Raw genomic sequence first — 288,358 nt, 5'->3', positions numbered from 1 at the left:
CTGGAACTGTGAAGTGCCTCTCATCGGTGCCAGGCCTGGTCTTGGGTGGTACGGCTGGAGAGCTGATCGGGAGTGCTGCTGAAAGGCTGCAGGGACCCGCTGTGGGTAGTAGTGCTGAGCAGTTGGATCCAGTTGGCATGGTGTATAAGGTGTGAAGCTCTGCGCTGGGTAGTGGTCCTCAGGTCCTTCACTGGTCGGTTGTGCTGGAGCTGTAGACTTTTGCATGGTCTCTCTGATTTGGGACACCTCAGCTCGCAGGTCCTCTAACAGCACCATCCCTGACCGCATCTCTTTAATTTCTGACAGCAGATCGGATGTCGGGATGGCTGGGCTTTGTTTTTGGACAGTCTTTTTCTCAACAGGTGCTGGGGTGTCACTGGGCTGAACAGCATGCACAGTGGTCGCTCGCTGGGGGACAACATGTTTCTTCTTGTCTTGTCGTTCTTTTTCATTTGCACAGGCGACACTTACTTTCTCCAGCAAAACTTCATCTGATGTGGTGGGCTGTAGAAGGTAGGGCTGCATGTCACTCTTTACATTGTCACTCTGCAATCCTGTTAGGATGGTGTGCATGAATAAACTTTGAACGAGGGCAGGGTCATATTTTAGACCTGACTCAGCCTCCTGGGACGCAAAGAGAATCTTCTGGCGAAGGTCCATGGTTCTCAGGAGGAAGTTTTGTGGCGTCTCCTTACTACTCTGTACCTCAGATGAAAGCTGTTTATACAGTTCAGTGGCCCCTCTCTCCTGATAGTGAGACCTTAGGATCCTCCGTAGGGCGGGAAGAGTCAGATCACTTCTACCTTCCAGGTAACTTCTAAGCTGCAGACCTGGCGTGATGGCACGAATTACTGCATCAATTATTTCATCCTCTTGGTAGCCTTTACTGTGCCCACTTTCAATTTGCCTGGCCAAACTTGAAAATGTGAGCTTGTCTTTTTGTCCTGGCTCACCTATTTGGCCTGAAATCTTAAAGTCTTTGCGCCACATGTAGTTATCTTGGGACACTGGCACTCTTCTCTTTATTGGTGAATTCTGCAGGCTCATTTTCTTACCCATTAGCTGACTCATGGCTTCCTCTTTAGCTTGAAGTGTCGTCCGTAGGGCGTTTACCTCTTTCTGCAGGTCTTCTCTCTCTTTATCCTCATCTACTAGCTCCAACTCAGGCATTTTTATACTTTCAATCAAGTCTTTGATACTGAGCAAATGAGACATTCTCTCGTCCTCAAGCTCAGCTCTCTCAACATAGCTTGTGATAATTGTTATTAGCTGGCCTCGAGTTTTGTCTGCAATCCTCTCTTTTTCCAGTCCAGGAATTTCTAGCTCATTACATATTTTTAGCAGTTGTTCAATATTTAGTCCATATAAAGCACCTGTGACTTCTAGCTGCACTTTTTCCAGCTCCGACTCCATTTTCATCTGAGATTCGGGCATAAAGCAGTTCAACTGGGCTTCTGTTAGCTTTGTGATACAATAGTGTCCTCTAGTGGTGGCTGTGCGCACCAGATACAACCTGCTGCACTCGCTGACAGAGCTGCGGTGAATGCCTTCGGTGCCTCGCGTCTCCGATGCTAGCTTAGCAAGCTAGGGTTCGATGAGGGATATTTAGCTTGAGCTCCCACTTACTTCTGGCGGATTTTTCTCTCACTAAACATCCCAGCGGTGCCTCCAAATGTTGTGCCCTCTGCTCCACGAGTCTGGGAGAGGTTTATGGAACTTTTATGATAAAAACCCGGAGAGAGACGAGACACACGTCTTTCCTCCATTTGGCTTTATTCAAAAGAACACGGAGCTCGACAGTGCAAGCGGGAACACAGTGCCAGACAAAAGCAATCGATCATGCATCATCAAACTCGCAATAATCTGTAAATATTGTAAGCTTTGTAAACTCTTAATGTTTTTAATGTAACAATCCTGTCCACAAGTTAATTATGAATTACAAATCCCTTTTAACTCGTTTTTAAACTACTCATGAATTCTTCTATCAGCTTTTAAACCTTTGTATAGTTCTGCTTTTTAACCTGTGTGTAATACACTTTTGATTATTTATTTATTTTAAATCGATTTTTTTAACCTGTCACACATGCGTGGGTTTTCTCCAGGTACTCCGGCTTCCTCCCACAGTCCAAAAATATGCTGAGGTTAATTGATCATTCTAAATTGCCCGTAGGTGTGAATGTGAGAGTGACTGTTTGTCTCTGTATGTAGCCCTGTGACAGACTGGCGACCTGTCTAGGGTGTCCCCTGCCTTCGCCCGAGTCAGCTGGGATAGGCTCCAGCCCCCCGCCCCCCCGCGACCCTAATGAGGATTAAGCGGTGTATAGATAATGGATGGATATATATATATATATACATATATATATATATATATATATATATATATATATATATATATATATATATATATATATATATATATATCAGTTACAAAAGTCGACTCAGGCAAAGTGTCCCCCATATTTATCTATTTATTCATTATTTGTTTATTTGTTTTTTATTAACCCTGTCATTCTGGCAGAGATCTCCCACACACAGTCACTGCAGCATACGCACAAACAGAGACAGACACAGACAGAGCAGGGTGGAGGGGCTGGGACAGCCAGACCCAGACCCAGACTCACAAGCGCAGTCAACATTCATACATATCCTAAAGCATGCTTAAGCCGCTCCAGTAATTCCTTTTCCATATCACCTAATGTTGTGTTTCTGAGGGTGTACAGTGTGTACATAAACGAGGGAGGCAGGTATCACGTTTAGCAGGAGAGAAAAGGCGCTTTTCTGAGCAGAGCTTGTAAGAAGTACAGCAAAACAGGTAGGTGGAGTTAATACATCACAATACAGTGCTTCCTTAACCATGTGACACCATTATCCAATTAGGTGGCTACATTTATAATTAAATGATGCATAAGGCAAAATAATACATATTCTTGTCAGAATATTACACCTAATTTTGTGCTACCTTGAGAATGTAGAGATTCAATGATAGTTGCTTCAGACACTGGACGTCTCAGTGGGAACTCGAGTGGGAACATTTACATTTTATCATCTACATCTCCAGTTCTATGAACTGACTTGGTACATGTAGGCTATTCATATAACAGGGTTTGCAGCCAGTACTCTACACTGCCTCCCAGAGGGCTTTGTCCAAATCTGCAGCTTCCCTTGTTATCTTCATTCCTCTTTTTCTCAAACTCTATTTTCCTTTAGGCCTCTTTTTCTCTTTTTCACTTATTCTCTCTTTATTTCATCTCTTCTTCTCTATATTTTCTCTTGCCAATTGACCTTTGGGCCCAAAGGTAAAATCTACTCTGTCCTCTTTTGTTTCTAAAGACCAATTCGACTACTCAAAAGCCAACTTTCACTTAAAGTGTCTGATTTACACATCTTACCGTTAAGAAGATGTGGGCCCTTTCTTCATTAATCTTTAACAATTTAACAAAATTAACAATGGGAGGTGAACATCTTCCACTGGAACTCCATTCTGCTCGGCACTCTAAAAGATCAATTAAGCAACTGACTTTAAGTATTAGCAGATATTTTCTCTCCTATAAGTCTAAGGCTACATTCACATGGGAAGCTAAAGTGGTCAAATCAGATTATTTTGCTGGCATCAGATCAGATTTTTTTTCTTGATTGTGTGAAGAGCACAAATCATTTCTATTTGACCCCTACTGTGACAACTGTGTGACTAGCCAGATAAGAATTACTATGTTTTTAACCAACTGAGAATACTCACAGTTACAGCATCATTTTCGTCATTGTCAGTAGTATGCACAAATTTGAATATGAAATTTGAACAGATAACACTTCTTAGGGCTCCTGCGGAGGGCAGGGCACCCCGTCCATGTGCGTCGAGCCGACCAGATGAACCAGTTTCTTCCACTGCTGGCGGTCTTGTGCCAGCAGCTCTGCATCCTCCACAGCAACTCCATGTTGTTTGAGGACGCCCGCAACAACGTCGAGCCATCGGGTGCGGGGCTTGCCTCGTGGTCGTGTCCAACCTGCGGCCTTCGGGTCGAACTGGAGAATGGCTCTCGTCGGATGGTCAGGAGGGAGGCGGAGGACATGGCCGAACCAGCGGGTGCGGCGTTGCACAGCCAAGCAAGATGCTCTAGGCTGGCAGGTGCGGGCTCTAAGCACAGTGTTGGAAACCCGCTGGGGCCACCTGATGTTTTCGATGGTTCTGAGAGCCCTGCTATCAAAGCCATCTATTCTTTTAGCCAGAATTTCATTTAAGGGCCATGTTTCCGAGCCATGAAGCAGGATGGAGAGTACTGCTAAGTTGTAAATACGGAGCTTCGTTTTGCGTGAGATAGTCTGGTGGTGATAGTCAAAGTGGTTTCCAGAGAGACTGCAGAGCTGATGATGCCAGGGCTCTTCTGCGAGTGATCTCTGGTTGTAGGTCCCCGTTGTTTGTCACTGTGGACCCCAGATACACAAAGTTCTTGACAGGCTCTACGATGTCATTACCAAGCTGCAGGGGAGGTGGATCCGGTCCAGCACCGACATGCATGAACTTCGTTTTTGTCCAACTCACTTGGAGGCCAAGCCTCTTTGCCTCTTCACTCTATATGCCCAGAGCATCTCTCAGCTGGCTGTAGGATGTACTGAGCAGGATGGTGTCGTCGGCATACTCCAAGTCAGTCAGGTGGTAGCTTCCGAGGGACACTCCGGGGACCTGCTCACAAACCCTGGACATCAGATGGTCAATGATGCAGTTGAAAAGGTCAGGAGCAGCAACGCAGCCCTGGCGAACGCCGCTGGAGATGGGAAACCAGTCGGAGTCTCTGCCGTTAACACGGACACAGCTCTGTGCGTTGCTGTAAAGCAGCTTAAACAGGGCAACGATCTTAGGTGGTGCTCCGAGGGCCTGTAGGATGCTCCACAGTGAGGTATGGCAGACGGTGTCAAAGGCAGCCTTCAGATCAATGAATCCGATGTACAGGTGGCGATCTGTACGGAATTCATAGCTCTTCTCTATCAGCAAGCGAACAGCAGAGATGTGGTCTGTTGTGGAGCGGTTGGGCATGAAGCCAGCCTGCTGGGGACGGCGGCTGCCTCTGATGGCTGGGAGAGCACGAGTGAGCAAGATCCGGGTGAAGAGCTTGCCGGGGATGGAGAGAAGGGTGATGCTTCTGTGGTTACTGCAAACAAGCCTGTCTCCCTTACGTTTCCAGAAGGGCAGGATGACTCCTCTGGTCCAGTCGCTGGGAAGCCTCTCTGTCTCCCACACCTGATTGAAAATGTGGGTGAGCCACTCGATGATGCTATCGCCGCCTGATTTCAGCATCTCAGCAGTGATGGCACAGATGCCGGGGGCTTTCCTGTTGTTCAGTTTTTTCAGAGCGGCTCGGACTTCCTCAGTTGTGACAGGGTCTGTGCGGCAGGTGTCACTGGGGACCACGGCATTTGCGGCTGCTACGATGTTGGGATCAGCCGGGATGGTGTTGTGCTGAAGAAGGAGGCTGAAGTGCTCTTTCCAGCGTTCGAGGCAGTCTGCTTCCGTTGTGACGAGGTTGCCATCCGAGTCTTTTACCAGGGCTGTCTTGATGCGTGCGCCATTGCGGGCTTGGCGCAGCAGACTGAAGACGTGGCTCAAGTTGTTGCAATTGGCCGCAGACTGTAGGTGTTTGGCTTCTGCTTGCCAGAACTTCTCCCTGTCCTCAGCTATAGCCACATTGCGCTGGCGGTTCAGTTGCCGGTACTCCGTCAGGTCGCCCCGGAGCCGGGCCTCATGCCGCCGCTCGATGATGTCAAGAGTTCTCTCCGATATCCAGGGCTTTTTCGGGGAAGATCGAGAGCGTCCAAGGACATTGTGGGCTGACTGGATAACACTTTCCTTGAAAGTCTGCCAGTCGGTCACTTTGTCGGTAGCCAGGGCATCGAAGGTGCGGCGGATGGAGTGACTGAAACCTGTGGCGATGTTTGGGTCACTGAATAAGGAGGATTCCAGGCGAGGCTGAGTTTTGCTGTGCTGGTTAGCTCGCAGCTTTAGCTTAAGCTGGGCCACCAGCAGACGATGGTCGGTGTTAACAAGCTCTGCTCCTCTGTACACATGGCAGTTGGTGACAGACGACTTCCAGTGTCGAGAGATGAGGATGTGGTCCAATGCTTTCCTGGTTCTGCCATCTGGGCTGTACCATGTCCAGTGATGGATACGTTTCCGAGGAAACCAGGTATCAGCGACACAGAGGTTGTTGTGGTGGCAGAGAAGGAGAAGGCGGTTACTGTTGTCGTTCGTCGTTCTGTCGGCAAAGGTTGTGCCGACGGGTGAGCCGGTGGACCGATCACTGCTGGACAGAGTGGCATTGGCATCAGTGAGGATGATGGTGATGTCATGTGGTGGGGCTTGGCCAACAGCCTGATGTAACTGGTCCCAGAAGGCGTCCTTCACATCCTCATCAGCGACATCGGTGGGGGCATAGGCAACGATTACTGTCAGCTTGCCGTGCTGGTGAAGAAAGCGGGCAGACAGCAATCTGTCTCTCATGGGTGTCCAGCTGATGAGGGACTTGCGGAGGGCCATTGGGATGGCAAGTGCCACGCCGTATAGGCCTGTCCGTCTCTCGGGGCCACTCCAGATGTAGCAATGGTCGCCTACTGTTATTTCACCATTGCCTTGCCATCGGACTTCACAGAGCCCTGTCAGAGTGATGTTGTAGCGGCGGAGCTGTCGGGACAGCAGGGTGGCATATCCGGGGCGATGGAGTGTCTGGACGTTCCAAGTGGCAACACGGGTCCTGTGACGAAGGTTAATCCGTACTCGTTGGTCGGGGGCAGGCTGGGGTCCGTTACCGTGTTGGGCAGTCCGGCTTCTCTTTCTGATCAGTTTCATAACAACTGGGTGGGTTGTTAGCCCTCCGCAGGATAGTCGGTTGGTGGGGCTGCCACCTAGCCGCGTACCAACACGCTGGGGTCTTTGTTTGTCTGGAACCTACCCTAGAGACCGGCCCGCCAAGGGTGGCCCTACCAGGAGCGAGCTCCAGACGGTATCGCTCTCCAGGGTCACTGGAACGCACAAGCCCCCTTGCCACGTCAAGGCCAGACCCAGTTGAGGGGGAGATAACACTGTAAATAATTAAATGTATGGATGAGAAGATGGTCAGTGGCTTGCAGTGCAGCATTCTTGTTGTCAATGAGGGGTCATAGTATACATCTGTCCTCACTGACACACTCACATACAGGCCAGAAACAAAAACGCAATCAAGACAAAACTTTAAAAAGTTTATTTCAGTCCTCTTCAATAAAAAGTTCCTGATTTTGTCACATTACCTGAGGAACATCCCCATCGTCGATGTTGTTCAGTGTTATCACAACGATTTCATCACCGGCTGCTGTGCTGAGGTCATCTTCTTGATCCCACACAACCGTATCTGCCTCAGCTGCCTCTGGAAGATCTTCAGAGTTTTTATGATAGACGTTCTTTTGATCAGTTTTAAAGATCAATTACTTCTAAATAGAAGTCACTTAAGTCATTAGAGAGCTGAAGATGAGGCACAACTTCATCCTCCTGATCATCTGAGTTGAGACCCTGCCTGTGACAAACATGTGCCTTTTCTTCTGTTGAGGTGGAATGTAGGTGATGCGACATCCCTGGAATTTCATCTGCCAAAGTATCGGATGATGCTCTATGTGTTCTGGATCTTGATTCCATCTGGATATTCTGCAACACATTAACAAAACAAAACAAACAAGTCTTCAGCCGTAGTTTCTTCAAAATACACCTGGCCCAAAGATGTGGTCATAAAGCCTGCCATAGATTTGCATTTACCTAATTAAAGAGTCTCGATAATACATTTGCAGTAAACATACACACACACACACACACACACACACACACACACACACACACACACACATATATATACACACACATATGGCCCTTGCATCGTATTTTATTGTTACAGCTGATAACATTTTTCAAACTACCACAAACATGTTCACTGATGTCAGCATCAAATGAATGTCCATGCTCCATGAGGTCAGTGTGTGGATCATCTGTGTGAGATCCGGTTAACAGAGAATCAAGTCCCTCATTGGTGATGACAGATGTAGTATCAGAAAAGGAATCTTCTAAATATTCATCCACTTCAGACAAGGACTGATCAGGAGAAGGTGATTTTTCTTTTGTGCAAATATAAAATCTGAACAGCTTCAGTTTGGATTGGTCATACAGTGTGCCAACAGTGTCATGTAGCGGAATTTAATTTCTTTTGAAGTCACAGACATCAAAAGTAAAATCGTCAACTCACCCTTTTGAGGACAGGCCATCTGGGACAAAAACGTTCCTTTCCTATTTCCAAAATCTGCGAGACAGTTGTTGTTTTTTCCACCGTTACATGTCTTGTTCCTCTGCCATTTCTGGTCCGCACTTGATGGTATTCATCACAGATGAAATTAAGCCATCCAATGTCTATCTTCCTGGAAGTTTTCTCTCTAGCATTATTCTGCTGTCTTGCCATTCCTTCACCTTGTTTTTGGAACACTCCTGTAGTCTTTGATTTCATTTTCTGTAATCCAATTTTATCTCTCAATCTCTGCAAAAGAGTCTCTTTATTTGCGCAGCCCAGGTTACAGAAGGAGAGAACAGCGACTCGGTCTCCATAAGAGGTGATGTATCTTGACATTTGGTCGTCAGCCATGACAGAGAACACTGCCTTGTCAACCTGTAAACATAACAAATTTGATGTTGAATATAAATGATGAATGCACACATATTATCTAATTTTGAAAACACATATTATGAGATGTTTCTTGTATTTCAGTTGTAACCTTCATACTTTCAGCCAACCATGGTTCACTTAAGCCAAAGACAGTGCACTTTCAGTAATCTAATAACAGCTAACAGCTTGCACATGACTCCAAACTACTAAATTCAAAGCACAATTCAATTTAATTAAATATAATTCCATTGTAATGAACTGTTTTCAGTTTTTGTTTTACACTTTTGATGAATTAACAGTGACTTTAATGTACTTTTGACTGGGCCTTGCCAATGTTAAATGTCAAATCATAAATAACATCATCACTCCATTGCATAATCCATGATTTTACAGCTCATGCTTAAAGCACACTGTCCGGGGTTCCGTCGCCAATTCTATGCTGTTATTGATGATGATATTTTGCCATTTGTACTTATCATAGCAAATCTTTCTGCAAGTTATTTGGTAATCATTGTAATGCATGAATAATTACATCACAGCATTGTATGAATTTATGTACTGATGCCACAGCATGGAAGCTATGAGCGCTCACCTGAGCTAAAGTTAGCATAATATTAATGTCATGTCCATACTGCATCAATTCAATTATCACCTCAGGCGCTCAAGTCATATTAATTCAATGCTTGAATTTTCCCCTACCTCGTCCCGTTTCATGTTGAGTATATCCTCTTGAGGGACGTCTCTTGACTGCAGGAAATGTTCCAAATCCTCCTCCATAGATAAGGAGGGCTCCGTACATAGCGGCTCCTCCGTGGTGGGTTGTGAATTGTGATTCTCTGCGAGATCTTGCAAAAGCTATTGCAAGATCCCGAGAAAGTTTCTCGGGATCCTGAGAAAGTTTCGCGAGATCCCGAGAAAGTTTCTCGGGATTCTTCCTGTTTTTTTTTTTTCTCCATGTCCCTTCCAGGGCTCCGTAAGTGTCAAACTAAAGGCCAGAATTAAAAAATTATATGAAAGAAATCTATTAATTACTAAAGGCTTTAACAGTTTCTAATTTCACCACCCAGCCATAGCAGAGCTTCAACGAGGTCAACACCACATAGTGTTTTTTTTTTTATATTTTTTTTAAATTTTTACAAAGAATGATGGGAAACTACTAGGGATATTCTCACCTTAAATGTTAACCTAATAATAATTATTCTATTCATTTATGTCAGTATTTACCTGCTCTACGTTATGTTATGTAAATCCTAGTAAGAGAAGACATGACTGTCAGGCCTGCGGTTGCCAGGCCTAGATAGTGCTCTCTCCCTTTTCCTCCATCCCTCTCTCCCTCTTTAGGTGTGTGGATGGATGCTGCAGCGACAGGTGTCTTCTATCTGCGTTCATCATCAGCTGGTGCAGGAGCGGGGGAATGCAGCCAATCGGACTCCACCTGCTTTACAATATAACCTGATGCCACTCACCTCTCAGTGCCGGATCGTGATACAAGCCGTATACAGCTCGTGCATTCTCTCTCCAGCCTTTGTTTCCAGTTTCTCGTACCTTCGTTAATCCTGGCTGTTTCTCTTTTGTTCCAGCACCTGGTCCTCCCGTTCCTGCTTTGCTCCTCCTGGTTTTCCTCGGTGGTAGGCTACAGTCCTTGGCAGAGACGTTCCACCAGTTGTTTCGTTCACCACCCTGGACCTACGCACCTGAGCCGTTCTCCACCTTTGGCGTACCTCCATTACCGTCCTGTCGTTGCAGCCTCCCCGTCCTACACTGTGGGTCTTCCGAGCCTCTCACCCCATTCTCCAATCGAAGTTCTCTGCCAGCTTCCCCACTTGAGAACCTGCCCTCTCACAGCCACAGCTAAGACCCCAGTCCGAGGATCTTAGTTAAAGCAGGTTAGCACTTCCATGCAGTCCGTACTCGTGGTACTTAATGTTTCCTGCCTTAGTATAATTGTTTCAAGCTTCAGAGTAGTCTTAAATCAGAGCTGTTTATAGGTGCAAATATAACTCCTAGTCCCGTATTTACGTTTATCTTCGTTCTTGCATTAGTTGAAGTCATTCTCGTCTAGGCGTTACCTTTTGCAAATTAGAATTATTTATATGGTTCTCCTCCACGCCAATAGGAGTCTCCTTGAGTTTTATTAGCCCTTAGTTCCAGCTGTAGTCTTCCGATCAAAGTTGTTGTTCTGTTTTTCTGAGTATTTGTAAAATAAACCTCTCGTGAAGCATCCAAACAGTCGGTCATCTCATTTCCTGCACTTGAGCCTCTGGAATTCATAACAATGACCTGGAATCAGATTAACAGGAGCACATCTTTGGATGGAATAAAACATTTAAAAATAACATTTTCTAAACTTGTCTGAGATTTTAAGCTTCCTAGCTACTGTAGAATTAATGTCCAAATCAAATTAATTCATAAAAGCACTATTCCCATTATAGGATGAGCAACAAGACGTAGTAAAAGCATTTGCTTTAAGTCTGATGGTACTGACTGAATGACGGTAAAGAGGACTGAACAGCATCTCGTGTACTGAGAGGCTACACAAGAGGTATAGCCTCTCAGTACACGAAAGGTCTTGTGTAATTTAAAGATGTGTAATATCTCTCATTGGCCAGAACCACATAAAACAAATAGAACTTAATTTCTGTCCATTGCACACAAGACATTTTCAAGAGCTTTGAAAATAAAAATTAAGCTATTTAAAAGTTGATGGGCAAATGATATAAAACCTTTTTAGTTAAATCCCTTCAAACCAAATGCATCACATATTATGCAACTGATTTTTAATGACTAATATCTAAAAATGAGTTTATGTGTTTTTGAAAAAACAAATCTTTCATAACATGTTCTAATCCAATGCTAGTATTATAGCTACATGTGAAAAGCAGGTCAAACACTGTAAGGGCTTCTTGTGATGTGGACATGGCTTGCTGTGCTCTATGGAAAGAGCCTGGAGGATTATATCAAACCAGATTATATCTTGAAAAATCTTTACCATTGGTCAAAATAAGTTGTGGACACTGTCTTGGTGACAAAATTTGTCACTGGGAATTGAGTCCTGCATTACTACATCTTTACAAGGAACTGGAAGAGGGCCTCATAGAAAGTGGTTTACTGTGATTGTGTTGCAGGAGCCAAGATAATTGTTTTTCTATTATTAACTTCTGTTTTTCTTGAGTTAACCCCATCTAATGGCTGAAGGATGGGGATAAAAGTGAGGGAGACTGCCAGGAAGTTGTGGCCTACCTGAAAGAGACAGTCATTTGACTGCAACTCACATCCAAGGCCCGTGGCCCTGTTCATCCTGAGCTTGTCTTTAACATCCTAAGCCTTTTTCTTTTTGAGTTTTGAGGAAAATGAAATTACAATAAATATCACCTTATTTTTAAAACTTTTTTTCTGTGGACATTGTTTTCTTTTTTTTAGATGTGTCGAGTCAGATGCTCCTCCACAGCCACCACAGTGTCTGTATAGGCTCAGGAATAGATGTGTTGTATAACTTCTTAAAATTATAATCACTGAACCTAAGGCTTAGTGTAAAGATTTGAGCACCAAGTTTTAAATTCAATATTTTTAAGTGTATACTGTGAAATGATGACTCTACGAATACATTTTTTGTGGTTTAGCAAGTTTTGTTCAGTCCCAAACCAACTCTGTTTCTACTTCGACAATGCTGGAAAAAGGGAACTGAAGGGTGGAGGCAAAGGATGAATGGAGGCATCTTTAGAGATGGAAAAAAGAAAGGTGGTCACTGAAGAGAAGACATAGGGGAGCGATCAATGGAGGTTGAGCAGAAATAGACTGTAGATATTTTGCGGCATCAAAGAATATTGTTCCAGGTAACACAAAGATCCATCAGACCAGTGGGACAAAGGCAGAGACTGAGAAAAAAATCCAAATTCTCAACACTGGGGAGACAAGTTCCAATGATTTATTCAGTAGAACATCTATTTAAACCACAGCAGACCTAGGGCATTGTAAAAATACATTTTATTGCTAATAGTTAAAGTGTGTGTGTACTTTGGCAGGGGAACAGGTGGGACGTAACTACAGAGTCTTGAATACAGATGCTGCTGTGCAGAGACCGAAGCCCTCATCCAAAGAAACGTCTGGAGAGAGAAGCAGCTTTAACGGATGCGTAGTAAAATGCGTAGTAAAAATAGTAGTGGCACTGAAACAGAGACCCAACTATGCTGCCAATATTAACTTGTAGTTCCGTGGAAGGAGTACGAAATCCAAAGTGGCATAACATCCCACACTGCTATACCCGCCCGTTGGAGCCTGCAGCACCTTCACTCAACAATCAGCATCAAGAGGTTTGTCACTTTGTTTAGTCAGTCCTTTTTATTTAGTCTATTTCCCCCCCAGGAACGTACTACAGTGCTAATTGTCTGTCTCTCTACTTCTATGTATTCATCTGAAACCTCTTTACTGAAATTGTAGAGGTAGTGGCACTGATGTGTTGGTAATTCCACCTTTTGGTCCGACAGTAACTATTTGATGACTAACCATGAAAGTTGGTATAGACATCGCAGACCTCAGAGGATGAAACGCAGTGGCTGTAAGGATGAGTGATACAAGTCTGGCACTGAAATTCACACTCCCCAGAGCATAAATCATCAAAAGATCAAAAAGTAATTAACTAACTCTACTACTAACTGAAACCACCTGTACATCACCTTAATATGCTCAGTAGCGCCTTCTGGTGACAGCTTATTATAACTACAAAACACAGCATTTTCCCCTTTCCTTGAAGGCATCACACCTTACACAGATCAGTAAAATGAAGCATTTTGTTTGAAACAGGATCCTGCAACAGTAACACGTGTAAAATAACTGTTTCATTATTGAATAACATCATGTAGCAAAAAGGTGTATGGAATAACTATTACAACTTAACTGAATCTTATATCAGGTAGTAACTATTTGAAACCTAAGTCTGAATACTGTTTGGCATTAATCCTGTAATATGATGTAAACATTGCACTATGTATTGAAACATGAAGTCACATTGTCTCATTCAGCAAGCACATTGAATGAGTTTTTTTTCTCTTTGTGTAAAGTAACTGTATAAACATTTTCAACATACAGTATCAGAACATTCTCATTTAAATCAATATTCCAGTCCATACTCCCTGTATCTTTTGTTTTATCTCACAAAACCTGTCAACCACTGAGGTGGGTTTCTCACTCTCAGGGTCCTTCTTGGGCCTGGGTTAGGCACATTAAGTTGCACAATTTCAGGTACTGTTAGTTCATCAAATACATTCTCATCATCCTTAACAATGGAAGCTTGAGCCTCTTTTGGGAAGTGTGCAAGCTTGGATGCATTCCATTTTCGACCATCACTGAGCAGGTAAGTGCTCGTTCCTAACTTCTCAACAACAGTCTGAGGTTCTGTAAATCTGGATGATTCCTTAGGAACATGTTCAGGTCTCCGGACCCGTACAGTGTCATTTACTTTGAACGTAGGAACTTTTGCCCTAGTCTTTCTGTCTGTATACTCCTTGCTCTTCTGTTGTTTTTGTCTCGCAGTTTCTTTCACTTGTTTGTGTGTTTTGGTTTTGTGTGAGACAGGAAGGATATTTAGTTTTGTGCGCATCTTCCTGTTTCTCAGTAACTCAAATGGAGTAGCTCCTGTTGTAGCATGGGGTGTGGCACGATAGTTCAGCAAGACCTCTGTAACTGCTTGTTTCCATGGTCTGTGCATTCTTTCAGCAGTCTGTATACACTCTTTAAGTACTCTATTGAATCTTTACTGGCTCCGTTGGCTCTTGGATAGTAGACACTGGAGAAAGCTAGCAAATGCAGTGGAGGTGAACTGACATCTGTTGTCAGAAACCAGGAACGAAGGGTTTCCCTCCCGACTGAACACAGAAGTTAAAAACTGAATAATGACCTCTGTTGTTGTAGTTGAGACAAATGCCTCTTCTGGCCACTTACTGTAATAGTCAGTGAGAGTAATGGCATAACGACAGTCCCATGTGGCATGCTCAAAAGGACTGTAATGTCAATGGCCACCTTTTCCCGTGGACTATCTGGGAGTTCCACTGATGTAAGTGGAGCAGGTGCAGTTTTTGCTGTTTTGTCATTGTACTGACATGACACACAGGAAGCTATCAAAGTCTGTACACAGTTGTCCATCTTTGGCTACCAGTATAGCTCACGTAGTCTCTGCTTAGTTTGTACTATTCCCTGGTGCCCTTCATGTGCTAAATCTACCACTCTGGACTGGAGTGAAGAGGGAACAAGCACACGATCAGAGCCCCTCATAATAAGTGTGTCATCTACAGCCATTTCATCTCCCACATTAAAGTAAGGAGCAAGTTCAGGCGGCACGTTCTTTTTGAATTTTGGCCAACCTGTCTGTATCTGATGTCTCAGCTGTGTCAGTTCAGGACATGTCTCACAGGCAGCGGTGAACTCTGATATAGACATTGCATGGGAAGACTCCATGAAGACAGCAGCCACCATGTCTGGTCTCTCAGCAGTGTCTCCTGTAGTGGAAGTGGAAGTCTGGATAGACAGTCAGCAGTGACATTTTGTTTCCCTGGACGGTAAGTAACATCATATGTAAGACAAAGCAGTCGAGCAGACCATCGGGCAACTCTCAGTCCAGCACAACTAGTACCTTTTGACGTAAGGAGAGTTGTGAGTGCTTGGTGATCTGTACGCAGTACAAAGTGACATCCCCACAGATAGGTTCTCCACCTTTCTACTGCCCAAACACAGGCAAGTGCTTCACGTTCAACAGTAGAGTACTTTCTTTCAACAAGGGAAAGTGTCCTGGAAGCAAAAGCTACTATCCTCTCTGTATTGTCTGGGTGAAGTTGAGTAAGCACAGCCCTGAGTCCATAGTCAGAAGCATCAGTAGTCACTTGTGTAGGCAAAGCAGGGTCATAGAGTGCTAAAGCTGGACTGTTTAGAATCATCCATCCATTATCTATACACCGCTTATTCCTCACTAGGGTCGCGGGGGGGGCTGGAGCCTATCCCAGCTGACTCGGGCGAAGGCAGGGGACACCCTAGACAGGTCGCCAGTCTGTCGCAGGGCCACATACAAAGACAAACAAGCACTCACACATTCACACCTACGGGCAATTTAGAATAATCAATTAACCTCAGCATATTTTTGGACTGTGGGAGGAAGCCGGAGTACCCGGAGAGAACCCACGCATGCACAGGGAGAACATGCAAACTCCATGCAGAAAGATCCCGGGAAAGCCGGGACGCGAACCAGGGACCTTCTTGCTGCAAGGCGAAAGTGCTAACCACTACGCCACTGTGCAGCCCTGTTTAGAATCAATCTCTTAATTTCTGCAAAACTAGAGTCAGCCTCAGCAGTCCATTTGAACTGTACATCTGTAGAATCACGTAGTGTCACTTGTAGTGGTTCAACAACAGTAGCAAAGTTGGGAATTAATTTGCTGTACCACGATGCAAGACCAAGAAATGAGTGCAAAGAGGGCATGTCATGTGGGGCAGGTGCATCAGCCACTGCTCTGATCCTGTCTTGGTCAGGATGAAGACCATCTTTTGATATGGTGTGGCCTAGGAAACACAAAGATGTCTGGTTAAACTTACACTTATGCATGTTCAGTTTGAGTCCTGCCTCATTCAAAGGATGTAACACCCTCTGTAGGTTAGCATCGTGTTCCTGTCGGGTAGCACCATAACATATGACATCATCATGGTAGGCTTGTACCTGTGCCTGTCTCACAGTAAATAAAAGCCTCCTCAGCTTCTGCTGTACTGACACTGCATTTGGTTTCAGTTTTATTTTGTGTATGAATCCTTTGGCACATCCAACTTCCTGTACTTCTATCTCTGGTGCAGTCAGAGGTGTTGCATTTGGCACCGTAGGTGCGTTCTGTGGAGCAGGGGAGTCCTTGGGGCTTGTAGCAGGAAGGGTTTTGTTCCCCTCAATGCACATACAGACCTGATCAAAATCTTAAGACCAGTTGAAAAATAGCTAGAATTTACCTTTTGCACATTTGGATCTTAATGAGGTTTTAATTAGAGCTACAATATGCAAAAGCAAGAAGGGGGAGTGAGATAAAAAGCACTTTGAAAAAGTAATTTATTGAAAACAAGTAAACTGAAATAGGCTGTTTATCAGCTGATCAAAAGTTTAAGACCACAGGCTATAAAAGCCCAAATCTGCTCAAAATTATCATTTTCTGTCAGGCATTCACACGGTCATGCCCTCCTGATGGCTAAAGCTAAGAAGCTTTCTCTTCTTGAACGTGGTCGGATCATCGAGCTGCATAAGCAAGGCCTCTCGCAGCGTGCCATTGCTGCTGAGGTTGGACGCAGTAAGACAGTCATTCTAAATTTTTTGAAAGATCCTGAGCATTATGGAACAAAAAAGTCAAGTGGTAGACTCCAAAAAATTACACCTGCACTGAGCCGGAGGATCCGATTGGCTGTCCGTCAAGACACAGGGCGGTCCTCGACCCAAATTAAGGCCCTTACTGGTGCCGACTGCAGCGCAATAACCATCAGACGGCATGTGCGGGAAAAGGGTTTCAAAAACAAAAAACGAATTCAGAGACCTCGTCTCCTACAACGCCACAAAACTGCCCATTTAGACTTTGCCAGGGAGCATCAAACATGGGACATTGAAAGGTGGAAAAAAATTTTATTCTCTGATGAGGGGGGTCCATCATGATCTGGGGTGCTTTTTCATTCAGTGGAACACTGGAGCTTCAGGTGGTGCAGGGTCGTCAAACGGCGGCTGGTTACGTGCAGATGTTGCAGAGGGCATCCGTCATGACTGAGGGCCCTCGTCTGTGTGGTAACAGCTGGGTTTTTCAATAGGACAACGCTGCAGTTCACAATGCTCGCTTGATGAAGGACTTCTTCAGGGAGAATAACATCACTCTTTTGGACCATCCCGCATGTTCCCCTGATTTAAATCCCATAGAGAACATTTGGGGATGGATGGCAAGGGAAGATCATAAAAATGGCCATCAGTTCCAGACAGTTGATGTCCTTCGTGAAGCCATCTTCACCACTTGGAGCAATGTTCCCACCAGCCTCCTGAAAACACTCGCATCAAGCATCCATCCATCCATTATCTATACACCGCTTAATCCTCACTAGGGTCGCGGGGGGGGGCTGGAGCCTATCCCAGCTGACTCGGGCGAAGGCAGGGGACACCCTGGACAGATCGCCAGTCTGTCGCAGGGCCACATACAAAGACAAACAAGCACTCTCACATTCACACCTACGGGCAATTTAGAATGATCAATTAACCTCAGCATATTTTTGGACTGTGGGAGGAAGCCGGAGTACCCGGAGAGAACCCACGCATGCACAGGGAGAACATGCAAACTCCATGCAGAAAGATCCCGGGAAAGCCGGGACGCGAACCAGGGACCTTCTCGCTGCAAGGCAAAAGTGCTAACCACTACGCCACTGTGCAGCCCTCGCATCAAGCATGCCCAAACGAATTTTTGAAGTAATTAACAAGAACAGTGTAGCTACTCATTACCGAGTCCTATTGAGAAAAATTTTTGTTCTGGTTTGGAGAGTTTTTTGTAATTTTTTGAGCGATGGTCTTAAACTTTTGATCAGCTGATAAACAGCCTATTTCACTTTACTTGTTTTCAATAAATTACTTTTTCAAAGTGCTTTTTGTCTCACTCCCCCTTCTTGCTTTTGCATATTGTAGCTTTACTTAAAACCTCATTAAGATCCAAATGTGCAAAAGGTAAATTCTAGCTATTTTTCAACTGGTCTTAAGATTTTGATCAGGTCTGTATTTAGAGCAACAAATAAGTCTAGCCCTAGCAAAGCAGCACCTGGCTCAACCATCATAAATGAGCCTGTAGTTGAATGTCTAGCATGAGTCACTGTGGCATGCAAAGATCCCATAACTGGTATTAACTGTTTTGAATACGTGAGCAGAGTCACTGTAGGCTTAGCAAGTTCACATGTAGGAAAGAGATTCTTGCACATGCTCACTGGAATAATGGAAACAGATGAACCTGTATCTACTATCAGCTTAATGTCATGAAAATGTCCGCTTGCATTCACATGCACATTGCAGAGGATTTTATCCTGCACAGCATCATTCATGTAAAGCACAGTCAGTTCATTTATCCGTACCTCTTGTACCTCCGTTTGGCTGAATCGACAAACTTTAGAAAAATGTCCAACTTTTAGAACACGAATTGCACGTAGCTTTAGCTGCAGGGCATGAAGGCTTATTGGCCAGATGGCTGGTGGAACCGCATCGGTAGGAGGAGCACCATTTAGCGGCAGTGTGAGCCGTAGCAGGAGCGGTCTTTGAAGCTGGCTTGCTTTTTTACCGCCAGCGGTTGCCCTGTGGCTAGGTGTGTATGGCTCTTACCAGTGCAGCTGCAGTAGTGTCAGAAAGGACATCAGTGTTTCGTAGTCTGGTTTCAATCTGTAAAGCCAGTGTAGTAGCCATAGCTAAAGTCAAATCCAGCAACAATCTGTATGTATTAGCAACACATTCTATCAGTTGATCACGAAGCATTTGGTCCTCCATATCTCCAAATTCACATGCTGCTGCCAGCTCACGTAGTGAAGCCAGGAACTGGTTAATAGTCTCGTCGTGCCTCTGTGCTCTTTTACGAAAATTGTGGCGTTCTACAACTACATTCACTTTGGGAACAAAGTGCTGTTTCAGTCCGTCCACAGCAGAAGTGTAGGTAGTACCTGTATCATGTAAAGAGTAAAACAGTCTCTGTCCCTCTGTGCCCAGAGCATGGAGAAGAACGGCGCGTTTTCTTTCATCAGGCCAGCTATCCCCCGCAGCATCAATAACTAGCATGTAGCTCTCAAACATTTTCAGCCAAGTAGGAAAAGCAATAGCTGGTTTGCCTGGGCAGGGCAAGAACGGTGCAGGTAAAGGTACAGAAACTGCCATCCTCGTTGCCAAAAATGTGGTATTTCCAGTTTAAGAAAATAACATAACCAGCCGAAGAAACGTCATCTGTGTTTCACTTCATAACTTTATTTCTTCTTCTTCCTCACTTACTGAAACCACCTGTACATCACCTTAATGTGCTCAGTAGCGCCTTCTGGTGACAGCTTATTATAACTACAGAACACAACAGAAGATGCGAGTTTTTTTTTTTAGAGCTGGAAGCAATTTCAAAACATTTTCATTTTTCTATGAATTTATAGAGTGATATAATGCTAAAAGTAGAAAGAGATTAAAATGCTAAAACCTCCTACTTGCTGACCTTCTAAGATTTGCAATATAAAATCTAAATAAGCCAACCTATTGATTTGAAGTGTGTCTTTATATTTGTTTTTTTTTTTTTACTTTTTACTCCCATTCACCACCATTGATCAGCTGAAAGAATTAGGCTAAAAGTGTCTTATATGCCATAAGAAGGAGACAGAATGTGCCGTTAATGAATTCATCCTCTACATTATAGAATTCACAAGATACAGATACATCAAATATGCTTTGAAAAAGAAAATATCATAATTCACATGTAGTGTAACATTTTACCAACAAAAACATGCCTTTCACATGTACAGTTTAAATAAGGAATATATTACTGTAATATACATTTGCCTGAAACAGTTAATGATGTAATGGAAATTACAATTGATAAGCAATTGAACTGGAAATTCTGAAATTCTGGAAACACTGGAACCTCATTGTCAGTATTGTTAAGCAATAAAGTGCTTTTTTTTCTCCTTTTTGTGGACAACCAGTCAAGATGTCAAAGCTATACCTGCTGGAGCAGCCAGCAATGATGCAAGATCTTATACCAACATAGGTCTGAGGTCATGGTCATCTTGTCATTGCAGTGACTTTTTAGTTTGATGACCATCACACTGACAAACTGGAGAGTGTATTGAGACTGTAAACGAGCTAGCTGAGATATTTATGGCTACTACTCACTAATGTATTACTGATGCTGTGGGGAAGGCCAGATGGAGATTGTTAAATGAATTGTCTAGATTTAAAGTGAATGTATTTCTGTGAGATTAAAGATGTCATGTTGATTTATGGGAAGTTATAACTGGCAATATTTTCTGTCATTCTATGATCACAGTTAAATAATACATCCATTAATTGAAAAAACAACACACACACAACTGATAGCAGCCCTACACTGAGATTTTTGGACATACATAAGGCATTTACCATTTATTTGAACATATACACTACTATTCAAAAGTTTGGGGTCACTTAGAAATGTCCTTATTTTTGAAATAAAAGCAGGTTTTTTTCACTGAAGATACTCCTGTGTTCTAATGCTGCATTATGTTAGCTAATCATGTTGAAAGGCTAACTGATGATTAGAAAACCCGTGTGCAATTATGTTAGCACATGAATAAAAGTGTGAGTTTTCATGGAAAACATGAAATTGCCTGGGAGATCCCAAGCATTTTTTATGGTCGTGTATTAGTGAAAGTGTCAAACAGTATTTGAAAAATAGCCCGATGGTGTCAGCTTAGTGTGTCCCATACACTGAAGTAGTTGTGGCGGCCACTATAATATCAGGATTGACTGCCACATATTGATTTTTCTATTGTTTTCATATTCAAAATTGGGAATATGTTATTTCATTGTAGAGTTTGCTTTGAGTCCGTCACTGTCTCACAAACACACTGAACGCTCCCTGCACTCCATGCACTCTGATTCAAAACATTTGCAGATGGAACGCTTTTCTCTGCTGAAGAGTCCAACCAGACTTCACAAATGGTTAGTATCATCATCCCCTCTGCACAATTTGTCCGAAATGTCCGTTCTTAACACAACGCTGTCCATCTGAGAGACCAAACTCTTCAATTAAGGTGCTTTGTTACCATTCCAGATCCACTGCTCCAAACCATGGCACTGATATATTCATCCATTTGCCCGATTCTCATTCTAGAATTATTCTCAATTAACTTACTTGGCCATTGCTGAGGTGCTCATTTATCAGGTGAATAAAACAAATCGTGTGTTTGTTTAGTAGTAATTAACTTTAGATGGAAAGCATGAAATTTCCTGGGTGAGCCAAACTTTTGAACGGTAGTTCAAAAGTTTGGCTCATGTTGGTCATGCACTATGCCATGCTGGGGAACTAGTGTGAACAAACATAACACAATCTGAGCCTACAAACCTTTACCTCTGATGAACATAAATACACAAAGAAAAATGTCACAAAACTACACTTACATAATAACGTTGGACGAGACTGGGAAGGTGCCCTATTCCTTAATGCAGGGGCATTGTGTCAGCAGAACAAATCACCTCATTAAAGGTTTGTAAATGCATTAACTACAAACGTGTTCAAACTACAGTATGTGTATGTTCATTTTTATACATGTTATGTACATATTTATAAAGCAACACAAGAGTGTACAAGTAGTGGAGTGGTAGAGGGGATACAACATTTGTCCTGGTATAACTTTCTTGTGCAAATATGTGTGTGTCTGTGTTGGACTGACATGTATAAATTGGATAATATGTACGTGTGCCTGAACAAGACCCCAGTTTGTGCTACACTCCCACTTACCAGCTGCTGCCATTCATAACTCATTGTCATGTAGCATTGTGTTGAAAATAGCTTTAAAAAACAAAGGAGGGAAACACACAGCCCTGTTATTTTGTCAGAGTCAGTTGTTCAGTGCAGTGACAGGGATAGGTTGGGTGGGTTGTTGAGGAGCGGGTGGGTGGTTGGACCTTGAATTCAAGCAAGCAAGAGACCGGACCAAGCAGAGCAATGGGCTGGCAAGGCAGGCGAAAATAAACAGCCGGTCTGAAGAATCAATTCAGCATGCCTATCAGAGGACTGTCAAACTCCCCTCCATGATGGACAGTCTGGATGTTCACAGTCTATTTGCTGCCAGGCTGTGGAGCAATGACTAAGTGAACCATGCCGCACCGAGCACAGACAATATGAAGAGGGAGTGCAGAGCAATATCTGCTGTTGCCATGCTACATCAGCATAAATGTCAAGGCCACTGTGGAGGGGCCTGAGGGTTCTTCTGTGAGAGAGCTATGTCTTTCAGTGGGTATTTGTGTGTGAGGGTGTGTTAGTACATGTTTGCCAAATGTTGCGTGTGCTTGAAAGTATAAAATACTAACATAGATTGACATTCTAATAAACTCGATTCACCTTCATGAGCAACAAAGATGAATTCACAGAAAATCCAAGAAAGTGACAATGCAGTAAGTAAGTAACAGCTGTGTATTTTTCACTCAAAATTATGCAGACAGACCCATAAACAAACAGTATCCTTCGTAATTATTCATAATTATCACCCATGTGGTAACCATGCTGAGCCAACCACAATGATAACACTTTTTTCTTTTTAAACATTGTCTGCAAATTCAGAATGGAATTCATCCAAGACCTGGTGCCAGACACATATCATTGATCAAGTTTTGTATTCCAGTGTCATCACTGCTCAGTGGTGAGTAAATTCTAATTTAAAATAAACTGCCTGTAAGCCAGCAGCCTCTTCCTGATGGTTTCTGAGAAATATTCCTTTATTTTTACTTATAAAAATGTAATTCGATATAATTGACAATTTGCTCCACCAATCTGACATCTAGAACTATTATCAATACTTTTCCAATATTTGCAAAATTCTATTTCTTGTTTGTAGCCTGTATTGTTAAAGACTGCGTAATCATAAAAATATTTTTTTTTTCTGTCAAAATCTGCATGCACTGGTTTAAGCCAGAGAAACTCTTTGCACACGTATTACATGAGGCAGGTGCTTAGGAGAGGGATGAGCATGTCCAAAACTGTGGGAGACTGTTTGAATCATTTGAACATCTGCATTTCTCTCGCTACCTTAATCTTAAACCTAATTAACAGCAGACTTTTTTAATGCGCGCACACACACACACACACACACACACACACACACACACACACACACACACACACACACACACACAAAATAAAGACAAAAAAACTCCACAATGTCTGTTTTCTCTTAAATAATTTAATTTTTTTTCCACATACACTACCATTCAAAAATTTGGAGTCACCCAGACAATTTCATGATTTCCATGAAAACTCACACTTTTTTTCATGTGCTAACATAATTGCACAAGGGTTTTATAATCATCAATTAGCCTTTTAACACCATTAGCTAACACAATGTACCATTAGAACACAGGAGTGATGGTTGCTGGAAATGGGCCGCTGAACCCCTATGTAGATATTCCATTAAAATCAGCCATTTACAGCTAGAATAGTAATTTACTACAAGAACAATGTCTAGACTGTATTTCTGATTAATTTAATGTTATCTTCATTGAAAGAATGGCTTTTCTTTCAAAAATAAGAACATTTCTAAGTGATCCCAAACTTTTGAGTGGTAGTGTACAACTGCCCAGTCACTGAGGATTTTTTGCTTGGTGTGAATGTGCATTGTATCCATGGCCCTGGCGATTTCATTGTTTTAGTCTGATTGAAGCTCTGATCAGGCCTGAGTTTGTGTAATCGAATATAGGATAGAATATGGTATAGGAACTTACCCATCACTTGATTATGAACACTGCAATCCACTGCAATCCAGGTCTGCTCAATATTTTTTACTGAGGTCAGCCCGGTCCCCTACATCACCTACTAAAGTGCTTGGTGAGTGTAAAACGGATGGTAGAGATGGGGAAATTTCCTTGTTTACAGTTTTTGTCAGTCACTTTGGTACATTTCTCAGATCAGAATTGAAATTCTCAAAACTACTTGTTCAATCTTCACATCATTGTGTCACTTGTGCACGTTAAAAAAGCAGTTTCTTATTTCTTTAAACAAGTTGCAAATGCTTTGGTTCATCCATGCAAATGATTTTGTACAATTCTCTGCTGTTTCCTACATTATCAGCTGCTTATGTCATGTTGATCAAAATGTATTGTAATGGGTCTCTGTTGAATAGTCTCACCCCCCACAACATTTAGGCATTAGTTAATTGCTTAAGTCTTTACATGCAAAATGGTTGAACAAGTTGTCATAATATGTCAAGGATGTTTCTATACATTTCCATGAGACTATTTTTTCTAAATCTATTCTTAATTTCAAAGTTGTTCCCAAGTGAATCTTGACTTTCTCTAATGAAAGGAAATGTGTGAAGCGAAGATATTCGTGATGTGGATGAGAATTTGTGGCCAGGAACGTCAGGAGGTGTAGGAAGACTGCATTGTAATTCTTACAGCACTGCATGTACAGTTTTCCCTAAGGAGATTGTCTTGTGTTCACAATTCTATTTTTGTTTTTTTCTTTGTGCTATATGTGCTGTTTTCATTTCTGTATCACAATGACATGGTCTGTCAACAAATTACAATACAAACAGTAAAAGAGTAAATGTGAATCTTGTCCAGTCTCTTGCAATCAATGTCCCACATACACTAAGGTGTAACTTACAACTTACAAAAATTGTCATCAAAACTTTAGCCATAGTTGACATCAGAACATCCCTCCAGAGTACACTGTTATAATGACAACATGACTAAGCAATCTGACTGTCATATCTATACACAATGACACAAGGACTAGTCATTCTGATGGCACTGACATGTTCATTGACATAGATAGTTACTTTTGAGAGGTGAAGTAAGGATTTTGAGCAAGAGACTGGCTTTTGCAGGTAATCCATGATGTTTTGCTATTTGTACAAATTGTTTTGAGAAATGCACTTCCTGTTTTGCAAATGTCGAGGATGATTTGAGAAATGTACCAAAGTGACTGAGAAAAACTGTAATTCACTTGTTTGATCTGAGACAAGGCGTAGTGGTTAGCACTTTCGCCTTGCAGCGAGAAGATCCCTGGTTCGCGTCCCGGCTTTTCCGGGATCTTTCTGCATGGAGTTTGCATGTTCTCCCTGTGCATGCATGGGTTTTTTCCGGGTACTCCGGCTTCCTCCCACAGTACAAAAATATGCTGAGGTTAATTGATCATTCTAAATTGCCCGTAGGTGTGAATGTGAGAGTGATTGTTTGTCTCTGTATGTGGCCCTGCGACAGACTGGCGACCTGTCTAGGGTGTCCCCTGCCTTCGCCCGAGTCGGCTGGGATAGGCTCCAGCCCCCCCACAACCCTAATGAGGATTAAGCGGTGTATAGATAATGGATAGATGGATGGATGGATGGATGGATGGATGATCTGAGACATGAAAACATTTAAGGGTGAAAACCCCTGCAGTCACATATATCTTCATATACCGTGCATTACATTTCACCTTACCCCCCCAAAAAACAATGAATGTTAAAGGTACAATTTTAGAAATATTGTTATTATATTATTAGGTACAAAGTCAGATTTATTACGACGCACTGTAATTTTAACTTGGATGTTGAAATGAACATTATTTCTAAGTTGGAAACCAGACATTGCAATAACAGTAGTATGACAATAATGTATAATGACTTGAAGTCTAATAGGTAAAGGCTACACTCTGATCCATAAAAAAAAATGTTGCTGTCATATTTTGTTGTACCACCTTTAGTTTTGAGTATGGCACTTATTCACTGTGGCATCATTTCAATAAGCTTCTGCAATGTCACAGCATTTATTTCTATCCAGAGTTGCATACATTTTCTACCAAGATCTTACATTGATGATGGGAGAGCCGGACCACTGCGCAAAGTCTTCTCCAGCACATCCCAAAGATTCTCAATGGGGCTGAGGTCTGAACTCTGTGGAAGCCAATCCATGTGTGCAAATGATGTTTCATGCTCTCTGATCCACTCATTCACAATGTGAGCCCCGTGAATTCTGGCATCGTCATCTCGGAATATGCCCATGCCATCAGGGAAGAAAAACTCCATTGATGGAAAGACCTGGTCATTCAGTATATTCAGGTAGTCAGCTGATCTCATTCTTTGGGAACATACCTGGACCAACCCCAGATCATAACCTTGACCCCCACAGCCATGATGAGTGCATCACTTCATCTGCCTCTCTCCTTACCCTGATGCTCCCATTACTTTGGAACAGGGTAAATCTGGACTCCTCAGACCACATGACCGACCACATTTGTTCCTTGAAGATGATGGTTCGCCACTATCCTTCCAGGTTTTAATAATGTGTTGGACGGTTCTTGACCTGATTTTAGTAGTTTCAGCAATTTCCTTAGTTGTTTTCATTCTTTGATGCAGGTCAAAAATTTGACCCTTCTGAGACAGATTAACTCTGTATACCACCACAATGGATTTTACATGAAACAATCAAGATGTTACAGTGCGCGGGGGAGTGTGAACCCAAAGTGAGAGCAGCACAAAGCGGACGGCTGGCAGGAGTGATTATACAGGGCTTTATTCACAAAACAGACAAAAATGCCACTCAGGCCAAAGAAACTCACTATGCCCTTTCTTCACTAGGGCAGCAGGGGTCCATGTCCTTCAGGACGGCAGGGAAAAACGGCAGGCTGCACCAGCAGTTCCAGACTGGGTCACGCACTGCTGTCTGTGACTCCTAGTAGAATCCCAAGACCAATTGTGTCTGGAGACAGTCTTTATACAGAAGTTGATGAGGATGAGCTGCAGCTGCAGCCTACCAGCAGCTGCTTGCCATCAGCGCTGATCACCTCCAGCGACTGTGACACAAGATGTGTTTTAAGGAGGGCTGGGACTTTAACGCATTAATTATGATTAATTAATTACAGCGAAAACAACGCGTTAAAAACGATAGCGCAATTTATTGCACCCTCCTCAGTTCTCTCATTTCTGGCACACTGGTAACGCTGATGAACACTCCAGCCCAGTGGGTGGCGGTAATGAACCTAAAGTCTATTGTAGCCATGAAGAAGAAGCACAGGAAGTACTGAGTGAAGTCAGGCACTGGTGAACAGTGAAGGAAGACGAGATTGAGCTTGTTGGGCAGAAGGTTTTCTTTTAAAAATCTTCCCGATGGCAGCTTGGATAAAAACCTGGTTGTGTGCAAATTGTACCACAAAGAGTTTTCTGATCACTGCGTCACTTCAAGCCAACGGTATCACCTCAATGTAAAACATGTTGCTGTTAGCACCAGAGCTAACATTAGCTACGAGTCATGCTAACGGCTAACGGTGTAGCCATCCCATAATAGACCACTTTTCTAGACAGTGCTTGAGTTTACAGAAAGTCTTAAAATGTTATATAAAATCGCTATAATTGCACTTAGATTTGCAGTAATCTGTGAATGTAGGAGACAGATGAAAAATGCAGATAAACAGAAATGAAACATTTTTGTGGTTTAAGTTTTTACTCCGTCGAGGCTCTGCCTCCTTGGAGGAGGAATAACCTAAACAACAAAAATATCTCTTTTAATAACTTAATTATAAACTTTTTGTTTATAAAAAAATTACGTAAATAAAAATTGATATTCCTATAAAAAGAATCATCAAAATTTCACAATTTATCAGACCCAGAAAAGATGAAAACAGAATGAATCTCTGGATTTTCAAATTTCTGAAGCTCCTTGAACTACTTATGCTGATTTTATGTGCCATACAGTGGAAAAATCAACTAAATTCAGGCTTTGTCATCAAAATCACTTTTTTCTATATGTCTCATTTTCCTTTTTTAAAATAAATTTTAAATTATAAACACATATGTCTATTCATTGATTCAACTGTCAACCACAATTTTATTTGAATTGAAAAACTTCACTTATTGTGTCAAATATTGCTATTTGACAAAACTGCAAATTGCGATTAATTAATTACAAAGCCTGTAATTAATTAGATTACATTTTTTAATCGCATCCCACCACTAGTTTTAAGTGCTGACTTTCAGCTTTAATTTGATGATATTTACATCCAGATCAGCTGGAGGAATTACAACACATTTTATATATGTCCTCCTGTCACAGCTGTCTTAAATATTTGTATTTGCAAGTGAAACTCGCCAGTACAGGTCCACCCCAGAAGACCTTAAGCTCTACACAGATATTGCTCCTTTCATCAGATTTTGGGGGTTTCTTCATCAGAAGATAGTTTCATGCTGAACGGCTTACTGGTTTTTCACAGTTGGCCCAAACTCTTCCGACCATTGCCAGCCGTTTATGAAATTCACTCACTGATAGTCAGTCTGATGTCAGTGATGGAATCAGTATCTCAATAATCTGGTTCTTCTTCTCCCTTCAGCGCAGCGACCAACGTAGGAGGGTACTTCAAAAGTTCTGTGTCTCATCATGAGACCAGGCTTAAAACCTTCCTTTTTGACAAAGCTTATAGTTAGGGCTGACTGGGGGACCCTGAGGGGGTCAGCTGGAGTCTTCCTCTTGGACGTCCCTTAGTTCTGCCCCTAGTTCTGCTGCTATAGGCCTAGGCTGCTGGGGCACCTCTCTTGATGCACTGAGCCCTTCTCTAACTACCTATGTAGATTAAAGATTAAAGAGACTTTATTGTCATTCTTCAGAAATACAGCGAAGTTTGTCTGAAGAACACGACAATTAGCAGCAGTGCAAATAATAAAAATAGATTAAAAAAATACTCTTAAAAGTAAAAAGAAGAATCAAAGTACTATAGACAAACAAAGTAAAGCGGTCAGTGCTGATAAAGTGGTCCACTGTTGAAGTAGACTTCTTATTGCCCAGATGAGCCGGGAGGGGGGAATGACTGGGTGATGGGGCAATGGATGCGGGGTGTGATGGGAGCAACAGCTCTGGGGAAGAAGCTGTTCCGCAGTCTGCTGGTTTTTGTTTTTAATGACCAGAATCTTTTCCCTGATGGAAGGGGGACTAACAGTTTGTGTCCAGGATGGGTGGGATCTCTGGCGATGCTGCTGGCCTTTTTCCTCAGCCGTCTAGCATAGACAGAGTCCAGGCTGGGAAGCTGTGCACCCACAATCCACTGTGCAGTTTTTACAACACGGGCCAAGTCCCTTCTGTTTTTCCAGCAGTGTAGCTGGAAACCCAGACTGTGCTGCAGTAGCACAGAATGCTCTCAATCATACTCCTGTAGAAGTTAATGAGAAGCTGTGAGGGGAGCTTGGCCTTTCTCAGCCTCCGCAGAAAGAAAAGTCTCTGCTGAGCCTTCTTCACCAAGTGGGAGGTGTTGGAAGTCCATGTGAGATCACTGGTGATGTGGAGACCCAGGAACTTGATGTTGCTGACCCTCTCCACCTCCTCTCCATTTATGCAGAGAGGTCGGGGGGTCGTTTTCCTGGCTCTCCTTAAGTCTACACTGATCTCTTTTGTTTTGGTGGTATTCATCACCAGGTCACTGTCAGAGCACCAGCTGACCAGGTGCTCGACCTCCTCCCTGTAGTGGGTCTCGTTGTTGTCAGATATTAATCCCACTATGGTGGTGTGATCAGCGAACTTTACTATCGTGTTGGAGGGGTGGATGGGGGTACAGTCATGTGTGAAAAGGGTGACCAGGGCTGGGCTGAGGACGCAGCCCTGAGGTGCACCTGTACTCAATGTGAGTGTGGATGATGTCACCTCTCCTACCCTGACACTCTGTGGTCTGCTGGTGAGAAAGCTGTGGATTGAGGAGCAGAGTGTGGTGTCTCGTCCCAGATGGCCAAGCTTGGTTATCAGTTTATGGGGGGAGATGGTGTTGAATGCCGATGTAAAATCAACAAATAGCATTCTAACGTAGGTGTTGGGGCCCTCCAGGTGGGTCAGGGCCATGTGCAGTGGAGTTGAGATGGCATCTTCCGTTGATCTGTTTGCCCTATAAGCAAACTGGTGGCTGTCCAGATCAGCAGGAATGATGTCCTTGATGTAATGCAGGACCAGCCTCTCAAAGCACTTCATTATTATTGGTGTCAAGGTAACTGGGCGGTAGTCATTCAGGCATTTCACTGCCTGTTTCTTGGGCACGGGCACTATGGTGGTGGATTTAAGGCATGTGGGGACTACAGCCTGCTGTAAGGAGCGGTTCAAAATGTCCGTAAACACGCCTGCTAGCTGGTCTGCACATGCCTTCAGGCCAGGGATGTTGGTATAAACCTGATCAAGAATGTTGTCCTCTCTGGTTGGAAAAAGCACAATAGCATGTAATTTAGGCAGCACAATCTTCAATTCAACCTGATGAAAGTCTCCTACTACGATTACAGCTCCCTCTGGATGTGCATTCAACTGGCTACTGATGGCATAATGTAGCTGCTCCAGTGCTAGCCTAGCATTATCCCGCGGCGGGATGTAAACAGCCATGATTAAAATGGCAGTAAGCTCTCTCGGGAGATAAAAAGGTCTACATTTCAAAGCCAGATACTCAATATCAGGACAGCAGTGCATCTTAATAATGTCTGTGGATGTGCACAAGGCGTTATTAATATAGATACACACTCCCCCACCTCTGAGTTTGCCGGAGTCAGCGGTCCTGTCGGCTCGATAAACGGAGTGGCCTGCTAGCTCAATGGCTGTGTCGGGAACAGTGTTGTCCAGCCAGGTCTCTGTAATTACCATCACACAGCTTTCCATGCCACGGGAGGTTATCCTCAGTCGTATCTCGTCCAGTTTGTTGACAAGAGACCAGACGTTGGAAAGGAAGAGGCTCGGTAAGGCTGGTCTGTCGGGGTTAGCATGTAGCCTAGCTTGTACGCCGTCTCTTTTGCCCCGCTTTTGTTTTCTTTCCCTGTGCCGTCTCCGCCGTCTCAGGTGAGGAAAGATGGCTATTCCGCTGGGTCCGGGACGCTGTAGCTCTGGTGGAATGGAGTTGAGGTCCTCTGGAGTAAAGCTCAGGCATATGTTTCTAATTTCGAGCAACTCGACCCGTCCATAATATGAACACACGCTGTGGGCTTGCACAAATAATTTAAAAACATACAAAAAAACAAAAAAGCTGCTAAGTAGTCGGGAGTTCCGAGCTGCTGCATCTGTGCGCCCCGCCATCTTGAAGACCATTTACTATATATACCATTATTGCATTACACTCACTCTGTTTCTCCCTGTGTCCTTTCTCCGAGTGTCCCTGGTACCAGAGCTGGATGCTTCAGATCTGTGGTTGTTCTCCCACCAACTGGCCTAGTTTCCATCTATGGGATGCTGCTGCTGACCTTCCTCCAACCCACTGCTTCCAGCTGCCCATTTCCACCAATCTACTCTGCATTGCCCTTACTATACTTGATTTGCTCATCTACATATTTTTGAATTTAACACCAGCTATATATGTAGTATATTTAATGTCAGAGCCTTACACCATAGCAGTAAACTATAATCAATTTCCATGTTAGTTGTACTTTGCATGTATCATCTGTCTTATCATGCATGTATCAAATTGTGTGTTTTATGGTCTTTGTCCCCCACCCCCCCACCCCTCTCCATCTAACCCTCTACCTGTAACCCTCTACCGCTAACCCTCTACCTCTACCTCTCTACCTCTTCTGTCCCTCTCAACCCGCCCAGCCAGCAGCAGATGGGTCCCCCCACATAAAGAGCCGGGTTCTGCTCGAGGTTTTTTCCCTGTTAAAAGAGTGTTTTCCTTGCCACTGTTGCCTTTTGGCTTGCTCTGGGGGTCAGGCATATGGGTTCTGCAAAGCGTCTTGAGACAATTTGACTGTAATTGGCGCTATATAAATAAAATTGAATTGAATTGAAATGTCACAGGAGAAATATTGTGCTTGCGTTATTTTTTTTAAAAACACTGTCTCCTTTAACTTCAATGCACTGAGTCCACCAATGTCCAACTTAGCTATCCCTTCGCGGTAGAGGATCCTCATCACCACCCTATTTTCTGACCATTCTGTCAGCATTGAAGCAGCTTCAACAGCCAAAGTGGTCAAGACCAAGATTAAAACAATGAGTCATTGGTCTTTGCAAGTTAACTAACTTTAACTAACTGAAAGTTAATGATTCAGTTGGACTTTTTGAATTAAAATGCTTTTAAATACTGATTTTATCACGTCAAAGCAATTTTGAATGGGAAATGCTGAGAGTAATGGTATTCCTTATTCTGATTCTGGTTCTCATAAATCAGTTTCAGATGACCTGCAACCAGAAGGCTCCACACCAGAGAGTGAGTAGGAGCATGCTGAGCATCAAGAGAGACATTTGACAGGTACATACAGTGCTGTGAAAAAGTGTTCTTGTGGAATGCAGTCTTAGATTTACACCGGATGTAACGAACCCATGTCTTCCAAAAAGTTCCACCTCTGACTCATCAGTCAACAGGATGTTATCCCAAAAATCTTGGGGCTCAACCAGAATTTTTTTTTGCAGTTTTTTTCCTGGGCAAACCTTTATGTTCTCTTTGGTCAAGTGTGGTTTGTGCCTTGTAACTCTCCCATGATGCCATTTTTCTCCAGTGCCTTCTTTATTGTGGAATCATGTAAATGGACCTTAACTGAGGACAGTGTGGCCTGCAGATCTTTTGATGTTCATCTGGGTTCCTGGATAAGATGTTGACGTGCTCTTGAAGAAACTTTGGTAGGCCAGCCACTCCTGGGAAGGTTTACCACTGTTTCATGTTTCTCCATTTGTGGATAATGTCTCTCAATGTGGTTCTGTGGAGTCCTTGAGTCTTGGCAATGTAACCCTTGTAACCCTTTCCAGACGGATAAACGTCAATGACTTTGTTTCTCATCTGTCTCTTTTGAATGTGGCATCATGTGTTGCTTTTTGAGACTCTTTAGCTACTTCACAATGCCAGACAGGTTCTATTTAGTGATGTTTAGATTCAACAAACTTAGCAGTAATCATATGTGGGTGTGCTTGGAGAAACTGAACTCAGCTGTCAAATGAATTTGGTCATTTGGTAGATTAGTAGCCAAGGGGGAAATTACTTTTTCACATATGGCAGGATGGACTGGACCACATTTGACCTTCAAAAAATAAAATAATCATTTAAAACTGCATTTTGTGTTTTCTTCAGTTATCTTAGTCCTATATTAAAATTAATTTCATGATCTGAAACATTTCAGTGTGACAAATCTGCAAAAATTGAAGAAATGTGTAGGGTGGCCAATACTTTTTTTTACAGCACTGTATGAGGAAGGTCATAGCTCAGTGTATGAAATTAGAAAGAGCCATGACAGTAACAGCGGGTCAAAGAGAAAGATAGCTAACATGGAAGTGAAGCCTATTAACTTTTCTTTTTTTCTTTTTTGCAGGTTACAGCAAAAACCCTTCAAAATGTTTCTGCATTTCATTGGTGAATCATACCTACAAGTTTTCCTTCCAAAATGATTGTTTTATGTTCATCTGAACCATTTTTATGGTTAGATGTAAGGCTGAGGTTCTTGATGATTGCTTTTTTCAACAGATTTATATTCCAAAAATGTACAGTTCTGTGTAGCGTGACACAATGTGGTGTTTGGATTGCATAAATGGGGTCGTTGTTCTCTGTGGACCCTCCTCCTTCTTTGTATTATATTGGTTTGCGGTGCTGGAGCGTTCATGCTCCATTGCTCTGGTCTGAACACTCAGCTTGCCTTGGTGTCTAGGTCCTGCAGCAGAAGACAGTAAATCCTCCCATGTCTGATGGCTATTGATTAGGTATTCACATCCTGCCTCCTGCCCAGGAGTAAATAGCTCTGGCCTCCACTCCCTGTCACACATCATTCCATTTTCTCTATTCACAGTTGCTCTTCTACCAGCAGGGCCTCTCACAGAAATGACAGCATACAGTATAATATGCAGAACAGAGGCCCAGTTTTTAACTTTTTTCCCAGCATCTCTTCAGCTCAATAAACATTTCGCCTCCGCCTTTGTTTATCTGGCAGTATGACTCTTCCCCCTTCTCCCTCATTCCCTCTCTGACACCGTGTCTCTTTCATTTCCTCTCATCTTTTCATTTTCTCTTTGTCAGTGCCTCATTTTATCTCTCTCTCCTGCTCTAACCTGTCACTCCCATCTTTTCTGTCTGGGACACAACAAGCACTGTGGATGCAATTACGACCCGCTGAGGGAGTGTGAAAGCATGCTCTGGTTGTGTGTCATTGCTGATCATGTTAATGTATGCAGATGGAACTGCGCATATGAATTAAGTGTTTTCCCTTGGTGGAAGGTCTAAACTTAGCTGACCAGGCATTCACCTTAACCACCTCGCATTACAGGTTGCAAAATGCTGAGTGAGCAGCGCCAGTGATCCCAATAGTGTAAACAAACAGGCAAGGAATCTGAGAGTATCTGTAGCAGCACATACAAACACATGAAAAAGAGGAAACTTCAAACACACAACAAAGGGAACAGGGTTGGCATGACTAATATATTTCTCTCTAATGGAAAAAAAAAAGATTGACTTTCTGCTCCACCTGCCCAGAAAACTCTAAAGCAGCACTGAAGTACCACAGTAAAGGGAATTTAGGAGACAAAAATTGCAGCTAAACTATTTATAGCTGAGATGTGAGTAAACAGTACACAAGTGTAAGTTACAATCAAATCTCAAATACATCATTTTTATTTGCTCAGTATATTTCCATGTAGCAGTTTACTGTGTGAATTTACGACTCCTCTCTCATGTTATATTTCAAAGCAGCTTTTGCCTAAAAATATGATTTAATGTAATTTGAAGGTGAAACCGGATTTCTTTTTTTTACAGCACTGACTAAATCTCAGTTGGGTTTGTGTTTTTAGGTGAGTTAGAGGGCTCTATGTGTGTGTCTGTGAGTATGCAACAGACGGAAAGACAGAGGGAGAGAGAGTTGTTTATCATTTTCTGTGTGAAGGCAGAGTGTGTGTGGGTGAGTGTGCCACTGTGTATGCTTTTGCATGTGTTCGCCAGATAGAAAAGCATGCTTTCAGGATTTTGTTTAGGGATTGTCACTGTGGAATGTCAGAGTGTATGTGCATGTGTGACAGAAAGCAGGATTACTGTACATGTGTTTGGATGTAGGTTGTGCGTGCGTGCGTGCGTGCGTGCGTGCGTGCGTGTGTGTGTGTGTGAGACTGTGAGAGAGACAAAGGTTTGCATTCTTGTTTTTCATGTGGGCGTGTCTAAAGAAATACATGAAGATATGTGTATTTTCAGGATTTGAAGGTTGAACGTGTGTGTGTGTGTGTGTGTGTGTGTGTGTGTGTGTGTGTGTGTGTGTGTGTGTGTGTGTGTGTGTGTGTGTGTGTGTGTGTCCTCGCCTCATGCATAAACTGTGTGGGTGAATGTGCCGGACGATCCATAAACTGCCATCCCCTGAGCTGGAGGGCTGCCCAGGAGCCTCTGCTAACCTTCTCTCAGGTGATTTAGGAAGCTATTGATTTCATAGTCCTACTTTGTTTTTCCGCTTTATCATAAATAGCAGATCAAACTCACTATTGGCCAGTTTGTTTTGTTCTCTTTCTCCTGCAGGCTATTTACTCCACCACTATCCTTGTTACATGGTGGTGGAAAATCATTTCCATTGTTCCTGCACCTCTGCAGAATATCATAGGCAATGACCAAGATGATGATGACGTCGGTGAAATACCATGGATGAAAAGCCTTTGCCAATGTTGTTATGACAATTATGGTGAAGTTAATGGAAATAGTAAAAACCAGTCTGACACTGTTGATGTTGGGTAGTTTAATGCCTTTGAAATGTTAAAGGGCTAGTTTGCTCAAATTACAAAAATGATTGTCATGGTTACTTCTAATGGTGGTTATATTTAGATGCCTTTAAATTAAGGCCCATTCCCACTGCACTCGTCCACATTAAAGACAAGAAAAGGACTCAGAGAGCGCAGTACTCCACCAAGGCTGCTCAGTCGTGCTCCAAGCCTGTTTTTGAGTAATGTTATGAACAGACAGACAAACTGTCATGGCCCCCTCCCTGGTCCCTGCATCAGCCCCCACATCTCACCTCCTCCCTCCTTTTCTTCACTCATCCTCCTCTCCACTCCTTTCAGTTCTTCCTCTCTCTCAGGCTCCTCTGCTCTTGCTCTTTCTCCACTGTGCTGCTCTCTGCAGCAGCTGTCCTCAATACTAATCAGTCATCAGCAGAACTCCGGGCGGCTGCGGCTCAGCACACCTGTTCCCCATCCTCTGCAATAAAAGCCGGTTCCACACTCCACACCCTGCCAGGTAGTTGCTTCAACTTCAGCCTTTTCCGCTGGCCGTGCTGCCTGGTCATTCCTGCCTGCCTCTGCCCTGCCCTCGCTGCCCTGCTCTCGCTGCCCTGCCCTCACTGCCCTGCCTCTCACTCCCTGGAGGATCGGTTCCCACCTGGACTCTCGTGGACCACCACAGCCTCTCTCGGTGCGTGCCTCTGGACCGCTGGTCTCCAGGAGCCTGCCTGCCCCCTGCCCAGCCCTTTAGTGAGTTTAGTTAGCTTCTTTTCCTATCCCTGCTTAGTTCATCTGCTGGCTTTAGTTACTTGGTTATTTAGCCCTTAGTTAGTTATTCCTTCCCTGCTCAGATTCCCCGTTATTTAATACAATTTGTGTTAATAAAATCTTGTTTAACCTGATCCAGCCGTGTCTGTGTGTTCTCTACATGGGTTCGCCTCAGCCCGTGACACAAACAGACAAACCAACACGGATCGTCATTGATCTGATCATTATTGCAGCCAGTGGGACTGTTCCCATTAGAAATAATTACCAAAATTTCAGCCCTTTATGACGATAAAATTATCAACTTGTGTCACATCTGGCACGATGCTGCAACTGCATTTAATCTAAACACACAATACTGGACCAGCCACTGGATTCTGTTCCACATACTCTGGTATCCACCTAAAAGTTGGTCACTGCTGGAGGTAGTGTTGGCTTGTACTTGCACCTAAATATAAAATCATGAAACTAAAACTATCTGGATGGCTAGTGTGACAATATGTTTGTTGTGTGTGTTTGTATCAAAGTGAATTAACCCTGCTGGACATGCGTCTTTAAAGATAAATCTGTTATTTAAGGTTTTTTTGGAACACAATAAAAGAATCAGACACAATAATCCTGAATATTACTTGATTTTGAATGAATCAATAAAAATATGTTTTTTTTCTATGAACACTATACCCAAAGGTGCTACACCCACATACTGACACAAGATAGATGTAACAATAACAAGTAAATCCATTGTAATGTATACATATAAGCCAAACCCAACATCTCAGATAGAACTGTAGCAAACTCAACTTACCCCATCCCTCTAATATTGCAACGTTAAGCACCTCACAAAAACGTACTGCACTGCAAAAAGTGTGATCAGGATTATTTAATATTTACTAAAGAAATAAGAGTAAACTATGCATAATAAAAAAGACTGTGCAGTTTGGAATCACATTGGGTTGAATTCACAATATTTGAACAATTTAGTAACTGCATTTAAATTAGTTTTTTAAATAATAAAATCAGCTGAGAACCGCTGAGTAGAATTGAATTATGTTTATCAGAAAAGTCAAAAGTGCAGAAAATTGATGAATGTTACTCATTGGGAGGTCGTGACTTTAACCATCTACATTCCCGCCCACCACATTTTTCACCACACGGACATGCAGTCTGCCACACACTTCACGGACTACCGTTTGCTTAAAGGTAAGACCTGTTTAATTGTTCTTAGTTAACAAACAATTCAAGTGTCTGTACCAAATTAATATTGTTTTGCGTTACAGCAAATTACCAAACATGCCAATTTTACTGCACTACAAGTCAAAATTAAGGTATTGTGTCAGTGATTCAAAGCCAGTTTGCGTAGTCTTTGATTCGACTAAAAGCAATGATTGAAAAAGTAGCCTCAATGTCACAATTTAATGCGGCTTTCCTAAGTATAACGTAATACCGTTATATATTGGCCTTAAAATGCGAGTTCATATTTTATTTAACTTAGTTTTCTGTCCTCAGCCCAAGCCCCCCTCCCCCACCATAACAAGCTAGCTAGCTAGCAAACCCGTGAAGCGCAAATGGAGGCGCAAACGTTGCTCTCAAAGGTGAATAATCAACTCACGAGTTTTATTTCAAGTTAATGCATTTAGTTTTCACAATTAAATTTTGCTCGAGTAATATTTTTACTTAAGTAACCTGATTAAAGCAGAATGCTTATCAGCTTTCGTAACGTTATACATTTCGGAACAAAAATACATCGGTTTGGTGTCCTTACGTTTTGAAATAATGTGCGCTGTTTCCTCTGTCTTATTTTAATTTGCCGTTATTTCCGTTAACGTCTGTTAATGTGTTTTGAGCACACTGGCTGGTGGTTTGCTAATCCCAATTTCACCGGCTCTGACCGAGGCTCTCCTTTGACGTTACGTTAGTTGCATTCAGATGAACGGCCTTCCTCAGTTTTCTTGGAGTAACGTTACGCTTTCAGACTGTGGTTCCAGCGCACACTGACAGATAAGCAGTTACACCGAGCTGCGTTTGTGAATGCTGGGTTGACATCAGTACATTAGAGCTCTATGCGGACTCTGAGCTGCCAGAGAAAGGCTTCGTTAGTCCGCCTGTTTGCGACTACACATTTAACTTTGTACATATTATCTTTACATGTCACGCTCAATATATCCAAATGCTACGCGATGTCTCCTTTTCCCCCACTAACGTTTTAGAAGTCATACTGCCAACAGTGTGTATCCATAGAGTAAATCACTCAGTTAGGCACTGGACATTCTTATAGAATGATGAGACCAAAATAAATACCAGCAAAAGAGACCATATTCACACGGAGAAAGGACCAGAATATATTTCCTTTTAAAAATAATTTGCCCTATAATGTTTCATTCACTGATAGTCTTCCTATGAAAGTGAAGAAGGGAACACACTTGTAGGTTAAAAGACAACTTATGATGAAATGCCACATCTTTGGATTTTATATATTTTCCCTGTCAGGGTTATTCTTAGCCTCATTCTTATTTGCATGACATGTTTCAGTGTTCCTGCTATTAGCACCCTCTTAATGTAAAGATTCTACAAAGTTTATTAAGCTTCTACATTTTTTTCATGCCACTGTTTTTATGATTTGCTATGTCTTTTGTTTTTCATGCAAGTAAATCTATTGTAAGTGTGTCTAACTAGTCTTTCAGAGGCTGCTGGGTTATTTAAATGCAGTTCTTCACTTAAGTAAGATCATAGACTTCTTCGTTGTACCCCTAAACAAATGTTCTCTTATTATCCTCATGTTATTAGAGACCTGAATGTAGTGGATCTGATACATGAATAGTTATCCAAAGAAAGGTTCAGTCAAGGCATGTGGACTTGTTTTTAGATACTGAAGATGTTTCTTTTAGAATAAAAAGCTGTTTGGATGAGAAGTGAAATGTCGTCAAGATCTAAAAACGAATCCAGTTACCTTGATTCAACCCTCTTTGGATGATACAGTCATATTTGCAGGTACATGAGTGACAATTTTCGTCATGCAGTATGTGGACAAGCAATTGTAAATTTCATGGTTTAAGTTACTACTAATATCTTCCCTGTTTTGTACACACGTTATTTAAATCCTGATATGAATTTATTTCCAGATGCATTAAGAATCTGTGACTGAACGTTCTTAACAGGTATGTGTCACACTTGCATTATTCATAATACACTATATCCTGTGATACCATATTTCACATACAGTACATGTTGTGTAAAGGGTTGTACATCATTGGTATTGCAGTAGAAATTGATAACTATTTTTGTATCAATTTTTGCTGCATAAAAAGCAGATTAACTACTGTTTAAATTGTTGGTGATGTTCAAAATTCATTGTTCGAACTTGTATTTGAAATTAAAGCAGCAGAACATATAGAAATACTAATCACAGATTTCTCATAGACATACAGTTAAGTTAAGTTAATGGTTTGTACATACTTTTCCCACACCTGTAACACTAATTAATCATGTCTTCTTCATGTAATAATGTAACAGCAAAAAAGTTTACTGCAGACTTTCTTAAAGGGATAGTTCAGGATTTTTGAACTATACATTGGTCAGCATCTGTGCCAGTATAATTGTCTGTTTCTCCCTAGAGGGGACATGTAGATTGCAATCTACTGCAGGTAAGACACTATGAATAAATACCTTATATAATCCCACTTCAAAAGTGAACTATTCCTTTAAGATGTCAGACAAAAACTTTATTAAACCGATTCTAAGGTAATATGCACATCAACAAATGCCAGTGCTGAAGGATTTTGAAAAAAGTATCTAATTGTGATTATGTTTTCAGTGATATTGCAGTTGCAATATGATTTGCAATATCAGAGGGAATTACATTTTTTTTAATCATTGTTCTCATTTTCATTGAAAAACATTAAAATGATTATGGTGTGATTTTTTGCAGGGATCTGTAACAGATGTGTTTTTGAAGTCTGTAGAATATGATGTGTAGGCCACGACATCTGTGCAGCATAGCATTCCATTTAAAATGATTTTTGACACACGTTTTTTACTTTTAAGAAATATTATGTGTTCTGTGATTTGAAAATTGTAGTAGGCTGGATTGCGAGTTTGACAAAATTTTGATTAATTGTTCAGCCCGAGTACATTATTTAATTACTAGATAAACTAGTGATGTAGGCTACTAGTTATACACTAAGTAAAAAATACCTTTTTTTCTTATTACTTTAGGTTCTGGCCTATGGCATGGCAGTGTAAGATCTGCAAGTCTTTGTCTGCTACAAAGGGGAATCTACTAAAACATTACAGACTACAACACGCAACATTTGGTCGTGGGCAAACCCATGGAACAAGGTACACTGTTGGGATGATCTTGTCTTATGGCTCTACTGGGGGACTTCCAGACTTTGCTGAAATTATTCAGATAGCCATTTTGAACAACTCTGCACATTTTATTGTAAAGTTACTTGATGCCTGGTATGAAGAGCATCTAAGATCTTTTCAACTAGAGAACACTGGTAAAATCGCTCTTGTTGAGTAGCAGAAACTTGGTGATGTGTACCCCTTGGCTGCATACAATGTGGGAGGAAAACGCTTGGTCACACTCAAACGTCACATCTGTTGTTCATTTTAGGTAATTTTGATAAATTGTGTTAACTTTTACATCTCATATCTGTATTTTAACCCATTGTACTTGAAATATAACAATACAGTGTCTTTTATTTGTTGACATTTTAACAACTTCATAATAATTATAATTATGGCATACACATTTAATGTTATGATTATAAACCATTGTAGTGTTCCACTTGAATAAATAGAGATTTTTCTTATTTTTATTCTTTTTTTTTCATGTACTGTATAAGCTTCTGCTTGTGATGCCATTGAACTTTTGTCTGTTCCTCTCAGGATGGCAGAGATGGAGGCAAAGCTGAGAGTGATAATTCATGATCGAATTGAGAAGTTGGTCCTTCCATCAGGAATCCCGCCCACTGTGGAGGAGCTGCAAACTATTGTGAAGGAGACTTTTGGAATTTCTGCTGAGTTCAGTCTTCAGTATTTGGACTTGGAATTTGAAGATTACTTTACTCTTCACAGCAGTGATCTTATCAAACACAAAGACACCATAAAGGTTGTTCACACTGCTCCGATTCTTCTGAACTTCCATCAGTTTGATGAAAGTTTGGATAGATCCTTTGTTCAACAGTCAACTGACTGTGACTCTGCATCATTTGCAGAGTCAGCTACATCAAATGCAGAGTCAACTGCATCAAATGCAGAGTCATCTGCTGGAACATCTTCTTCACAGGACACCATTATCCTGTCTAGGCGAAGTACCACAGAATGTTGTCAACCATGGCCAAAGCAGTTCCCCATTCCACAGTTTGCATATGAAACTGAGATGTACCTTGAAAGAGCCACTGAGGACTACAAGAAGAATGGAACACTTTTGACTACTTCTAAGATCAAGTCAGACATTCTTGAGAGGCTGGCTGAAACTGTTTATACATATACAGCCTATCCGTCAGGTTCACAGATAAGTGATGTTGCTGAGGCACTGGTCAATAAATATCCTTGTCTCAAGGAACCTGGCTCCTTTGCAGGCTACTATGGCTGGCAGCAAAGCCTCAAATACAAGATGTCAAATTATCGCACCAAACTCCGAGGCTACGGTGTTCCTGAGGTGTTATGCAATGCACTGAAACGCAAGACCCCTGCAGACCAGAAGTCTGCAAAGAATGTAAAAAAGCCTCGAAAGGCAGAGGTAAGCTTCCTTCCTCCTTACCCGGCTGGAGAGGATGAAGAAAGTCAAGAACAAGAGAGGATTCAGTTGCTTACTGAAGTAAAGAAAAAGGACAACAACGCATTAATAAAAGAAAAAATGGCAAAAACATTTGCACACAGAAGAAACGAAATCATCAACCAATCACCCAGCATAGAGGACATCAAAGCCAGATGGCCCGCTCTATTTTAGACATCTAACGTGAGTTACAAGTGCATGCTAATTAGAAATATCCCCAGTCCATTGTGAAGGATTGCACTGGTGATTCTGCATTTAGATCTTAGATACAAAATGTGTTGCGTTACTCTCATCTATTTTCTAGATCAAGTTTTAGAATTATATAGTTTTTGTTGCATTACTTGGTTATACAGTTTCTAATGGGAATCATTTTAAATAACAGAGGAAGTACCAACATTGAACATTGTAGTGTTCCTACCAAAATATTTGATTAAAAGGTTCATATTTTGCCCCTTTCACAGTTTGATATTGTGATATATGTGGTGTATATACAAACAGCATGTTTTTATGATCAAAAAGCTTCTAGTTACAGCTGAACAAGCCAAGGATACAGGTCTTCTGTCTCACTAAGCCTACTAATGCTGTGATTGGCCAGCGTCTTTGACCATGTCGAAAGTGTCACACCTCTGAGTACAGAGCAAGCAGCCCACATTAAACTGACTGAGTTGTCATTTCAGTTTCTGTGTTAGTAAGCATACCAGAGTCCAAAATTTTTTTAAAAAGTGTTTTTTTTTTCTTAATATGACCAATTTAACATGCTGTAGAGTCTAACCCAGAAGGTAAACAATCGACAAACATGGAGGTTGTAAAATGATGTAAAAATAGTGATCTGAAGTAGGTTGCTTCTTGCTTTTGAAAAATGTCGTAAGAGAAGTATGCATGTTTGTAATATTTGAGGCTTTAAAGCTGGATTCATGATTTATCTTTCAGATCCAGGATGAGTTTCACAGAATCACAATGGTGCATCTTGAATCGAAGTTCATGTCCAAGCTGGATGAATATACTCCTCATCTTCTGAAACTCTTCCACTCCAAGGGCGGAAGCATGGGGTTGAGGTTGCAGGCTATCCTACTCAAGGTATCCTTCACTTGAGTATTATGTTTGCTAATATTTTATTCTTGGAATTTTGTGATCAAACTGCTGAAATATCACGAATTACATTTACAGGAGGTAATGTTAGCCTGTGATTCTCTTTATAAATGGATTATGAAATAATTGTATCAGAATTTGTTTGATTAATGTTTCATTATACAGGTCCCTGAGACAGCACAGTAAGGATCCTTGATAGTGGCTTATTGATAGTAATATAAACCACCTGGTGTTTATTTTTTTCATTTCAGACTCCAAGCAATCCTAACATCAGCATGACCAGAGATGTTGTCATTCGATGTTTGATGATGTACCTTGGGGAATCTACAGATCAACTCTTCGGGAGGCGGACACCCTCTCTATTTTTAAGACCAGGCTTAAAACCTTCCTTTTCGACAAAGCTTATAGTTAGGGCTGACTGGGGGACCCTGACGGGGTGAGCTGGTGTTTTCATTTGCACAACTGACTTCCCCTCTTGACGTCCCTTTAGTTTGCCCCTAGTTATGCTGCTATAGGCCTATAGGCTGCTGGGGGACCTCTCTTGATGCACTGAGCCCTTCTCTAACTACCTATGTATTTACTATATATAACATTATTGCATTACATTCACTCTGTTTCTTTCTGTGTCCTTTCTCCGAGTGTCCCTGGTCCCAGAGCTGGATGCTGGATGCTTCAGATGTGTGGCTGTGTTTTATGGTCCTTGTGTCCCACCCCCCACCTCTCTATCTCTACCCCTCTATCTGTATCCCTCTATCTCTACCTCTCTACCTCTACCCCTCTACTTCTATCCCTCTATCTCTACCTTTCTACCTCTTCTGTCCCTCTCAACCCGCCCGGCCAGCAGGCAGATGGGTCCCCCCACATTAGAGCCGGGTTCTGCTCGAGGTTTTTTTCCCTGTTAAAAGGGTGTTTTCCTTGCCACTGTCGCCTTTTGGCTTGCTCTGGGGGTCAGGCATATGGGTTCTGTAAAGCGTCTCGAGACAATTTGACTGTAATTGGCGCTATATAAATAAAATTGAATTGAATTGAATTAAAAGAGTACGATGTAAGTTGAAGTACATGTTAAAATATAAAGAAGGTGATCTCTCTCATCTCTTCTACTTGGTATGCCTTGGGAAAGTCAAATCACAAAATTGTCATAACTATATTTCTCCCAGTAGTTCGTGGTAGGCTACATCATTGTCCTCTGTTAAGTGTGTTTATGAGTTTTTATTTTTCATTAGGGAATTTTTAAGTACTAATGCAGAATTAGGAGATGTTATTAAATCTCAATTTGATTTCACCACCTGGCAGAATTTATAACTTGTCAGTAGTTTATGTATTTTTTTTCCTAGGAATGCTTTACCTAAAAACTGTAATTTTATCAGTCTTATTTTTTTTGTTTTTGTAATTTGTCCCTAAAAGCTAGCTAAGAAATGCTGGACAAAGACCTGTTTTGTGAATACAAAGACATTTTTACAGAGAGATTGAAGCAATGTCTTAAATAAGCAAATGAGAGCAGAGTTGAACTAGTTGCTGTGGAAGACTTCAAGCTTCAGGAATGAACTTAGAGTGCCACATAAGTCTTGTTTCCACTACAGTTTGGATTGGTATGGTAGTGGTTCTAATCGGTAACAGATGGCTTTGCAGGTCCACTGTATAGGGGACCCTCACAGTAGTAGGCAGAGTGTTGACTACTGAAGAAGTACCTGCCTGTACCTCTTCAGTAGTCAACACTCCGTTGTTAGCAGGTTCTGACATTTTCCTCTTGAGAATATACAATCAGAAGGTACAAATGGCAGGTACCATGACCAAAAGAGTTACAAAAATGGTAACAAGTTACCCTGAAATGGTAGCAGTTCCATGGCAATGAAAACATTAAAATAAGTATGGTTATAGAGATTAGTGGACTGGTGACCAGCCTGTGTTAGCAAATGTAGAATAAGATATTCATTAATACAGTGCCAGCAAGAAATTATGTAGTAATGGATTGATTTCATTTCAGAAGTTTCATTTACAGATTTTTTACAACTGTAACTCTGTTCAGCCCATCATTGTATGATTGAATTGTTTTGAGTTATTGGTGAACTGATTGGATCATTTTCAATTTACCTGGTGTGAAAATATGCTTTATGTACATTTTTTAATTGTTATCTCAGATTTTTCTAAAATACTGACATAAATAGAATGCATTACAAGCAACAGCTATGACAAACGCCAGATTTTCTTGTCCAAACAGTTGGAAGCAATTTGGGAAATAGGACCTTCTCCTTTGGCTGTACTGTCTGATGTACACAATGTTCTTGCTATTACAGGATGCTGATGAAGACAGTGTGTCACAGGACCTTACTGTTCAAAGTCTGAAGATCTACAACATCAAAGCTAAATCGTTGGAGGATCCAGACGACATCGGCATCGTGGTGGAGGGTGTGAAAGTTCTGACTGCTCTGGGTAACTTTTCAAGGGCTTGCTCTCTGCTCATTGGGTTGGCATATGCACTGAATCTTGCCTATCCAAAGGAGCTCAGGTACACGTTTGAAGTGTTTCAGAAACTTCTCCTCGAGCTGGATAGTTCAAAGCTCTCCCCAAAAGTGAACAGCCTCAGGAATAAGCTACTGGCTTAAGAAAAGGGACCGTTGCTAATCAAAATAGAATTGACAAGTCACTGTCAAAACTGACACATTGTGACTTTGTGAAATGCCTGAGTTTTAGTGAAATTATTGCAGTACATTACAAGTTTTAATTTGTTGAATTTTTTTCTTTTATTACACTACATTGCTGTTAAATGCTTCCATATCATTGAATGACACCATCCATTCCGAAACCACCCTTTCTAAGGACAGACCAATTGTTGTCATATGTGGTAATGTGGCCTGTTGCATGGCTTTGCATCTGTTCAGGTTGAAGTTTGTATATGTGTTCTGTCTTTCAGCTGATTGTTAGAATACGAAAATAAGTGTCATGGAGTCAAGGGCCCCAATACATTGACATGATGTAGCATAGAAATACAACAAAAGAAAATGGAAGTGCCACATGGGTCTAGCCCAGCTCTCACATTTTGTCATGCAGATTGGCTGAGGTGTTCTCCCCAGTTAACCTGCACATGCATACCTGTCCTGTGCACTACATGCCCCTTAAACAGGAAATACATGTTGTACTTTTATGTGATTGATAATGATGAAAATGTTGAAGCAGGCTTAATTGAGTCCCAGTTAATTGTTGTTCATGTGATGGTTCTAAAATATCATATTAACCATACTTTGAGCAGATTGGCATCATGTTTTTAACTTGATACTGATATATATTGCCCCTTCTCTGTTTTATTATTGTATTTTGGCATTTTGCAGTTGTTGAGTGCTGGATTAACATGTTTTAAAAAGTTGCAGAAATAAATGTTTATCTGCTGCTGTTTTATGCATTGTAATCTGTTTATGTTTCTTGATGCCACAGTTTACTTAAGTTTGGTCAGAACATTGGGTAAATTCGACAAAAATTATGGCAACAAAGTGACATTCAATATTATTGAATAGATTTAAAGTCCCATGACACTAATTACAATAAAAATTGTAATTATTATTCTGTCTGTGTGTATGGTCTGACTTCTGTCTGCTTTATTTCAGTTTATTAACCCTCTACCTTTTTAAGTAGGATGGCACCATGGACTTCAAGGCTGTGTGCATGCACTGGTGGTGTCCCTTCCCTATTGCTCTTGGGGTCGCTCTCTGGCTCTGCGGGGCCTGCGTGGCTCGGACCCCTCTGCCTGGGGGTGGGTGTCCCCGGTGTCTCTCCCTTTGAGCCCTGGGTCTGCTGGGTCTGTGCGCTCTCCCGGGGCCTTGGGGGTGGCGGCGGCTGGTCTCTTCTGGGGCGCCCTGGCTGGCCCTGGGGTTTGGGGTGGGTCGGCCCTCCGGTCGCTCCCCTGTCCTTTCCTGCTCTGCTTCCCTCCTCCTCCCTCCTCTCCTGCCTGGCCGCTCGTCCTCGTCCCTCTCCCTCCCCTGGGGGGGCTGGGGGCCCTCCGCTGCCTGGGGGTCTGGCATGGGGGCCGGGTGGTCTCTCTGGGGGGGTGGCTCTGGCTCATCCGGGCACAGGCCTTGGTACTTGCCTGTGTGCCGCCACTGGAGATAAGTTTCTGCTGGCTGGGGGCTTCTGTCCGGGCCCGGTGCTGTCCTTGGGTGTGGTGGGGTGGGTGGGGTCTCGGTGGTGCTGCGGGGTGGGCGCCCTGCATCCTGGACGTGCCGGCTCCGGGGTGGGCGTGGGGGCTCATGGCCCTTGCTTCCTAGTGGTGCGGCCTGGTCCTCCCTCCGGGGCAGGGTGCTGCATGCGGCTGGCCCGTGGTGGGGCTACGGCGTCTGCCGGGGCGCTGCTCCAGCGCTGCGACTTCTGGGGGTTTCAGTGCTGGCCGGGCCAGTCGGGTTCGTGTGGGCCCACCTCGGCCTCTTGTCTCCGGGCTCCGGGTGGTGGGGTGGGGGGTTCGGTGGGGACTGGGGTGGGCGGGGTTGGGGTTTGGGTGGCGGGTGGGTCCTCGTGCCCCGGGCCGCCTGGGTCGGTCTGGGCGCGCAGGGGGTGTCGGTAGCTGCTCCCTCTTGTTCTCCGTGTTCGCGTCGTTCACGGTGGCCCCGGTGGCTCTCTGGGGGTGCCGCCCTGTGGCTCCTACGGCCCAGGGGGAGGGGTGCCCTGTTGGCTTGGCCCTGCCTTGCTGTGATTGCTGTTCTGGGCTTCGGGGTTCTTCACACTTGCATGTTTGATCAGGTCTCGCCAGCTACTGCCGAGTCCCATTTCAGCGAATGATGGGTCCCGCCAGAATGTGCTGAGAATCTCTCCAGTCTCTACCCTAAACTCATTCTCTCTCGCACTAGCATCCTCTTCTGGCCTATTCTATTCTATTCTATACTATCAAGACACCCACAATTATGGTGCTCAGTACCGTTTGTTCATTTATTATTGAATCTGTTTTTCTTTTGTGTTGGTTTGGTTTTCTTTTCTTTTTTCAAATTTTTCTTTTTTTTTTAATTGATGGACAGTTAGTAGTTGGGCGTAACACACCACCTTACAATCTTTAATTGTAATAGCAACGCCTGTTATTTTCTATCCCTGTTCATCCTGTTCGTCCTGTTCGTCCTGTCCAGTCTTTGTTTCCCCCACACATCACTGAGGTGTAGCACTGCCCTCCCTGGCTCATAATAGGGAATTCTAATAAAGAATATCTGCTTAGCTTTCAGGGAGGGCCGGTGATGGTCACACACACGCACTAAATATTAAAATATTTGGTTGCAAGACTAAAATATGCATCAATCTCATATAATGTTGACTCCCCTTTTGTGGAGTTAAACAATGAGAACAAATGCAGACAAAAAAAAAAAAAAAAAGTCCCATGACACAAATTATAACTTAAAATTAAACAATTGTTTTAGGTACAGATAAATGAGATAAATGTGCTGAATTAAGCAACAATGTGCTAGAATATGAGTTGATGTAATTTATTTTATTTACTTAATCCAAATCATTTTTATGCAAATATTTAGCAAATGTAAATCAATTTCACCCATATAATTAATAAATGTAAGTCAATTTCACCGAGATTATCAGTAAATATTAATCAGTTTCCCCCAGATATTTAGTAAAACTAAATTATTTTCTTTCAGATACTTAGTAGATATAAATCAGCTTCCCTTGTGAAATTGATTAGGATTTACTAAATATTTTTTTGCTATTACTAAATCCAACACATTTCAACTGTTGCTTTTATAAAGATGTACTTAATTTTTTTGCTTAAGTTTAGATAATGTATTCAATACTTTTTAATCAAAATTATAGAACTTAAAATCTATTCAATTATATTGTGTGTCACTTTGTTGCCACAATTTTTTAAAGTAACCATTGGTCAAATTTTTCTGAGTGTGTGTCAGTTGGTAAATATGTACTGAAATCTACTTTCATTTGTCATGACATTTTCAGGAAAAGATCACAATAAAATAACTATCATCTGACCTCATTTAAATCACACAGGTGACGTTTTTTCGTCTGTCTATACTACATTCACAGATTACTGCAAACTCAAAGTGCAATTATAGCAATGATATTCAACATTTTAAGATTTTTTGTAAACTCAAGCACCTACAGTGTCTTGAAAAGTGATCTGTTATGGGAGAACTTTTAATATAGTAAACTGTTTTAATTTTACACAAGAGCAAATACTTATTGTTCAACTTAGAACTAATGCAGCTATTGAGAGATGATACAATTATAAATAATTAAACAATAAGAGATATCTCTGTTTGATGCTGCAAGAATGGATTTTCTCTCGAGTAAAAAGTTTTTACCGGAGCCCTTCCTATCTAACTGTATCTGAATGAGCTGGCATTTGCTAAAAATGGTGTGCCACTCCTCAGTCATTTCCTTGAATGAACGGTGGTGGTGATGAAGTCACTAATAATATTAATGACAAACAGTTTAATGATGATGAGCAGGAATGTAATGACAACAGAAAAATATTGATGATGATGGTAATGATGATGATGGTAATTATCATTATGAGGCTGATGAAGATGATAATGTGCTTTCTGTAATAATGATGACAAATGAGCTCTAGATGAAGATTTTAAAAAATAACACTTTCAAGAGTAAGAGTTATCTTGAGGAGTCAAATATTTGTCTGGCTCATACAGCTCTAATTCTCAACTTGATATTCTGGGCATTTGGTTGGAGCATGAATGCAGTGAGTTGAGAAGAAGCAGTGTGGTTTCTTCTGTGCTATTGTAAGGCTCTCAGTCCAAGCAGTAGTATCAGCTTTCCATATGACACTTAGTAACATCTGGGACTGTGTCAGACATATACTACCGCTCAAAAGTTTGGGGTCACTTGTTTTTGAAAGAAAAGCAGTTTTTTCAAGATAAAATTAAATTAATCAGAAATACAGTCTAGATATTGTTAATGTGGTAAATGACTACTCCAGCTGGGAATGGCTGATTTTTAATGGAATATCTACATAGGGGTACTGAGGCCCATTTCCACAAACCATCCCTCCTGTGTGGCTGTGTTTTATGATCCTTGTGTCCCACCCCCCACCTCTCTATCTCTACCTCTACACCTCTACCTCTTCCCCTCTACCTCTATCCCTCTATCTGTATCCCTCTATCTCTACCTCTACCCCTCCATCTCTATCCCTCTACCTCTTCCCCTCTACCTCCATCCCTCTATCTCTACCTCTCTACCTCTTCTGTCCCTCTCAACCCGCCCGGCCAGCAGGCAGATGGGTCCCCCTACATTAGAGCCGGGTTCTGTTCGAGGTTTTTTTTCCCTGTTAAAAGGGTGTTTTCCGGGCGCCCGTATAGCTCAACGCGTTGAGCGGGCGACCCATGTACAGGGGCTGGTCCCCGACGCAGCTGGCCCAGGTTCGATTCCCGCTCGCGGCCCTTTGCTGCATGTCTTCCCCGACTCTTCTCCCCTGTTTCCTGTCTCTCTCTCACTGTGCCTATCCAATAAAGCCGACAAAAAGGCCAAAAAAAATAACTTAAAAAAAATATATATTTTAAAAAAAAAAAAAAAAAAAAAAAAAGGGTGTTTTCCTTGCCACTGTCGCCTCTTGGCTTGCTCTGGGGGTCAGGCATATGGGTTCTGTAAAGCGTCTCGAGTCAATTTGACTGTAATTGGCGCTATATAAATAAAATTGAATTGAATTGAATTGTTGTAATGCTACATTGTGTTAGCTAATGGTGTTGAAAGGCTAACTGATGATTAGAAAACCCTTGTGCAATTATGTTAGCACATGAAAAAAAGTGTGAGTTTTCATGGAAAACAAGAAAATGTTTGGGTGACCCCAAACTTTTGAACAGTAGTGTAGCCTAAATGTCTGAGTTTTCTGTCAACATGACACATAACACAGTATGATACTGTGATTTGTTGTTGTTTTGTTTTTTGTTTTTTTTTTTCAAAAAAAAAAACCCCATCATTAGACTGTTCTACCAGTATGAAAGAAACTAAATATCTTTGTTTGACTATAAACTAATCTCATGGCTGACTTGTGACACAGAAATTATAATAATGACAAAGCTAAAGTGAGTTTGCAAACATTTTTTCACACCCTCCACCTCTGGTGCCAGGTTAGCAGCAGGTTTTTCTCTCTCTCTCTTTCCAGGTGAGCATGAGCGTGCTGGGTGGTCTGCAGACAAGTGCTACCAATCTGTGATCACCTGAGGAGAAGTACATGAAGGTGGGAGTGATCAGCTGCAGCTACTCTCCTCCTCCATAAAAGCCAGACAAAGATCACTACTTGATTCTCAGGTGGTGATCTGGGAGGGTTCAGACTAGCGGAGAAGGACAGAACAATGGAACATCCTCAGTCAGCTTACTGATTCATGCTTGTCTAGCTCCTTTCTGTGTACCTTCTGCACTTGTTCTCTACTGTCAGTCTGGACCTTACCATGCAGCTTGCCTACATGTTAGGGCAAGAGCACGAAAAGACTGTTCCCCCATCACGAAACAAACAATTTGGCAAGCTCAAAAGCAACCATAGCAATCATTTATCTCAGTGTAATATCACTGGTAGATATGCATACAAATTAGTTGCGAAGCTTCAATTTATTCTTGCATTTAACTAATTTCCTACTGAATTATCATCCCAATTTATCTTACAGATGACATCCCAATTTGTCTCTCTACTTAGATGATTCATCAGGATTTTAAGGGACTCCTTATTCTTTATACATATGCACATCTAAAAAAAACAGATGCTGTGTTGTCTGCCTTGCTGAGAGCCTCAAACCCTCCACAGATGCACTCCTTTTCCTAGGCAAGGGGAAATGACACGCTTTTGTGCAGAACTTGGACGTATACCCCACTAATGATACAGAAATATGTGGTCAAGTGACTCTGCTGAGGACAGATCCTGTTTCATTTGGCAAAAAAATTTTTTTTATATATATATATATATATATATATATATATATATATATATATATATATATATATATATATATATATATATATATATATATATATTATGTACCAATGGTAATTAGGTTGCAATCAGAGGAAAATACCCCTGTTGTGTGATCTATAGAATAGAGTCTCAAGGGTGTTAATAAATGTGAACACACATGTTTATAAGTACACAGAAACTATTTCAGATTGAAAAAATAGCTGTAATTAATGAACCTCATTTGCCATTGATTGCAGTTTCTTTAATTGTCCATTGTAATTATTTTGTTAAAATGCTGCAGAGAGCTGCTGACCACATGCAACCTTACCGTGGGATATACTGCCAGCAGAATAATAATAAAGCCCAGGAAGAAAAATGAGGCCACTCTCTCCAGTATCAGGTCTTCGACATGAGTCAGACAACAGAATGTGTTTGTATCATTTTGTGAAACGTAAATTCAATCTAAGTAGATGAGAGCAGGGCACTCCTACTCCAAGGACTGTGTTTCTAAGTGAAAAAAGGATGGAGGAGAATTTAATATATCTGAAACTAGTATTTGTGTTGGTGTTGTTGATTGTCTGTATGAAAAGGGTTTAAAAGAAGATAGGCCAAACCGAACCACTGGAATGAGCTCTGGGGATAAGTTGAAGGATTAAGGGAAAAAGGAAGAAAGGGGGAAACGGAATGAAAGTTTCAAAGAAGAGAGGAGGGCTGAACAGCACACTGAAAGGGAGAAGACTGAGAAATTAAGATGAAGTGAGGCAGAGAGAAACTGTCTTGAATATGTTGAGACAGAGGATGAATGTCTGAGGCTATAGCTTTTTAAAACACCAATAAAGCCAGCTGGCTGTGGGCCACATCGGAAAAAGGAAAAGGAGGCTTTGAGTGGCGAGTCCAGAGGCCAGTGGAGCAAGGTGGGGCCTGATGAGGCTGAGCAGTGGGGCAACCTTCCTTTGTGAATGAGAACTCATTTACAATGACTAAGGCATGGTGAGCTGCACCAAAAAAGAACTGCAGCTTTCATCTGCAGTCTTCAACGGGACTCCAATCCATCATGTGTTTGCAGTGAAACACTAGGTATTACCAGCATTTCATACATATTCGTATCACAATAATGTAGGCACATTTTGTGCAGTGCCTTTTCTTGCCTTGGCGTGACTTATATATAGCACAAAGTATTTCCTTAAAACAGCATGGGGTGATATTGTAGACAGAATGAGCCTGCTGGGCAATGATATGACTAAGAAGATGCTCTGTGCACTGTAAACACCAGTCCTGTTGGCTGGGCTGCAGTAATGACTGAGGAATCCTCCTGTGCCAGCTTGCCTGCTTGTCTTCACCTTCAATATTAACATCTTTTCTCAACTTCAGCCAAACAGAGAAAATAGCTGTGTTTTTTGTTGTTGTTGTTGTTCGATACATCAGAAGAAGATCTAAGATCTAAGCTAGTGATTCCTAATACACTGCCCGTCCCAAAAAAAGTCCCACACTCTAATATTTCGGTGAACCGCCTTTAGCATTGAGTATGGCACACATTTACTGTGGCATCATTTCGATAAGCTTCTGCAATGTCACAGCATTTATGTCTGTCCAGAGTTTCTGCCATGGTCTTGTATTGATGATGGGAGAGTCAGACTGCTATGGAAAGTCTTCTCCAGCACATCCCAAAGATTCTCAATGGGGCTGAGGTCTGGACTCTGTGGAGGCCAGTCCACGTGTAAAAATTATCTAATGCTCCCTGAACCACTCATTCTCAATGTGAGCCCCATGAATCCTGGCATTGTCATCTTGGAACATGCCCATGCCATCAGGGAAGAAAAACTCCATTGATGGAAAGACCTTGTCATTCAGTATATTCAAGTAGTCAGCTGACCTCATTCTTTGGGCACATAAAGTTGCTAAACCTGGACCTGACCAACTGCAGCAATCCCAGATCATAACCCTGACCCCCCACAGGTTTGTGGGTACTAGGCATGATGAGTGCGTCACTTCATTCACCTCTCTTCTTACTGTGATGCGTCTATCACTTTGGAACAGGAAAAATCTGGACTCACCAGATCACATGACCTTTATACTGGTTCCACTTTCTAGAAAGCAGACATCCCAAGGCATTTCTCTTCAGCTTATGGCATACTGCATTTTTTGGACATTTATGGTGTGCTTAACTGATTTCATGAATATGCTGAGCTAAATTTTGCCTAAGTTGCCCTTGGCAATGGATATCAAAACATGGCAGATGGATCAAATGCAACTTTAGCACCCAACGGTATTTTTTGAATTTTTTTTATTTTAGTATCCCTTATTAATCCCACAAGGAGAAATTCTGATTTTCGCATATCTCCCCAACTGGGGGAGTCAGAGCGCAGGGTCAGCCGAGGTACAGCGCCCCTGGAGCAGGAAGGGTTAAGGGCCTTGCTCAAGGGCCCAACAGTGGCCGCATCAGGGTTTGAACCTCTGACCTTCTGATCAATAATCCAGAGACTTAACTGTTGCGCCACCACTGCCCACCACCACTTACGGCATTTTTTTCTGTGTAGTAGTCTAAAATTGTAAAATTATCATTAAAAAAAAAAAAAGTATCCATGCAACAGCAGTAATAGAAAAGGATCTGATTAACCCTCTGAGACCCATGGTTGCAAAATTGCAACATTTATTTAAAGATGTTTAGTGATAGACAACTCAAATTTTTTTAAAAAAATATAATACATGTGATTTTGAGGGATTTCTTTCAATATTGTAAAACTGCAACACTGGGCTTTACTGGGTGCTACTTATTTACACAGAAGGGCTCATCACTAAGTCAAGAGTAAATTCATCAACTGCGCCATCTATTGGCAATATACAGTGTCTATACTGTATATATATATGTGTGTGTGTGTGTGTGTGTGTGTGTGTGTGTGTGTGTGTGTGTGTGTGTTATGGGGTTAAGGTTAAAGCTTAACTCTATTAAGTTTGTATAGGATTAACAGTATATTAACAGGTACACTACCAGTCAGAAGTTTGGACATACCTTCAATGCTTATGAGTCAATCCAACTTGACCTTATCCAAGAAGGAGTGGCTCACTATTACATTCCAGCAGCGATCTGAGACATGATCACCAGCTATCTTGCTGGATTCAAACTCAGATTTACATCAGCCCTTTTCACCACCAGTTGGCTGGACCTCCAAAAGGGGATTCCAACAAGGTGTACCCTCTCCCCCATCTTCTTCATTATGTGAATGAACCTACTGATATGCACAGCAGAGTGCAAACCCAGGGTCCTAAATTGGAGTTGGGGGTTGTCCAGCCAGTGTTGTGAGCGTTCTTAAATGATATCACAACGACAACAGTGACTAAAGTCCAAGCAAAATGGGTATTGGAAACTTTGGGCAGCATTGCTTCGTGGGCAGGGATGCTGTTCAAAGCCAGGAAGTCCAGGCGCTTGATTATTCAGAAGGGCAGAGTTACCAGCAAGTTCAGTCTCCAAGTTCAGGGCGAGGTCATTCCATCCATCGAATACAATTCAATAAAATGCCTGGAGAAGTAGTTCAACATGTTGCTGAGAGATGACACCAATGTTGCTCAGGCAGTGAAGCAGACTGAGGAGTGACTGAAGAGGATCAATAAATCTTTACTTTCAGGCAAGTTTAAGACATGGCTGTACCAACATGGCCTCTTGCCCAGGCTCCTTCGACTCTTCACTGTCTATGAGTTCCCCATGACGGTCGTAGAGGTCATTGAGAGGAAGACCAACAAGCATCTACGAAGATGATTGGGCATTAACCCAAGTTTCTCCTCAGTGGGCCTTTACATCTGGTCTGGGCAGCTGCAACTTCCCCTGTCATTGGTTGTGTAGGAGTACAAGGTGGCAAAGTGCAGAGTCGTGTTAAGCCTGAGAGATTCCAGTGACAACCTGGTAAAACAAACAGCTGTGGAGCAGGCAGTGAGCTCTCTCATACTGCAAGACAACGTTGGCCACCAGTGCGTCCATCGGCAAGGCCTCAGCTCCAGTTATTTCCAATTTTGGGGAGACACAAATGCAAGGTCCAGACAAAACATGGTGCAGGTCACGTGGCCAGAGCTGTGGCGACTGGAGCCTTACCATATCTCCTTCCTCTTGAGGTCTTTATATGACACCCTTCCTTCGCCATCACATCTGCACACATGGGGGGCTGAGAGAGGATCCACTCTGCAAACTCTGCAGCCAGAAGGGGACTCTGACACACATACTGTCTGGGTGCAAAACAGCTTTAACCCAAGGGCGATATAGATGGCGCCATGAGAAAGTTTTTATCTCATTCCCTGATACTATACAGCGGGTGAGACGCAAGAAGAGGTCAGCTGGCACAGTCACAAGGAGAGTGATCTCTTTCCTTAAGGAGGGAGCTAGGCCTGTTAAGACCACAAGAACAAAGCCAAACATCCTTCAGACTGCAAGCTCTTAGGAGATGAGTGTTAATGTAGGAAGGAGGTTGCAGTTCACGGAGGTGGTTAAAACAACCCTCCGGCCAGACATTGTGCTGTGGTCAACCAAAGACGAGATGATAATTGTGGTCAAACTGACGGTGCCATGGGAGAAAGGCTGCAAAGAGGCCCATGAGACGAAGGCCTCAAAGTACCAGCCTCTTATCCAAGAGTACAGAGACAAGGGCTGGCAGGCGTGGTTGTTCACAGTAGAGATTGGGTGCCGGGGCTTCCCAGCCAAGTCGGCATGGTGTTTGCAAGAAGCAAGCTGCTTGTAGGATGGGGGTGGAGACAGAACGCACCTCGTGTTGGATTTGGAGTAAAGCTCGTTTTATGCTTGCTGCATCCATGAGGTCTGTGCGGCTCCGTGTTGACAAATTATGTCATTTTAGCAGCTACGCCCCCTCACACGGCCCTTCTCAAGCAGAAAATTTCCATGTCGTGCACCTCCGAATTTCTCTAACTACGCAGATGGAGACATGTGGAAAACTGGTGGAAGAACAGGAGCTCCCAGGAAGCTCAGAAATACAGGCATTTATACAATTCATCACACAGAGATCACCGTGATAACTGGGTTATGAACAATTCATGGTGTGAAGTTAAAACTAACTGCTGAAATGCTACTTTTTGGTAAAATACCATGTTGTATGTGGTGTAAACAATGGCAAACTTCTTCTACTCTAGTTTAGCACTGGAGTAGACTAGGTAGACGTGTGTTTGCGATACACTGCCCCCTTGCAGTTTGGGAGTAGATGCCGCATGGAGTATAAAGTCACACATGTTCTCTTGAGCAGATTTCCAAGCATCTCATTTCCGCACGGCTCATTTGTGCGGAAAGCATAACCCAGCCTTAAGCAAGAAGAGGAAGGCTGAAGGCCAGGAACAGGTGGGCAGTGAGCTGGCCACTCATTCCTGGCTCACCAACTGGAGAGTGTTGGGTTGAGGGTCGAAACACTAAGTGAAGGTTGTGCACCACCTGACGACATCTGCTTCTGGCCAAAGGCTACAGCTACCTGCTTAAAGTAGCAGAGGATGGCAACCACAAGTGTATGCAACATGTCATTTAATGTTTTTCCTTTATTTTCATGACTATTTACATTGTAGATTCTCACAGAAGGCATCAAAACTATGAATGAACACATATGGACTACCTCATGAAGCTCATCCAGAGAATGCCAAGAGTATGCAAAGCAGTAATCAAAGCAAATAATCTAAAATATAAACTATATTTTGACTTATTTCACACTTTTCTGTTTATAATTCCATATGTGTTCATTCATAGTTTTGATGCCTTCAGTGAGATTTCTACAATGTAAATAGTCATGAAAATAAAGAAAAACTACCAAATGAGAAGGTGTGTCCAAACATTTGACTGGTACTGCACATAAACTGCATGCAACAAGTGTGATGGTCGTTTGTGCCTCACAGACAAAAAAAACCCCTGCTTCCTTCAGTTTCACATATGAGACACAAAGGAGAATGCCATCCACCAATTAAGAGTCCTCAGACACCAGAAATCATTATGATGTTCAAGCAAAGTCCAAAATGTAAATATGAACAAGTTGTAGAGGACTGATGTAATAAAATTCCACTTGTGCAAGTTTTAAAAAAAAAATAGTTGTAATAACATCATTTTCTTACAGTTTTTTATTGTGTGGAAGTGCATTCTAGCATGGATTGCAATTACAGTTTTGACTTGTTAAATTAATTTGCATTTCACTGTGCCATATTCAAAAATTTCATGTCAATAAAATTATTTTAAGACAAGATAATATTTTAATAATATTGAATCATCAATGCCTAGTCATCTGTGGACTTTGTTAAAAATAAAGTGGTAATATTTGTTTACACCAAGACCCGCTATTGCAATTTTTCACAAAATCCTGTAAAATCCAGAAAATGTCTAATTAAAAAAGTCTAAAAGTCTAATTATTTTCTTGAAATAGGTGTATTTTTGTTTGGATGTGAATAATTTTACTCAAAATTATTGAATTATTGGGTGGTTCTTGGATCATTATCGTTGTAATAAAGAATTATTGTTCGCACAGCCGCCATTTTGAATATTTAATTATAACTCAAAAACAACATAAAAATTCATCCGGCATATTCCAAAAATGGATTCTGCATACCCAAATCCTTCAGGAACAGTCACTGGAACAATGCTGAATAGAAATGCCTGACACTTTTAAAGTAAGCCCTTTTCTGGGAAATGGAACCAGTCCACTTCTTTTATTGCTCCAGAGACCAATCTTTATACTACCTAGCAAATTGAAGCCTTTTTTTCTGATTAGCCTCAGTGGTCAGTGGTTTTCTTAGAGCTACACAGTTGTTTAGTCCCAGTCCCTTGAGTTCCCTTTGCATTGTGTGTGCACATGCTCTTACTTTCACTACTAAACATAGTTGTGAGTTCTACTGTTGATTTCCTACGATCATCTAAGAGTTTGTTTTGACCGCATTTGTTCTTCGAAAATGATGGTTCACCACTATCCTTCAGGTTTTAATAATGCGTTGGATGGTTCTTAACCTGAATTTAGTATTTTCAGACATCTCCTTAGTTGTTTTCTTTGCTTGAAGAAGGCCAACAATTAGACCCTTCGGAAACAGATTGAATCCTTTCCATGAGCACAGGATATGTCTTCTGACACGGGTGTTTAAGAAATGAGAAGCTACTCACTGTATCAGCTAGAGTTAAATAAGTTTTACAGCTGAAACATATTCATCACTGCAGTAATTATCCAATGAAAGGCTCTCACCTATTGGTTTAGTTAAATCCAAGTGGCGACTGTTTTTTTTTTTCTTTTTTTTGGACAGGCAGTGTATTTTTGACATGTTAACTTATCTATAGGAGAATGCTTATTTGTTTCTGTTCTGAAGGTGAATTTAACACTTAGATGAGCATGAAGGATTTATGTAGTGACCACCTTCTTTGAATGTGTACCTACTAAGTCCTACAGCTTAAAAATGAAATTGCTCCATCTCATCTACATCTTGTTTCTACACAAACAAAAAATGTATAAGAAATGCTGGAAAACACTTGAGGCAACCAACAATTTTGTGGAGTGATTGTAAACAGCTTCTTTGCCAGGTTTGGTACCACTATGCCTGTGAAGGACAAAAATCAAAACCTGTTCTCACCTTCAATATGACAATATAGCCAGAGATGCAGCACAAAAAAATGTGCTGACTGATAAATAGTTATTAATCAAGAAATAGCTGGATATTTAGCCAATAGAAAAGCACCTACAACAAAGGCTTTGATTTATAGTGCAGGCACAGAGTTCACCCTTCAATTCCACCACTGTATCACTGAACAGACAGATGTATCAGCCATAACATACTTTCATTAAAGCTTTCAGATGATGTTTTTTGTTTGGTGGTACAATGCACTTATAGAGCTGGAGTTTACTTCTGTTTTGCTATGTCTTATCACTGTTTAAGAGTCTACAGTCATGCAATTGCTGTATTTATATTCCTTTATTGATTGTGAAACTGAGTGGTGGATGCAGCCGGCAGAAGCTTTACACTGGAAATGACCTTGCTGTGTGTGTGTGCTCCTGGACTCACATTTATTAGAAAATCAAACCCCTGACAGTCCACAGGTGAGACCAGGAAGCAGAGCTGCAGTCTTACATGCTTCTGTCACCGTCCCAATATCCTATAGAGACTGTGTCTGCCCACAACTACTCAGATTGTATACGTCTAAAATTACCAATAGAAGGGCTGTTCATAACAACCTTATCCAAATGAATACGATTTCATCAGTACCAACCCCCCCCCCCCGTCATTTTTAAATAACATTTCAATTTACAATAATGAACAACTTCCAAAATGTGCCACTACAAGCATATATTTATCTGATATTGCAATAACTAAATTTAAGGAAATGATTCCATTATTATTTACTTCAGTGCCATGTGGCAACACAAATCCTCTAATGTTAGTCGCACACAGATGGATAATCTCCTTAATAGGACTTCAGCTCTACTGTGTACAGCATTTGAGACTGTTGCTCCTTTGAAAAAAAAGCAATAAATGATCATAAAATAGCTCCATGGTACAATGAACAACTACGCATGTTAAAGAAGAATTCAGAACTCTGACTGCAGCATCAGTGTAGGCGGGTCTGTGTACAGTGTCTGTCTGTTTTTAGTGGTTTTTAAAGTCCTTTTCTATTGGATTTTAGTAAATGTTTTTAAACCCTCTCACCTAAGGCCTTTGGGATTAATTTGTGGCAGTGGAATGGCAACATGAATGGTGATACTTGGTGGATTTGAATTAGGCCTGTCTAGCAGCCAAGCCGACAGTCTTGCTGTACAAGCCTTGGGCTCCCTGCTGCAGCCCATCCATCAGGCCAGGCCCAGGTCCTGCTGCAGCTCATTCATCCATCCATCTACCACCAGCTACCACCACACTCAGGCTTCAGCTGTAGCCATCCACCACCAGGTCAGCTACCACCAGCTACCACCAGCTACCACCAGACCCAGGCTCCAGCTGTGGACATCTACCACCAGGCCAGCTACCACTAGTGATGGTGAAGCTTCATGAAGCAATGAACCACTTTGACACAACTGCTTCAAGAATGACTCACTGCTTCGAAGCATTTGACACAACCAGAAGAGTGACATCTGCTGGCTCTGTGTCAGAACTGCATCTAAGCGGAAAAAACTGAAAAAGCCTCAGGACTGCTGGTCTCACACTGCTTTGTACTTGCAATAAATGTTTTAAAACGTTATATATGTTTTTTTGCATGCATGTATATGTGTTTTTGTATATATATATATATATATATATATATATATATATATATATATATATATATATATATATATATATATATATATATATTTAAATGTGTGTGTGTGTGTGTGTGTGTGTGTGTGTGTATAGATCGATCATGGAATTGATTAACTGGTCTCTCAATGCAATTGACAAGATTGTCGCCACAAAGAGCACAGGCCTAGGGGAGCCTACCTGCCCGGATGGGAGTTTCGCCTCTGGTTACGTGATCGACGCCTGGGGGAAGTGGAAGGGGATCATGTGCCTGGCACTCCTATCCGTGGAGGATGTGGAAGATGTTTATATATTCAGATTTATGATGACAGGCCTGCTGATAATTGGCTTGTTCACTGGCCTGAGCTTCTGGAAAATCAGGAAGACCGCAGACAGAAACGACGTCCAAACTCTGCTGGTCTATGCAAACGAACGGATCACGGCTGCCGATTCTCGGTATGACGAACTCAATCGTAAGATGAACAATTTGCTTGGTGTGACTGTTGATTTGAGTCACAGATTGGAAGCCATCAGGGTGAGAATCGCTACAGCTGGGGTCTAAATTACTAAATTACTTCTCTCCCGCCCAAACATGAGAATAACTGATTACATTCTGGCGCCCCTGGAACAATAACAAACTCCTCTGGAAGTTTCATGGCCAAGAGATAGCTCTCCTAAACCCCCCCCCCCCCACTTTCCCAAGGACACCAACAACAACAGTGACTCAAGTCCAAGCAAAATGGGTATTGGAAACTTTGGGCAGCATTGCTTCGTGGGCAGGGATACTGTTCAAAGCCAGGAAGTCCAGGCGCTTGATTATTCAGAAGGGCAGAGTTACCAGCAAGTTCAGTCTCCAAGTTCAGGGCGAGGTCATTCCATCCATCGAATACAATTCAATAAAATGCCTGGAGAAGTGGTTCAACATGTTGCTGAGAGATGACACCAATGTTGCTCAGGCAGTGAAGCAGACTGAGGAGTGACTGAAGAGGATCAATAAATCTTTACTTTCAGGCAAGTTTAAGACATGGCTGTACCAACATGGCCTCTTGCCCAGGCTCCTTTGACTCTTCACTGTCTATGAGTTCCCCATGACGGTCGTAGAGGTCATTGAGAGGAAGACCAACAAGCATCTACAAAGATGATTGGGCATTGGGCAAACCTAAACATTCGCACACACATTCCCATATCCCCCCTCCCCCCCGCCTCCACAAGCTTTCCTCACCATACACAGGAGCCAGGAATCCGTGCGCAGAAATTTTTGCTGCACAGGAACCGGCTAACTGTGCGGTGCTCCCCCCTCCACCACCCCACTTCCTTATCCCTACTATCCTTGTCTGAAGTCATGCTTTGCCTGTTTTGCGGGTTTGTTTTTTTTGGTTTCCTTCTCAAATCGAATTTCCCAATAATTGGAGGTTTCATTTAATACAACGAGCCTTTTTTTTTCTTTTACCCTCTGCTATCCCTACCTAGATCCCTACATGTCGTTTTTTTATTTTTTTTTTCTGAAGAAAGGCACCGCGCAGCACTACGCAGCAGCTGGAGCTGTCATTGGCAGGGCAGCTCAATGTCATTTCATTGTATATGAAAGTGTGCAATGACAAATAAAGCTATCTATCTATCTATCTATGGTGTATATAGAGGTACTGGGGGACAGGAAAGTGCTTGTGCTACTTTGTGTGGGACACTAGTATTATGTGATGTGGAAGTGAATGGTAGTGCTTCTACAACTTTGCCATTGTGGCAGTATAAATGAAGTGTAAACCAGGGAGTGCATGGTTTCCATCTGTTTCTTTTGTGGCTGACTACCTCTCCAGCTTTGGAGAAGACCCCCTCACATGGCACAGATGTTGCTGGCATGTGGAGATATTTTCTGGCCATCCTGAAGAGGTTTGGATACAGTTTGACGTGATGCCCAGTAAGTGAGCGGGTCTTCTCCTCTGGAGAGGTAGGGCTCAGATAGACACCTTGCACTCTCACAACTCAAACACACTCTTTCAACCACTCAAACTACTCTCTCTATGTACCTATCTATAACCTATTCTACTATATGTGTAGTGTGTTTCTGTGAATCAATGAATGTGTGTTGTGTATGTGTGAATCTATGTGTATGTATCTATGAGTGTTATTGAGTGTATGAAATGTAACTAAATGTATCTAAACTTAATTCTACCTAAATGTGTTCTCTCTCTGGCTTCTTTCCAAATGGCAAATGTACTAGCTTAATCTCCTCTCAAAAACCCCCAGTTTGATGAGTGAATCAGACCCCTTTTAAGACATGGACAGATTGAAATGTCCAACCCCTTCTTAATTCCTGCAAAGCACCACCATATACAGTCTATGAGCACCGCAACACAAGTTGTGACGTAACAGGGCCTCGCTCTCGGTAGTCACGTGATTGTTGGGCATGCAGAAGCAGGGATCAAAACACTGTCTTCGAACACTTCCGCTTCAAAAGCTCGGCAATGTGTTGAGCAAACTGGCTCGAGCGTAATATCACTAGCTACCACCAACTACCACCAGCTACCACCACACCCAGACTTCAGCTGTGGCCATCCACCACCAGGCCAGCTACCACCAACTACCACCAGACCCAGGCTTCAGCTGTGGACATCTACCACCAGGTCAGCTACCTACTGAGCCTCTACTGCCACTATCACTGCTGCCGCTGCTGCCACTGCTGCCACTGCTGTGGCTGTCCTGTTGCTCTCCCCTGCCTGCCTGCCTGCCTGCCTGCTATCATTTCAAGTAAACTACAGCCTAAACCTCTTCATAATTCATGTCAGGATGCAAATCAACATTCCTGCAGTCCACAACAGGTAATAGCCATGAGAGGTTATTTTCTCCTGCTGCTGTCATGATTTTCCCTTCAATTTCTGCCTTGTCATGGCATTGTATCTCAGTGGCTATGCTACTGGCAATCCAGATGTCCTACATCCATGGTTGATAACTACAAGTTGTGTAACATCCTCACTAAGAAGTGGGCATAATGGATGGTCCCTGCATGCAAGTATTGCTCAAACTGACTCTCATTGCCATCTATACTGCCTGTGGGTTATGCAATACTGCTGTTCTCATGGTGTTGCTTCTTCTCAGTTGATCTACAACAAGGCCCTTTGCCTTAAGACTAACTCTTGTAGTAATTTGTCTGTCATAAAAATCACTCGGAAATGTTTGGTAGTTATGCTTCTACTGTTGTCTGGTATCCAGCCTAATCCTGGTCCTTTGACTACATGTAGTACACCAGCTGATTTTAAGAATCTGTCTGGGTTACATATCTTGCATATCAATGCCCACAGCATGCTTCCTAAAATGGACATGTTGCGTATCTGGGCTTGTTCAACTGGGGTTGATGTTATTGTCATTTCTGAGACCTGGCTCTCCAAATCTATATTAGATAGAGATGTAGCAATTGATGGGTTTAATATTTATCGCTCAGACCGTCCAAGAAAGGTGGTGGTGTAGCAATTTGTGTTAAATCTGGTCTTCCTGCACAAGTTTTGCTCTCCACATCTGCTCCTAAGCAGTTTGAATTTTTAGCCCTATGGCTTGATTTATCTGGTGGTCAGTTGTTAACTGTTGTTGGCTGCTATAGGCCTCCATCTGCTACTGCCGACACTTTATCCTCCTTATTACAACACTTATCTCAATTAGACTTTAAGAAAATCATCCTGGCAGGTGATTTCATTTGAGACTGACTTTCACACATATCTGTTGATTTCAAAGCACATTGTATGTCTTTGAATTTCACACAGATAATTGAAAGTCCCACTCGTCTTAACCCCAAATATCCAGACAAATCGTCTCTTATTGATCTTTTAATAACTAATATGCCACATAAATATTCAGAAATAGGGGTTTTTGCTAATGATCTCAGTGATCATTGTGTGGTCAGGGCAGTCAGGGACACCAAAATCTCCCGTTCTAAGCCTCGTATCGTTAATAAGAGAAATCTTAAGCACTTTAGTGAACAAGCCTTTCTTCACGATTTATTTCATTTTAACTGGGGTCGTATTTTATTGATTGATGACACTCATCTTGCTTGGAAATATTTTTATGATAATTTTAGTTATTTTATAGACAAACATGCTCCTTTTCACCGGTTTAGGGTGAAAGGACGAGAAGCCCCTGGTTCACTTCTGAGCTAGCAAGCCTCTTACACAAGAGGAATCAGATCTGGGCAGCTGTGAGAAAGTCTGATTCTGAAGCTGACTGGTTACACATCTGACAATTGCATAATCGTACTGCTTTCATTAAAAAAGCAAAACTTGATTATTATCTATCTCAGACCACAAATGGTCTACATGATCCTAGGACATTCTGGCAAACTATAAAGTTTCTCTCTGCCAACTCTTGCTCATCAGAGCTACCTCCTCAATTAATTGTTGACTCTGCCTCTGTGTCAAATAAAACTGAGATACTTCATTGTTTTAATAAACACTTTGTTGCGTCCAGCTCCTTGTTTGACACAGTATCTGATGGTAAATCAGACAAATTTCCCCGTACGAGTCATGCCTCAGGCAGAAAGACTTTTACCTTCACACCTTTCTCTGTCACAGAAGTTTGGAAGGTTTTAAAGGACCTAGACACTAAAAAATCTGCAGGTCCTGACAACCTCCCACCTTACTTTTTGTGCCTGGCAGCAAATATCATAGCTGAACCAGTATCACATATTTTCAATCTTTCTGTCCAAAACAATGTCATTCCTGCTTTTGTACTTTCTCTACTGAAAGGCGGTAATCCTACGCAGTTGAACAACTGCAGACCCATTTCCAAACTCTGTATCTTAGCTAAGGTTCTTGAAAGGCTGGTGAATGATCAGATCAAGGAGCTCTTGACTTTAAACAGTATCTTATCTCCTCATCAGTCTGGTGTTAGGAAGCAGCACAGTACAGTAACTGCATCAATGAAAGTTTTAAATGATGTTGTGGAAGCCTTGGATGCCAAGAACTATTGTGCGGCACACTTCATTGATTTGTCCAAGGGTTTTGATACCGTTGACCATGATATTTTATCTCGGAGGCTGTCAGATACAGGCCTATCAGATCAAGCTGTTGGGTGGTTCTCGAATTATCTCACCAATCATAAGCAATGTGTGCAGTTCTGTGGTCTCTCCTCCAGCTTTCTTGGTGTTACAAAAGGTGTGCCACAAGGTTCTGCCTTAGGACCCACTCTCTTTACTATTTATGTTAACAATGTGGATCAAAACATAAAAGTTCATCTTTGCAATCATTTACTGTTGTGCGATCACTGTTGCCCTTGTGTTTGAATATCTTCAGTCAGCATTTGGCATCATTCAGTCACATCTGTTAAACCTTAGACTAGTGTTAAATGCTGACAAAACAAAAGTTATGCTGTTTTCCGGTAAAAAAAGAAGGTGCCAGAAGTTCTCCGTGGTATTACAACTGCACAAGGTACTGTTATTGAGTTTGTGGCCTCCTCAAATACTTCGGCATCATAACTGATGATAGCCTCTGTTTTAAAACCCACATCGAAAAACTTTTAAAGAAACTGAAATTAAAGTTTGGTTTCTTTATCAGGAACAAATCCTGTTTTTCTTTTAATGCCAGGAAATGGCTTGTTGCTGCCACCTTCTTGCCTGTTGTTGATTGTGGAGATATTGTTTACATGAATGCCCCAACCCACTCTCTCAAACTGTTGGATGCTGTTTATCATGGAGCACTTAGATTTATAACGGACTGTAAACCTCTCACACACCACTGCACTTTGTACTCCCTGGTCATCACTGTCCACGCGCAGACTTCTCCACTGGCATCATTTCATTTATAAATCCATCCTTGGTCTGCTGCTCACATGTTTATCCTCTTTCATGTCACGTAAACAATTCAGTCATAGTCTTCGTTCCCAGGACTTCATTACTTTCACCGTCCCCTCAGTCCGCACAGAGCTCGGCAAGACAGCTTTTTTCTGACTCTGCTCTCTCAACCTGGAACTCACTACAGCAGAGTCTGAAGCTGTCCCACTTGGTTCCCCTGGAGGACTTCAAACGTCTCTTAAACACTATGGAAATATCATCTTTTAGGACTTGTTCTTGTTCTTAGGGTTTTTACATTTTGACTTCATTGCTTGGCACTTTGCACATTCATGTTATTGTCTGTGTTGTGTTTTGTCATGACCCTGTTTGTCTAGAACTCAGTCTTATTAGGGTCCGAGCACCAAAGGTGCGAAGACCCTATTGAAATGCGTGGGTTTCTTATTATTATTTTTCACTCTTTTTCGGTCTTTTGAAACTCAAATTTGGCGGCCTAAACATACCCCAAAACACGTGAAACTTTGCACACACATCAGAACTGGTGAAAAATTTGATGTTTTATGGCACTTGTGCCATAAACATGTGTGTAAACATGTGTGTCTCAAAATGGCTCCATAGCGCCCCCTACGCTGTTTAAAAAAGTTGTTACTTACCCAACTCACAAGATGTTTGAGCTACAGCTACAAAATTTTGTATGCATATGCAGAACATCAGGACACACGAAAAAGTCAACGATAACCACGCCCTAAACCCAACAGGAAGTCGGCCATCTTGAATTAGCTGTAAATATTTTAAGATTAATAACTCATCGGGGATAAGTCCGAGAGACCTTAAATTTGTTCAGCATATGCAACACTTGTTCCTGATGAAAACTTATCAAAATGCTCCACATAAGTCAAAGTGCGTGGCCATGGCGACCCCCAGAAATATTGATCCTTCGCCATGACACAGGAAGTGGTGTCTAACTCTGCTGAACATGCTCCAATCTGCCTGAAAATTTACATGTATGATCAGAGTGCGGCCCTGACAACATCAATGTGGTTATATACATTCACAGTTATAGCGCCACCTGGTGGTATCATGAAATAGAATTTTTTCATAATTTTGATGTATTTTTCATAGCAGGTTTATCATATTCACCTCAAATATGGTGACATAAGCCTGAACATGTTGATGATGATGCACAGTGAAAATGGTGTCTCATCACAAAAGGGCGTGTCTGTGGCGACGTGGCGAATTTCGATTTCTCGCCATGAAAATTGAGTTATTTATATCTCAGCAAGAAATGGTCCAATCTGGACCAAACCTCATATGATGAACACCAGTCAGGGTCTGAACACATCCACACTCATAAATTTAGAAATACTCATAGCGTTGTATTGGCAATACAAAGTTTTTGTCATTACATTTGCACATACCATTGCCTGATACTTTATCATATCTTTCTAGAAATTGGACAGCTCAGTGTTCACGTCTGGACGATGCCACAGTGTGAAGATTTTGACGATTCATAAAACACTGTTGCCGTGGCAACACATCGTTGCCAAAACAAACAAAGTACTTTTTGACAGGTTAAAAATGCTCAAATGGTCGCCAAAATTAAATTAGGAAGCCAACAGAACCACGTCATCTGAAAAACTGCCTCTTATTCATCTTTAATCGAGGAAAACAAGAACAACCCCAAGTTTCTTTTCAGTACTGTAGCCACCGCTCTGTACAGCCTTCTGTTCCTTTAGCCCTCAGTAGTGAAAATTTCATGACTTTCTTCACAAATAAAGTTTTGAATATTAGACAAAAAATCCTGAACATGTGTTTAGGTGCAGTGGCTCTGGAAGCCTCCATAAAACCAGATTTACACTTGGACTGCTTCCTTGCAGAACTCACGTTGGTTGTAAATTCGTCTAAACCAGAAACATGTTTGTTAGATTCCCATCCCAGACTGTTCAAGGAAATCTTTCTTTTAATCAGCACCACAGTATTAGACATCATCAACTTCTCTTTATTAACAGGCTTCGTACTGCAGACTTTTAAGGTTGCTATAATAAAGCCACTTCTCAAAAAGCCTACTCTAAATCCAAGTGTTTTAGCCAACTATAGACCCATATCCAACCTCCCTTTTATTTCTAAAATTCTTATAAAAGCTGTTACAAACCAATTTTGTGATTATTTGCATAGAAATGGGGAGTTTCAGACAGGATTTAGAATTCATCATAGTACAGAGACAGCAATTGTGAAAGTCACCAATGATCTTCTAATAGCTTCAGACATATTCCAGTTTGTTCCTGTTAATGATTATTCTTCCGCTCACACTAGAGTTATTATGGAGTTCCACAGAGTTCTGTGTTAGGACCAATATTATTTACTTTGATGATTTTCCACAGGTTTTCAATTGGATTTAGATCTGGTGATTCAGCAGGCCAAAGCATGGTTTTAATGTTCTAGTTCTCCATCCAGGCTTTAACTAAGCTTGCCATGTGGCAAGGGACATTGTCTTGTTGTAAAATCCAGTAATTGGAGGCAGGGAAGAGTTTTCCAGCTGATGGAAGAAGACTGTTTTCAAGAGTAGCCCTCTACATGACCTGCTTCGGTCGCCCTTCACACAATTGCATTTGCCTTGTTCCACCCATACTGAAACAACCCCTGTCACTGATCCACCCGGATGTTTTACTGTAGGGGCAAGAAAGACTGCTTTGTAGGCTTCTTCAGGCTTCCTCCTAACCAGTAATTTGACTGGAGTGGGCATCAACTGAAAGTTGGATTCATGAGTGAAGAGAACCTTAGCCCAATCATCAACACTCCAATCCTTGTGATCCCAAGCACAGAGTAACGGGGCTTTCCTCTGCCTTTCGTTGATGAAAGGCTTCTTCCATGCCTTGTGTGACTTTAGACCAGCTTCAAGAAGTCAGTTTTGAACTGTCCTTGCCGAACAAGTCACATTACTCGACAATGCACAATAATTTTTAAGGCACCGACACAGGAATGGATGAGTGCACGGTCATCTCGTGGGGTAGAAAGACATGCCGTGACCAGCTAGGAATTTAGTGGTACCATGTTCGGCTTGTTTTTTTCTTGGTGTTATGAGCTCAGAGATCTTCAGTTTTTTCACTACCTGTCTCTCACTCATGCCAATTTCCAGCAGTGCCAAGATGGCTGCCTTTGTGGCTTCACATAATTCTTTTGTGTTGCATTATGTGAGAGCTGACAATTTCTGAGTTGTGGTACTGCTTGAATGTAAGTAGGAAATCACTCTAGGCCTTTTCATGTGCTCCTTATGATATGATATGGCCTCTTATATACCCTGGGAATACAATTAAGCTTAAGTATGTCAAATAGGACATACAGTATTATGTAATCAGCTGCATTTTTTGTCGTGTTCATTGTATTCTTCAGGTAATCAGAGGTGGGCAGAGTATCCAAAAATTGTACTCAAGTAAAAGTAACGTTACTTCAAAATAATATCACTCAAGTAGAAGTAAAAAGTAGTCATCCAAAAAATTACTCAAGTAACAGTAAAAAAGTATTTGGCGAAAAGACTACTCAAGTACTGAGTTACTGTTTGATTGTAATGTCCGATTTACTTTTTGAAATGATGTGATCAGACAGACAAAAATGTAAAATAATGTGCAAATTCTGGTATTTCCAAATAATAAAATTTTAAAAATAGCAAAAATAAATAACATCTTTACAAAATGACAAATTAAGGCACAAGAAACACAAATTTCCAAATCTCTTTTTAACAACATAAAGCTTTTGAAAGAAATACCTGTAGTAAGGTAACATTTTTATGTTTGAACAGTGCAAACTACTTCCAGTGACAGATGCTGCCACAACTTTTTTCAAGATTTCAGCCATCGGAAATGACGCGACTGAGCAGCCTTGGTGGAGCACTGTGCTCTCTGAGTGCTTTTCTTGTTGTGTTTGTGATAAATAAAGGTCTTGAATCTTAAATCTTGAAAACCAAAATTATTAACCCACTGAGGCTGGGAAGTCACATTCACTTACGCTTCCTAACTGGACAGATAATTATTCCAGAAGCTGAACTGAATCGGTGTTATACTGTGATGATTAAGTGTTCCCTTAATTTTTTGTGTGTATTTAGTAAACAAGTAAATGTGTATTCTCCCTATTCCACTATTCTGATACCTGGGACATGTGGAAAGATTAAATGAGCGAAAAAGAAGAGAGTTTTTTTTCTCTGCCACAGATATCTAATTTTTTTTTACACTGCAATCTGCAAATACACAGCAGAACAGGCTGCAGCAGACAAACTACCATCACTGGCAGGGCAATATGGACAAGTGTGAAAAGGTGCTATATCCATAGAGAGGGTGTGAGCCAGTGGATTTCGGCCAAAATTAAGAGCTCCTTCTCCTTGAGAGATTGGGCTTACCTCAGTGTTACCAATAAATCCCAACTGCTCTCATTATTAGGTGAATTCATCTTGTCAGAGGCTGGGGCATGGCTCAATTTAGGCTCCACATTGCCATTCAGCTTTATTAAGTGGATTCTTTTCTCAGTCAGAGGGAGGAGACACCCTTGGCAAACAATACTGGTCTTTTACAACTTCTTCCTCCACTGATTTTGCATATGCTTATACCACATCCTCTCATATTGTACGATGTCACAGTGATTTGGTACCAAAGATTTGTTTCATCAAGTTGGAAGGATGTGAGTGTGTGTGCATGTGTTTGTATGTTCAATACATCTATTATGTTATGAGGTTATGAGAGGTTGCACTTAGTTCCTTTGTTTTTTGGTACTGACCTCACATGACCACACAATGGAATTACATGAATGTTGGGCAGCTTTCTTTGATAATTTTAATATTACTGTGTTGCTAACATTCCCTTAATACATAAGATAAGATAAGATAAACTTTATTGATCCCACAGTGGGGAAAGTTCACCGTCATGAAGTCTGAGTCAGGCATGCACCTGACTCTTTGTGTTTACGCATTTCTATTGGTGGTTTGTCATTAATCTGCTTTTCATTCTCTCTAAAATAGCTATCTCTGGGAGGTGAGTCCTGTCTCCACTCCTGCTGGTTAACAGACCAAAGCCAGCGTGTCCACTGTTACATCTATGCTTGTCATTCTGGGTGTGCAAACTGTTTATAGGGGATGTGACGTAATCATGGGAAAAACAGACTGGGCAGACTACTTCGAGGCAGACAACTAATGGATGGAGGATATATTACACTAAGCAGCCAAGCACAAAAGCAGTTTCAAGAATCAACAAGAAGAAGAAGAAAAAGAAACCCATGGGTTTCAATGGGGTCTTCGCACCATTCAGTGCTTGGACTCTAACTAGAAAAGCACTCAGAGAGCGCAGTACTCCGCCAAAGCTGTTCATTCCCCCATATGGCATTGTCAGAAATGCAGCATTGTTTTTTTTTTTTAGAAATTCAGCATTTGTTTATTAGTTATTGATGATCAGAAATCACGGCAGCATAGAATGTGGCCATTTAATATAGATGTACGAACAAACAAAATGACCTTGCCCTGAGCACAGGCGTGTCCTATGCATGTGTACATTATCTACAGATACTGAATCACGTTACCTAAATATGTAGCGGGCAGGGGGAATCGATGGGCCTTGGAAACACCCCCACAATTTAAACAATTGTTCCTTGTATCATTTCCGACAGATAAGTCCCAGTAAGTCAGCAGCAGTCAATATGTAGTAGGATCACAATTATGTGATCATCAGCAAGAAGTGGACGTAGTGTTCACTTGTCATAGTGATGCCGTGCTGATATCTCGCAGTGATACAGAAATCTTTAACAAATCCATGGATCCAGACGATAATCCGCATCACTGCCAAAATCTAATTGACTGGTTCTTGTGTCATTTCTGACCTTCTCTGAAAATTTGATCCAAATCTGTTAGTCCGTTTTTGAGTAATGTTGGGAACAGACAGACAGACAAACAGATGGACAAACCAACACCGATCATCACATAACTGTGCCGCATTCCTTGGCGGAATAATAACCTACACAATAGAATCAGACAGACATACAGAGAGATAGATGGATGTCTTGCTTAGGTTGGATCAAGTCTATCTTGCCCAAGGGCAGTTCAACATGCAGAGGAGCCAGGGATTGAACCACCAACCTTGTAATCAGTGGAGAACCCATTCTACCACCCGAGTCACAGCCACCCCAGGTGGAAATGCCACAAGCTGATCCGATGGCCAGGGTGTAGCGGAGAGGTACACATCAATATCCAGGCCGAAGGTCCAACAGAGTAGATGAGCAGAACAGGCAGGGGTGGTCAAAAACTGAACACAGGAGAGACACAGGTTAGAAGCAAGTACTGATAACAAAATGCACTCAGTGTTGGCTGGGTTTGACTAACTGAGGTTAATCAATGGTTCAGTGTTGTGCAGTGGCCTGAGCCAGGCTTTTATGATGCAGGAGTGAATCATTGCAGGTAGACCACTCCCCACGACAGGTAATTAACCAATGACCTGCACCTGCACGTCCACTTACGCCCACCTGAGGGAAAAGGAAAGGGGGGAGGGCATTTTCGCACTTTCCTGGGATCTTTCTGCATGGGTTTACATGTTGTCGCTGAGCATGCGTGGGACTTTCTCCAGGTACTCCAGCTTCCTCCCACAGTCTAAAAACATGCTGAGGTTAATTGGTGATTCTAAATTGTCCATAGGTGTGAATGCGAGTGTGATTGTTTGTCTCTATATTTAGCCCTGTGACAGACTGGTGACCTGTCCAGGGTGTCCCCGACCTTTACCCTCAAGGCTGGGTTATGCTTTCCACACGAACAAGCCACGCAGAAATGAGACGCTTGGAAATCTGCTCGAGAGAAAGTGTGTGACTTTATACTCCTTGCAGTGTCTTTTCCCAAACTGCAGGGGCAGCGTATCACAAACACACGTCTACCTACTCTACTCTCATACTAAAGTAGAGTAGAAGAAGTTTGCCATTGTTTACACCACTTACAACATGGCATTTTACCTAGTAGTTGCATTTCAGCAGTTAGTTTTAATTTCACGCCATGAATAGTTCATAACCTGTTATGACAGTGATCTCTGTGTAATGAATTGTGTAAATGCATGTATTTCTGAACTTCTGCTGCTAGGCAAAACTGGCAGAAGAACAGGAGCTCTGTTCTTCTGCCAGCTTTTGGTGTGTCTCCGTCCACGTAGTTAGAAAAATTTGGAGGTGCACAACACGGAAATTTTCTGCTTGAGAAGGGCCATGTGGTGGTGGGGGGTGGGGATGGGTGGCTGCTAAAATGACATAATTCATCTGCACAGAGCCATGTGGACCTTGTGGATGTGGCAAGCATAAAACAATCTAAAGTCACATGGGATAGACTCCAGCACCCCGTGACCCTAATGAGGATTAAGTGGTGGATGGATGGATGGATGGATGGATGGATGGATGGATGGATGGATGGATGGATGGATGGAGAAGGAAAGACTGCCACTACGCAGAGCTGGATGCTGAGGGGAGGGTGGAAATATTTTTTTCATTTGGATGTTTCTATCCTACAAAATTGTTAGCTACTATAAAAAAGTTTTAAAGTCTCTGTCATTGTTCATAATTCTTCCACCCCTTCTTTACAAAATACAGATCATTTAGAATCACATTAAAATAAAAAGATATTCATGACTCTGTCTGTGCTTGGGAAATTGTTCATACAGTCTGCACAGGAATATAGTAGTTGTTGTTACTAGCCACACACACAGTATAAACAACATCTCTCCCACCACTCACTGCTGCTACATCTCCCATTTGCAGCGAGAGATCTCCCAGATAACCCACTATCTCACAAATTAGAATAGTCACTCAGCCAGCTCCTCTTCCACACATTTCTTAACGGCAGCAGATCTGTGACAGTCTCAACCACCAGGATTCAATTTCAATCTCCACTTGACATGCTGAGTATGAAATGGCGCTGTAGAACAATAATTCTTATGAAGGTGACAAGGATTCTCCACCAAGGCAAGTCTCGCTGCTGAGTACAGGATGCGATTTGGAAATGCCCTTATGTAAAGATCTTGACCTTGCATGCTTGTTTTATAGTGCAGTCAAATGGATGGCATTTTCAGACTGAATGTAACTACTGATGAGTTTCATAGTTCCACAGCTTTACCCCCTCATTAAGTCTAAATGTCAGGCAGTGCCACAGATGGAAGAGCTGCAAACAATTAACCTAGCTTGTGACAGCAAACACAGGTACTGCTATCAACCATGACGAGGTACAGGTACAACAATTTGGGGATCAGATGCCAGCTGTTCTGCCAATACACAGTCTTTAAAATCACATATATAACTTGAAATCTCTCAACATAGACGAGAATACAGCTTTTTTTACCTCAAGGTTTTGTGGAGCAGTCATACACTGTGCAGTGCAAAATTTGATGTGATTCATCAGCTTTTATGTGGAAAAAAAGGTATGAATCATACAGCACAGATGAATTTGAAAATGCTGGGAAGGGTGCATTGAAAATAAAATTTAAAAATGCTGGGAACTCGGCACAAGTCAGCAGAAATAATAAACCCTCATGGTAGGTAAAATAGAGGTAGATTTTTCCTATGAAGGTCTCAGCTAAGTCCATCCATCCATCCATCCATCATCTATACGCCGCTTAATCCTCATTCTTAGGGAATTCTACGATGTCGAGAGATAAACGAGGAGGCAAATTCAGAGACACTCTGAAGACTCAGATGGCTTAGGTTGAGAATAAGGTTTACTGATATCAGGAGAAGTGATACAATGAGCAACACAGTGATGTGAGCACCAGCAGCATCAATTCTGAGGATTCTCTTCAACTTTGGATATATATTGAGTTGGGAGGAATGCCATATTTAGATTACAGCCCAATATGGAGACAACTTGTCTACTACATAATGTCAGACTAAACAGTATCAAATCTTAACCAAGTCATGTTTTTGTTACAGCATTTGCCTCCATCTCATGTATCTTCTTTTGCAGCATCTGCCTTTCTCAGGGTCATATTAGGGACAGAGAGGGCCTGAGTGTGCGCCTAGCCTCAGTTTGGGAGAAGCAAATAGGAACAGGGATCCAAGGTGATAACCTGTAGGATGACTTGAGGTGATCTATAGGTTGTACAACTTGATTTAAGGTGACTGCAGTTGATAGGTGCAACCTGCATAGTATTCTGGGATGTCTTCATTTAACAGCTGCGAGGAAATACCTCAATGAAGGCATGGGACACCCTGGACAGGTCACCAGTCTATCACAGAGCTACATATAGAGACAAACAGTTACACTCACATTCACACCTACAGACAATTTAGAGTTACCAATTAACTTGAGCATGTTTTTGGACTGTGGGACGAAGCCGGAGTACCCGGAGAAAACCCACGCATGCACAGGGAGAACATGCAAAGTCCATGCAGAAAGATCCCAGGAAGGCTGGGACATGAACCGTGAATCTTCTAGCTTCAAGGCGAAAGTGATAACCACCAAGCCACTGTGCAGGTAAAGCCCTATTTGCACGGGATTAGTATTACCTGGGGACCTCTGGTGATTTGTAATAATTGCCGAGGAAGTTGGTGATCTTAATCCAGTGCGAGTGCCTAAACGTTGTTACAACATAGGCTTTTAATGTTTTTAATGTTTATTCACATGACCGGTGTCTGTATTTCTTTTTTTTCCGAGTAGCAACCTAGCGACCGACCACTTTGTACATGGACGTGACAACAGTGGATGTTGCAACCTGCACAGGTTTGACATCATATCCGGGCTGTAATGTCAGTAAATTCGAGTAAAATACAGACTTCGCTTATCCCGTGTGAATGTGCTTAATGAAACACAGACGTCCTGGGGTAATTCACAAATTACCAGAGATCCCCAGGTAACACTAATCCCGTGCGAATAGTACATAAGTCTTGTTTTTTTTTTTTTTTTTAAATTAAACATCATAGTCTGTCTATGCCGAAGCTGTGCTGTCTAATATTTTTTTTCCTTCAACCAGCAGTCCAAGCGCCAAAAATACAGTGATATAAAAAAGAGAAAAGCAGAAAATCTTCACTTTTGACATGCTAAAACCAGCTTGTCAATTGCCAAAATAATTTGCACACTGTAAAAAAAATTCCGTCGTTTTTACGAAAAAACTTTGGCAGCTGTGGTTGCCAGAAAATTTCCGTAAAAAATACAGTAAAAATGTAAACAAGATTACAAGAACGACCTGTATATTTTACAAAATAAAACTGTTGACTGCTTGTTATTTTTACTTTTTTAAACTGTTAATTTAACTGCTATTTTCTGTGGAATAATACCACGCCGTTATTTAACAATTTTTTTCAGTACACTTTACATGTTCTCTATGCTTTTTTACGTAAAATATTACTACATTACACTTTTTCAAAATGTTAATTTAACTGATATTTTCTGTGTATTTACTAAAACCACCCCATTATTTAACAAGTATTTTCAGTACAGTTTACATGTTCTCTATGCCTTTTATGCGTAAAATGTGACTACATTTTACTGATAAATTTTGTACTCACAACATTGTTTAACCGTAAAAAATACATTAAATGACAGTCATTTCACAAAAGTTTTCTGCAAATTTAACTTTACTGTATTTTCAGTATTAACAGTACAACAGTACAATGTCAAAAGTCAATGCTTTTACTGTATTTAACATTATTTAACAAAGGTCACCAAAATACTTAACTCCTAAATACAGTAATGTCAAATAAAACACTTTCTCATGACAGCCATCTCAAAGATGCTTAATCTCCACCAAAACTAATAATAATTATAATAATAATAAAAATAACTGTATTTGGAAGATATAAGATCCAACTGATCCAACCAAGAGCTATTAGTTCTCAACGAGCACATTTGTAATATACATTACTCGTTTGAATAAAACATTAGTGGCTCTCCACTGGCTCATCTATTGGTACTGACAATGTAACAAAATGGTAAATTAAACATCTCACTCTGTTCAACACAACTAAGTGCTACTGTCAATGCAAAAAAAAAAAAAAAAAAACAGTTTCCATTTCCACTTACACTTAACTGATAAAGCAGTGCACAAACATTGAACTTTCCATACAAGGTACTGTAAAATGGGGAACAGGAGTATTAAAACTCAATTGCAAACAGTGTAATCTGAAATTGACTTCAATTTACAGTATGTCGAAGTGCATTTAAGATGAAATATTACATGTTCTGCATTATGTTCAGATGTGTAACTTTTGTCAAATGCTATGTTTCAGCTAAACTTAAAACTAGTAAAGTGAAAATTTATTTGGTGCATGTCCATTATGACAGATCCCATACATTAGTGTTTTGTCAGTAAAATGAAATGACAATGTGAAAGTCACCACATGCAATCTCAATAAGTTAAACACTAAATATGTAAGTTACCTCTTACTGAAGTCTTCCAAATTTGCATGAGCTGAGGTATTTCTTAGTAAATGAAGCAATGTGCAACAATCATCTATTTAAGATTCGTATACAGCTATTAGCAGAAAATGCATAATGTGGGTTTAAGTTTAATTTTTGCAGAGCTGAGGGACAAATTTGAAACAGAACGTCACGACGACGAAGTATGTCATCGCATGCCACCAACCTTACTGATTTCAGTCCATATTCAGACATCATACCACTCGTGATCTGAAAGTTCTTGAATCAAGGTAAGGACTCTGGGGTTCACATGAGGACGCCTGGTTGTGCCTTTGTTCTCCACTTTGGTTCCCTTCTCTGGGTTTATGGAGAAAAAACACCTGAAATATATATAAAAAGTAACTTGTATTAGCCAATGATTAATTAAATGGGCATCACAGTGGTGTAAAGCTTAGCACGGTCACGCACATTGAGAAGGTCATCAATTAAATCCTAGCTGCTTGTTTACATGTTCTCCCCGTGTCTGAGTGTGTTTATTCTCACATCCAAAAATGTGCACATAAAGGACAATTGACTGATGAATGCTTGTTGGTGTTTGAAGAGATTAACGAGAAATTATTGAATAATGGATCCAACTGAAGTGCAAGGTGTGTCCTGATATATCTCAAGCCTTGTTCCCACCAAACAGCAAACGACTCAGGCGAGTAAACCAGGAACCACATGTACTGCTTATGACAATCAACGCACATCTGGTGACTTGACTGGTGCGGCGCGACCAATTTTTTCTGTTTGTGAGCGTATCACTCGAGCCCTGCAGGTCCAGCGAATCAGACAGCTAGTTCAACATCAAAATGTGCCGCCCACCACAATCAAAAACAGTTTGCACGTGCGCGATTATCAGTGTCAACCAATCATGGATCTACAGTGAGGCTAAAGTGCACTTTACATGCCCCATTAATGACGTAAAGCGTTTCCAACAACACGCAGGAACACTGCGCGATACAAGCCACACTCGGCTGACATTTTCATTTACAAACCAGGACGCGACAAGAACGAGTTGCAGTAACCGGTGGGCACGCGCCGTAAAGCCCTACATAAATCCGATCCATTGTGATTATCATTGGTTGTCTTCTTAAAATTGAACTAAAACCATTAACATTGCAGCAAAAACTATTTTACTTGTTTCCTTCACAAGATTTTTCAGTGAACCTGATGAAGCAAAGTGACATACCTCTGCAAAAACTCCAGAGTTGAAGCCAGTTGTAATGGATAATGGATGTTGAAGACATAATAGCTCCCAAACATCATGGAAATAGCCGAGATAAAGGAGGTAATGTTGTCCTGAACAATCACACGATCCACACTCAGCATAAACCGGTTGGCAGAATAGCAGGATTGTCCTTAAAGAAAAACACAAAACAAGTTAAATACAAGCAAAATGACATTTCACAGAGCAGAGTCATTTTAGTTACTTTTACTGCTGAGCATCAATGCAGAAATAAGTGTGGACAAAAGAAAGCAAAAGAATTACAGTATTTTCTGGACTATAAGCCGCACCCACTGATTTCTTACAATTTCTTAAATTTGTACACATATAGGCCGCACTGGACTGTAAGCTGCAGGTGACCACTTTGTAAACATTACTTAAAAGTAACCTGCTTTGAGAGGCCCAGTTAGATCCACAAACACTGAGTATTGCCTAATCATTAAGTTAACATGTAGGAAATGTAAAAAAGCTCCTCCATTTTAAGATTAACTAAGAAAAATAGCTGGTTGTGTGTGTGACTGAAAGCCTGTTACCCCCCAAAAAAACACAAATAAGCCGCATCACCCCAGGTCTCAAATCCTGGGAAAAAAGTTGCAGCTTACAGTCCGGAAAATACGGTAAATGAAGACTACAAAATCTTTTCTCACCACACACAATAATGGTAGGAGTCAGGGGAACTTGATCCATTTGCACTTCTCCACCCAGGCATGTGTGGTCTACATAGCTGAACATGGCATCTTCTCTCTCCTCAAAGTAGGATAGCAGAAGCAGCAGCATGTCTTTTGTGTCCTCAGAGCATCCACTCAGCTGTCCTCTCAAGACTTTGTACTTTGTCAGATCCTCAAGGAACCTTTTACATTTGTATTTGCACACGGTGTTCATGTAGTGCAGGAGCCTTTTCCCTTTCAGATCAATGTTGCGCACAAAACTCTCTTTCAGTCCATTTCCAGTTAGTTCTTTGAAATGAACATTCATGCCAACTTCATCAAACAAAAATGGCCACTCTCTATGGAGACATTTTACATCTTTCCCTTGGTTGACGTCTTTACGCTGGCTGTAAAAGGTTATCTTCATTAGACTTTTGACCATGTCTGGATCTGCCCCAGTTCCCTCAGCCATCTTCTTCATTTTTTCGTTTTTCTCATGCTGGCTTTCTGGGCTCTCGCCAAGTGGGAGAAGTTTTACATCCCACTTAACACAGCCGTATGTGTCTTGGATTGCTGCTCTCTCTTCTGGGGGAATTATATCTGTGTCATCAGTATCAGTGTGATGTTTTCTTTTTCTTATTTTGGGGGTGGCAGAGCGTTTCAGATTTTCTATCCTACACTGCAACTGCTTTACAAGAGAGTGGTACCCAGTTCCAATCACATCTCCCTCAATTACATCCTTAAGGGATTGGGGATATTTTGCTACCATCTTCTTAGCGACTTCGGTACTGTGCCTTCTACTTAAGCAAGTGCTTTTGCGCCTCATTTCACCAACCACAATCCTGATCATCTCCCTTCGCATTCGTGGACTTGGCCTTCTCTCCCTCTCCAGTGAGTCCATCAGTTCCTGTGGAAATTTATCCCATGGGATGTCAAAACTGTTGACCCAGTCTACATCTGGACTATGGCCGCTGTTTGAAGAGGTTGAACTTGTGGTGGGTGAAGAAGAGGGCAGGTGTTCAAAAGGTCTTGGTGTTACATCTGCAGATGAGCTACTGGTTTCAGGACTCTGGACTACAAAAAAACAGAAATACACAAACAGTTAACAGAAACATAGCGAACAGTTTGCATTAAGCATGAGTATCTGTGTCATTTCATCCATTCAAACTGTATCTACTGTGGGTTGGGTTCTATTGTTTTTGGTCACACTAGTAAATTAACTATATACAGAACATTTTTTTTCATTAAGTCAGAACATGAATGACACTATGAACTAAGTATGCAAAAGTTCTCAGTCAACTTTTTTTTTAATGGGTGGGGTTAAATTGGTACATTTTTTAAAGTCTTAAATCAATATTAATTGAGCTGAAGTTGCAATATTTATTGTTTCACATTAGTAAAGGAACTATTTACAGAACAACTTTTAATGAGGTCCGAACATAAATATTTCTGATGTTTTTAGTCACATTAGTAAAGAAAACATTTACAAAACAAGTTTTTCATTAAGTTCTCATACTCTACCTTTTTTTGTTCATTTTTTTGTTAAGTCAGAGCAGGAATATTTCTGCTGTTTTTAGTCACATTAGTAAAGGAACTATTTACAAAACAAGTTTTTCATTAAGTTCTCATACGCAACCTTTTTTAGTGGTTAAATTGTTTTTTGGTTGTTTTTTTTTAATATACTACAAAACATGTTCACCAAGTATTATACAAACCAGTAGAAGAAAACCAAGTACAAATAATTAGAGCAACAGGAGCAAAGGTTAAGCCAAGCAAGTGACTGTGTGAAAGAGAGGAGCACAGGCAGCTCCTATGGCTGCAGCCAGTATGTGTCCTCGTTGAAATGAGTATCTGACTCAGCCCTGGTTTTTATGTTTTTCCAGGATGACTATGTAAAGAAATACTGTAATAAAACGCTTACATCTCAGCTTCCAAGCAGCAAGGAGTTTCCGGGCCTGAATTGGCTTCAATGAAGACAACAAATCAGCTTCTTCAATAAACTGAAAGTCCTCTGATGTCTCCACTCCAAGAGATTGTAAACTTTCTTCTAAAATGTTTTTGTTGATCTGTGGAAGGTCAGGCAACACCTCACTGATGGCAGTACGCAGAAATGTTTCCTCTGAATCAGCCATTTCTGCAAAGAAATGAGAAATTTCACACAATAAGAAAGAAATACAAAAATACCACTCCATAGATTATATTTTACACCATTTCTACATAGGTTACGTTTACACTGAACTCTCTAATGTCAGTTATATTTTACATTTCTTCAAACTAGAGAAAATATTTTAGAAGTGGTTTCTTCATCATCAATGTATGCTTATTTTGACAACACTCCGTGTTTCAGTGGAATGACTTTGTGCCCATTAATGACATATGATGGTAATGGATAATAATCTACTAAGTCTTTAACGTTAATGCACTGTAACACGGTACTTTTCGTTACTGAATACAGATGATATTCAGAAAAATAATCTGTCTTGTAGATCTCAATAACAAAATAAATAGCATCATTCTGAATTAAAATCATGAGAAGCTCTCCAAACTCCATAGACTCATCATTTTTAGAGACAAGGAAATGCCCCTTCTTGTATGATGTACCTTTGTACTCTATGTTTGTTGATACACTTGTGTTGCTTTCTGAGAAGCCAAACTCTCTCACTGCATTTTTGACTGCATCACTGTAAAGGCTTGGATAAAAAACACAACTGTCTTTGACTTGAAGACATTGACCATATCCTGATCCTGCTGACAAATATGCCTGATAAAGCTGATGTCGTTCTGACAAAGTTAGGCAGATGTTTTTAAAGTTTTTCAAATGCCTTGCACACCTCTTGAAATAGCCATGCTTACTTTCAAAGCGCATTGTCCACAGTCTGATCAAAGGCCCAAATTTCAAAATTAGTGAAGGATAATGTCTTAAGAAATGGTGTTTTGGTTTCAATGGGCTGTCTGGAAATAAAAGCTTTCTTGACTCCAAATATTCTTGGATCAGAACATCAAGATAAGCTACCTGTGGAACAGAAATATTTTGTGCACAAATCAGGTCAACAATGTCTTTCAGCTGCAGAGTCAACTGCCAGACATCATCTTCTGCATTTTGAATTTTGTCACCTATCAGTACAGGCAGCAGCCTTAAGAAATTCCAGTTTTGAACGGCTTGACCAGTCAGCTTGGATGCATCAGCATTTACAGTACTTGGCTTTGTGGCAGCATCAGAACCTCTGTATCTAAATTGCTTAATGCGCCGGTTCAAAAGTGAATATGTTAGCCATTTCTTATTTTTGACGAAATACTTCAGGAACAGTGCAACATCATAGGATAAGACACCCTCGAATATATCATGTCCCAAGCAAGGTGGAAGGCCAGGCTGGCAAACATGAAAAGCTTTCAGTGTGTTGAAAATAGAGTTGGCTTTTATGCCTCTGATGCCTTGATTGGCTTCTGCCTGTAAACCATTAATCGCAGTATCATAATTTTCAGGGGTACGCTGTGGGCCGCAAAAATTTGGATCACTCATGAACTCATCCCTTGTAATCTCACAGTACCTGCAAAAGTAAGGAGCACGACTGAAGTTTTCAGTGAAGCCACCGATGTTGTGCGAACCCAAACTGACAATTTCAAACGCATCCTGGTATAGAATCAGTTTCAAACATCCTGGATTGTCATTGAAGAACTGGTTAGACTTAAAGTTTTGTCCATCATTTATGTCCCACAGCTCTGACTTAGTTTCACACCACTGTTGAGCGACTGAATTTTTCCATAATTCAGACTCTAACAAACCTTTCAATGTTTTCATCACAGGTATGTAATAAGCAAACTTTTCTATCATGTTTTCATCATTTCCTAATGGTACTTTCATAGGCTCTACATATTTGAACATATTTTTGAAAACCTGACCTCTGGAATATGCTGTTCTTAGCGGTCCCTTGTGACATGCAGAGAACAGATCTGAGTTCTTAATACAATCACAGATTTTAGTAATAACATCATCTGTAAGAGTCAAGTCATTTTTCAAAAGTGCTCTGAGTTTACCTACAGCGTAATCCTGTCCCAACTCATGGACATTTTGCATTTCTTCTACAATTGTCTGGATTGTGGAGGCTGGAAGAAGCAGCTGTCCTTGTAGTTTTAGGTAGAATAAACACGCATTCTTTAGAACGGTCTCACTGAAATTATCTGGCAACTCCATGGTTTCATTTGCTGTGTCATCATTTGAGTTCAGGAGAACATCCTCACATGGTAACTGAGGAATTGTTTCCTTGTACACCTCACTTATGTCATCTACTGAACATGCTCTGTGTTTTCTGGACATATGAGCAGTGAATGATGATTTGACGGTAAATGTGTTGTTACAGGCAGCAACTGGACATGCCACGGCTCTTCCCTCCACGATATGTTCCTTTAAGTGGGATATGAGTTCTCTCACAGTTTGAAATTGACATGTACACAGAGAAACTGCACATTTGAAGTCTGACACAGCTGCCGTTGCAGCAAGTGAAGGTATGGCATTACTATGAGTCCGATAGAAATGAGCTTTATAAGCTGCATAGTTACAAAATGTCCGTTTACACTCTGTGCCGACGCATGAGAAAATACAGCGTGGTTCATTCCTATGAACTTTACAGTGCAGGACATAAGCCCTCAAACTTTCTACAGTTTTATTACAGAATCTACAAGTAATCATTTCAGCAAACAAACCCCGTAAGACAAAGCCTCTTTAGTGCATGTCTTTAGTTTGGATAAAAAGAATATCTTACCTGTATTACAGTTCGTGTCCGCGAAAACACCTCATCCACACCACACGGCCACAAAGCCACGGTCTCACTGGGCTCAGGGCTGGACTGCGAGCTGCTGGCTAGCACTTTTAGCTAACCACGAGGAGCCAGTATGGTTCTGAAAACAACCACAATTCAGCTTAGTTGGTTTTCTGAGGAGTCGATCTTCTGTTAGAAGAAAATAAATTATCTTACGTCTTACGGTGAATGCTCGGCTTCCAAAGCCAAATCCCCCGGTCACATTGAGCCGCCCGCAGTTGCCCACTGAATGAATGAACTGCGCGATGCTAACTAGCTTTTTTAGCTAACCACGGGTAGCCAGCACGATTTTGAAAATAACCAGAGATCTTTTCAAATACTTCGAAACTTTTGTAAAATGTCCGTGAAGAAAAATGACTATCTTGCATGTGTTATCGGCTGCTAAATGCCCCTCTTCCACACCCCACCATCAAACCTCCCCAGTCAGCGCGCGCTCTCACAACTTTTTTTTCTCAGTTTGAAAGATGCACAGTACACAGAAATGCTGTCCTGCTCACCATCAATCAGTCCGCGAGGCTGAAAACTCTCACGATAAGTGATTCTCTGAAAAAAGACGAAAATCTAATTCCCCTGGCCCACTTTACAAATCAAGGCTTCCAAGTTTAAAAACAAACAAACAAAAAAAACCTAAACAGGCCTTTATTTTTGCACGGACTCTGACTGCATTGAAAAGGATTGTTGTTGCACGCACGAATACACTATTTAAATAATTTTCAAATTCAAACATTTATTTTCCCCCGTTCCCACTGTCTCAGCAGAACTATGCAACTTTTTTAACCTCAATCCTTTTCTAAGTTTCTGTGTTGATAGTACAGCTGTATGTGGGATGACTGGATGCCCTGATGTATCTCATTCGTGCCTCCGTTTGTTTATGCAGTTATGCAGTTTTTCTGTGTTGAAACAACAAAGAAATTTGGTTGTTTTAACATCAAGTGTCTGTAAAAATAACAGTATTGTATGGTAAAACATTTAACTAAAAAATGCTGTTAATTGAACAGTGTTTTATTGTTTTTCAGTTTACAGTTTTTTCCAGTCACTATTTTACAGTAATTTTCAGTAAATTTCACTGACATTTCTTACAGTGCAGGTAATTTTTGGCTCATAATCTAATCAGAAAATAGTTTCAACATTGTTTTAGTGCAGCCTTTTTTAAACTTGTAATATGTGGTATTATGGTGGCCTTTTACAACAAAGCTGAGTGTGAAAATTAATTTTGTAGGCACACAAGAAATGTGGACAAGAATGACAATGAAAACACATTATAATTACATTTAAATCAGAATAAGTAGTATATTTTTTTTAAACAACAAATGAATCAGCTAAAACAAGAGGTGAAATAATATGATTTTTTTTTCCTGTAAAAGAAAAGTTTTGTTTTGTTTTATTTTAGTCACTAGTTTGGACCTGTGATATTTAAGTGTCAGCTTCTCAAAGATCCAAATTCCAAGATATTTGTCCTCTGTAACTCTTAAAATATTGATCCCCCATGGTGGAGATGGCAAGATTGTCATAATAATGTTTTGACTCAAGTGAAAATCATTAATTTAGTTTTATCTGCATTAAGAACTCATTTACACAAGTGATTCTTGTAACTCAATCAATCAGTGCTGAAGGGATTTAGCAGCAGAATTTACATTATACACACGAGAGTAAAAATTGTATCATCATCATAAAGACGTATAGTACACCCAGATGCAGAAGAAAGATTACCATATATATATATAAGGGGTGAACAGCACAGGCACCTGGATTAAGCCTTGTGGGACACCTTTTGCAATTTTCACAAATTCTGATTCAACATTTCCAACACCGACACACTGCTGTCTTTACTTGAAGTACCTCTGAATCTATGTATTTCCATTTTCTCCAAGATTGTGGAGCCTTCTAAAATACAAGGTGTGGTCAATGGTATTGAATGCCTAATTTACTTCCCTACCTTTTTACATAAACACCAGGGTTTCCTCTACATTCATTCGTTCAACAAATCAACAACAAAAATGTCAATACACTTTAAATCTCTGCAATATTAACACTAAAGGGATTATATTAATAATGGTTTAGGTATGTTAGTCATTTTTTAAGCAGAAGATGCGACACATACCGTAGACTGTATATAAAGATGGATATAGCAAATGATGATATCACTCACTGATTTGGAGCTGAATTGAAGAGTAGAGAATGGTTTGGTGGCGAGCAGCATTTTTACGTCTAGCACTTACTACCCAGCATGTATAGAAAGCGAAAACCCCAGCCAGCAGTGCAGAGAGTGTGCAACCAAAAAAATGAAAAATGCTTTGCTGGCTGATGCCACAAAGTGTGCTAAGATATAACAGATTCATTAAACCAGTCTGCAGGTGAGGATGAGGACAGTAGTGAGGAGACAAAGACATCAAAGACGAAAGAGCAGGGAGCAGCTGCTTTCTCATGCTTACATGCTCTGTGCTGTGAGCTAGCTTAATGAACTAAATAAATGTTCTTGGTAAACCTGGGGTTTTAATGTTGGAGTCTGGACTCAGATGTTAAAAGAAGATTAGACCATTATTTGCTTTGCTGTTTAAGAAATTGTCAACTTTAACTGTGACTGAGTAAAATAAACCAATCTAAATGTGATAGTTTTCGTCTACTCATCTGTTCTTCTTGGCATTATAGCCTATAAAGCAAATACTATTTGATAGTCAACCCAACAGTAAATATCATTTGTGAAATACTCTACCAGCTAAACTAGAGTAGCACTTAGAGAGCGCAGTATTCCACCGATGCTGTTCATTCCCCCATATGATATTGTCAGAAAAGCATTTTTTTTTTTAAAGAAATGCAGCATTTGTTTATTAGTTATTGATGATCAGAAATCATGGCAACATAGAATGTGGCCATTTAACAGATGTACCCACAAACAAAATGATCTTGCTCTGGGCACAGGTGTGTGTTATGCATGTGTACATTATGTACGGATGCCAAGTCATGTGACCTAAATATGTAGCAAGTGGCGGGAATTGATGGGACTTGGAGTCACCATCACAATTTAATCAATTGTTCTTTGTATCATTTCCATTGGATAAGTCCTGATAAGTCCACCACAGTGGATGTGCTGTAGGATCGCAATCATCATCGTTAAATAATTATAATTATCAATGGAGCTATTAAGTTAAATTAGGTGTCACATCAATTCAACTTTGAATTTTATGCTTTGGATACTTAAGATGCTACTTTGGATACTACTAATATGTAAGTAATCTGAAAATGTTGCGATTACTGGACAACCCACTCTAGCACCATGGCTGCCCTGAGGGTACTTCTTACTTCTTTGTTTATGTCTGGACATCTGAATCCCGTCCATCTTAACATCACGTTTATGCTGTCATCCATGTTACAAATTCCTCTACGATTTTTGAAAGGATGATGATGATGATGACGTTTTTGGTGACGTCGTGCAGTGAGAGTGGACAAAGATAAGGGATGGTTGAAGCAGTGTGGTGGACACTGCAGTGAGAATTGCTTACAAGTTCAACTTGCTCTGCTGTTAGGAAGCTTCAGTGACACCTGCTGGTACACTGACAAGCATTCTGCAATCATTATATGTATCTCAGTTTGACCAAGAGAAATGTCACAGTCTTTCCTCTGAGTTTAATCACCAGTCATATCGACATAACCCAGGAGTTAGCCTTGATGACGCATCAAGGCAATGAGCATGACATTAAACAGAAACAGTGATTGCAGTGCCACAGATGGAACAGCTGCAGACACTTCACCTGGCTTGTGAACACAGGTACTATCAACCATGACGAGGTATAGGTACAACAATTTGAGGAGCAGATGCCAGCTGTTCTGCTAATACACAGCCTTTAAAATTACATATAAAACTTGACGTTTTTCAACATAGATGAAAATTCAGCTTCTTTTTTATTTTAAGGTTTTGTGGAGCAGTCATACACTGTGCAGTGCAAAAACTGCTATGACTCATCAGATTTTATGTGAAATAAAGGTATGAATCACCCAGCACAGATGAATTTGAAAATGCTGGGAAGGGTGCATTGAAAATAAAATTTTAAAAGGGCTGGGAACTTGCCACAAGTCAGTAGAATTAACAAACCCTCATGGTAGGTAAAATAGAAGTACCGGTAGATTTTTTCCTATTAAGGCTACAGCTAAGCCTTGTTTAACCATAAACATCACAGTCTCTGTCCTCAAGCTGTGCTGTCTAATTGTTTTCTTCAACCAGGAGTCCAAGCACCAAAAATACAGTGATATGAAAAAGAGAAAAGCAGCAGATCTTCACTTTTGAGATGCTCAAACCAGCTTTCAATTGCCAGGTAATTTTTGCAAGTAATTTTCTGCTCATAATCAGTAAATTGTTTCGTTATTCAGTAATAACGTTAGACTGCAGATAATAAAACAAAGAATTTCACAGCGTATATTCCATTTGAATCATTAAAGCACAATACACTATTCAAATAAAGAAGACGACCATGTATGCATGTTGCTATGGACTGCTGGATTTATGGACCTGCACAGGATTGTAAGTCGATTTTGCAGACATGATCTTACGCCACCATCTAGTGTTTAAAAACAAAAATGACTTCAAGGTAAATGCACTTTATTGTACAACAAGTGCGTTTGGTGCAAATCCTGATACAACTGTGTTCCAGCCCGAATTAAAATAAATGGAGACTGACCTAATATGTACAGACCTGATCAAAATCTTAAGACCAGTTGAAAAATAGCTAGAATTTACCTTTTGCACATTTGGATCTTAATGAGGTTTTAAGTAGAGCTACAATATGCAAAAGCAAGAAGGGGGAGTGAGACAAAAAGCACTTTGAAAAAGTAATTTATTGAAAACAACAAGTAAACTGAAATAGGCTGTTTATCAGCTGATCAAAAGTTTAAGACCATCGCTCAAAAAATTACAAACCAAACCAGAACAAAAAATTTTCTCAGTAGGACTCAGTAATGAGTAGCTCCACCGTTCTTGTTAATCACTTCAAAAATTTGTTTGGGCATGCTTGATGCGAGTGTTTCCAGGAGGCTGGTGGGAACATTGCTCCAAGTGGTGAAGATGGCTTCACGAAGGACATCAACTGTCTGGAACTGATGGCCATTTTTATAAACTTCCATTGCCATCCATCCCCAAATGTTCTCTATGGGATTTAAATCAGGGGAACATGCGGGATGGTCCAAAAGAGTGATGTTATTCTCCCTGAAGAAGTCCTTGGTCAAGTGAGCATTGTGAACTGCAGCGTTGTCCTGTTGAAAAACCCAGCTGTTACCACGCAGACGAGGGCCCTCAGTCATGACGGATGCCCTCTGCAACATCTGCACGTAACCAGCCGCCGTTTGACGACCTGCACCAACTGCAGCGCCAGTGTTCCACTGAATGAAAAAGCACCCCAGATCATGATGGACCCCCCTCCACTGTGCCGGGTAGAAAACATCTCAGGTGGGATCTCCTTGTCATGCCAGTAACGTTGGAAGCCATCTGGACCATCAAGGTTAAATTTTTTCTCATCAGAGAATAAAATTTTTTTCCACCTTTCAATGTCCCATGTTTGATGCTCCCTGGCAAAGTCTAAATGGGCAGTTTTGTGGCGTTGTAGGAGACGAGGTCTTTGAATTTGTTTTTTGTTTTTGAAACCCTTTTCCCACAGATGCCGTCTGATGGTTATTGCGCTGCAGTCGGCACCAGTAAGGGCCTTAATTTGGGTCGAGGACCGCCCTGTGTCTTGATGGACAGCCAATCGGATCCTCAGGCTCAGCACAGGTGTAATTTTTTGGGGTCTACCACTTGACTTTTTTGTTCCATAATGCTCAGGATCTTTCAAAAAAAATTTAGAATGACTGTCTTACTGCATCCAACCTCAGCAGCAATGGCACGCTGCGAGAGGCCTTGCTTATGCAGCTCGACGATCCGACCACGTTCAAGAAGAGAAAGCTTCTTAGCTTTAGCCATCAGGAGGGCATGACCGTGTGAATGCCTGACAGAAAATGAGAATTTTGAGCAGATTTGGGCTTTTATAGCCTGTGGTCTTAAACTTTTGATCAGCTGATAAAAAGCCTATTTCAGTTTACTTGTTTTCAATAAATTACTTTTTCAAAGTGCGTTTTGTCTCACTCCCCCTCCTTGCTTTTGCATATTGTAGCTCTACTTAAAACCTCATTAAGATTCAAATGTGCAAAAGGTAAATTCTAGCTATATTTCAACTGGTCTCAAGATTTTGATCAGGTCTGTATGTGGTTGGGTCTGTGAAGTAGCTGAGACCCCATTATGTGACAAAAATGTTATGGCAAGTGCAAAAAGGCTCAGGAGCAGGAAATGAAAAAGCAGACAGTAAATAGTTTAACAGTGCTTTATTTACAACGCACACACACACAACTACAAATTAAACCAGAACCAATATCCCAGAAACGGAAAAATGAACTGACTGTTAGAGGTTGAACGGAGCAAGAAACCCACTAGAGGGTTGGAGGTCTAACTACAAGCAGATGAAAACTGAAACTATGGTTAACCCAAGTATGGTACAACCAAGGCAGGATAACAACGCAAAAGAACAAAACTAAATGAAAGCCTAGACTACAGGATCCCCTGAAACAAAACCCAAGACTAATGACTATTTTACGCAGAGCATAAAATACAATAAACAGAAGCCTAAACACAGAACACTAATTGGAAAATTCAACGTGTAAAACAACTGCATAAACAAAGTCAGGTGTTAGTAGGGCTCGAGAACTTAGCTGACTTGAACTGGGAAAAGTCTAACTTGGGCCTGACTTCATCCAGCTCACTAGCTCCCAGATGTTCGACACTGAGTTGGTGAATAGACGTCTGAGGGTTGAGTTGAAGGCAGGTGTCCCAGGTGGTGTTAACGTCCTAGGTGCAGGGCTGTTGTTTTCCCAGGTGAAGCTGGCAAAAGGTGGGTTTCTTCTGGAACAAATGGAATCCTTGGAGGAACAGAGCCAGTTTGCTCTTCTTCTTCTTCTTATGAATTTCCAGCATGCTGGATTCCTTGCAGCACATTGCTGCCTCTTGTAGGTCAGGGTGAGAATGCAGAATTCAGATCATTCCTACTTCCAAAGATGTAATCCTGTGGAGTTGATAAAGTGAAGGACTGCGTTCACCTTCCTTGCCTGGTTCTCCCTGGGATTAAGGAGACTCCTCATTGTGATTGATTCCATTCCCTCATGTGACATCTTGGCATATAACTGTGTTCTTTGTTCCTCAAACAGGCTGCACTCCATAAGCAGATGTTCCACAGTTTGCTGTTTCCCGCAGGCTCCACATAATCCGTCCTTATGTTTGCTGATTTTAGTTAAATCCCATGCCAGTCCACAGTGTCCAAGTCTTAGTCTTGTCATTAACACAGAGTGTTTTCGCTCATGTCCAAGGTAGCACTGGTCTGCCTTTACACTATTTTGTATTGAGAAGTAATGCTGTTCTTTTTCACCATTCTCCCACTGCTTCTGCCACTGAGCTGTAATGACATCCCTGATGATGGAGCGACATTCAGATATCCCGATGCCCACAGTCAATTCAACATCTCTTCTTGATGCCTTTTTAGCCGCCATATCTGCCATCTCATTACCCTCTACCCCAATATGGGCGGGCACCCACAGAAACCCTATCATGCCTCCAGCCTGCTTAATTCTATACAACAGAGTGAGGAGCTCCACCACCAAATCTGGTCGGGCCCCTGGATTGTTATCTCTCAAAGTCATTAGGACTGAAGCTGAGTCTGAGCATATGACCACCCTCTTCAGCTTGACCTGCTCCTCCCTCTGTAGAGCCCATATTATGGCAACTAACTCTGTTGTATACACCGACACCCCCTCAGCCAGTCGCTTGAGCTTAACAATTTTAAAATCCGGGATGAAATATGCAGACCCTGATATTCTTGTTTTGGGATCTTGGGCCCCATCTGTATAGATCTGTAGATAATGCTCCCAGTTGCTTTTTAGTCTTTCCTTTACCAAGTCTGAGCCAACAGCACTTCCCTGTTTTTTTATGGTTTCCAGTATGCTGAAATCTATTTCTGGAGTTGGTAGGAGCCATGGAGGCACAGCTGGCCAGAGAACTTGAGGAGCCACACCTACCTTTTCCAACTCCAGCTTCTCCACTCATTTACCCATATTAAAAATGAGACTTTTTTTAGACTTTTCTCTCACTCCCCACTCCCAGGCATCATCAAGTACAGACTTTGCTGGGTGCTCTCCTTGATGTGCCTGCAGCTTAACAACATACTGCATTGCCAGTTTAGCCCGCCGAATTGCCAGAGGAGTTTCACCCATTTCAACAAGCAAAGCTGGGATTGGTGTAGTTCGGAGGGCCCCACAACATATTCTGAGTGCCTTTGCCTGAATTAAATCCAACCGTTTTAGATTTGACTCTGCCGCTGTTCCAAAGCCAGTTTGCTCGACACAGTGCCGAGCTATTGAAGCGAAAGTGTTCCGAGACAGTGTTTCGATCCCTGTTTCAGCACGCCCACAATCACGTGACTACCAAGAGCGAGGCCTCGTTACGTCACAGCGTGTCGCGGTGCTTCACGGGAACTTTGAAGGGGTTGGACATTTCAGTCTGTCCAGGTCTTAAAAGGGGTCTGATTCACTCCTCAACGGTTTTTGAGAGGAGATTACGCTAGCGCATTTGTCATTTGTCATTTTGAAAGAAGTTAAGGAGAGTATACATTTAGGTAGCATTTAGTTTAGATATATTTAGTTGCATTTCATACATTAAATAACACAGATAGATACATACACAGAGATTCACACATACACACACATAGTTTCACACATACACAACACACATTCATTCATAGAAACATACTACACATATAGTAGATTAGGTTAGAGACAGGTACATAAAGAGAGTTTGAGTGGTTGAGTGTTCTGTGAGTGAGTTGTGAGAGTGCAAGGTGTGTTTGTGAGGAGTGAGTGAAGTAGTGAGGGAGGGATATGGAGGAGCAGCCAGTGCCCAAAAGAGCACGCTCTTATGCTTGGGAGCACTTTGATCTTATTAGTCCCAAGTAGGTCAAGTGTCTTATCTGTGCTCAGGAGCTGACTTTCAGCAACAACATGTCGTCAATGCTGCGACACCTACGCAGCAAACACCCAGAGATGACGCCCAATACAGCTGCTACAGCTGCTGCTTCTGGGGGTGTGGAGACCGGACAAGATAAGCCTAATGTAATTTCTATAGATTAAAACACATAACTAAAATATATATATATATATATATATATATATATATATATATATATTCTAAGAGTTTTAGAAATAATGTTTGTATACTTTCATTGTAAGGTCGCCAAGCTGTGTTGGATGAGGCACTGGTGGATATGATTGTGACTGATTCACAACCATTTAAAGTGGTGGAGGACAAAGGCTTCAGGGCCTTTGTACAAAAGCTGGACCCAACCTACATCCTGCCTACTCGCCAAGCCTTACAAGCCATGGTCAAGAAGCGCTATAATGAGGCTAAAGAGAAGGCAAAGCAGGAACTAGAGAAAGCACAATCTGTTAGTTTAACTGCAGACATGTGGACATCTATAAACATGGACACTTATCTCGGGGCCACTTGCCACTTTATGAATGACAGGATAGAGCTAGCAAGTGTTTTACTTGGTGTGGGACATGTCACGCAGTCCCACACAGCAGCTAATTTGAGGGATGCCATGGAGCAACAAATTAATCAGTGGGGCTTGAGAAATAAAGTCCATTGTTTAATCACTGACAATGCGGCAAACATGGTCCTTTGTGCCAAAATGTTGGCTATTAGAAATGTGCCATGTCTGGCCCACAGTTTCAACCTTATTGTGAAGAAGGCACTGGATCAAACACCCCTACTTGCAGATATTAGAATGAGAGGCCAAAAAATAGTAGCATTTTTTCAGACAAGCACAAAAGGCAAAGAAAAACTGGCAGAGATGCAAACTCAGCTGCAGAAGCCAGTTCACAAACTAATCCAGGAAGTTGAAACCCGGTGGAACTCCACATATTTAATGCTACAGAGACTGTATGAACAATGGGAACCAGTTGGTGCGACAGTAGCATCCCTCACCACAGACATTCCTCCTCTTTCCTATGCAGACTGTGAGACAGTCAATGAGTGCGTTGATGATCTCACACCTTTACATCTGGCTTCCACAGAGATGTCAGCCGAAAAACATATTTCTGCCTCAAAAGTCATTCCACTGATCCGAATGGTGCAGCACAAACTGGCTGTAAAGGCCACAACCATTAAAAACCAAACAGCACTGCATCTAATTACACAAATACAGCATGAGCTGCACAAGCATTGCACAGTGGAAAACGTTAGAGTTCTGGCCTTAGCTACCATCTTCCCACCATCAACCCAAGATTTAAAACTTTAGCGTTTGGAAATGAAACACATGCACAAGAGGCCATGTCAAAACTGACTGCAGAGTGCGCTGGAGCCATGAGGACTGAGAGGGGAATGCCATCAACCAACAGGTAGAGAACCATTTATTCCATTTTATTGTGTTTTCCATACCTCTCTAGTAACACGTATTAAATGTTATTAACTCCATCAGTCAGCTGCCAACATAGAACCTTCAGCAGAAGACAACTTGTGGGATCTTTTGGACAGCAGAGTTGGTTTGTCTTATGAACTGTTTTTACTGTATGCATCATTTTTTTTTATTATAAAAGATGGCTAATTTCCCCATTCTTTTTGTTTAGGAAGAACACAACAATCTCAAAGTGCTGCTGCAGATGCGACAATAGAAGTGCAGATATATCTGTCTGAGTCCTACCTCTCCAGAGGAGAAGACCTGCTCACTTACTGGGAAGCTTGTCAAACTCTATATCCAAACCTCTTTAAGATGGCCAAAAATACCTGCATATGTCAGCAACTTCTGTGCCATGTGAACGGGTCTTCTCCAAAGCTGGAGAGGTAGTCAGCAAGAAAAGGAACAGACTGAAACCACACACTGTTGAAATGCTTCTTTTTTTTTTTAAATAAAAACCTCTAAACACTCCCTGGTTTACACCCCATTTATATTTCCACAATGGCAAAGTTGCAGAAGCACTACCCATTCACTTCCACACCACAAAATACTTGTGTCCCACACAAAGTAGCACAAGCACTTTCCTGTCCCCCAGTACCTCTATGCACATCATATGCATGTAGATTTTATACACACACACATACACATTATTTAGATAGATAGATAGATAGATAGATAGATAGATAGATAGATAGATAGATAGATAGATAGATAGATAGTTTGTGTGTGTGTGTATATGTGTATATATATATATATATATATATATATATATATATATATATATATATATATATATATATATATATATATATATATATATATATACCATTTTAAAATATTTATTGCAAGTACAAAGCAGTGTCAGACAAGCAGTCCTGAGGCTTTTTCAGTTTTTTCCACTTAGATGCAGTTCTTACACAGGGCCAGCAGATGTCACTCTTCTGGCTGTATCAAATGCTTCGAAGCAGTGTGTCATTCTTGATGCAATTGTGTCAAAGTGGTTCATTGCTTCATGAAGCTTCGATTTCACCATCATTACAGGCAGCCACAGCAGGCAGGAGTCAGCTTTCTAGACACAGGAAACAGGGTTACCAAGAGTTCTAGGCATGTGGTGAAAACAGTTCTACTCCCAGCACTGACTGGAGATTAGATGACAGTCCCGCTTTGAATGACAGGTGAAGTCTGCTTTTATGGAGAAGCCAGAGTGAGCAATCAGCTGGCTCCCACCTGCACATCATCTGCTGATTGCCACGAGCCACACCTGCCGCCAGCTTCACACCACACACACCTAGGAGAGAGAGAGAGAGAGCAGGGCCGGAGGAGGAGAGAGTACGACCACAGCCCACAGCCTTAAGCTGTGGCTGTGACAAAAAATCTTTAAAGATTCAAAGAGACCAGGACTATAAAAGAGTCTTGCAACATGACAAAAACCGCACATTTCTCATGTCATAAATCTAAGTGCTTATTTTATTACACAAGACCAATATAACACCTACACTCCCCTCCAAACGTATTGGAACAGTGAGGTAGATACCTTTATTTTTACTGCAGACTGAAAACATTTGGGTTTGACCTCAAATGATGAATATGACACAAGAGATCAACATTTCAGCTTTTATTTCCAGGTATTTACATCTGGATCCAATACACAACTTAGAAGATAGCATGTTTTGTTTGAACCCGCTCATTTTTCATGTGAGCAAAAGTATTGGAACATGTGACTGACAGGTATGTTTTGTTGCTCTGGTGTGTCCCATTACACTGATTATACAAATAATAAATGGCACTCAATGTGTACATTCAGTCTCAGATATGGGTTTTGCCTGTGCAGATTGCATCTATATGTAGCAGACTTAAAATTATTGCACACGCTCCACAGGATCAGCACGTTTATTCTATAAAGGAGAGGCACAGGTCACAATACAGCGACACACACACAGGCAGCAGTGTAGTCTCTCTCTCTCCTGCAGCAGGCCAAATACATGCGAATGAGAACACTGCGGTAATTGTCAGAGAATCGTTTTAAAACGTAAGTTTAACCGATCAAAATTAGAATCAAAATTCACTCAAAAATCATTAGTATCTATTTCTTAAGTTTTTATGAAGTTTTGAAGAGCCTAACAATATTTTATGGCCACTAGATTAACAATTGGGAGAGAGAGCATCATCATACATCTTACCTCATCAGAAGCCGTCCAGCTTTTGCTGGGAATACACAGCTTCGTCACGTATGCCTCGGACGTGTGTGCCACTAATTAATGACCCCCCGGCTACAGGTAAACTGGAACCATATACAGATAATATAAACTACTTGACTAAAGAAACACAGAAAGAACCCAAAAATAATAACAGAAATAATATACACATTTTGAGAAGGTTCGCCTATAAAAAATTGCATTATATTCAATTATTTACTCAGCTACATATAGTAAGAGTTGTTGCCAACATGAAAACCAGAGAACTGTCTATGAATGAAAAACAAGCACTTGTAAAGCTGAGAGAAGATGGAAAATCAATCAGAGCCATTGTACAAACATTGGCCATAGCCAGTACAACCATTGTGAATGTCCTGAAAAAGAAAGAAACCACTAAAGAAAGCAACATCAGCAACAATCTCCAGAGGGCAGGACTGAAGGTATCACAATCTACTGTTGGCAGAAGACTTCATGGAAAAAAGTACAGTGCAGGCTACACCAGAAGATGCAAACCACTCATTATCAAGACGAATAGGAAGGCCAGGCTGGAATTTGCCAAAAAGTACAGAAATGAGCCTTTAGAAATTCTGGGACAAAGTTTTCTGGACTGATGAGACAAAGATGAACCTTTACCAAAGTGATGGAAAAGCTAAAGTTTGGAGAAAGAAAGGATCTGCTCATGATCCCAAACATACAAGCTCATCTGTGAAACACAGTGGAGGTAATGACGTGGCTTGGGCTTGCATGGCTTCTTCATTGATGATGTAACACATAATAAAAGCAGCAAAATGAACATTTAGTCTGCCAAGCCAATTAAAAGAAAGATTGCAACCAAACTGATTGAAAGATCCTTCGTCATGCAGCAAAATAATGACCCAAAACACAATGCCAAAGCAACAAAGGAGATCATCTGGGACAACAAATGGAAGGTTTTACACTGGCCAAGTCAATCTCCAAACTTAAACCCCATAGAGCTGCATTTTGTTTGCTAAAGAGGAGACTGAAGGAAGTAAGGATAAGGTACATTATAAAGGGTTTTTGTAAGTTCACACTAATGTTTTATTCTCCTAGTTTGCACTTTATGATTGTTCTGCACATTAGAAGTTGCCGCTAACTGCCGCTAGCTAGCATAAATGCTAAAAGCCTAGCTTCTCCCGTTGATGGTGCAGTGGAAAGACATTAGGATATTTTAATGTTCATAAATGTGTTACTACATGGTCCAGCATGTTTAGATTTACTCAACCACTTGTCCATGGTTACAAATAATAAGTATACGCCTGGTGATGTATTTGTATAAGCCAAGTTCATTGTTATTTTCAGGGAGGTGAATATGTTTTCCATCCATCCATCCATCATCTATACACCGCTTAATCCTCACTAGGGTCGCGGGGGGTGCTGGAGCCTATCCCAGCTGACTCGGGCGAAGGCAGGGGACACCCTGGACAGATCGCCAGTCTGTCGCAGGGCCACATACAAAGACAAACAAGCACTCTCACATTCACACCTACGGGCAATTTAGAATAATCAATTAACCTCAGCATATTTTTGGACTGTGGGAGGAAGCCGGAGTACCCGGAGAGAACCCACGCATGCACAGGGAGAACATGCAAACTCCATGCAGAAAGATCCCGGGAAAGCCGGGACGCGAACCAGGGACCTTCTTGCTGCAAGGCGAAAGTGCTAACCACTACGCCACTGTGCAGCCCTATAATATGTTTTCCTTTTTTGTATAAAATACGTAACAGTGACTGTACAAACAGCTGTATAATTACTAAAATATTAGTCTAGACAGTGTAAAGGCAAAAAAAACAGCTCAGTTCAAACGGAAGCTGTGTAGAAGGAGTCATTACAGAGAAGCCATTGCTTGAAAAGCTGTCCTTTCTGTGTTTACAGAATAAAGTCATCCCGTTACACAAACGTCCATGCCTTTGTCTTCATGTGTGTAACAAAAGCCTGGAAAAGCATCACAAACGAAGAAAGCAAAAGTTTGGTGACATCAGCGGGTAACAGACTTGATGCAGTTATTGCAACTAAATATTAAGTCTTATTCACCGTAATTTAAGTCTATCTGTTCCTGTTATGATCCTGCTCTAGCCCCTGCCCTTCTTCTCCCCTTTTCCTCTTTTTTCCTCCTTTTTCCCTTGGTTCCTGATCTGTTTCTGTTTTGACCTGTCCCTTTGGCTCCCTCTATATGTCATCTCTCTCCCTCTTGTCTCTCATCCCTGTGTCTTGCTCTCCCTGCTCACCTGCCTGCACTCAGCTGATTATTGCAGGTGAATCACGTTGCAGTAATCAGCTCACCTGCCCTCAATATCACCTACTCACTATTTAAGCTCTGCTCAGTCACTCATTCCCTGGCGGACCATCGATTTGGTTACTCTCCTAGATACTGTTCCCCACCTAGATACTGTTCCCCACCTACATACTTTTCCCCACCAAGCCTGCAATTTCCGGACTGCCAGCCCCATGGACTCTGCTGCTTTCCCCCTCCTGGATTTCCCCCCTCTTGGACTCAGTTGTGTTCCTGTTTGGTTGTTCATGGATTTTCCCCAGCCTGTTTTCCCCTCGGTTGTCATTTTCCCCATATTGTGAGTATCCCTCTCCAGCTTAGTTTTGTAATTCAGTTCAGTCTTGTAAACTTCCGTTTTTTGTATTCGCAGAGTTCGCTTGTAGAGTTAGTAGTTTTGGTTTGGTTCTTTCCCCCCAGTTCAGTTCTGTATTTATGTAGTGGTTAGTTATTTGGGTTCAATAAATCTTTCGGTTATTCACCTGTCAAGCCAGTTCTGTGTGTCTGCGCTTGGGTTCTTCTGCTTCCCTCGCCGTAACCCTTCCAATACTTTTGCTCACCTAAAAATTTGGTGTTCCGTTACAAATAATTTTATCTTCTAAGTTGTGTAATCGATCCAGATCTACACTGTCAGTCAAAAGTTTGGGCACACCGTCTCAGTCAATGGTTTTTGTTTATTTTCTACATTGCAGATTAATACTGGAGACATCAAAACTATATAAGAATACATATGGAATTATGCTGTAAACAAAAAAGTGTTAATCTTCAGTGTTAATCTACAGAAAATAAGACAAATAAATAAAAAGCATTGAATGAGAAGGTGTGTCCAAACTTTTGACTGGTAGTGTTAACACCTGGAAATAAAAGCTGAAATGTTGATCTCTTGTCACATATTCATCGTTTGATGTCAAACCCAAATGTTTTCAGTCTACAGCAAAAATAAAGGAAATGTCAATGACCACACTGTTTCAATACTTTTGGAGGGGAATATAATTTTATCAAGCTTGAGGAGTTTCGCTTATGACATACAATATTATTGATTGTTTTCATGTACTGCATAAAACCGTAGCATATGCTTTATTCAATCCTTTAAAACATCCTCAACTGTCTATTTTTAAAAAAAAATGGCATGAAAGCCCAAAAAAATAATCTTTTTAAAGTTACATCATGTATTTACAGATCATATGCTAAAATCCTTACATGACCAAGACAAAACAACTGTTGAATTAGCTCATGACCCTCTGAGAGATTTAAAATTCTGAATCAAAATTCGGTAGTCTACCAGTATCACCAAAGAGAGATGGTTCCATAGTTGAAAGAAGGAGGCTATCTGTATTAATCTAGAACCACATTCCCTGAGCAGAAGAACAATCCAGACCCTTAATGTGACTCCAGTGCCTCTAAGGCCTTGTCCACACGTAGCCGGGTTTTTGCAAAACCGAATATCCTGTTCCCTCTGTCTAGAAAAAACTTACGTACACACCACCTCGTTTTTAGAAAAAAACTTCATCCACACCTAACCGCATAAGTGCATTTTTCAGCACATTCATAAGCATGCCGGACCTTTAGGTGGCAGTAGTTCCCCAAATCCTAGCAAGGTGGTGGAGAATAACCGTCCTTAACGTCATCCTTCGCCTGTGTTGTTGAATGTGGAGCAGTATCTGGGCTTGTAAAAACAAGCAAGTAAAAAGCGCCTGTACAAGAAACGGTGCCCAAAACCTTGTGAGAGCATCCATACTGTTACCGAATGTAAACACACGTCGCATATGTGACGTAAGAACACATTTTGTCGCAGGCGGTGACGTTTCTAAACGCAAAACCCCGGTTACTGATGTCCACATGCAGACGCATAAAACGGAGAATTCGCAAATCTTCACTTTGGTCAGAGTTTTTAAAAAGAATCGTTTTTGATGACGTAAATCTGCGTTTTTGTGTGGATGATAGGCCGAATCGTAGAAAAATATCTCCGTTTTGTGAGATACCCGGCTACGTGTCGACAAGGGCTAAAAGGGCAAAGAACTCTCATGTGATTTCAACATGGAAACCATCACCAAAAGTGTAGTAGCTTCAGAAAAAATACCTTTTCATTTTAGCCTATGACCTGAAATAAATAACAACTTCTTTTATCTAAAATGTATTTAGTTTTGATTGCCTTTACGAAACTTGTGTGAACCTTAATTTCTAAAATTTTAAATTTCATTTTGGTAATAAACTAACACTAACAATAAAGACCGGAATTATGTTGTATTGGAGCAGCCAGACTAGAAGTTGGACAATGTTTGCTCTCATTCAGATGTCTGTATTCAAAGACAGGACATCAATTTAGGGAATCTGACTAATTATGGAGCTAATACCTAAATCCATCTATCCATTATCTATACACGGTTGAATCCTCTGTAGGGTCGCAGGGGGGGCTGGAGTTTATCCCAGCTGACTTAGGGTGAAAGCAAGGGACACCCAGGACAGGTCACCAGTCTATCACAAGGCTACACATAGAGACAAACAATCACACTCACTTTCACACCTTCAGACAATTCAGTTAACCTCAGCATGTTTTTGGACTGTAGAAGGAAGCCAGAGTACCCAGAGAAAACCCACGCAGTACGAGACGCAAACTGGGAATCTTCAAGCTGTGAGGTGAGCCACTGTGCAGCCCCAGTTCCAACACGTATGGCTGAATTTCTCCAACATTACAGCTTGAAGTTATGTAGAGTAGTTTTACACGCTCTGAGTGGAGCTGTAGGTCAGCTGGTGTGCTTGAGTTGCTCTGAGTAGGGGAGAGGTGAGTGGAGGGAGAGGTGAGGACTTCATAGATTAGCAAATTTTAGAGGAAGCAGTCATGTAGAGCTGTGCATAACCCATACCATTCTAAAGCAGGAATGGACCATTATCATGGAGGAAAAACTCTAAATATGTAAGTTTAATACTTACAGATACATTTTTAAAGATTTATTCAATGACTGGAAAAGACTTCAACAGCAGAGTATAGTTCATTGCATTTTATGTATTTTGTAGGCATTTGGCACATCCTGTATATTGGATACCACTCCACTATGGAGTAAGTGTAAAGGGGGAATCTGTGGCTTCCAGTAAGGAGGAGCATTTCAGAGATGGTCAACTTTAATAATGCGAGCCATATATTAGTCAGGTGGAATGTACTCATATGCCAGGCAGTGATAAGAATCTGCATATACACTACCAGTCAAAAGTTTGGACACACCTTCTCATTTAATGGTTTTTCTTTATTTTCATGACTATTTACATTGCAGATTCTCACTGAAGGCATCAAAACTATGAATGAACACATATGGAATTATGTAGTAAAAAAAAAAAAATTGTGAAATAAGTCAAAACATGTTTTATATTTTAGATTCTTCAAAATAGCCACCCTTTGCTTTGATTATTGCTTTGCACGCTCTTGGCATTGTCTCAATGAGCTTCATGAGGTAGTCACCTGAAACGGTTTTCTAACAGTCCTGAAGGAGTTCTCAGAGATGCTGAGCACTTGTTGGTCCTTTTGCCTTCTCGCTGTGGTCCATCTCATCCGAAACCACCTCGACTGGGTATAGGTCAGGTGCAGTGACGTGCGGTGAGGTTCATGGCTGGTGAGGCACTGATGTCATCACAGTCAGATTTACAAACATATGAACTCTACAGAGTAGCTTATTCACCATTTGATTGGCAACAGTTAACGTGTTTTGTTTAAAATGTCATGTGAGCATTCTTTTCATATACAAACTGTAACATAGAAAAAAAGAATTTAAAAAAAACGTTATCATGTTACCTTTACTTATAAATGAAGTCCATGCGCCGCTCCTTCTGAAGAAAGGCATCGATAACTTCTTTGTAGAAGCCTTCCTTATCTTTCTTCAGTTTTAAAAGTCTCTCTGTCTCAATGGAGATCACTGCCAGTGAAGAAAGTCATCCTTGATCAGTCCTGTTCCGACTGTATGTTTTCAGTCTTTTCAGTGCTGAGAATGACCGCTCCATCGATGCTGTAGTAGCTGGAATGGTGAGCACGAGCTGGAGCAACTTTGTCGCCTCAGGAACAGTTTCAATGAGATCCTTCTGGGCCAAAAAGCTAAGAAGCTGTCCAGGAGATTTACATCCATCCCTCACCGTTTGTGAGCTATACAGTCCAACGAGATCCACCTTTAGCTTCACAAAGTCAAAGAATCTGGCATATTTTGACAGGCTCTGCAGTTTCTCGTCATCAAAGTTTTGCGACATTTCACCAAATTTTGCGCAGTCCACCAAACCAAGGAAAGCCAGCTCACCAAAATGATCAAACCTGGCCTTCATTTGACAGCTTATGTTCTCCAGAATGTTACAGAACACTCGTTTTCTTTCACATCTAATCGAATGTCTGTCTCCACTCTCTGTCAGGCCCAGTGTGCTGCATTTCTGCTCAAATCTGTCACAGAAACTGTCGAACTTCAGTCTCATGCGCTCGAGAGCTGCAACAGTGTCGCGGATGCGTGCAACACAATATTCAATGTCCATCACTTTGTTTTGCAGCACTCTAAAAAGTGCGTCAGTTTCATTGAAAATGTCCTCATACGCCATAAGGAGAAAGCATGTTGATGCTTTTGACAGCCACCGATCGTATCCTGCTGCCATCATCAGCATGTCATTATCCCAGCTGTCGGAATTTTCCGTAATTACCCGAAATAACGTGCGCAGATCATTTTGGTGCATACTTATTGTCTGCAGCAGCCTGGAGTTAGAGCTCCATCTTGTAGGTGCTGCTCTGGGTAAACGGCGCTTTACAACATCATCCAGCAAGTGAGTGCGCTTTGTGGACTTGCTGAAAAATGCCGCTAGTCCCTCAGCTGTTTTAAAAAATGTGCGACATTCGGGCATGCACTTCGCTGAATGCAAGAGCACCAAGTTCAGTTTGTGTGCGTAACAGTGCGTAAACATGGCTTCGGGCACTTTTTCTTTAATTTTAGCTTGCACATCATTAAGTTCTGAGGCCATTACAGCGGCTCCATCATATGTCTGAGCTACAAGCTTGTCAGCACAGTCATATTTCTCCAACACTCCGAGGACGTACTCAGCAATGGCAGGAGCGCGTCTGTCCTCACTCACATTGTCAAAGCCCAAAAACGCTTCCTTCACCTCACAGCCTGCTTCAGATGTAGCTACATACCGTAATATGACCGAAATCTGAGCTTGGTTTGTAACATCTGTGGTCTCATCTACTTCTATAGCAACAAATGGGGCTGCACCGATCTCCTTTTTAATGTCATTTCTAATGACATCACCAACTGCTTCGATTAAATCATTCTGTATTCTATTAGACAGGCCAGAAAATACAGTGGATGTCTCCAAATGTCTCACTAGCCTGTCATCTTTCTCAGTGAAAGCATGTAATAGTTCAACATAGTTGCCACGATTAGCAGAGCCTGTACTTTCATCATTTCCACGAAATGCCAGCTGTTGTTTGGCAAGGAAGCAGGTGGCATTGATGAGATCTTTTAAAATCTCTCAGTTCTCCTTTACCTTAGCATTGTGGATGCTGATGTTGAGTCTTCGCTGTTCATCCAAAGCCAAGTCGATCCTGGACATCCCGAACATTTTTAGCGCGATTTGACTTTGAATGTGCGTGGTCGACCGCTCATGTTTGATGAGGCTTCTTTGTAAATTCTTCAGGTCACAATATCCCATCTGAATCCAGACATTGTCACAAGTTGAGAAAAGAAGGCAGGAAAAGCAGAAAAGGCGGTTTCTTGCTGGACATCCACACAGCCAGCCTTTTCGTGTGTACCAGTCCGTCTGAAAAGAACGGGTCTTCTGTCCCATTGTCTGAAGCAAACCTTTTAGCTCCGGTGTTGGTCTTCCTTTAATTATTATCTCCTGCTTCGACTGAAAGTCCAGTTTAGAAAATTCTTTCAATTTAGATATGTAATCCTCCATTTTGAAAATAAGGCCAAGCAATATGAAAAAATAAATGGATGGTTGCACTTGACTTGCGTTTACTGTAGCTTCCTGTCACTAATTCTATTATTCTGCAGCCGAGGGAATCTCTGGAATCACCAGCGCCCCCTGTCATGAGGCAGAAGAACTGCGTGCCTCACCTAGTGCCTCTTCGCAGCGGTTTTATGATCGCTCAGCGCAAGAATATGTTACACACACAGTTGCTGATAAAAATAAAATAAAATAAACACTGTACATTATATACACCAGCTAAACTGTAGAAATTTAGTTCATATACTAAAAGTGTTTGAACATTTTAATAGCGATATGCAGAGGGACAGCAATGCGGTCTCACTGCAGAGCAAGCCAGCAGTTAGCATAGTCATTGCGCAATCCATGGTGAGGCTCAGCGGGCTGCTGCCTCACCGCTCGTCTCTACTTAGTATTTGAATGGTAAATGTGAAAATTCAGCGATATTGAAAAAAAAAAATCAAAAAATGGTGAAGTTAAATGGAAAAGAACTTTAAAGTACAAATCACTAAATAAATATAACTGTTTAATTTATTTTTTAATTTGATATTTCAGTGATGACAGGTGAGGCACAGCCTCACCTGCCTCCCCTGACTGCACGTCACTGGTCAGGTGACTATGGAGGCCAAATGATCTGATGCAGCACTCCATCACTCTCCTTCTTGGTCAAATAGCGCTTACACAACCTGAAGGTGTGTTTGGGGTCATTGCCCATTGATAGCCCAACTAAATGAAAACCGGATGGGATAGCATGTCGCTGCAGGATGCTGTGGTAGCCATGCTGGTTCAGTGTGTCTTCAGTTTTGAATAAATTCCCAACAGTTTCACCAACAAAGCACCCCCACACCATCACACCTCCTCCTCCGTGCTTCATGGTGGAAACCATGCATGTAGAGACCATCCATTCACCTTTTCAAAGCACAAAGACTCTTTTTGCTCTTGAGGATATGGTGCCAACACTACTTTTTATGCAGACAGAGTTGGTTGTAAGTAATCAAGAAAAGTTTGGACGCCTGTAAGATTTGGTAGTACCCACTTTCAAGGCTTGATGAATCTCCATTGTTGCAGAACAGCTTTAAGTCATTAACCAATTTCTTGTTCCCTGAAAAAGGCCTTTTTGTATCATTCTTAAATGTACATTATTTTTCTGTTTTGGGTAAGCTTACCTTTTTTTTAACTTCTGGCAGTTCACCACTTACCTTTGCATGATTTCAGGCTATTCATTGGACTTGAACTACTTGAATTTCAATAAAAAAATGTGAAAAATGCTGTGTTGTAAAACTTTTGACCGGTAGTGTGTATATACACATGGACAAAATTGTTGGTACCCCTCAGCTAATGAAAGAAAAACCCACAATGGTCACAGTAATAATTTGAATCTGACAAAAGTGATAATAAATAAAAATTCAATGAAAACTAACCAATGATCAGAAATCAGACATTGCTTTTGAACCGTGGTTGAAAAGCAACCACAGTTGCTATATATGTATGTGTGTGTACATATATATATATATATATATATATATATATATATATATATATATATATATATATATAAATAAATTAAAAATAATAAATAAATAATCTAATTAATTACATGCTTTGTAATTAATCGCAATTAATCACATTTTTGTCAAATAGGAATATTTGACACAATAAGTAAAATTTTTCAATTCAAATAACTTTTGGCTGACAGTTGAATCAATAGACATGCATGTTTATCGTTTAAAATTTAAATGATTAAGATGTCGGCTTGATAAGTAAACTCTTTGTTGTACAATTTGCAAACAACCAGGCTTTTATCCCAGCTGATGGAGAATTTTTAAAAGAAAACTTTCTGCCCAGCAAGCTCAATGAATCTCGTCTTCCTTCACTGTTCACCGAACCTTCTTCTGCTGACATCACTCCTGTGTATCTTCATCACGTCTGCAAAAAGACTTTAGGTTCATTACCACCCCCTACTGGGCTGGAATGTTCATCAGAGTTACTGGTGTGCCACAAATAAGTGAACTGAGAAAGGTGCGATTAAATGCGTTATTTCTTTTAAAGCGTTATTTTCCATGTAATTAATTAATTGAAATTAACGTGTTAAAAGTCCCAGCCCTAGTGTGTGTGTGTGTGTGTGTGTCCCAGGCCCCCCCCCACCCCACCCCACCCCACCCCCGCGACCCTAGTGAGGATTAAGCGCTGTATAGATAATGGATGGATGTATATATATATATATATATATATATACATCCATATATATATATGTGTGTGTGTGTGTGTGTGTACAGGTGTGTGTCTTTGTGTGTGCGTGTGTATGTGTGTTCAAGTCTTGAACTAATGTCTACATTACCAAGAAAACGTTGCAGACTGCTTTTTCTGTTTCCTTCTACGTTCAGGCTGCACTATGGCCTTTGTACCACTTGGTGGTGATACTGTGTCAGTTTTATAAATCATAACCACTGAGTAAGATCGAAAATCTTTGTGTGACAAAGCTGGTAGGGGTTAGTATTGTGAGTCCACTCCTTGCCACAGGAGAGAGACACTGGGTATGTTTCAGAGATGACTGGAAAAGAAGCAACAAATGAGAAGAAAGCACAGGGTGGGGTGAAATAAGCCATATACTGTGCTTGATAGGTAGTGGTACAGCAGGTGACATATTTAAGAGGAAAAAAATGGAACCTAAAACCAGTTTAGCAGCACCCATCCACACACATTCATACATATGGCTTCTTCTAACTTTGCTTTTGCTTAAGCATGCACTTGAACCCCACTGTGGCCAATTTGAAAGAATAAAAATGGTTTAATGCTCATTAAATATGAGGTACTGTGCTAATATGCCTTTTATGGGGTCAAAAGAGTACTTACATGAAAAAGCATGTGAGAGACAATATGTCATTATTTAGTCAGATGCAAGTTTAGGCACTTCTACTGTATATAGCTGACCAGCTGAAATTGAAAATGAGTGTCATGTAATGTGAACCATAACTGTGAAATGCAGAATAAGAACCCTAATCCATCATGGCAGATAAGGGCAAATACTAGCTAATTTTGACAAGTCTTCCTCATTTAAATGAGAGTATTCCAGAACCGAGACGTTCCAGGGGTTCCTGGCTTAGTATATAAGTAATCTGACACTTTACTAGCCTGTTTGTGGCAGGCAAACTACTGTGAGTCCATAAATATTTAGACATTGACACAATTTTCAGCATTTCAGCTCTGTACACCACCACAATGGATTTTATATGAAACAGTTAAGACGCGTTTTAAGCGCAGACTGTCAGCTTTAATTTGAGGGTATTTACATCCAAATCAGGTTAACTGTGTAGGAATTACAACACATTTTATGTGTGCCCTCCACCTTTATAAGGGACCAAAAGTAGTTGGACAATTAGCTGCTCAGCTATTCCATGGTTCCAAGTGTGTTATTCCCTCATCATTTCATTTACAAGAAACAGATTGTTATGGTGAGTACAAAGGCTCAGGTGCAGGGAAGAGATCACAGATACAGGTAAAGTTTTAGAATGCTGTATTTACAGGAAAAATTACGATCTCAGAAAACTAGGAAACAGAACCAGAAATATAACTTAACCTGAAGCTACGGAACTAAGGAAGTCCATCTAGAGGGCTGGAGAAATAATTACCCAAAACAAAGATAAACACGAAAACCCACGATTGGTAACACCAAGGCAGGAATCCCAAATTAAACAAACAAAACTTGGAATTTAATACTAACAGTAATCCTGAACCAACTAACCCCGAATAAAAATAACTATTTACAAAACTACAATTCTTTACCAGAAAATGTTACAGGATACGAATTACGAACGACTGGAAATACTATCATAGGTAAATAGTAGTCTGGTACTGCTCAGGAACAGAGACTTAACTGACTGCTATGGAGGGATGGAGTTCGGTAATGGAAGGGGAAGCCAGGCTCGACCAGTCCAGGCAAGTGAATCCTCTTCTAGGTGTTAAGACCAGCGGTGGAGCAGCTGGAGCAGAGGTGTGGACTACGGAGGAATCCAAGCCTTCCACAAGGTTATTGTCACCTTGGTGGTTATGGCGTCCCAGGTTTTGGCTGGCAGCAGGGGTTTCCTCCGCGAGGCTCCGAGGTGGTACGGAAGCAGAGGACCAAGCAGAGGATACGGGAACAGAAGCAGGCAGAAGTCGACACTAAACAAGGAAAACAGGATTACTGACTCCAAACACCTGCTTGCAGCCTTCTATGCCAGTGCGCACCTGAGAGTGAGAGAACAGCCGGAGGAGGAGGGAGCACTGCCACTGACCACAGCCTCAGGCTGTGTTCATGACACAGATAAAAGATCTCGAGTTCATTTCAAGTGTAGTATTTTCGTTTGGAATCTGCTGAGGTCACCTCTCAATATGAAGTCCAAAAAGCTGTCACTATCAGTGAAGCAAGTCATCATTAGGCTGAAAAATGAAAACAAACCCATCAGAGAGATAGCAATAATATCAGGGGTCTGTTTCACGAAGCAGGTTCAACTAACTCTGAGTTTAACCCTGAACTCTGACTTGATCTACTCTGAGAAAGAAAACTCTGAGTTTTCAGTTTCACAGCGGCTGATTTGAGTTGGTTTAATCAACTCGGAGTAGTTTCACCCGGAGTTAAGCGCGTGCACCACAACTCTGAAAAGCCAGTATCAATGGAGCGCTGATTCGACGAGTCACCATGACAACGGGGAAGCGGAGCACTACACCGTTTGAATTGGAAATCTTAATGCGCTTATATAGCGAGTTTGAGCACGTTTTTAGAAAGAAGTGCAACACCTGCAGCTACAAAAGAGAGGGAGACGGCGTGGAGAACATTGCTGCCCGGGTCAATGCGTAAGTTTAAATCACAATAATATTACAGGAAAACTGTTTGAATAGTAGCCTATTAAGTTATTTCATTTAGGTGCAATCCTGCTGATGTAGATTATGGACTGTGATATGAAACAGTACCTCTCAAAAAGATAACTGTCCAGAAGTGCGAGAGAATCTATGCGCGGTCTGATAACAATCTCACGACGAATATTAATTCTCTGCACGGTAATTCTGCTCCTTCATCCACTGGATCGTTCATAAAAGAACATGATATTTACAGACGGCAGAACTAGACTTCGCCAAAACTCGCCAGCTGAATGAATGAATGAGGAAATCAAATCGCGTGTGGCTGAAAGAGGGCGGAGACTGAGAGAAACTCGAGGTTTACTGAGAAAAACCTGGTCCCGACCAGGTTACAGTCAGAGAGTCTGTTACTACAGTAACTGACCGAGAGTTTAAATTACCTCTCTTTGTGAAACAGGCTAGAGTTACCCCTCTGTCTCTGGTTTGAGTTACCTCCCTTTGTAAACGGAAAACTCTGAGTTTCCCTCATTTCAGGGTTAACAAACTCAGAGTTTTCACTAAACCTGCTTCGTGAAACGGACCCCTGGTGTGGCTAAATCAACTGTTTGGTACATTCTTAGAAAGAAAGAATGCATGGGTGAGCTCAGCAACACCAAAAGACACGGAAGACCACGAAAAACAAATGTGGTGGATGACAGAAGAATTATTTCCCTGAAAAACCCCTCCACAACAGTTGGCCAGATTCAGAACTCTCTCCAGGGGTCCGTTTCACGAAGCAGGATGTTCTCGCATTTCCGGACAATTATCTTTTTGAGCGGTACCGTTTCACGTCACAGTCCATAATCTACATACAACCTAATCCGTCCTTACATTTACAACATTACCAACCACAGTCATGCTCTCACATCCCAGCAGATATTGCATTTTGCGCTGCGGTTCTTTGCAAATGGACGTTTTTTTATATAATGTCGGAGATGCAGAGCACTTCAGTAAGGCAACTGTATGCAGGACGGTCAGAAAAGTGTGCCTGGCCCTGAAATGACTTTTACCATCTTTGTGGTTTTCCCTGGAAATAAACCTCTCAGAGCCATCAAGGAGGAGTTCCACAGGACTGCAGGTGAATGATGTAGAGATCTGTCAAATTAATTTTAAATCATATCCAGTTAATGACATTGTGCTGCAACCTCAGACTGGGATTAGTAAATTTAATTTCTTTTAGGATTTCCCAGTGTGATTGGCTGCATTGATGGCACACACATCCCCATCACAGCTCCCTCACATAATGAAGCCGATTATGTGAATAGGAAGTCCATTCACAGCATAAATGTGCAGGTACGCTACAGGTAGATTGACTACGGTTTCAGAATGTTAAAGATTGCATCATAGTTCAACATCTGTCATTCTCTGCACTGTCAAGATCATATGTGATGCTGCATACTTTATTTCTAATGTGGAGGCCAAGTGGCCTGGGTCTGTTCATGACTCGAGGATTTATAGAGAGTCTAACCTGAGCAACAGACTGCAACGTGGTAGGCATCCTAAAGATTTTTACAATATAATTGACTTGTCTCCCTCCCTAAATATACTCTAATGTATCCACTATACATTACAGGAGAGTTTGATGGCCTTCTGCTGGGCGACAGGGGTTACCCATGCCAACCCAGGCTGATCACCCCATACCCTGACCCTGAACCAGGCCCCCAACAAAACTTCAACCAGCTCACTGCAGGACGAGAGCCCGGGTGGAGATGACCATAGGTCTGCTGAAAGCCCGTTTCCAGTGTCTACGTCACCTCAGGGTGACCCCTGAGAGGGCCTGTGATATGATTGTGGCATGTGTTGTTCTTCATAATATTGCCACTATTAGAGGAGAGCAACACCCTGCCCTACAATTTGAAGACCCAGATGATGACCCCATCCACCTGCCAGCTATCCAGGACGGCAGAGTAGTCAGAGACACCATATGCCATAATCACTTCAGAGTTTAAGTCACCATCATCACCACCACAGCAGTGAAATAAACACATGATACACATTTCATTTGGTCTTCTTTATTTCCTACAAATAAAAGAGCTAGTTTAGTTCATGTTCCAGTAGTTAACATAAGTCACCTGTGACCTGCACCCACCTCTAACTTGTGCTCCAGTATTTCAATTTCCAGATCTGCCCTCCTAATCTGGCGGTCCAAGTATTGCATTTTTTTAATCTGTTTTTTGGATTTTTCTCAGCAAGTGCAGTTTGTAAATCTGTTTTACTGATAACTGGGAATACATAGATAGAGGACATTAAATTATACAGTTGCACATGAATTCCATGGAATGAACCTCTGGTGTTTACTGAACATACATCTCACTGTGTCTGTGCAGTGGAAGTTGAGGGAGCATCCTGCTGCTGCCCAGCCATGCTCTGTTAAAAAGGATGAGAATGCGCGTTGTTGCGGGTGTCCTCAAACAACATGGAGTTGCTGTGGAGGATGCAGAGCTGCTGGCACAAGACCGTCAGCAGTGGAAGAAACTGGTTCATCTGGTCGGCTCGACGCACATGGACGGGATGCCCCGCCCTCCGCAGGAGCCCTAAGAAGAAGAATGCACAATACTTCAGTGTAGGCTAAATGTCACACTCTATATTCCACCAGAATGTTAACAAATGTGAATGGGAAGAGAACTATCAGTAGCATACCTCTATATGCCTTTCTGGATCCCCCTCTGTAAAGGCAGCAGACACAGTTTCATCCTCTTCATCCTAGATGAGTGATATGTTTCAGTATACTTAAAATACCATTTGGCAAAATCTTTGGAGTATTGCCTACTTACAGTTACAAGGTCTGTTGTGGCGTGAAGGGGCTCCACCTGGCAGATAGCACCATCAGAATCTATTGGGCCAAAAGAAGAAAAAAGACCCAAAAGAGAAATAAATATTTGTATGAACATGCTTTAAAAAAATATCTATCTATATCTATCTATATCTATATGTATGTATCTATATCTATCTATATCTATATGTATGTATGTATGTATGCATGATATGGATGCCGACATTTAGGCTATGTGTGGGATAAAACCACTGCACAGTCAAACAGCCACTTAATATTTAGGCTACTTTACAATGTAAAACATGATCAAAATGAGCTCCATGAGATTATGCCGACTTACCTGTTTTAAAAATGTTTTTATATTTCATCTTCAGCTCCTGCCACATGCTCTTCTTCCCTGCAGGATTGCACCTAAATGAAATAACTTAATAGGCTACTATTCAAACAGTGTTCCCCTGTAATATTATTGTGATTTAAACTTACGCATTGACCCGGGCAGCAATGTTCTCCCACGCTGTCTCCCTCTCTTTTGCAGCTGCAGCGGTGTTGCACTTCTTTCTAAAAACGTGTTCAAACTTGCTATATAAACGCATTAAGATTTCCAATTCCATCGGTGTAGTCCTCCGCTTCCCCGTTGCCATGGTGACTCGTCGAATCGGCGCTCCATTGATACTGGCTTTTCAGAGTTGTGGTGCACGCGCTTAACTCCAGGTGAAACTACTCCAAGTTGATTAAACCAACTCAAATCAGCCGTTCTGAAACCGAAAACTCAGAGTTTTCTATCTCAGAGTAGATCAACTCAGAGTTCAGGGTTACACTCAGAGTTTGTTGAACCTGCTTTGTGAAACGGATCCCAGGATGAATTCTGAAGTGTTTCAGTCAAGATTATCTGATCATATTCATCCAAATGCTTCAGAATTAATTGGATGGCACTTCACGGTGCAGACTGACAATAACCAAAGCATACTGCCAAAGCAATCAAAGAAAACCAAAGAGTCAAGCCAGTCACCTAACCTGAATCCAACCGACCATGCATTTCACTTGCTAAAGACAAAACCAAGGGAAAATGCCCCAAGAACAAGCAGGAACTGAAGACAGCAGTAATAGAGGCCTGGCAGAGCATCACCAGGGACCAAACTCAGCATCTGGTGATGTCTATGGGTTAGAGACTTTGGTCTGTTATTGACTACAAAATATTTGCAAACAAATATTAATAATGACAATTTGATTTATGATCACGTTAGTTGTCCAATTACTTTTGGTCTTTTAAAAAGATGGAGGACACATAAAATATGCTGTAATTCCTACACTGTCCACCTGGATGTAAATACCCTCAAACTAGAGCTGAAAGTCTGCACTTGAAGCACATCTTGATTGTTTCATCTAAAATCAATTGTGGTGATGTACAGAGCTGAAATGCTGAAAATTCTGTCAGTGTCCAAATATTTATGGACCTGACTGTATACGACGTTATCCTTCGGCAGAGTTTGATATTTGCCCTGGGTCAAAGAAAATAATCCTGCCAAACTTGTGTAAAAGCCAAACCTCTCTGAGGACCATGCATTATCCTATGTTCGTACTTATGTTGGGTATTTGTCTTTCACATGTAATCACACATAACTGAAACACATTTGCAAGCATAAAGAGGAAGTCTGTTAAAACTGAAATATCGATTTGTTTATACTATATTGTTCATCTTTGATTTTCCATGTTTTCTTTTAGAATGTTGTGTAGGCCAGCATGTGAAATGATTTTGTGCTACATTAAAAAACTATGGAATATACATACATTCTCATTTTAAATTTCTGCCATAACCACAATTTGAAAATGATCAGAAACTCTGTAGCCCATGGCTTGTAAGATACAGGCTGCATCTTAAATATTTGGTGCTCTATCTACAATGTAAGTTTTTTTTGGCCTCTTGTCCGCCACCTTCTCATGTGACAACTTTGCAAGTCTTCGAGTGATAAAATCCTTGTTTCTCTAATTATTGACTGCAGCCAGTTGTGAATTCTCCTTGTTACAGAAAAACTTCTCTCAGAAGTGACAGATCCAATAGACAGAGTCAGTCCAACTGGAGCATTTTGGACAGATATGGGTAGCTGACCTTTTTCAACAGTCTTTTGAAGACACTGAAGTGAAACAAGTGCAACAGCAAAGGATTCAACAAGCTCCATCTGGTTATAGGTGAATTCATTATAGTACACAAGTATCCCCACATATCTGTGTTCAGCCCACAATTTATGTGTGCCGACTATGCTACAAGAGCAACATAGTGTTTATGCTCAGCAGTAGTGTGCATGCGTAGAATACGTAGATAAGACTTACTGCACATGAATTTAACAAAGTCCTCCAAGTGGACTAGAAAGCAGCAACTACAAATTCATGGGTGTATGCAATTGTACATACATGTATCATTCAATTCAATTCAATTCAATTTTATTTATATAGCGCCAATTACAGTCAAATTGTCTCGAGACGCTTTACAGAACCCATATGCCTAACCCCCAGAGCAAGCCAAAAGGCGACAGTGGCAAGGAAAACATCCTTTTAACAGGGAAAAAAACCTCGAGCAGAACCCGGCTCTAATGTGGGGGGACCCATCTGCCTGCTGGTCGGGCGGGTTGAGAGGGACAGAAGAGGTAGAGATAGAGGGATGGAGGTAGAGGGGAAGAGGTAGAGGGATAGAGATGGAGGGGTAGAGGTAGAGATAGAGGGATACAGATATAGGGATAGAGGTAGAGGGGAAGAGGTAGAGGGGTAGAGGTAGAGGTGTAGAGGTAGAGATAGAGAGGTGGGGGGTGGGACACAAGGACCATAAAACACAGCCACACATCTGAAGCATCCAGCTCTGGGACCAGGGACACTCGGAGAAAGGACACAGAAAGAAACAGAGTGAATGTAATGCAATAATGGTATATATAGTAAATACATAGATAGTTAGAGAAGGGCTCAGTGCATCAAGAGAGGTTCCCCAGCAGCCTAGGCCTATAGCAGCATAACTAGGGGCAAACTAAAGGGACGTCAAGAGGGGAAGTCAGTTGTGCAAATGAAAACACCAGCTCACCCCGTCAGGGTCCCCCAGTCAGCCCTAACTATAAGCTTTGTCAAAGAGGAAGGTTTTAAGCCTGGTCTTAAAAATAGAGAGGGTTTCCGCCTCCCGAACCCAAACTGGGAGCTGGTTCCACAGGAGAGGCGCCTGATAACTGAAGGCTCTGCCTCCCATTCTACTTTTAGAGATTCTAGGAACAACAAGTAAGCCTGCAGTCTGAGAGCGAAGAGTTCTGCTAGGATAATATGGTACTATCAGGTCTTTAAGATATGATGGAGATTGGTTGTTAAGAGCTTTATATGTCAGAAGAAGGATTTTGAATTCTATTCTAGATTTAACAGGAAGCCAATGAAGAGAAACCAATATAGGAGAAATATGATCTCTCTTGCTAACTCCCGTCAGTACTCTGGCTGCAGCATTTTGGATCAGCTGTAGATGTTTCAGAGAGCTATTGGGACAACCTGATAATAAGGAATTACAGTAGTCAAGCCTAGAAGTAGCAAATGCATGGACTAGTTTTTCTGCATCACTCTGAGACAGGATGTTCCTGATTTTCACAATATTTCTCAGGTGGAAAAAGGAAGTCCTACAGATTTGTTTTATGTGCGAGTTAAAGGACATGTCCTGGTCAAAGATAACACCGAGGTTCCTCACAGTAGTACTGGAGGCCAATGTAATGCCATCCAGAGTAACTATATGCTTTGAAAGCAATTCTCTAAGATGTTTGGGGCCAAATACAATGACTTCAGTCTTGTCTGAATTTAGTAGTAGGAAATTATAGGTCATCCAGGTCTTTATGTCCTTAAGACAATCTTGCAGTCTGGCTAGCTGATTAGTTTCATTTGGCTTCATAGATAAATGCAATTGCGTGTCGTCAGCATAACAATGGAAATTAATACAGTGCTTCCTAATAATATTGCCTAAGGGAAGCATGTATAATGTGAACAGTATTGGTCCTAAGACAGAACCCTGAGGAACTCCATGATTAACCCTAGTATGCTCAGAAGAGTCATTGTTGACATGCACAAACTGGAACCTGTCTGATAAGTAGGATTTAAACCAGTCCAGTGCTGTCCCTTTAATGCCAATAGAATGTTCTAGTCGCTGTAATAAAAGTTTGTGGTCGATTGTATCGAATGCTGCACTAAGGTCCAATAAAATAAGTATAGAGAGCAGTCCATTATCTGACGCTATGAGAAGGTCATTAGTAACTTTCACCAGAGCTGTTTCTGTGCTATGATGCACTCTGAAGCCTGACTGAAACTCTTCAAACAAGCTATTCCTTTGTAAATGTTCACATAATTGATTTGCAATTGTTCTTTCCAGAATTTTGGAGAGAAATGGGAGGTTGGAAATTGGTCTATAGTTGGCTAAAACATCTGGATCTAGAGTGGGCTTTTTAAGTAAAGGTTTGATTACAGCAACCTTAAAAGCCTGTGGTACATAGCCTGTTACTAGAGAGAGATTAATCAGATCTAACATTGAGGAATTAATTAAAGGTAAAGCCTCCTTGAACAGTCTAGTTGGGATAGGATCTAAAAGACATGTCGATGGTTTGGATGAAGAAACTATTGAAATTAGTTCAGAGAGATGTATGGGAGTGAAAAATTCTAAATATCCATCTGGTCTTACAGCCAATTCTAAAGTATCTGTACTCGATGATACATCTGTGACATTTGCAGGAAGGGCCAGATAAATTTTTTCTCTAATCGTAATAATTTTATTTGTAAAGAAGCTCATGAAGTTGTTACTGCTCAAAGCTAAAGGAATACAAGGTTCAACAGAGCTCTGACTCTTTGTCAGCCTGGCTACAGTGCTGAAGAGAAACCTGGGGTTGTTCTTGTTTTCCTCTATTAAAGATGAATAATATGTTGTCCTGGCATTACAAAGAGCTTTTTTATAAATTACTAGACTATTTTTCCAAGCTACATAAACTTCCTCTAAATTAGTGGAGTACCACTTCCTTTCCAGCTTTCGGGATCCCTGCTTTAAAGTCCGCAGCTGGGAATTATACCAAGGAGCAGGTCCTCTCTGAGATAGAACTTTCTTTTTTACAGGTGCAACACTATCAAGTGTTGTACGCAGTGAGGCTGCAGCATTATTAACAATATAATCCACTTCTGTGGGGGTAAAATTATAATATTTCCCTTCCATTATATCAGTAAGTGGTGCTGGACTACATAGAGAGGGTATTATTTCCTTAAATTTAGTCACCGAATTGTGAGACAGACATCTACTGTAATTTATATGTATATGTATTTATAATACATATACGTATATGTATTTATAACTTTAACTTGGCAAAGTTACACACCGATGCCACACTAATTTTGGTTACCTCCGATTGGCGTAACCGGGTGTCATTACCGCCGACATGAATAACAATCTTACTGTATTTACGATTATCTTTAGCCAGCAGTTTCAAATTTGCTTCTGTGTCGCCCGCTCTGGCCCCTGGGAGGCATTTTACTATGGTCGCTGGTGTCGCTAGCTTCACGTTTCTGACTACGGAGCTGCCAATGATCAGAGTTGGTTTCTCAGCGGGTGTGTCATTGAGTGGGGAAAAACGATTAGAAACGTGAAGTGGTTTGTGGTGTCCCGGGACAGCGGGCTTGAGCTTAGGACTACGTTTCCTACGAACTGTCACCCAGCTACCCTGACTTCCTGGCTGCTCGGGAGCTGCTAGGGGACGGCTAGCAGAAGCTACACTAGCAGCTATGCTATTGCGGTCCGCACCAGCTAAGGGGGCCTGGCTAACAGCTAGCGGGGTGTTTTCCATGGTGCGGAGCCGCGCTTCCAATTCAGAGAGCCTCGCCTCCAAAGCTACAAAGAGACTGCATTTATTACAGATATCGTTATCACTAAAGGAGGCAGAGGAGGAACTAAACATGTGACACACTGAGCAGGAAAGAGAAGGAGAGGAAGAGGGAGAAGCCATGCTAACTGCTAAGTGCTAGGCTAGCGGACAGAGATAACAGATTAACTTAGAATTAAGTACTGAGAGGGTGCGTGAAGAAAACGAGTGTATGTTATGATTCAAATATTACCGCTACACAGATTTAATGAATATCAAATTAGATGGAGTGGATAAGCTACAACAGTCTCAGAACACAACACAGCGCTACAACAGGAAGTGACGCAATACGCTCACCGTAACGTCAGGCGTCAGCAATGATATGAACTAGAATCATGCATCTAAAGTATAGTACAGTCAAGACTGAACACTGAGCAACAGTGAGATGTTTTTCAGTCCACGTCTCTATCCCTAATGTTGTGTTGCAACCTGATGAACAACTAATAAAACATATAAAAGTGTTCTGCGATTTCAAGCTGCTCTGCATATCCTACACAAATTGTGGTGCAAAACATGACCAAGCCATGGAAAAGTAAACTTCCTTCATCCCTCAAGGTCAGACTATTGAGATCAACAGCCTTTGCAGTGACATCATATGGCTCAGAATCCTGGACTATGAAGTCAGCAGATAAAAAGGGATTGGATTCTTTTGAAATGTGTTGCTGCCACAGGATCCTCAGGATACCATGGACAGACAAGAGAACAAATTAATCTGTACTCAAGGACCTAGGAGATGAAAAAACACTGTGGGCTACCATCATCGCAAGGAAACTCAACTACTTTGTTTGTGCTACCAGACATCACTGCCTTGAGAAAACAATCATTCAAGGAATGGTTAACGGAAAGAGAAAGAGAAGTGGACCTGCAGTGAGTTGGCTTGACAACATCAAAGAGATCACAGGAACTGGAATTGCAGAAGCTACTAGCGCTGCTGCTGACCATAGACGATGGCGCGCTCTCATTCAAACCACACCAGCATTTACTTATGCTATGTGACTTTAGAGAGAGAGATACAACAACAACTTACATTTCGTCTTCAATTCCTGCATGAACCAAGTTTGCACGTCATGTTTTATTTTAGACATCTGGGCTTGTAGCATTGCAACAATTTGATTGCATGTTTTTAATACCAAATTTTACTAACAGAACAGCATTAAACCTAAAGAAACTGCTGTTCTGACTCATTTTCCTCCACATATCCATGGCCACCCCTAAAATTACTACATTTCCTACAGTTTAATTTAGCAGACACTTTTATCCAAAGCAATGTACATCTGAGAGTAGATACAACACGAGGTAGGTACGTGGGGCAGCACTAAGGTTCTCACTGGATCTCACTTGCCTAAGGATCCTCACTGGACAACTGTGTCCTGACCACTGATTTGAACCACTGATCTCCTGTGCTACAGTCAGGGGTGCTTGTCACTGAACTTTCCTGCCGTAAGATGTCATTCGTCACCCCTGCTGCCGAACCATATGTAATAGGTCAAGATCATTCACAAACTCCAATGTCTGTCATGCCCTCTGCCTCTGCTCAGTGGCAGCTTTCCCTCCCTCTCTCCCCCATGTTTTCCTTTTCCTTAATGTGGGCATGAGCGAACTGTGTGTGTCTAATGTGTGCAGTTACAGCTAATTGGATAACCACCTGATCGGGGACACATGTGGCAGGGAGTGATTCACCTGCAACTCATCACTCTCTGACAATAAAAGCTGAGCTCGAACCACCACTCGACGTTGGACTGCTGAGCTACTCCAGTCAGTCAACCAAGGCTCAATATTCTGCTCTTGTTTTTGTTTGCTCCATGTCTAACCAGCATTCTCTTCTGCTTCAGTTCTGCGTCACTCCCTATCGCCCTCTCCAGCCTCCTGTGGAAGCCTCAGCTCCTGCCTTGCCTCTCCAAACCCAGTCCACTTGCAGTCCCTCCACAGATTCCCTTTTTGCCTCCCACACCTGCCGATGAGACCATTTCTGCCACACCACACACCCAGGCTATCAGCTAAATGTAGTTTTACTTTCGAGCTTATAGCTGTATTAAGTGTAGTTTCGCTTTGAGCATGTATCTGTGTTGAGTGTTGTGCTTGCGCATTACTGTCACATGTTCATACCACACGCTCTTCAGAGAAGCGTGTCGCCGCGTTGCCGTATTGTAGTGTTACGCTATCGACTGTCTTGTATTCTGTTATATCTGTTAATCTGTTAATCATGACCTGTTCTTAGTCCTTCATAGCTTGTTATTACCAAGTCCTGGTTTGTTTCACATCCTAGAAAATTATTGCCTCCATACGATTAAGTCTGTCTTAGCATCTTAGCTTAGCATAAGTTAGCTTTCTGTCCGACACAGGCTCCCGTAGGCATTTCCTCTTCGTGTTGTTCCCTAACTCCCTAGTGTTCTCCTGACACATAGTAGTCTTGTCTCCTACACTCTAAAAAGAATTTAGTTGAACCAACTTAAAAAAGTGTTTCAATTGATAACAACTAATATAATAAGTATTTTTAACTTATTTCTTTAGGTTGAAGCAAACTTATATTTTTAGTCAGATTAAAGCAAAAAATTCAGTCATTTTTTTCTTTTAGATTACTTTATTTTAACTTAAAAAGATATATAAAACCTACTTAATAATTTCAGAAAATTACACTTAAAACTCAACTGTATTCTAAAGTAAAATTTTACACAAAAACAACTTATTTTTTTTGTCCTTTTTTCATTCAAAATCATTGTACATTCTAATGCACATTTTTACTTTAGTTCAATTTAAATTTTTCTAATTTCACCACTATAAATATTTTCACATCTCAATTCAAGCTTTTACATTCGATCACCTTTTTTCAAAGTTTGTCTGCCAATTATATAATACATATGTTTATGTTATTTCATTTTAAGGAATGGTAGTTAAAGAAAATAGGCATCAACAGTGGTGCTCAAACTGTAGTTGTGTGAGTACTACACTGGTAGTACTTGGGCTTTTTCAGGTGGTACTTAATCATTTCCATTTTTGACTTTTACTTTGATAGTTTTGGGCATTTTATTTTGCTCTCGCACTGAAAAAAAAAACACTTGGCAGAACTTGGTTTGAACCAGAGACATTCTAACAGTATAAACATCTATGTGTACTAATGATGTGAAGCTGTAAAATAAAGGTCGTAGCTGCAGAAAATCGTTTGACAGTGATGTCACATTTATTTTTTTTCCGTCAGAACACTTTAAAAGGTAGAACACAGTGTGTAAGTTCTTGCTCACACTTTTTCCATTAATACAAAACATGCTTGTAATGACCAGTATATTTTAGTAAAATATCAAAGACATTCAGAGAACTAATCTAACCTGTTTAAATCTCAATTGCTGAGTTGGAAAAAAAACTTGATTCGGTCAACTGGACACAAAAAAAATGGTTTATTCTTCTTTCAACGTTTCGTGTTATCCAATAACACTTGGTCAGGAGATTATGGAGAATAGAAATTTGAAAAAAGGCAAATAACCATCTCCCAGGAATTGAGTTTGAATCATACTGTTCTGTCGCCGTGACACCAAAGCTGAGCACCAGATCAGAACAGACCTTATGCCACAAGCTCACTTCCTGATTCTTCCGTGGACCTCTCCTAACTTCCTGCAGCCGTATCCATAGCAACCATGGTAGCAACAACAAAATATTGCAACTAAACAGCTATGCTAATATTACTGAAACGTTTACTGTACTTGGGTAGGTGTTGGGTAAAAAAAATGTAGCCTTTTTTTCAGGTTTGGAGTTTGGTACACGCAGAAAAACCTAGCCTCTGACGCTACAGGAAGTGGAGAGAGGTCCACATGGAATGCGAAAAATGCTAACCTAGGTAGCTAAGGCATAAACGTCTACTGTTTTGGCTTTAAAATACTAGCAGTTCTGATCTGGTGCTCAGCTTTGGTGTCACGGCGACGGAACAGTATGATTCAAACTCAATTCCTGGGAGACGTTTATTTGGTTGTTTTCAAATTTCTATTCTCCATAATCTCCTGACCAAGTGTTATTGGATAACACGAAACGTTGAAAGAAGAATAAGGCAAAAGCAGATGAGACTGAGCTGAGTCCATGCAAGACTGTTATGCCTTCGATAACGATACCAATGTCCTCCGGGGGGAAGTTCAGCACAACCTTCTTGTCGAATGGAAAACACTGCCATGGTCACCTGCTCCAAATCAGCCTGAATGCCATCTTGCTGACTGTCCTATAGAAAACAGGAAAAAAATAGTGTTAGTCTTATGACATGCATTGGTATCCAACCAATAGACGTTATGCCTTGGCTACCTAGGTTAGCATTTTTCACATACTTCCTGGACCTCCCACCACTTCCTGTTGCATCTGAGGCTAGGTTTTTCTATGTTTACCAAACTCCAAACCTGAAAAAAAGGTTCAATTTTTTTTACCAAACACCTACCCAAGTAGAGCAAACGTTTCAGTAAGATTAGCACAGCTGTTTAGTTGCAATATTTTTGTTGTTGCTACCATGGTTGCTATGGCCACGGCTGCAGGAAGTTAGGAGAGGTCCATGGAAGAATCAGGAAGTTAGCTTGTGGCATAAGGTCTATTGAAATTGAGACTCATCTCTTTACATTGGGTGTATGTTTTTGAAAAAAAAAAAAAAACACCTTTTGGAGACAAGAAAAAGTTACACAATGTCATTGCTCTCTACATATTCTCATCATGTAAATCAGATAAAGCAGAGGTGCATCCATTTGTTATTTATTTTCATTTTTCTCAAGCAACAGTTCCACAGCAGTGACTTTGTCCTATGAATGGTTTATGAATTTCAGACACAACTGTTTGCTTTTAACAAAACTTTACTTGAACTTCATTTCATAGATTAAGTGTATGAATGAGTTTCTAATAATGTCTATATGTAAGTCATTACCTTGACAGTTTAGTGCAAACTTGTTTAAAAAGCATAATTCTACAGTGCTACAAACTATCCATCCATCCATCTTCTACCGCTGGTCCGGGTCGGGTCGCGGGGCAGCAGCTTTAGGAGGGAAGCCCAGACCTCCCTCTCCCCGGCCACATCATCTAGCTCCTCTCGGGGGACCCCAAGGCGTTCCCAGGCCAGCTGGGAGACATAGTCTCTCCAGCGTGTCCTGGGTCTTCCCCGGGGCCTCCTCCCAGTGGGACGTGCCCTAAACACCTCACCAGGGAGGCGTCCGGGGGGCATCCTAATTAGATGCCCGAGCCACCTCATCTGGCTCCTCTCTACGCGGAGGAGCAGCGGCTCTACTCTGAGATCCTCCCGGATGGCCGAGCTTCTCACCCTGTCTCTAAGGGAGAGCCCAGCCACCCTGCGGAGGAAACTCATTTCAGCCGCTTGTACCCGCGATCTTGTTCTTTCGGTCACTACCCAAAGCTCGTGACCATAGGTGAGGGTAGGAACGTAGATCGACCGGTAAATTGAGAGCTTCGCCTTTCGGCTCAGCTCCCTCTTTACCACGACGGACCTGTACAGCGTCCGCATTACTGCGGAGGCCGTAGCAATCCGCCGGTCGATCTCTCGCTCCATCCTTCCCTCACTCGTGAACAAGACCCCGAGGTACTTAAACTCCTCCACTTGGGGCAGGACCTCATCCCTGACCCGGAGAGTGCCCTCCACCCTTTTCCGGCTGAGGACCATGGACTCGGATTTGGAGGTGCTGATCCTCATCCCGACCGCTTCACACTCGGCTGCGAACCGATCCAGTGAGAGTTGGAGGTCCTGGCATGATGAAGCCAACAGGACCACATCATCCGCGAAAAGCAGTGACGGAATCCTGAGGTCACCAAACCGGACCCCCTCAACACCCTGGCTGCGCCTAGATATTCTGTCCATAAAAATTATGAACAGAATCGGTGACAAAGGGCAGCCCTGGCGGAGTCCAACTCTCACTGGAAACGAGTTCAACTTATTGCCAGAGATGCGGACCAAGCTCTGGCACCGGTCATACAGGGAACGGACAGCCTGTATTAGGTGGTCCGTTACCCCGTACTCTCGGAGCACTCCCTAGAGGGTTCCCCGAGGGACACGGTCGAAAGCCTTCTCCAGATCCACAAAACACATGTGGACTGGTTGGGCAAACTCCCATGCACCCTCAAGGACCCTGCTGAGGGTGTAGAGCTGGTCCACAGTTCCACGGCCGGGACGAAAACCACATTGCTCCTCCTGAATCCGAGGTTCGACTATCCGGCGGACCCTCCTCTCCAGTACCCCTGAATAGACCTTCCCGGGGAGGCTGAGGAGTGTGATCCCCCTATAGTTGGAACACACCCTCGGTCCCCCTTTTTAAAAAGAGGGACCACCACCCCAGTCTGCCAATCCAGAGGCACTGCCCCCGATGTCCATGCGATGTTGCAGAGGCGTGTCAACCAGGACAGCCCCACAACATCCAGGGCCTTGAGGAACTCCGGGCGGATCTCATCTACCCCCGGGGCCCTGCCACCGAGGAGCTTTTTAACTACCTCAGCGACTTCAACCCCAGAGATGGGAGAATCCACCCCCGAGATCCCAGGCCCCGCTTCTGAATCAGAAGGCGTGTCGGTGGGATTGAGGAGGTCTTCGAAGTGCTCCCTCCACCGATTCACAACGTCCCGAGTTGAGGTCAGCAGTGCACCATCCCCACTATACACAGTGTTGACAGTGCACCGCTTTCCCCCCCTGAGATGCCGGATGGTGGACCAGAATCTCTTCGAAGCCGTCCGGAATTCGTTTTCCATGGCCTCGCCAAACTCCTCCCAAACCCGAGTTTTTGCCTCGGCGACAGCCGCAGCTGCAGCCCGCTTGGCCAGCCGATACCTGTCAGCTGCCTCCGGAGTCCCACAGGCCAAAAAGGCCCGATAGGACTCCTTCTTCAGCTTGACGGCATCCCTTACCGCCGGTGTCCACCAACGGGTTCGGGGATTGCCGCCGCGACAGGCACCGACCACCTTACGGCCACAGCAACGATCGGCCGCCTCAGCAATGGAGGCACGGAACATGGTCCACTCGGACTCAATGTCCCCCACCTCCCTCGGGACATGGTTGAAGTTTGACCGGAGGTGGGAGTTGAAACTCCTTCTGACAGGGGACTCCGCCAGACGTTCCCAGCACACCCTCACGATCCGTTTGGGTCTGCCAGGTCTGACTGGCATCCTCCCCCACCATCGGAGACAACTCACCACCAGGTGGTGATCGGTTGACAGCTCCGCCCCTCTCTTCACCCGAGTGTCCAGGACATGCGGCTGCAAGTCCGACGATACGACAACAAAGTTGATCATCAAACTGCGGCCTAGGGTGTCCTGGTGCCAAGTGCACATATGGACACCCTTATGCCCGAACATGGTGTTCGTTATGGACAATCTATGACGAGCACAGAAGTCCAATAACAGAACACCACTCGGGTTCAGATCGGGGGGGCCGTTCCACCCAATCACGCCTCTCCAGGTCTCACTGTCATTGCCAACGTGAGCGTTGAAGTCCCCCAGCAGAACTATGGAATCCCCAGAAGGGGCGCTCTCCAGCACCCCCTCCAAGGATTCCAGAAAGGGCGGATACTCCGAACTGCTGTTCGGCCCGTAGGCGCAAACAACAGTAAGGAACCGTCCCCCCACCCGAAGGTGAAGGGAGGCCACCCTCTCGTCCACCGGGGTAAACTTCAACACACAGTCACCGAGCCGAGGCGCAATGAGTATTGACACCCCTGCTCGGCGCCTCTCACCGTTGGCAACTCCAGAGTGGAAGAGAGTCCAACCCCTCTCGAGAGGGCTGGTTCCAGAGCCCCTGCTGTGTGTCGAGGTGAGGCCGACTATATCAAGTCGGAACTTCTCAACCTCGTACACCAGCTCAGGCTTCTTCCCCGCCAGAGAGGTGACGTCCCACGTCCCTAGAGCCAGCTTGTGTAGCCGGGGGTCGGTACGCCAGGCTCCCCGCCCCTGGCCACCGCCCAACACACATGGCACCGGACCCCTATGGCCCCTCCTGCGGGTGGTGGGCCTGCTGGAGGGGGGTCCCACGTCTCTTCTTCGGGCTGTGCCCGGCCGGGCCCCGTGGGAAGAAGCCCGGCCACCAGACGCTCTCCATCGAGCCCCACCCCCGGGCCTGGCTCCAGGGGGGGACCCCGGTGACCCGCGTCCGGGCAAGGGATTCGTGGTTCCAAGATTTTTTGTCTTCATTGGGGTCTTCTGGGCTGCTGTTTGTCTGGTCCTTCACCCAGGACCTGTTTGTCATGGGTGACCCTACCAGGGGCATAAAGCCCCCGACAACATAGCTCCTGGGATCATTGGGACACGCAAACCCCTCCACCACGATAAGGTCGCAGCCCAGGGAGGGGTGCTACAAACTAGATGTGACCAAATAAATATTCTGAGTGAAATATAAAAATGTATCATCAATATGAAGAATCACTAACAACTACTTTGACAATTTATCAGGACTTTTGCATGTGTGTGGCTATAAAGATTTAATTTCACTGGCCACAGACAAGTTGCCCACAAGTTATAGTAACGGCTATTTTTATATTTTTTCCCCCAGGTTTTCAGGGTGAAATGCATAAACCACAAGTGCTGGCTTCATCCTTAAATAAGATCCATCTGACTCTCTGAATCTCTGATTTTTTTCACAGATTTGATGATTTCACTAAACGAACTCCACACTGCTATTTTTAGAACAGGCTTGTTTTACTAAATTACTCAGATACACAAACTCTGGAGTGTGTATACTGTAATTGTTGGATTCATTTGTTTTCTATGACTTCACTACAGCTACTGGTAAATTATTTGCCATGCTGTTATAGAATTTTTACCAAAATCAGTGTTTGATCTGGTAACTTGTGTTGCACTGCTATTATTTTGAACACCACTGTACAGAAACCCCCAGTGTCAAAAGTTTTGAGAAGTGTACTGCTGAGAGGCCAAATACAGACACACCCGCAATTATTGGCACCCCTGATAAAATTTGATTGAAAGTTGATTTAATCCAACCATACAGTGAGAATAAAAATTGTTTGATCCCTTGCTGATTTTGTTGGTTTGCCCACTAATAAAGACATGATTATTCTATACTTTCAATGGTAGATGTATTCTAACATGGAGACACAAAATATCAAAAAGAAAATCCAGAAAATAACTTTAAAGAATATATTTTAATTCATTTGTATTTCATTGAGGGAAATAAGTATTTGCACCCATGGGAAAATCAGTGTTAATGAGCCTTTGTTTGCAGTGACATAGGTCAAACTTTTCCTGGAGGTCTTGAGCAGGTTTACAAACAAATGTTGCAGGATTTAAACACATTTTTTTACTCTTTTCATGAGAATCCAGCCACATTCAATTATCATTGCTGTGAATGAGATATGGAAATTTTTGACCAAAATCTCACAATACAGTCCCCTGTGTTTTCACCGCCATGCTTCACTGTAGAAATGATTTCCTGGGATGTCACTCATCACTCTTCTCTCTCCAAACACAGAGAGTGGAGTTTACACCCAAAAGTTTTATTTTGGTCTGATCTGATCGCATGAAGATGATCCAGAGGAGGATTGGAACCATGTCAAGTGGTCAGATGAACCAAAATAAAACTTTTGGGTGTAAACTCCACTCTCTGTGTTTAGAGAGAAAAAAGTCATGAGTGATATCTCAGGGAATCATATCTACTGTGAAGCATAGCGGTGAGAACATTACGATTTTGGGCTACTTTTCAGCAGACAAAAGGACAACTGATCTGTAGTAAAAAGAGGATGAACAGGGGCCTGAATTGTGAGATTTTGAGCAAAAACCTCCATCTCTCATTCACAGCAATAACTGAATGTGGCTGGATTCACACGAAAAGAGTATAAAAAAAATGTGTAAATTCTGCTACAGTTGTTTGTAAACCTGCTCAAGATCTCCAGGAAAAGTTTGACCTCTGTCATTGCAAATAAAGGCTCATTAACACTGATTTTCTCATGGGTGCAAATACTTATTTCCCTCAATGAAATACAAATGAATTAAGTCGGCAAACCAACAAAATCAGCAAGGGATCAAATACATTTTACTCTCACTGTAAATTTTCTCTTTGACTGGAAATGACACAGGGGTCTTCCAGGGGATGTTAAATGAATGTCCAAGTGTCATTGTTAAAGAAAAAATAAATAAATAAACTTTTATTTACATTTGAGCAAAAAGTCACATGTTCAACAATTATTGGCACCCTTCTCAATAATTCACAGAAAACCCTTTGGTTTGTTATTTCACCAATCAAACTTTTCTTATAATTACAGATCAGCTTCTGTCACGTCTCCAATGGTGTTTTTGCCCATTCATCTCTATCGATGAGCTCTAACTCTCTCTAGTTGAGGGTCTCCTGCATCACCTTGATCTTTATCACCTTCAACAGTTTCTCTGTCAGATTCAAGTCAGGACTCTGGCTAAGACACTACAAAACATTGTTTATGTCTGACAACCATTTCTTCATCATTTTTACTGTGTTTTTGTTGTTGTCTGTTGAAATGTCCAAGAAGTGGCTGAGAACAAATTTCTCATAAACCATCAGACCATAAAACATAGGACAAGATGACCTCTGCTCTTCTGTTTCATGATCTGTTGAAAAAAAATTGCTTGTCCATTATGAGGTTGCCTTTGTTTGGCATTAAAAAGCTGGACACTTCCACTTTAAGAACACCACACTTAATTTCACACACAATGATGGGAATGTGATGCTTTGTTTTTTTTTTTTTTTATCAGCTAATGGATCAGGACACTTAACCACAGTGAACAGTGCAATGAAAATAGAATAGAACATGGATATTCTTCCCCAACATCAAAGAGCCTGCAGAGAACTTTGTTCTTGGCCACTTATAACGACATTTTTGCGGGCAACAACCCAAAAACACACAGTTAATTTGGTGAAGAAATGGTTGTCAGACATAAACAATGTTTTGCAGTGTCTTAGTTAGAGTCCTGACTTGAATCTGACAGAAAAACTGTTCAAGATGCTAAAGATCAAGGTGATGGTCTGGAGGTCATCGATACCGATGCATGGGCAAAAATACAAATGGAGACGTGCAAGAAGCTGGTCTTTAATTATAGGAAAAGTCTGACTGCTGTAATATCCAAGCAAAGAGTTTTCTATGAAATGTGAAAGGTGTCAGTTATGGACATGCCACTTTTTGTTCAACTGTAAATAAGTTTGTCATTATTGGAAATTCTTCTCAGTAATGACACTTCTTGAACTTCCACTTAACACCTTCTGAAGATCCCTTGGTCATTTCAGTCAAATCGAAAATTGCTGGTTTGATTAAATTAACTCAGTGCAACAAAGAACTTTTTCCGTCTGTCCGCAAGTCTTAAAAGACTGGAACTGTAGGTTCAAAGCACATTTTCCTCTATTAAACTATTGCATTTAGGAAGGAACTTAAATAAGGCAAATATATAGACCACAATTCATACACAAGACAAATCAAAGTTGTTTACAGTTAATTAAAATCTCAAGAGGCAGGCTGTGAGGAAAAAAATGTTACCTACCACAAACTCTTTGACAAGATCAAGAGTATCCTCCCCAAGAAGAATGATGAGAGCCTTCAGGAGACATTCTCTCTTCACATTGATGTCTTCGGCCTACAGTATACATAAGAATACATAAGAATTAATACAAGGCAGCAATTAGACAATAAGGCAACACTTGAAGAAGGGGTGAATTATGATTACAAGGAAGGACTCTTTCTCAAAGGCAATTTCAATACCATCCACGAGTTTTCCCAGTAAATTTATGGATGGTATTGTGTCTCAGGGTTCTGTGGGTCAGGGACATCTACCGGTATCCTAGACTTCTGTAGCAATTACTTTGCCAGGTAAGTACAATTAAAGGAAAAAACTGCTGTTAAACATTATGCAGTGCACCGTTTTCAAGCAATATAGGAAAGAAAGGTGATAAGCATGACATTGTTAGAAAAGCAACTCTAATGCCAAAATTTTAAATTGTTGATGCCATTTTAAAGAGTTGTAATGAATACGGATACAAAATCCTCAATCTCCAACAAAAAAAAACCTCAATATTTTCTCTTTAGATATATAGAAAGTCACCAAAAAAGTTCGTCCTCAATCAACAAAGCTAAAAATCAGACTAAATTGAAAATGACAAAATCATCAAAAAATCCTCAGAAATGCAACAAGATTAAAAAAAACCTTTAAAAAAAGGCAATCAAAAAAGTGATAAAAAAGAAATGCAACCAATAGAAATTGACAAAAAAAATAACAAAAAGACTTAAAAATGCAACTAAAATATGTCCAAAATCAATTAAAAAAATTTTAAAAAGGCAGAAAAAGATGTGGAAAAGACAGCAACAACGTGAGGTTCCTTGTTTTGTCAATGTGTTTTTCTCATGTTCTATGTTATAGACTTTTTTGGGAGAGGGTTAAAGCAGGAGTGAATCATGAATAAAGCAGTTAATTACCTGGTCAAAAGTATGCAAGATTGGAGAGATTTTGTCCCCTGCTGTCCCTCTCTTGGATCTTGCCAATGCCAACAGTCTGCTGGAGTAGTGATCCAGTTGTTCCATAAACTGGGACTCCAGAGGGATGGCCACCAGCCTGTGGAACTCTTCATTAACCTGAGGCAAAGGGTGTGTGAGCATACAAATTTGACAACTGCCAAATTAAGTGGAGATAATAGTCATTACCTCTCGTTCACTAAAAAGGGCAGGCCATCTGGTCTTGAAGTCCTCAATCCTGGGCTGTTGGTCAACCACTTCTTGTCGTCTATAGGCAAATGTCCAGGCCATTTTGTCACGGACAACTTGGTCGTCGTTTCGTTTCTGCATTTCCATCAGTATATCAAGTCTTTCTCTTTCAAGGGTATCACTTGTCTCTCCTAGAAGCAACGTCGGGTAAAAGTTGGCCTCTGCCCTTCTTGCTCGTTTCATCTTCCTGGCTGCAGATTTGTTATCTTTGGACTTGGCATTAATGGACAACTCAGGGCATCCAAGAACTTTCAGCTGAGTTCTGTAATTCCCCATTTTGTACTTAAGTCTCTGCTTCCATCCGTAAGCACCATTAAACGACCCAGGTTCTTTCAAGCAAGGATGTTTTTCGATCAGTGCTTTTGCCACTTCACTGAAATGAGCATCTGTAGGGTATGGGGTGTACTTGTAAATGTCCTCAGTGAGAACATTCAAGATGTCAGATTTCGGCTTTGTGTTTAGGGTTAATGCTTTGTTATAGGCGTGGTACGCTAAGTTTCCTTTAGCTGTGTTTGATATCAAAAATATACTTTCTAATTTGAGAAGAACAGCAGCTAATTTGCGCTCCAGACACTTTTCCAGGTGTTGAGAATAATCACTGTTTGATAGAACATTCAAATCCTCTTGACAGTCAATATCGCTCTCCACATCTGACAATTTTCCATCAAATTCTTCAGTATTCTCATCTATTTGAACAATGCCTGGTTTAAAATCACAAGCATTACTGGAATGTTTTCTGTATTTATGAGTTCTGTATCGTTCATAGACATTTGTTTTGTATTCATAGTTTCTGAAGACGCACGTGAGAGTTTCACTGTTTTTGAGGTGGCCAAATATATGCTTGAAAAAATCCGCTGGTATGGAGTCCTGATTGCAACCACAAATGGGACATATGAATGTTGAGATGTTTTCTTGAGATTTAAAAGTGGAGTGATTTCATGACAAGTGGCTCAAAAGGCTATTCCAGGTTTTGAATCTGCACACGCACTCGTGGTAGGTGCAGGGATAAGCGTAACCTCGTCCATAATGTCCATGCAGAAGTTTGTAGTGCTTCAGTAGCAGCGATCTTCTTTCACAGGTGTAGTTGCAGTCTTTACATGTCCACATTCAATCTCCACTTTAAAAAAAAAAATTGAACCCATTGTGCTAATAACACATTTATTGATTTAATTCTACAAGAGCTAAAGTAGCAGATTAAATACCTCACCTCAGATTTTCCTGTCCAGAGTCCTTTACTATAATCTTGGTGTTGAAGCAACTAAAAATAGACAAACACATAAACTGTCAAAACAACTACTTTACAGTACTATATTGAATCATAGCATCTGCTTTCTCTGCAAATATTATTTCTACCCTCAAAAACAGGGATATTACGGATATTACCCTTTTTTAAAACTGGTGAATTTTATATGGACCTCACTTAAGTTGTTTTCAACTTTGTAGCACTTTGAGGATTTTTTCTTTTAATGTATAGTGTGTTAAAAATAAAATGATTTTATTATCGTTACTATTAATTTTACAAACTATGCCTTAATGTAACTTTTACAAAAACCAGAACAAATGGCTCTAACTGCTTTTAGTCAACACAAACGATAAGCAGATAAGCCAAAATAAACAACAGCAGGATTTTCATAAGGGGAGGACTCATAACATGAAACAGTAGCATTTAGCTTCACGTTAGCTCTCATCTAAAGCAAGCTACTTTCTATTCGGGAGGATATCAAAGTACCTTTTCTGCATCTGCTCCTCGACTGTTCCTCCAGCTCACAGCTCATGCGCTCCTCTGCTCATTTATGAATGCGCTTGTCTCCTGCTCAAGTTGGTTTATGTGTAGAAGATGTAAACACTGAACATGCGACATTAAAGCAGGAGCAGTACCGCTGCAAAACATAAAACAAACATAAACAGGAACTTTAACAGGGTAGTAAACACGGTTCACTTTAATTACAAACTAGACGCAGATAAAAGTTATCAGGATATATTTTTTTTAAAGTGCCATTTTTAAACACCTTTCACAATCAATTACTTGATTAATTAAAAAAAAATATCAAAACAATTGTTTGCTACAGCCATAAAGTTAGTTAATAATACCAAATCAATGTCAACTAAAGCACTGCTAAATAACCAACATAGTGATTTCAGTTAGCTATTGATCAATCTGCACATAAAATGAGCTTTACTTCATTTGTCATTAATTATAATAATTTTGTTTGTTGTTTATTTATTTTATATTCTTTACGTAATTAAACATGTGCAAACTTTTATCATACATCTGATGTTGATCACAAAAAACATCAGCTTAGAATGGAAATCCAGGCTCCTTTCAGACTTTCACACACAGCTAACAGGTGCACTTTGTAAAGTCTTCAACAATAAATAATTTGCTAATCCGTGTAAAACACCCAGCCGGCCAATGTGGTTAATTTTTCTGACAGAGTAAAAGTAATCTTGCTAGAAATACTAAATTTAGGCATAAATTCGGGTGGATTATTGTGTAGGAAGTGCAACAGAATCGTTCACGCAGCAACATTAATGCCTCTTTTCCACATGAGGCACGTCACCGCACCGTGCTGAGCCAGTGCAACTCGCCAGCCGGCCAGCTTAGCCCAACCCCCGCACTATCTCGTTTCCATCTCATTTCACGTCTCGGCTTGAGATAAGCTCAAAAACTGTTTTAAAGTACTGAGTGGAAAAGTGGCTTAAATGCATAATAAATTTACGAACGCACTCCCAAGACATCATTTGAAGTTATCCACGCAAATGTTTACAGCTCAAAGTAAATGGCAAGTTTTCTAGAGTTGAAGTTACAACACATTGATCTGATATAACAAACTCACGCACGTTGTTGGGTTGAAAGTGCCTGCTCCGAAATGTCTTTTCAGTTTCAGAGAAAACGAAAGCAAAAGAAAAGGCGGTTATACGGAGCATTTGAGTGTTTGAGTTTTCTAACCCAATTCCCAATCGTTTAAAATGCAAAAAACAAACTACTCGTCTTTATAACATGCGGTAAAGTTATTTGACATGCATATAAAAAAGGTAATATCACTGAAAATATATTGTATTTCAGCCTAACTGAATAGGACGTCTATTTTCTGGGGGAACGGACAGCAAAATTAACGCTGCGACATTTTCTAACGTGCCCGCTTGCAAGATGTCCATTTATTCACACAACACGCAAAGTAAATGGTAAGTTGTTTAGAGTAAACTTTAAAAAACTTAACAAACTCACGTACGTTGTTGTGTTCAGCCCCACACCGACTGCTACCGTAATGGCGTATCTTCTTTTGCAGAGCAAATGAAAGGGGGAGGCGGGAGGAAATGAAAACACAGAGAAAGGGCGGTTAAACATGGTGCATTATGGGTGTTACAGTTCGATCACGCAACCCTGGCCGTTGAAAACGGCAGAATTCTTGACTTAATTCTAAACTCAAAAAATCAGAACATAAAGAAGGTAGATGTTTGGAAAGTTAAAGGGGAAAACTTACCAATATATGGCAGAATCCGAGGAAATTCACATGTAGAGTTTCAGAGGGCGCGGAAATATTGTCACACACGGCGCACAGTGAATGCCTCACACCACACACAGGGGAATAACTTAAGTTTGAACTTTGGATCAAAGTAAAAAAGTACTCTGGAATTGAGTCAAGCATTCTGAAGTTGTTTTAAAACATATATTTGCTTTGCAATCAGAACATGACAAATTTACTTTGGATTTGTGTAAATTTGTATCTTGCTTCAACTGGGCCTAAATACACTTTTTAGAGTGTACTCCGAGTGATGTCAGTTCCCCTTCCTGTTCCTATCTTTGTGTGTTCTGTAAATTATAAGATTATTGTAATAAATTATAGTTGTTTGTATTCACTGGATGGTTGCACGATGACTCGGTTGTTAGCACAGTCGCCTCACTGGTAGAAGATCCCTGGTCCATGCCCTGGGCCTGGGATCTTTCTGTGTGGAGTTTGCATGTTGTTCCTGTGCAGTGTTGGTGTTCACCAGGTACTCCAGCTTCCTCCCACAGTCCAAAAACATGCTGAGATCAATTGATGATTCTAAATTTTCTCTAGGTGTGAATGTGAGTGTGCTTGTTTGTCTCTATGTGTAGCCCTGTGATAGACTGGTGACCTGTCCAGAGTGTCCCCTGCCTTCCCCCTAAATCAGCTGGGATAGACTTGAGGCCACCTGCGACCCTACAGAGGATTAAGCGGTGCATAGATAATGGATGGATGCATCCGTTGGTCTGCTGTGTCCTTGCTGTCAGCAACTGAATCTCTGACCAGCATCTTGTCATGCCCTTTGGCCTTACCAGTGCCCCCGACGTGTTCCAAAATCTCATCAGTGACGTTCTCCGCAATATGATCAACCAGTTTGTGTTTGTGTACTTTGTTGACATTCTGATCTACTCCTGCAACCCTGAAGAACATAACCAACATGTGCAGCAAGTCCTGGGACGACTCCTGAAAAACTGCCTGTTTATGAAGGCAAAGAAGTGTGAATTCCATCCATCTACCGTATCCTTCCTGGAATACATCATATCTAGAAGAGAGGTGCAGATGGACCGAGCTAAACTGTTGGCTGTACAGCACTGGCCTCAACTGGAAAACAGAGAATAGCACAAGCGGTTTTTAGGATTCACCAACTTTTACAGGAGATTTATTTGCAATTACAGAAAAATTGCTGCCCCACCTCCAAGTTGCTGCTCCACCTCCAAGCCCTGCTGAACACCAGAAGCCCCACATTCCTGACAGGACCTCAAGTGCCATTTTTTCTCTGCTCCGATCCTAGTCCAGCCGGATTCAAGCCAACAATTTATTGTTGAAGTGGACGCTTCTGACACAGGAGTGGGAGCAGTCTTGCAATGCTCTCCAATGGACAATACGTTTCATCTCTGCACCTTCTTCTCCAGAAACCGATGTATCTTTGTCACAAAAATACGATCATGTATTTTTTTTTAAATAGATTAATTAAAGGACTTCTGGAAATATGAGAAAATCTGCTAGGTCAAAAATATAGACACGAAAGTGTTAATATTTAAGTAAATGTCTTTTTGCAATTTTTGCCTCAACTAGGTGCTTTTGGCAGCCATCCAGAAGCTTCTGGCAAGCTTTCTCAACTCAGCTCAACTCAACTCAACTTTATTTATAAAGTGCTTTAAACAGCAGCCGCTGTAACAAAGTGCTGTACAATAAACAGTGAATTAAAACATTAAAACAATAAATAAAACATAAATAAAACATACACATATTAAGACAACAGCACAATAAAACAGAAGCAGAGTCTCATGCTGTGTTAAAAGCCAGTGAATAAAAATAAGTTTTAAGTTTTGTTTTAAAAACTGACAGTGAGGGAGCCTCTCTGATGTGCATAGGGAGATTATTCCACAATCTAGGAGCAGCAACAGAGAAGGCTCTATCTCCTCTGAGCTTCCACCTAGACCTTGGAACCTCCAGAAGCAGCTGAACAGTTGATCTGAGGGTTCGTGAGGGGGCATGAGGATGGAGCAGCTCAGAGAGGTAGGGAGGGGCCAGACCATTTAAGGCTTTAAAAACAAATAAAAGAACCTTAAAATCAACCCTAAAGTGCATGGGGAGCCAATGGAGGGAAGCTAAAACAGGCGTAATGTGCTCATATTTTCGAGTGCTGGTTAAAAGACGGGCAGTAGCATTTTGAGCCAACTGGAGACGCGCTAGGGCAGACTGGCTAGTTCCAAGGTATAGTGAATTACAATAATCCAATCTGGTTGTGATAAAAGCATGGATCACCATTTCAAAGTGCTCTGGTGTTAGAAAGGGCTTCACCTTGGCTAACTGTCGCAGGTGAAAGAAGCTAGCCTTCACCATGGCACTGATTTGATGGTCAAGTTTAAAATCAGAGTCCATTTTAAAACCCTGGTTGGAAACCACTGGCTTAACATAGTGAGCCAGGGGGCCCAAGTCAACAGGGGGAGACTCACAAGGGCCACTGGGACCGAACACCATTACCTCAGTTTTCGTCTCGTTAAAACGTAAAAAATTTAAAGCCATCCAGGCTTTAATGTCATCAAGACAGGACAGAAGCGGTGTGACCGATTGAGAGTCTTTCTTTTTCAACGGCACTTAAATTTGTGTGTCATCCGCATAAAAATGGAAGGCGATGCCATGCTTCCTAAGGATGGATCCCATAGGAAGTAGGTATAAGGAAAAAAGGAGAGGCCCTAAAATTGAACCTTGCGGGACCCCAAAAGACAACAGAGCAGGGGGGGATTCAAAGATATCGAGGCTCACACTCATAGTTCTGCCAGTTAAGTAGGACCTAAACCACTGCAGTGCACTACCACTAATGCCCACCGAGGGCTGCAAACAAGATATTAAAATGTTGTGGTCCACTGTGTCAAATGCAGCAGTTAAATCCAGAAGAACAAGAACCACATAATCCTCCAGCAGTCTTTTAAAATTAAAAACGACACTTGCAGCTTGTCCTTCTTCCACCTGTGCTCAGCTCTACGACACTCCCTCCTGACTGCTCTAGTTGCGTCGTTGAACCAGGGCTCCAATTTTGCTCTACGATGTGCAGTCTTTAAAGGAGCCACGGAGTTTAAAATACCCTGACAGGTAGAATGGAGCCATGAGCTGAGTTCCTCTGTATCCACAGAGGATAAAATAGCGGGGACGCAAAGTTGATTAAAAGCAGCGGAGAACCGACCGGCAGAGAGAGAGTTAAAAACCCGACAGTGCCAAGCAGGAGCGCTAGATTTAAGAACAGCACATGAAAAGCCAACATTAAAAATCACAGGCTTATGATCAGAGAATACGTTATCACTGATCTCAATATTCGACACAGACAATCCATAAGACAAAACCAGGCCTAACGTGTGTCTATGTTCATGTGTGGGACCCGACACACACTGAACCACATTAAAAGAGTCAATAAGACTTAAAAAGTCCTTCACCAGTGGCTTATCAGGACAGCACACATGAATATTAAAATCACCAACAATTAGGACACGATCATAGTTGGGGATGATACCAGCCAGAAAATCTGAGAAGTCCTTTAAAAAGTCCTTATTGTACTTGGGAGGCCGATCGATGACGGCGCACAGCACCGGTCCGACCAGCCAACCTCAAATAGCAACACCTCAAAGCTGGAGAAAGACGAAGGAACGGCACGCTGCTTGCATCTAAAGTCATTATTAGAAACAGTGGCCGTTCCTCCTCCATGGCCCGACGTCCGCGGGGAGTTGAAGAAAGAGCAGCCATCCAGGATTAGATCAACGAGGGCGCTGCACTCACCATCGCTGATCCATGTCTCTGTCACACAGAGGAAGTCCAGGCTCCGGGAGCAGAAAAAGTCCCTCAAAATAAAAGCTTTGTTTGCCAGTGATCTGGCATTCACCAGGCCAATCCTGGCGGGGAGAGCAATGGGTGGATCGAGGATTCGGGCGCCCCGCTGCAGTGTCGCCAGGTTCCGGAGGTTTACTCCGTGCTGGCGAAGCCGAGGAGAGCAGGGGCGACGTGGCAGGGATCTCTCATCCAGGCAGGTGACGGGCACCAGGCAGGAGGCGACAGGGTCCAGGAAGCGCTGGGGCACGCTGAAGGAAAACAATGTGCCTCGTCTTGTCCAGGAAGTGAACGACGCTGAGGACGTGGACGCCAGGTAGGCCTTGAGCCTCACCTGCCTCACCTGCCTCACCTGCATTTACCGCGGCGGCGGGACGCTTCCGTGGAGGAGGTAGGTTCGGTGTCCGGAGCAGGTAAGCCGGGATTCCCCGTAAAGGCGGGGGGCAAAGTTTTGTGGCCACCATTATTAAAATCAATCACAAATCCAACTTTATGTCACAGTTCCAACAAAGTTTGTTGATCATATGTCAGCAGAGACTCAACCCATCGAGTGCCAAGGACAGAAACACAACAAACACCAACCAAATGGAGAGCGACAGACGAGTGGCCAAACACACCGGCGCCATCTTGGCCTTTCAATTGTATCTTTGTATTCACTTCACGAAACTGGTGCAGTTTAACTAAATTTGTAGACTTTCTGAAACAGACTTGTTTCTTCATCATAGTCAAAAGGTTCTTGACCAGTCCAAACTCTTAATTCTGGCCTAATTTAGGCATTTCTTTAACATTTATAGTGCGTGTCTTGAGGTCATTGTCTTCTTGGAACATCCAACTGCATCCAAGACCACGTTATGGCTGATGATTTTAGGCTTTGAAGAAAACGGAGGTGATTCTCCTTCTTTTTTTAGTCAATTTATTTTACATAAAATACCAGTTCCACCGACAGCAAAACAGCCCCAGAGCATGATAATACCACCACACCATGCTTGATGTTAAGTTTGGTATTCTTGGGGTTAAAGGCCTTGCCTTCCGTCCTCCAGTTTTAGTCATAACTCAGTTTGTGTTTCATCTGATCATGGAAATTTCCTCGAGAAGACCTTTTCTTTGTCTATATGAGCAATCTTCAGTTAAACCTGTAGGTGCCATTTCTAAAGGAAGATCTTCTTTCTTTCATGACAGCCTCTCAGTCCATGGCGATATAAAACAGACATGACTTGGGGGTGGGCGGAGGGGGCTGAAGCACCTGCCCCTTTGATCATTGATGCCCAAAGTGCCATTTTGTCAAAGTTGTTTTTTAAATTTTGTTTTTTATTTTGTGTGTGTGTGTGTGTGTGTGTGTGTGTGTGTGTGTGTGTGTGTGTGTGTGTGTGTGTGTGTGTGTGTGTGTGTGTGTGTGTGTGTGTGTGTTTGTGTGTGTGTCTAAAAGTCTTTGAGGCCCAAAATAATAAATAAAACAAAAATAAAAAAAATAATAATTCAGATCTACCCTCAGTCACATGATCTACGTAGACGTCCCTTACTCACTGCCCTGAGGGGCTCAGACGTGCCCTGTAGCTCAGCGCTAGCGCCGCTAGTCTAGAGCAGTGGTTCCCAACCTGGGGTCCGCGCCCCCCCAGGGGGGGCGCCAGAGATCTGAGGGGGGTCGCGAAGCTTTGTCTGCTCTGAGGCTGTGATGTTATAAAAAAAATAGATTTTTACATTCTGGATAAAATCAGTAACAGACTCACTGTGTCATCACAAGGCTACCTATAAAGCATTTTAAAAACACATTTATTTGGTCTTTCTTCAGGTCGGCTCGCTAGTTCATCCCGATTCATTAGTTTGTGTGCAGTTAGAAAATTACTGACGGAAACGGTGTCTGACAAACGCAAAACGGGTGAAGATTCATCAGTACCTAAAAACTCCAGCTCTACCTCCAGAGTTACCTTAAATTTGGTTTTATTAAAGGACAAGACAGAACTATGTTATTTGTGGTGAAATGCTCGCAAATGACAGCATGAAGCCAGCGAATTACGGCGACGTCAGGAAATAAAACAGTTCGGTAAAGTCGGAAAGATATTCACAAATTCGGACTTCCGGCATCAATAACTCATTAAATATACGTTGTCTAAACATAAACGATGCCTCTTTTTCATCGTTGTAAGGTAGACAATGTGCTACAAGCCCAGTTTAATCAAAAGTCGCTGTCTTACAAGCTGCAGAAATAACATTGGTGTCTATGAGCAGCCGGCTGTGCGACAAGTGAACAGGGACCGTCTGCAAAATGCAAAACCGCTGCAAACAGCGAAGAGACACAAATATTCAACAAATTTACTGCAGCCAGCAATTGACTCCTGCTGGTCATACTACAACTCTTGGTTTGTTATAAATTTTTTTTTCACAATTTTAGGATTTTTTTTAGTAAAAAAAAAAAAAAAAAAATCAGTAACTTAACTCTTATGTAGTGTCACCAAATTTAATGCAGCCATAAACTCTCTCCTCCTCGTCATAGTACAACTCTTGGTTTGATATAAAATATTATTTGTTTTTATAATTTTAGGGAATTTTCTATTAGTATTACAATTCAACTTCAACAACTGATGGTCCTGATGGTGAGGAGGTTTTGCAGCGGTATTCGTTTGTGCACAGTGTATTTTTGCAAGATGACTGACAAAGTGAAGTGAGCATCCTGTGTGTGTGTGTGTGTGTGTGTGTGTGTGTGTGTGTGTGTGTGTGTGTGTGTGTGTGTGTGTGTGTGTGTGTGTGAGACCCTGCACACACCTCTCATCAGTTATAGCCGCTAGTTAATCACACACAGCATGCTGAGGGGGAAGAGTATGCCAGGCATCTGTTTGTTCCTGTATGTTTTGTCATGGGTAAAGTGCATCAGAGAGATGTATTATTTTACTGTCAGTGAGTTGCAGTGTGTTTCCTGTGTTTCTAGAGGCAATGAGGTATATGTTATGCTATTTCACTAAAATTATGTACATGCATTTTCAAATAATTTTGGACTATTGCAGTATAAATACAATAACAATAATAATTAGAAGAATTTGAATTGTGATTTTCTCAACCTCTCATTTAAAGATATCAGTACTTGTTTATAACATTTGTATATAAAGACAAATTAAATATAATATGCATAAATATAAAATATATAACTTTTAAACTTTGTTGTCTTGCACAAAGTGGATAGTCAAACTGAATAAAAGCATAAATACATCTAGATACATGATTTCTATATCATTTTTTTTTAAAACTTTATTATTAGCACTGCGAATAATAAAGGGCAGATTATGAATCAGCACCCATGGAGCAAATCTGTGGCTATACAGTATATGTCTTGAAAAGGTATGACATTTAAAAGCAAGGACTCCAGGAAGAGTAGCCACAGTTAAACAGTCCAGTGTCTAATGGTGATCTAAATTAAACTTCAAAATAATAATTTGTCAAAAATACATTACAGCACTGTGAAATGTTGCTTATGACCACATCAGGGTTTAAACCACTGACCTTCTGATCAGTAGTCCTGGGACTTAACCATTGCGCCACTGAGAATGTCTACACTTTCAGATCAATACAGCCCACCTCCAGTGATATCAGCAGCAGCCTCCTCACCAACCCCCATTGAACAGCTTCTACTGAGAACAGAAGCTGTTCAATGTACCCCATCAGTCAAACATAGACTGCCCCCTAACAAAGATATGAGGTGTGAACAATGATATGGTATGCCATGCTTCCATGTTACATTCTTCATGAATATGGGTAGCTACAATTCAGCCAGTTATATTATAAGGTATGTTTCTGTATGGTGTTTCAAATTCGTGCTCTGTGTGCCCCCTTTTAACTTTGAGCACCTGCCCCTCCAAAGGTCTCTGCATAGCCCTGCAGAAAGATCCCGGGAAGGCCGGGACGTGAACCGTGGATATTTTAGCTGTAAGGCGAAAGTGCTGACCACCAAGCCACTGTGCAGCCCTGTACATCAACAGTGCTAAAAAGGAAAAAAAAAAGAAAGTCTAAATAGAAAATTCAGAGTCATAGGAGTCACTGAAAACTCAAGACTGCCAAGATGTACATGTGTTTACAAGTGTATGTAAACTTTTGTTCACCACAGTAAATGTCTTAAAGAAATACAGAATGTCCGATCATCACTGCCTTACATTCCATTATATTTGGTATTACTTGATGTCTCAATGTTTTGCTTTCTTTCACACAAAGAAAGACCTTGCCACCATACCATAATAAAGAAAACGAAAGAAATCAAAGTTCACCTAAATGTAGCACTTGTGCAATGGTGTGATGCTCACCATCTTATCTTGAATGTTCAAAAAACTAAAGAGATGATCTTAGACCCGAGATCAGTGGAGGACTACTGTCCTGTTGTCATACATGACTCACCCATTGAGCAGGTCAGCTCATATAAATATCTTGGAGTTCACTTAAACAGCTCTTTTAGTTGGAACGTCCATGTGGAAAGCGTGTGTTCCCGTTTACAGCAAAGACTGTACTTCCTGCACAGGCCGAAAGTATGTAAAGTATGTATGGTGTGGACAAAAGCATCATGTTCTTATTTTATCAGGCGGTACTGGAGAGCTTGGTCCGATATGGGATGTCAGCCTGGTATGGCAACCTTACTGTAAAGTTGAAAACCAAACTGGCTTGTTTGGTGCACACGGCCATGAAGGTGATGGGGAAAAGTGACTATTTATGGCACAGTTGCTGAGTCCAAGACAAATTTCCCAAAGTGGGACAACAAAGTATTGTATTGTATAAGATGTCACTCTGAGCACAACTGCAGTACAACAACCTAACACTAGTGGGCGCAGGGCAGCTTCCACTCCCTCTGACTCTCATCAGGGTCTGCACAGACTGTAGCTGCATCATCAGAGTCAAGTTAGCAAAGGTGCACACAGTCAGGACATCACACTGCCAAGCCTTCAAAATACATGATCCGATGTTTAACCGCTGCACAAGTTCTGTGCAGTGACACAGACTCAATTTTTTTCGTCGACAAAGTTATTAAGAGGAGAAAACGATAAAATAAAATCAAGTGAAGCATGAACTGGAAAACAAATTCAAAGCAACAATTTGCAAATATAAGGATGCTCCACATTGTAAAGCATAACAGAGCACTCCACATCTTTGGATTATCAACTGCTGGTTCAAACAAGATCACTAAAAAAATGCATGAAAAATTATGAAGGGCACTTTTCACTGAAAGGTAGTTTGTTTCAGCTCTAAACTCAAGTCTATTTCAATTAGGCTAGATTAGCGACATGTACCTCACAATACTTAGATAAAATAAATAAATAAATAAATAAAAAAAATCCACAACTATTTTTTAGTTCTCAGATATTCAATCTTTAATTTAAACTCAGACCCCAGCCATCTGTTGTCTGTAGTGTTTTGATAGTAATAATTTGGTATTAAGAAAATAATTATAACTCTCACAGCAAGGAAGTTCGCAGTGTTAAGTTACGATTAGGACATTGATATTGCACAGCAAATAATAATAATAATAATAATAATAATAATAATAATAATAATAATAATAATAATTATTATTATTATTATTATTATTATTATTATTATTATTATTATTATTATTATCTGCAACCTGCTACAGTCAAGTGCATTTCACGAGCTAGTATTTTAATGACACTATGAACGTCACATTTGAGGTGAGTGTGTTTCTAAGCTCATGTAACCTATTACGTTGAAGCGTTGTGGGGGATGTGAAGTCTCTTCTTCGTGCTGGGCGATGACACTCAGCAGATCCCACCATAGACTGATCCCCACAGAGCTGCTCGGACGGCCGGATTCACACTTAGAGCTCTAGGATCCCCTTAGTTCCTGCTTCCGCTGCAGCCTTTGTACTCCGTTTTGTGGAGCCTCACACCCCGGCTACCGCTGCGGCAGAATCATCCTCCGCAACCCTGCTCAGATGCCTCTGGAAGCCACTGTATCACGTCAAGGTAGGTGATAAGAACCGTTCCTGCATGGCGGAAACATAGAAGCGCGGAGCAGTGCACAGCCCACAGATTCCTTCCTATATCCCGGCCTGTTGACTGCGTCGCTGATGGGCTCACGTCGAGCAAATAGCGGTCACAGTATGTAGCAATTTTTTCTTCACATCGATGTTCCCATCATGCTGAGGTACGTTACAGTGTGAATAACGACCGCACGCCCTCCTTTGTTGCTTATTCACGTTAAGGGGAAGCAAGTGTGCATGTTCGAACCAAATTGATATCCGCGTAGCGAGCAGAGTAATTGGCATGAAACCTTTTTAAGACGGCATAATTACCGGGCCGGGGACAGCCAATGACCGGGTACTGAAGCGGTTTGCTTGGGCACTGAAGGCAGTAACAGGGCTAGAATCGTGTAGCCTATATGCTAGCTGTATGTCGATGTGCGTTTGTTTTCGGTTTGTCGGGCCATATATGAGTGCGTACCGTTAAATGGGAATGTAATGGACTCGACCTCCACCCTCGCACTGAAAATATAGACTCACGACATTGAGGGGTTTGATAAGTATGTATATAATCCAATGTCTTTTTCCTCATTGTGTAATTGTGCGCGCGCGCGCGCGTGTGTGTGGCGGCTAGGAGAAACAGCTGCCTCCTTTTCAGCCTCAGTGGACTGCTGCTAGTATCAGGAATAGCTTTGTAATAAGCGCCACAGCCAGGCGTGAGTTTGTTTTCAGTATCTGGAGGTGTGGATAGTGTGTAATAAGGCCTCTGATATGAGATTATAGAATAAAACGGCTTCATCTTCATCACATCAGGACAGTCAGAGGGAGCTGGGAGGGTGATTTCTGTTTACACTACACACACACAGACACACCGACACACACCGACACACACACACACACACACACACACACACACACACACACACACACACACACACACACACACACACACACACACACACACACATACAAAGGCTTTACGAACCTCGCCTTCTGATAGACTGTGCCGTTAAGGTCAGTCAGAGGTTCAATTCCCAGAAAGGTCTCCCATTAGAGGACGTATGCCTTGACAGTGATGTGAAAGCAGCTGGTGGCATAAGTACAGCTCACATGCAAACCCACAGCTTTGTTAGCATTGTTTAAAAACGACAAAATGAAAGCATGTCAGTTAACAGCAAACCGTAAAACTTACTTGCACTCACTTATTTTCCATTGAATATGTCATATCATAAAGATGTGACAAATTCAATCAATCAATCAATCAATCAATGAAGATTTATTTATAGAGCACTTTACAGCACTTTACAACACTCAAAGTTGACCAAAGTGCTTTCCAGTTAAAATCAAACAGTAAAATTAGTTATTATTATTCGTGAGCTGATAAAAGCCTGAATAATCCTTTCAAGGTCAGTGCGATTTAAAAAAGGCTTTACTTTAGATAAAAGACGTAACTGATAAAAACTTGCTCTGACCTTTCAATGGAAAGTAAGCGCACTATGTTGTTGCTTTCTCATGAAATCCATTTGTTATATACACTATATTGGCAAAAATGTTGGGACACCCCTCTGTGATCTAATCACTTCCATGGCTACAGGTGTATAAAATCAAGCACCAAGGCATGCAGACTTATTCTACAAACATTTGTGAAAGAATTTTTAAGACCAGGCTTAAAACCTTCCTTTTTGACAAAGCTTATAGTTAGGGCTGACTGGGGGACCCTGACGGGGTGAGCTGGTGTTTTCATTTGCACAACTGACTTCCCCTCTTGACGTCCCTTTAGTTTGCCCCTAGTTATGCTGCCTAGGCTGCTGGGGAACCTCTCTTGATGCACTAAGCCCTTCTCTAACTACCTACGTATTTATTATATATACCATTATTGCATTACACTCACTCTGTTTCTGCCTGTGTCCTTTCTCCGAGTGTCCCTGGTCCCAGAGCTGGATGCTTCAGATGTGTGGTTGTTCTCCCACCAACTGTAACCCTCTACCTGTAACCCTCTACCTCTATCCCTTTACCCCTCTACCTCTAATCCTCCATCTCTATCCCTCTACCTCTCTACCTCTTCTGTCCCTCTCAACCCGCCCAGCCAGCAAGCAGATGGGTCCCCCCACATTAGAGGCGGGTTCTGCTCGAGGTTTTTTTCCCTATTAAAAGGGTGTTTTCCTTGCCACTGTCGCCTTTTGGCTTGCTCTGGGGGTCAGGCATATGGGTTCTGTAAAGCGTCTCGAGACAATTTGACTGTAATTGGCGCTATATAAATAAAATTGAATTGAATTGAATTGAATTGAATTGAATGGGTCACTGTCAGGAGCTCAGTGAATTCAAGCATGGTACCATGATAGGTTACCACCTGTGCAATAAATCCATTCATGACATTTTTTTGATACTAAATACATAACACCTTTAGGATTAATTAGAGCGGAGACTGAGAGCCATGCCTTCCCATCCAACATCAGGGATTGACCTCACAAATGCGCTTCTGGAAAAATTATCAAAAATTCCCATAAATGCACTCCTAAAAGCCTTCCCAGAAGAGTTGAGGCTGTTATAGATGCAAAGGGTGGGCCAACCCCATATTAAACCCTATGGATTAAGAATGGATATCATTAAAGTTCATGTGCGTCTAAAGGCAGACGTCCCAATACTTTTACAACATAGTGCAGATGAAGTATGGCTTTTTTTATTGCATACTTTTATTATTTAATATCACTTTAAAGAATGTAGTCATCTTACAAGACATATGTCATCTCTGTGAAGCAGACGGTGATTTTTTTGACTGCATATTGTCTGATGATAAATTATTAGCTCATAGTGTTGTATAGTGCCACAATTATCCTTGAGTTTCGATCCATTTGCAGTCAATATCCATTGTACTCTCATTTGAATTGTAGTTGCTGACAAGGGAGAAAATCAGCACCTACGGACAACTAATGAATCATTAATGTTATCTAATAAACTCAGCCTTAGTAATGGGAGCAAATTGATTGAGTTACTGAGTGCCTAATTCATTCATAAATAAGGAAACAGCTGTATTCAGTGCCATGCAAAAGTATTTGCCCACCTACAGAAATCTTCTATTTTTGCATATTTGTCACACTTAAAGGTTTCAAATCATCAAACAGTTTATTTAAGACAAAGACAGCCCAAGAAAACACAAAGTTTTTAGCTGATTATTTTATTTTTGAAGGAAAAATGCAGTCCAGCCCACCTTGCCCTATGTGAAAAAGTAATTGCCTCCTTAGCTACCAATCTACCAAATGACCATGTTCATTTGGCAACTGGGTTCAGTTTCACCAAATACACCCATGTATGATTACTGCCAGGCTTGTTGAATCTAAACTTCATTACATAGAACCTGTCTGGCATTGTGAAGTAGCTTAAAGTGTCTCAAAAAGTAGCACTTGATGCCACATGCTAAAGAGATTCAAGAACAGATGAGAAACAAAGTCACTGACATTTATTAGTCTGGAAAGAGTTACAAAATCATTGCTAAGGCTCTGGGACTCCAAGAGAACCACAGTGAGAGATATTATCCACAAATGGAGAAACATGGAACAGTGGTGAACCTTCACAGGAGTGGCCGGCCTACCAACATTTCTCCAAGAATGCATCAACACCTTATCCAGGAGGTCCCAAAAGAACTCAGATGAACATCAAAAGATCTGCAGACCTTACTGGCCTCAGTTTAGATCGGTCTACATGATTACACAATTAGGAAGACACTGGACAAAAATGGTATCATGGGAGAGTTGCAAGGTGCAAACCACTCAGGACCAAAAAGAACATAACGGTTCATCCAGCATTTGCAAAAACAAACAAACAAACAAACAAAAACATCTGGATGAGCCCCAAGACTTTTAGGATAACATCCTGTGGACTGATGAGTCAGAGGTGGAACGTTTTGGAAGACATGGGTCTTTTACATCTGGCATGAAGCTAATACTACATTCCACAGAAGAACATCATACCAGCAGTTAAACATGGTGGTGGTAGTGTGATGGTTTGGGGCTGCTTTGCTTCCACAGGACCTGGACAACTTGTCATAATTGATAGAGCCATGAATTCTGTTCTCTATCAGAAAATCCTCCTGAAGAATATCCACCATCAGTTCTTGACCTAAAGCTCAAACACCAATGGTTTATGCAGCATGACAATGACCCAGAGCACACAAGCAAGTCCACCTCTGAGTGACTCAGAAACAACTAAATTGAGGTTTTGGAGTTGCCAAGTCAAAGTCCAGACTTGAATCCAGCTGAGATGCTGTGACATGACCTCAAAAGGGCAGTTCATGTTCATAAACCATCTAATGTGACTGAATTAAAACTACAGTATTCTGCAGAGAGGAGTGGACCAAAATTCCTCCATCATGATGTAAAAGACTGATCACAAGCTGTAACAAACATTTAACTGCAGTTATTGCTGCCAAGGGTGGACCAGCCAATTATTAGGTCCAGAGGGGCAATTACTTTTTCACACGAGTGACATAAGTTTTCAACAATTCATCAATAAACCGTAATTTTAAAAAGGCATTTTATGTTTTGTGGGTTATTTTTGTCTAATATTAGATAAATACAATTACTATTTACTTTGATGTTCTGGAACATTTAAATGTGAAAAATATGCAAAAAATAGAAGATTTCTGTCAGGGGCAAATACTGCATATTGCAGTGACAGCATTGTATAGCATTAGGCTTCTCTGTCTTGGATTCCAGTGACTGCAACTGTAGTGCTTTAGATAGACGCCTGCTTAAATCTCATCTGCTGCAAACTGTCGGGCCAGTTATTTTACATCGAGCAAAGTGACTCATGCTTTGGCAACCATTTGCTTTGATCCGGACCTCACCATTTTTGAATTGAATAGGCATAGCCAGGGTGGACTCATTTTTATCAGCCAAGTAAAAATAATTTAATTGGAGTAGTTCATTCAAGGTTGAATAATTTTTCATGAAGCACTTGAGTCACATAGTCACAATGGCAGTCAAAGTAACCTTTGCAATTTACTTGGTAGGTCTGAGGTTTTTGCAGAACGCTATAGACACAGTGGCTTGTGTCGTCTTATCCTCTTGTGTTGATTGCCTTGGACAGATCTCACTTCGCTACCATGTAGATACTGAAATGCATCATATTTCATCTATAATAGCGCAGAACATGTTTTCTAGATAAATAGTCCCCCCTCCCTTAAGCTGACCTGTGTTTTCTCTTTCTACTTCTTTTATTTCCCTCTCTTTTTCTGTCTGCCCTTAGTGCTTCCACCATCCATGCCTTATGCCACTATCTGTCTTCATTTTTGACAAATTGTTCATTAAACATAGTTTTGCTTGGCCATAGGGGTTATATGTGGTGCAGTGAACAAGAATGGGTGGTGACTCATTGCATAGTCTTAACTGTAATTAACAGGTATGTAGGGTTGTCACGATTTCAATTTTTTGAGCCACGATTATTGTGGAAGGAAATATTGCGATTTTACGATTATTCACGATTATCGACATTATGAAAGAAAAAACCCAGTGTTTGTATTTAAATAAACTCTTTAATAATACTTAAACTTTTAAACATTTACTGTTCTTATAAAATAAAATAAATTGTTCCAACACATCTGTGTAGTAAATAAAAGTGCAAATTGCATTACAAAACTGTCATTAACTTGAGGAACTTAAAGGCTTCTTTAGCTGCCATCATTAAAACAAAATAAAATTATAAGATTGGCATTAAAAACTGTGCTGTTTTCTCTATAATATTAATAATAATTAGGGATGTGCCGATCAGGTTTTTTGCTGCTGATCACCGATACCGATCATCCTTGAATGCCGATTACCGATACTGATCACATGGATTGGATTTAAATGCTCTATTTATATATGAGTGCTGCTGCTTATATGATGTAGGAAAAAAATGAGCAAATACTGCCTTAATTTAGACAAAAATATGCTTACAAAAACTGGCAGGCACATTACAGCAACTATTCAGTCTGGGAATCTTGTAAATGATGTATAATTACTACTTATTTATGTTCAATATGTATTTATTGGTTCTAGTGAAGTGCCTCTTTGAGACTTTTATGTATTATGGAATGTTGCAATTTAATGTATGGTTGATAACGTAGTGTTTACTTTGTAAATCAAACAAAACAAAAAGACATAAAAAGAATACATTTAAAGATTCTAAAAACCCTTCATTTTAAGCTTTAAATAATCCTCCACAATTTTAGACAATATAACTACAGAAAAAAGGATAAATGGGAGTCTTATTTATTTTTACTAAAACGTTTATATAAACAATTCACCACTAATTTTACAACAATTAATCAAAACACCCGGATCATTTCCCAGGGAAAACTCTAGAGTCTGACAGGAGGTCCAGGCAGACAGACAGCCTCCCTGTCCTGGAGGTTACTGTCTCCTCCACTACCACTGTCAGCGGGCAGCGGGGCTTCCCGGACCACACTCCCTGCTGAGGGGACCGGGCCGACAGCATCTTCGGAGGAGGGCACGGGCTTCCGGAGCCAAAACAACCGGCGGGTCGGGAGCTCCGGTTACCTCCTGCGCTCCCGTTCCCCGCCCGTCGCAGCCGGGCTGCTTTCCTGCGTCCGCAGGGGAGGGGAAGGCGGCGGGCCGCGGCGGGTGGGGAATGGGAGCGCAGGAGGGAACCGGAGCTCCCGACCCGCCGGTTGTTTTGGCTCCGGAAGCCCGTGCCCTCCTCCGAAGATGCTGTCGGCCCGGTCCCCTCAGCAGGGAGTGTGGTCCGGGAAGCCCCGCTGCCCGCTCCCAACCCGCCGGTTGTTTTGGCTCCGGGAGGAAACCCGGGGCATGGGGGGTCCTTGGGGCGGCCCGGCCGCCGGACCGCTGACTTCGGAACCGACAGTTACCGCGCGTGCGGCGGACAGTCCCATCTTGGCAACGTCATTGCGCACAGCGGCCACAATATTAGGGACACTTCGAGTAAAGAATCTGTCATAACTGATCATATAATTCTCTCTCTGTGTGTGTGTGTGTGTGTGTGTGTGTGTGTGTGTGTGTCTGTGTGTGTGTGTGTCTGTGTGTGTGCGCGCAGTGATGCCGATTAGACAGGAGCGCGCGCACAGGCCAAGGAGCCACTCTCTCTCCACTCTCCACTCAGCGCAGCTCACGCTTCTTGCATTGCACCTCTCGCGAGGCTTTTCTACGGATAATCGTGGTTGTGAAAAATGTGACGAATATCTATTTGTAATTGTGGTTATTGTAAAACCGGTTAACCTTGACAACCCTACAGGTATGCACTAGTCACGTGGCAAACACCGGTTCGCTGTTTGGTTTAGTGCAGCAAGTCACTGCCAAGTGGAGTTTTATTTAAAGTACCAGTTGGATTTGTTTTTCATTGCAATTTTGTCTGTAATACCAGCCTGTCACCTGCACAGCAAGTGCCTCTGTTTGCATGAAAAGCCATTCTAATTTCAAGCATGATAGTGTTTTGGCTCAGTGTACAGTGTGTGTATAATGCTTGGTATTGGCTTCAGTGTGCTGTGTATACACCCTCACCCCCCACCACCCTGTTGTCCCAGATAGATTTTTTTTTTCCTTTTTCTAAAAACATCAGATGCGTGTGAAGAGAAGGCTGAATAGAGAAATGGAGGAAACAAACAACTCATTTTGAAGACACGTTACTAGTTTTGGGGCCTCATTCAAGAAACACAAAGAACATTGAAGTGAGGAGGCTATGCAAGACACAGCAATGCTTGTAGCAAGATCCAGTAACAATGTTACCAAAACAGGAAGGCTCATCTGGAAGCATTGTTTTGTTGGTATTGTTAATCTCTGTGCAGGGTATTTGAGTGCCAGACAATGTACTGTAAATAGAGCAGAAGCCATTGAAAAGATATATGATATAGATGTATATGGATACATGGACACAAACCCATTTTGAGTCTTATTATTAGAGACTTATCCTGTAAAGACATGAAAGATAAAGAATAGCTGGTTTGTGAATGTGGTTCAGTGAACAATCTCTGTATGACCAGTTTTGGTATTTGTCTGGCATTTTCCATGTGAGATGTTTGGTGTTCATTTTACATCTCCGCTATCTTTTAGGCTCCTGGATACAGCAGTTAGGAGATGAGAAAATAGCCATTAACCTATTAGGATGTTAATTAGTTTTTGGAGTAAGTAATGTCTTGTGCATAAGAGTAGGGACTGTAGGGCTTACCAGCTGCATAGACAGTGAGCAGCAAATGTTTAGTCTCTACTTTTTTATACACCTGCAGAAAGCAGCCTTTTTAAAGGGCAAAATCTGTAGGAAAAAGACCTTTCTACATCACACTTCTCCTGCTGTCATTTTGCCGGAGGACTGTTATTATCTGTATTGTAAGACATAGTGTCTGTCTTGAGATTGTACGAATCAATCACAGGATGAGTGTTGGGCTGGTTTCCATGGAAAAAAGCCGACCAGCCAGTGAGGCAGCAGAAGCTCAGCTTCAGCAGGCTAGCCCGATCCAGGCTGATAGCATTCTCCAGTAGCAGAAAAAGAAAAGGCCTCAGAAGGTCTGTTGGCCTGTCTAAATATCTGGCTGTTTGTCTACCTGTCTTACTCAGTTGAATGTCTATAGGAGTGAAGAATTGGAGTTACAAATAGGGGTTCAGTCAGACTGACACAATAGAGGCTTGGCCCATTGGCCATGTGGCATCAAATTAGATTTATGCAAAAACTGGTACCAGATCACATGATTCTTCAACTGCAGCTATCTTAAGGGGGCTTTGAGGATGTTTGAATGTGTGTTAGAATTGATATGAGAACTATCTCTGAGTGTGCCATGTTTCTGCTGCTGTTGTTGTGACCAGGGGTTCTGACCTGGACTTCCTCTCTAAAAGTGTGCTGCCCTAGCACTGTTTGGCCCTGCAGGAAGGCTGCCCAGTTTGCAGAGCATCATCAGATAGAATGTGCATTTTATCTGCATACTCACTTATGTGTGCTTAATTTTGCTGTGTCTCAGGGAATTATTTCTGCTGCAGCCTAAGCTGGGAAGTGGGTCTTACGACATTTCTTCTCGGCTCATTGGAGCCATCTAGAAATAGGCATGTACCCTTCCACATGCAGCACTTAAATTCCCTCCTTCCCCTTTTTTTTCTCCTTTTCAGTAGAAGGCACTTAAACCTCATTGTTGCACAGTCTACTTTGTACCGTTGCATTAATTTGCATCTCTTTCTATATATATGTTATGATTTTATTCTAGGTTTGTATCTCTGTGAATGTTTAGCACTAGAACATAGTGTAGTGGCTTCTCTGCATGAATAATTGTATTGATATGTGTATGACACAGTGAGAATTTTTATCTCATCAGAAGTTGCTCAAGGTTTCACAGGGGGACACAAACAGCACACCCAGCCATCCACCTAGCCACAGAATCCTCTCATGCTCTGTCTGTGCCCATGGCTCAACAAACAGCCTTGTTAGCCCCTCTGAGTCCACAGCTAAGGCCAGGATCAGAACAGGCAAGGAGGGCTAGAGGGATTCAAAGACACTGCTAAAAATTCTCAGTCTCCAGACAAGATACTGTGCTATCTGGATCTTATGCACCCTGCACCGTATAACAAAACCAGATCTAAACCTGCTTTGGACTCCTGCCTCCTGAATCTACAGCCCACAGACAGATCTGGAGTGCAGAAGTGGCAGATGGGTATAGAGGAAAAATTAGGAGAGAAGAGAGAGGTAGTAATTGAAACAGCTGTGCAGCTTGAGGCGCAAACACTCAGATCACCGACATCAGACTCACCCTTTCAACCCAACTCTCCTCACCCCAAAAAATATAAGAGAGCCAGAGCACTGATGCTCGATATCAGGATGATAGAATGACAATGGACCAATTTCATTCTGCGGCCAGAACATAGAATGCACAGACCCACAAAAACGCACACAGTCTCACACACACACACACACATAGGAATAGAAGAGAACAAGACTATGAGCTCATCTGACAGAATGGGCGCACTTCCCACACTTCGGTAAAAAGGTTGTGTGACAGGCCTGCCTCCGCATTCATGTTTGTGGATATTATACTGTTTTTAACTGGAAGCTGAAATTCCCAGTAGCCGTTCCACCTCTACCCTCACACATGAGGACTGCTAAATATCTGCTTCCTGGAGGGTTTGTTGGTCTTGGCTGGGGGGAAGTATTTGTGGACTTTAGCTGTTATATTGTTGTTCCTTATGGGGCAAATCTATCTCTGGTGACCTCCATTTAGAGTCCAGAATGTGGGGTCAGGTAAACTGAGTAGCTTAAATTGTAGCTGGAAGAGGGTTAGTTCAGTGGTTTCCTGTGGCTTTAAGCCCCTTGACGTCAATGCCAAGTTCAGAAGAGGTGAGATGCTTAATGTGCATGTGTCCATCTCCATATCTCTCAAAGAGTTCATTGTAAGTGTGTGTGTGGCCTTTGCAGTGTGTGTTACTGATGGTTGTTAGTGTAGGGCGGTGGCTGAAAGGATTGTGAGAGATCCTAAAGGATTGGCCTGACTGAATTTCCGTTGTGGGAGTCCTATCACCTGGCACAGCGTGGTGTTCTGGAAGACAGCAGGGTAGCAATCAGGCAGCAATCACACTGTGAATATACAGCAAAATCTGCTTTCAAGCGCTGCAGACATGAATATTCACTGTAAAAATACACAGGTCAATTGGATGATAGTACCCTTGTCTCTACCAAACTGACCAAATCAGTGTGTCATGTCAGATTTTTCTCTTTTAAGCCATTGCCAATTATACATTTCTGGTTTCAAAATCAAACAAAAAGATTTATTATTTTAGAGGTCAAATGATTATCTGCCTGGCCAATTATCATACAAAATATTCAGCAACATTGTAATTAATGGTATTACTGTTTTTTACTCAGCCAAGGAATGTGCCACCGGAGTTATGTGACGATCGGCGAACGTTTGTCAGTTTGTCTGTTTATCTGTGTGTAACATTACTCAAAATCGGACTTACAGATTGGGACAGGGAATATCCGAAATGACACAAGGACCAAGTGATTAGATCTTGGCAGTGATGTGGCTTATAGTCGTCACGGCGTCACTGTAACTATGACTACAAGTGAACACTACGTCAGCTGCCTGCAGACGATCACATGATTGTGATCCTGCTGCAACTCCACTGCTGCGGACTTATCCGTCGGAAATTATACGATTGAGCAGCCTTGGCGGAGTATTGCGCTCTCTGAGTGCTTTTCTTGTTGTTTTTTGTTTTTCCAGACAAGATAAGATTTTAAAATGCAATGCTGCAGTACAGCCATCTCTCTGTCAACTGTCACCGATCTGTGGTCTCAAGCAATGTCCAATTAAATGCCATGAATAATAGGTTAATAATGCTGAACTATAAATATTGTAAAGCATAGATCAGTGTGTATATATAAAGTCTGACATCAAGATTTTAGCTTGAAACACAGCTGGAAATTGGTTCCAAATATCAGTCTGTAGCATGTTTGAACTGACAAAAACCATTACTTTATGTTGAAACATCCTAAATGATGACTCTCAGAAATACATTTCTTAATTAGGCTGTTAAGAGGCCTCAAAAGATCAGAATGCATTACAGCTAAAAGACATGTTGTGTTGTAATGTCCAAAAAATCATATTGTCCTGCATATAGGTCTGTAACCCACAGCTGAATATAACAGCATGTTGCATTCAGCTTGTCAGGCCTATTCTGTTGAGTTTGTTTAAAGGCACTCTGGGAAATACAGGAAATCACTACCTGAAGTCAAATTTGATGAGGACAGCTGAAGTAAAGTGGGTACAATGAATAGTAATTATAACCATCACGAAATAACTCCTGGAATGCATTGTTGAGCACATAATGATGAACAGTGGGAAGTATCTGAGAATAGATTATTTTTTAGTTCTTTTCTCACAACTCTCCTTTATGGTTGTTGTGGATTTAGTAAAGAACATCAGCAAAGACTCAGGGTGGTATTTTACATCGGCAAACTAGAATCTTAACACCGTACTCAGCCAGTGTCTTTTCAAGACATTGAAAGTGCTTCACTTTACAAAAAGTCTTTAAATGTTGAATATAATAGCTATAATTTCACTTTGAGTTTGCAGAAATCTGTGAATGTAGATGAAAAATGCGCAGATAAATATAAATGAAGCATTTTTGTTGTTTAAGTTCACATATATGTCTATTCATCATTGGTTCAGTCGTCAGCCAAAATTTATTTGGGTTGAAAAACTTTGCCTGTTGTGTCAAATATTGCTATTTGACAAAAATGTGATTAATTAATTACAAAGCCTGTAATTAATTTGCTACATTTTAAAATCACGTCCCATGACTAGTTTATTCTGCAGAGGAATCACTGAGGCGTCTGGCTGCAGTGATCCTCATAGTGGGTTTTCAATAATTTACACCTGAGACTAAGACAAAAGAGAGTACCACAGAGCTACATCTGCAAAATGGGGACAGAACGTCACATCAGCATATTTTGACATATACTGCAGTTGCAATTCATTTGCAGAATACATTTATGGCTGCATTATCTTAATAGATGTAACTTGAAACATTTCCAACAAGTACATTGGAATTTAAGGGGAATGTCTCTTCTTGGACTGCTCTGTGACTTCCAATTTGTTGTTGCTTAATGGTATTTCTGGATATTGCGGAGTTCTATGTGCCAGATAAGTCCTATTCACAAGGATTCGGTCATTGATTGAGTTATAAAATTGATTTGGAACTCTCGTGGTAGGTTTTGCAGTATAGACATTGAATTCTTTTATACTGCAATATCAATAGAAATTTCCAGCCCTTGCACTATGCAGATGGCAGTTGTTTGTTAGTTGTGGGTGCAGTTCATATAAATAATTTGCATCAGAAGTGAAAAGTAACATGTATTACACTTGAGACAGTAGTTTTTCATCAATAAGGGGCTAATAGACTTTTATATTCTACATCCCTCCTAAAATATATCACTGCAGAAGGAAATAAATATGCATTCTTGCATAAACAGTAATCAGAAAGTTGAGGGTAAATTGAAATGCACATTTGATATAAAGCTGTGTCAAAGTTTATCTTTTTCATGTGTTACTTTTTTCATTATTGCTTTGTGTCGTCTGTCTTTCCTGCAATGTCACGGTGCAGTGTTGAGCTTACTGTGGAAGTCTCCAACACCAGAAGATCCTTCATCTTTGTAACTGTTCTGGTTCCTTCTTTATTTAAATTCTGATTTTAGCTTTTTCTGGAGAAGAGGTTTTTGGGTTAAAACACATCTCAGCTGTAACATCTTGCTCCGCTACTGTGGTTGGGAAAGGCTGTGAACCCTGCAGGGCCTTTTGTCCAAACCTAATACCTGTGCTTAGCTTCCTGTCAGGTTCATAGATCACCTTTACTTTAACGCTTCACCCCTTTTTATTGTGCATCTTGCTACCTCTGCAAGATTGTTGAAGCCTCTCAGTGATCCTTCAGCATTTGCAAGAACAGCAGTGCTGGCATTCACCTATGTCAAAGACCTTGGTAAACTAGCATGAGACCATTTGTAATGGACATACCTGTCATGTAGCCACAGGATGTTGCTTCATAGTGTCACCTCCTACTGTTCTCTCTTTTCATGCTGTCTTAGTACCACTCCCTCCACAGCCCCACTGCTCCTCATTGCCAGTCATTAATGCAGAGTGTACTTGAAAGGGGCTACTTAGCAGACCCATTCCTCACTTTTAGATGAGGCATGGGAAAGCAATAACAACATGCCAGTCAAATATAAGAGCCCATAATAGGACGCAATGGGATGACACAGAAGTCCAAGGTCTAATGTGGTGTTGGAGCTGTTGGACCGATGGGAGAGAAAAAGAAGGACAGCAAGATCAAGTGACTAACCACATCCCAAAAAATGATGAAACATTCCTCACAGAAACAGCTGGAAAGTGTGACAGAGGACTACAGACAGAATGGAGGGAGTATGAACCAGTGGGATGTGTTCTGTCTGTGTCGATGGCCCAGAGCTAGTTTTGACAAGGATCGAGGAGACACTTGTGTGATGCCAACCGCACTACTAGGTTATGCATCTGTAAAGTAGCTGTGTGACAAGCTGCTCCAGAAACCGAAAACAGCCTCTTCGAGCCTATTTTTTTTTTGTAAACTTTTTTTTGATCTTGTGACAAGAGCAAAGAATTGAAGTTGGCATATCAACTCAGTGAGGACTTTTAAATGCCCACTTTGATTTTTAGAAGTAAATGAAGAATTATTATAGATGAATCCCAGAACAGGTTATTAAGTCAGGGTTTCGGCTACATTCATTCTGCAGCGGCGGCCCGCCACTGCTAACATCCCAGCGCTGCGCCTTTAAATTTTTATTTTATTTTTTTTTTAAATCGTTGCAAATACTCCACCGCCACTTGTCTTCACCTTCAAAGCAATCTTGCACTGTCAGGTACTCGCGAGTACTAAGGTAAACTACAGATAACTGTGTTGCTCTCAGTATCTACTCTTTGTGCGTGTGTGTGTGTGTGTGTGTGTGTGTGTGTGTGTGTGTGTGTGTGTGTGTGTGGCGGGCGGGGGGGAGCAGAGCAGCGCCGCTGCTGGGAAAAACTCCTAGAGGAAACACTGTAAGTGCGGAGAGAGTCAGGCCTGGCCAAGGTCATGGTGTGAAGGTCAAACTTCATCTGTAAGCTTATCCTTCCATTTGAAAGCTGACCTATCCACTTGATTGAAATAACACATTTCTTTTGCACTCTCTTTTTCAATCATGGCAGCATTGCCCGCCTCACTCGGTCTTTGCTCTCCTCTGGCAATTGGCACCCTAATTGAGGCACTCTTGAGTCATGTTTATCACCGTGGCAACATTGCCCTGCAGATAATCATTGTCTTTTGGATTAGCATAACAACAGAGAAGAGGCTTTGCTTTAATTCCACTAACACTGGACCAAGCTTCTTTGTGTCGGCTTGCCTGCCAGGCTTGTCTTAACTGGGATTAGAAGCATGGACCCCCACACTGTGCTCATGCCTCTGCCTTCATACTTGTGTGAACCCTTGTGCCCTTGGATATTTCTTACAGGCAAAAGCAGATAATCGTGATTTTTACCATCCCATTGTATTATGTACTGTCACAGAAAATTAAACTTTGACACTTGGTTCCAAAATTGAACTTAGTAAAAAGCAGATCACTATTGACTACATCTCTTTACCCAGAGGATCTTCTTGCTTAATTTTTGACAGTTTGGTCAATATTTGTGCAATACTTCTGTCACTGAAATAGGAATTGCTCTTTTACAATGTGTTTTTACAGTATTTTTGTTTGCACTGAGTTGCTTTTGTAATGATGAATACAATCTTTTTTTTAAAATTCCCCTATGCTTATTGTCTTTGATAATAAAGTGTGACAGACATTGACAGTTCGTTGCGCTCACCTCACCAGCTGAACATTTGCTTATCAACACACACTACATTTACTTATGTTTCCTAAACGCCTCACACTACAGACTGTGGTAGATGCTGTTCAGTGGCTGTGGTATTCAGACAGGTGTCTGAGCAAAAATTACTTTGAAAAGAGTGAGATAAAGTGTTCTCATTTCAGATTTGTCCAAGATAGTTGATTTTATCCACGTGTTGTTTTCTATGAGTGAAGAAAACAGCGCATGTAAGTGCGCTGTCTTTTAAGAGCAGAGAACATTTTTAAATTTTGAAGACCACAGTCAGTTGTTTTCTTATAGTGGTTAGAAGCTGAAAATCATGATTGTGAGTAATGATTAGTTAATTTTGTAGTGCTAGTCTTTGTAATTGGCTCACAGATTCATTATCTTCCTGTCCTGCAGTCTGATCGTCAGGTATGTCTCAGTCAGACTTCTCTCTGTCTGCCTCTTCTTTCCTCAGTTTTCGATGAGGAACATACAACAGCTGAACAGCTCGTTTTACACTTCAGGGAGAAACAGACTGACAGAGTCACGGAAGAAATTAAAATTATACATTCCACCACTACAATGTATGATGCAACTGGCTGAGCCTGTTTGATTGTTTGTCTGGCACCACTGAGTCACATGACGATAAAACATCCAAGCACAGGAGGAGCAAAGTGCTGCTGCTCTGTGGCAGGAGGAGCTCTGACAGACAGTCAAGTCAACTCTTTAATTAAACAGCAGTTCAGGCATACAGTAGAGAAACTAAAACTAAAGTATCAATCTTATTACACTGGTATCGTTCAAGATCAATACCAACGCAGGTATCGATATTATCGATATTTGGATGGATCTGCCTACCTTTACTGAGCACAGGCGTGTGTTATGCATGTGTACGTTATGTATGGATACTGAATTGTGTGACCTAAATATGTAGTGGGCAGTGGGAATTGATGGGTCTCGGAAACACTCACACAATTAAACCAATAGTTCCTTGTATCATTTCCAACGGATAAATCCCAGTACGTCCACAGCAGTCTATTTGTAGTAGGATCACAATCATGTGATCATCAGCAGGCAGCTGACGTAGTATTCACTTGTAGTCATAGTAACAGTGACGCCATGCCGCTATCTCACGATGATACAGAGATCTTTAACAAATCCATGGATTCAGACTATAAACCCCATCACTGCCAAAATCGAATTAGATGGTTCCTGTGTCATTTCTGACCTTCCCTGAAAATTTCATCCAAATCCGTTTGTCTGTTTTTGAGTAATGTTGATAACAGAGAGACAGCCAGACAAACCAATGCTGATTGTCACATAACCTCCGCCGCATTCCTTGGCGGATAAAAATACTAAAGATTGCTAATTAACATCATGACTGTGTAGCGTTAGCATAACATTGAACGGACATGCAGAACTGCCTTGCTGTTTTTTAAGAAGTGAGTCATACTTGATAGCAAGTGGGTGTTTGGTGGCAAATGTAGGGAGAGGCGGCAGGCATGTAAGAGGAATGTGCTATGCTGTCTGTCCTGATCTGTTGGTACAGAGTAGAAGGAGCTGCCATGGGTGTAACCACTTGTCTCTTCATGCTGGCAGAGGCTAGCTGTAGAGCATCGAGGTGGAGGAGTGAAGGGGAAAGGAAAGGCATAGGGGAGAATGAGGGCCGCCACTGACCCCATGAGCACACAAGATTAAGAGGAATAATGAAAAGGGGTCTTGGCAGCGCATTGCTAATATGCAAGGTGATTTAAAGACAGTCCGAAAAGAAATGTCACTGATGAGTGGGTGGGCACGTTATATGTGCGTGTGTATGAGACAGACAGAGTGAGTGTGAAACACAGATAGAGGAAGGAAAAAAAAAACATGCACATATCAACAATCTCCATGGAGGATTCCTGTGGTATAGCATTCTCGATTTCTCAAGCAAACAAGTGGTGAGGCGTGCAAAATAAATTTCAGGCCCTCATAAAAGGATGACCACACCATTGCAAGGGAGCTCTTTTGAATGATTATCAGAGTCTATATGCTCTTGCTACACACAGACAAACACACACACACATTTCTTTGTCCCATTTATTTTATGGGATAGTGGTTACACACTTTTTCTTGTTGCTGACATTATCTAAGTGTCTTATCCTTTGCCAGGCTTTTTTTCCAGTCCGATTTGCTGCATTTAAGGGTACCAACCCAGCAGCCAGCAGCATTTAATTCAGTTTAACTTACACTGTCAGTACTTGGCAAGACCATAGCAACATGTAATAGCCAGTAGCTCTGAATAACATTTCTCTTGTTTATTCCAAGGAACTTTATTGGGCTCTTCTGGTCATTACTTGTGCCATTTCAAGCAAATACAATATGATGCCATCCACATAGTTACTAGCACTGCAGGGTACTTGTGTTTACGTTCAGTGTAGGGCTGTTTACAAGCGGGCAAATGGTGGGGGAGGGTGAGTGGTGTGAGGCAGGCTGTTGAAGCAGGTGACATCTGTGACCCAGCACAGCAGTGGTGGCTGCAGGACACATGCTCCTTCCTCAAAGGCTACTGGCATCCTTTCTGCCTCACTGGGCTCATCCCCCGACACACACACACACACACACACACACACACACACACACACACACACACACACACACACACTCATGTCAACTACATCTCTGAGTCGACTATGCTTTCACATATTTTGAAATGAAAGTGATTCAGCATAATTTCAGGATGTTAGTACTTCCTAATTCAATTAAAATGGCTACAGAAGTTTTTTTTTTCATTTTAGACTGTTAGCCTACAAAGTACAAGCTGCGAACAATTTGCTTGTAAACGTGACAGACAGAAAATCACCCCTTGACATTTACAGCTAAGAACTAATACTTGGAATGTAGGGTTGGGGGGCATGGGAAAGATACAAACAATACATAAGAGAACAAGAAGTCGTATCATTTCCAGTGAATGAAATCTTTAATAAAAAAAATGACCTTGCGCTGACCACAGGCATGTGCTAAGCATGTGTGCTTTATGTATGGATACCTAATCGCGTGACCTAAATATACAAAGGGCGGCGGGAATTGATGGGACTCAGAAACACCCCCACAATTTAATCAGTTGTTCCTTGGATCATTTCCGACATAAGTCCCGATAAATCCACAGCGGTCGATTTGTAGTAGGATGGCAATCGTGATCGTCAGCACTCAGCAGGCAGCTGATGTAGTGTTCACTTATAGCAGTGGTTCTCAAATTTTTTCTGTCGGGCCCCCCTTGGGAGGACAAAAAACTTCCGCGCCCCCCCACCCATAACTTTGTGTATATATATATGTATATATATATATATATATACTGTTTTAATATTAAAACGTGAATATGCAGGGCTGTGTTATTTTATCTGATTCCATTTTGTTGTTTTTCACAGTAAAGATCAGGGGTGTCAAACTCATTTTAGTCCAGGGACCACATAAAGCCCAATCTGATCTCCAGTGGGCCCCACCAGTAAAATCACAGCATAATAACCTATAAATAACCACATCTCCAACTTTTCCCCTTTGTTTTAGTTTTTTTTTTTTTTTAACAAAATACATTGTGAAAATGTTCACATTTAATGAACTATCTTTTTACAAAACATTATGAACCTGAAATGTCTTATGGAAAACACGTTCGGTTTCAACAGTAGCCTATTATGCCTCAGTTCGTCATTTACACATGCATTCTAACTGCCAGATAACAGTTTATCTACAAAAACACAAAACATTCAGTCACAGCTATCTGGAACTGAACAATCTCGTATTTTACTTTATGATCAAAACAACTTGTCAAGGTCTAGAAATTATTTTAAATTTACAGTTTTACAAATTTACCATTTACAGTAATTTTTATCCGACCTGCGGGCCGAAATGGACCGTCTGGCGGGCCGGTTTTGGCCTGCGGGCCGTATGTTTGACATCGCTGGTAAAAATAATCGGAGGAGATGAGAGGAGTACGTGACGTGATCAAGTACGCTGGTGTTCCGTCTGCACATTAACGATGCGTTCTCCCGTTCTCTGGAGTCTGTACTTCGGAGTCTGAACAGCCAGTGCATATACCGTAGATATATATAGAAGATCATATTATTATTTATATCTATGGCATATACAGTCTATGTGGTCAGCACAATTTCAGTATTGTACGCCGCGAAAAACATGCCGACGTTAAAACAATAGTTCAGCTAATTAGTTCCGTGTTGAAGGACCTTTTCCTCCCAGTCGCTCGCGCCCCCCTTGACATGCCTCTGCGGCCCCCCAGGGGGGCGCGCCCCACTATTTGAGAAACACTGACTTATAGTAATAGTTACAGTGATGCTGTGCTGCTCACAGTGATACAGAAATCTTTAACAAATCCGTGTATCCAGACTATAGGGTGCATCACTGCCAAAATCTAATCAGGTAGTCCTTGTGTCATTTCTGACCTTCCCTGAAAATTTCATCTAAATCCATTATTCTGTTTTTGAGTAATGTTGCTAACAGGCAAACAGACAAACCAGTGCCAATTGTAACATAACTCCATCGCATTCCTTGGCAGAGTAACAATAGGAGATTGTGAAGGCCAGTGACTGCAGGTAAGAGGCATGTAGCTGTAATCAGAGATGCTAAAATGCAAACTACAGGAGAAGAGAGAAGAAACAAAGTTAGTCACATGCGATGTGGTGTATGTATTTTTTAACTGAATGGAAAGATACTACGGGACAGGTGCACAGTGCATTATAGGAGTCCCCTGGCAGTCTAAACCTATAGCAGCATAACTAAGGGACAGTGCAGGTGATCCTAAGCTGCCGTAAGCTTTATCAAGGGGGAAAGTTTAAAGCCTAATCATAAAAGTAGAGAGGATGTCTGCCTCCTGAACCCAAACTGGCAGCTGATTCCACACCAAAGGAGCCGATAACTAAATACTACTTCTGGAACTCTGTGAACCACAAGTAAACGAGCAGTCTGAGAGTGAAGGACTCTGTCAGGATGATATGGTAAAATAAGGTCATGAAGATAGGATGGAGCTTGGTCATTAAGAGTTTTATACATGTCAGAAGCGGGATTTCTATTATTGATTTTACAGGGAGCCAACGAAGAGAAGCCAATATGGCAGAAATAATATCAGCCATTTGTATCAAGTAGAGGCTGAAGTCTATCCCAGCTGACTTGGAATGAAGGCAGGGGACACCCTGGGCAGGACACCAGTGTATCACAGGGCTACATAAAGAGACAAACAAATACACTCACATTCATACCTACGGACAGTTTAGAGTTACCAATTAACCTCAGCATGTCAGGGAGAACATGTAAACTCCATTCAGAAAGATCCCAGGTCCGGACCGGGACATGAACTAGGGATCTTCTAGTTGCAAGGTGATGGTGATAACCACTAAATCCCCCCCCCCCACCCCCCCACCCACCCACCCCCCCACCCACCCACCCACACACACACACACACACTTTTTCATTTTTAATTATTTATGTTTTTATGTGACAGTATTTCATTCATTCATTTCAGCAATCGATTTTTGATTGTTAGTGTGGCTCATAAGTGGTTAAAGGAACTGTTTAAAATTTGAATCCATAATCAGATGATTGGTCAAGCTTGCTGCGCTATTAACCCATTAAATTTACCAAACCATAAGCTACCTGATAATTGAACTGTTAATTAAAACAGAAGCAGTTTCCTCCTATTGAGTCCCAAACTCTCCTCATTGAGATCAAGACCATTATAAAAATACAGAGCAGAAAATTAAGGCTGCATTCATTTTGACTGATTTACATTCCCAATGATCGTATCAAATGTAGTGTATTTGTAAATATTCACAATAATCCATACACAGATGTTTATTGTTAGAAATACTACAATCTTGCAATGAGTCAAATGGTACTACTTTTTTTCTTTTTATGCAGCTCTACCCCTCCATATTGCCCATCCCTATTCCTCCCCTTTCCCCAGAAGGAGTGCATTTCTCCCGTGGTTTCTCATTGCGTTCTGATAAAGCAGATTCCCTCTCTGACGTCACTTATCTCTTCTCATCTCTCACCATCTCTGTTATGCACTTCCTACCAGTGTACTTTTTTCTTTTTCTTCCTTCCCCCAGTGGCTTGTCCCAGTACGCAGTGGATCAAATTTGTCAGAATATCTAAATGGTGTGCTGACCTACCTCCTGACCCCTGCTGTTTATCAAATTTTATCGTATACTGTGGCGAGATACTCCCTTCCACACCCTCTATTCTGTGAATAGTATAGATTTGTTGCACCATATCTCTGGTAGTGCAGCACTTTGCTTGCTTACCGTTGTTGACAGAGTGTGTGTCCAGTGCAGGCTGCAGCTGGGTAATGCTGCTGGCTTGCACAGATCCAGCAAACAAATAACATATATTATACTGAAGGCATGGAGAGTGGTCATATAGCCATGGGGCCACAGTGTGTATGTTTTTGTACGTACACTAATGTGTTTCTATTCCAGATTGTGTTAAAATGTGCATTGATTTACTATGTAGGCTACATGGCAAGAAGCAATAGACCCAGACTGTGTCAGACCTGCTCTAACCACCAACCGGAAGCAGTGGAGAAATAACATCACAGTCAAACTTGCCATGAGTAGAAACAGTCAAATATAACAGTGTACAAATTTTTGCACTGCTTGTTACTTTGCAGTTAACACAACTCTTGGAAACTGTAAAATATAAGTTGAAAACAAACAACAGTTTAATTAAATGAGAGAAAATGATGCAACTGGTTTTCACAAGTGATTAATCGTTTCAGTAACTTGCCAAGTAAAAATACCAACAATGCTCCACTCCACTTTATTCAGTTTGAAGATGTGCTCCTTCCCATTGATTGTTTGATAGTTAGCTGAGTATTTAGAAATAGAAACGTGCATTTTATGACCAAAAGAGAAATGGAGTTAGTAATAGTTTGACAAATGTAAGAAATTAGTCACAAGTTACAAATAAACAATTTGTTTTTTTTTCGAATGTTGGTCAAACAAAGTAAGCAGTCAGATGTTCTAACCTGGAGACCTAAAAAAATAGGTTTTTTGAATCACATTTGGAAGGAGTGTAAGTGTAAGTCTCCAGTTGAACAAAATCTAGGAAAAGTTACTTTTTTGACCCTTTGTAACATCCATCCATCTATCCATTATCTGTACACCGCTTAATCCTCATTTAGGGTTGTGGGGGGGTGGAGCTAATGAGCCTATTCCAGCTGACACCCTGGACAGGTCACCAGTCTATCGCAGGGTTGCATATAGAGACAAACAATCACACTCGCATTCACACCTACAGACAATTTCGAGTTAACAATTAACCTCAGCATATTTTTGGAATGTGGGAGGAAGCTGGAGTACCCAGAGAAAACCCACGCATGCACAGGGAGAATATACAAACTCCATGCAGAATGATCCCAAGAAGGTGGGGACCCGAACCAGGGATCTTCTAGCTGCAAGGCAAAAGTGCTAACTACCAAGCCACTGCCCTTTGCACCGCTGATTTTTTTTTATGTTTAGCAGAGGGTCACTTAAATAATACAATGCAAGTGTGTCATTAAATAGACCAACAGGCTCAATGAAAGTGCATATACAGTATAATACTTAACTTACTTAATTCCTAATTATCAGGTTGTCCCAATAGCTCTCTGAAACATCTACAGCTGATCCAAAACGCTGCAGCCAGAGTACTGACGGGAGTTAGCAAGAGAGATCATATTTCTCCTATATTGGTTTCTCTTCATTGGCTCCCTGTTAAATCTAGAATAGAATTCAAAATCCTTCTTCTGACATATAAAGCTCTTAACAACCAATCTCCATCATATCTTAAAGACCTGATAGTACCATATTACCCTAGCAGAACTCTTCGCTCTCAGACTGCAGGCTTACTTGTTGTTCCTAGAATCTCTAAAAGTAGAATGGGAGGCAGAGCCTTCAGTTATCAGGCACCTCTCCTGTGGAACCAGCTCCCAGTTTGGGTTCGGGAGGCGGACACCCTCTCTATTTTTAAGACCAGGCTTAAAACCTTCCTTTTCGACAAAGCTTATAGTTAGGGCTGACTGGGTGACCCTGACGGGGTGAGCTGGTGTTTTCATTTGCACAACTGACTTCCCCTCTTAACGTCCCTTTAGTTTGCCCCTAGTTATGCTGCTATAGGCCTAGGCTGCTGGGGAACCTCTCTTGATGCACTGAGCCCTTCTCTAACTACCTATGTATTTACTACATATACCATTATTGCATTACATTCACTCTGTTTCTTTCTGTGTCCTTTCTCCGAGTGTCCCTGGTCCCAGAGCTGGATGCTGGATGCTTCAGATGTGTGGCTGTGTTTTATGGTCCTTGTGTCCCACCCCCCACCTCTCTATCTCTACCCCTCTATCTGTATCCCTCTATCTCTACCTCTACCCCTCTATCTCTACCTCTCTACTTCTTCTGTCCCTCTCAACCCGCCCGGCCAGCAGGCAGATGGGTCCCCCCACATTAGAGCCGGGTTCTGCTCGAGGTTTTTTTCCCTGTTAAAAGGGTGTTTTCCTTGCCACTGTCGCCTTTTGGCTTGCTCTGGGGGTCAGGCATATGGGTTCTGTAAAGCGTCTCGAGACAATTTGACTGTAATTGGCGCTATATAAATAAAATTGAATTGAATTGAATTGAATTGAATTACTTGTATCTACTCTCAGATGTACATTGCTTTGGATAAAAGCATGTGCTAAATGAAATTGTAGAATTGTAGACATCACTTAGTTACACAAAACATGCTACAAACTTCAATTGGCATATTTTTTTTCAATACTCTCTACATTGGCTGGGAAGAATCTTCAGACAAGAAGAGAAAAACACTGTCATCCAGTCATGCCTTGCCCCCTGTCTTTTCCCATATATGGACCCTATGTCCACATAGACTATCAAATTAAGGCCAAATGCCAAAAAATTGACGGTGTGAAGTGCGTACTAAGATGCCTTATCAGCACCAGTTCTGATGTTACAGATGCAGTCAATGCACTTCTGATGTTTTGTTTTATTTTGTTTCCCTTGTACTTCAGCGTTGATCCATTTGCAAAGGATTTGACTGGTCCAGGCAACCACGTCACCCTGTCCACACCGAAGAGCCTTTTCTCAATACAGCGCTTTTGTTTTCTTTCTCTAGAATCAAATGCCTCCTTCTCTCTACAAAAAAGACACTGAAATTAATTTTGCCGCAGGTTTACCATTGGCTTTAGAACCAGTTAGCTCTGCCAGAGAAAGGCCCTTTCTGTAGAATAGCAGTGGTGAAGGAATTTTGCCAGTTTTCTGTCCAATAAGCTATTTCCCTTTTTGGGTAAAACGTTGATTCCATTTCATTCCGTCGCAATGATGTTAAAAATGTAATTGGGGAAACTGCGCTTTTATTTCCTTATCCTGGATTTTCCCTTTGCTGTTACACTATTATCATTGTTTCTAATCATATTTGTCATTCATTCTCTGTTTTTTGTGGCATGCACAACGGTTTGGGTCATGTGATTCCCATTAAAGGAGCAGTAGTTCTTTTTAGAGATGCTGCTGCCAATATGATCTGACACACTTGCAATATGTCATTTTCTCTCCATCTATCACTGTCCCTCATGCTTCCTTTGTTTCTCACCCAGTTTTCCTTCACAGTGTTCTGTTACATAATAAGAGGTGGCTGGTAGATACAGATGGGTGACATATTAAAGGAAAAAGCTGACACCTTGACCCCTTTAGTAAGGGAATCTTGTGGCTTTGTTATTCTGTGTGGGAATGTTGTTGGCATGGTGGGGGTCCACTTGTCCCCTCAGCGGGAAGGCTCACTGCAAATCAATATGAAGTTGTTCTGAGTGATCTCCTCTATCCTGTGATGACATGTCTTTCCTAAAGATCATGTTCTTTTCCAGAATGACAATGCCTCCATCCATAGGGCACGAGGGGTCACTGAACTGTTTGGTGACAATGATGTGATTCATATGTTATTGCTTTCACTGCCACCAGATCTCACACTGACTAAACACCTATAAAAGATTTTGTAGTAGAGTTCCAGAGACTCTGAGAATCAGTCCCAAGGTGCATTAAAGCTATTTTGGCAGCGCATGGAGGCCCAAAAACTTATGGAGACACTTCATGATGGAACGTGGTGTAGTTATGTGACGATCGGCATTGGTTTGTCTGTTAGCAACATTACTCAAAAATGGACCAAGGGATTTGGATGAAATTTTTTTAGGGAAGGTCAGACATGACACAAGGAACCATCTAATTCGATTTTGGCAGTGATGCGACTTATAGTCTGAATCCATGGATTTGTTAAAGATCTCTGTATCATCGTGAGGTAGCGGCATGGCGTCACTGTTACTATGACTACAAGTGAACACTACGTCAGCTGCCTGCTGATGATCACATGATTGCGTTCCTACTACAAATCAACTGCTGCGGACGTATCTGGACTTATCTGTTGGAAATGATACAACAACTGAGCAGCCTGGGCAGTGTACTGCGCTCTCTGAGTGCTTTTCTTGTCTTTTATTTTGGCACCTCTCTGTATGTGGAGTTATATTACATCATTGGGCCATATTGATTACTACAATATTCCTTGTGCTAAATCAGTTTATGCCTCCCTTTCTATGCACACCCAGACAAGCACTGGTCTGATCTCAGGTATGTGTATGAGGTGGCAGTCTGCAGTCCCTGTTAAATCGTCAGCTCCCACCAGCATTCCAGATGGTCGCGGCATTAGTACCACACCCCTTGTTCACCTGGATTTCCCTGCATCCTTCCAACTCCTGTGCTCACCTGCTACCTGTAACAAAGTATGCGGTTACAAATTAAGTGAAAATTGTCTTAAACAGAACTCCTCATTAGCATTAATCTTGTAGCAATTGTACTGTAGAGTTTTTTGCATCTACTTTCAAAGTAAATGGCAAAGAGGAATACTCTGAAAAAGGTCACTTGCATTATAGAGAACAGTTATGTTCTGAGGCCAACGTGCCAGATTACACATAATAAGTAACATTTTGTAGTCTTGAACTACAGAAATATTTGATGATTTAGAAGCAGAGGTTCACTACGGGGTTAGTCCCTCAAAAAGAAGGGAGGTTCCTTTAAATCACATTGTAATGGGCATTTCTGTATATGCATTTTGAAATCAAAAGAAACTGAAAAATAGAACTAAAAATACACTACTGTTCAAAAGTTTGGGGTCACTCAGGCAACATTATGTTTTCTTTGAAAACTCACACTATTATTCATGTGCTAACATAATTGCACAAGGGTTTTCTAACCGCAATTAGCTTTTCAACATGATTAACTAACAAAATGTAGCATTAGAACACAGGAGTTTTGGTTGCTGGAAATGAGCCTCTGTACCACTATGTAGATCTTCCATTAAAAATCTGCCGTTTCAAGCTAGAATAGTCATTTACCACATTAACAATGTCTAGACTGTATGTATGATTAATTTAATGTTATCTTCATTGAAAAAAAATGATTTTCTTTCAAAAAAATTGACATTTCGAAGTGACCCCAAACTTTTGAACGGTAGTGTAGGTTAAATCTAACCAAATTAGAGACCCAAATACATGCATACAGCAAACAATTAGATGGCTTACTGTTGAATCTATAGCCACATAAAAAAAACACAGACAAAAAAGAAAGTATTACCAGGAGGCTACAGGAAATTTTGTTTGGGGAAAAACTAAAGATATTGTATTTATGTGGCAGCTTTTGTAAAATGCTTATAGTTATTGCACTGGATGTGTCAGCAACATAAGACAGACAAAACAAGTTGTTTTTAAAACACAGGCAGTTAAATTATTTAGTGAAAGTCTGCAGAGGATGCGTGCCATTCTTTTGCAACACCCAGTTTGACATTCGTAGAGCAACTCAAATTCACTTGATGAGTCCTGTAGAAGAAATACATCCTTGTTTCCTCCTTATATAATGCTACAGAGCAATTGCATTTTAGAAGGTTGGACAGTGTGTGCTGAGAGTGGACAAAGAGTTATTTACCCTTAGTCTGGGCTCTTCTGGTTATAGTGTCATCTCATGAACTTGTTGCTGGTCTCCATTTTAGATTGTTACTCCACCAAGGAATGCGGTAGAGTCATGTGGCAAACGGCATTGGTTTGTCTGTTTGTCTGCTATCAGCATTACTCAAAAACAGAATAACGAATTAAAATTTTCAGGGAAGGTCAGAAATGTCACAATGACACCTGATTAGATTTTTTTTTTTTGACATTTTTTATTTTCAATGTGAGAGCTTCCAAGTCATAGAGCAAGGGGTATGTTAATACATTGATACATTTTTTGCCACTCACATTTAGTTTTTTTTTTCCTTTATAATACAGAGTCATCTAACAATAAAAATACAGAATACCGAAGAAGAAGAAAGTGTCATTTCTGAAAACTCATGAACAGGGAAAGATTCTTGTCAATCTGGGGGGGGTGAATGTTTACCAGGAAGTTTGTAGACAGAATTTTAAACATTACCGGACCGGAAAGTACACTTGGACAGAGACACGAAGTTAAACATCTGTGTTTTCTTTTTGTAAAGAGTGTAGGTATTCAGCCCATTTGGACCACAGTTTAATAAATGTTTCTTTCTGAAGGCGAAGGGAGAAAGTAATTCTTTCCATCAGATAAATGTCATTCACAATACTTGTCCACTCCTGTAATGTGGGTGGGTCAGGAAGCAACCAGTGTCTTGTAATTGTCTTTTTGCCAGCGGTTATCAAAATTCCAAATAAATGTTTATCAGTTGCTCTAATCTGTAAATCCAGTTTTCCTAAAAACATTGTGGAAAACTGCATTGGTAGGTTGGTGTTGATTATGACCTTTAAAGCTTTGTGGAGCTCTATCCAAAACAGTTGAACCACTGGGCACTCCCAGAAGATATGCCAGTAACTGGCCTCTTGGTGTCCACACTGTCTCCAGCATGTTGCTACCCCACCACTGAAGCGTGCTTTTTGTTTTGGAGTAATGAAGAAACGGACCAAGCATTTCCACCCAAACTCACGCCATGCACAGGAGCTGGTGTATTTCCACTGAGAACAGCATATGCTCAACCAATCTTCATTCGGTATTACTGTATTACTCTCTCGCTCCCATTTTTCTTTAACATAATCTGTACTGTGGGGCTTTTTAGACATCAGGCTTTTATAGGTTCGAGAAATGACACCTTTATTTGATTTACCTTGATAAGCATCAATGAGAATAGCCAGTATCGGGTCTCCAAAATCTGTTTCCTTTTTGATGTTGTGCTCAAAATGATTACGTACCTGAAGAAATCTATAAAAGTCAATTCTTTCAAGATTATATTCCTCCCTCAATTTTTCAAAGGTTTTAAATTGTCCTTTTTCTGTAAGACAGAGATATGTTGTTATTCCTTTCAAAATCCATGATTTAAATCCCTTATCTAATACATTGGGTTTAAACTCAGGGTCATGGGCACACCACTGGATTATTTGTAATTTGTTGCTTAATTTATATTCTTCTTTTACCGTGCTCCAAATTTTTAGCTGTGTTTTGATCCATGGGTTTTGTATTTCGTCAACAAGTTTTACTAATTGTTTGTGTGCAAGTACTGCTTGTATTGGGGGGTCAGTCATAATTGAAAGTTCAATGTCTTTCCACCGAGCTTGAAAAGATGGATTACACAAGTTAATTAGTGGACGAAACTGGGCTGCATAAAAATAATCTTTAAAGTTTGGTAGTGCCATTCCCCCTTGCTCTTTTGGGAGCTGTAGTGTTTTAAGCCTGATCCTGGGCTTCTTACCTTGCCAAATAAATCTGGAAAGAATTTTGTTCAGTTCATAAAATTCTTTTTTTGAAATTTCTACAGGTAGGGCCTGGAATAAAAAGAGATAGCGTGGAAGGATATTCATTCTAACACTATCAATTCTATGACTAAGACCAAGGAAAGAGATTTGGTTCCATCTGTGTATGTCTTCTTTAATTTTTGAAAAGAGGGGGCCATAGTTTATTTCTGTTAATGTTCGAAGTCTCTTTGGTAAGTTTATTCCTAAGTATTTTAATGAGTCTCGGTCCCAAGTAAAATGAAATTTTTCCCTAAGTTGCTTTGTGGGTTGGTAGTTGATACATAAAATTTGCGTTTTGTTTAAATTTAATTTATATCCAGAATAATTACCGAATGCTTCCAGTAGATCCATTAATTGGGGTAGTGAATTATGGGGATTACTTAAAAAAACTAAGATGTCATCAGCATATAGTGCCCCCTTGTGGTCTTCTCCTTTGATGCAAATGCCTTTAATACTCTGAGTTTGTCTTAACCATTGAGCAAGGGGTTCTATATACAGAGCAAAAAGTAGGGGTGAAATTGGACATCCCTGTCTCGAACCACGTTCCAGTTTAATAGGGTCTGAGAGATATCCATTTATCTTTATTCGAGCCGTGGGTTTGCTGTATAATGTACGTATACCTTTAATAAATATATTGTCCAAGCCAAATCTCTGTAGAACTTTATAAAGAAAAGACCAACTTACTGAGTCAAATGCCTTCTCAGCATCTAGGCTAATCAGGCAGGCTTCCATATTATTTTGTTGGATATGATGTATGATATGTAGTGATCATCTGATGTTGTCATGTGTCTGTCTTTGGGAGATAAATCCAGTCTGATCTTTATGTATAAGGTGAGGAAGTATCTTCTCTAGTCTTCTGGTGAGGATGGATGTGTATATTTTATAGTCAACATTTAATACTGAAATAGGTCTGTATGAACTACACTCCAATTTATTTTTACCCTCCTTGGGAATTACTGAAATCAATGCCTCGCTCCAGGATGGTGGCATTTTAGCATCTATTAAGGTTGTGTTACACGCTCGGAGGAGTACTCTTAGTATTTCAGCCTTAAAAACCTTAAACCATTCTGAGGAAAACCCATCAGGACCTGGCGATTTGTTTGTTTTCAAGGTTGAAATGGCTTTATTTAATTCTATCTCAGTTATAGGGGCCGTCAATATTTTATTTTGTCCTTCTGATACAGTAGGTAAATTGATGAATTTTAAAAAGTTTTCAATTCTCTGTTCATTTTCCAATTGGGGTTGTGTATATAAACTTTTATAGTATTTGGTAAATTCATTTAGTATTTTGTCTTGTTTATACTGTATAGTTTTAGTAAGTCTATCCTTTATTTTGTATATTGTGTTGTCTGCCTGTTGCTTTTTTAATCTTCTGGCTAAAATTTTTAGTGACTTAGTTCCTGACTCGTAGTGACTTTGTTTTGTGAATATCATCTTTTTTTGAATTTCCTCCGTATATACTTCATTTATTTTGTTTCTAATTTCCTTTATCCTGGTTAATATTTCTTGCTTTTGTTGTATTTTATGTTGTGTCTCAAGATCTCTCAATTCTTTATTGAGTTTTTTTAATCTTAATTGTTTTTGTTTCTTTTCATAAGCACAGAATGATATTATTCTGCCTCTAATTACAGCTTTTAAGGTGTCCCACAGTATCGATGAATCGACCTCTCCATTGTCATTATCCTCGAGAAACTTACTTATTTCCTGTTTTATTTGGGTTACAAATCGTAAATTATTTAAGATATTTGTGTTTAACCGCCATAAGGTTCTGCCTGGGTTATTGTTAATATCAATAGAACAGTAAATTGGGGCATGGTCAGATAAATCAATACATCCAATATCACAGTCACTCATCCGATGGCGATCTCTCTTTAAGACAAAAAAGTAATCTATTCTTGAATAAACATCATGTGAATGTGAATAGAACGTATAGTCTCGACCTGTTGGGTAAAAGTCCCTCCATAGATCTAGGATGCCAAGTTCTGTCATTAAAGCATTAATTTTCTTATGTAGTTGTGTAGCGACTGGGTTTTTTGATGAATCCTGTTTTGGATTCAAACGGATATTAAAGTCTCCCCCACAAATAACAACTCCTGTTCCCTCTATCATCAGATCAAACATATTTCTATAAAAAGAAAAATCACTTCCGGGGGGAGCATAAATATTACAAATAGTTATAGGAACATCATATATTTTACCAGAGACTACAATATATCTCCCCTCCCGGTCACTTTTCCTTGAGACCTCATCAAATGGTATTTGTTGTGAAATTAGAGTAGCTACTCCCCTCCTGTGGCCTGATTTATAAGATGAATAATATACTTTTGTGAAACCCATTCTTTTAAGTTTCTCATGTTCAGCTGGGGTAAGGTGTGTTTCCTGCAAAAGCACAATATGTGCATTTTCCCTTCTCATTTTTGTTAGTATTTGTTTCCTCTTGGCTGTGTTCAAAATTCCGTTTACATTCAAAGAGATTACTTTAATGGTTTGCCCAACCATTGTCCACCAGTGTGGTTTTTATATATTTGTGATTTAACAATAATAGAGTAGTATTTCCATCCTGTTGTCCTGGAAACGGTGCAGGTGAAACAGATCTTTCCCTCAAAACATAAACGAAGCAAAATAAGAACAGTCTCAAACTGAACATCATCAGAGCAGTTCAGAACAGCCGCTTCTGATGCTGAGGCTTGCTTTAAAGAAGCCTTGTGGGGCCTTGGAAAGTCCAAGCCCCAGTAAGGGAGTATCCCACGTTGCTGAGGTGGGGCCCTAAGGTGTGGCTGTATTTCAGCCAGAGTCCAAACGAAAGAGAAATAAAAGTAAATAATCAGGAATAGTAAAATAAAGTTGAGGATGTCTCGCCTCTCCAGTCCCGATAAGTTCAAAAAGCCAAAGTAAATAATAGAGTGTGGCTTATGATCAGTTATTAGTCAGATTCGGGCAAGGCTATGATGTATACATATTCAAAACAGTCACAGTGCAGATATGTTGTGAAATCAAGTGAGACTTATCTGCGAAACCGAGAAAGGGATCCATGAGTGGTCAGTTGGTATCCATGGGGGGTTCTCTTCTGAATTCCTTAAGTTTGTCTTTAAAGTTAGGGGGTTGTTTTGGTTGTGCCCTGCTACCTGCAGTGACACACTCCCGGTTTCCGATCCGATCTCCCCTTCTCCCTGCCACTTGCCAGGCAGACAGAAGCTCAATCTCCTCTTGGTCCGGTGTGGATGGCGCTTTCACCACGGTAACTGGAAAGCCCCGCGTCGACATGTCTCGCGTAGCCTCTGCAGCGCTCTGGAAGAGCCGGGTGCCGTCATCGTAGAAAATCCGCATCTTTGCTGGATATGGTGTCTGGAACCTTATCTGTCTTTCCTTCAACACCCTTTTCGCTTCGGCGTATTCGCTGCGCTTCTTAAGTATCTCCGGGGGAAAGTCGTGGTCAACATAGAAGCGGGTGTTGTCGCAGAACACTTTCTTTTTCTGCCACGCTCTCCTGATCACCTCATCTTTGGTTTGTCCGCTGCTGAACCTGACCACTATAGAGCGAGGCTTCGCTTGTGGTCCTGTGGGCTTTGCCGTCAGAGCTCTGTGAGCCCGTTCAATATTGAGACTTCTGTCTGGTGGAAATTCGAGAGAAGTTATCAACATGTTATTCAGGAACCCAACCATGTCCGCCCCCTCTTTGTCTTCGGGGATCCCGTAAATCCTTAAGTTATCCCTCCGTGCCCGGGCTTCCGTGTCGATTAGCCTAGCCTCCAACTTAGCTTGGCGCTGTGTTAGCCGCCTGATCAATGCCGATGACGCCCGAAGCACGGTCTCGGTCTCATCAATCCTCCCTTCAACTTCATCTAGTCTCTCGTTAGCTCTCTTTATTTCTTGTTTAATGTCGGAGAGTTGCGTTTTGTTGTCTCTTCTGAATTCTCGGATTTCGGTGAGAATATTTTGCAAGCTAGCTTCGGAGCTAACATCCTCACGTGAATGAAAATCCGGTGGGCTGTTTCGGCCATGCCTCGAGTCCGAATCATCTTCTGCTGGTCCCATGTTACATCCACTCCGAGTAGTAACCCCTTTCCTCATTCTGTAATTGTTGGCGAAAACCAGTTTTTTGGGGGTTAATCATTAAAACCTTCGGGAGCTCAAAACTTATGCAGCCATCCTCCAAGTCTCACCGGAAGTCCTCTCCCACCTGATTAGATTTTGCCAGTGATGCGGCTTATAGTCTGGATCCACCAATTTGTTCAAGATTTCTCTATCTTTGTGAGATAGCGGAACGGCGTGACTGTTGCTATGACAACAAGTGAACACTACGTCACCTACTTGCTGACAATCACATGATAGTGATCCTACTACAAATCGACCGCTGCAGACCACAAATTGTATAAACTACTCAGCAGAATGACTCATGTGACGTGGCTCATGCTAATGCCACCATTAGCATACGAGGGCTCGGTGAAACTCGCATTTCAATGACCCCCTTTATCACTCCCTGGCTCCCAACGACCATCGTTGAGGAGCCAGATGGGCCTTGGCATTGGTCGTCGGAATGTGAATAGCACTGACCACACCTCACAGAGGTTATAAGCTGAGGCAACATTAACCACCACCAGAACTGAAGAAGCCTCTTGGATGAGAGGTGGAACGTCTTCAAGGAACTTTCTTAAAGTCCAGTTGGATTGATGTAAACAACTTTGGATAACCATGACCTGGATGAATGAGAAACTACACAGACATCTTATTCATTAATGTGTTCTCTGTTAATACAATCACCCTTTCACCCCTATGGTGAATTTGACTGTGCTGTGTATATAAACTCCCATTTGTTGTGCCTATCATGAGTCTTTCATCTCTTTAACTATCCTCTCCACCTCTTTGTTTGGCCTTTTCTTTCAGTCATTCTTGCCTTTGCCATGTGTTCTGCGGATCTTTCCTCCCTCCTTACTCTCCCCCTCTCCTCCCATCTCTGTCTGTGCCTGCCTCCGTCCTTACTGCAGGGTTGAATCATCCCTGTTTCTGCTTGCCTTCTCACGTTTGCCCGCGTGCACATCTGTCCAGGCCTCATCACACGGTGATGGCGCTAGCTGGACTGACATCTCACCACAGTGCTAAAGGCTTCTGATGTCCATGACACTAGCACTGACCTGTCCCTCACTCCAAATCACTGACATCATCAAAACGGGACACATTTCTGCCCTGGGGGCTATTAATCGGCAAGTATGGTCGGAGTCATTTTGATCTATGTCATTTTCCGATTAGAAAGGCGAAGGAGACAAGAGAGTTTCATATTTTTGTCTTTTTTGTGTGCTATCAAAGACAAAGTCCTGGTTGCAGATTTTTGGCCTTTTCATGTAGTTCGTATTCTGCCGTCTCTTCACTTGGTATTCACTGGCTGTTGTCAGAGAGAGGGACCACATCAGCACTATTCCCTTTAAAGCTTTCCTTCACAAAGGAGCTACCACTTCCCACTGTATTCTGCTTCAAACGACACACCTCGGACCACGTGCATACTCACATGCACACATACACTCTGAACAGTAGAGCCTTCATCCTTGATGCAAAAGTGCACACAGATGAAAGCCCCAGCGTCCTCTCCTTGGTGGAAGATTGAGTCATATTCCTTCTGCTTGTGTAATCTGACAGCAAGCCAAGCGAAAAATGGAATCAAAATGTCCCTATATTTAGGAGCATGTGTGGGCCTGAGCAGTGGCACTGTGTTAATCTGTAACAAGCACATGCAAATCAAGTCAAACCAACCCCAGGCTCATTAAATAAAACATGGGAGGAAGGACAAAGGCCGGCTTCTACTGTAACCTTACATATTCATAATAAGTGCTCTTTCTTTATGTGGAGTAGCAGGATGTTATGCAGGCTGATGTTATGTGCCTGGATGCTTCTTTGACGTAGTTCTGCAAATTCTTAGCACCGTGCAGATGAAGAACTTGTATATCCTTATTTTTTATTTGAATTTTTTCTATTTACTGTTTTTAACTTTGTGTGGTTCTGAACTGCCTATTGCTGCATGTTGATCTGTTACAAATTTTCTATAAACTGTGGCCCAAAAATAGGCTGTGATGTGAAATATTGAATTCATGACCAGTAACTCTTCAACATTTGCTTCTCAGTTTCAAATAAGTAACACAATAAAAATTAATTGTGTTTAAAAATGTCATTTGAGATTTTAAAATGACCTTAATGTTTAATGAACTGTATTTTACAGCATAAAATGATTTGGATACTGAAACTGCTAGATTTGGACTTCATGCAGATGATGAAATTTATGTCAAATAGACTAGTGGACCTTGTGCACTCACGGACATGGAATGTGTAAGGCCAGTGTTAGTCTTTCCACATTATCATAAATATACAAAAAAAACAAGCCCCCCTTTGCACTGTCAGTAGTGATGCATCTGGTGGATCAGTTTGAATCTGATATATAAACATAGATACACCACCGTTCAAAAATTTGGGGTCACTTAATGTACTTATTTTTGAAAGAAAAGCATTTTTTTCAGTGAAGATAACTACCATTCAAAAGTTTGGGGCCACCCAGGCAATTTCATGTTTTCCATGAAAACTCACACTTTCATTCTTGTGCTAACACAATTGCACAAGGGTTTTCTAATCATCAATTAACCTTTCAACATCATTAGCTAAGACAATGTAGCATTAGAACACAGGAGTGATGGTTGCTGGAAATGGGCCTCTGTACCTCTATGTAGATATTCCATTAAAAATCAGCCGTTCCCAGCTGGAATAGTCATTTACCACATTAACAATGTCTAGACTATATTTCTGAATAATTTAATGTTATCTTCATTGAAAAAAAATGCTTTTCTTTCAAAAATAAGACCCAAACTTTTGAACGATAGTGTACATATATATTATTTTGTATTAGCCTACTCTTAAACGAAGAAATTGAAAAGAATTGTGAGATTGTTTTATTATAAAAATCATTCCATGGAAAGGTGGTAAATGTAAAGTTTTTGTTTTTGTTTTTGTTTCTTTTTTTACTGACAGGATTAATCTTAGCTGCTAAAAAGACAAAAAGAAACCTAATTACATGGTGGTACATACATTGCTTTGTTCTGTGCTGTATTAACGTGCTTCATTCATTTATGAAAATGTCACAGATCCAACTCTTGGAAGTCGTTCAATTCTGTCTTCATCTTGAACTCAACCAGCATAGCTGCAAGAAACACTTGAGGGAGGTGGGCGGAGAAGCTAGTGAGAATCAGGATTAGATGCTTCCACTGATCTTGGTGATCCCCAGCCAGCAGAGCAGAGGCCATGGGGAGAGAAAAGTAAAGTAGAGCCCATTTAGATCAGGTCATGCTGATCCAGTGCTCAAAGTGATGGGTGAGAGACCTGAAAAGTGGACTGGGGCTGTGACAGACAGTGTTCATTAATGCTCCACCCTCTGCTGTAGAGTCCAATCAAGGGGCTCCATATACAAGCACCCTCAAAGACTAAAGCGCTCTCATACACACATGCGCACGCACACACGCACACACACACACACACACACACACACACACACACACACACACACACACACACACACACACACACACACACACACACACACACACACACACACACACAAACATGCAGCTATCGAAGCAATGAGACTGGCAGGCTAGCGTGGGCACTGATGGCTTCACTGCATCAATTGATGGGTGCTTAGAGGGTAGTAAAAAGGGGAATTGGAGATGCAGGGCCAGCAAGACTGAGTGTGAGAGAGATGGAGCGGCAAGTCTACTCCGTCAAGGACTCTCTGATAGCCTAAGCTTAGCACCACTTTTGCTCAACATGCAAAGCTATTACATTAACCCACATGCTTCACAGCTGTTTATATTAAATGCTCCAGTTCTAAAAATCTCTTTAGCTGTCACCAGATACACTACAACTCTAATAAAGCTTCCTCACTTTCAGGTGCTGAATGACACTGGTGAAAAAAAAAAAAAAATGTATTTTACAGATATGAGGCATTTAACCAATCCTTGTCTTCGGAGCAAGTCTTGGGGTTGTAATGTTTAAATCATTTTACAGGACTGTTTAAATCATTTAATGTAGCTGTTTTTCACTGCCACAGTGTGTAATGTGAATATCATTATAGTGCCACTGTAGGTGGCTATTATAGGCCTTAACAATTACTCCACCAAGGAACGTGTCTGTCTGTCTGCTTGTCTGTCTGTGTGTCCACAACATTACTCAAAAACGGATTTGGATGAAATTTTCAGGGGAGGTCAGAAATGATACAAGGACCAAGTTAATAGACTTTGGCAGTGATGCGGCTTATAGTCTGGATCCACGGATTTGTTAATGATTCCTGTATCATTGTAAGATAGCAGCACGACGTCACTGTAACTATGACTACAAGTGAATACTACGTCAGCTGCCTGCTGACGATCACATGATTGTAATCCTACTATAAATTGACCGCTGCAGACTTATCAGGACTCAATTCCTGCTGCCCGCTACATATTTTGGTCACGCGATTCAGTATCCGTACATAATGTACTCATGTATAACACATGTCTGTGCTCAGTGCAAGGCCATTTTATTTGTGGATACATCTATAGTAAACGACCACATTCTATGTTGCCGTGATTTCTCATCATCAATAACTAATTAATAAATGCTGTATTACTAAAAAAAATACTGCATTTCTGACAATGCCATATGGGGGAATGAACAGCTTTTGGCAGAGTACTGCGGTCTGTGAGTGCTTTTCTAGTTTTAAATCAAGTGTTGCTTTTACAAAAAGTAGTCACTGAAAACGTCTCAAACAAGGGTGTGTCTATATGTGAAAAGCTTTGCCTGAAAGAAGTAAAAAGAGGAATAAAGGGACTTCCTCCTGTCTCATTCCAACTTCTGCTCGGTTCTCAAATGTGCATATAAATGTGAAACAAAATCCAGAGTTTCTCAGAAAATATGCAAGGTTATATTTTGATGCAAATTTACTAAATTAATTGCTGAAATTTAAAGTTTCAAGTAAAATTTTCTTTTACTTTGGGCTATAAATGGCAATGATTTGGTAAAACTCTTTTGAAACTGTCTCTAGCTACAGTCAGAGGTGGGTAGTAACAAGTTACATTTACTCCGTTACATTTACTTGAGTAACTTTTCGAAAAAAAGTTACTTCTGAGAGTAGTTTTACTCTGCCATACTTTTTACTTTTACTTGAGTAGATTTGTGAAGAAGAAATGCTACTCTTACCCCGTTACACTGGGCTACATTCAACTCGTTACTTTTTTATTAACCACATTAGATATGCTTTACTTTTTCTGGAGAGATGCCTCCAGTGGATCTACCACATGACTGCGTTTCACCAAACAGACAAAGCAACAATAATCATGTGACAGTGTTTCACCAGATGTCGCCCTGCGGTCACATGACCACGTACTGTAGCAATTGCGGAGCCGGTCGCTGTGACTGAGTTGTTGTGCTGCAATGCACTGTGGGAGTTCGGGGTGTTTAGGGTTTACATGTTGTTATTGTGGTTTATGTTAGTGTTATGGTGTTATTAGTGTTTGTTTTTTATCGTGCTTTTGTGGTTTAGTCAGTGTAGTTAAGTGTTATGTTGTCAAGACCGTGAGTGTGGACTGTAGTTTGTTTTTATGTCTTCCTGGTACATTTCCGGTATGGTGTGTTCGCTGTGTCAAAAATAAAAGCACCTGCCAGTTGCAGATTGCTCAAAAGACAAATATCCTTTCTCCAAGTTTGTTCTTCTACGCAGCTTGCCACAATATGAACTGTGGTGGCATAGCGGCACAAACTCTACACACGTAACAGACAGAGATTGAAAAAAATGGGGGCATTTTCAAGAAGTTTGATCTTGCTTCAGAGTCCGACAAAATTAGCCTAGCATTAGCATGGATATCTTTGGCTTTTGTCTTCTAACAAAAGCCGAAGATGTATACTAACTTGGGTGAAGTGAAGCATGACGTCAGGCTGGTAGGTCCGCATGAAACAGCGTGGGGCACGGACAACCACCGAATATTTGGATGTTTGGGTCCAGCCCAAGTTGTGATTATAAATGTAAATATAAATGAAAATATAAATGTTATTTTCTATCTAGTGAGCCTGTGCCATTTGGAGGGAAGTGAAATACAGTATATCTTGTCACTGGAAGTAGTTTGCACTGTTCATACAAATGTTACCTTACTACAGGTATTTGTTTGAAAAGCTATATGTTGTGAAATACTGAGATTTGGAAATTTGTTTCTTGTGCCTTGACTTACTTATATTATTATTTGGAACCACCAAAATTTGCACATTATTTTACATTTTTGTCTGTCTGATCACATCATTTCTAAAAATAAATCGGACATTACAATCAAACAGTTACTCAGTACTTGAGTAGTCTTTTCACCAAATACTTTTTCACTCTTACTTGTGTAATTTTTTGGATGACTTCTTTTTCCTTCTACTTGAATGATATTATTTTGAAGTGACGTTACTCTTACCTCAGTACAATTTTTGGATACTCTACCAACCTCTGGCTACAGTGCATTATTGGAAAAGATTTTGAAATTATTTGTGACAGAAAATCTGAAATCCGAAAAAGAATTAGTAATTTGATAGCAACTAAATGTGCCAGCTTCAAGTCTGAATGCACACTCTAGTCACGTTTCAGCAAAAGTCAAGCTGGCAATGTTAAAGGTCAGACGTAGTTAGTAGGTCAGACCTAGTAACATTGCCAGTGTGACTTTCAACTGAACTGTAACATGAATGGATAGGTACACATTTGCAACTGTACTTCAATCTGTGTGAGGTGATAAAGGGAAGAATTTTCACGTTTCAGCACCAATACTTAACTCAAATCACCGTCTGTGTGCCAAAATTACAATATGTCTTTAAATTACATGTTTTTTCAAGTGAAACAACAGTGCCAATAACTTCATTAATCTCTTACATATATAAATTATTGTAGAAAGAGAGTGGATCAGTCCAGGCCAGGATCCAATGGCAGGCCACACTGTGTTGGTCGACATGTCTTCACATTAGAAAGGTGTTGCACATAGAATGGCGGTTTAGTTGCTTGTTGTTAAGGAATGTTTCCTCGTAGTTTATTACAAACCTGCAGCATCAGACAGCGGTGGGATCCATGAGTGTCTCCAAAAAGAATAGAGAGCTGCATGTATTTGTTGATTTAAAACTGTCATTCATTCACACTCTTTCAAGGAGTTGTAAAATGTACTCATTAACATTTTCTTGTGCAGTCTTCCTCTGAATTACACATATTATAAGACAGTAGTAAAGCAAGAAGAAGGCCAATCTCATTGAATGAAATGATACATCTATGTTTACTGCATGTGCATGCATAGTTTTGAGTGACTGCTGGCAACATAACAACCTACAGTGCAGTTTGATTCAGAGCTGGCTTCAGAATGCATCCCTTTGAGTAGTTGGGAGTATAAACAGCCAGGTAGTGAATTCCAGGAGGCTGAGCATGCTAAAGAGTTTCCTCTTCCAGCTTGATTTAGGTTTAATTACCATTTTGCTTCCAAAGCCATTGAAGACTGGGTTGCACTTGTCAAATTAAGGCAAGTGTAAATTCAGATAAATATTTGCGTAAGTACAAATACACATATACGGCCCAAGTGACAGCCAAAGATGGGTGTGGCCATGTTAGATTTTTTTTTTCACCTCCTCAGTGGAGGAGGTTTGCTTATATCCCCATTATTGGCTTTGTCACATGAGATGCTCTGTTGTTTTCATATTTTTGCATGAAATAACATGTGGCATGAACCTCATGAGCAGCCTTGCATCGAGCCTACATTAGATTTGGTCACACGTGACCAAAAATCTGCCAAGTATAACTAAGCAGTTTTATTGGTCAGACAAACCAATGCCGATTGTCACATAACTCTACCGCGTTCCTTGACGGAATAACTATTGCAACTGAAAGCTCAGGACTTAACCTGTGGACAGCTGCAATGTGACAAAAAATGAAATTGCAACTGATAAACTTTGACTCTGTGTGAAAGCTAACCTTTATGAGGTGAAGAAAAGCTCAGAGTGTGACCTGCTGTTAGATCCTGATTGGACTTTTTCTCCATGTCTGGAAAATTTAATTATAACCTAATTAATGAAGTTGTTCCCTACGTAAATGCACACAGCTCTCTCTGTTTGGAAACACTTATGGATCCTACCGCTGTCTGATGCTGCAGATTTGTAATAAACTATGAAGAACTAGTGCTAAACAGCTGGAAACTAAACTGCTGTTCTGTGTGTGTCAGCTAACCTGTCTGATGTGAAGACATGTAGTGCTGTTGTCAGATCCTGGTCCGGACTGATCCGCTCTATGCAATAATTTAAATTTAGAAGAGTTTAATCAGTTACTGATGCTGTTGTTCAGTGTGCAAATTTGTGCAACTCTCTTTGGAGACGCACACTTGGATCCTGCTGATGCTCTGCAGATCTGAAACAAACTCAGAGCCGATAGTTTCAAATAGCTGGAAGATACACACTTTAGCTCCTTGTAACATTTTGTGAGCTTGTTACAGATTACATCATTATTGGTGACTATCATTAGTCTTTAAGCTGTTAGTGTCTGTTTTATTGCAGTAAGGTTTTATTTTAATGGACATTTAATTTCATTGTCTAAGATTTGAAATCATAGAGCAAAGTACATGAAAAAGGTGTGTTGTGATTTGGGCATTTTCGTGATGTTTTTGGATAAATATTGATGCTGAAATGTGGAACAGTCATTCACTAAATTACTTCCCCACAGAGTGGTATTTTTCACAGAGGGCCTCTGCCATCTTGACTAAATAGACATATTAAATTGAGTCCAGAGTTCAGCCCATACTGTCAGCTAGCCACAGGCACATGATCAGTCCTCAATGGAAAAATATGTTCACTTCTTCAGTAGGGACAGACTGATAGGGTTTTTTTTTTAGGGCCAATGTCAATGTCGATATCTGGAAACGGTTTACCTTAAAAGTAGAGCTGGGCGATATGGCCTAAAAAAAAAAATCTCCGATTTTTTCACAAAAAAATTCCGATTCACGATTTATCCGATTTTTTTTTACCCCCTACCTAGTCTCTGCACGCTGGAGTCCAGTCTACTTTATGCAAATGAACTGCAGCCCTTTCTAGGTAAACACACCGGATCGCAGCTGGAAATGCGCCACATGTGGCATGCTGGTCCGTTTGTGGTGCATTTCCAGCTATGATCCGGTGTGTTTACCCGGAGAGGGCTTCAGCTCATTTGCATAAAGTAGACTGACTTCTACTTTATGCAAATTGCATGCAACGTGCGGAGATTCCACGCATCATTAAACTGTCCTCAAACTTCTAAACTAGGCATCAGTGACCTAAAACGAGGACAGATTCAGCTGCTGCAGATTATTTATCGCTTCAAATGCTTTCAGAAATACTTTTCGCTAACGTGTTTTTTGAAATAAAAGGGAAAATTTGCGGCCAAGCCGCTGTGTTTATCCGACTTGTCTGCCAGACTGTCCAGCTGAAAGCTCGGCCACGTGACCACGTAGCGGCCCGCTGTTGCTCAGCACTGTCATGTGACCATGTTGTGGTCCGCTAGTGACCGCCCGCCGTCCGTGCGATTTTCAGTTGTGGTGCGTTGCCGTGCGGGAAAATCGCATCTAGTGGACACGCGCCTTTAGATCTGCACCGCTCGCCGCCATGTTGTTTGTGTATCAAGCGCGGGGGGGAGGGGGGCGCGCACTCTGAACTACGGGAGCCCAGCGGGAAGGCGTTGGTGGCGGATGTTGATGAGAAAATCGATTTTCTTAAAAACAAATCGACATTAAGTACAAACTCGAATTAATCGATAAAATCGATTTATCGCCCAGCCCTACTTAAAAGTTATATATTAACAGCATGTGATAGCAGGAAACCTTTCTATCATTATATCACTACGTTATTTCATTAATTAAAAAAACTAATACTGAATTTATACACATATAAATTAAATATTACATGTTAACAGTCTGTGATAACAGGGAACATGTCATCTATAACTTGGCTACTTCATTAATAAGTAAAACTAAATATGTACAATAGAAATAGGAGTGATGACATTTGAGCATCACGTGATGCCAGTATGCCCTTCAGTTTACTGTGAGATAGAATAGAATAGAATAGAATAGAATAGAATAGAATAGAATAGAATAGGTCTTTATTGTCACTCTTACAGAAAAACAATGAAAATCGGTTTGGTACTCTCCAAATAGCGCATTGAAAATAGACTATATAACACACCCTAAAATGTATACAACATAAGAGCAAACCCTAAAATATATACAACATAAGAGCAAAATACGGAAACGGTTCGTGGTGAGAGACCTGCTCTACACATGATTATTGCAGATGAAATATGGATTGCACTGATATAAATATTGCACTTGTGACATGTGATATTGTCATTCAAGGCGGAGGGAGCAGACATTTAAAAGCTTGGGGATAAAAGTTGATTTGAGTCTGTTGGTTTTGACTCTAAGTGTCCTGTAACGTCTACCTGAGGGGAGGGGGGAGAAAAGAGAGTGTCCTGGGTGTGAGGGGTCTCTGGTGATTCCCCTGGCTTTCCTCTGAAGTCTGCTGGTGTAAATGTCTCTCAGGGGAGGTAGTGTGGTCCCAATCACCCGCTCTGCTGCTCTCACCACCTGTTGCAGGTCCTTCCTGTCCTCTGCAGTGCAGCAGGTGAACCACGCTGCACAGCAGTAGGTCAGTAGGCTCTCAAAGGTGGAGCGATAGAAGTTTATGAGCAGCTTTTGGGGGAGATGAGCCTGATGCAGCTTCCTGAGGAAGTACAGTCTCTGTTGGGCCCTCCCCACCTGGTGTGTAATGTGGGTGGACCATGTGAAGCCCGCAGAGATGTGGACCCCTAGGAACCTGAAGCTCTCCACCCTCTCTACCTCCTCTCTATCGATGTAGAGAGCAGAGTGCTCGGTTCGCTTTGATCTTCTAAAGTCCAAGACCATTTCCTTTGTCTTTCCAGTGTTGAGGTTCAGGTTGTTATGATGACACCATCGTATGCTGGACCTCCTCTCTGTAGGCTGATTCATCATTGTCTGTAATCAGTCCTATGATGGTGGTGTCATCAGCAAATTTGACGATGGTGTTGCTGGAGTGAACATGAGAGCAGTCGTGTGTGAATAGGGAGTAGAGGAGGGGGCTGAGGACACACCCCTGAGGAGTACCGGTGTTCAGGATGAGAGTGGAGGAGATGTGGTCTCTGATCCTGACATTCTGGGGTCTGTTGCTGAGGAAGTCCAATATCCAGGAGCACAGTGAGCTGCCGAGCCCAAGGTTGCTCAACTTCGTAACCAGTTTGTGAGGGAGAACTGTGTTGAAGGCGGAGCTGAAGTCCACAAACAGCATCTTCACATAGGTGTTACTCCCTTCCAGGTGTGTGAGGGCTGTGTGGAGAGATGTGATGACGGCGTCTTCCGTTGCCCTGTTTTTGCCCTGTATGCAAACTGGTGTGGTCAGCAGGAATAGCAGCCTTAATATGGGGAGATATGAGTCTTTCAAAGCACTTGGTTATGATGGGGGTTACAGCAACAGGGCGATAGTCGTTCAGGCAGCTCACTGTGCTCTTCTTCGGCACAGGGACAATGGTGGCTGTCCTGAGTGGTGGTGGTGAAAACTTCTGCCAGCTGTTTTGCACATGACTTGAGCACTCTTCCTGTGACACCGTCTGGACCAGGTGCTTTTCTCGCGTTGACTCTGCTCAGGGTGGCTCTGACCTGATGCTGCTGCAGCTGGATGGGAGTGTCGTCCCTCTCTGGACGAGCAGCGAAGGTGTGGGCCTGTCCATTGCATTGGTCAAAACGAGAGCAATTGAAAGAGATCAATAATAGTTTGTCTCCTGCAGTTACAGCTGCTGTTTCTCTCTGTTTTGTTAATCTTTTTCCAATCTATCACTTTTATTGCATTATTTCTTATTGTTTTCCAGATTCTGTTTTAGGTTAGTCTGTGACTGCCTCCTATTGGCATCATCAGTTGAAATTTGACTTTAACTTTTATTTCAATATTTAGAAATCCACATGGATAGAAAAGATTTCTAGTAGTGAAAAAGACATCTCACAAACACAATAGAAATGAAGACGTACCAGACTGTAACATTATGCATTTTATTAAAACACCAGCTTACCTATAGGATAACCAGAGTGCAAAGAAGAAGTCTTGTATACATGCATTCTGGCTTGTGTATTTCAAAGGTCAACAAAAACAACTAGAAAAGGACTCCTCAGAGAGCGCAGTACTCTGCCAAGGCTGTTCATTCCTCCATATGGCATTGTCAGAAATGCAACTTTTTTTTTTTTAATAAATGCAGCATTTGTTTATCAGTTACTGATGATTATTAATCACGGCAATATAGAATGTGGCCATTTAATATAGATGTACCTACATACAAAATGACCTTGTGCTGAGCACAGGTGTGTGTCATGCATGTGTATGTTATGTATGGTTATCGAATCGCATGACCTAAATATGTAGCAGGCGGCGGGAACTGATGGGACCCAGAAACACCCCCACAATTCAATCAACTGTTCCCTGTATAATTTCTGACGGATAAGTCCCGATAAGTCTGCAACGGTGGATTTGTAGTAGGATCACAATCATGTAATCGTCAGCAAGCAGCTGACGTAGTGTTCACACTTGTAGTCATAGTTACAGGATGCTGTGCCGCTGTCTCCCAATGATACACAAATCTTGAACAAATCCATGGATCCAGACTATAAGCTGCATCACTGCCAAAATCTAATCATTTACTCTTTGTGTCATTTCTGGCCTTCTCTGAAAATGTCATGTAAATCTGTTAATCCATTTTTGAGTAATGTTGCTAACAGACAGACAAACAGACAGACAAACCACCGTCACATAACTCCACTGCGTTCATTGGCGGAGTAAAAATAAAAAGCTGCATGTCCAAAGCCCTGTTATTATTGTAGGCACATGCACATCAGAACATCTGTGATGTGGTGTTTACACCCAGTAAATTAAGTTGGTTTTACTGGTTATTAACACTGTCCTAGTAAGTGCATCTGCCTTGAAATAGCAGTGGTGTCTTTGCAGCTGTTTAGCTTTGTAGACTTGATTGAGGTTTGTGCCTTTCATTTGAAGAGCATGTCGCTGCTTGTGCACAACTGGGATTTGTAAACTTAACATCAGTGAGATATCTTTTCTCTCTCGGAAATGTAAAACTTGGAAGAAGTAATAATCTAGCAGATTTCTACAGGGTGAATATTTAGTTGCTAGGCAACAGTTTTTGGCATTCAATAGGAATCCTCAAGTAAAGGAGATTTTTTTGCAAAACAGAAACATTAGTGGATCAAAATAGGTTACGTGGACAAAATGGCAATTTCCACTGGCCTGAAGGGGCTGTGTTGTTTTGACAAATTGTGCCACATGCAGGCCAGTTGTTTACTAAACCAACTCCATAAAAACACCTTACACCACCATTATTGCAGCTGTTTTAGAGGGCACTTATTCAAAGCTCAAGTCTTTTTCTTAGACTTCTAGCAGTGATGGCAGTAAGTTGTTAAAGATGTGTAAAACTGCTGTGCATTTTACTGTTGTATCGTTTTGATTGTTAAAATATAGCATTCTTACTCCTTTTACACCGCACCCCTAACACAGCTTTCTTTCAAAACTCTGCCAACAGCATCTGTAGATGTCCATGTTCACCCTGTCTCACAACCCCTGTTTTTCTCATCTTCTTTTGCTTTTTGTAGCCATTACCTGCCTCTCTCAGCCCTCTGGCAACAAGTGAAGTAGTCCATGTCATTGATGCAGGGTTTTCTTAACATGGTTCCTCGTCCAACCCCATTTTCTGCGTCAGATTGGGAGTTGTGATATTTATAATCTTGGGGCACCAGCTAATGGTATTTGCAGAGCAAAATTAGTTTAGCGCATGTTTCCCGTAATGGCTTTGACTGTGTGGCATTGCCTTTGGCTCTGTCTCGAATGGTGGAAGGATGGCTCTAATTTGGGCTAATGGGTGACTCAGCCATCATCATCATGTGTCCCTCAGTGGGTTGTATATATCTTTTGAGCCACCAAACAACACGATGCATCAAGTCAGTGACACATGCAGTGAACTGTTAACATTTGTAGCTCCACATCCAGTGAGAGGGAAGCATGAAATCAGCCTTGCAATAGGTGAACAAAACACAGAAGAAAAGGTTAATCAGTGACTAAACCAATCAAGTCTTTTGTCATCAGATTAGATTAAACCATTGAACCTTCTCATAGGCTATCATTCAGGGAAACAGCTGCCATTCCGGATGTATCAAATAGATGTAAAATGATAATCTGCTTGCTTTCGCTCAGACTTTACTTCAGTCAATTACTCAATCAAAATTTATCTATAGAGCACTTTACAACAAAGTAAAAGAAGACCAAAGTGCTTTCCATCAGCATGATAAAACAATACAATTTGTTTACTATAAAACCATAAAAACCATAAAACCATACTTACACACGTGGACAAAATTGTTGGTACCCCTCGGTTAATGAAAGAAAAACCCAGAATGGTCACAGAAATAATTTGAATCTGACAAAAATAATAATAAATAAAAATTCTATGAAAATTAACCAATGAAAATCATACATTGCTTTTGAACCATGGTTCAACAGAATTATTTTAAAAAATAAACTCATGAAACAGGCCTGGACAAAAATGGTGGTACCCCTAGAAAAGACTGAAAATAATGTGATCATAGGGACATGTTCAATCAAGGTCTGTCCTCTAATTAGCATCATATGTGTCTACAAACTTGTAAGCAGTCACTCGGCCTATTTATAGGGTTACAAGTAGTCACTGTGCTGTTTGGTGACATGGTGTGTACCACACTAAACATGGACCAGAGGAAGCAAAGGAGAGAGTTGTCTCAGGAGATTAGAAAGAAAATTATAGACAAGTATGTTAAAGGTAAAGGCTATAAGACCATCTCCAAGCAGCTTGATATTCTTATGACGACAGTTGCACATGATATTCAGAAATTTAAGATCCATGGGACTGTAGCCAACCTCCCTGGATGTGGCCGCAGGAGGAAAATTGATGACAAATGGAAGAGACAGATAATAGGAATGGTAACAAAAGAGCCCAGAACAACTTCTAAAGACATTAAAGATGAACTCCAAGGTCAAGGTACATCAGTGTCAGATCGCACCATCCGTTGTTGTTTGAGACAAAGTGGACTTCATTGGGACACGACCAAGGAGGACACCATTGTTGAAAACAAATCATAAAAAAGTCAGACTGGAATTTGCCAAACTGCATGTTGACAAGCCACAAAGCTTCTGGGAGAATGTCCTATGGACACAAAATACAAAACTGGAACTTTTTGGTAAGGCACATCAGCTCTATGTTCACAGACACAAAAATGAAGCATATCAAGAAACGAACACTGTCCCTACTGTGAAACATGGAGGAGGCTCTGTTATGTTCTGGGGCTGCTTTGCTGCATCTGGCACAGGGTGTCTTGAATCTGTGCAGGATACAATGAAATCTCATGACTATTAAGGTATTCTAGAGAGAAATGTGCTGCCCAGTGTCAGAAAGCTTGGTCTCAGTCGCAGGTCATGGGTCTTGCAACAGGATAATGGCCCAAAACACACAGCTAAAAACACCCATGAATGGCTAAGATGAAAACACTGGACTATTCTGAAGTGGCCTTCTATGAGCCCTGATCTAAATCCTTTTGAACATCTGTGAAAGGAGCTGAAACATGCCGTCTGGAGAAGGAACCCTTCAGACCTGAGACAACTGGAGCAGTCTGCTCATGAGGAGTGGACCAAAATCCCTGCTGAGAGGTGCAGAAGTCTCACTGACAGTTACATAAATCGTTTGATTGCAGTGGTTGCCTCAAAAAGTTGTGCAACAAAATATTAAGTTAAGGGTACCATCATTTTTGTCCAGGCCTGTTTCATGAGTTTATTTTTTAAAATAATTGTGTTGAACCACGGTTCAAAAGCAATGTCTGATTTTCATTGGTTAAATTTCATATAATTTTTATAGAATCGTTATTTTTGTCAGATTCAAATTATTTCTGTGACCATTCTGGGTTTTTCTTTCATTTACCGAGGGGTGCCAACAATTTTGTCCACGTGTGTAGCTGCATATGTTTGAAAACAGAGGTAAGGCAAGTGAATCACAGCAACAGCTGTAAAAGAAGGTGGTTGCCAGCTTATCAGCAATTGTGACCCTATGTGCTGGATGCAGGTTGTGCAAGGAGAAAGGGTGGGGGCCATCCAGCCAGCAGCATGCTGATCCCCGATGGGGCGTATGACTGAGGCTAGGCAGGAGTGCTGCAGTGCCTAGTTAACATTCCACAGACTCGGTTAAGCTTCACCAACCTCTGCTCTATTTAGACTTACACACACAGTTAACACACACGTGATAATATATTTGCAGTTTCTCTGAAGCATGTATTTACTCTTCATGTAATGTGCACTGCAGAGGTCCCCGTGTGCAACCTGTATACGATTTACCATGTGACCTGAGTACATATGGAGGGCATATGGGCATGTTTGAATTGTGATGACGTACAGTAACTATTGTACTGTAGGGCAGCTGTCCGCAGATTCTGCATTTCTACACATATTGATGTAAACTGGACAGCGGGTATAACTAAATTAAATTAATGGGCCCACAAGTAAATTTTGGTTTCACTGATGCACTGAAATGGTATTCATGCCAGAGAGCTTTATTTGGTATTGTATTGTACTTTTCCTGTCCATGTGTCAAAGTCTCTCTTGATGTAGCTTGCTGCCATGGTGTGTAAATGTGAGTAGATGAGTAATGATCAAAGTGGCAGAGAAAACACTACATTTTGTATATTTATAGTGAACATAAGTTCATTCATTTTCTGTGAGTAATATAATTTAACTTGCTACTGTTGAGTATCATGTTTTGTATGGTTATAACTTTCCTCATTTCTTGTTCTCCACGAATAACCCAACATCAAAATATCGTTTAAACAGCCAAAATCTAATGTAGAGGAAGTTTGTGCAGCTTTTGTGATTTTATGCAGCTTTATTGTGATTTAACATGAAAATATGTGCAGACTCAAAGCCATAATGCAGTAAAAGTGGCTTGTTGAACTAGAGTGATTGTAATAAATTGCACATACAATGACAGCTTCGGTGGGTGGACTTAATTACTCAAAGACTTTTGAGCTGTAAGATAATCTAATAAAACCATCTTGCATTGGATGCTGCTGTACCTTTGTAAAGCTTCTGGTGTATTGTCAAAAAATTTAATCTAAAAGTGTTTTTCAATACAAGACTACAGTGTGTCAGATAATGAAAACACTGATCTTGACTGCAATCCTATATAACCCCACCACAAATTAGAGCCTCTGAAATTACCATAGTACACTGTTCTGACACATTCAACACAAATGCATCAAAACCCTTGCAAAAGTAGTATATATTGCAGAACTGTTGCATGGGATTGCATTGCAATTTACAGATGCTATCTGTTTTACCTCCTCTTTGGAGGCAGCCACCACACCACTTCGGTTTGGATTGAGTGAACACTGGCATATCTGGCTGCCGCTGCTCAATGGTAAACATTTAAGTGTTTTATGGTTTTGTGGCTTTATGACTTGTGTAAAGTCCATGTTTTGCACATTTGTCTGAGCGTCTGCTTTTTAATAGACTCTGCCATCGTTGAGCTTTGTGTCCTCACTGGATACTTTTGTACACTTCTGCTCACCTGGAGCGAGTACCCGACTCTTCTGATCCACCCAGCTGTTCAAGCCCGATGTGTTCCAAAAAGCTTTATATCTGGTCTGTTCTCCTGTGGACACTTCTCTCGCTCTGCCTTCATCCTGTGGCTGGAATGTACCGGTATTCAGCCAGCGAGCTTTGCTGGATCTGTCTGCTCATGCCCAGGCTTCCACCGCCACCAGATCTGCATCTCCACCCGGACATCGCTCTCCTTCCCTGTCGGAGATACATCCACCGTGGGTCTCACCGTAACTTCAACTATGGCAACTCCTCAAATGAAATAAAATCCTTGTGGTTCACTTCTCGCCATCCCTCCAGAATCACCGTCAGGACTACGGGCCACAGAACATTAGCCTGCCTAGACACGTCGGCTAATGCTCCCGTCAGGCACAACAACACCACAGTCCGCTTCGGTCTGCTCAGCATCCGCTCTCTCACGGCCAAGGGCCATCTTATTTAGGATTTCCTGGCTGATCGTAAGTTGGACGTTCTCTGTCTGACAGAGACGTGGCAGCAGGTAAACGACTTCTCCCAGCTGAATGAAGTCTCATCACCTGGGTTTGTTTACGTCTTGCAACCCCGTGGCACCAGTCAGGGTGGTGGTCTTGTGGTAATTCATTGTGAGAAGTGGAAGGTGTTGCCAGTGTCTCTATCTGCATTCAGCTCATTTGAATGTACTGTTTTTAAACTCCATGGACCCACTCCCACTATTGTTGCAACAGTTACCCGCGCTCCTAAACATCACAGTGACTTTATAGACTTTATACTCTTTCCATGCCTGACGATCTGGTCTCACATTATAATGGCAGTCTCAGCACCATCCTCACCTCTCTTGCATCTCTGAAAACCCGATCTGTTCCCACACCTCATCTTCCCCCTGGTTCACCCCTGAACTCCGTTCACTAAAGGCAAATGGGCGTCAACTTGAACGTCTCTATAAAAGAACAGGTCTCACTATACACAAAGACATGTACACTACTCACTTAACTCATTACAAAGACTCCATAACCCACACCAAATCCGCCTATTACTCCGGTCTCATCATCTCCAGTGAAGGAAACACTAAATCTCTCTTCTCACTGCTCAATGACACTTTCCAGTCTCCCCACTCCCTGCCCTCCCATTTTTTTTCTACTGACACCTGCAATTCCCTGATGTTGTTCTTCAATCAGAAAATCCAAAACATCCACCTGCTCCTCCGTTCTGACTCTTTGCCTCCCCATACACCTGAATCCTTCCCACACTCTCACTCTTTCTCCTGTTTTAAACTCCCAGGCCCCTCTGAAATATCGGACATCATACGAAAATCCAAGCCCTCCACATCCCAGTTAGATCCCCTCCCCTCAACCCTTGTAAAATCCTGCCTTTCCTCTCTGCTTCCCCTCATAACAAACATTGTTCATGCCTCACTTTCCTCACCTTCGCCCCATCTCCAATTTACCCTTCCTCTCCAAAATCCTTGAAAAAACAGTAGCCACTCAACTCCACTCTCACCTCACCAAAAATAACCTGTATGAGCCATTTCAATCTGGTTTCCGCCCCCTTCACTCCACCGAATCAGCCCTCATCAAAATCACCAATGACCTCCTCCTTGCAGCCGACACTGGTTTAATCTCCTTCCTCATCTTCCTTGACCCGAGTGCGGCCTTTGACACCATCTCACACTCCATCCTCCTCAGTCGACTCTCCTCACTTGGTATCACTCACACCCCCATCCTCTGATTTCAGTCATATCTCAAAGACCGCTCTCACTTTATACAACTCAAGTCCTTCACATCCGATCCCTCCCCAGTCACCTCAGGTGTGCCCCAGGGCTCTGTCCTGGGGCTCCGCCTCTTTATTACATACCTCCTCACCCTTGGCCATATTTTCCGTAAATTTAACATTCACTTTCACTGCTTCGCGGATAACCCCACCTCTACCTTCCCTGCAAACCAAACTCCACATTTCCTCCTCCCTCCCTTACCGCTTGTCTCTCTGAAATCAATTCCTGGTTCACTTCTAATTTTCTAAAATTAAACCAGAATAAAATAGAATTCCTCCTCATCAGCACCAAATCCACCCTATCTGAAGTTGACAGTTTCTCCCTCTCCATTGTCAGCTCCTCAGTGTCCCCCTCCCCTCAGGTAAAGAGTCTGGGTGTCATCCTCGATAGCACACTATCATTCCATTCACACATCAATAACATCACCCAGTCTGCTTACTTCCATCTACGTAATATCAACCGTCTCTGACCCTCCCTCACCCCCCACACCACGTCCATCCTTGTGCACAGCCTTGTCACCTCACGCCTGGATTATTGCAACTCCCTTCTGTTCGGCCTCCCTCATAAGTCCCTCCATAAATTTCAACACGTCCACAACTCTGCAGCCCGTATCATAACCCAAACCCCCTCCTACCACCGCATCACTCCCATCCTGCAAGAACTCCACTGGCTCCCAATCAAGCAAAGAATTCAATTCAAAATCCTTCTGTCCACCTTCAAGTCCATCCATCATCTTGCTCCTTCATACCTCTCCGACCTCATCTCTGTCAACACTCCATCCTGTTCCCTCAGATCCTCCTTCTCCATCCACCTCACTGTCCCCTCCACCCGTCTCAGCACCATGGGGAGTAGTGCCTTCAGCCGCTCTGCTCCCCAGCTCTGGAACTCACTAACCCCGGATATCAGGAACTGTGACACCTTATAAATTTTCAAATCCAAAATCAAAACTCACCTGTTCAGGACTGCATACTCCCTCACACCCTAACCTCACTGTGTCAAACCTCTTTGTTGGGCTTTGCTTTATTCTTGTAATTGATATTTTTTTTATTGTATGGTTTTTTGAATTATTGTCAATGATTTTTATTCCTCTGTGAAGTGTCCTTGAGTTCCTTGAAAGGCGCTTTAAATAAAATGTATCATTACTATTATTATTATTATTTAGGCAGTGTGCTCAATACAGTGACAATGCCTGTACAAAGTGCTATGGAGATTATTGAGTGATCAGTATGTTTGTTTCACAAAGCTAGTAATCATTTGACAGTGTAATAATTCACAGAATTTGCATTGACCAAGTTAGGTGACACTAATTTCATTAGCTGATAACAGAGTGAAAGATTTGTGTGCTTGAGCAAAGATGAGATATTGAGCTGACTTAATGAAATGTTAACAAAAGTGCTGACAAAGTACCACCTACTTCGGTGTGGACACACAACTCAAAATATATTAATTCAGGTGTCAAAGAAGTGATTGGCTTAGGATTGAAGAGTATTTTGCATGTTATTAATAAACATATCCCACTCCTCCATCACCTATCAATGGAATTGACTGCCAGCTATTGAAAAAAGCTTCAGATACTACAAATTTATAAGCTCGACAAAATGTGTGTGCGTAAGTTAAGTTGGAGTGTTATTTGTATTTTAACGTTTCGGATTAAGATTCTAAACAATTCTTGTTTCTGATTCTTTGAATTCGTTGAATGATTACTAGCAAAAATGTGCTTTTACATTAATGCACCAGTAGTTTGACTAGCCAGATGTGAGCTGCAGGTATAAACCTTCCATTGACTGTGAATTTTAGCTGGCTTTCTCCTGTTCTTCCTCTATTTGCATATTAATGTTTACAAAGCCCTCCTCGCTTTGGAAAAACCAGAATAACAACCTCCAAACAGCAACCTACCATACTGAAAATTTCAAGTTTTGCAGAGGATTTGGGTTAACCAGTAAGGCAGCCACAATAACCAGCAATAACAGAACTGCTAGTTACTGTGCCACGGAACGTGGTGGAATTATGTGACGATCGGAATTGGTTTGTCTGTCTGTTAGCAATGTTACTCAACAACAGATCAACGGATTTAGATTCAATTTTCAGAGAAGGTCAGAAATGACACAAGGACCAAGTGATTTTGGCAGTGATGCGGCTCATAGTCTGGATCCACGGATTTGTTAAATATTTCTGTATCATTGCGAGGTAGCGGCACAGCGTCACTGTCACTATGACTACAAATGAACACTACATCAGCTGCCCTACCCTAACCCTAACCAACGAATTATTTAAAGATTTCATCTGTCGAAAATCATACGACTGAGCAGCCTTGGCGGAGTAAGGCGCTCTGAGTGCTTTTCTTGTTTTTGATGGATTGTCCATTTTAATGCCAGTGCTCATCTCCCTGGGTGCAAACAGCTTCACACATCTATATTTTAAGGAAACGATGGAGCTGAAGATGATTGTGATTGGTTGGTTGGAGTGTTTTTACATTTACATTACAAATAATAACCCAATGAAATAATATACTGTGCTATAGTAAAATAGTCACTGCAGACTTTTCTGCATTGATTACTTCTACTTTTAATACCATATAATATTTTCCTTACACAGACATTCTCTTACTTGAAGTAACATTTTCAATGCAGTACTTTTACTAAAGTAAAAAGTCTCAGTATTTCCTTCACGAAGGCCCATCTCTATCTGTCAAGGTAAACATTCACTTACAAATTACACTACTGTTCAAGAGTTTCGGGTCACCCAGGCAATTTCATGTTTTCCACGAAAACTGACACTTTTATTCATGTACTAACACAATTGCACAAGGGTTTCCTAATCATCAACTAGCCTTTCAACATGATTAGCTAACACAATGTACCATTAGAACACAGCAGTGGTGGTTGCTGGAAATGGGCCCCTGTACCCCTATGTAGATATTCCATTAAAAATCAGCAATTTCCAGCTGAAATAGTCATTTACCACATAAACAATGTTCTAGACTACATTTCTTATTAATTTAATGTGATCTTCACTGAAAAAAAAGATTTTCTTTCAAAAATAAGGACATTTCTAAATGACCCCAAACCTATGAATGGTAGCTTTGTCAGTTGTAACATGCCTAGATACGCAGAAACAGAGTCCCTCTTCATCTTATGTCCCCCTGCATTGTTGCAGTACCTAGCATCAATAAATGTTACTTGCAAAAACACAGCTGAAGGTATTGTCACCATAGCAACAGTGGTCACTATCCTGGTGTCTTCAAGATTTTTGGGTTTTTCTTCAGCTACTTTACTGTTATGGTAGTGGAATTCAGTCCCCTCCTTGTAAAGTCCTGTTTAGTGGCATTTGCTAGATTAAAGTAATTATTACTAAACAAACACACAATTTGTTTTATTCACCTGATAATTGAGCAACTCAGCAATGGCCAAGTAGTTTAATTGAGAATAATGCTAGACTGAGAATTGGCCGATTGGACGAATATATCAGTGCCATGGTTTGGAGCAGTGGATCTGGAACGGTAATGAAGCACCTTAATTGAAGAGTTTGGTCTCTTAGATTGACAGTGTTGTGTTAAGAATGGACATATTGGACAAATTGTGCAGAGGTGTTGATGATACTAACCATTTGTGAAATTTGGTTTGACTCTCCTGTAGAGAAAAGCATTCCATCTGCAAATGTTTTGCATGGAGTGGAGGGAGTGTTCAATCAGTGTGTTTGTGAGACAGTGACAGACTCAAAGCGGGCTCTACAATGAAATAACATATTCCAAATTTTAAATATAAAAACAATAGAAAAATCAATATGTGGCAGTCAATCCTGATATTATAGTGGCTGCCACAAACACATCAATGTATGGCACAGACAGACTGAGCTGACACAATCGGGCTCTTTTTCAAATACTGTTTGACACTTTCACTAATACACGACCATTCAAAAGTTTGGGGTCACCCAGACAGTTTCATGTTTTCCATGAAAACTCACACTTTTATTCATGTGCTAACATAATTGCACAAGGGTTTTCTAATCATCAATTAGCCTTTCAATACGATTAGCTAACACAATGCAGCATTAGAACACAGGAGTGATGGTTGCTGGAAATGGGGCTCTGTACCCCTATGTCCATATATCCATTAAAAATTAGCCGTTTCAAGCCAGAATAATCATTTACCACATTACCAATGTCAAGACTGTATTTCTGATTCATTTAATGTTATCTTCATTGAAAAAAACTGCTTTTCTTTCAAAAATAAGGACATTTCTAAGTGACCCCAACCTTTTGAACGGTAGTGGAACCATCCATCCATTATCTATGCACCGCTTAGTCCTCATTAAGGTCACGGAGGGGCTGGAGTCTATCCCAGCTGACTTAGGGTTGAAGGCAGGGCACACCCTGGACGGGTTGCCAGTCTATCACAGGGCTACATATGCAGACAAACAATCATCACATTCACACCTATGGACAATTTAGAGTTACCAAATATCATCAGCATGATTTCGGACTGTGGGAGGAAGCCGGAAAACATGTAAACTCTATGCAGAAAGATCCCGGGACGTGAACCAGGGATCTTCTAGCTGCAAGACAAAATGTGCAAACCACCAAGCCACTGTGCAGCCCCCACTGGAATCATTCAAGTCAAATTAATTTCATGTCTCTTTCCTCTGAAGATCTCCGCTAATATCCGTGGCACCAACAAAATATAAAATGGCATTAAGGATGTATGTATGTGTCCTGTGATGGATGTTTACATGCTTCCTTATTGCTTCCTTAATGCGCACAAATACGAAATCGCAAATCCTTAATGTGCGCAAATATGAAAGCATCACTACATTAAAATAATTGAAAGTAGTGGCATGTGGCAAGCCGTGCACATAATGCTCCTTCCTTTCTACCCCTGTAGTCACACATTGCCTAGTTGAAAGGACCTATAACCCAGCATGTACAACTTTTCTTTCCTCCAGGAGACAGCCTATAATGAGAAACCACCATTATGTGTCCCACAGGAACCTGTGCTTCTGTGCTGCTGCTACCACAGTTACCCATGAGGTCTTTTTCTTTGTTAGTTAAGAGGAAGAGCAGCCGCATACGTCCCTCGCTCTCTGCTTGTTAGCCAGCAGTAATGACTAGGCTGTGGGGAGCTAGGCCAAGACACTGGCAGCCTGTTACCCTCTGCTGGCCCTTGGTTCACCGACAGGAAGGGGAACAGAATCAGACACCACAGAGGACACATTGGGAGGATCAGATCTGACAGGCTGAGGAGGGAGAAAGAGCGGTAGAGGGGAGGAGATTTTGTAGTTACAGACTAAGACCAAATTAGCCCCTTACCGATGCACAAGCACATGGATCCCAGCATTATATCAATGCACTAACATCATTGCGCACTTTGTACAAAATGTGCCTTGATGGTTTATGTTATTCTCGAGGTTCATGTATTCACAGAGATGTGATTAGATTTTCTAAGCCAAGTGGCTGTTTGAATTGGGGAGCTTTGTAATAGGCAACATCTTAGCTGAGGATTTTCCAACACAATCAAACTCACTTTTATCTCAAGATACTAAATACAATAAAAAAAAAAAAAACCTCTGCCTGTGGTGTTTTAGTACATGAAAGCTATTTCACAGTTGAGTTGTTTCTGGGATCTTGTGTGCTTAGGAGTTTCCAGATGGTCTATGTTTACTTATGATAACTAAACTGTACAAAGTCATATCCTGCATGCTGTGGCAGCGATATTATCATGCCCGTTCATTGTGTTTATGTTGAATGTGAGCAGATCAATAGTTCAGAGGCTGACACACAAGTCATTTGCATTACATGGCAATATATAGCGATAACATGGTATGGAGCATTTATCATCATGCCCAGTGGATGTTCACCAGGAACAGAAATGTGAGTAATTTTTGTGTATATGATGTAGTAATAAACTATTTGGATCACTTCATGGGCCCATAAACAGTGATCTGTATGATGAACAGAATCTGGAGGACTCAAATGTATTTGACTTCTGGTGTTCTGATTTGCCACTGTTGAGAAAAGATATTGCTGCTCGGCTTGGCTAGTATCACTGGGTTGCGACAGAGAAATCGTCAAGAGCCAGGGCAAGAGAAATAGAAGAGAATGCACAACTGTTTTTTTTGTTTGTTTTTTTTACTTCGTGAATGCAGATTCAGGATTTCAATTAAATGCATCCCAGTGTAAGTATGCTACAGAAGATGACTGTTTTCCTGCCAAGTCCACCTGTGTTCCCTCTCATCTGGTCAGGCCATCATCCCTTCATCCCCTTCCTTGCAGTTTCTTCTCTCAGTGCCTCTGAGAAGACCTATCTTTAATGGGGAATGTTAAGCACAGGCTTGGACAGTCTTGCGCTGTGGATTCACTTGAATGGAACTGAGCTGAGCTCACTACAGTGCCGAAACACAATAGGCAGCACATTATTGATTATGTTTGTGATCTAACCTTGGTGCTCAGAAGAACCCCACCTCCTTATCCCTTTACTCGTGTATAATTTATGCAGCAAAATAAACATTGTTCTTTTTCACCCTCGAATTGAAAATTGGGTGAATGGTAACAGGTTTCCAATAAATCTGAAGTTTAAGTTCTTCTATTTGCCCAGTTGTGAATTCTAACTCTAGGCCTATTAGAGGTCAGCATAGCAGACTGAGTAAAACAGGAAGACTATACAAGAGTAAGAATAGATGTCATCAATCAGAGGAATGTCTTTCATTTGGCATGCGTCACTCCTGGAGGAAGAAATGCATATTCAGTCTTGAACAATGAATGTCAGTTACACCGCTTTCATCAGACACGACAGCTGTGCACAGTGGCTGGTTACACACTCAGAGAATGGGAGCTGTGAGCAAATGAGGTGCTAAAAGTCCAATCAATGCACAAGGGAACTAAACAGGCAACAAAGCAGTACCCTCTCTAGAGAGGGATTGATGGACTTCCCTGTGTTGTCTAGACCACTGTCAGCACTCTTGTGTAAGACAACTGACATTATGCACACGTAACATTACACATACACTACCATTCAAAAGTTTGCGGTCACCCAGACGATTTCATGTTTTACATGAAAACTCACACTTTTATTTATGTGCTAACATAATTGCACAAAGGTTTTCTAATCATCAGTTAGCCTTTCAACACCATTAGCTAACACAATGTAGCATTAGAACAAAGGGGTGATGGTTGCTGGAAATGTTCCTCTGTACCCCTATGTAGATATTCCATTAAAAGTCAGCCATTTCCAGCTAGAATAGTTATTTACCACATTAACAATGTCTGGATTGTATTTCTGATTAATTTAATATCGTCTTCATTGAAAAAACTGCTTAAGTTTTAAGTGACCTCAAACTTTTGAACAGTAGTGTATGTAACCTTACTGTTATGTTGGATATGTGACATGGCTGATGCGTAACATGCTATAGGGCCATACAGGAGAGTATCAGGGTCCCTGTCCTTGCCGTTTTTTTAACAACTGATCCTCACAACTGTAACGGAGGGCCAGTGTGTTGTTGGTGCATTATTGAAACAGAGATGCAGCTGCTCCCAGTTGGATCACAGTGTTCTGCCAGCAGTGGAAGAAGTGTTTTGTCTCTTTGCTTTCAGTTTTTACAAAGTCACTACTGCTCTGACTTTACCAAGTGGTGCCTGCACTGGATAGAAGGAAGGATTAAGACTTCTGTTTGCAGCAATGCTTTAATTTATTTCTTAGTAAAAGGAGAGATTGTGTTGTAGGTACATCCTCTCATAGTTGGCACTACCTGGCACATTGACATTGTGTATTGAGGTTTTTTGTTTGTTTTTCTGTTAGCCAATGTGATTTAAGCAATAGGTCCTGCTTAATGGAGAGGAGAGAGATGATGGCATTTTTTTTTTATAGGCCTTGTTAACAGGGATCAGGGTGCATAGTTTGCCAGTATTTCCTTTCAGTCTCATTTAGAAAACTTCATCCCCAAGAGGTGAGGTAGGATTTTTTTGTTGTTGTTCTTTGGAGGAATGTTGGGTTGAACCATTTAGCGCCAGTAACAATTGAATGCACTAAAAATGACTGGCTATGCAAAGCCACAGAGGGAATGTTTGTACTGAAGCCAGTAATTGTCAGTTTCTTTACACTCTCAGCCAATGGTACGTATATCTAATTCAGGCAAGTCAAGGCTGAATGTAGTAAATGCGAAAAGTGTCTCTAGTAAAGCAGAAACCCTACAGTCTGATGACTGGAGTGTTTTACTACAACACAAGAGTAAACTCTTTTTGAACCAGCCCAGGAAAAAATACCATGCCAACAGTTGATGCAGTACTACATCTTAGACTAAAAATACCTTTCAAATGAGTGTTTACACATGGAATTTGTTGCACAATCTATACATTTAACTACAGAAGACTTATGGTACGGTAGAGAGATAGACAGGAAACATGGGTAGAAGAGTGGGAGAATGTCAGTAAATGGCAGTAAATGGCTATGAGTCGGACTTGAACCCATGACAACTGTGTCAGGGACTATACCCCCTGTTTATAGGTCGGCCACTCAACCACTTGAGCTACCTGGGTGCCCTAGTTTAGATGGAAATTGACAAGAGAAATTTATGGAACCTGTGGACACGTAGCATTACAAACAGGTTTCATTAAGTAGAAGGAGCAGCTAAGCGGAAGCTGATGAGCTAAGCAGACAAACCCTATACCAGACCTAGAGCCAGAGTAGAGGAGATGAAGGGGAAGTCAGGCATATGAGAAGTGCAGACTGGAAGCAGAAAACACGTGATGAGGATGAGAAGTTCTGTCAGGATGGTTTGTGTTGTGACACATTCAGGCTGCTGCGGTGAAGTAACAGGAAAAAGGCAAGACTTTGAAATGAAAGATTGAAGGAAATGGAGTGATGGTAAACTTAGGTTATGAGATGCAAAAAGTGGATCTTTACTTCTTATGTAATTGGCAACCAAACTGATATATCCAAGCCTCCTGAATCCCAGCATTGCTAAGTGACTTCTCATCATTAAGTGGAGTAAGAGTGTTTTACCATTTTCAAACAATCCTGACTCAAACAAAGCAATTAAATGGAAAACCTAACTCTTTTCTTGGCAACTCCCAGTGGATTTCGGTTTAAATGTCAAACTCAAGCCAAAATCTGTAAAGATAAGAAAGAGAAAGCCTGTGACCAGAATAAAACAGAAGAGAATGAATCAGGGAGTTGGGAGTAGGATGGTAGCATTTCTGCAAAGATGCAGTCAGACAGTGGCAAGGCAGACAACACCCTTCTCAACCAGTCCATTTTTAATTTTGGAGTCTGCTTTCACATTTATGCATGCTAGTTGCCAGTCCATCACAGGACCAATAGAGACAGACCAATGCATGCAGCGGTGGACAATTTTGGTTTTCATTTCATCTCAGATGCATGCCTTTGGAGTGTGGGAGGAAACTGGAGTGCCTGGAGGAAACTCAAAGCAAAAGCAAACATGGAGGTTGACAGAAAAGACCAGAGCTGAGAGACGAAGCCTTCTTGCTTGGAACGGACATCCTTATTATCACTGAACTGGCAGGCTTTTCTGAATATCTACAATAATGGAAGAAAACGCATTAAAATGTGTTCATCTTCTGTAATGCAAAATATATAAAATGGTTTGTTTTAACGGGAAGGCATTTGTTTGAACAAATGTCAAGAAAGTTAAGGAAAGAACCATCAACCGTTTGCTGTCATGACTGGATAGTTTTTCTCTTGTGCAGGTAAAAATGAGATTTTCAGACTAAACGGAGGGTAAATAAATGTGTTACCTGTTACTGCTGAGGTGTTTCTGCAACACAGGGATTTAAGGTCATAGAGCAAAATACCTAAATGTTGAAAGGAAAAGAACAGAGGGAATGCAGTAAAGAGCAATGAATCTGTGGGAGCTGTGTCTTATTGCTGTTTATAGAATTTTTGTTTTTTGTATTAGTCAGGGCTTGGGCCCCTCAGGGAAGTGTCTTCATCTCCTTCTCTGTCTTTGTGTCTACCACCACCATCTTTCTTCTGATTACCAGCATCCTTGCTGCTACTTTTCCTATCTCCACCTTTAAAAAAAAATCCTCCTCTGTCTTTATAATGTTTATTATTATTATTATTATTATTATTATTATTATTATTATTATTATTATTATTATTATTATTATTATTATTATTATTGGTGTTCTTGCTGTCAGGTCTTGGTGCTGTTTACTTTTTCTCTTCCTTGTTTGTAGTGATTCTCCTCTCCTCTTTCGCCGTCTCTTCTGCTGCAGCTTTCCTCTCCATCTTTGCTTTTCTACAGTCATTGTTTTATCATTCAAATGGTGGCCTTGGAGAGGGCACTTTGACTTGTGGGAGAGAACTACATTTGCCCTGAGCCAGGGATTAATGTGTGATAACTGCTGACCGTAAATTCTGTCGCAGAAGATGAGGAAGGTAGAAAATGTTCAAGGGGCTTATTGTGCTGCTTATTGTGCTTATTGTGCTGGAAATGTAAGTTATTGCTCAAATGACCACCAAGCCCCCTTGTTCCCGTCAGTCTTGGCTTTTATTGGGAGATTGCAATAGAAGATCAGTACATTTTTTCTTCTTTTCTTCCTCTGTGATGGGTGTCCCCGAACCTCTGGCTTCTGCCTCAGACACATTATTTCTCTGTCTCTCGCTGTAGTGCCATGTCTGATTTTCTACCTTTACTTTCCTGCCAGCCCTGTCTCTTGGGCTGTGTACACATCCGGCCATTTTGGTGTGATTTTTGATCACAAAGTGTTTCACTGGTTCACACAGCTAAGTGTCCACACTTGACCTGAATTGCCTGTTAAGTCTTTTATGAGTGTGTTAACTGCAATACCGTATATTTAGAATACATTTTTTTCTGTCTTTTCTTTACATAGTACTCCAATTGTAGATTGAAGACATTTTTGCTTTGCCAAGGAACGTGGCAGAATTATCAGCCTTGGTTTGGCTGTCTGTCTGTTCGCAACATTACTCAAAAATGGTCTAAGGGATTTGGATAAAATTTTCAGGGAAGGTCAGAAATGACACAAGGACCAAGTGATTAGATTTAGGCAGTGATGCACCTTATAGTCTGGATCCACGGATTTGTTAGAGATTTCTCTATCATTTTGAGATGATACACAATGATATAGCAGCACGGCGTCACTGTAACTATGACTACAAGTCAAAACTACAACAGCTGCCTGCTGATGATCACATGATTGTGATCCTACTACAAATCGACTGCTGTAGACTTATCGAGACTTGCCCATCGGAAATGATACAAGGAACAACTGATTAAATTGTGGGGTTGTTTCCAAGTCCCATCAATTGCTGCTGCCCGCTACATGTTTAGGTCACACGATTCGGTATCATACATAATGTACACATGCATAACACACCTGTGCTCAGCGCAAGATCATTTTGTTTGTGGGTACATCTATGTTAAATAGCCACATTCTATGTTGCTGTGATTCTCTGATCATCAATAACTAATTACCAAATGTTGCATTTCTAAAATAAATGCTACATTTCTGGCAATGCCACATGGGTGAATGAACAGCCGTCGCAGAGCACTGCGCTGTCTGAGTGCTTTTCTAGTCTAAGAAATGTAATCACAGTATGAGCTTGGCCACTTCTAAGTGTTGTTTCAAAGGTCTGATCATATTCTGAGAAAAAAAAAATCCATATTCAGTGGATCCAGGCTTATCAAATTATGCATCACCACATTCAGATGATAAAAAGCACACAGTTGAGCCCAATGTAACAGTAGCTGCTCTCTTTCTCTGTCCTCTTTATTACCCTTCCTTTCCCTTCCACTAGCCAGTGATTTTCTTCTATTATTCCTTCCTCTTGCTCTCTCTTTTCTCCTGTGTATTCAGCCACTCATTAGACCACTTTAAAGTGATTGAATGAAGGTTGACAACCTCTGTATGGGGTCACTACAGGGCCCATCCACCCTCCTATACTGCCTCTGTCCTTTCAACTCATCCCTGGCACCCCAGGTTGTGCAAGGTCAGCTGTCATTGGGACTCGTTATGAGGAATAGAAACTGGAACAGACAGTAATTGTGTGCAGATCCTAGCAGCAATAAAGCACGACACAGGTAAAGGGATAACACAGACTTTGAGCTTTTACTTTTCTGTTGCTTGCAAAAATTAACAGTCAAGGTTCCTTGCAACGTCCCCTCTGGTTTTAATTGAGGGCAGTTTTTCTTCATAGTGCTGTACATAATGTACATGATGAATTTCTTTCCAAACCCACCTTTTGCCAAATACACACTTCAACTGTCACACACATGCTGAAATGTGACGTTCTCTCTGCTCCAGGAATGATACATGCAGTTGCTTGACTGATTTTGACTCTTGCTCTTTTCCCTTCCTTTTCAAACACAGACACACATGCAAACACACACACACACACACACGCAAACACACACACACACACACACACACACACACACGCAAACACACACACACACACACGCAAACACACACACACACACACACGCACACACACACGCACACACAAACAAATGGCTATGGGGGAGGTGGTGCGAGTGGAGCTTGTTTATGCTAGCGGTTTATGCAAACACAATATTAATTTTGATGGAGAGATATATGACTAGCAGTAAAAATGCACCAATTGTTTGCCTGTTTTATTTTTTATGTCCAAATAAAAATATAGACCTGGGTTGGGGCCCCACATGCCACCCCAATCTATCTCCTGATGAGTGAAAGTGGATCTCGGGGCTCAGACGTGGTCAAGGACAGCATGATAAATTCACCATGTCAGAAAGGGTGATGAACTGGCTCTGTGTGTGTGTGTGTGTGTGTGTGTGTGTGTGTGTGTGTGTGTGTGTGTGTGTGTGTGTGTGTGTGTGTGTGTGTGTGTGTGTGTGTGGGGGGGGGGGTTATCTATCTTTGTGTCACCATGTGAATGCGCGTGCACATGTGAATGTGTGTGTGTGTGTGTGTGTGTGTGTCTGTGTGTGTGTGTGTGTGTGTGTGGGGGGGGGTTATCTATCTTTGTGTCACCATGTGAATGCGCGTGCACATGTGTGTGTATGTATGTATGTATGTATCCTGCTGTCAGCGAATTCTCGGCAGAGATAACCTTGAAGGAGGGGCTGTGTGCTTAGCTGTGATACTGAATGTGAAGCTGCAGCGGTCTCAGGGTCTGCATGGCTCGAACTTTTCTGAGACCTTTAGTCATTTTCTGTGAGACTTAATCCCAAAGTTGTGATGAGCTGTGCTTCCTTCAGTGCTTGAGTTGTTCATATTAATGGTTCTCCAAAATACAAGTGTGTCTCTCTGTAACTACACAACCCTCCCTGAAAACAGGACTCAAACTTTTGCATTTTGTGCTATACCACCATGTATACCGCCATTGTTCTGTCTGTCTGTCTGTTAGCAACATTACTCAAAAATGGAAAAATGGATTTGGATACATTTTTCAGGGAAGGTCAGGCTTATAGTCTGGATCCATGGAGTTGTTAAAGATTTCTGTATCATTGCGAGATATTGGCACAGCATCACTGTAACCAGTGACAACAAGGAACACTACGTCAGCTGTCTGCTGACAATCACATGATTGCGATCCTACTACAAATCGACCACTGTGGACCACAACTTTTTTTAAGATTTCATTCATCGGAAATCATACAACAACTGAGCAGCCTTGGTGGAGTGCTGTGCTCTCTGAGTGCTTTTCTTGTTACCATAGCCATCATAGCTGAAAATGGCAGTTTGCTCCTTGTTATCATGACATTTTGTGTGTCCGTTTTTGAGCAATGCTGTGAAAAGACAGACAAACCAATCGTCACATAACTAGTGAGTTATGTGATGACGTAATGTAACTCAATGTAATAATAACTCAAACTATGTCATTATCAGTCTTGAAAGACTACTATGTCTAATTTGTCTTTAATTGCAGAATTTCAACTCACTAAAGACATGACCTCAGTGTATTTAGTCTTAGTAAGGGGCCTCCTATGTGTATGCATTCAAACTCATTGCGTTTGCTTTGGGGATCATGCCCTTTACTTTCCCAGCTCACCATATATCTGTTTTCTTCCATTTTCCCATGCTTGTCACCAGGCCAGGCTTTCTCTCTGCCTTTAAGCTTAAGTTAATGGACTCCTGCACATTCAGTTCAGAAATGTTGTGAAGTCAACAGCAGCTCATGAAATATTCACTGTGTGTGTGTGTGTGTGTGTGTGTGTGTGTGTGTGTGTGTGTGTGTGTGTGTGTGTGTGTGTGTGTGTGTGTGTGTGCGCGTGCGTGTGTGTGTTTGTGTGGACACACGCAGTCAGCTGTACTCACTACCATATAAAACACCAGGGGCACCCCAAAAAGTTATGGGTGTCTCTGCATCTCGGCTCTGAGCCAACAGAGTCGCAAAGGACAGCAATGGGAGTGGGAGCATTCTGTTGCTGAATGAGTCACACGTCATACTGATGAAAATCTATCCTTCCATTATCTGTACACCACTTAATTCTCTTTAGGGTTGCAGCAGGGCTGGAGACTATCCCAACTGACTTAGGGTGAAGGCAGGGGACACCCTGGACAGGTCACCAGTCTATCACAGGGTTACACATAGAGACAAACAATCACATTCATATTGACACTTGCGGACAATTTTGAGTCACCAGTTAACCTCAGCATGTTTGGACTGTGGGAGGAAGTCGGAGTACCCGGAGAAAACCCGCGCATGCACATGGAGATTATGCAAACTCCATGCAGACAGATCCTGTTTGCGTCGAGACGCAAACAGGGGATCTTCTAGCTGCAAGATGAAAGTGCTAACCACCAAGTCACTGTGCAGCCCACTGATGAAAATGTCAGTCAAAATTTAATTGGATGTTTTTGCTCCAAATAGCAAGAATCAGTGGAACAAGCGTTTAAGTTTACAATATTTCTTCAACTTTTGCAGCTTCTTTTTGGACTAAGTATATTGGTATATTACTATGAAATCAGATTTGTGTCAAAACACTCAAACAAAACTTCTTAAACATCAAACAACAATAAGAATTTAAGAGAGAGGTTACTGACAAAGCTGGCTAAAGTTGATTGGGTAAAAGCTATCTTACATAGCAAAGCTTAGCTTTACTTCTAACCTAACCCAACCAAACATCTGGCAGTACAGACAACATATGTAAATGAAAAAGACTTACCATTTATTAACCCTGCAGAAATCTATTAAGGGTGGTTAGCAGGTAGTGAATGCTGAATACTTCTGCTCTGTGCTGTTTTTTTGAACTGCACTGAACAATTTCGAGGAACTCATAAACCAATGGGGACACACCCTGAATAAAGGCGTCCCATGTGAAAGCTTTGCATCAGAACTGTGAACAAAAACTGAAGGAGCACAAATGAGAGAGCTGACAGCATGACTGCATAGCTGACATTGGGAAGGAAACTGAGGGATCTGTGAACAATAAAATTATGAAAACTGTTTACAATTGTAAAAATTCCTTGTCTGCAAATGACAAGTTTTACTTTTGAGATGACTTTTTTTTGCTTAAGTGAGTTTTATTCTCTCTCAAATTCCAATTTCTGCTTGATGTTAAGTTTTGTTTGGTCATTATGACAAAAAACTGTTACAGTACTGATACAGAGACTCAAGTGCAGGACAACAGAGACACAGCAGACATGTATTTGGAGTAAAACATAATTTATTTACAAACCACCAGAAAAACTACAACAGGAAGTATTCCTCGTAAACCACGGAACTGAAAAGCAGTTGCCACAAGTAAAACTAATAGAGACCCCTATGGAACTGGTGGGGAAAGAACTGATATACAAACTCTTAGTCTCTTAGATAAAAAACAGAAAACAGCTAACCGGGACTAGGTTTAATGGAGCTAGGACAGTTGCAAAAGAATATACTAGTTATCGGGAATATTACTAGATGGGACACTAGAATTAAACAGTCACACGCTTACACCCACCTGGAGAGAGAGAGAGAAAAAGGGGGGAAGGAAGAAACCTGTCACTAACCTGGCATCAGAGGTGGAGGGTGTGACAAAATCTGATTCAATAGTTTATAAGTGCCGTTTTTTTAAATCCACCACTAACTCTAAGTGCTGGTGTGTTTACACTATTTAAAATGTGTCAATCCTATATACCTGACACCAGTATGATCCATCCCATGGGAACAGGAAGTCTAAGGGAAAGGTCGTGAGTTGAGCCTCCAGACCAGCTGAGAAAATAAGCATACAAGCTGCTCAGAGGACCCACTTTTAGGAAACTGTAAGAAATGAGTATAGGTTCATTGCAGTAAAGAAGGCTGTTTTTGAAGAAGTGCTTGTTCAGCAGCCCTCCCAGGATTAGTTAAAAATTGCCCCCAGAGGTGATGTTAATGTTTCTAATGTTGTATTTCTGCAGTCCAAAATGCCTTTAAAATGCCCCCTGCATTGTGCTCATGAGATGATCTGGCAAATCACGTTAAAATTGTGTTGAAAACTATGACAATATCAGCACAAATACATCTGCTGCCCAATCATCGGCCACATTTACCTTCATCTGTTAAATACACGTCTGCATCACACCGATGGATGTGTAAACAGTTTTTATTAACCTTCATTTGATCTCATCGACATTCTTTCAGTGTGCATTTGTTCCTTATCCTCTACCTGTCTTTTTTCCAGACACACATTATATCTCTCTGCCACTAAACTGCATACCATGACATAGGACACATTGTGGTGCATATCCCCCTTAGGGTTGCTCCTAGCAACATACATTACTACAATCTATTGTACCAACATAGATGAGAAGCAAAGGTATAGATTATATATGGTACATGTAACACTCCCTTCCCCTTGTCCTCCAACTGGAGTGGTTGTGTTGGTGTAATAGAAGCCGTTCATAGCCAAGCTCCATGAATAATTCAGTAGTGAACCTCATTGCGGGGCTTATTGTCTGGAGACCAGAGGCCACTGATAGATGGCCTCTGCTACGGCCTTAGTCATGCTGAAGAATCACTAGCCAGACTGAAAACAGGTCATCGCTGCTGACCCCTCAGGCTCCTGAAAGTTGCTGCAGCACAGGGACATTTTGTGACAGTACTGACAGTCCACCCTGCAGTGCCACATGCACCACACCAGCTTTTACCATGAAGGGCATTGTAAGAGAATGATTATGTTTGAAACACAAGGTCACAAGGAGGCTTTGGGGATAGTGTGTAGGTGGTATAGACAAGAGGTTCCAACTTCAATTCACGACATAGGAGGACTGCACATTTAAAAGGAAGCAGTCACATATTTAATTTTGTCTATTGTAGCTTAGATTTGGAAATCATGTTTCTGCTTGGAAGATGATGGAAGAGGCATGGGGGAAAAAGCAGAATAAAAAAGAGGTACCAATGACCAACTTCTCTAAAATCCTACTGTCAGCATATGTGTCACAGAGTCGAACTTAGGAATGATTGTGCCACAGTGGGGAACTTTTATTTATTAATTTAAGTGACATTATTATAATTGCATTATTTATGTACCTCCCTGTTAGACTTAAGGGCAGATGTGAGAGGTTTGAGAAAATGCAAAAATCCTTAGCACTCAGATCAAGTTGCCTATATTTCTGGTAAAATATTACACTGTCAGATCTTCATCAGTGGAATAAATTGCAGTTCATTATCATAGTATAGTACCATTCTTTCTTTAATCTGGCTGCATCCTGCAGACACAGGCCTCAACTGATGTCTCCTATTTTATTTCTAAAACTAGCTGTCTGAAAGTATAGAATGTGTTGCTCCTTTCCTTTGCCACTTCATCACATTCAAGAATAAGCTTAGAGGCATGATGAAAAGGAACTGTAAAACCTTCTTCACTCATTTTCTAAAACCATTGACTGCATTTGATATTTGTCCCTATGTACAGTTAGTAAAGGTGGCTTTAATTTTTACACAGAATGAACCAATTATTCTGTTGGCTTTGTACCCTCTAAGGTAGAGTATGTCTTTAAAATTATTACATTGTTATTGGTTCCTTTCAGTATTTCATTACAAGTGTTTGATTCCAGGTTCCGCTTATCTAACCTCCACACACTGCTGTACTGTGGCCAAACTGTCTGACACAATTTTACAATCTGGTCTCAAGAATTTGTGTGAGGTTACCAAAGTCTGCTGTGATTGCTAGTAGGAAAAACTTGCATTTATTGTGGCGAGTATACTGGTTGCGTTTGCAGTGTGCTTTGCCTTTTATATATATAACAGACAGAATGCTGTGTATATGTACTCCATTTTATATGAAAATATGTCAGCTTTGTATTTTAAAGCTTTATGAGGGCCGGTACTGCAATTAAGTACAGGGGGCCCTCGACTTACTTCAGAGTTCCGTTCCTACAGATTGTTGTAGTTTGATTTTTGCCATAAGTCGGAAGTCCTGTGAAAATGTAAACAAAGCCGCTACATGCTTCAAAATATTGATCAGTTCTTCATAAAAATCATGAATACCAATGACTTTCATGCATGTATGAGTCATTTTACTTTATTTCTGTTGTTTTATTCTGTTTTTGTTGCAGTTTTCACTCTGTAAAGTGTATCAAGAACCACAGTAAAGAAGTCAAGTTTGCTACGACTCGCAATTAATTTTGCAAGCACGAGTTTAACTAGTTGGACAACTGCAGCTTTTACGTTGCAGTGAAGACAGCACACATGGAGATAGCTTTCCTTTTCTTCGAAGAACTGCCATCAGAAGAATCTGACTTACACTTGAGAACCATAATGAAGGGCAAAAAGATAGCGAATGTAGCACAATCCAAGGTGGTGTGCAACCGGTGAATGTAAACAAAGCCGTCTTATAGTGTCACGTGACGAACCCCCTGCATTGCAATTCTGTAAAGTTGAAGAACTAAGGCAGAGTGAAACAGAGATATTTATATGGATGGATTCTACAATACCCATATTTCACCGCTTTAGTTTTTTGCATTTTATGTTTTGTTATTCGTTTGTAGTTTATAATTCTTCATTATCTCACTGACATCACTGTCCCAGTGATTCCATTAATTCCTAGGCCCCAATGGACAGACTTTGCATCCAGAATCACATCCCTTTGTTTACCCTAGTTGGATTGCTCCTGATGTGTTTGTAGCAGCAGGGTGGAGTGCATGTCAACTTAAACTGCCCATCTTGACCTTTCTAAAACATCTTGTTGCTTGTGTCATAGTGTGATGTTAGATGAAGTTTCTGGATGCCTCGACTGGGGAAAAAAACAAGATACAGCATATATGGGTAGAACTTATTGAGACTGAGATGTCAGCTTTAAAGTGAAGGTAATGAAATATCCCTTCAAATAACCAAGGATTTATCAGAATTTCCCCAAAGTGCTATTAATATACCAGCAGTGCATTGCTATCTTAAGTTAACATTAACTAGCTGTTTTGCTTATATATGAAAGGTATCCAAATTGTCTCATGTACAGTTTGGCAGTAGTTGCCTTTTTCATCCAGCAGTTTTATTTTATCAGTTTTAGCCTACTGCACACAAACCTCATTATGGTTCCTCAAAGACAGCAACAAAAGTTTGTGCAGCCTTGCTTATGTTGAAGTCTCTGACATGCATTAGTTGGTGGAGTGCTATCCTCTTCACCTCTTATTTTCCATAATAAAACACAGCTCAGCACATCCTTGTACTGCATGCATAAAGAGGAGCCACCCTCGTGTCAGCCTAGGTTAGTCACAACAAAATCACTAGCAAAGGAGGAATGTCTGTACAGATTTCAATAATCCCAGAATATTAAGTAAGAAATGAATGAGAATCATTTTCACCTCATTGTTTCAGTGTTCTCCACTGCTGCATTCTGGCTAGTTAGCACCATTAAAGCACAAACAGTCTCCCTGGTATTACAGCATGGCACCATTTTCTTCCTATATATCAACTATGCTGCAATAGTAAACATGATGAGCTACTGTTAACCTACTTCTGTGCTGCCAGGCGAACCCTAACAGGAAAATCTTCTACTTTCTCAAATATTCACAGGAAAAAACACCAGAGACACTGCAACATGTCAATCAACCCCATTTTACAAGCGCCACTCACACAAAGCCTAAGATGCTTGGCATTATTTCAGTGTACTGTGATACACACTCAGAGATGATAGCATACACACATACACTTGCATTGACGTGCGCACACACACACACACACACACACACACACACACACACACACACACACACACACACACACACACACATCTGACAGTCTTTATCCCATCACGAGTCGTGTCAGTTACGCGGCAGGGCTTTGTTAGGTAGTTGACAGAGAAGGTTGCTTCATAAACCTGGCACGAATTCCACCACCATCTCTCTCCCTGCATTGGGATGAAGGGAAGTGATGATCCAGGGATTTTTTGCTCCTGCTCCTTCATTAGCTTGCTGTATCACCTTGAAAATGTTGCATTCTGTCACAGAGCCTACCGGGAAGGCAGTGGGCACTTGGAAAAGAAGGAAAATGTTCAGGGAGAACTTTGTAGGGTTTAGTCAACTCCAAAAAATCCATTACCTTTTAAGCTTGGCTGTGCTTTAACTGAGAGAGAGAGAGAGAGAGACAGAATAAGAGAGAGAGAGAATAAGAGAGAGAAAGAGAGAAAGAGTTGGAAATGGGTTGTGGTAGGGTGTGGATAAGGATATGGTATGTGGAGGGGCTGTGGGGTTTTTGAAAGACTCGAGTGTGCATGAGTGCAAGTATCTGTGTATGTATTATGCAAGCAGGCAAGGCACTGAAAGTGGTACATCCCAGTCCTCTCAACAGCAATGCAGCATAGCTTAGATACTGCACATCACTATGTAAATGCAAAGTGCAGTGTCATACTGATCGATCCTGTAGGCTGCTGAGACTGGGTTGTGTTCGGACCAGTCAGCAGCATCTTGACTGTTGGTCGAACTGCCCTGTTCTGTGATCTCTCTTTCTGTATGACACTGTCTCTCTCATCCTTGCTCTCCTCTTCAGGAGTATTTGTCAAGCTGGATTGCTTGGCTAGCAGTTCAGTAATTTGTATTGGCTTTTGTTTGACCTACAATTTCAGAAAGTATTTGCAAATGAAAACTTTGTGCAACAGGCTTAGCTAACTCCCATATCTTTCTTTTTCTACAGGTTGCAAATTGAATTAAAGAATCTTGTGAGAGTGGAAGAAAGGTGGTGTTGGATAAACTCTGCAACACGGAGCTGGGCGGACAGGAGAAGACACCGATCAGATTGTCTACGATTCTACGATTTCATTCAGCAGACGCTTTTATCCAAAGCGACGTACAACTGAGAGTAGATACAGCACAGTCGTCAAAACACAGACTTGTGAGCATGCTTATGATGCTTTAGTACAAAGGAAAGGCTGGTTGATCACTGGAGAAACACCCACTGCCTTTCCTTAAACAATCCCGAGCCACCAACACACACATCTCCCTCTCATCTGTTATTTACCATCCCTGCAAAGATGCCAATGCCAAGACTGGTGCTGTGGCATTTGTGGTGACAGAGCACAGTGTGTGCGTGCACATCCGGCAGGTAGGCCGGTGGGTCGGTACACCAAGTGGCGTTTTTCGGTGGGCGTGGCTGAACCATGCGTCCCTGGGCAGGTTCATGGCGTTGGATTACCCTGGTGCTGCTAGCCTGGGGCACACTTCTCTTCTACATTGGTGGTCACTTGGTGAGAGACAGTGAGCATCCAGAGCGGTCCAGCCGGGAGCTTTCCAAGATCCTGGCAAAGCTAGAGCGACTCAAGCAGCAGAATGAAGATCTGCGGCGCATGGCCGAATCGCTCAGGTAACAGCAAATTGAATGGTATTCAAAATGACCTGCTTATGCACAACAATGTGTCTGTGTGTGTATTCATACACTACGAGTCAAAAGATTGGACACACCTTCTCATTCAATGTTTTTTCTTTATTTTTACTACTTTCTACATTGTAGATACATACTGAAGACATGAAAACTATGACACAAGATATATGGAATTATGTAGCAGACAAACAATTGTGAAATAACTCCAAATACACTGCCGTTTAGAAGTTTGGGGTAACCCAGGCAATTTCATGTTTTTCATGAAAACTCACACTTTTATTCATGTGCTAACATAGTTGCACAAGGGTTTTCTAATCATCAGTTAGTCTTTCAACAAGATTAGTTAACACAATGTAGCATTAGAACACAGGAGTGATGGTTGCTGGAAATGGACCTCTGTACTCCTATGTAGATATTCCATTAAAAATCTGCCGTTTCCAGGTAGAATAGTCATTTACCACATAAACTATGTTCTAGACTGTATTTATGATTAATGTTATCTTCATTGAAAAAAAAAAAGCTTTTCTTTCAAAAATAAGGATATTTCTAAATGACCCCAAACTTTTGAATAGTAGGGTATGTTTTATATTTTAGATTCCTCAAAGTAGCTACCCTTTGTTTTGATTACTACTTTGCAAACACTTGGCCTTCTCTCAATGAGCTTCATGAGGTAGTCACCTGAAATGGTTTTTACTTCACAGGTGTGCCTTGTTAAGGTTAATTTGTGGAATTTCTTGCCTTCTTAGTGCGGTTGGGACCATCAGTTGTGTTGTGCAGAAGTCAGGTTGGTAGGCCTAATTCAGTTGACAGCCCTATTTGATAACTGTTGCAAGAACCAATCAGCTACGTAAAGAGAAGCAACTCCCCATCATTATTTTAAGAACTGAAGGTCACTTAGTCTGGAAAATTGTAAAAACTTTGAATGTATCCCCAAGTGCAGTTGCAAAAACTGTACGTACAGCCTCTAGTTCCCTGGTTGTCTGATCATAAATCAGCACCTTGAACGTGGCATACAGTTATACAAATGCTGTTGTAAGATTGTATCAGCTGATCAGTGTTCAGTTTCAAAAGCTAATCAAAGGTATTGGAGATGCTGTGTGTGACAGACGGATGGTCTGACACTCCTGATCACATTTTGTTGTGGCATTTTGGAAGACAATAGCACATTGTATGAACCCATTAACCACACAGCATCTTTCACACATTCTCACTATGTGTAACAGAGAGACAGATGATTCTGCCCTTATCTCTGCATGCTGATAGTGTTTCTCTTTACACATAAACACGAGGTCTGCACATGGGTTTATGAGTGTGCATTCATGTGCAGGGCATGCAGTAGGGTGTTCTGGTTTGTGCCATATTGACAGGGAACTTGAGCTTCAGATGTTACCATTGCTGCTCCTCTGTGATATTCTGATTCACTTTGATGCTGGGCCCTCATCAGTGCACACAAACATAAAAACACACAAACACACACACATTGCTTCAGACAGCTGGTCCCTGATTAAATCCCCTGCTTTTGTAATTATTCAAAATTGGCTCAAAAACAAAGGTGGAATTCATGGCATAAAAAAACAAGTGCAGCTTTCAGTCGACCAGTGTCCAGATGGGTCCCTGACATACTGCACGCTTGTTGCTTATTATTGAGTTTGGTTGTTGATTTGGGACTGAGTTGTTTACTGGGGGAGTACTACAGTGCCTGCTCAAGTCCCTCTCAGTTTTAGCTAAGTATGTGGCAAAGCAAGCCAAAAGCAGCTGGCTGCTGAGGTTAAGCTTTATTAGCTATTCACAGTGACAGGGGTTGGTTTGTCCTTTGTTTAATTGTGTGTGTGTGTGTGTGTGTGTGTGTGTGTGTGTGTTCAGGTACACATCTACCTGTATATTGGGGCCCTAATAGACATAAAGATGTTACTAGCGTATTAGTGGGCTGCCCATCTTCTGTGCCACAGTGCCGCCCTTTTCTGTTCATGACCTCCTCCTGTTCCCTGTTTTACTCTTTTTTTTACCTCCCTCCTTCTCTGTATCATTTCACTACCAAACTGCTGACAGAGGCATGGTACAGACCCAGACACCAGCTGGCAGGTTGTCACAGAATGACTATGTAACAGTTCACTAGCTCATAGATAGACTAGCACCATGCATACCTAACCCAGTTCAGCAGCGTTTTGCAGATATGGACTGAGAACATGAGTCTATGACTGATGTACATGAAGCAAAGCGTATTCTTTACGAGACACCATAGATAAGTGAGGTTTCATCCAAAGTACTTCATTTATTATTTCATTTATTTATTTATTTTTAAAATGGGACAATTTGTATTAATGTACATTTTCATGTAAATACGATAGATTGTAGCCATACGGCTAATTTCCGTCTCAAGTCCCATTGGCAGATCAAAATAACCATCTTAACCATCATTAGTGAATTCATTTCTTATGAGTGGCCTCAGAGAGACTTAACCCCATAATATTGACATGAGACTTGAATTCTTACGCAGTAGGAGCTCACTGCATTGTGGATTTATGGTTCTAAGTAGATTGTAACTTGGTTAGTGTCATTACACCACAGTAGCATTAGGTAGATGTGTTAAGCTTTATTGGTCAGTGTGGTGCATTCATCATATATCTCAGAGGATCATGTTTTCATTGACTAATTCTCTTTGTGATAGAGAGGGATAGTCATCCTGAAATAATTTGCATAGGATATTGATTTTATTGGTTCTGAATTAGTAAAATCATCGAGAAGACGAAAATATTTAGTTATTCAACTTACTCAAAGAATTTTTCACACACGCATATTACCTAGTTTTGAACTGAACTCTCTAATATTTCCCCTGCCAAGGAACGCGGCAGAGGTTATGTCACGATCGGTGTTGGTTTGTCTGTCTGTCTGTCTGTCTGTCTGTCTGTCTGTTAGCAACATTACTCAAAAACAGACAAATGGATTTGGATACATTTTTCAGGGAAGGTCAGAAATGACACAAGGACCAAGTGATTAGATTTTGGCAGTGATTTAGCTTATAGTCTGGATCCACGGATTTGTAAAAGATTTCTATATCATTGCAAGATAATGGCACAACATCACTGTAACTATGACAACAAGTGAACACTACGTCAGCTGCCTGCATCAATTCACACCGCCTGCTACATATTTTGGTCAAGCAATTCAATATCTGTGAATGGCATTCACATCCATACAACACTGAAAATTATGCTGACGTGGTTATAGTCTGGATAATACACGATTCAATACACGGTTAACAGGACGCAGTTTTACACAGTTTGAGTGATGTGGCTTATAGTCTGGATCTACAAATTTCTTAGCCTTGAAAGGCTAAGAGAGTACTGCAGAGCGATTTTCTAGGTTATAGAATATAACTGTCATATGAAATTCATCAATCGGTCAATGCTTGGATTCAAATTAGTATTACTTGGCTGACCTACAGGTCCAGTCCAGTGATTTAGTTTGGTTTAATTTGGTTATTCAGGCCACTCCTGAGTGATCTGAGTGACAGGCAGCCTGCCAGCCCACCAATCACCGAGCAGCATTAATGAGAGGTGAGCACAGGGTTGAGTTGCTCAGGCTGTCTGGCTCCGCCCTCTGTGCAACTTGTCAGTCACCTCGGGCACAGAGCCACAGCTCCAGTAAAAACAATGACACACGCCAGCCTGATGGTGTGACATCGGAGAGAGCAGGGGTGAGAGTGACAGCTGGACTGAGTGATGAGGACTTGATCGATCTCCCAGGCTGCCAGCAGAGAGAGGGAGGGAGGGGACAAAGCAAAGGAGGCAAAGAGGATAGGAGCATGATGGATGGTGTAGGGGTTGCACTCAGTAAAATGCAGCAAGGAGGAAATAAAAAGTAAGGACTAAGGGGACTGGAAGAGTTGCAAAGACCACAGTCATTGCCTTTAACTGTTTTCTGTTATTCCAGCCTACCCTGGTACCAACAAGATGAGCTGTTTGCTATTGTACAATACATTGCTATACTAAAGCAGTGTTTGCATTGATCCAGTGCTACAAACCCAAATAATGTGTTCTGCACGTTAAAACAGATGCAAAGAATGAACTGAATTCACAGTACCATCTGACCCAGCTCTAGAGCAGATAGAAAGGTCGGCAAGTTAAGACATATTGTTTTTCTATGTGACGTTGGAATTGCCTTTTAATAGTGGAGGCCACTGACTATTAGATCTCATTCACTTGACTTCCATATGTCCTTGTCTGTTTTTCAGTTTGGTTTTAGCTGTAGTAGCTTGAAAAATTCACAGATGATAGTTTTTGCATAGGTTTTTGTTATATGGGTCCCTATCTTTCAAGACAAATGCAGTTGTAAATTGTCAAACCAGACATACACTACCATTCTAAAGTCTGCCAGCCCACCGATCACCCAGCAGCATTAATGGGAGGTGAGCACAGGGTTGAGTTGCTCAGGCTGTCTGGCTCCGCCCTCTGTGCAACTGTCAGTCACCTCGGGCACAGAGCCTCTGTACCCCTATGTAGATATTCCATTAAAAATCAGCTTTTTCCAGGTAGAATACTCATTTAACACATTAACAACGTCTAGACTGTATTTTTGATTAATTTATTGCTATCTTCATTGCTTTTCTTTCACAAATAAGGACATTTCTAAGTGACCTCAAACTTTTGAACGGTAGTGTATGTAGTTTGGTGTGATGAGGGCACTGTTCACTCACATATAATAAGACAGTGAGAGGACTCATTTATTCTGTAATAGCTTAAGCCCAGTGCAGCCCTACCAAGATGATGCTACCACAGTTATCAGGCCATACTGACCTGGCCATTGCTGAGACCCATTCAGAGAAAGTCTACTTCCACACACAATAGCCCCATTGTTGGAGCTGTCTGTGGTCAGGACATCTCTGTCAAGTCAGGCTCAGAGCAGAGCTGACTCGCTCTAGATGCACTGAGGTACTGGAGCATGCAAGGCAAGAATTCACCATTCAGAATCAATTTACTTGGAATTACGCTGTTTGAGTTAGTGGATATAACATAGACACACCAAAGGGAAGAGGCAACTACATTAACTGATTTGACATAAGGCAATACTTGTGCAAACATAAAAAATCACATCCACACTTCTAACAGTTCCTAATAATTCATTGCCTGTTTTTAAAATGGAGCAGTAGTAGCAGATTTTCATGGTGATAAGTGACTTATTCAGTCATCTGTAGCATTCACTGTTCTTTTCCCACAACCACATTCCTCTGGTTTACTACCTTGACTTATTGGAGTCAAGTGGTTTGAGATACTGAGTTACCAGAAATGGCTGGAACATCTGTGACCAGTCTTTGATGCATTATACTATACTTATGTACAGAAACACATGCAGGGTCCATCTTAATGTAAAGGCAAATTGTGTGCATGTAGCCCCTGTTTAACTGCACCAGAATGCTATACATCCCCATCCATATCTATGGTTTTCAGCACAAAGGTTTTCATTTGAACTCAGCCACAGTATATTAAATTTTAAAATGGAAATACGTGTGTGCCATAGAGCCTCATGTGCCCCTACCATTCAAATTGTTCCGCCTATCTCTGGTCAACCAGTCAACAGGTGCAGAGGTGGGAGCCAATGCAGGAACAGCTGGAACAGTATGTCAGAGGAAAGTAGGTTGCATAGTGAACCTCACTTGCTTGCTTCACTCCGATGGGGCTCATCACCCCTTGCTTTGATGGCTTGTCTGTCAATCTGCAGTATTGCCCCCCACCTGTGTGCTTCCTTCTTTTACTCAGAGTTTTTCTCGTTTGCTACCTCTCCTGTATTGTTTGATTAAGATGCTATTGAATCCAGCTATTGAATTTCCTATATATACATTTTTTGGTTAAGAATGCTTATATTTTGCCTGCACTGGCACTGTAAACATAAAGAGTTAAGGCCTCTATGGAGTGTGCTAGCTAACCTCTATGCCCCAGTCCCACTCATTGGCCTGTGCTGATCAGGCCCGTGCTCTTCTGCCTTCCTCAAGAAGATATAATGTTACTTTGTTCACTGTTTTACCAGCACCTAAAACGCCTGAGAAATGATGTCACTTAGTAAATAGTCCTACTTCCTGCACAATAGTGTAACTAGCAGGTTAAGGTGTTGCCTTTTGGGATAGCTTGTTGAATACATTTTGAACCGACCTTGCTATGAGGAGAGATGATACAGCTGATAGTTAAGGAGGAAATGTATCTGGGTCTAATTTCAAATCACCTGGATTGGGCATCTGTAATGGGCACCATAGATTTCACAAAGAAAACAAGCCTCATTTCAAGACATACACTACCGTTCAAAAGTTTGGGGTCACTTAGAAATAACTTTATTTTTGAAAGAAGTTTTTGTTCAATGAAGATAACATTACATGAATCAGAAATACGGTCTAGACATTGCTAATGTGGTAAATGACTATTCTAGCTGGAAACAACTGATTTTTTAATGGAATATCTGCATAGTGGTACAGAGGCCTATTTCCAGCAACCATCACTCCTGTGTTCTAATGGTACATTGTGTTAACTAATCTTGTTGAAAGACTAACTGATGATTAGAAAACCCTTGTGCAATTATGTTAGCACATGAATAAAAGTGTGACTTTTCATGGAAAACATAAAATTGTCAGGGTGACTCAGAACTTTGGAATAGTAGTGTACATATAAATGCCCATGATGTCTCTAAGGTGTACAAAGGTTTGGCATTGTTCGTTACATTGTTACATAATGTAGCACAATGCTCAGTTAGCGCTCAGTGAAGTGGGAGACCATGGCTTCTCAGGGACCAAGTTTTGAACACTTGAATCTGAGTTGTGCAGCAAGAATGGCTGCTCTAACTTTAAAAGTCTCATTTTTATGCTTGCCAGTGACTGATGTTCCTTATTCATGGAGCAAATAGAGTTTGTATGCCATGATGACTCATTAATATGTCCTTTGCAGCACTTCACCAATGCCCCTGAGCATTTTAGCAGTTTCAAATGTATTATTTTTGTGTAGAGAAATTGATCTTGTATTATATTTTTCGCTATCTTTTTATCATGGCTGATTTGAACTGTTGTGAGCATGTCAAAGTTCTTATTGGTATTTTCATTACATGCATGCTGTAATTATTCATAGTTCATTGACACAGAGCTGCGAAATGTCAAATTATATCTTTGCATTTATCTGTGAGAAATAATCGACGGAAACAGAAAATATATAGTTGTAATACAACTCATTTTATATGTATGCACTTTAAAATAGCTTGTTACATCACATGAAATGAACTGGCTTGCTGACCAAGTGACATTTCAACTGTAATGAGGAATTGGGTTTTGCAGAACTTTGAACTGTAAATTTTGACTTCTGCACAATGCTTTTGAGCAGAGCTCTCTGTCATGTGTACTAACATGAGTCACTGGTGACCTATGCACATGTTTTGTTTGACAGTAGACCTTCTTGTCTCATTTCACACATCTAAGAAACAACCGCCTACTGCAGCACTAATGTAGCATACAGTATATGCAATTATCACAAGGGGTTTCCACTGTTGCTACTGGTAAAAAATGAAAGCACAGCAACAATTTATTACATAATCTATTTACTGCGCTTGAATAGCTTTGATGTAGTTGTGCTTTTATAAAATGGTAAATTTATGTATTTGTTATGAACCCCTCTAAATTGAATCTGTATCTACTTTAGTGTTAAAATGTTAGCCCATGTGACCCACGTGGACAAATTTGTTGGTACCCCTCAGTTAATGAAAGAAAAACCCAGAATGGTCACAGAAATAATTTGAATCTGACAAAAGTAATAATAAATAAATTTCTGTGAAAATTAACCAATGAAAATCAGACATTGCTTTTGAACTGTGATTCAACAGAATTATTTAAAAAAATAAACTCATGAAACACGGCTGGACAACAATGATGGTACCCCTTGAAAAGACTGAAAATACTGTGACCATAGGGACATGTTCAATCAAGGTGTGTCCTCTAACTAGCATCACAGGTGTCTACAAACTTGTAATCAGTCACTCGGCCTATTTATAGGGTTACAAGTAGTCACTGTGCTGTTTGGTGACGTGTGTACCACACTAAACATGGACCAGAGGAAGCCAAGGAGAGAGTTGTCTCAGGAGATTAGAAAGAAAATTATAGACAAGCATGTTAAAGGTAAAGGCTATAAGACCATCTGCAATCAGCTTGATGTTCCTGTGACTACAGATGCACATATTATTCAGAAATTTAAGATCAATGGGACTTTAGCCAACCTCCCTGGATGTGGCCGCAGGAGGAAAATTGATGACAAATGGAAGAGACGGATAATACGAATGGTAACAAAACAGCCCAGAACAACCTCTAAAGACATTAAAAGTGAACTCCAAGGTCAAGGTACATCAGAGTCAGATCGCACCATCCATTGGTTTGAGCCAAAGTGGACTTCATGGGAGACGACCAAGGAGGACACCATTGTTGAAAACAAATCATTAAAAAGTCAGAATGGAATTTGCCAAACTGCATGTTGACAAGCCACAAAGCTTCTGGGAGAATGTCCTATGGACAGACGAGACAAAACTGGAACTTTTTGGCAAGGCACATCAGCTCTATGTTCACAGACGCAAAAATGAAGTATATCAAGAAAAGAACACTGTCCCTACTGTGAAACATGGAGGAGGCTCTGTTATGTTCTGGGGCTGCTTTGCTGCATCTGGCACAGGGTGTCTTGAATCTGTGCAGGATACAATGAAATCTCATGACAATCAAGGTATTCTAGAGAGAAATGTGCTGCCCAGTGTCAGAAAGCTTGGTCTCAGTTGCAGGTCATGGGTCTTGCAACAGGATAATGAAACAAAACACACAGCTAAAAACAGCCAAGAATACAATACAATACAATACAATGACTTTATTAATCCCCAAAGGGAAATTCAGTTGTCTGGTCTCATCTGTTTACTTTTGAATTAAATAGTCTGATTGCTGATGGCAAGAAAGATTTTCTGAATCTTTCAGTCCTGCAGCGCAGGGATAGGAGCCGTCCACCGATGTTTTGTTGTTCACTGAGGCAGATGTGAAGTGGATGATCCAGGTTTGTCCGAATGGCCTCCATCTTTCTAAGGGCCTGTCTCTCCACCTCATCCTCCAATGTGTTCAATCTGATTCCAACCACAGAGTCAGCTTTTTTAATCAGTTTGTTCAGACGCCTTGCATCCTTGTTTTTTATACTGCCTCCCCAGCAGACTGCAACATAAAACAGAACACTTACTACCGCAGACTGATAAAACATCTGCAGCATCTTACTGCAGATGTCTAATGATCGAAGTCTTCTGAGGCAAAAAAGTCAGCTCTGGCCTTTTTTGTAGATGAAGTCTACATTTTTAGACCAGTCTAACTTATTATCAAGGTGGACACCTAAATATTTATACGATGTCACCACCGATGTCCACGCCACAAGTGTTCACTGGCTGAAAAGGGGGTTTGGATCTGCGGAAATCGATGATCATTTCCTTTGTCTTTGAGGCGTTGAGTAGCAGGCAGCTTTTGTGACTCCAGTCACTGAAGGCACTTACCAGATCCCTGTATTCAGCTTCATGTCCATTTCTGATACATGCCACGATAGCAGTGTCATCAGAGTATTTCTGAATGTGGCAGGACTCAGTGCTGTATTTGAAGTCAGATGTATACAGTGTGAACAGGAATGGAGCCAGGACTGTTCCTTGTGGAGCCCCAGTACTGCTCATTAATGTCCCAGAAACACAGTTCCCCAACCTGACAAACTGTAGCCTTCCTGTCAGGTAATCTATGATCCAAGAGACACAGGAAGGATTCACTCCCATCTCTTTGAGCTTGTCTTTGAGTATGGTGGGTAGGATGGAGTTGAATGCGTTTGAAAAATCAAAGAACATGATTCTCACATAAACTCCAGGTTCCTCCAGATGAGACAGGGCACGGTGAAGGATGAAGAGGATGGCATCATCCACTCCAATGTGTTCTTTGTATGCAAACTGCAGGAAATCGAGTTTGTCTTTGACCTCAAGCCTCAGTAGGCGTAGAATCAGCCGCTCCAGAGTTTTCATGATGTGTGAGGTAAGGGCAATAGGTCTGTAGTCATTTAGTTCAGCTGGACATTTGATTTTTGGTAAGAATGGCTAAGAGGAAAACACTGGACTATTCTGAAGTAACCTTCTATGAGTCCTGATCTAAATCCTATTGAGCATCTGTGGAAGGAGCTGAAACATGCCGTCTGGAGAAGGCACCCTTCAAACCTGAGACAACTGGAGCAGTCTGCTCATGAGGAGTGGGCCAAAATACCTGCTGAGAAGTATGCAGAAGTCTCAAAAAAAAAAAAAAAAAAAGAAGTCTCATTGACAGTTACAGAAATTGTTTGATTGCAGTGATTGCCTCAAAAGGTTGTGCAACAGAATATTGTTTGCAATGTCTGATTTTCATTGGTTAATTTTCATAGAATTTTTATCATTACTTTTGTCAGATTCAAATTATTTCTGTGACCATTGTGGGTTTTTCTTTCATTAAGCGAGAGGTACCAACAATTTTGTCCACATGTGTAAGTATTGCATTACAAACTCACCAGCTGCACATTTGCGATTTATTGAGACTTTAACTATGATCAAAAGAGAACAATTAAGGCTTTATAGTTATAGTTATGGTTTTATTACTCCACCAAGGAATGCGGTGGAGTTATGTGATGATCGATGTTGGTTTGTCTGTTTGTCTGTCTGTTAGCAACATTACTCAATAATGAACGGATTTAGATGAAATTTTCAGAGGTCAGAAATGACACAAGGACCAAGTGATTAGATTTTGGCAGTGATGCTGCTTATAGTCTGGATCCACGAATTTGTTAAAGGTTTCTGTATCATTGCGAGATAGCGTCACCGCGTCGTTGTAACTATGACAACAAGTGAACGCCTATGACAGGTGCCTGCTGATGATCGCATGATTGCAATCCTACCACAAATCCACTGCTCCCCCCCACCCACCTGTAGTATTTCTGGACAGATTTACACTACTGTTCAAAAGTTTGGGGTCACTTAGTAATGTCCTTATTTTCGTAAGAAAAGATGATTTTTTCAATGAAGATTAGAAAACCCTTGTGCAATTATGTTAGCACATGAATAAAAATGTGAGTTTTCATGGAAGACATGAAATTGTCTGAGTGACCACAAACTTTTGCACAGTAGTGTATGTAAAGCCTAATTTCGATTAATAGTATAAGAAAATTTTCATAACACCCAAGCCTGTGTGTGCAACCAATGAGAAACGATTGATCCAATGATTTTGTGATCCAGCAACTTTTAGCTATCTGCTTAGTCAGTGATTGAAAGTAGGTTAGTTATAGTTATCTTTTAATCATTTTATTGTATAAGTTTGCAAATAACAATGCTGAACTTCTCAGATACTCACTTTTTCAGTTTCATGTCACTGAAAGTAAAATATTTGTGGGTTTTACTATTAATTGCTCTAAGTGAGCAATTTGAATTTTATGATGGTCACGATTCGTGTCTTTCATCTTATTATGCCTTTGCTAATAATGAAAATTGTACTTTCTTGGAGCACAGAGTGTGGTTCATTTATCTTTCTCAGTAGATTTTTTTTGTCTCCTGACATACAGTTTTACAATTTCAGCACAGTGTATCTGCACAGTAGGCTATTTTTGGACTCTCTTCCCTCTATTCATGTACTATTGTGCCTATGCTCACAGGTCACATTTTCTTGTTGTGTCCCGCAGGATACCAGAGGGTCAGGCAGAAGCTGGGTCCTTGGCAGCAGGGAGGCTCCGCTCCCTGGAGGACCAGCTAACCAGAGCCAAACAGAAGATCCACAGCTTCCAGAAACTCACTGGAGATGGTAAGTAGGGCAGGGCGGCATAAAAGATTGCATTGATGGATTTGGCACGGACTTTAGAACTATGAAAGAATTGATTTTGAAAGTGCATAGGTTGTCTATACGTGGAAAAAAAAACTAGTCAGCAGCTTTGGCCTATATCGACATTCTCCATCTAGTCTATTGTTAAACCTGCTGCAGCTGAGCAGTAATGGTGGCAGAGACGCATTGTTGGATGGGCAGGGTTATGTGTGCATAGGCCACTCCAAGCAGCGATCAGAGGGGCAGGAAAGCTGTCCGGTGAGTGGGAAAATGTGTGAATGAAGTGGAAGCAGTGTGAATGCATCACTAGCAGAATGGAAGAGTGAAAGGAGAAAAGATTTTTTTTAAAAGGACGTGAACGTGGAGGACAGCACAGGGTCAGCCTTTCCATCTTGCTGCAGAGGAAGAAAAAGCCAAAAATATCCTCCAGCTTTTTTCCACAAGGGAGAGAGTAAAGAGAGAGTGCCAAATAGGAAGGCAAAAAAGAGCATTTTCCCTCACCACAACCACCACCTCCTTCCCCTCCTCCTTGAGGCTGTCCTTCCCTTCCCTCAAGTTTTTCTGTTTCTCTCCATAGAAACCTGAGCAGGCAGCTGTGTTATCCATGTAGGTTACTTGACATTGTTTCACTCAGTTGGGGTATAGAGTTCCTTTCTGTGTGACAAAAACATGAGAGTGAGCCATGATGCACAAAAACAGTGATCAGGTGTTTCTTAATGAGGTCAAAGTAACACCCAGGGACAGAGTATGAAAGAAGAACATTTGCATGGTTGTGTTCTACAACCTTGCTCTCTGCCAGTAGGTTATTTACATTCACATCATCTCATACTCAAACATTCTTGCAGACCTCCTGACTTTCTTTCTTACCTTGGTTCTTATTGCTGAATTCCCACAGACAGGCTTTGAAGTTAACATCATTGATTCATTGTTTTAAATTATACATGTGCCTCAAATCTTACACTAGCTTCATGTTTTTGTTTTGTTGCGAGCCATTCTGTGTTTGTGCTGATCTCTCTTACCCTCTCCGTTGTAGGCCCTGGGCCAACACAGGAGGAGGTGCGAAGGAGGGTTGAGAATGGCGTGAAGGAGTTCTGGTACTTTGTTCGCAGTGAAGTGAAGAAACTGGCTATAGTTGAGCCCAGCAACCGGCAGAAATATGCTGACACACTCCTGCAGGACCTGGGACACCAGGAGAGGTGTGTGTGTGTGTGTGTGTGTGTGTGTGTGTGTGTGTGTGTGTGTGTGTGTGTGTGTGTGTGTGTGTGTGTGTGTGTGTGTGTGTGTGCGTGTGTGCGTGTGTACATACAGTGCTGTGAAAAAATATTTGCCCCCCCCTACAGAAACCTTTGCCTATCATTGCGAGACAGCGGCATGGCGTCACTGTAACTGTGACAAGAAGTAAACACTACATCAGCTGCCTGCTGACAATCACATGATTGTGATCCTACTACAAATCGACCGCAGTCGACTTATCGGGACTTATCTGCCAGAAATGATAGAACAACTGAGCAGCCTTGGCAGAGTACTGCGCTCTCTGAGTGCTTTTCTTGTTACATATTTGTCACATCTAAATGTTTCAGATCATCTCGTAAATTTGAATATAACACTATCAGTCTACCAAATGAAGAAATTCATTTGACAGTTGGGTTCAGTTTCACCAGCCACACCCACATATGATTACTGCCAGGCATGTTGAATCTAAACATCATTAAATAGAACTTGTCTGGCATTGTAAAGTAGCTAAAGGGTCTCAAATAGCAGCACTTGATGCCACGTCCTAAAGAGAGTAAAGAACAGATGAGAAACAAAGTCAATGACATGTATTTTTCTGAAAAGAGTTGCAAAACCATTGCTAAGGCTCTGGGACTCCAGAGAACTACAGGGAGAGACATTATCCACAAATGGAAAATCTTGGAACAGTGGCGAACCTTCACAGGAGTGGCCAGCCAGCCCACATTTCTCCAAGAACATGTCAACATCTCATCCAGGAGCTCCCAAAAGAACCCAGATAAACATCAAAAGATCTGTAGGCCTCACTGACCTCAGTTAAGGTACATCTACATGATTCCACAATAAGGAAGACTCTGGAGAAAAATGGAGAGCTGCAAGACACAAACCACCACTGACCAAAAAGAACATAGAAGTTTGTCCAGCATTTGCAGAAAAAAAAATGTCTTGATGAGCTTCAGCACTTTTGGAGTAACATCCTGTGGGCTGACGAGCCAAAGGTAGAACTTTCTGGATGCGTTCCACAGAAGAACATCATACCAGCAGTGAAACATTGGTGGTGATAGTGTGATGGTTTGGAGCTGCTTTGCTTCCACAGGACCTGGACAACTTGTTATAATTAATGGAGCCATGAATGCTGCTCTCTAGCAGAAAATCCTCCTGGAGAATATCCACCATCAGTTCATGACCTAAAGCTCAACACAAATGGTTTATGCAGCATGACAATGACCCAGAGTACACAAGCAAGTCCACATCTGAGTGACTAAGAAAGAACAAAATGAAGGTTTTGAAGTTGCCAAGTCAAAGTCCAGACTTGAATCCAGCTGAGATGCCATGACAAGACTTTAAAAGGGCAGTACATGCTGGAATCCATCTAATGTGGCTGAATAAAATTATTCTGCAGAGAAGAGGGGACCAAAATTCCGGCGTGGTGATGTAAAAGACTGATCACAAGCTGTAATAAACATTTAACTGCAGTTGTTGCCGCTAAGGGTGGACCAACCAGTTAGTAGGTTTAGGGAGGCAATTACCTTTTCCCATGGATGATACAGGTTTTTCATAATTCTTCAATGAACCATTAATTTAAAAACAGCAATTTGTGTTTTGTAGGTTATGTCTGTCTAATATTAAATGAATATAAATATTAGTCTGGAACATTTAAGTATGAGAAATATGAAATGATAGAACACATCAGGAAACACAGCACTGCGTAGATATATTTTAGCCTCAGGAAAAAGTAGGAAATACTGACCGTGGAATAAGCTAAAAACTAAATAATTGTTTTTATAGCTGTATCTCAGTAGCCATGTCAGCTCATGATAAGAGGATAGAGGCAGACCTCGCTGATGGTACCTTATTGTGTTTTCAAGTCCTTTGTTGTTTTTTATAATGTTTTGAGTGTTTAGTGTTGATAGTGATGTTTTGCCTCATAAATAACTAATATGAAGACCTGTAACTCCATTATCCCTCAGAGAATCAAGCTGCCAAGTTCCAAATGTCGGCTTGGTTAGAGTCATAAAAAAATCAGTTGATTAGTGTTTATATTTCTCAAAGTAATTTATTAGTAAAAATTCACATTAGCAGTAGTATTAACAATCTGAATACAGTACCTGGCTCTTGTAACATCTAAGTGATTTTTCATAGCACTTCTTCATTCATCTGATGATGATTTTAAAGTAAAACTGAGCACTTGACACAGCAAACCTGGAAAAGGTTTGCCAGAACCTTAACAGATGAGCCCCTTTTAGACATGGGACTTGCAGCATTTCTGGGTTCATCAATCTGTTAGTGAAGGCAGAAACCCCTTTCACATATAGGTCACTTATCTATTTAATGTTCCTCATGCCTGCATTCATACACACTCGATATTTGTCATTCACACCAGACTAGTCAGTGGCACTAAGGGATGTTTGGTACATAATAATCCAATAACAGACTAAAACTAAGCTAAATATCCTCCCGATCAAAGTCTTAAGTCCAGTTGAAAAATTGCAAGAATTGGCATTTTGCACTGTTGGATCTTAAGAAGGTTCTAGGTAGTAGAAGAAATGGGAGCAAGAGAAAAAAAATTGAGCACGCAATTTATTGAAAACAACAATTAACCTGAAATAAACTCTGTTCATCAACTGATCAAAAGTTTAAGACCATAGCTCAAAAAAAAAAACAAAAACTGAAAACCCCCTCAAAACAGAAACATCAATGTCAAAGGACTCAGTAATGAGTAGCTCCACCGTTCTTGTGGGTCACTTCAAAAATTCTTTTAGGCCTGCTTGATGCAAGTGTTTCCAGGAGGCTGGTGGGAACGTTGCTCCAAATGGTGAAGATGACTCCACAAACGGCATCCACTGTCTGGAACTGATGTCCATTTTTTTAAACTTACTATTCCATCCATCCCCAAACGTTCGCAATTGGATTTAGATCAGGGGAACATGCAGGATGGTCCAGAAGAGTGACATTATTCTTCTTTGTCTGGCGGCTGTTGTGAACTGCAGCGTTGTCCTGTTGACAGACCCGGTCCCAGTCCAAAAGGGCAAGTTTGTGGTGTGCAAGGAGATGTTTTTTTGCTTTTTAAGCCTTCCCCTCGCAGATGCCATCTGATGGCTATTGGGCTGCAGTCAGCACCAGTAAGGGCCTTAATTTGGGTCAAGGATCGTCCCGTGTCTTGACGGACAGTTCGTTGGATCCTCCAGCTCAGCACCGGTGAAATTTTTTGGGTCTACCATTTGACTTTCTTGTTCCATAACCCTCAGGATCTTTTAAGAAATTTAAAATGACTGTTTTACTGCATCCAACCTCAGCAGCGATGGCGCATTGCGTGAGGCCTTGCTTATGCACCTCAACAATCCTACCACATTCAAAGAAAGTTTTTTTGCCTTTGCCATCAGGAGTTCAGAACAGTGTGAATACCTGACAGAAAATGACGTGCAATCCACATTTTTGTGCAGATTTTGGCCTTGAAAGGCAGTGGCCTTAAACTTTTGATCAGCTGACAGCATGTTTGAGTTTAAATGCAGTTTTCAATAAATTGCCTGCTCAATTTTTTTTTCTCTCTCTCCCATTTCTTCTTTTTGCATTTTCAAGCTCTACTGAGAACCTTCATCAGATCCAACTGTGCAAAATGCCAATTCTTCAATTTTTCAACTGGTGTTAAGATTTTAATCAGGAGTATAGCAACTGATCAAAATGTCAAAAGTGTTTTTTTATTTCAGATTTTTCAAACAGTGAAACTGAAAGTTCAGGATTCAACCTGAGGACGGCTGTGAGGAGACAAAATATTAAACCTCTGCTGATAAGCTGTGACTCTGTGTGACAGCTCACCTGTCTAAGGTGAAGAAAAGCTTGCAGCTACTGTTAGAGCCTGATCGGCCCTTTGTCCATGTTGGGATCACTTGAAGTTAAACCTAGTAAATGAAGTTAATGCTGTTGCTCCGTGCGTAAATGCACACAGCTCTCTCTGTTTGGAGACACTCGTGGACCCTACCGATGTCCGATGCTGCAAATGTGTAATAAACTACCAAGAACTAGTCCTAAACAGCTGGAAACTAAACTGCTGTTCTGTGATGTGAAGACATGTAGACTGACTTTAGATCCTGGTCCGGACTGATCTGCTCTATGCGATAATTTAAATTTCTAAGAATTGAATTAGTTACTGGTGCAGTTGTTCAGTGTGCAAATGTATGCAGCTCTCTTTGAAGACACACACGGATCCTGCTGCAGATCTGGAGCAAACTCAGAGCAAATAGTTCCAAACAGCTGGAAAAAAGAAATTTCAGCTCCATTTAACATTTTGTGGCGAGAAACATGCTTGGATTATATTCATCATTGGTATCATTATTCTCTAAGCTATTTGTGTTTTCATTGCAGTATGGTTTTATTGTTATGGACATTTTATTTTGTTGCCTAATAGATTTGAAATTGTCAAAGTGTATGAAAATGGTGTGTTGTGATATTCTGACAAAAACTGTGCCTTTACTAAATCATGTCACACAAGTACAGCTGCTTGTGCGTATCTATCTAGTAATGTGTGCGCTCAGTTCACACTTGTGCTGTGTTAAAAGTTATACGGAAAGGTAACTTTGTCCGACATAGTAACATTGCTGGCGTGACTTTTACGGAGAAGTGACCAGGGTGCACATTAAAACATGCAGCTGTTAAATTGCTGTCAGATTAACAGAACAGGCTGAATATCTGAAAGGGGTTATAGGCCAATACAGCTGACACAAAATAAATCATTTAAAACCATTTTGAGAATTGATAAATCATTTGAATAACTTTTAAAGCAAAGAAATCCAAGCATCTTGTGCTTGCTTAGAAAATCATTCTTCAATTATTTAAACAGCACGTTCAGTTGATTTATAATAATGAACAAGGAACGACGGAGGACAGACTATTGATGTTACTAGTACCACTGGATTGTTATGTGAAATAGGCTAGGAATCCTGGTAGCACTACAACTTGAAAGCAGCACTTGTTGTATTTGCTAAGTAATAAAAAGCAAAGGTCATAGACACACCCACTCTGTCATCTGGAAGGCAGCTTTTCACACAGCTGAATGAAGAAAAGCCTGGTGTCACTTTGCCAAGTGGTTCCACTTTAATCCTGCTGAGGGGGCTTACAGAACCAATTGTCTTAGTCTTTCCTGCCTAAGTAGCTTTCCAAAGACTGATTCTGCACCCCATACGCAGCATGTATACATACAAATATACTCACAGATTTTCACATGCATCTGCTTTTCATTTAGAACCCCTTCCTTCAGATTTCTTTGTATGTCCTGCAGGCAAAGGCAGAGAGCTGGCATAGATAGGAGCAGAGGTGGAAAAAGCAATGAAATGTTTTAATTGAATTAATGCATCACTTCCTTATTCATATTCTGCTCAAGAAACATTGTATGGCCCTTGTCTTGAAAATTTTCTGAGTAAAATAAAACTTTTGCACATTAAAACGTATTCCAGTACTAACCTGTTGTCCCTCTGAAAATAATACCAGCATTGTGAAGAGCTTTCAGTTTCATGAGGTCTTATTGGCAGAATTAGCTGAAATAAAGTGTAAGTTCATGGCGATATGCCAGAAAACAGTGATTCAAAGTTCAAATGTTCGCAACAGGTAGTTAAGCAGATAAAAACGTGCCTCTACAAAGGAATATGCCACAGTACAGTATTGATTCAGTAATACATGTTACCACAGTGGATCTTGATACTTACCCTCAGTGCAAATTAAAACTAAAATACTCCAGTTGACTTTCAAAATGAAAAATTACTTTATGTGCTTATAATAAAAGTTTAAATATTAAACAAATGAGCAAACGTCATCTGCTAATGAAGATCATTTGGTGTGAACAAAAGCTCCAGGAAAAGAAGTGATTGTTTTCCAACTCCCATAATTGTCTTGATCTGACATAGATTTTGGAAAGAATAAATTATTGATTTTTGGGAAGTGAACATCTAGTAATACTTTCCATTAGTGATGAAATAATTACTACATGTTTGAGAGATTGAGCAACTTGCAAGTTGCATTACACAGTCTGTGCTGCAAACTTAAGCAATGTGTTGCCTGAACTGACAGTACCATTCAAAAGTTTGGGGTCATGCAGACAATTTCATGTTTTCCACGAAAACCCATACTTGTATTCATGTGCTAACATAATTGCACAAGTGTTTTCTAATAATCAGTTAGCCTTTCAACACCATTAGCTAACACAATATAGCATTAGAACACAAGAGTGATGGTTGCTGGAAATATTCCTCTGTACCCCTATGTAGATATTCCATTAAAAATCAGCCGTTTCCAGCTAGAATAGTCATTTACCACATAAACCATGTTCTAGTCTGTATTTATGATTAATTTGTTATCTTCATTGAAAAAAAATGCTTTTCTTTCAAAAATAAGGACATTTCTAAATGGCCCCAAACTTTTGAATGGTACTGTGTGTATATATATATATATATATATATATATATATATATATATATATATATATATATATATATATATATATATATATATATATATATATATATATGTATATATATATATTTTTATATATATATATATATATATATATACACATATTAGTGGTGGACGCGATTAAAAAAAATTAATCTAATTAATTACAGGCTTTGTAATTAATCGCAATGATAACTTAAAGCCTGAATTGAGTTGTTTTTTCCACTGTATGGCACATAAAATCAGCATAAGTAGTTCAAGGCGCTTCAGAAAGTTGAAAATCCAGAGATTCATTCTGTTTTCATCTTTTCTGGGTTTGATAAATGGTGTAAATTTGATGGTTCTTTTTATAGGAATATCAGTTTTTATTTATGTATTTTTTTATAAACAAAAAGTTTATAATTAAGTTATTAAAAGAGATATTTTTGTTGTTTAGGTTATTCCTCATCCAAGGAGTCAGAGCCTCGACGGAGTAAAAACTTAAACCACAAAAATGTTTCATTTCTATTTATCTGCATTTTTCATCTGTCTGCTACATTCACAGATTACTGCAGATCTAAGTGCAATTATAGCGATTTTATTCAACATTTTAAGACTTTCTGTAAACTCAAGCACTGTCTAGAAAAGTGGTCTATTATGGGATGGCTACACCGTTAGCCGTTAGCATGACTCGTAGCTAACGTTAGCTCTGGTGCTAACATGTTTTACATTGAGGTGATACCGTCGGCTTGAAGTGACGCAGTGATCGGAAAACTCTTTGTTGTAAAATTTGCACACAACCAGGCTTTTATCCAAGCTGCCATCGGGAAGATTTTTAAAAGGAAAATTTCTCCCCAACAAGCTCAACCTTGTCTTCCTTCACTGTTCACCAGTGCCTGACTTCACTCAGTACTGCCTGTGCTTCTTCTTCATGGCCACAAACAGACTTCAGGTTCATTACCGCCACCTACTGGGCTGGAGTGTTCATCAGCGTTACCGGTGTGCCAGAAATGAGGGAACTGAGGAGGGTGCAATTAATTACGTTAGTATCGTAACGCGTTGTTTTTGCTATAATTAATCGAAATTAACGCGTTAATGTCCCAGCCCTTTTATTTATATATATATGTATATATATATATATATATATATATATATATATATATATATATATATATGTGTGTGTGTGTGTGTGTGTGTGTGTGTGTGTGTAGAAAATGACACTCTACAATAGAAATTACAATAGATAAACATAACAGAGAGGTTTGGATCATATTCAAAAGAAGAACCAACCCAATACTGAACATATTAAAGCTTTCAAACTTTAAAATCTAACCAAGCATTCATCGTGCAACAGGATGGGCAGGACGGTGTGGCAGGTGCTATGTCATAAGCACAGACAGGCATGAAAACAAGACTCAGTTACAAAATGGCTAAACAGCACTCACTAAATGATATGTCATAGAACGGTGCATTGCAGGGCTTTAGGACAATGTCCGTCTTTTGTCTTAACTGACCCGGTGATATTGATGCTGTAATCTGAACCTGAAACCTTGTGTCTTCTTCCCTGTTGGTGCAGTATCAGTACGGAAAACACTGCACAGCTGCAGCCTTAACATCTGATTATTATTTGACATCAGAGGCAATGGGCTCACTGTAAGCTTTACTTATGCGACAGATCACACACATTTACACACACACACTTTGTACAAATTCAGGACTTCATGTCTGTGTAGTATTCCTGTCCTGCCACCATATCAGTGCATTTTTCAGCCAGCCAGGTTCATGTTGAGCTGTGGCTCAGGTGGTAGAGCAGGGTAGGCAGTTCAGTCCATGGCCCTTCCACATGCAGAAGTGTCCTTGTTCAAGACACTGAATCCCAAATTGCTCCAGATGACAGGCAAGCACCTTGCATGCAAGCTCTGTCTATCGGTGAATGCGAAACACATTGTGAAGTGCTTTGAGTACCACTAAGGTGTAAAAGCACTATGTAAGTGCTGACCATTTACATTTCCTTTGCAGAAGGTCTGTGATGGGTCCCTGTGGGTCCTTGAAGGGGAGTTTGACATCCATACATCCATAGGCACACTGTGATTCCAGATTCAAAATGGGGCAATGAGTAATGATACTGTTTTGGTTAGCACTGTTCACTGTTGAAGTGGGACATGTTGCATTCATCCGCTTTGTGTGTGTGTCTTGGCATGTGCTACTAAATATATGTTTAAGAACTCTGTTATACAAGATGTGACTGATTCGGGTCAAACAAGTGAGTAAGCTTGCATAAGTGTGCATGTGTGTGTGTGAAGGAGGTGAGGATAGCAGGATAGTAGATGGAGAACAGACAAAGAATACAAGAAGTCTATCTCATCATTTGTACTTATTAAATGTGCCAAAGGTTCATTCTGAATTTGGGAAGCACTGTTTTAAGTACTCTGCACCTGCTGCCTGGAACTCACTGCAGAACACATTGAATCGAAAGGAACTCATCCTTGGAACTTTTAAAAACCGTATGAAAGATTTTGTAGCAGCTACTTGTCACAATTGTTGTTGTTTTAATGTGAATTCTTAATACTGTTGCTTTTATCTAGCATGTATTTTATTTATTTTGTTGTCTGAGTTGGTGTTGTCTGTTGTAATTGTTGCAATTTTAATGTTTCCTAGGCTGCTGTCTTGGCCAGGGTTCTCTTGAAAAAGAGGTCATTGTACCAACCTGCTTAAAATAAAGACTAAATTTTTAAAAATGTAAAAATATTTTATTTCAGTCAAGTCAATAATCAATAATCATTAATCAAAAATTATTAGTAATTTCATTTTTATTAAGGTATACAAGTGAAAAATTTAATGGTAAAATAACTATGGAAAAAATTAAAATATAAAAGTGTACCCAAAAATTAACAAGAATAAACGAATGATCTCACTTTCATGCATGTTTAGAGTGACTGACCATGGAGACATATGGGAACCGCATGAGAATGTTGGAGGGCGACTTTTTTTTTGACAGTGTATAAAAGTACATATTCAGTCCATATCCATATTGCCTGACAGGTGAATATGAAAGAGTTACTTGAAATGGATTTGCCTCTCTTCACATGAAAATTGTGAAAAGTGATTTCCTGCGGAGTTCGTTAATACCCTAACCCTAACCCTAAGCAACAGGCCCTGGTGACTGCTAAACTATAACCTCAATGCAATGCAGCAGCTTTGACCTGGTCACCTGTCCATGCGCATTTGGGTTTTACTAGTTTTCTTTATTTAATGTCTATCAAGGTGAGATCATTCCTTGATTCTTATTTACTTTAATTTGTGTGTTTTTCATTGTTGTGTAAGCATCACAATTATCACTGCTGTACTTTAATGAATAGTCTAAAGTACTTAAAGTCAAAGTAAGGTGGTTATAATAAAATTGTGGATACAATGCAGTTAGGACAAGCAGCCGTTTATTTGCATCAGGGCGGTTAACCTATTACTGGAGTCTTGTCACACATTGTGAATGACTACTGAGGGAATTAATATCTACATAGGGGTACAGAGGCCCATTTACAGCAACCATCACTCCTGTGTTCTAATGGTGCATTGTGTTAGCTAATGACCTTGAAAGACTAATTGATGATTAGAAAACCCTTGTGCAATTATATTAACACATGAATAAAAGTGTGAATTTTCATGGAAAACATGAAATTGCCTGCGTGACCCCAAACTTTTCAACGGTCGTCTATGTGTAATTTCAATTCAAGTCAATTCAATTCAATTTTATTTATATAGCGCCAATTACAGTCAAATTGTCTCGAGACGCTTTACAGAACCCATATGCCTGACGCCCAGAGCAAGCCATTCAATACATTTATTTCACTGTGACTATGAATAAAGTTGTGAGCTTTGTTCATTTGTCTGTAGGTCTATCATGACAGACCTGTACTACCTCAGCCAGGCCGACGGAGTCGGTGAATGGAGAACGAAGGAGGCTAAAGACCTTTCAGATCTGGTCCAGAACAGAATCACCTACTTACAGGTATCTACTGACACACCTGCTGCTTAGCAAAGTAGCCTGTTCTCTTTAATACACAACCATGTACACACCCACATGTAGACACAGCTATATTGTGAGCATTCATGCAAATGCGTCCCTCATGCAAAAAAACATATATATGCGTCTTTGAGGACATCTTTCACACTTGCTTGTCTCATTTACACCATCCATAATTGTCAGCATCAGTTTCCACGAGTAGTAGGTGAAGGGTGTAATAGCAGATGGTTTCAGCAGTCGGATCTGACAAGCAGGATTCTTGTTGTTTGTCAGCAGTTTAGTGTCACACACACACATGCTGCAAAAGACATAGAAACACGCACAGAGATGCAAAATGACAGATGGCCAGATGCATATGCAGAAATGCAAAAATGTCTACGCAGTACAAAGACACTGACAAACGCATACTCACTGAGGCTTAGATAGATGTGCAAATACTCACAGCCCCACACACACATACACAACCCAAGCTACGACTCACCTCAGCCCCTCTGCTCCCCTTCTCCAGCTCTGGTGCTTCTGGGTTCTTGGGTGGGGCGGTGTGACACGGCACCGGGCCCTGCAGCATTAATGAGCCGGTGTGTTTGATGAAGAGGACTCAGTAAGTCTGGCTGGGCGGAGACAGCACCACTAACAGTTGCTGTCACCACCGCTGAGGGAGCACACTGCTCTACCAGCCATCTTCATTAATTCATCGCATACACACACAGTTGTGCACAGATGCATACAACTGCACCTATACAAGCAATCAAACACACAAACATACACACAAGCTCAGACATAAGATTGATGCACATGCCCATATGCGAAGAGATGGTGTGCACGTGTGCATTTGTGTCTGTCACTTGCTATCTCACTTGCACACATTCATACATCTGTATGTACACACAGAGAAAGACTCCTCCCTAATGTCCTGCTGTCTCTGCCACCCGCACCAACCTCTTCTTTTTTTTCCTGGTTTAGCTAACTCCATGTCTCTTCCATCTGTCCACTACCAGCATTTAGTAGCTATAGATGCCTTCTTTAGATGGAGTTCATTTGGACAAATCAATCCCCCCCCCCAGTTTAATGCTACCAGAAGCACATTTCTCCAGCCTAACTGCACTTATCAGAACACACACAGGAGAATGTACTACCTGTAGCTTCACTTAAGGCAGCAACTCTTAACTCTACAGTTTTAGAGCTTTATGGCATGTTTCAATTCAGTTTTACTTTCATTAGTTTATCTGTTGGCTACATCAAGTTGTAGTTTTGAGTTAAACAGCTACAAGATCCACTGCACACTCCCTACAAATAACAAACGGCTGGTGACAAGCTGATGTACATAATGGAGTATTTAGAAGTTTAATTATAACAAGATTTTTATCCTGATTGACTTGGCTTGTCATTACCATGAGTTGTTACTCACAATAATATCAAGTTAGTTTTAATTGTGGAGGGCCCAGAGATCCATTTGGAATAATGTGTATTGACCGCATAGAGTAGCACACACATTTTTTTGATGATTCAAATGCCACAAAAGTAGAGAAAATGGTGTACCTGTTAACAGCACATCCAAAGAAATGTGGAGTGAGAGCATTCGTTACATCACATTAATACTGAAGATTAAAAAGACAGTCAACTTTGTGATAATAGTGAAATTATCATCAAATGTTGTCTTCTGCAAAATTTAAAATGGCTTTTGTCTTCAACATCCCATACAGTGCTTACATGTTTCCTGTTTGTTAATACCATGTGCATAGGCACACAGTTTGAATCACACACAGGAAACGTAGATTACTAGGAACAGTGAAACCATCTCAATGAGGCAGCATCTACAGAATGAAAAACATTAAATTGCAAATACTGTAAAAAAGATTGACATATATAAAAAGTAAAATAAGAATAATAAGGGTTTCAGTATAATAAAATAAATGCTGAAATTCTAAAAACGAACAGTTTTATTTGGATTATCTAATATGATGTGTGGGTTTTTGGAAAGTGCAACTCACTTCAGCCATTGCAGATGTTCATACTCATGCAACTAGCATGTCCCTCTAAATGGAACACTGTTGTATTACAGCCTGTGCACTACAGGTGTTTGTTCCTGAAATGGTATCCATGAAGAAAATGCAAAAACTTCTGTGCACTGACTGTATTGTTTATTCTCTAGCTGAAAAGTCATTGTTTAATGTAAATTGGCTGTCAACAGAGTAGCAACACACTTACTTTAAACATCTCCTTGTCAATGAATGTGGCCATAGTGGATAATTATGTGAGCTTAACATACTACTGTCTCAAATTCACTTGTTCTCTGCCAGAGTCCCTAAATGTGCAAGACTACTGTGGTCTCTGAACAGAATCACTCTGCAACTGTCCATGTTTTGCACTGAAAAAGAGCACAGTTATAACAGACCTACTTTGCCCCACACAGTGCAAAGCAGCATTCTGGATTTGTGCACACATGTAAGTCATTCTCCCTGAAGCACATCTTTTGGTTCTTCAGTCTTTCCATACATACAAACATATATAGTGGTAAAATTGCAGCCTGCAAGAAATATCTGTGTGGTTGTTCTTTCAGCTTGATGGCTGCTGTACTCTGTTCATGTTATTGTTGTTTCCTGTCCTCTCCTCTCCTTTCCTCCCCTTTTCTCTCCTCTCTTCTCATCCCTTCTCCTGTCTTCTCTTTTTCTTTCTTCTGCTCTCCTCTTTGTCATCATTTTTCATCTCTGCTATTTTTTTTAATCTTCTCAGTACTTTTCCTCCTTGTTTCCATCTCCTTTCCTCCTCCTTCTTCATTTTTCTTTCTCTCCTGCTAGATTGTGATAGGCAGCATTAGCCGGTGGGTGCCGGGCGGCCTGATTACTGTAAACTATCCACAGCTGCAGCAGCCTAATGAGGAAAACACTCCCATCAACCAGTAATTGCTGTTTAGGAAGCTGGTTGGCACGAGCATTGCAGAGTCGCTCAGACCGGCTGCCGAGCAAATCACAACCCGCCTGGCAACTCATCGACAACACTGTGTCACTGTGTTGGTTTCCACTTTTTTTTCTTTTTTCTCACAAAAAAACTGAGAAATCCGCGTTTCTTGCTCTAGCACCTCCTCTTTGGTATTCTTCCTTTCAGACTCATGAATGATACTGAAGCTAATTTCTGAGATGAAGAATAAGAGTGAGGTAGTCGTGAAAAATAGGGAATTGGACAGAGAGTGTAAATTAGAGAGAGGAATATGAGAGAAGAAAAAGTGATACAAGGCAGATTGTCAGGAGTAAAAAGGGAAATGTAATGAGACTTAGCAAAAAGGGCTGGTGAAAAGGGAAGGAATGTGACAATGTAAGAACAATTAAAAAGATTAAGTAGAGGGAGATATTTAAGGATAAAGATGCAGTTGCCCATATTCTATACCAAATAACAGGGGAGTACCAAACCCAACAAAAATAGGGGACAAATGTGTATTTAAGTGCTATAGTCTGATAGTATGATCTACTGTGCCCATTTCCATTGTATTGAAGAATTACATCACCCATTGAAACATCCATCCATTATCTATTCACTGCTTAATCCTCATTAGGGTCACAGAGGGCTGGAGTCTATCCCAGCAGGGTGAAGGCAAGGGACACCCTGCACAGCACTACATATAGAGACAAACAATCACACTCACATTCACACTTCCGGACAATTTAGAGTCACCAGTTAACCTCAGCGTGTTTTTGCACTGTGGAAGGAAGCCGGAGTACCACACATGCACAGGCAGAACCTGCACACTCCTTGAGAGATCCCGGGAAGGCTGGGATGCGAAGCGGGTATCTTCTAGCTGTAGGACGAAAGTGCTAACCACCAAGCCACTGTGCAGCCCACCTGTTGAAACAGTTTGACTCTTTTACATGTTTTTGATATTGCTGGTCAACAGTAGTAAAACTAAAGGTATAGCAGTCTGTGTATTTGACTACAAAAACAGTACTTGGTAATGTAAAACATAAAAATACTACATTTTTATCCTTTAATGATGAAAAAGATGGTGAAAGAAATTTGCAAGAGCATCACAGAAAAAGATGTACAGAAAGAAAATTGTATACAGAGAAAGGCAAAATTAGAAACAAGATAGCAGATGTAGAGGAGTATGAAACAAGGAAAAGGAAACAAAGTGAATAATATCAGTGATAGGTTATTACAAATCAGAGAGCTGGAGAAATACAGGGAGAAGATCAGGCAATAAAAAATGTTGAGACGTTCTTTTCTTCTCTTCCTAGAACCCCCCAGACTGCAGTAAGGCAAGAAAGCTGGTGTGTAACATTAATAAGGGCTGTGGTTATGGCTGCCAACTCCACCATGTCGTCTACTGCTTCATGATCGCTTATGGCACCCAGCGCACGCTCATCCTGGAGTCTCACAACTGGCGCTATGCCCCCGGCGGCTGGGAGACTGTCTTTCTGCCTGTCAGTAACACCTGCACTGATCGCTCTGGGGCCAGCACTGGACATTGGTCAGGTGGGTACATATACACACACTAACAGCACCACTATAAACTACACAGTTGCAGCCTCAGTTCTGCCAACGATGATTATGGTTGGTTCCCTAATAGTGAAATAGCCGTCATGATTTTTGGGCTATCCCAGCTAAAAGCAGGGTCTGCCAGACTTTCTATTTGTGCTGCTACAGCGAAATCAAATGTGAATTCCCTGTCAAAGCAAGACTATGCAATTCCCGTTAAAGAAAGCACTTTGGCAGCTAGCTTAGCTGCATGAGGTAACTGTTCATGAGTTTATTTGCCAAAAGCAAACCTGTAAAAAAAAATTAAAACACTCCTGTGGAAGACAGTAAGTTTATTACTCTACTGTCTGATTGAGGCTGGCAGCGCAGGGATCATTTTTTTATTTCAGATTTCCTACATTTAGCATGTGTTTCATCACAGCCTGAGCAGAAAGGATTTTTAGCAATTATAGCACATACACCGATCAGCCACAACATTATGACCACTGACAGGTGAAGTGAATAACATCAAACATCTTGTTATAATGCAATGTTATGCTGGGAAACCTTGAGTCCTGACATTCATGTGGATGTTTGACATGTACACTCACCTAAACACTGAAGGTCAAGCAACCTCCCAACCCCCATGGCACCCCGACACACCACAGAAACTGCTCAGGAGTGGCCCGGGGAACATGACAGAGCTAAGCTTGTTCACCCAGGTTCCACAGTCCCCAGATCCAAATCTTATTGAGTATCTGTGGGATGGGCCAGGATAAGCCTGATCTAGGTAGGTTTACCCTGCAACCCACAGGAACCACAGAATTCACTGCCACCATCCCAGTGCCACAGGACAACCCCGGAGGTCCTGTGTCCATGTCCAACTGGGTCAGAGGAGTTTTAACAGCAGAAAGGAGGCCAACACAATTTTAGGCAGATGGTCATAATGTTATGCCCGATTGGTGTTTTTGGAGCATTGACTTACGAAGACTGCTTACTTTTCTCTGCGCAGCCCCAGGGTGTGGCATAGATGGACTAAAGAGTCCTCAATTTTCACAAAGGTTGTCTCTTGCAGCAGTAAACTCTCCCCTCAAAAAAATCAGTTTTGGCAGAGCCTCGGCGGAGTTGTGTGATGATCGGCATTGGTTTGTCTGTCTCTCTGTTAGCAACATTGCTCAAAAACGGACTAACGGATTTGGATGAAATTTTCAGGACCAAGTGATTAGATTTTGGCAGTGATGTGGCTTATAGTCTGGATCCACGGATTTGTTAAAGATTTCTGTACCATCGCGAGATAGCATCACGGCGTCACTGTAACTATGACTACAAATGAACACTACATCAGCTGCCAGCTGACGATCACATGATTGCGATCCTACTACAAATCGGCTGCTGCAGACTTATCAGGACTTATTCATCAGAAATGATACAAGGAACAATTGATTAATTTGTGGGGGTATTTCCGAGTCCCATTAATTCGTGCCTACATATTTTCGGTCATACGATTCGGTATCCGTACATATCCTACACATACATAACACACACCTGTGCTCAGCGCAAGATCATTTTGTTTGTGGTTAAATCTATATTAAATGGCCACATTCTATGTTGCCATGATTTCTGATCATCAATAATTAATAAACAAATGCTGCATTTCTGACAACGCCATATGGAGGAATGAACAGCCTTGGCGGGGTACTGCACTCGTTTGCTTTTCTTGTTAATCAAGTGTTGATTGTGAAAATTGTATCTAAACACAAGTGAGTTAAAACCTACTTAAACTGGTACTTTGATAAGGTTCTATGTAACCTTATGCTGTTTTGAGCAAATAATTAGCTTTAAACTGAATTTCGTAGGTCATATTGCACACTCTCACAGGTACCTTTAGCAGCACCACCATACCTATACAGCCCATAAGAAAGTCAGTGGTCTTCTGAATATGAATCCCTTTTCAAGTTTTCATCTGTCCTATGAAATATGTCAGCATCTTCTTGAAGGGTTGTACCATGGTCATTCATGGTTCCCAGACAATGCTGCCTAATGTACCCCTCAGTCTGTCGTCACCTCAATAAGATTCACATTTGTGGTTTTAAATGAGCTGTATCAACAACTATTGAACATCTTGCCCTTGATATCAGATCCAGAATTTCATGTCCCCCTCAAGATGCTGAAATTGAATCTAGCACCATCATCAGGTCAAAATTTAAATTTGTCAAAGAGTTTTGGACTAAATATCTGCAAAATTAATGTTATTCCCATCAGCTTATTATTTTCATTGCATTTAGTGCTAGCATGGCTATAGTCCCCTAGCCTTGTTATTTATATTGGAGCCAAGTCTCCACAGTGAACGCCCTGTTCAAGCATAAGTTAGTTATAGCTGTTACCAGAATGCCTTTAATTAAAGATTGATAAGCTCACTGGGAGGAAGTTAATCTCCCTATTAATGCAAAGGTAGCAGAGTCATGTATAAATGAACAGTTATATAGACTGAAATTGTGAGGGCTTGTTTCCTTTTATTAAGCTGAGAAAACCAAAGCATTTGTAAAGAGAGATCAGTTATGATTTGGTCGGTTTACTCTAAGATTGTGCCTGCCTTCCTCTTTGTTACTTTTTCTTTCATTGCTTCCTTTCTTTGTCATCGCTGCATTGTTTTAGCTCTCATTTTTTTCTTATTCCTTCATTCGACTTGCACTCTCCAGGACACTCCCTTCTTATCTCCTTCTCTCCCACTGCCTTTCCTGTCTTATTCTCCTGCCTTTCATGTGTCGTTTTCCATAATCTCGTATTTCTCTCATGTCCGTCTCACAAACAGCCTCCTATGGATCCATACATGCCATATGGCTGCTCAGACCCAACAGGCAACTAACTGCAAATGTCATTCCCCACTTTCGGCCTTTATAGTTACTCTGCCAAGGAACAGCGGAGTTGTGTGACGATTGGCATACGTTTGTCTGTCTGTCTGTTTCTCTGCCTGTTTGTCTGTCTGATGTCTGTCTGTTAGCAACATTACTCAAAAGTGGACTAAAAGGAAAATTTTCACGGAAGGTCAGAAATGACACAAGGACCAATTTATTAGACTTTGGCAGTGATGCAGCTTATAGTCTGGATCCACGGATTTGTTCCAGACTTCTGTATCATTGCGAGATAGCGGCACGCCATCACTGTAATTATGACAACAAGTGAACACTACATTAGCTGCCTGCTGACAATCACACTATGGTGATTCTACTACAAATCGTCCTCTGCAGACTTATCCGGACTTATACATTGGAAATGATACAAGGAACAATTGATTAAATTGTAGGAGTGTTTCCAAGTCCCATCAATTCCTGCTGCCTGCTACATATTTATGTCCATTCGGTATCTGTATATAACACACACATGCATAACACACGCCTGTGCTCAGGCAAGGTCATTTTGTTTGTGGTTACATCTATATTAAAAGGTCACAATCTATGTTGCCGGGATTTCTGCCATGAATTTTTTCAAGATTTCATCTGTCAGAAATGATACAGCAATTGAGCAGCCTTGGCAGAGTACTGCGCTCTCTGAGTGCTTTTCTTGTTCTGAAATTTCGTCCTGATATAATCCTATATTTTGCAGGGACAGTACTTTACCTTGATCAAGCCAGCTAACTGGCTGGGCATACCTAATGTAAGCCTGTTAGGTACTTGGCAACACATGGTCATGTCTATTTTGTTGGCAGTGCAAGCAAGTACATTCCTTGGGGCAGTAAACCATAGAGGGATGCTAAATCCTTGGATTGATAAATAGATATACATTAAATCTCTGACTAAGTAAGCGGAATGTCTGTCCATGCCATTACAATGACAGTGTCTTAATGTACTGAATACTAATGTCTTGAAAGCTTCCACTGGCATCAGGAGAAGCTACCTGTACCATTTATCAGGTAACAGTAGATACCTGATGATGGAGTGCTTACCATTATGCTCTTTTGTGGGTTCTGTAAAGCGTCTTGAGACAATTTGACTGTAATTGGCGCTGTATTTCAGATTTCTTCATATATCTTTACATAGTTTGCCCTCTCTCTGCTAAGTGTTTCCCTTAGGATGTGAAACATTTATACATCGAGAAAGGATGATTCGTATATGTGACTGTGACAGGTTATTTCTGTCAGGGAAACATATTACTTGAGGTGAACATCAAAGATAGTGAGGAAGTCATTATGGGTCCTGCTGATTTTCTTCCTGCAAATGGGAAATGGGAAAAGCAAAACATTACTAAAAATCCACACCGAAGTAACAATTATACACAGGCTGGCCGTCTATGATTTACTCCACAGCTGAGATAAAACCATGTCAAAAAGAAAAGCAAATTAAATAATTGATAAGTCAAAGAAAGATGCTGGAGCAAGCGTCTTTTCATTAAATTATCAGCATATGGTGAGAATATGGTGAGAATATTGATAAAAGCTTCCCTCAATCCACAAGGTCTGATGAAAAAAGTACAAGCAAAAACTCTACTCCGTTTAAACTTGGCCACAATCCCCTTCATTTACACTCCTTACACTGCTTTCAGTGTTCAAGCCACACTTTGAAGTCTCCCTGGAAGTCTTGTTCTGTCAGTATTTTAGCACCTTATGCCAGGTGCATTGGATCTCCTCTACTGTGTAGAAATGATGACCTTTCAACTAGGACTGGACCCGAATATCCAACTATTCGGTCATTGTGTTGGTATCCAAATATTAATTTTGAAATTCGAATATTCGGGTTCCCTATCCCCACCCTCCCACTGCATCACTCGGACCTACCAACCCTGACATCATGCTTTACTCTGCCCATGTTAGTAAATAGAAGACAAAAGCCAAAGGCTATGCTAAGATTAGCAGCTGTGCAAGATCAAACTTCTCTAAAATGCCCCCCACCCTGGATACAGACCACAACTTTTTAAAATCTGACCGTTGTTGTTTTTCTGTTCTCCGCACTCCATTTTTGTCAGTGTCCTACACATACTAAGTTTCAATACCTAGCCCAGCTACCTATTTAGTATCACTTGTATGTGTTATTGCTACTCTGGAACCTTTGTGTTCAATGCACGGCATGAGAGACATTGGCACTATTGTATGCTTGGGATGACATCCTAAATTCGGAAGAGGAAATCAGTCTCCTTGTAGAATAATGGTTCTTTGATCAAATGACTAGTTTGCCAGAAAGTGTATTTCTTTGAGATTCTTCATGGAAATATTACTGCCTTATCTGTGAGTCTGAGAGCAGCATGAGAAATATAATGTTCCCTCCTCTGTAAAGACTGGAACAAGAGATGTCCAAGTTCATAAACTCAGTCTCAAATGTATTATGAATGGAGAGGCTCGGTATTTTGTCTGGATGGTGTCATTCACGGTTCTCTAGTTTCATTGCCGTGTTAATATTATGAAATATTTATTAGATTCGGTATACTTCATATTCTTAATGTACTGTATAGGAATTCTTTGTTAGTGCAGACACATATGCTTAGGTGGTGATGCATATAGGACATATAGGCAAAGGCTTTGGATTTGAGGTCAAATTTACAAGAGCTTTGTGATCTGATTAGGTAGCTCTTGGAGGAAGACATACGACATATCTGTACATCAGGCCTTAAATATGTCCATTCCCCTTTATGTGAATCATGCCAATGCTGTTATATAAGCAAAGGCAGGCCTGGGAATATTTTTTTGTTCAATATTTAATGCCCCTACCAATTTATATTCAGTTCATGCTTCAGCATACACACACACATCAATTCAAGCCTCTGTTTCTGTCCTTGTTTTTAGCATGTTTTTACATACCCTTTCCATGAAAGGCCATTTTTAATGACTCATTATGGCATTTTTTTGGTAGTGTTGTGGAGGCTACATTTGCAGCTGTGTGACCACTTTAGTCTGACAGAACATAAACCTTCAAACTTGTTTTTATGTGAGTCAGGGATTTATACACATACTTTCAAAAAAACTCTCCTCAGGGTTTAAGACTCAAAAAGAGAAGGCTTTTTTAACCATGCATAACCCTTCTAGTGAGATGAGATTAGCTGGGTCTGTTAGTGTGTTTAAAGTATATTTCTTTTTGTTGTTATTTAATTGGGATTTTATCATTATCAGACCACCTGTGGATGTGTTTCCATAGATGTTTTGGTGGGTGGGTACATGCATGTTTGCATACTTGCCTGTGCTTTACATTTTTGTTCGCACATGCAGGTGTGCATCATGCACATGTATGTGTCATCGTGTGCACGCAGTTGGCCTTGAAGTGTAGGGAGTTCTGGCAGTGGACAGAGGCTTTCTGTGGCCAAAAGAGGTGACCTCCATAATCAGCGCCATTCATCCCTCTGCCCAGGGCTCCATCTAAGGAGGATTCAACCCAAGGGGGGGCAGTGCCAGACCAGTGTTGAAAATACAGTACAAAAAGGAAAATATACCATACAATCATCGATGAATCACTGTAGCCATTTATGAACCAAAAATACCAAACATTTGTAGTTCAAGTTTTTCAAGTTGAGCATTTGCTGGCTTAATGTTTTTAAAATAAACAGAATATCTTGGGGTTTGGGGTTGTTGGTTTAAAAAAAAAAAAAAAAAAAAGCAAACCACTAGAATTTAGGTTTTTTTTTTTTTTTAAGTTTTTTTTTGGCTTTATTTAGGCACAGTGAGAGAGAGACAGGGGAGAAGAGTTGGGGGAAGACATGCATTAAAGGGCCGTGAGCAGGAATTGAACCCGGGCCGCTGTGTCGGGGACCAGCCCCTGTACATGGGTCGCCCGCTTAACGCGTTGAGCTATACGGGTGCCCTCGAATTCACAGTTTTTGATTTGGGGGAATTGTGATGAGCTTTTTTCACTAGTTTCTTAGATTATGTAGACATAACAGTTGTTGAATAGACGGAAATCACTTCTCCATTAATGATGATCTACGCATTCATCTGTTACATCAACAAACTTGAATCTTCAATGGCTGATTTTCTACCTGTTCTTCTTTGGCCCATATAGGCGAAGCCCATGATAAGGATGTCCAAGTTGTGGAGTTGCCCATAGTGGACAGTCTCCACCCTCGGCCCCCCTACCTGCCCCTGGCTATCCCTGAGGACTTGGCACCACGCCTGCAGCGACTGCACGGTGACCCATCCGTCTGGTGGGTGTCCCAGTTTGTCAAGTACCTGGTGCGCCCTCAGGCATGGCTAGAAAAGGAGATCCAGCAGAGCACTGCCAAGCTGGGCTTCAAACACCCCATCATTGGGTAAGCTTACTCAGCTTTATTGTCTGCGTGCGTGCGTGCGTGCGTGCGTGCGTGCGTGCGTGCGTGCGACTTTACATTCACATATTTCTGTGTATATAAACACTTCAGCAACAATGACTTTGTTCCCATAAAATTCCTCTTCAGTGCAAACAGAAAATACAAAGAAGAAAAGAAAAGACAGCCATAAGGGCAGTGGTAGAATACAAACACTGTATCGCTGAGGTTAATACTATAACAGTAGAAGTTAGTTAAATGTGAAATCAGTTCATCAGTAATGTGTGTTGTGAATGGATGTGCGATCATGTGTGTGAGAAAACAAAATAACTCAACCAAACCAGACCACAGGGCACCCAAGTAGAAGTAGCTGATGAGAGAGATTGCTAGCTAAAACACCAATATATATAGAGGTGAGCAGTCAACCCAGGTGTCAGCCATCGTGGCCAATGAGCCACTCTCCCAGCTCCTAGCAACCAGCTAAACAGAAACAGGTCCTGAGGCCTAAGAGCTGTCACACTGGCTATATGGTTGGCTATATGGTATATTCTTCTTGTAGTATATTAGGGTCATTTCAGAATTAGAGGACATTTGGGTTTAAAAATTTTTAAAAATGAACCTTCTCTTTTGCAATTTTCTGACACATTTTCATCAATAATAGATAATAAACTATCAAAGGCGTGATTGACTCAGCTTACACATCAATGGTATCATTTTTATTCCATGTTTTATTTGTTGTTTGCTAACGCTACTGTAATCACAGCAACAGGGTTGCTAGTCCATGATAATGTTAGCTTTTTCTCGGGAGTAGAAGCTAGATATTTAGCTACCTGTTACTGCTGACCAAGAGGATAAACTTACTGATGGAAAAAAGAAAAGAAAAATGTAAAAAGAATTTGTTAAAATGAATTTGTCCCATCCTGATAACATGAGGTCGAGAGACATTCAATCAAGGCTGACGATGTTGTGAAAATATGAAAAATAGAAGAGAGGACATAGCTTTGCTCTACCCATTCTTTTGGAAAACTGATGATGTTAATACCAGCATTTCATGTCATTAAACTGTTTTCTTTTTCTTCTATCAGCTAAAAAGGTTATGCTAACAGGGTTGTTGTGGGACACACATTCCATGGATGCTAATTATTATTTAAAATATTATGTTGATTACAAAAAGGAGATTTAAATTTCATTTTAACTGTTTTATTTTGAGATTCAATTTGGTCATCTGGGAGATGGGACAAGAGAAAAATGACATTTTAGAGGGAACTCCAGACTTATTTGGTATTTTTAAAAATATTTTTCAATCATTCTTTTCTCCTATTTTTTTTTTTAGATTTGGTCTCAGGACAAGTAAATTTACACAACAACTGTATATTTTAGTATTTTGTACATGGATAATTTGAAATTTGATTACATAAAATGTCCTCCAGTTCTGGAATGACCCAATAGTACCACGAAAAGACCATAGACAGCAATGAATTTGTCCTACTGTACAAACAAATATCGTCTGTCGAATGACAATCTGATGTACCTCATTCCTCCACTGTCAAGTGTACATTCCATACAATACACCTGTCCAAATATTACTTGTCTTCACACCAGAGATTAATGGTGCTGATGACATTACATCAGCCACCCCAAATATGTCATTACAAGGTGTAATTTTCATTTAACTGCTTTTTGTTGTTAGATCTCCAGAGATTCTGCTCTTACTGTTTGAAATGGACATTAAAATTCTTATTGTCCAGTGCAGTGTAATTAGAAAGCATTCACCCATGTGAGATGATCATCACAGAGTCTGTGTCACGCCGTGGGGGGAACCCGAGCAGAGACCACTCTGACGAGGAACTGAGGCAGGAAAAAAGGTGGTTTTATTGTTAAAAATGGTTTTATTGTTTTGTTGGTGGGGGGGGTCTGGTCAGGGCAGAATCCGGAGTACAGGAGACGGGTGATGGGGCTGGTAGGACTGGGCAGCTGGGCCAGCAGAACTAAACAGGGAGAACAAGATTAAACAGGAAAACTCTTTTTAAGAGTACACAGAAATGTGTGAGAGGCAAGACAAACTGACTGCATGAGCAGAGTTTACTATCTGGCAGGGTGTGGAGTGTGAGACCGGCTTTTATGGCGTGGATGGATCATAGGTGTGCTGCACCGCAGCTGCCCGGAGTTCCGTTGATGAGTGATTGGAGATGAACGGCAGCTAGGCAGAGCAGCTTTGCCAAGTCTCAGCAGGACGGTGGAGAGAGGGATAGGAGAAAGGGGGGGGAGAGGGAGGATGAGGGAGATCAGGTGGGGGCTGAAGTGGGGACAGAAGAGGGGGCCCTGACAGTCTGTATGGCCCTGTGATGGACAGGGGACCTGTCCAGGTGTCCCCTGCGTTCACTGTCAGCTAGGATAGGCTCCAGGACCCCCATGACGCTATAGAGGATAAAGCAATTTATAGAAAATGGATGGATGGATATTTTAACCCGCACTATTGTTGTAACCCAATACTTGGTCTAGCAGATAGTGGGGGATTTACTATATTGGGACATAGACATAGTGACTGGTAAGCTGAAAAGTATATGAAATGGCTGTCAGGTTCTTTGCTGAGACTGTTAAAGGTTCTGCTCCGTCCCATGAGGCTGACTCCAGACTCCTGCCCAGCATAGAAAATGATTAAAAGAAACACCAAGAGTTATTTTCTAATAGTTTATTAAGTGACCCTGGTTTAGTTCTGTCATCTACTTCATAACTTTCACACCCATATGTTCATCATCTCAGTGCCAACTTCTTGCCCTTCTTAACTTCTTGTTCTTCCTTTTTTTCTGTGCCTCATTCCAACTTATTCCATCCTCCATGCTCATTTTCAATTGTCCCTCTGTCTTTTTTGTGGGTTTAGAAGTGGGGTTGAGAGAGATCCATAGTGTTAATGGAAGATAAATGCAGGAGGATGGCAGTGGTGGGTAAGGCAGGAGTTGATGGAGAGATAGAAAAGAAGCTTGTCCTCAGATCATCCAATAAGTGTCAGCCGATCACCGCCACTACTCTGTCTCCTTACTGCTCCCCTTGGTTGAGGGCTGCAGGAAGGCTGGAGACCACCAACTAAAAGCAGCTATCAGCACAGATCCATCCTGCTACAATGTATTGCCTGATGGTGGTTAGGGTAGTAAGGTAGGAGCAAGTAGGACTACTGCTTCTACTGTAGATAGAACAGCAATATCACCATAGCAATGTGGTGAATAAGAGGGGAATTTACTATACATGCTTTTCTGTTATCCTGTATGATCAGAGCTGACAATTACACTGCAATTATACTAAATATTTATTAATTATACAAAATAATAATAATAATAATAATAATAATAATAATAATAATAATAATAATAATAAAATTTAATAAATTAGAATAATACATGTTAAAGGGTTAAAAAATGTATAACTAGAAAAGGACTCAGAGAGCGCAGTACTCCGCCATATGACATTGCCAGAAATGCAGCTTTTTTTTTTTTTTTTTTTTTTTTTAGAAATCCAGCATTTGTTTATTAGTTATTGATGATCAGAAATCGTGGCAACCTAGAATGTGGCCATTTAATATAGCTGTATCCACAAACAAAATGACGTTGCGCTGAGCACAGCTATGTGTTATGCATGTTATGTACGGATACCAAATTGCTTGAACCAAATACACTATATTGCCAAAAGTATTCACTCATCCATCCAAATACTCAGAATCAGGTGTTCTAATCACTTCCATGGCCACAGGTGTATAAAATCAAGCACCTAGGCATGCAGACTGCTTTTACAAACATTTGTGAAAGAATGGGTCGCTCTCAGGAGCTCAGTGAATTCCAGCTGGAACTGTGATAGGATGCCACCTGTGCAACAAATCCAGTTGTGACATTTCCTCACTCCTAAATATTCCACAGTCAACTGTCAGCTGTATTATAAGAAAGTGGAAGTGTGTGGGAACGACAGCAACTCAGCCACGAAGTGGTAGGCCATGTAAACTGATGGAGCGGGGTCAGCGGATGCTGAGGCGCAAGTGCGAAGAGGTCGCCAACTTTCTGCAGAGTCAATCACTAAAGACCTTCAAACTTCATGTGGCCTTCAGATTAGCTCAAGAACAGTGCTTCAGCAGAGAGCATCATGGAATGGGTTTCCATGGCCGATCAGCTGCATCCAAGCCATACATCACCAAGTGCAATGCAAAGCGTCGGATGCAGTGGTGTAAAGCACGCCGCCACTGGACTCTAGAGCAGTGAAGATGTGTTCTCTGGAGTGACAAATCGCGCTTCTCCATCTGGCAATCTGATGGACGAGTCTGGGTTTGACGGTTGCCAGGAGAACCATACTTGTCGGACTGCATTGTGCCAGGTGTAAAGTTTGGTGAAGAGGGGATTATGGTGTGGGGTTGTTTTTCAGGAGCTGAGCTTGGCCCCTTAGTTCCAGTGAAAAGAACTCTGAATGCTTCAGCATACCAAGACATTTTGGACAATTCCATGCTCCCAACATTGTGGGAACAGTTTGGAGCTGGCCCCTTCCTCTTCCAGCATGACTGTGCACCAGTGCACAAAGCAAGGTCCCTAAAGACATGGATGACAGTCTGGTGTGGATGAACTTGACTGGCCTGCACAGAGTCCTGACCTCAACCCGATAGAACACCTTTGGGATGAATTAGAGCGGAGACTGAGATCCAGGCCTTCTGGTCCAACATCAGTGTGTGACCTCACAAATGCGCTTCTGGAAGAATTGTCAAAAATTCCCAAAAACACACTCCTAAACCTTGTGGACAGCCTTCCCAAAAGAGTTGAAGCTGTTATAGCTGCAAAGGGTGGACCGACGTCATATTGAACCCTATGGATTAGGAATGGGATGTCACTTACGTTCATATGCGAGTCAAGGCAGGTGAGCGAACACTTTCGGCAATATAGCGTACGGAGTGGGCAGCAGGAATTGATGGGACTCAGAAACACCCCCACATTTAAATCATTTGTTCCTTGTACCCTGTCCAACGGGGCATAGCGTTCACTTGTTATCATAGTGTTTTTTTTTTTGTTTTTTTTTTGGGGGGGGGTAATAACAGTGCTCCCCACCACTTTCATCAAAACGCTACATAAAGAAATGTCTTTTAGAGGTGTTGGATGGGGCTTCAGCAATCTATATTAAGGCCCTTGAAGCACATCTGTGGGCTCATTGTATCCCTGACAGCTTGTTATGATACTTATTGTTGACTATTTCTTGAATTTGACATCCACGGATAAAGATGAATATTAAAAATAAATCTTCTAGGGCTGGACCCGAATATCCGATATTCATCATTAATAGGGCCTGAATATCCGGAGCCCAGAAACTACAATTCGGGCCAGCCCTAAAATCTTCATAGCAGTTTTAACATGTTTTGAAGTCAAAGTACATGATGCATGAGCAGTGATTCTGCAGTGTTTCTTTCACATCACTAAATGACTACCTCCTGGTCGCACTCACTCCCATTGTGATGAAGTGCTTTGAGAAGCTGGTAAAAAAGCACATCACCTCGAGACTCCCTCCCACGTTCGACCTCTTCCAGTTTGCCTACCGGCCAAACCGGTCCACTGAGGACGCCATCTCCGCCGCTCTTTACTGGAGCCTTGCACACCTCGAGGAGAACAACACTCATTTCCAGATGCCATTCCTGGACTTCAGTGCAGCGTTCAATACCATCATTCCATAGAATATGGTAGACAAACTGACCCTTGGGCTTCAACAACCCCCTTGTGCAACTGGCTGCTAGACTTCCTCACTGAGAGACCACAGTCAATGCAGGTTGGAAAGAACACCTCCTGTGTCATCACCCTCAGCACAGGCTCCCCTCAGGCTGTGTCTTGAGCCCTCTGCTGTTCGCCTTAATGACACGCGACCATGTCCCCCAGGGCTGCCACCAACTATATTGTGAAGTTTGCAGACGACACAGGAGTGGTGGGCCTCATCAGAAATGATGATCTGGCCTATAGAGTGGAGGTGGAGCTACTGGTGGGCTGATGCAGACAGCAAGAAAAGCACTCAGAGAGTGCAGTACTCCGCCAAGGCTGTTAAGTCGTTGTGTCATTTTTGATGGATAAGTCCCGATAAGTCCGCAGTGGTCTATTTGTAGTGGGATCACAATCATGGGATCATCAGCGGGCAGCTGACGTAGTGTTCACTTTCATAGTTACAGTGATACCATGCCATTATCAATGATACAGAAATCTTTAAAAATTTGTGGATCCAGACTATAAGCCGTGTCACTGTCAAAATCTAATCACTTGGTCCTTGTGTCATTTCTGACCTTCCCTGAAGATTTCATCCAAATCCTTTAGTCCGTTTTTGAGTAATGTTGTGAATAAACAGACAAACCAACGGCATTCATCACATAACTCCGCCGCGTTCCTCGGCAAAGTAACAACCTGATCCTGAACATGTACAAAACCAAGGAGATCATTGTTGACTTCAGGAAGAACCAGCTCAGCCACGCTCCACTTCTCATCAACAACACGGCTGTAGAGGTGGTCAGCAGCATCAGGTTTGCAGGGGTGCACATCACAGATGATCTCACCTGGTCTGTGAACACAGCATCACTGGTCAAGAGACCACAGCAGCGGCTGCACTTCCTACGCAGGATGAGGAAAGCCCACCTGCCCCCGCCCATCCTCACTACCTTCTACAGAGGTACCATAGATAGCATCCTGAGCAACCGCATCTCTGTTTGGTGTGGAGGCTGCAGAGCCAGTAACTGGAAGAATGTGAGGAGAGTGGTGAGGACAGCGGAAAAATCCAACCATTCAGGACATCGCACCTAAACACTGCATGTCCCGAGACAGGAACATTATTAGTGACTCCTCACACCCCCACCATGGACTGTTCTCTCTGCTGGCTCCTGGAAAGAGGCTCTGCAGCATTCAGTGCAGGACCACCAGGTTCTGTAGTAGCTTTTCATCCATGTCATCAGACTGCTGAATTTCAAATGAAAAGATGCCATTACTGGATATTACGAACAAATTTTATTTTATTTTTATTTGCATTAACTGTAACTCCACAGGTTACTTTACTGTTTTTTCACTATTGCACCTTACTATATTTATGCTGCTGTATATATTTTTATATTCTTCCTATTTTGATATATATTTTATATCTCAACACACTACTAGCACACTACTGTGCTGAACCAATTGCAACGTAATTTCATTCTGTGTGCACTGCTGTATACCAATTGACAATAAAGTCTAAGTTTTCAACAGATAATAAACGCAAATGGAAGCTCTAGTGAAAGCCCAGTAGGTTGCTGTTGTCCTCTTCATAGGCAGTTGATAAACAACCAGTGCACTGAGGTCATTCTCAGACACGTAATTTATTCAGGTCTATATGCTATGTCACAATCTGCCAGAATCAGCACTTGCTATGTGTAGTGTGGGTGTGTTTAATGTCTTTAATGTATGGTTTTTATGCCCACTACGAGAATTGCCTTGCCTTGCCAGTACTGTATGAACAGAAAAAAATGAAATTAATTATTGTAGCGATAGTGTGGGAGAGTGCTGGTAGAACTGGAGGAGGACAGACATGGCTAGGACCTAAGCAGAGAGAGAAGGCCAAGACAAAAAGAGTGTTCACCAGGAACAAAAAACAGCAGACATGAAAGAGGCAAAGGAGCAGGAGAGAGAAGCCCTTAAAAAGGATGGAAAAGCCTGTTGTCAAGACCTCTGTCTGATCAAAGACACACAGACTGAATGAAATACTTCAAGACCAATGTCACCCATTCGGTCTCCTGGTCTCACCTCCATTCTTTGAGTTTTATTTGTGCATAAATAAAGGTCGGCATCCGCAATAGTCACTGATTGATGTCTGGCCAGTGATAGATAGTAAGAACAGGTCTGTTTATTCTCTTTCTCTAAACACCTGAATCTTTCTTTTACTGCCAAGGAAAACACCTGTTTTTGTCTCAAATTAAAATCATGCTTTTGGGTTCTTTAATCTTTAATTTATCATAGGTGTTCTGGAAATATATATTTTTAAAAATCTGCTGGGTTTAAAATATAAATATACCACTGCTAATATTTGGTTAAATGTCCCTTGGTGTAATCTTAATTCTAGGCTGATTTAGTAATTTCTTTACCACTTATGATGAACACTTATTAGTGTATTATAGTTATGTGATGATTGCCGTTGGTTTGTCTGTCTGTGTGTCTGTTACCAACACTACTCAGAAACGGACCAACGGATTTGGATGAAATTTTCAGGGGAAGTCAGAAATGACACAATGACCAACTGATTAGATTTTGGCAGTGGTGCAGCTTATAGTCTGGATCCACGGATTTGTTGAAGATTTCTGTATCATTGCAAGATAGCAGTACAGCGTCACTTTAACTATGACTACAAGTAAACTCTACATCAGCTGCCTGCTGACGATCACACGATTGTGATACTACTACAAATTGACCACTGTGGACAACAAATTTTTTAAAGGTTTTATTCTTCAGAAATCATACGACTGAACAGCCTTGGCAGAGTATTACGCTCTCTGAGTGCTTTCCTTGTTCACCTATGTACAGGTGGTGACAGCACTCTGTCTCTTGTTCTTCTTGATTGGAACAACACTGAAAAAACACAGTAGGGCTGGTTATTTCTGTTTCTGTCCTGCTCGCAGTTCCTTTTTATCTTGACCGGTGTGTTATTTTTTCCAAAAGTGAAGCGCTCACCGCTGTTACTGACTTATGAGTAGTCAATTTTTCATCCCTTTCTTTCCCTCAATGATGCTTTTTATAACTGTATCAAAATATCACTAGAAAGGAAGTTTTTTGGCACATAAATGGCAACAAATTGTCCAAACATTTGGTGACTGTGCTAGCTGAACTGGTACGGATGTCTTGAAGTTCGAATTTTACATCACATTCTTGTGGTTTATTTTCATTATCATTTGAATAGTTCAATATTATCTATTATTTTCTCAATTTCTGGGATTTTTTTTTTCATTTTTTCACTGCAATAAAAAGTCTTGTACCTCTATGGAAACAGTACAACCATGGCTAGAATTAGAAGGCCAAAATTACTTTTGTCCTGTTCAACAGTATTATAATGCTATAAATCACAGAAAAACAAGGAAAAAATGTAATGAAATTTCTTTATTTTTTTAAAAAGTGAAAAAGCCTGGAATTGACAGCCAATGTTTTTCCAAGTGCTCACATGCATTATCAGGGGGAAAAAGGTTGCCTACACACTTTCATTTTTTTATTATTTACATATGTATTTTTTTCCATACTCGTCTTCTCTCTGCTCTTTGTAAACACAGCCGAAAAATGTTGTACCCCCGAAATTGTGTTAGTGGTTGCATGTAGCTGCAAGTGTAAGTGCCAACCAGTCAACACAAATTTTATTGAAGATAACAGGGAGCCAGAAACACACCCAATGTAACAATATTATCATGTCATTAGTTGTAGTAGTTACAAGATGTAGTACTACTCTGTAACCCTACCTTTGTTTCGGTTTATCTTTAGAGTCCATGTGAGGAGGACAGATAAAGTGGGAACAGAGGCTGCATTCCACCCCATAGAAGAGTACATGCTGCATGTAGAGGAACAGTTCCAACATCTGGCCAGACGTGTCCACGTAGACAAGAAACGTGTTTACCTGGCCACTGATGACCCCTCCCTGCTGCAAGAAGCTAAGACTAAGTCAGTATCCAGGAATGTGTGTGTTGTCTGTGAGTGTTTCCTGTCTTGTCTGATGTGTAAGTGAGAAAATGTTTGTGGACCTTATGTCCACAATTTTTCCAATTTTTGTCAGAAATGATGTATGTTAATGTCTCATTGTACTCTGAAATGAAAGTATAGAACAAATAAACAAATGAAGGTAAAACTAAATCAATTTCGAAACCAAAATGTATTCTAAACTTTTGACTCATCAAAGTACCCACCTTTGGCAGATGTAACAGCTGAACACACTCGTGGCATTCTTTCCACAATGGAAATCAAATATTCTTCTGAAAGTTCTTGCCAACTCTGTTGCAGAAGTTCCCATAAATGCGTGACACTTGTAGGTTGCTTTGCTTTCACTCTTCTGTCCAGTTCATCCTAAACCAGCTCCATGGGGTTTAAGTCTGGAGACTATGCTGGCCACTCCATGTTTTCAAGCTTACCATCGTGTTTTTTTTTTTTTTTCCTAAGGTAGTTCTGGTATAGCTTGGACTTATGTTTTGGGTCATTATCTTGCTGCAGGATGAACCTCTGACCAACTAGGTGCATACCAGAGGGTACTGCATGGCGCTGCAGAATGTTGTGGTAGCTGTTTTGGTTCAGGGTTCCTCTCACTCTGTACAAGTCACTGACCTTGGATCCAGCAAAATAGCCCCAGACCATCACGCTTCCTCCTCGATGTTTGACAGTTGATGTCACACACTGAGGAACCATCATTTCTCCTACTCACCGGCATACAAAAATCCTGCATGATGAACCAAAGATTTCAAATTTTGATTTATCAGTCCATAATACCTTCTTCCAGTCTTCAGTAGTCCATTGGCAGTGTTTCATTGCCTAGGCAAGCCTCTTTTTCTTATTCTGACATCTTAGCAATGGCTTTCTTGCTGCAACTCGACCTGTCAAACCTGCAACTCCACGTCTTCTCTTCACACTTGAAACTGAGACTTCTTACTACGACCATTATTAAGCTGTGCTTGAAACTGTTGTCCTGTGAGCTGCCTATCACCAAGCTGTTGACTATCAGAAACTTGTCTTCTGCTTCTGTTGCAGCTTTGGGTCTTCCAGACCTCTTCCTGTCAGTTTCTCCCAGTTTCTGAGTGCCATTTGATGGTGAAGAAAACTGTACTCACTGACACTTTGACTTTCTTCACAATTTCTCTGTATGAAAGATCTACATTTTTAAGGGTTATGATGGTCTGTCTCTCTTCTATTGTTAATTGCCTTTTCCTCACCATTTTTATAACACCACACTACTTTCTGCAGTACAAAACTGTTCAAATAATGCTCTGGAGGGTATGGTGTTGAGGTGTTTTCCAACACTACTTTTATGCAGACGGGGGGTTGTAAGTAATCAAGAAAAGTTCAGAAACCTGTAGGAGTTGGTAGTACCAACTTTCAAGGCTTGATCAACCTCCATTGCTGCAGAACAGCTTGAATTTGTTAACCAATTTCTTGTTACCAGAAAAAAGGCATTTTTTATAATTCTGAAATGTACATTATTTTTCAGTTTTGAGTAACCTTACCTTTTTTAACCTCTGGCAGTTCACCACTTACCTTTGTACCATTTCAAGCTATTCATTGGACTTTAACTGTTTGAATTTCAATTTTAAAAACTGAAAAAATGGGGTGTTCTTAAACTTTTGAAAAGTAGTGTATATTCATTTTGCTTCTTCAGTATATGATTTTATTTAACCTTCAATGTTCATGTTTCCTTCAGGTATCCAGACTACGAATTCATTAGTGATAACTCCATCTCATGGTCGGCAGGCCTTCACAATCGCTACACTGAGAACTCACTAAGAGGAGTCATCCTGGACATCCACTTTTTGTCCCAGACTGATTTTCTCATCTGCACCTTCTCCTCACAGGTGACTTTATCCCCCAGCTCACATTTAGAAAGCGCATGAAATTGTATTACATTATGTTTCTACCTGAAACTGAAGCTTGAATTGGATTTGATGATGGCATGAGACCTGAGTGGAATTTTAATGCTTGCTTTCTTGTAGATAAGAAAGTCAGAAAGTCAAAAAAGTAAATATGGTTGATATGTAGTAAAAAAAAAAAAAAAAGTAATAATAATGCAATCTTGTGGTCTGTTACTATCTGCTGTGCATACATTTTTAAAATGATTTCCATTATTTGCAACTAATGAAAAAATTAGAAGTAAATAAAGGTCCACTTTTCCAGAGCTTTCAGTGACATCATCCACAGTTAGGTCATGTGATAATTATGGAACCATGTCCAAAGACTATCCATCCATCTGTCCATCCATTATCTGTACACCACTTAATCCTCATTCGGGTCGTGGGGGGCTGGAGTCTATCCCAGCTGACTTGGGGTGAAGGTAAGGGGGACACCCTGGACAGGTCACCAGTCTATCACAGGCTACACATAGAGACAAACAATCTCACTCACATTGACACCTGCGGACAATTTAGAGTCACCAATTAATCTTTTTTTGAAGCACAATTGGAAGGAGCCTAAGTGTAAGTCTCCAGTTGAACAAAATCTAGGAAAAGGGTTAATCACTGAAGCTGAAGTTACCTTTTTGACCCTTTGCAACCTCCATCTATCCATCCATTATCTATACACCGCTTAATCTTCATTAGGGTCGCAGGGGGGATGAAGCTAATGAGCCTGTCCCAGCTAACACCCTGGACAGGTTGCCAGTCTGTTGCAGGGCTACATATACAGACAAATAATCACACTCACATTCACACCTATGGACAATTTAGAATTAATTTGATCTCAGCATGTTTTTGGACTTTGGGAGGAAGCTGGAGTACCCTCAGAAAACCTGTGCATGCACAGGGGAGAACATGCAAACTCCATGCAGAAAGATCCTGCAAAAGCCAGGATGTGTACTGGGCTTCTAGCTTCTAGCTGCAAGATGCCAATGCTAATCACCGAGTCACTGTGCAGCCATCCAAAGACTAACAAAATAAAAAAACTATAAGATAAAAACACTAATCTTTGACTGTACAGTTTAAACAAGGCTATAGAAAGGTAAATCATATCACAACTAGAAAAGCACTCGGAGAGTGCAGTACTCCGCCAATGCTGTTCATTCCCCCATATGGTATTGTCAGAAATGTAGCATTTTTTTTTTTTTTTTTTTTAGAAATGCAGCATTTATGCAGAAATATAGATGTAACCACGAACAAAATCACCTTGCACTGTGAGCACAGGCATGTGTTTTGCATTGATACATTATGTCCGGATACCAAATGGCGTGGCCTAAATATGTAGCGGCCGGCGGGAATTGATGGGACTCGGAAACACCCCCACAATTTAATCAATTGTTCCTTCAATCATTTCCGACTGATAAGTCCCGATAAGTCTGCAGCAGTCGATTTGTAGTAGGATCACAATCACGTGATCATCAGACAGACAAACAGACGGACAAACCAACGCTGATCATCACATAACTCCACTGTGTTCTTTGGCGGAGTGAAAATAAAGGCAATTATGTAAAGCTGCAGAAATGACAATTAGCAGTTGATGTTAATTTGTCACAAGGCAAACCAGAACCACTTTGCTAATTACAGTCATGTGATTGTCAACAGCCTCGTTGTTTTATAACTCACGTGGTTCAAAGCATAGAAACAATTTAGCCCAGCTGTATTACAGCTGTGATGTTACAGTGGCATTTGTCACACACAGTTCTGATTATCTCATTTTTGACAGTGTTGTTTTATAGTCATAACGTGGAGTGGAGAACCTTCTCGCCGGCCCTAAAAATAATGGTCACGCTCTATAAAGCCTTTATGCATTCTGGACTTATTAGTTCACTTCAAGGATGTGCCTGCAATAAATCTGTTGGCACATTTTATCCCTCTTATGTCAAGACTGAAATGAAGTGTATATGTCTGACAGTGGGAAATCCTTTTGTCTCTGTTATCAAGACATTTACAGATCTTCGACATTTATTGATCTAACTATGAAAGTAATATCTGTTTGTGTGTGTGTCTCAGGTCTGCCGTGTGGCCTATGAAATTATGCAGACGCTGCATCCAGATGCCTCCTCCTTCTTCTACTCTCTGGATGACATCTACTACTTCGGAGGTCAAAACGCCCACAATCAGATTGCTATCTACCCACACCAGCCGCGCAACAGTGAGGACATTCCCCTGGAGCCCGGCGATGTGATTGGCGTGGCTGGGAACCACTGGGACGGATACTCCAAAGGCATCAACCGCAAACTGGGTCGCACTGGCCTCTACCCTTCCTACAAGGTCAAAGAGAAAATCGAGACTGTAAAGTACCCGATGTACCCTGAGGCAGACAAACTGCTCAACTCTCAAAAGAAGTAAAAGGAGACATGAAAAAAGAGAAAGGAATGAGGAGAAACATGCAGTCTCAGATTGCTGGGAAGGAGGCTGCACTTGTACAGAAGAGAGAGGCGTACTCAGTGCGCTAAGCTGAGAAGAAAAGAAAAAGCCTGTACCCAGGGGTGATAGAAATAAGAATGCACTTTGTATGTTTGTGTGAGCGCGCGCATGTGTGTGCGGACGTATGTTTGCACTTGTGTTTATACCTGTGCAAATGTCAGGTCATGGAAGACTTGCACCCTACCACTCCTCCCCCCACCTGACATTCAGACTTTGGGTCTGTAGAGTTGTAGACGTGAACATTGATTTTGAATAAAGCAAGTAAACAATTAAAAATCTACAAAACTGACCGAGCTCTCTCTCCCGAGACAACACTGGGACGACTGTAAGACTGGCACACCCCAGAGTGAGCTTCAAATCAATGACTGAAAAAATGACAAGCTGGGAAAAAAAAGTGTTTTGATTTTTATTTAATTCTTTACAGTGGTTTTGATTCTGATCTTGCCTTTTTTTCATCTTTTCCTGTTTTTGATTACTGAATGTACTGTACCTTCTTGCCATGCTCACCGCTGCTCCTCCCTTTCCTCCTCATCTCACTGTGCTTCCTCCATCTCTTCTCTTCATGTGCAATTAATTTTACAATACCATGTTGTGCTTTTATCAAGTATTTTAAGTAATCTTAATTTTGTATGTATGCACTATATACTGTATATAGTGAGAGAGACAGAGAGAGAGAGAGAGAATGGATATATATGAGAGATCAAGTCTACCTGTGTGTGTTGTTTATGTCTAAGTGGCCATGTCATGACCAGGTGCCTGGCTATTGGTGAGCAGTGTGTGTTTTATTTCTGGCTTTCTTCCTGACTGAAGTGTGGCCAGCAGAAGACTGGCGGCGGCAGTGGGGACTGTCGTCAGACCTCAGCACTTGGAACAATGGTGAACTCCAGTCACTTCGCTGGTAACCTCTGGTGAACAATGGTAAAATTATGTGGAGTATGGTGCACGCACACACACAGACACAAGGGCCGTCCCGAGGCTCACCAAAAGATGCACTCCACTGAGATAATGTCCTTTTCAGCATCTTTGCTGTCTCTTTTGTCCTCTTGTTTGTTGGGTTCTTTTTTTACTTTTAACATTGCTGTTTTAAAATAAATGAGAAAAAAATATGCCTATGTTTAAAAATGATAATGCTATGTCATATCAAACTCAGTCCTCATCATGAAGGGTTTTTCCATAACTTATGTTCTTGGGCATTGTCTTTGATAACCACAGATCAAATAAATTGAGAAACCAACACAGCATCTTCTTCTGCAGTCTGATTCTGTTCACCATCTGCTCCTCCATCTCTTAACAGGCGCCACCTGCTCATTCAATCAAAGCTAAACATGCTTCATCTACATTACACACATTTCAAACTGAAAATCAAGGCATTTTGAAGAGTTCATTTCCTGAAGGGTATCATCAATTTTTGAAGACTAAAAGTTATTACCTGAAGTTCCTCTTTTGATATTGTTGCAAAAAGGAGGAGCCTGCTTCTAAAACACATCTCATTTTGGCAATGTAAGATGAAAGCTATCCCTTCAAAAAGTCACAGTGGTTAATTTTATAAATCATTGATTAGGAAAGTGAATTCATTTTTAAGATCAGTACCTTCAACAGAAATGGTTCCATCCTCCATTTATATATGGTTTGTGACAGCTACATGGCATTTCTGCCCTAAATACCAAATATTTCTCCCCCTGTAGGTATGACAGTGAGGCATCACACTTCCTGCTGTTGTCTTGTGTCCTATGTCCTTCTTCCTGCATGTCTAAATCGTTTATGATCTGGTTCTCTGTGTCTTATTTAAGGGCTGTCTTGTTAATTTCTTACTCAGGGGGCTTTGGGAATTTCAATGCAGATCCCTCTTTAACTTCAAAGCTGATCTGTATGCTTCACTAGGCCCCCGTAAGGAAAGTGTCATGATCCCTGCTCCAGCTCCTGTTTCTCTCCATTCTCCCTCCTGGTCTCTCCTTCTTCCTCCTGTTCTCTCTGTATCTGTCTCTTTTGATCTGTCTCTCTTTGGCTCCCTCTGTCTGTTATCTCTCGCTCCCTGTCACTTGCACTCTTGCTCTCCCTGCTTCACCTGCCTGCACTCATCTAATTACTGCAGGTGATTCACATTGCAGTAATCAGCTCACCTGCCCTCAATATCACCTGTTCACTATTTAAACTCTGCTCAGTCACTGATTCCCTGTCGGACCAACTAGTGCATACCTGCTTCCCTCCAGACTCAGAGTCCCACGAAGACTCACATGTCTGCATGGGCTATTTCCCCACCTTTTGGACTCTGTTTTCCCCCCTCCTGGACTCTGTTACTCTCCTTTGGATTCTCCTTTCCACACTAGGACTCAATACTCTCCCTGGATTCTTGCCTCTGCCAGCTTGTCGTCTATCCAGCCCCATCCCAGCTTTCATTCTGTTTCTGGACTCCCGGACCCTGCTTCCTTGTCAGTTTTTGTTCCCCTTTTTTGTGAGTATTCCCCGTTTGGTTAGTGTGTCTTTTTGTATTCAGATTGGTTTTCCGTTGTTCTCGCCTTGTTAAATTTATTTTTAGATTTCGTAGGGTTAGTGATTATTTCTCAGATAGCCAATTTAGTTTTGTTCTTCCCCGCTGCTCAGTTTTCCTTATCTGCATCAGTTTTTGTTCTCGTTAATAAAACCAGACCAGTATTGCCAATTTCCCTCATGTCTGCCGGTTTCTGTCTCTGCATTTGGGTTCTCAGACTGCCCCACGTAACAGAAAGAGACAGCACTTGTAGAGGAGATGAGCTTTTTGGTGTTAGTGATGAAGAATAATAGTTTTATTAATTTTTTTTTCTCCCTCCTCTCGCATGCTTCATAACAATTTACAATCAATTTCACGAAAAAAGAATCCCTCATGGGCTTTATAAATGCACCATCTAACTGTAGGGCACTGCATTTGTTGTCACAGTGGCATGAAACGTGCTGTTTAAAGGAGATTTTACTTTAGCTGATTATTCTGTTAACTGCCTACCAGTCCTGATAAAGAGCATTCAGGTTTGTAGCAGGCAGGTCAGTTTCTCTGGACTTGTGATCGAGTTGTTTTAGGGCCAGGCACAGTGGCTTGGTGGTTAGCACTTTCGCCTTGCAGCTAGAAGATCCCTGATTCATGTCCCAGCCTTCCTGGGATCTTTCTGCATGGAGTTTGTACGTTCTCCTTGTGCATGCGTGGGTTTTCTCCAGGTTCTCTGGCTTCCTCCCACAGTCCAAAAAGGGGAGGTTAATTGGTAACTCTAAAGTGTCCCTGAGTGTGATTGTCTCTGTGTAGCTCTGTGATAGACAGGTGACCTGTCCAGGGTCTCCCCTGCCTTCACCCGAAGTCAGCTGGGATAGACACCAGCCCCTCCCCTGCGACCCTAATGAGGATTAAGCAGTGTATGGCTGATGGATGGATCTTTTGGTGCTCATTAAAAGCCAGTGAGGCCAACTGTTGGCCCTCTACATAAAATTCTATCTGAAAAAAATAAACTGTCCCATTTAAGTGTCTCATTCATTGACATACGTCAACAAGTTACATTTTGCCACAGACTTGTTTTTACGAAAGGTTGGCATTTTTTTCAAGTCTGTCTCAAAGCAATACTAACAGAGCCATAGATACATAAAGAGTTACTGGTTGCTTCCATGTCTCTATAATGGCTGTGAAGAGATCCGTTTTAAGGTGACTGCAATGTAAGAGACAGGGAACAAAATCCACAGCCTTTTTCTTTGTCTCCAACAGTGTTTCCATGGTGCAGGGACAGTAAGAAGCAGCTCTGTGAAGCTATATTTAGGCATCGAAGTGTTTTGAACTAAATGCTAACATCAGCATCTCAACATGCTGATGTTTAAGCAAGTAGTATGTCATTTCCACCTTACTTCAAACCTTGGGAATATTTTCTAATTAGCATTAAAGACACCCTCTAGCGAAAATCTTATTAATTTATTTTACCTAGTTAGAACATAAGTGGAATAAGCAGTCAACAGCATGCCTGAACATATCCACCTTGAAACTGCAGTGCACCAAAGACAGTTTCAAAAATACATACTCAGATGTTTGGGGTTTTATGTGTAAATCGGTCAGGTATTTGTCAGGACGTTTCACAAAGTTCTGTGGCAATAGAACAAAAGTGACAGGATCAAAAACGTCAAGCCATGGACATCCATTAACTATTTGGTAAGATATTTTACTTATATATTATATTTTCGCTATTTTACTTTATTCTTTGGGGTTGTGTGTTGGGGGGATGGGGTTCGCTCCAGGGACAGAAACCAGCTGAATAAGCTGATCAAGAAGGCGGGCTCCACAACTGGTGTTGAATTGGAATCTTGTCACCCACTACACAGTCTGGAGGTGTTTCATCAGAGCACCTTCAGCCACAGATTCATCCCCCCCTCAGTGCAGGTCTGAGCGCAGCAGGCAGTGCTTCCTACCAGCTGCAATCAGGCTTTTCAATTCACAATAATTAACATTAATATTTTAGCTTATGAATTATATATTGAATTCCCCTTCGGGGATTAATAAAATTGTTGTATTGTATATGCTGTGCATATGTATTAAATTTTATTTTTTCTAACTGATATACTATGTTGGTGTTCTGTCAGGTTTGTGTGTTGTCTCTGTGCTAACATGCTGCTACAACAAAGTAATTTTCTGTTAAGGATCAATAAAGTATTATTCTATTCTATACATAACAGCTTTACGTGAACTGATTTTGACAACTTTGGACTGTCTCTCATGTCATATTCTGGACTCAGTGCGGGAGAGTATCACCTCATAGCTAATATGTTGAGTCACCAATAACTCATCAATGCACATGTGGATGTGTAATGCTATGAGTTTTTTTTTTTTTTTTTTTTTTTTTTTTTAAACAACAAATTTCAAAAACTTTGACCCTATCCTTTAAACGGCTGATAACACAGACAAAGATTTCAATGTGGCTGTGTAACTGGTGGAATTCATATTATATAGTGATAAGTGGGTACCTCATCGCCTGGTGGAATTCTAATTTTGTAAAGGGCAGCTGAATTAATTCTGACTGACTCATGAAAAAGCCAGCGGAAATGGAAATGATTATTGTAGTCCTGGCTGACTCCAATCAGTACTGTGTTGGTACAGTGGTAACAAGTGAAGTCTGCCCTACGGTAGCTGGCCCACATCAAAGCTGAGGAGAGGAACTCAAACAAGAAACCGTCAGGTTTTCACAAGGCAAAGAAAATTGTAGATGTCAGTCTTCCTCCTCTTCACCTTAAATCAACTCAGTAATCAGCAGCAGTTTGGATTTTATTAGTGTTTTTAATCCCGCCTGTTATCTCAACTCGCTATAATCCTCATTCAGTAAAGCTGATTCTTGGCACAGAGTATGGCCAACTTAAACGGGTGATAAACACATCATCACTCAGAGTAACAAAGGCATTTTGTTTGGCACATGTACTGAACTTAAATGTGATCCCTGCCATGAATCCAGTACATGAGTGGATCTAATGGAGTGCCGACAGAGAAGAGATTGTATTTTTATAGTATATCAAACTCTATCATTTTTGTTACTGCGTTAAGATAGTAAGACGCTTGAAATGAATTTGAACATAAAATATTGTAAGATTTATTAAACTTTTGAACTATTTTAATTGTAGGAGGCACCATATTTAAACAGGAGAGAATCAAATAAGAGAAAGGCATAAAGAGTAATTGAACTAACTTGTGTGACAAGATTGGAACAATAAAGAATCATGAATTATGTTGATAAGTGTACAAGAATATTAGCAACAGCAACACTGATGTTGTGGAATGATATGAATGGCTGTAATGTGCTGCAGGACTTATGATTATAAGTTCACCAGATGCTGGTTCTAATGAAGACTGGAGAGGAATGGGATGAAGAAGGGTTGCATCAATCTTTATTGATTACTTTTTCTATTCTCCTTAGCCAGGCTCCACAATGTACACAACCGTTCAAATGTTTGGGGTCACCAAGACAATTTCATATTTTCTATGAAAACTCACATTTTTATTCACGTGCTAACATTATTGCACAAGGGTTTTCTAATCATCAGTTAGCCTTTCAGCACCATTAGCTAACACAATGTAGCATTAGAACACAGGAGTGATGGTTGCTGGAAATGAGCCTCTGTACCGTTATGTAGATATTCCATTAAAAATCAGCCATTTCCAGCTAGAATAGTCATTTACCACATTAACCATGTCTAGACTGTATTCCTAATTACTTTATTACTTTAATATTCAGTGTATGTTTTCTCTTTTTCCCTACATTTTTTCAAGTTTAAAAAGATCCCCTTTATCACAATGCAAGCTCAGAGGTCTTTTCCACACACACAGACACACACACATACATTCACACTCATATATATAGTTTGCATGTTCTCCCTGTGCATGCGTGGGTTCTCTCCGGGTACTCTGGCTTCCTCCCACAATCCAAAAATATGCTGAGGTTAATTGATTATTCTAAATTGCCCGTAGGTGTGAGAGTGCTTGTTTGTCTTTGTATGTGGCCCTGCGACAGACTGGCGACCTGTCTAGGGTGTCCCCTGCCTTCGCTCGAGTCAGCTGGGATAGGCTCCAGCCCCCCCCGCGACCCTAGTGAGGATTAAGCGGTATATAGATAATGGATGGATGGTTGGATATATATATATATATATATACAATATTGAAAAAAAAAAACATTTTTTCTTCTGAAAATAAGGACATTTCTAAGTGATCCCAAACTTTTTCGCCTGAGGTCCTCTGAAAAGAACGTTTTGGCTGTTACTGTGTATAGTAACAGCTCTTTGCTGTCAGAGCCCTGCAGCTCTGAACTGATCAATGTATATCATTAAATCACTTCCTAATACTCTTAAACCTTAGCGCATTAGTCTTTACTTTTTTTACTTTTTTTTTTAGTTCTCAGTTTCTATTGGTTTGTTGTATCTAGAATATTTTGGTTTTGAAATTTAGCAGCAATGAAATCACTGGCTCAGAGACAGGGGGCAAGACAAATTGCAATTGGTTTAAGTGAAAGAAAGAATGCCTCAGTCAGCTGATAAGTTAGGAGCAGAAAGATAGAGAAAGACAGAATGTAAATCAATAATATAATCATACAGATAGTCTTCCTGATTGAACTTTCAGTTTTATACTCTGCCTACATCATTTCATTACATTATTATTATTGCTCCGCTAAGGAAGGCAGAGGAGTTATGTGACGATTGGCATTGGTTTGTCTGTTTGTCAAAAATGAAGTAACAGATTTGGAAGAAATTTTCAGGGAAGGTCAGAAATGACACAAGAACCAAGTGGTCAGATTTTGGCAGTGATCCGGCTTATAGTCTGGACCCCCAGATTTGATAAAGATTTCTGTATCATTACGAGGTAGCAGCACGGCATCACTGTAACTATGACTACAAGTGAACACTAAGTCAACTGCCTGCTGACGATCACATGATTGCGATCGTACTACAAATCAACCATGTGTGCAACAATAAATTATTACTACTAACCTTGGCCTTTGCAACTTAATATAAAGGATCGGATCCATATATGGGCTGTTAGGCCCATTTTGAGTGGGCAAATAGCTAAAAACTAACCAAACAATTTAGATTGTTCTGTTAAATATATTTGTTTGCATTTCTGTCCGTGCCACACTTTTCTTCATCACTCCCTGTTACACTGTTACACTGCCAACAACAGTATATTACTTTTTTTTTTTTTACCTACAGGGTCATTAAGGTAAACAATCATCACCACCCTTTCAGCATTTAAGAGCACATGAAATTTGTATGAATCCATCTTTAAGAATTTTTTTTTAGTAATTAACAAATATGAAATACAGGACAAATAAGGGGTCAATGTTTGTTTTATTTCATTTATATTATGACCCTCTCTTCTGTGCTCCTTGTCCTTTCTTTTTGTGCATTTGTTATTCATCATTAAGGGTTATATCTGTGTGATGGAGAGATACAAAGAAAGAGATCAGGCCCGAACTAAAACTTTCACAATTGATGCATGTGAACCTCTAAAATGAGAGACCCTATCCACCTTTATCTGCCAGTGATAGGGCTCTCTGTAATTAACCGTCACTCCAGCTGTGCCTGGATTAGCTTGTGTACAGCTTGTCTGAACATTAGTTTTTCGTTTTGTTTTCTTTTTGATTTTTTTTTCCCCCTTTGGACTTCTACTGTAGTCCACTCACATGTCAGCAATTGCTGTAGGGAGTGCAATGTTTTCATAACCAATTCAAAAATGATGATCAAAAACTGCAAAAACAAGACACTGGTTGTAAGGCACTAAATTTCTTTTAAAACAGTCTTTTATGCCACAGCTCTGCCTGGATAGTAATGTAATATTTTACAAAAAAATAATGGACAAGTGTGTCAATGGGGCATCTGCTCTACTGTACAACACGAAGAATAATGTTCCCACTGAATCATCCACTGGTCCTCTGTGTGTCCATGTGATGCCTGCTGCAGTAGCAGTGGCAGGAAGAGGCCACAGCTCCACCTCCCGCCCCACCTCCCCCTGCTGCTGCCTGCGGGGTTTAGCCTGCTGTGATGACCATTAGCGTCTGGCTGAGGCTGCAGGAGATAACGGGTGATTTAAGGCCCTGTACCCTTACACAGCCAGAGAGAAACGGCCAGCTGTTGCTTATCTTCCCCTCCGCCATACTCCACACACTTTTACATTAGGCTCTGCTATTCAAAGCCATCTGTCTTCCCAGTCAGGGTTTGATAAAACCTCCTGCACACTTCACAAAGGGGGAGGAGCGGGAGGCTGAGGAGACACACATTGCCACTCCACCTGCATACTTATACACACAGAAATTCAGAGGATCACGGTGGCTGAATACTTTATCCACACTGACTTAGAGCCTGGGGCAACACAGCGGGACTAAACAATAGCTGAGCACAGCACACAAAGGATCCTGTATCTGGTTGTAAAAGAGAGACCTGAGTCAGTAACATCACCCCTGGACTAATTGCAAATCAATGGTCTTAGTCAGATGAATGTGGTGGGGAAAATAATTGCCAAAGGGTGCAGCACATCAAACATTTATTAACACATGCAACCACCATACACCAATCAGAGTAGGTGCATCAATGAAAGCTGTGGCGATGTTATCATCTCTCAAGTGAATGAAGCATTACATGTCAGCCAAGGTTTTCTCTCTCTGAGCAGTGCAATGGCAATGACAGCAATATCATTCCTACTGATTGCTCAGATGACTTTGGTATCTCTACAGTGAGATGATTAAATTTTAATGCCATTGGGCAGCCTAAAGCAAGAAAGAGGATTTCTTCATCTGTCTTGGATGTGCATACGTGAGGAAATATCTACTAGGGGATGAGAGGAAACTGCTTGTTATCTTAAGGAAAGCACACAGAAGATCCAGAGGAGATTGGGTGTAAAGACAGAGACAGTTAAATTCAGATGTGGTGCAGAAGTTGTATAATTGCCTCATGTTTGCCGAGTTTTTCACTGTGGAGGCTAAGTGGGCAGTCTTTCTTTGGTCCCTGTTCTGTTATTATAGTGTCATTGTGTGACAGCAGAATAGCCTTGGTAGCAATTAAAGGACAGAAACTTCTCTTGTCTCAGGACAAACAAAGGAAAGAGTGGATTCTACATTTCTTTGCCCATCAGCCTAGCCTCTCAGTCTTCATCTCTTTCCCTATCTTCTATCCGTCTGTTCTTCATCTCACCTCGCTCCCTTTTGCCTTTTCTCCCTAATAATGACCAAGCAAATTAAGTATTGCAATCAACTGCACTGCACAGGTTAATGGTTCCTGATTATAGCTCAGGTCCTGAGTACATGCTTCCAGTAGTAGAGCTAGTGTAAGGAATATCTTGTCATCTCATGTTAGGAGTGAATCCATTCATTTGTCTCCTGCATCCTGATGTTCAGGCTGAGCAGATGCCAGGCTGTACCTTGCTGGGTTCTAGCTATGCAGTACTTCTTTTGTCTGACAAGACAGTCATTCTCTTAGATTAAATTGTACTAAAGTCATGAATTATTTCCACAACTTAGCCCAGACACATGACAGATCATATGATTGACACCAACTAATCACAGCTTGCTGTCTCTCGCCAGCTGCATGATGTCATTGTTAATGAGGTGGCAGGAAGCAACTATCAAAAATAAAAATGTAAATAGTATGAATTAGACTGGTATTTCAAATTCAACAGAGGGGTGTACTACAAAGAAAATTTGACATGGCCAGGCTTCCTTTGTGAAAGGGGTTCAACAAAACCTAAAACCCCAGGCAGAGGTAATGAATATCAGGTTTTGGTAGCAAGCAAAGAACAAATATTAAAACAATACAAATTGATGAGTAGGTTTATTGCAGCTCTAATAAGGTCAACAAGTGCAAGGTTTTAATATTTTAATCAGTTTATATTTAAATATTCTATCTTTGTACAAAGGCACAGGACAATGAAATGGCTTTGAAATCACTTGCATATTCTACACTCAGTATCTACCTGTACCTAGCCCCTGGATCTTCTAGGAATACTGATGACATTTTCCAAGAGACTTCACTGGTCAGTATGAGGTGTTTTTACATGTGCTGATCTTTTATCTGGAACCTAACCTGACTCAGAGCAGGTGAGGAGTTCAGCATAAGTTACCGTAAAGATACACCCTGGTAGGATGTGAACCCCCGTTAGTACCAAAGTCCAGAGTTGAACCTGAAGTTACCTCAATAACCAAAGTGGGCGTTTAACACTTCTTTTGCTTTTTTCTGCCCAGACTGGGTCTAATGGTGATGCTACTTCAGTCAAGAGGAACAGGTTACAATAATGTAGAATTATGAAGAATGTAATAGTTTACCATGGTAAAAAGCATTGCAACTTCTAACAATATATGAGAGAAATGCTAATAGAAAACTATTAATCGTGTAAGTTAACATATTTATTTGACCACTCAGTGGACTGTCATGACATCCACTTATTATGTGACGATTAGCACTGGTTTGTTCGTCTGTCTGTCTGTTTGTTCGTAACATTACTCAAAATCGGATTGGGAAGAAATTTTCAGGGAAAGTCAGAAATGACACAAGGACCAAGTGATTAGTTTTTGGCAGTGATGTGGCTTATAGTCTGGATCCATGGATTTGTTAAAGATTTCTGTATCACTGTGAGATAGCGGCCCGGTGTCTCTGTAACTATAACTACCAGTAAACACTACGTCAGCTGCCTGCTGACAATCACATGATTGCGTTCCTACTAAAAATCAACCGCTGTGGACTTATCGGGACTTATATGTCGGAAATGATACAAGGAACAATTGATTAAATTGTGGGGGTATTTCCAAATCACATCAAGATCACACGATTCAGTATCTGTACATAACATACACATGCACAACACACGTCTGTGCTCAGCGCAAGGTCCTTTTGTTCGTGGGTACATCTATTTTAAATGGTCACATTCTATGGTGCCAGGATTTCTGCTACAAATTTTTTCAAGATTTCAGCTGTCAGAAAGGATTCAACGACTGAGCAGCCTTAGAGGAGTATTGCTCTCTCTGAGTGCTTTCTAGTTTTTGATGTGACAGCTGCACATTAGACTGCACATTCGATTTTAAACTTTAAAAGCAATACTTGGCATATGTATTGAGGTCCGGCATTGTCCCATAATGAAAGATATATGGAAATGCCTTTAGCCAAATGATTTTGGCCAAATCAAAGTAAAGTTATTGTAATTGACTGGATATGCTCTCCGATAAATGCCAATAGACTAATACATTTCTTATCTGTGTTTATAGCTGGAGTACCAGCAGTGTAAACTGGTCTGTTCAGTAAAGCATAAAAATATATTTGATGCATTTTTTGCATCACCGACTGATTGCATAAGTTCTTGTGGCAACATGATGTATACTACTGTGAATGTACAACTTCATATAGTGGTATTATGAACGGATCAGTGAACAAAGTTTGCAGGTATACATTTGCCCTCTGGAAAACTCACAGAGAATCATCAGGAAAAGAAGTGGGGAAAGTGAACTTTTTTTTTTTTTTTTTTTTTTTTTACAGACAATTCAAATCCCAAACTCTGAACAGAACCTGCTTCAGAGACAGGTTAGTTGTGTAAATTACAATGATAATCTAGCAGGTTAAAAGAGAGCCATCTTAATGACACTGCGCATGAGGCTCAACATACCTGGTTAACCCATCCATCCATCCATCCATCCATCCATCCATCCATTATCTATACACCACTTAATCCTCATTAGAGCCACGGGGGTGCTGGAGTCTATCCCAGCTGACTTGGGGCGAAGACAGGGGACACCCTGGACAGGTCACCAGTCTGTCACAGGGCTACATATAGAGACAAGCAGTCACACTCACATTCACACCTATGGGCAATTTAGAATAATCAATTAACCTCAGCATGTTTTTAGACAGTGGGAGGAAGCTGGAGAACCCAGAGAAAACCCACGCATGCACAGGAAGAACATGCAAGCTCCATGCAGAAAGATCCCGGGAAGGCCAGGACACGAACCAGGGATCTTCTAGCTGCCACTGTGCCACTACGCCACTGTGAACCTGGCTAACCCATTAATCTCATTTTGAAATATATTGTTCAGGTGTTCATGTTGTTGCTTACTTTTGTTTACATATTCCACTTGTCATATAGCTGTTGCTATTCACAGATTTATCATTTTCTTTTTCCTGTGGGTCTGTGAAGTGTGGATTGAAGATCTGTAAAATGCATAGTTTTTTAATGTACCAATTGGTCACATTTTTTTTGACATTCATGCTACAAAAGCTTCATACATTGCAGCTGGGCTACCATGCCCATCCCTGTCTATGCTTATTTTGGCTGCATCTCCAGTACATCTGTCTTTGGATACTGTAGAAAAGCAAAATTCTAATTGTACAGTAATTAATTAAAAAAAATAAAAGAAAGTGATAAAAAAAAAATCCAGCAATGTCTTCTATTAACATCGGGAAAGAAATGAACCATGCAGAATTTTTTGCCAATTGGCATCCATTCAACAAAAGACTTATTTATACATTTCTCCAGCTATGATAAATTCACTGGCAAGCTTGTTTAACAGACCCCCCTGAAATTGTAACTGGCCTAAAAAGAAGGTTCTAATGCCAGTTTCATTGTGCACAGTTTAAATATATGTTAATTCAAGTAAATGTATTTGACACCAGCCCACAATTATCCAGTTATTATTAGAGGAAGCAGGTGCTAAAGGAGGCTCGGATGAAAAGTATTACCTGTAAGCCTTATTATGAATAAGCCCTAATGTTCCCATCCATGTTAGTCATCAGAATAATTCTACTGAGGATATTTTCTCCATCACTCACTTTAGTTTCTCTTTAGGGGGGATTAAAGGAGAGTGCTTTCAGGTATATTTACGGGGCATAACTCTTTGATTTTGGCAGATAACTAAAACTTTCTATTTAAACAGTTTCTTAATCTTTCAAAGAACAATATTCAGTCCTGTCTCCAGTGTTATTGTCTCTTTCAAGTTGGTTTTTGAGGGATGTTCTCCTGAAAGACAAGAGCATGTTGTTTGTTTGTTGCTCCCTAAGTTTTTTCTTTTTGATGGCCTGGAAAAAGATCATATTATCGTCATTTATCTTCACTGCCTAAACCCTCCAAATTTTCTATTGTTAGCGCTGCAGATTTTGCATTGGATCATATTTTAATGTGGCCTTGGTCACAGCTTTTGCAAGATCAGTAATCTCTTTTGCTCGCACTGCAGACCCTGGTGAAAGAACATACAGCATCTAATTTTGTGTTATATTCTCTCAGTGGTGTGATTTCCGTCTTAACACACATTACAGTGTTAAAGTATGTCAGTGTTAAACCACGATTCAGCCAGTGCATGTCCTCATAAATTATAGCAGTCAAACAGAAATGTTTTATTGATAAATGAAACATTTAGTAAGATTGCATTGTTGATGACAGTTTTATTTTTGACAAAACAGCATAGTCAGTAAATTAACCCTACTGTTACACACAGTGCTACTGGTATTCTTATGCACCCATTCAAAACAGGAAGACCTCGGCCGTCACCCTCCCTCAGCATGAGAGTGGATTGAGATTATTTAGCAAGTATTTATTAGGATGCAAGAGCACACTGTTCATCAGCTGTACAGTAGGAGGTATTTCAATCCTTAGTGGAAAATTCTTATCACCCCAGATGTTTGCCAGTTTACTTAACATCCATATTATATCCGCAATGCCCCAAAGCAAAGCAAACAATTCAAACAAGCCCACTGCGTGTTTAGCTGACAATCGAAAAAAACTAAATTGTTATGCAGTTGACACCGACCTTGACACATTTTCATGGAAATTACTTTCTACTAAAGATATAGGCAACAAGAAAGCACAAGGATCCATTGCTGGTGGGAGACGGTTGTGGAAAGTGAGACAAATGACCTGTTTTTATTGTTTTGTGTTTCCCCTTTATTCAATTCAATTCAATTCAATTTTATTTATATAGCGCCAATTACAGTCAAATTGTCTCGAGACGCTTTACAGAACCCATATGCCTGACCCCCAGAGCAAGCCAAAAGGCGACAGTGGCAAGGAAAACACCCTTTTAACAGGGAAAAAAACCTCGAGCAGAACCCGGCTCTAATGTGGGGGGACCCATCTGCCTGCTGGCCGGGCGGGTTGAGAGGGACAGAAGAAGTAGAGAGGTAGAGATAGAGGGGTAGAGGTAGAGATAGAGGGATACAGATAGAGGGGTAGAGATAGAGAGGTGGGGGGTGGGACACAAGGACCATAAAACACAGCCACACATCTGAAGCATCCAGCATCCAGCTCTGGGACCAGGGACACTCGGAGAAAGGACACAGAAAGAAACAGAGTGAATGTAATGCAATAATGGTATATGTAGTAAATACATAGGTAGTTAGAGAAGGGCTCAGTGCATCAAGAGAGGTCCCCCAGCAGCCTAGGCCTATAGCAGCATAACTAGGGGCAAACTAAAGGGACGTCAAGAGGGGAAGTCAGTTGTGCAAATGAAAACACCAGCTCACCCCGTCAGGGTCACCCAGTCAGCCCTAACTATAAGCTTTGTCGAAAAGGAAGGTTTTAAGCCTGGTCTTAAAAATAGAGAGGGTGTCCGCCTCCCGAACCCAAACTGGGAGCTGGTTCCACAGGAGAGGTGCCTGATAACTGAAGGCTCTGCCTCCCATTCTACTTTTAGAGATTCTAGGAACAACAAGTAAGCCTGCAGTCTGAGAGCGAAGAGTTCTGCTAGGGTAATATGGTACTATCAGGTCTTTAAGATATGATGGAGATTGGTTGTTAAGAGCTTTATATGTCAGAAGAAGGATTTTGAATTCTATTCTAGATTTAACAGGGAGCCAATGAAGAGAAACCAATATAGGAGAAATATGATCTCTCTTGCTAACTCCCGTCAGTACTCTGGCTGCAGCGTTTTGGATCCGCTGTAGATGTTTCAGAGAGCTATTGGGACAACCTGATAATAAGGAATTACAGTAGTCAAGCCTAGAAGTAACAAATGCATGGACTAGTTTTTCTGCATCACTCTGAGACAGGATGTTCCTGATTTTCACAATATTTCTCAGGTGGAAAAAGGAAGTCCTACAGATTTGTTTTATGTGCGAGTTAAAGGACATGTCCTGGTCAAAGATAACACCGAGGTTCCTCACAGTAGTACTGGAGGCCAATGTAATGCCATCCAGAGTAACTATATGCTTTGAAAGCAATTCTCTAAGATGTTTGGGGCCAAATACAATGACTTCAGTCTTGTCTGAATTTAGTAGTAAGAAATTATAGGTCATCCAGGTCTTTATGTCCTTAAGACAATCTTGCAGTCTAGCTAGCTGATTAGTTTCATTTGGCTTCATAGATAAATACAATTGAGTGTCGTCAGCATAACAATGGAAATTAATACAGTGCTTCCTAATAATGTTGCCTAAGGGAAGCATGTATAATGTGAACAGTATTGGTCTTAAGACAGAACCCTGAGGAACTCCATGATTAACCCTAGTATGCTCAGAAGAGTCATTGTTGACATGCACAAACTGGAACCTGTCTGATAAGTAGGATTTAAACCAGTCCAGTGCTGTCCCTTTAATGCCAATAGAATGTTCTAGTCGCTGTAATAAAAGTTTGTGGTCGATTGTATCGAATGCTGCACTAAGGTCCAATAAAATAAGTATAGAGACCAGTCCATTATCTGACGCTATGAGAAGGTCATTAGTAACTTTCACCAGAGCTGTTTCTGTGCTATGATGCACTCTGAAGCCTGACTGAAACTCTTCAAACAGGCTATTCCTTTGTAAATGTTCATATAATTGATTTGCAACTGTTCTTTCCAGAATTTTAGAGAGAAATGGGAGGTTGGAAATTGGTCTATAGTTGGCTAAAACATCTGGATCTAGAGTGGGCTTTTTAAGTAAAGGTTTGATTACAGCAACCTTAAAAGCCTGTGGTACATATTCGCTTTGATTATCTTTAAAGTTGAGAAAAACAGGCTATGCCACACTGATACTGATTTTCGCCATAAGTCGGGACTCACATACTGTAACGTATGTGGTGTACAACCAGCGAATGTAAACAAAGCTGTCTTCCTCGTATAGCACCGTGTGATGATGTATTCGTCCGCTCCACTCACCAACTACTTCCAGTGCAAAATTTGTTTTAGTGTTGCAAACGCAATATGTCGGATTGATGGACCAAGACTTTCTTAATAAATTTATGGGAGATGGCGATGTAACCATGAAACGCCGTCGGTCGAGGACGTCGTAAACCGAGGACTTGGTGTAATGTGTACTGGCTTTTTCCTCTTCTTCATTTAAATTACTGCCTAAAATGTTTTATTAATTGAAATATGTAAATTTAAGCCTCACGTTTTAGAGAATTGTACATAATTTTGTACATATTTTTTTCCAAAATGGGACACATTTGGTAGACAGGACCAGTCAAAAATTTGCACACACCTTCTCATTTAATGGTTTGTATTTATTGAAATTACTTTTTATTTTGTAGATTAAGACTGAAGGCATTAAAATTATGAAAAAATACATGGAATTAAGTTGTAAACAAAAAACATATTAAACAAATCAGAACATGTTTTATCCTTTAGATTCTTCAAAGTAGCACCCTTTTGCTTTGATGACAGCTTTGTACTCTTGGTATTCTCTCAATCAGCTTCATGAGGTCATCAATTGAAATGGTTTTCCAACGGTCTTGAAGGAGTTCCCAGAGATGCTGAGCACTTGTTGACTGTTTTTCCTTCACTCTGCAATCCATCTCATCCCAAACTATCTGGATTGGGTTTAGGTCGGGTGATTGTGGAGGCCAGGTCATCTGACTCCACCACTTTCCTTCTTGGTCAAATAGCCCTTACACAGCTTGGAGGTGTGTTTGGAGTCATTGTTCTGTTGAAAAATAATTGATGGTCCAATGAAACGCAAACCAACGCAAACAACTGCAGAATGCTGTGGTAGCCATGATTGTTCAGTATGACTTCAATGTTGAATGAATCCCCAACAGCGTCACCAGCAAAGCACTCCCACACCATCACACCTCCTCCTCCATGCTTCATGGTGGGAACCGTGCAATGTAGAGACCATCCATTCACCTTTTCTGGTCTCATAAAGACATGATGTTTGGAAGGAAAAATCACAAGTTTGGACTCATTGGACCAAAGCACAGATTTCCACTGGTCTAATGTCCATTCCTTGTGTTTCTTGGACCAAACAATTCTCTTCTTCTTGTTGTTCATCCTCAGTAGTGGCTTCTTTGCAGCAATTCCACCATGAAGGCCTGATTCACACAATCTCCTCTAAACAGTTGATGTAGAGATTTGTCTGCTACTCGAACTCTGTGAAGAATTTATATGGGCTCTAATCTGAGGTGCTGTTCATTTGCACTTTCTATAGCTGGTAACCCTAGTGAACTCATCCTCAGCACCAGAGGTGACTCTTGGTCTTCCTTTCCTAGGGGCAGTCTTCAAGTGAGCCAGTTTCATCGTCATACTTGATGATTTTTGCAACTGCACTTGAGGATATATTCAAAGTTCTTGAAATTTTCCAGATGGATTGACCTTCATGTCTTAAAGTATTGATGGACTGTCATTTCTCTTTACTGAGTTGAGTGGTTCTTGCCATACTGTGGATTACAACAGTAGCCAAATAGGGCTATCCACTTTGTAAATTCAAGATTCCCTTTATTGCCACTGTGCAGAATATGCAACAAAATTGTGTATAGTCTTGTAAGGTGCTTAAAAAAGAGACATACATTACAATCAGTCATAACTTCACACACAAACACAATTGCACACATACCCACACATTAATGATTAAAGTACGAGGAATTAAAAGTATGAAACAGATTATACATTAAAAAAAACCTTGCACTTGACGGCGGACTTTATAGTTCATTCAGGGTGCATATTGCTGTGGGGAAGAAGCTGTGTTTAAGTCTGTTTGTCTGGCTTTTGTGATCTATATTGCCTTTCAGATGGCAAATGTTAAGATTTTCTCTGGAGCTTAGATGCAGGAAAGAGATGGAGTCAAAATAGATGCAGCAATAATCATTTATTCACAGCAAAGTAAAATTACAAAACTACAAATCCCAATGGAACTCTAAACCCGGAAGTACTGGATCTACAAAGCAGTAACTTTAACTACAAAACTACAGCACCTCTAGTGGCTGGTGGATAACAAGAACTGAAGTAACTAGAGCTAACCCACAGCAGGTAATACCTGGGCAGGAGAACTATACTGGGAAACGAAGGTTACTCGGAACTAAGAA

General features: G+C 41.1%; 3 protein-coding genes across 5 annotated transcripts in view; 1 reads left to right on the top strand and 2 right to left on the bottom strand.

Annotated features, from left to right (window-relative positions):
• Window positions 1–124,036: 124,036 nt before the first annotated feature.
• On the bottom strand, window positions 124,037–133,917 carry LOC118470648 (uncharacterized). Its single transcript, XM_035950430.2, has 4 exons — window positions 132,722–133,917; window positions 132,497–132,652; window positions 131,568–131,660; window positions 124,037–124,299 (listed from the first exon to the last, which is right to left on the bottom strand). The coding sequence occupies exons 1-4, from the start codon at window positions 133,055–133,057 to the stop codon at window positions 124,099–124,101; spliced, it is 786 nt and encodes a 261-aa protein (XP_035806323.2). The 5' UTR covers window positions 133,058–133,917; the 3' UTR covers window positions 124,037–124,098.
• An 11,911-nt stretch (window positions 133,918–145,828) lies between these two features.
• On the top strand, window positions 145,829–270,878 carry fut8b (fucosyltransferase 8b (alpha (1,6) fucosyltransferase)). 3 transcript variants are annotated; one of them, XM_023275135.3, is made up of 10 exons: window positions 145,829–146,048; window positions 219,685–220,350; window positions 232,083–232,201; window positions 233,253–233,415; window positions 243,761–243,875; window positions 248,120–248,357; window positions 255,320–255,566; window positions 265,046–265,222; window positions 266,964–267,114; window positions 269,221–270,878. In XM_023275135.3, the coding sequence occupies exons 2-10, from the start codon at window positions 220,148–220,150 to the stop codon at window positions 269,557–269,559; spliced, it is 1,752 nt and encodes a 583-aa protein (XP_023130903.1). In that variant the 5' UTR covers window positions 145,829–146,048; window positions 219,685–220,147; the 3' UTR covers window positions 269,560–270,878. The 3 variants fall into 3 exon arrangements, with proteins under 3 accessions (XP_023130903.1, XP_054871826.1, XP_023130904.1); XM_055015851.1 differs by lacking the exon at window positions 145,829–146,048 and adding an exon at window positions 146,069–146,183; XM_023275136.3 differs by lacking the exon at window positions 145,829–146,048 and adding an exon at window positions 146,088–146,229.
• Window positions 270,879–284,031: 13,153 nt separating this feature from the next.
• The window catches only part of LOC129350254 (uncharacterized), a 22,147-nt gene continuing 17,820 nt past the window's right edge, over window positions 284,032–288,358 (bottom strand). Inside the window, exon 10 of the mRNA XM_055016185.1 lies at window positions 284,032–286,000. Within this exon, the coding sequence (XP_054872160.1) occupies window positions 284,632–286,000 (1,369 nt within the window). The 3' untranslated portion in view covers window positions 284,032–284,631. The remainder of the gene's footprint in view (window positions 286,001–288,358) is intronic.

This window comes from Amphiprion ocellaris, chromosome 12 (genome assembly GCF_022539595.1).
Source record: "Amphiprion ocellaris isolate individual 3 ecotype Okinawa chromosome 12, ASM2253959v1, whole genome shotgun sequence".
NCBI lineage: Eukaryota > Metazoa > Chordata > Actinopteri > Pomacentridae > Amphiprion > Amphiprion ocellaris.
This window is presented reverse-complemented; position numbering and strand designations above follow the sequence as displayed.

Bases quoted from the DNA above. Each gene is read 5' to 3' on its own strand.
- LOC118470648 (XM_035950430.2), bottom strand. From the start codon at position 133,057: ATGGGGAATTACAGAACTCAGCTGAAAGTTCTTGGATGCCCTGAGTTG. The intron at 131,661-132,496 runs GTAATTAACTGC...TGTATACTGTAG, and splicing joins TCTTGCATACTTTTGACCAG to GCCGAAGACATCAATGTGAA. The intron at 124,300-131,567 runs GTAGGTAACATT...TGTTTTCTATAG, and splicing joins ATCTTGTCAAAGAGTTTGTG to GACAGTCAGCAAGATGGCAT.
- fut8b (XM_023275135.3), top strand. From the start codon at position 220,148: ATGCGTCCCTGGGCAGGTTCATGGCGTTGGATTACCCTGGTGCTGCTA. The intron at 243,876-248,119 runs GTATCTACTGAC...TTCTCTTCCTAG, and splicing joins ACAGAATCACCTACTTACAG to AACCCCCCAGACTGCAGTAA. The intron at 255,567-265,045 runs GTAAGCTTACTC...GTTTATCTTTAG, and splicing joins TTCAAACACCCCATCATTGG to AGTCCATGTGAGGAGGACAG.